Source organism: Nuphar pumila, chromosome 11 (assembly GCF_984573655.1).
Source record: "Nuphar pumila chromosome 11, dmNupPumi1.hap1.1, whole genome shotgun sequence".
Taxonomy (NCBI): domain Eukaryota; kingdom Viridiplantae; phylum Streptophyta; class Magnoliopsida; order Nymphaeales; family Nymphaeaceae; genus Nuphar; species Nuphar pumila.
The window spans coordinates 54,548,470-54,836,827 of NC_143259.1; positions in this window are offsets into that span (position 1 = coordinate 54,548,470).

Sequence of the window (288,358 nt, forward strand, 5' to 3'; positions counted from 1 at the left end):
AAAAGGAAGTCCTGGTCGAAACTCAGAACTTCGACTCAAAATAATAAAAGAAAAACCCGAGCTGGAACTCGGATTTTCAAAGAAATGTTGGATTTCCAATGCGAGGATTGGATTCAAAAGGAAGACCTGGTCGGAACTCAGAACTTCGATTGAAAATAATAGAAGAAAAACCCGAGCTGGAACTCGGATTTTCAAAGAATTGAAGGGTTTCCAATGCGAGGATTGGATTCAAAAGGAAGTCCTGGTCGAAACTCAGAACTTCGACTGGAAATAATAGAAGAAAACCCCGAGCTGGAACTCGGATTTCCAAAGAGATGAAGGATTTCCAATGCGAGGATTCTATTCAAAAGGAAGTTCTGGTAGGAATTGAGAACTTCGACTGAAAATAATAGAAGAAAAACCCGAGCTGGAACTCGAATTTCCAAAAGAATAAAGGATTTCCAATGCGAGGATTGGATTCAAAAGGAAGTCCTGGTCGGAACTCAAAACTTCGACTGAAAATAATATAAGAAAAACCCGAGTTGGAACTCAGATTTCCAAAAGAATGAAGGATTTCCAATGCGAGGATTAGATTCAGAAGGAAGTCCTGGTCGAAACTCAGAACTTCGAGTGAAAATAATAAAAGAAAAACCCAAGCTGGAACTTGGATTTCCAAAGAGATAAAGGATTTCGAATGCGAGGATTGGATTCAGAAGGAAGTCCTGGTTGGAACTCAGAACTTCGACTGGAAATAATAAAAGAAAAACCCGAGCTGGAACTCGGATTTCCGAAGAAGTGAAGGATTTCCAATGCGAGGATTAGATTCAAAAGGAAGTCCTGGTCGGAACTCAGAACTTCGACTGAAAATAATAGAAGAAAAACCCGAGCTGGAACTCAGATTTCCAAAATAATGAAGGATTTCCAATGCGAGGATTGGATTCAAAAGGAAGTCCTGGTCGGAACTCAGAACTTCGATTGAAAATAATAGAAGAAAAACCCGAGCTGGAACTCGGATTTCCGAAGAAATAAAGGATTTCCAATGCGAGGAGTGGATTCAAAAGGAAGTCTTGGTCGAAACTCAGAACTTCGACTAAAAATAATAGAAGAAAAACCCAAGCTGGAACTCGGAATTCCAAAGAAATGAAGGATTTCCAATGCAAGGATTGAATTCAAAAGGAAGTCCTGGTCGGAACTCAGAACTTCGACTGAAAATAATAAAAGAAAAACCCGAGCTGGAACTCGGATTTCCAAAGAAATGAAGGATTTCCAATGCGAGGATTGGATTCAAAAGGAAGTCCTGGTCGGAACTCAGAACTTTGACTGAAAATAATAGAAGAAAAACCCGAGTTGGAACTCGGATTTCCAAAGAAATGAAGGATTTCCAATGCGAGGATTGGATTCAAAAGGAAGTCCTAGTCGGAACTCAAAACTTCGACTGAAAATAATAGAAGAAAAACCCGAGCTGGAACTCAGACTTCCAAAAGAATGAAGGATTTCCAATGCGAGGATTGGATTCAGAAGGAAGTCCTGGTCGAAACTCAGAACTTTGAGTGAAAATAATAAAAGAAAAACCCGAGCTGGAACTCGGATTTCCAAAGAGATGAAGGATTTCCAATGCGAGGATTGGATTCAAAAGGAAGTCCTGGTCGGAACTCAGAACTTCAACTGAAAATAATAGATGAAAAACCCGAGCTGGAACTCGGATTTCCAAAGAAATGAAGGATTTCCAATGCAAGGATTGGATTCAAAAGGAAGTCCTGGTCGGAACTCAGAACTTTGACTGAAAATAATAGAAGAAAAACCCAAGCTGGAACTCGGATTTCCAAAGAAATGTAGGATTTCTAATGCGAGGATTGGATTCAAAAGGAAGTCCTGGTCGGAACTCAGAACTTCGACTGAAAATAATAGAAGAAAAACCCGAGCTGGAACTCGGATTTCTAAAGAAATGAAGGATTTCCAATGCGAGGATTGGATTAAAAAAGAAGTCCTGGTCGGAACTCAGAACTTCGACTGGAAATAATAAAAGAAAAACCTGAGCTAGAACTCGGATTTCCAAAGAGATAAAGGATTTCCAATGCGAGGATTGGATTCAAAAGAAAGTCCTGGTCGGAACTCAGAACTTCGACTGAAAATAATAGAAGAAAAACCCGAGCTGGAACTCTGATTTCCAAAAGAATGAAGGATTTCCAATGCGAGGATTGGATTGAAAAGGAAGTCCTGGTCGGAACTCAGAACTTCGACTGAAAATAATAGAAGAAAAACCCAAGCTAGAACTGGGATTTCTGAAGAAATGAAGGATTTCCAATACGAGGATTGGATTCAAGAGGAAGTCCTGGTCGGAACTCAGAACTTCGACTGAAAATAATAAAAGAAAAACCTGAGCTTGAACTCGGATTTCCGAAGAAATGAAGGATTTCCAATGCAAGGATTGGATTCAAAAGGAAGTCTTGGTCGAAACTCAGAACTTCGACTGAAAATAATAGAAGAAAAACCCGAGCTGGAACTCGGATTCTAAAAGAAATGAAGGATTTCCAATGCGAGGATTGGATTCAAAAGGAAGTCCTGGTCGGAACTCAGAACTTCGACTGAAAATAATAAAAGAAAAACCCGAGCTGGAACTCGGATTTTCAAAGAAATGTAGGATTTCCAATGCGAGGATTTGATTCAAAAGGAAGTCCTGGTCGGAACTCAGAACTTCGATTGAAAATAATAGAAGAAAAACCCGAGCTGGAACTCGGATTTTCAAAGAAATGACGGGTTTCCAATGCGAGGATTGGATTCAAAAGGAAGTCCTGGTCGAAACTCAGAACTTCGACTGGAAATAATAGAAGAAAACCCCGAGCTGGAACTCGGATTTCCAAAGAGATGAAGGATTTCCAATGCGAGGATTCTATTCAAAAGGAAGTTCTGGTAGGAATTGAGAACTTCGACTGAAAATAATAGAAGAAAAACCCGAGCTGGAACTCGAATTTCCAAAAGAATAAAGGATTTCCAATGCGAGGATTGGATTCAAAAGGAAGTCCTGGTCGGAACTCAAAACTTCGACTGAAAATAATATAAGAAAAACCCGAGCTGGAACTCAGATTTCCAAAAGAATGAAGGATTTCCAATGCGAGGATTAGATTCAGAAGGAAGTCCTGGTCGAAACTCAGAACTTCGAGTGAAAATAATAAAAGAAAAACCCGAGCTGGAACTCGAATTTCCAAAGAGATGAAGGATTTCCAATGCGAGGATTGGATTCAAAAGGAAGTCCTGGTCGGAACTCAGAACTGTGACTGAAAATAATAGAAGAAAAACCCGAGTTGGAACTCGGATTTCCAAATAAATGAAGGATTTCCAATGCGAGGATTGGATTCAAAAGGAAGTCCTGGTCGAAACTCAGAACTTCGAATGGAAATAATAGAAGAAAAACACGAGCTGGAACTCGGATTTCCAAAGAAATGACGGATTTCTAATGCGAGGATTGGATTCAAAAGGAAGTCCTGGTCGGAACTCAGAACTTCGACTGAAAATAATAGAAGAAAAACCCGAGCTCGAACTCGGATTTCCGAAGAAATGAAGGATTTCCAATGCGAGGATTGGATTCAAAAGGAAGTCTTGGTCGAAACTCAGAACTTCGACTGAAAATAATAGAAGAAAAACCCAAGCTGGAACTCGGAATTCCAAAGAAATAAAGGATTTCCAATGCAAGGATTGGATTCAAAAGGAAGCCCTGGTCGGAACTCAAAACTTCGACTGAAAATTATAAAAGAAAAACCCGAGCTGGAACTTGGATTTTCAAAGAAATGTAGGATTTCCAATGCGAGGATTGGATTCAAAAGGAAGTCCTGGTCGGAACTCAGAACTTCGATTGAAAATAATAGAAGAAAAACCCGAGCTGGAACTCTGATTTTCAAAGAAATGAAGGGTTTCCAATGCGAGGATTGGATTCAAAAGAAAGTCCTGGTCGAAACTCAGAACTTCGACTGGATAATAATAGAAGAAAAACCCTTGCTGGAACTCAGATTTCCAAAGAGATGAAGGATTTCCAATGCGAGGATTCTATTCAAAAGGAAGTTCTGGTAGGAACTGAGAACTTCGACTGAAAATAATAGAAGAAAAACCGAGCTGGAACTCAGATTTCCAAAAGAATGAAGGATTTCCAATGCGAGGATTGGATTCAAAAGGAAGTCCTGGTCGGAACTCAGAACTTCGACTGAAAATAATAGAAGAGAAACCCGAGCTGGAACTCGGATTTCCAAAGAAATGAAGGATTTCCAATACGAAGATTTGATTCAAAAGGAAGTCCTGGTTGGAACTCAGAACTTTGACTGAAAATAATAGAAGAAAAACCCGAGCTTGAACTCGGATTTCCGAAGAAATGAAGGATTTCCAATGCGAGATTTGGATTCAAAAGAAAGTCTTGGTCGAAACTCAGAACTTCGACTGAAAAAGATAGAAGAAAAACCCGAGCTGGAACTCGGATTTCCAAAGAAATGAAGGATTTCTAATGCGAGGATTGGATTCAAAAGGAAGTCCTGGTCGGAACTCAGAACTTCGACTGAAAATAATAAAAGAAAAACCCGAGCTGGAACTCGGATTTCCAAAGAAATGAAGGATTTCCAATGCGAGGATTGGATTCAAAAGGAAGTCCTGGTCGGAACTCAGAACTTTGACTGAAAATAATAGAAGAAAAACCCGAGTTGGAACTCGGATTTCCAAAGAAATGAAGGATTTTCAATGCGAGGATTGGATTCAAAAGGAAGTCCTAGTCGGAACTCAGAACTTCGACTGAAAATAATAGAAGAAAAACCCGAGCTGGAACTCAGATTTCCAAAAGAATGAAGGATTTCCAATGCGAGGATTGGATTCAGAAGGAAGTCCTGGTCGAAACTCAGAACTTTGAGTGAAAATAATAAAAGAAAAACCCGAGCTGGAACTCGGATTTCCAAAGAGATGAAGGATTTCCAATGCGAGGATTGGATTCAAAAGGAAGTCCTGGTCGGAACTCAGAACTTCAACTGAAAATAATAGATGAAAAACCCAAGCTGGAACTCGGATTTCCAAAGAAATGAAGGATTTACAATACGAGGATTTGATTCAAAAGGAAGTCCTGGTTGGAACTCAGAACTTTGACTGAAAATAATAGAAGAAAAACCCGAGCTTGAACTCGGATTTCCGAAGAAATGAAGGATTTCCAATGCGAGATTTGGATTCAAAAGGAAGTCTTGGTCGAAACTCAGAACTTCGACTGAAAATAATAGAAGAAAAATCCGAGCTGGAACTCGGATTTCCAAAGAAATGAAGGATTTCTAATGCGAGGATTGGATTCAAAAGGAAGTCCAGGTCGGAACTCAGAACTTCGACTGAAAATAATAAAAGAAAAACCCGAGCTGGAACTCGGATTTCCAAAGAAATGAAGGATTTCCAATGCGAGGATTGGATTCAAAAGGAAGTCCTGGTCGGAACTCAGAACTTTGACTGAAAATAATAGAAGAAAAACCCGAGTTGGAACTCGGATTTTCAAAGAAATGAAGGATTTTCAATGCGAGGATTGGATTCAAAAGGAAGTCCTAGTCGGAACTCAGAACTTCGACTGAAAATAATAGAAGAAAAACCCGAGCTGGAACTCAGATTTCCAAAAGAATGAAGGATTTCCAATGCGAGGATTGGATTCAGAAGGAAGTCCTGGTCGAAACTCAGAACTTTGAGTGAAAATAATAAAAGAAAAACCCGAGCTGGAACTCGGATTTCCAAAGAGATGAAGGATTTCCAATGCGAGGATTGGATTCAAAAGGAAGTCCTGGTCGGAACTCAGAACTTCAACTGAAAATAATAGATGAAAAACCCGAGCTGGAACTCGGATTTCCAAAGAAATGAAGGATTTACAATACGAGGATTTGATTCAAAAGGAAGTCCTGGTTGGAACTCAGAACTTTGACTGAAAATAATAGAAGAAAAACCCGAGCTTGAACTCGGATTTCCGAAGAAATGAAGGATTTCCAATGCGAGATTTGGATTCAAAAGGAAGTCTTGGTCGAAACTCAGAACTTCGACTGAAAATAATAGAAGAAAAATCCGAGCTGGAACTCGGATTTCCAAAGAAATGAAGGATTTCTAATGCGAGGATTGGATTCAAAAGGAAGTCCAGGTCGGAACTCAGAACTTCGACTGAAAATAATAAAAGAAAAACCCGAGCTGGAACTCGGATTTCCAAAGAAATGAAGGATTTCCAATGCGAGGATTGGATTCAAAAGGAAGTCCTGGTCGGAACTCAGAACTTTGACTGAAAATAATAGAAGAAAAACCCGAGTTGGAACTTGGATTTCCAAAGAAATGAAGGATTTCCAATGCGAGGATTGGATTCAAAAGGAAGTCCTAGTCGGAACTCAGAACTTCGACTGAAAATAATAGAAGAAAAACCCGAGCTGGAACTCAGATTTCCAAAAGAATGAAGGATTTCCAATGCGAGGATTGGATTCAGAAGGAAGTCCTGGTCGAAACTCAGAACTTTGAGTGAAAATAATAAAAGAAAAACCCGAGCTGGAACTCGGATTTCCAAAGAGATGAAGGATTTCCAATGCGAGGATTGGATTCAAAAGGAAGTCCTGGTCGGAACTCAGAACTTCAACTGAAAATAATAGATGAAAAACCCGAGCTGGAACTCGGATTTCCAAAGAAATGAAGGATTTCCAATGCGAGGATTGGATTCAAAAGGAAGTCCTGGTCGGAACTCAGAACTTTGACTGAAAATAATAGAAGAAAAACCCGAGTTGGAACTCGGATTTCCAAAGAAATGAAGGATTTCCAATGCGAGGATTGGATTCAAAAGGAAGTCCTAGTCGGAACTCAGAACTTCGACTGAAAATAATAGAAGAAAAACCCGAGCTGGAACTCAGACTTCCAAAAGAATGAAGGATTTCCAATGCGAGGATTGGATTCAGAAGGAAGTCCTGGTCGAAACTCAGAACTTTGAGTGAAAATAATAAAAGAAAAACCCGAGCTGGAACTCGGATTTCCAAAGAGATGAAGAATTTCCAATGCGAGGATTGGATTCAAAAGGAAGTCCTGGTCGGAACTCAGAACTTCAACTGAAAATAATAGATGAAAAACCCGAGCTGGAACTCGGATTTCCAAAGAAATGAAGGATTTCCAATGCAAGGATTGGATTCAAAAGGAAGTCCTGGTCGGAACTCAGAACTTTGACTGAAAATAATAGAAGAAAAACCCAAGCTGGAACTCGGATTTCCAAAGAAATGTAGGATTTCCAATGCGAGGATTGGATTCAAAAGGAAGTCCTGGTCGGAACTCAGAACTTCGACTGAAAATAATAGAAGAAAAACCCGAGCTGGAACTCGGATTTCTAAAGAAATGAAGGATTTCCAATGCGAGGATTGGATTAAAAAAGAAGTCCTGGTCGGAACTCAGAACTTCGACTGGAAATAATAAAAGAAAAACCTGAGCTAGAACTCGGATTTCCAAAGAGATGAAGGATTTCCAATGCGAGGATTGGATTCAAAAGAAAGTCCTGGTCGGAACTCAGAACTTCGACTGAAAATAATAGAAGAAAAACCCGAGCTGGAACTCGGATTTCCAAAAGAATGAAGGATTTCCAATGCGAGGATTGGATTGAAAAGGAAGTCCTGGTCGGAACTCAGAACTTCGACTGAAAATAATAGAAGAAAAACCCAAGCTAGAACTGGGATTTCTGAAGAAATGAAGGATTTCCAATACGAGGATTGGATTCAAGAGGAAGTCCTGGTCGGAACTCAGAACTTCGACTGAAAATAATAAAAGAAAAACCTGAGCTTGAACTCGGATTTCCGAAGAAATGAAGGATTTCCAATGCAAGGATTGGATTCAAAAGGAAGTCTTGGTCGAAACTCAGAACTTCGACTGAAAATAATAGAAGAAAAACCCGAGCTGGAACTCGGATTCTAAAAGAAATGAAGGATTTCCAATGCGAGGATTGGATTCAAAAGGAAGTCCTGGTCGGAACTCAGAACTTCGACTGAAAATAATAAAAGAAAAACCCGAGCTGGAACTCGGATTTTCAAAGAAATGTAGGATTTCCAATGCGAGGATTTGATTCAAAAGGAAGTCCTGGTCGGAACTCAGAACTTCGATTGAAAATAATAGAAGAAAAACCCGAGCTGGAACTCGGATTTTCAAAGAAATGACGGGTTTCCAATGCGAGGATTGGATTCAAAAGGAAGTCCTGGTCGAAACTCAGAACTTCGACTGGAAATAATAGAAGAAAACCCCGAGCTGGAACTCGGATTTCCAAAGAGATGAAGGATTTCCAATGCGAGGATTCTATTCAAAAGGAAGTTCTGGTAGGAATTGAGAACTTCGACTGAAAATAATAGAAGAAAAACCCGAGCTGGAACTCGAATTTCCAAAAGAATAAAGGATTTCCAATGCGAGGATTGGATTCAAAAGGAAGTCCTGGTCGGAACTCAAAACTTCGACTGAAAATAATATAAGAAAAACCCGAGCTGGAACTCAGATTTCCAAAAGAATGAAGGATTTCCAATGCGAGGATTAGATTCAGAAGGAAGTCCTGGTCGAAACTCAGAACTTCGAGTGAAAATAATAAAAGAAAAACCCGAGCTGGAACTCGAATTTCCAAAGAGATGAAGGATTTCCAATGCGAGGATTGGATTCAAAAGGAAGTCCTGGTCGGAACTCAGAACTGTGACTGAAAATAATAGAAGAAAAACCCGAGTTGGAACTCGGATTTCCAAATAAATGAAGGATTTCCAATGCGAGGATTGGATTCAAAAGGAAGTCCTGGTCGAAACTCAGAACTTCGAATGGAAATAATAGAAGAAAAACACGAGCTGGAACTCGGATTTCCAAAGAAATGACGGATTTCTAATGCGAGGATTGGATTCAAAAGGAAGTCCTGGTCGGAACTCAGAACTTCGACTGAAAATAATAGAAGAAAAACCCGAGCTCGAACTCGGATTTCCGAAGAAATGAAGGATTTCCAATGCGAGGATTGGATTCAAAAGGAAGTCTTGGTCGAAACTCAGAACTTCGACTGAAAATAATAGAAGAAAAACCCAAGCTGGAACTCGGAATTCCAAAGAAATAAAGGATTTCCAATGCAAGGATTGGATTCAAAAGGAAGCCCTGGTCGGAACTCAAAACTTCGACTGAAAATTATAAAAGAAAAACCCGAGCTGGAACTTGGATTTTCAAAGAAATGTAGGATTTCCAATGCGAGGATTGGATTCAAAAGGAAGTCCTGGTCGGAACTCAGAACTTCGATTGAAAATAATAGAAGAAAAACCCGAGCTGGAACTCGGATTTTCAAAGAAATGAAGGGTTTCCAATGCGAGGATTGGATTCAAAAGAAAGTCCTGGTCGAAACTCAGAACTTCGACTGGATAATAATAGAAGAAAAACCCTTGCTGGAACTCAGATTTCCAAAGAGATGAAGGATTTCCAATGCGAGGATTCTATTCAAAAGGAAGTTCTGGTAGGAACTGAGAACTTCGACTGAAAATAATAGAAGAAAAACCGAGCTGGAACTCGGATTTCCAAAAGAATGAAGGATTTCCAATGCGAGGATTGGATTCAAAAGGAAGTCCTGGTCGGAACTCAGAACTTCGACTGAAAATAATAGAAGAAAAACCCGAGCTGGAACTCGGATTTCCAAAGAAATGAAGGATTTCCAATACGAAGATTTGATTCAAAAGGAAGTCCTGGTTGAAACTCAGAACTTTGACTGAAAATAATAGAAGAAAAACCCGAGCTTGAACTCGGATTTCCGAAGAAATGAAGGATTTCCAATGCGAGATTTGGATTCAAAAGAAAGTCTTGGTCGAAACTCAGAACTTCGACTGAAAATAATAGAAGAAAAACCCGAGCTGGAACTCGGATTTCCAAAGAAATGAAGGATTTCTAATGCGAGGATTGGATTCAAAAGGAAGTCCTGGTCGGAACTCAGAACTTCGACTGAAAATAATAAAAGAAAAACCCGAGCTGGAACTCGGATTTCCAAAGAAATGAAGGATTTCCAATGCGAGGATTGGATTCAAAAGGAAGTCCTGGTCGGAACTCAGAACTTTGACTGAAAATAATAGAAGAAAAACCCGAGTTGGAACTCGGATTTTCAAAGAAATGAAGGATTTTCAATGCGAGGATTGGATTCAAAAGGAAGTCCTAGTCGGAACTCAGAACTTCGACTGAAAATAATAGAAGAAAAACCCGAGCTGGAACTCAGATTTCCAAAAGAATGAAGGATTTCCAATGCGAGGATTGGATTCAGAAGGAAGTCCTGGTCGAAACTCAGAACTTTGAGTGAAAATAATAAAAGAAAAACCCGAGCTGGAACTCGGATTTCCAAAGAGATGAAGGATTTCCAATGCGAGGATTGGATTCAAAAGGAAGTCCTGGTCGGAACTCAGAACTTCAACTGAAAATAATAGATGAAAAACCCGAGCTGGAACTCGGATTTCCAAAGAAATGAAGGATTTACAATACGAGGATTTGATTCAAAAGGAAGTCCTGGTTGGAACTCAGAACTTTGACTGAAAATAATAGAAGAAAAACCCGAGCTTGAACTCGGATTTCCGAAGAAATGAAGGATTTCCAATGCGAGATTTGGATTCAAAAGGAAGTCTTGGTCGAAACTCAGAACTTCGACTGAAAATAATAGAAGAAAAATCCGAGCTGGAACTCGGATTTCCAAAGAAATGAAGGATTTCTAATGCGAGGATTGGATTCAAAAGGAAGTCCAGGTCGGAACTCAGAACTTCGACTGAAAATAATAAAAGAAAAACCCGAGCTGGAACTCGGATTTCCAAAGAAATGAAGGATTTCCAATGCGAGGATTGGATTCAAAAGGAAGTCCTGGTCGGAACTCAGAACTTTGACTGAAAATAATAGAAGAAAAACCCGAGTTGGAACTTGGATTTCCAAAGAAATGAAGGATTTCCAATGCGAGGATTGGATTCAAAAGGAAGTCCTAGTCGGAACTCAGAACTTCGACTGAAAATAATAGAAGAAAAACCCGAGCTGGAACTCAGATTTCCAAAAGAATGAAGGATTTCCAATGCGAGGATTGGATTCAGAAGGAAGTCCTGGTCGAAACTCAGAACTTTGAGTGAAAATAATAAAAGAAAAACCCGAGCTGGAACTCGGATTTCCAAAGAGATGAAGGATTTCCAATGCGAGGATTGGATTCAAAAGGAAGTCCTGGTCGGAACTCAGAACTTCAACTGAAAATAATAGATGAAAAACCCGAGCTGGAACTCGGATTTCCAAAGAAATGAAGGATTTCCAATGCGAGGATTGGATTCAAAAGGAAGTCCTGGTCGGAACTCAGAACTTTGACTGAAAATAATAGAAGAAAAACCCGAGTTGGAACTCGGATTTCCAAAGAAATGAAGGATTTCCAATGCGAGGATTGGATTCAAAAGGAAGTCCTAGTCGGAACTCAGAACTTCGACTGAAAATAATAGAAGAAAAACCCGAGCTGGAACTCAGACTTCCAAAAGAATGAAGGATTTCCAATGCGAGGATTGGATTCAGAAGGAAGTCCTGGTCGAAACTCAGAACTTTGAGTGAAAATAATAAAAGAAAAACCCGAGCTGGAACTCGGATTTCCAAAGAGATGAAGAATTTCCAATGCGAGGATTGGATTCAAAAGGAAGTCCTGGTCGGAACTCAGAACTTCAACTGAAAATAATAGATGAAAAACCCGAGCTGGAACTCGGATTTCCAAAGAAATGAAGGATTTCCAATGCAAGGATTGGATTCAAAAGGAAGTCCTGGTCGGAACTCAGAACTTTGACTGAAAATAATAGAAGAAAAACCCAAGCTGGAACTCGGATTTCCAAAGAAATGTAGGATTTCCAATGCGAGGATTGGATTCAAAAGGAAGTCCTGGTCGGAACTCAGAACTTCGACTGAAAATAATAGAAGAAAAACCCGAGCTGGAACTCGGATTTCTAAAGAAATGAAGGATTTCCAATGCGAGGATTGGATTAAAAAAGAAGTCCTGGTCGGAACTCAGAACTTCGACTGGAAATAATAAAAGAAAAACCTGAGCTAGAACTCGGATTTCCAAAGAGATGAAGGATTTCCAATGCGAGGATTGGATTCAAAAGAAAGTCCTGGTCGGAACTCAGAACTTCGACTGAAAATAATAGAAGAAAAACCCGAGCTGGAACTCGGATTTCCAAAAGAATGAAGGATTTCCAATGCGAGGATTGGATTGAAAAGGAAGTCCTGGTCGGAACTCAGAACTTCGACTGAAAATAATAGAAGAAAAACCCAAGCTAGAACTGGGATTTCTGAAGAAATGAAGGATTTCCAATACGAGGATTGGATTCAAGAGGAAGTCCTGGTCGGAACTCAGAACTTCGACTGAAAATAATAAAAGAAAAACCTGAGCTTGAACTCGGATTTCCGAAGAAATGAAGGATTTCCAATGCAAGGATTGGATTCAAAAGGAAGTCTTGGTCGAAACTCAGAACTTCGACTGAAAATAATAGAAGAAAAACCCGAGCTGGAACTCGGATTCTAAAAGAAATGAAGGATTTCCAATGCGAGGATTGGATTCAAAAGGAAGTCCTGGTCGGAACTCAGAACTTCGACTGAAAATAATAAAAGAAAAACCCGAGCTGGAACTCGGATTTTCAAAGAAATGTAGGATTTCCAATGCGAGGATTTGATTCAAAAGGAAGTCCTGGTCGGAACTCAGAACTTCGATTGAAAATAATAGAAGAAAAACCCGAGCTGGAACTCGGATTTTCAAAGAAATGACGGGTTTCCAATGCGAGGATTGGATTCAAAAGGAAGTCCTGGTCGAAACTCAGAACTTCGACTGGAAATAATAGAAGAAAACCCCGAGCTGGAACTCGGATTTCCAAAGAGATGAAGGATTTCCAATGCGAGGATTCTATTCAAAAGGAAGTTCTGGTAGGAATTGAGAACTTCGACTGAAAATAATAGAAGAAAAACCCGAGCTGGAACTCGAATTTCCAAAAGAATAAAGGATTTCCAATGCGAGGATTGGATTCAAAAGGAAGTCCTGGTCGGAACTCAAAACTTCGACTGAAAATAATATAAGAAAAACCCGAGCTGGAACTCAGATTTCCAAAAGAATGAAGGATTTCCAATGCGAGGATTAGATTCAGAAGGAAGTCCTGGTCGAAACTCAGAACTTCGAGTGAAAATAATAAAAGAAAAACCCGAGCTGGAACTCGAATTTCCAAAGAGATGAAGGATTTCCAATGCGAGGATTGGATTCAAAAGGAAGTCCTGGTCGGAACTCAGAACTGTGACTGAAAATAATAGAAGAAAAACCCGAGTTGGAACTCGGATTTCCAAATAAATGAAGGATTTCCAATGCGAGGATTGGATTCAAAAGGAAGTCCTGGTCGAAACTCAGAACTTCGAATGGAAATAATAGAAGAAAAACACGAGCTGGAACTCGGATTTCCAAAGAAATGACGGATTTCTAATGCGAGGATTGGATTCAAAAGGAAGTCCTGGTCGGAACTCAGAACTTCGACTGAAAATAATAGAAGAAAAACCCGAGCTCGAACTCGGATTTCCGAAGAAATGAAGGATTTCCAATGCGAGGATTGGATTCAAAAGGAAATCTTGGTCGAAACTCAGAACTTCGACTGAAAATAATAGAAGAAAAACCCAAGCTGGAACTCGGAATTCCAAAGAAATAAAGGATTTCCAATGCAAGGATTGGATTCAAAAGGAAGCCCTGGTCGGAACTCAAAACTTCGACTGAAAATTATAAAAGAAAAACCCGAGCTGGAACTTGGATTTTCAAAGAAATGTAGGATTTCCAATGCGAGGATTGGATTCAAAAGGAAGTCCTGGTCGGAACTCAGAACTTCGATTGAAAATAATAGAAGAAAAACCCGAGCTGGAACTCGGATTTTCAAAGAAATGAAGGGTTTCCAATGCGAGGATTGGATTCAAAAGAAAGTCCTGGTCGAAACTCAGAACTTCGACTGGATAATAATAGAAGAAAAACCCTTGCTGGAACTCAGATTTCCAAAGAGATGAAGGATTTCCAATGCGAGGATTCTATTCAAAAGGAAGTTCTGGTAGGAACTGAGAACTTCGACTGAAAATAATAGAAGAAAAACCGAGCTGGAACTCAGATTTCCAAAAGAATGAAGGATTTCCAATGCGAGGATTGGATTCAAAAGGAAGTCCTGGTCGGAACTCAGAACTTCGACTGAAAATAATAGAAGAAAAACCCGAGCTGGAACTCGGATTTCCAAAGAAATGAAGGATTTCCAATACGAAGATTTGATTCAAAAGGAAGTCCTGGTTGAAACTCAGAACTTTGACTGAAAATAATAGAAGAAAAACCCGAGCTTGAACTCGGATTTCCGAAGAAATGAAGGATTTCCAATGCGAGATTTGGATTCAAAAGAAAGTCTTGGTCGAAACTCAGAACTTCGACTGAAAATAATAGAAGAAAAACCCGAGCTGGAACTCGGATTTCCAAAGAAATGAAGGATTTCTAATGCGAGGATTGGATTCAAAAGGAAGTCCTGGTTGGAACTCAGAACTTCGACTGAAAATAATAAAAGAAAAACCCGAGCTGGAACTCGGATTTCCAAAGAAATGAAGGATTTCCAATGCGAGGATTGGATTCAAAAGGAAGTCCTGGTCGGAACTCAGAACTTTGACTGAAATAATAGAAGAAAAACCCGAGTTGGAACTCGGATTTCCAAAGAAATGAAGGATTTTCAATGCGAGGATTGGATTCAAAAGGAAGTCCTAGTCGGAACTCAGAACTTCGACTGAAAATAATAGAAGAAAAACCCGAGCTGGAACTCAGATTTCCAAAAGAATGAAGGATTTCCAATGCGAGGATTGGATTCAGAAGGAAGTCCTGGTCGAAACTCAGAACTTTGAGTGAAAATAATAAAAGAAAAACCCGAGCTGGAACTCGGATTTCCAAAGAGATGAAGGATTTCCAATGCGAGGATTGGATTCAAAAGGAAGTCCTGGTCGGAACTCAGAACTTCAACTGAAAATAATAGATGAAAAACCCGAGCTGGAACTCGGATTTCCAAAGAAATGAAGGATTTACAATACGAGGATTTGATTCAAAAGGAAGTCCTGGTTGGAACTCAGAACTTTGACTGAAAATAATAGAAGAAAAACCCGAGCTTGAACTCGGATTTCCGAAGAAATGAAGGATTTCCAATGCGAGATTTGGATTCAAAAGGAAGTCTTGGTCGAAACTCAGAACTTCGACTGAAAATAATAGAAGAAAAATCCGAGCTGGAACTCGGATTTCCAAAGAAATGAAGGATTTCTAATGCGAGGATTGGATTCAAAAGGAAGTCCAGGTCGGAACTCAGAACTTCGACTGAAAATAATAAAAGAAAAACCCGAGCTGGAACTCGGATTTCCAAAGAAATGAAGGATTTCCAATGCGAGGATTGGATTCAAAAGGAAGTCCTGGTCGGAACTCAGAACTTTGACTGAAAATAATAGAAGAAAAACCCGAGTTGGAACTCGGATTTCCAAAGAAATGAAGGATTTCCAATGCGAGGATTGGATTCAAAAGGAAGTCCTAGTCGGAACTCAGAACTTCGACTGAAAATAATAGAAGAAAAACCCGAGCTGGAACTCAGATTTCCAAAATAATGAAGGATTTCCAATGCGAGGATTGGATTCAGAAGGAAGTCCTGGTCGAAACTCAGAACTTTGAGTGAAAATAATAAAAGAAAAACCCGAGCTGGAACTCGGATTTCCAAAGAGATGAAGGATTTCCAATGCGAGGATTGGATTCAAAAGGAAGTCCTGGTCGGAACTCAGAACTTCAATTGAAAATAATAGATGAAAAACCCGAGCTGGAACTCGGATTTCCAAAGAAATGAAGGATTTCCAATGCAAGGATTGGATTCAAAAGGAAGTCCTGGTCGGAACTCAGAACTTTGACTGAAAATAATAGAAGAAAAACCCAAGCTGGAACTCGGATTTCCAAAGAAATGTAGGATTTCCAATGCGAGGATTGGATTCAAAAGGAAGTCCTGGTCGGAACTCAGAACTTCGACTGAAAATAATAGAAGAAAAACCCGAGCTGGAACTCGAATTTCCAAAGAAATGAAGGATTTCTAATGCGAGGATTGGATTAAAAAAGAAGTCCTGGTCGGAACTGAGAACTTCGACTGGAAATAATAAAAGAAAAACCTGAGCTAGAACTCGGATTTCCAAAGAGATGAAGGATTTCCAATGCGAGGATTGGATTCAAAAGAAAGTCCTGGTCGGAACTCAGAACTTCGACTGAAAATAATAGAAGAAAAACCCGAGCTGGAACTCGGATTTCCAAAAGAATGAAGGATTTCCAATGCGAGAATTGGATTCAAAAGGAAGTCCTGGTCGGAACTCAGAACTTCGACTGAAAATAATAGAAGAAAAACCCAAGCTAGAACTGGGATTTCTGAAGAAATGAAGGATTTCCAATACGAGGATTGGATTCAAGAGGAAGTCCTGGTCGGAACTCAGAACTTCGACTGAAAATAATAAAAGAAAAACCTGAGCTTGAACTCGGATTTCCGAAGAAATGAAGGATTTCCAATGCAAGGATTGGATTCAAAAGGAAGTCTTGGTCGAAACTCAGAACTTCGACTGAAAATAATAGAAGAAAAACCCGAGCTGGAACTCGGATTCCAAAAGAAATGAAGGATTTCCAATGCGAGGATTGGATTCAAAAGGAAGTCCTGGTCGAAACTCAGAACTTCGACTCAAAATAATAAAAGAAAAACCCGAGCTGGAACTCGGATTTTCAAAGAAATGTAGGATTTCCAATGCGAGGATTGGATTCAAAAGGAAGACCTGGTCGGAACTCAGAACTTCGATTGAAAATAATAGAAGAAAAACCCGAGCTGGAACTCGGATTTTCAAAGAATTGAAGGGTTTCCAATGCGAGGATTGGATTCAAAAGGAAGTCCTGGTCGAAACTCAGAACTTCGACTGGAAATAATAGAAGAAAACCCCGAGCTGGAACTCGGATTTCCAAAGAGATGAAGGATTTCCAATGCGAGGATTCTATTCAAAAGGAAGTTCTGGTAGGAATTGAGAACTTCGACTGAAAATAATAGAAGAAAAACCCGAGCTGGAACTCGAATTTCCAAAAGAATAAAGGATTTCCAATGCGAGGATTGGATTCAAAAGGAAGTCCTGGTCGGAACTCAAAACTTCGACTGAAAATAATATAAGAAAAACCCGAGTTGGAACTCAGATTTCCAAAAGAATGAAGGATTTCCAATGCGAGGATTAGATTCAGAAGGAAGTCCTGGTCGAAACTCAGAACTTCGAGTGAAAATAATAAAAGAAAAACCCAAGCTGGAACTTGGATTTCCAAAGAGATAAAGGATTTCCAATGCGAGGATTGGATTCAGAAGGAAGTCCTGGTTGGAACTCAGAACTTCGACTGGAAATAATAAAAGAAAAACCCGAGCTGGAACTCGGATTTCCGAAGAAGTGAAGGATTTCCAATGCGAGGATTAGATTCAAAAGGAAGTCCTGGTCGGAACTCAGAACTTCGACTGAAAATAATAGAAGAAAAACCCGAGCTGGAACTCAGATTTCCAAAATAATGAAGGATTTCCAATGCGAGGATTGGATTCAAAAGGAAGTCCTGGTCGGAACTCAGAACTTCGATTGAAAATAATAGAAGAAAAACCCGAGCTGGAACTCGGATTTCCGAAGAAATAAAGGATTTCCAATGCGAGGAGTGGATTCAAAAGGAAGTCTTGGTCGAAACTCAGAACTTCGACTAAAAATAATAGAAGAAAAACCCAAGCTGGAACTCGGAATTCCAAAGAAATGAAGGATTTCCAATGCAAGGATTGGATTCAAAAGGAAGTCCTGGTCGGAACTCAGAACTTCGACTGAAAATTATAAAAGAAAAACCCGAGCTGGAACTCGGATTTTCAATGCGAGGATTGAATTCAAAAGGAAGTCCTGGTCGGAACTCATAACTTCGATTGAAAATAATATAAGAAAAACCCGAGCTGGAGCTCGGATTTTCAAAGAAATGAAGGGTTTCCAATGCGAGGATTGGATTCAAAAGGAAGTCCTGGTCGAAACTCAGAACTTCGACTGGAAATAATAGAAGAAAAACCCGAGCTGGAACTCGGATTTCCAAAGAGATGAAGGATTTCCAATGCGACGATTCTATTCAAAAGGAAGTTCTGGTAGGATCTGAGAACTTCGATTGAAAAAAATAGAAGAAAAACCCGAGCTGGAACTCGAATTTCCAAAAGAATGAAGGATTTCCAATGCGAGGATTGGATTCAAAAGGAAGTCCTAATCGGAACTCAGAACTTCGACTGAAAATAATAGAAGAAAAACCCGAGCTGGAACTCAAATTTCCAAAAGAATGAAGGATTTCCAATCCGAGGATTGGATTCAGAAGGAAGTCCTGGTCGAAACTCAGAACTTTGAGTGAAAATAATAAAAGAAAAACCCGAGCTGGAACTCGGATTTCCAAAGAGATGAAGGATTTCCAATGCGAGGATTGGATTCAAAAGGAAGTCCTGGTTCGAACTCAGAACTTCGACTTAAAATAATAGAAGTAAAACCCGAGCAGGAACTCGGATTTCCAAAGAAATGAAGGATTTCCAATACGAGGATTTGATTCAAAAGGAAGTCCTGGTTGGAACTCAGAACTTTGACTGAAAATAATAGAAGAAAAACTGAGCTTGAACTCGGATTTCCGAAGAAATGAAGGATTTTCAATGCGAGATTTGGATTCAAAAGGAAGTCTTGGTCGAATATCAGAACTTCGACTGAAAATAATAGAAGAAAAACCCGAGCTGGAACTCGGATTTCCGAAGAAATAAAGGATTTCCAATGCGAGGATTGGATTCACAAGGAAGTCCTGGTCGGAACTCAGAACTTCGACTGAAAATAATAAAAGAAAAACCCGAGCTGGAACTCGGATTTCCAAAGAAATGTAGGATTTCCAATGCGATGATTGAATTCAAAAAGAAGTCCAGGTCGGAACTCAGAACTTCGACTGAAAATAATAGAAGAAAAACCCGAGCTGGAACTCGGATTTCCAAAGAAATGAAGGGTTTCCAATGCGAGGATTGGATTCAAAAGGAAGTCTTGGTCGAAACTCAGAACTTCAAATGGAAATAATAGAGGAAAAAACCTGAGCTGCAACTCAGATTTTCAAAGAGATGAAGGATTTCTAATGCGAGGATTGGATTCAAAAGGAAGTTCTGGTCGGAACTGAGAACTTTGACTGAAAATAATAGAAGAAAAACCCGAGCTGGAACTCGAATTTCTAAAAGAATGAAAGATTTCCAATGCGAGGATTGGATTCAAAAGGAAGTCATGGTTGGAACTCAGAACTTCGACTGGAAATAATAAAAGAAAAACCCGAGCTGGAACTCGGATTTCCGAAGAAGTGAAGGATTTCCAATGCGAGGATTGAATTCAAAAAAAAGTCCTGGTCGGAACTCAGAACTTCGACTAAAAATAATAGAAGAAAAACCCGAGTTGGAACTCAGATTTCCAAAAGAATGAAGTATTCCCAATGCGAGGATTGGATTCAAAAGGAAGTCCTAGTCGGAACTCAGAACTTCGACTGAAAATAATAGAAGAAAAACCTGAGCTGGAACTCAGATTTCCAAAAGAATGAAGGATTTCCAATGCGAGGATTGGATTCAAAAGGAAGTCCTGGTCGGAACTCAGAACTTCGACTGGAAATAATAAAAGAAAAACCCGAGCTGAAACTCGGATTTCCAAAGAGATGAAGGATTTCCAATGCGAGGATTGGATTCAAAAGGAAGTGTTGGACGGAACTCAGAACTTCGACTGAAAATAATAGAAGAAAAACCCGAGCTGGAACTCAGATTTCCAAAGAAATGAAGGATTTCTAATGCGAGGATTGGATTCAAAAGGAAGTCCTGGTCGGAACTCAGAACTTCGACTGAAAATAATAGAAGAAAAACCCGAGCTGGAACTCGGATTTCCAAAAGAATGAAAGATTTCCAATGCGAGGATTGGATTCAAAAGGAAGTCCTGGTCGGAAATCAGAACCTCGACTGGAAATAATAAAAGAAAAACCCGAGCTGGAACTCGAATTTCCAAAGAGATGAAGGATTTCCAATGCGAGGATTGGATTCAAAAGGAAGTCCTGGTCGGAACTCAGAACCTCGACTGAAAATAATAGAAGAAAAACCCGAGCTGGAACTCGGAATTCCAAAGAAATGAAGGGTTTCCAATGCAAGGATTGGATTCAAAAGGAAGTCCTGGTCGGAACTCAGAACTTCGACTGAAAATAATAGAAGAAAAACCCGAGCTGGAACTCGAATTTCCAATGAAATGTAGGATTTCCAATGCAAGGATTGGATTCAAAAGGAAGTCCTGGTCGGAACTCAGAACTTTGACTGAAAATAATATAAGAAAAACCCGAGCTGGAACTCGGATTAACAAAGAAATGAAGGATTTCCAATGCCAGGATTGGATTAAAAAAGAAGTCCTGGTCGGAACTCAGAACTTCAATTGAAATTAATAGAAGAAAAACTGAGCTGGAACTCAGATTTCCAAAAGAATGAAGGATTTCCAATGCGAGGATTGGATTCAGAAGGAAGTCCTGGTCGAAACTCAGAACTTCGACAAAAAATAATAAAAGAAAAACCCGAGCTTGAACTCGGATTTCCAAAGAGATGAAGGATTTCCAATGCGAGGATTGGATTTAAAAGGAAGTCCTGGTCGGAACTCAGAACTTTGACTGAAAATAATAGAAGAAAAACCCGAGTTGGAACTCGGATTTCCAAAGAAATGAAGGATTTCCAATGCAAGGATTGGATTCAAAAGGAAGTCCTGGTCGAAACTCAGAACTTCGAATGGAAATAATAGAAGAAAAACACGAGCTGGAACTCGAATTTCCAAAGAAATGAAGGATTTCTAATGCGAGGATTGGATTCAAAAGGAAGTCCTGGTCGGAACTCAGAACTTCGACTGAAAATAATAGAAGAAAAACCTGAGCTGGAACTCGGATTTTCGAAGAAATGAAGGATTTCCAATGCGAGGATTGGATTCAAAAGGAAGTCTTGGTCGAAACTCAGAACTTCGACTGAAAATAATAGAAGAAAAACCCAAGCTGGAACTCGGAATTCCAAATAAATGATGGATTTCCAATGCAAGGATTGGATTCAAAAGGAAGCCCTGGTCGGAACTCAAAACTTCGACTGAAAATTATAAAAGAAAAACCCGAGATGGAACTTGGATTTTCAAAGAAATGTAGGATTTCCAATGCGAGGATTGGATTCAAAAGGAAGTCCTGGTCGGAACTCAGAACTTCGATTGAAAATAATAGAAGAAAAACCCGAGCTGGAACTCGGATTTTCAAAGAAATGAAGGGTTTCCAATGCGAGGATTGGATTCAAAAGGAAGTCCTGGTCGAAACTCAGAACTTCGACTGGAAATAACAGAAGAAAAACCCTTACTGGAACTCAGATTTCCAAAGAGATGAAGGATTTCCAATGCGAGGATTCTATTCAAAAGGAAGTTCTGGTAGGAACTGAGAACTTCGACTGAAAATAATAGAAGAAAAACCGAGCTGGAACTCAGATTTCCAAAAGAATGATGGATTTCCAATGCGAGGATTGGATTCAAAAGGAAGTCCTGGTCGGAACTCAGAACTTCGACTGAAAATAATAGAAGAAAAACCCGAGCTGGAACTCGGATTTCCAAAGAAATGAAGGATTTCCAATACGAGGATTTGATTCAAAAGGAAGTCCTGGTTGGAACTCAGAACTTTGACTGAAAATAATAGAATTAAAACCCGAGCTTGAACTCGGATTTCCGAAGAAATGAAGGATTTCCAATGCGAGATTTGGATTCAAAAGGAAGTCTGGGTCGAAACTCAGAACTTCGACTTAAATTAATAGAAGAAAAACCCGAGCTGGAACTCGGATTTCCAAAGAAATGAAGGATTTCTAATGCGAGGATTGGATTCAAAAGGAAGTCCTGGTCGGAACTCAGAACTTCGACTGAAAATAATAAAAGAAAAACCCGAGCTGGAACTCAGATTTCCAAAGAAATGAAGGATTTCCAATGCGAGGATTGGATTCAAAAGGAAGTCCTGGTCGGAACTCAGAACTTTGACTGAAAATAATAAAGAAAAACCCGAGTTGGAACTCGGATTTCCAAAGAAATGAAGGATTTCCAATGCGAGGATTGGATTCAAAAGAAAGTCCTGGTCGAAACTCAGAACTTCGAATGGAAATAATAGAAGAAAAACACGAGCTGGAACTCGGATTTCCAAAGAAATGAAGGATTTCTAATGCGAGGATTGGATTCAAAAGGAAGTCCTGGTCGGAACTCAGAACTTCGACTGAAAATAATAGAAGAAAAACCCGAGTTGGAACTCGGATTTCCGAAGAAATGAAGGATTTCCAATGCGAGGATTGGATTCAAAAGGAAGTCTTGGTCGAAACTCAGAACTTCGACTGAAAATAATAGAAGAAAAACCCAAGCTGGAACTCGGAATTCCAAAGAAATGAAGGATTTCCAATGCCAGGTTTGGATTCAAAAGGAAGCTCTGGTCGGAACTCAAAACTTCGACTGAAAATTATAAAAGAAAAACCCGAGCTGGAACTTGGATTTTCAAAGAAATGTAGGATTTCCAATGCGAGGATTGGATTCAAAAGGAAGTCCTGGTCGGAACTCAGAACTTCGACTGTAAATAATAAAAGAAAAACCTGAGCTAGAACTCGGATTTCCAAAGAGATGAAGGATTTCCAATGCGAGGATTGGATTCAAAAGAAAGTCCTGGTCGGAACTCAGAACTTCGACTGAAAATAATAGAAGAAAAACCCGAGTTGGAACTCGGATTTCCAAAGAAATGAAGGATTTCCAATGCGAGGATTGGATTCAAAAGGAAGTCCTGGTCGAAACTCAGAACTTCGAATGGAATTAATAGAAGAAAAACACGAGCTGGAACTCGGATTTCCAAAGAAATGAAGGATTTCTAATGCGAGGATTGTATTCAAAAGGAAGTCCTGGTCGGAACTCAGAACTTCGACTGAAAATAATAGAAGAAAAACCCGAGCTGGAACTCGGATTTCCGAAGAAATGAAGGATTTCCAATGCGAGGATTGGATTCAAAAGGAAGTCCTGGTCGGAACTCAGAACTTCGATTGAAAATAATAGAAGAAAAACCCGAGCTGGAACTCAGATTTTCAAAGAAATGAAGGGTTTCCAATGCGAGGATTGGATTCAAAAGGAAGTCCTGGTCGAAACTCAGAACTTCGACTGGAAATAATAGAAGAAAAACCCTTGCTGGAACTCAGATTTCCAAAGAGATGAAGGATTTCCAATACGAGGATTCTATTCAAAAGGAAGTTCTGGTAGGAACTGAGAACTTCGACTGAAAATAATAGAAGAAAAACCGAGCTGGAACTCAGATTTCCAAAAGAATGAAGGATTTCCAATGAGAGGATTGGATTCAAAAGGAAGTCCTGGTCGGAACTCAGAACTTCGACTGAAAATAATAGAAGAAACACCCGAGCTGGAACTCAGATTTCCAAAAGAATGAAGGGTTTCCAATGCGAGGATTGGATTCAAAAGGAAGTCCTGGTCGAAACTCAGAACTTCGACTGAAAATAATAGAAGAAAAACCCGAGCTGGAACTCGGATTTCCAAAGAAATGAAGGATTTCTAATGCGAGGATTGGATTCAAAAGGAAGTCCTGGTCGGAACTCAGAACTTCGACTGAAAATAATAAAAGAAAAACCCGAGCTGGAACTCGGATTTCCAAAGAAATGAAGGATTTCCAATGCGAGGATTGGATTCAAAAGGAAGTCCTGGTCGGAACTCAGAACTTTGACTGAAAATAATAGAAGAAAAACCCGAGTTGGAACTCGGATTTCCAAAGAAATGAAGGATTTTCAATGCGAGGATTGGATTCAAAAGGAAGTCCTAGTCGGAACTCAGAACTTCGACTGAAAATAATAGAAGAAAAACCCGAGCTGGAACTCAGATTTCCAAAAGAATGAAGGATTTCCAATGCGAGGATTGGATTCAGAAGGAAGTCCTGGTCGAAACTCAGAACTTTGAGTGAAAATAATAAAAGAAAAACCCGAGCTGGAACTCGGATTTCCAAAGAGATGAAGGATTTCCAATGCGAGGATTGGATTCAAAAAGAAGTCCTGGTCGGAACTCAGAACTTCAACTGAAAATAATAGATGAAAAACCCGAGCTGGAACTCGGATTTCCAAAGAAATGAAGGATTTACAATACGAGGATTTGATTCAAAAGGAAGTCCTGGTTGGAACTCAGAACTTTGACTGAAAATAATAGAAGAAAAACCCGAGCTTGAACTCGGATTTCCGAAGAAATGAAGGATTTCCAATGCGAGATTTGGATTCAAAAGGAAGTCTTGGTCGAAACTCAGAACTTCGACTGAAAATAATAGAAGAAAAATCCGAGCTGGAACTCGGATTTCCAAAGAAATGAAGGATTTCTAATGCGAGGATTGGATTCAAAAGGAAGTCCTGGTCGGAACTCATAACTTCGATTGAAAATAATAGAAGAAAAACCCGAGCTGGAGCTCGGATTTTCAAAGAAATGAAGGGTTTCCAATGCGAGGATTGGATTCAAAAGGAAGTCCTGGTCGAAACTCAGAACTTCGACTGGAAATAATAGAAGAAAAACCCGAGCTGGAACTCGGATTTCCAAAGAGATGAAGGATTTCCAATGCGAGGATTGGATTCAAAAGGAAGTCCTAGTCGGAACTCAGAACTTCGACTGAAAATAATAGAAGAAAAACCCGAGCTGGAACTCAGATTTCCAAAATAATGAAGGATTTCCAATGCGAGGATTGGATTCAGAAGGAAGTCCTGGTCGAAACTCAGAACTTTGAGTGAAAATAATAAAAGAAAAACCCGAGCTGGAACTCGGATTTCCAAAGAGATGAAGGATTTCCAATGCGAGGATTGGATTCAAAAGGAAGTCCTGGTCGGAACTCAGAACTTCAACTGAAAATAATAGATGAAAAACCCGAGCTGGAACTCGGATTTCCAAAGAAATGAAGGATTTCCAATGCAAGGATTGGATTCAAAAGGAAGTCCTGGTCGGAACTCAGAACTTTGACTGAAAATAATAGAAGAAAAACCCAAGCTGGAACTCGGATTTCCAAAGAAATGTAGGATTTCCAATGCGAGGATTGGATTCAAAAGGAAGTCCTGGTCGGAACTCAGAACTTCGACTGAAAATAATAGAAGAAAAACCCGAGCTGGAACTCGGATTTCCAAAGAAATGAAGGATTTCCAATGCGAGGATTGGATTAAAAAAGAAGTCCTGGTCGGAACTGAGAACTTCGACTGGAAATAATAAAAGAAAAACCTGAGCTAGAACTCGGATTTCCAAAGAGATGAAGGATTTCCAATGCGAGGATTGGATTCAAAAGAAAGTCCTGGTCGGAACTCAGAACTTCGACTGAAAATAATAGAAGAAAAACCCGAGCTGGAACTCGGATTTCCAAAAGAATGAAGGATTTCCAATGCGAGAATTGGATTCAAAAGGAAGTCCTGGTCGGAACTCAGAACTTCGACTGAAAATAATAGAAGAAAAACCCAAGCTAGAACTGGGATTTCTGAAGAAATGAAGGATTTCCAATACGAGGATTGGATTCAAGAGGAAGTCCTGGTCGGAACTCAGAACTTCGACTGAAAATAATAAAAGAAAAACCTGAGCTTGAACTCGGATTTCCGAAGAAATGAAGGATTTCCAATGCAAGGATTGGATTCAAAAGGAAGTCTTGGTCGAAACTCAGAACTTCGACTGAAAATAATAGAAGAAAAACCCGAGCTGGAACTCGGATTCCAAAAGAAATGAAGGATTTCCAATGCGAGGATTGGATTCAAAAGGAAGTCCTGGTCGAAACTCAGAACTTCGACTCAAAATAATAAAAGAAAAACCCGAGCTGGAACTCGGATTTTCAAAGAAATGTAGGATTTCCAATGCGAGGATTGGATTCAAAAGGAAGACCTGGTCGGAACTCAGAACTTCGATTGAAAATAATAGAAGAAAAACCCGAGCTGGAACTCGGATTTTCAAAGAATTGAAGGGTTTCCAATGCGAGGATTGGATTCAAAAGGAAGTCCTGGTCGAAACTCAGAACTTCGACTGGAAATAATAGAAGAAAACCCCGAGCTGGAACTCGGATTTCCAAAGAGATGAAGGATTTCCAATGCGAGGATTCTATTCAAAAGGAAGTTCTGGTAGGAATTGAGAACTTCGACTGAAAATAATAGAAGAAAAACCCGAGCTGGAACTCGAATTTCCAAAAGAATAAAGGATTTCCAATGCGACGATTGGATTCAAAAGGAAGTCCTGGTCGGAACTCAAAACTTCGACTGAAAATAATATAAGAAAAACCCGAGTTGGAACTCAGATTTCCAAAAGAATGAAGGATTTCCAATGCGAGGATTAGATTCAGAAGGAAGTCCTGGTCGAAACTCAGAACTTCGAGTGAAAATAATAAAAGAAAAACCCAAGCTGGAACTTGGATTTCCAAAGAGATAAAGGATTTCCAATGCGAGGATTGGATTCAGAAGGAAGTCCTGGTTGGAACTCAGAACTTCGACTGGAAATAATAAAAGAAAAACCCGAGCTGGAACTCGGATTTCCGAAGAAGTGAAGGATTTCCAATGCGAGGATTAGATTCAAAAGGAAGTCCTGGTCGGAACTCAGAACTTCGACTGAAAATAATAGAAGAAAAACCCGAGCTGGAACTCAGATTTCCAAAATAATGAAGGATTTCCAATGCGAGGATTGGATTCAAAAGGAAGTCCTGGTCGGAACTCAGAACTTCGATTGAAAATAATAGAAGAAAAACCCGAGCTGGAACTCGGATTTCCGAAGAAATAAAGGATTTCCAATGCGAGGAGTGGATTCAAAAGGAAGTCTTGGTCGAAACTCAGAACTTCGACTAAAAATAATAGAAGAAAAACCCAAGCTGGAACTCGGAATTCCAAAGAAATGAAGGATTTCCAATGCAAGGATTGGATTCAAAAGGAAGTCCTGGTCGGAACTCAGAACTTCGACTGAAAATTATAAAAGAAAAACCTGAGCTGGAACTCGGATTTTCAAAGAAATGTAGGATTTTCAATGCGAGGATTGAATTCAAAAGGAAGTCCTGGTCGGAACTCATAACTTCGATTGAAAATAATAGAAGAAAAACCCGAGCTGGAGCTCGGATTTTCAAAGAAATGAAGGGTTTCCAATGCGAGGATTGGATTCAAAAGGAAGTCCTGGTCGAAACTCAGAACTTCGACTGGAAATAATAGAAGAAAAACCCGAGCTGGAACTCGGATTTCCAAAGAGATGAAGGATTTCCAATGCGACGATTCTATTCAAAAGGAAGTTCTGGTAGGATCTGAGAACTTCGATTGAAAAAAATAGAAGAAAAACCCGAGCTGGAACTCGAATTTCCAAAAGAATGAAGGATTTCCAATGCGAGGATTGGATTCAAAAGGAAGTCCTAATCGGAACTCAGAACTTCGACTGAAAATAATAGAAGAAAAACTCGAGCTGGAACTCAGATTTCCAAAAGAATGAAGGATTTCCAATCCGAGGATTGGATTCAGAAGGAAGTCCTGGTCGAAACTCAGAACTTTGAGTGAAAATAATAAAAGAAAAACCCGAGCTGGAACTCGGATTTCCAAAGAGATGAAGGATTTCCAATGCGAGGATTGGATTCAAAAGGAAGTCCTGGTTCGAACTCAGAACTTCGACTTAAAATAATAGAAGTAAAACCCGAGCAGGAACTCGGATTTCCAAAGAAATGAAGGATTTCCAATACGAGGATTTGATTCAAAAGGAAGTCCTGGTTGGAACTCAGAACTTTGACTGAAAATAATAGAAGAAAAACCTGAGCTTGAACTCGGATTTCCGAAGAAATGAAGGATTTTCAATGCGAGATTTGGATTCAAAAGGAAGTCTTGGTCGAAAATCAGAACTTCGACTGAAAATAATAGAAGAAAAACCCGAGCTGGAACTCGGATTTCCGAAGAAATAAAGGATTTCCAATGCGAGGATTGGATTCACAAGGAAGTCCTGGTCGGAACTCAGAACTTCGACTGAAAATAATAAAAGAAAAACCCGAGCTGGAACTCGGATTTCCAAAGAAATGTAGGATTTCCAATGCGATGATTGAATTCAAAAAGAAGTCCAGGTCGGAACTCAGAACTTCGACTGAAAATAATAGAAGAAAAACCCGAGCTGGAACTCGGATTTCCAAAGAAATGAAGGGTTTCCAATGCGAGGATTGGATTCAAAAGGAAGTCTTGGTCGAAACTCAGAACTTCAAATGGAAATAATAGAGGAAAAAACCTGAGCTGCAACTCAGATTTTCAAAGAGATGAAGGATTTCTAATGCGAGGATTGGATTCAAAACGAAGTTCTGGTCGGAACTGAGAACTTTGACTGAAAATAATAGAAGAAAAACCCGAGCTGGAACTCGAATTTCTAAAAGAATGAAAGATTTCCAATGCGAGGATTGGATTCAAAAGGAAGTCATGGTTGGAACTCAGAACTTCGACTGGAAATAATAAAAGAAAAACCCGAGCTGGAACTCGGATTTCCGAAGAAGTGAAGGATTTCCAATGCGAGGATTGAATTCAAAAAAAAGTCCTGGTCGGAACTCAGAACTTCGACTAAAAATAATAGAAGAAAAACCCGAGTTGGAACTCAGATTTCCAAAAGAATGAAGTATTCCCAATGCGAGGATTGGATTCAAAAGGAAGTCCTAGTCGGAACTCAGAACTTCGACTGAAAATAATAGAAGAAAAACCTGAGCTGGAACTCAGATTTCCAAAAGAATGAAGGATTTCCAATGCGAGGATTGGATTCAAAAGGAAGTCCTGGTCGGAACTCAGAACTTCGACTGGAAATAATAAAAGAAAAACCCGAGCTGAAACTCGGATTTCCAAAGAGATGAAGGATTTCCAATGCGAGGATTGGATTCAAAAGGAAGTGTTGGACGGAACTCAGAACTTCGACTGAAAATAATAGAAGAAAAACCCGAGCTGGAACTCGGATTTCCAAAGAAATGAAGGATTTCTAATGCGAGGATTGGATTCAAAAGGAAGTCCTGGTCGGAACTCAGAACTTCCACTGAAAATAATAGAAGAAAAACCCGAGCTGGAACTCGGATTTCCAAAAGAATGAAAGATTTCCAATGCGAGGATTGGATTCAAAAGGAAGTCCTGGTCGGAACTCAGAACCTCGACTGGAAATAATAAAAGAAAAACCCGAGCTGGAACTCGAATTTCCAAAGAGATGAAGGATTTCCAATGCGAGGATTGGATTCAAAAGGAAGTCCTGGTCGGAACTCAGAACCTCGACTGAAAATAATAGAAGAAAAACCCGAGCTGAAACTCGGAATTCCAAAGAAATGAAGGGTTTCCAATGCAAGGATTGGATTCAAAAGGAAGTCCTGGTCGGAACTCAGAACTTCGACTGAAAATAATAGAAGAAAAACCCGAGCTGGAACTCGAATTTCCAATGAAATGTAGGATTTCCAATGCAAGGATTGGATTCAAAAGGAAGTCCTGGTCGGAACTCAGAACTTTGACTGAAAATAATATAAGAAAAACCCGAGCTGGAACTCGGATTAACAAAGAAATGAAGGATTTCCAATGCCAGGATTGGATTAAAAAAGAAGTCCTGGTCGGAACTCAGAACTTCGACTGAAATTAATAGAAGAAAAACTGAGCTGGAACTCAGATTTCCAAAAGAATGAAGGATTTCCAATGCGAGGATTGGATTCAGAAGGAAGTCCTGGTCGAAACTCAGAACTTCGACAAAAAATAATAAAAGAAAAACCCGAGCTTGAACTCGGATTTCCAAAGAGATGAAGGATTTCCAATGCGAGGATTGGATTTAAAAGGAAGTCCTGGTCGGAACTCAGAACTTTGACTGAAAATAATAGAAGAAAAACCCGAGTTGGAACTCGGATTTCCAAAGAAATGAAGGATTTCCAATGCAAGGATTGGATTCAAAAGGAAGTCCTGGTCGAAACTCAGAACTTCGAATGGAAATAATAGAAGAAAAACACGAGCTGGAACTCGAATTTCCAAAGAAATGAAGGATTTCTAATGCGAGGATTGGATTCAAAAGGAAGTCCTGGTCGGAACTCAGAACTTCGACTGAAAATAATAGAAGAAAAACCTGAGCTGGAACTCGGATTTTCGAAGAAATGAAGGATTTCCAATGCGAGGATTGGATTCAAAAGGAAGTCTTGGTCGAAACTCAGAACTTCGACTGAAAATAATAGAAGAAAAACCCAAGCTGGAACTCGGAATTCCAAAGAAATGATGGATTTCCAATGCAAGGATTGGATTCAAAAGGAAGCCCTGGTCGGAACTCAAAACTTCGACTGAAAATTATAAAAGAAAAACCCGAGATGGAACTTGGATTTTCAAAGAAATGTAGGATTTCCAATGCGAGGATTGGATTCAAAAGGAAGTCCTGGTCGGAACTCAGAACTTCGATTGAAAATAATAGAAGAAAAACCCGAGCTGGAACTCGGATTTTCAAAGAAATGAAGGGTTTCCAATGCGAGGATTGGATTCAAAAGGAAGTCCTGGTCGAAACTCAGAACTTCGACTGGAAATAACAGAAGAAAAACCCTTACTGGAACTCAGATTTCCAAAGAGATGAAGGATTTCCAATGCGAGGATTCTATTCAAAAGGAAGTTCTGGTAGGAACTGAGAACTTCGACTGAAAATAATAGAAGAAAAACCGAGCTGGAACTCAGATTTCCAAAAGAATGAAGGATTTCCAATGCGAGGATTGGATTCAAAAGGAAGTCCTGGTCGAAACTCAGAACTTCGACTGAAAATAATAGAAGAAAAACCCGAGCTGGAACTCGGATTTCCAAAGAAATGAAGGATTTCCAATACGAGGATTTGATTCAAAAGGAAGTCCTGGTTGGAACTCAGAACTTTGACTGAAAATAATAGAAGAAAAACCCGAGCTTGAACTCGGATTTCCGAAGAAATGAAGGATTTCCAATGCGAGATTTGGATTCAAAAGGAAGTCTTGGTCGAAACTCAGAACTTCGACTTAAATTAATAGAAGAAAAACCCGAGCTGGAACTCGGATTTCCAAAGAAATGAAGGATTTCTAATGCGAGGATTGGATTCAAAAGGAAGTCCTGGTCGGAACTCAGAACTTCGACTGAAAATAATAAAAGAAAAACCCGAGCTGGAACTCAGATTTCCAAAGAAATGAAGGATTTCCAATGCGAGGATTGGATTCAAAAGGAAGTCCTGGTCGGAACTCAGAACTTTGACTGAAAATAATAAAGAAAAACCCGAGTTGGAACTCGGATTTCCAAAGAAATGAAGGATTTCCAATGCGAGGATTGGATTCAAAAGAAAGTCCTGGTCGAAACTCAGAACTTCGAATGGAAATAATAGAAGAAAAACACGAGCTGGAACTCGGATTTCCAAAGAAATGAAGGATTTCTAATGCGAGGATTTGATTCAAAAGGAAGTCCTGGTCGGAACTCAGAACTTCGACTGAAAATAATAGAAGAAAAACCCGAGTTGGAACTCGGATTTCCGAAGAAATGAAGGATTTCCAATGCGAGGATTGGATTCAAAAGGAAGTCTTGGTCGAAACTCAGAACTTCGACTGAAAATAATAGAAGAAAAACCCAAGCTGGAACTCGGAATTCCAAAGAAATGAAGGATTTCCAATGCCAGGATTGGATTCAAAAGGAAGCTCTGGTCGGAACTCAAAACTTCGACTGAAAATTATAAAAGAAAAACCCGAGCTGGAACTTGGATTTTCAAAGAAATGTAGGATTTCCAATGCGAGGATTGGATTCAAAAGGAAGTCCTGGTCGGAACTCAGAACTTCGACTGTAAATAATAAAAGAAAAACCTGAGCTAGAACTCGGATTTCCAAAGAGATGAAGGATTTCCAATGCGAGGATTGGATTCAAAAGAAAGTCCTGGTCGGAACTCAGAACTTCGACTGAAAATAATAGAAGAAAAACCCGAGTTGGAACTCGGATTTCCAAAGAAATGAAGGATTTCCAATGCGAGGATTGGATTCAAAAGGAAGTCCTGGTCGAAACTCAGAACTTCGAATGGAATTAATAGAAGAAAAACACGAGCTGGAACTCGGATTTCCAAAGAAATGAAGGATTTCTAATGCGAGGATTGTATTCAAAAGGAAGTCCTGGTCGGAACTCAGAACTTCGACTGAAAATAATAGAAGAAAAACCCGAGCTGGAACTCGGATTTCCGAAGAAATGAAGGATTTCTAATGCGAGGATTGGATTCAAAAGGAAGTCCTGGTCGGAACTCAGAACTTCGATTGAAAATAATAGAAGAAAAACCCGAGATGGAACTCAGATTTTCAAAGAAATGAAGGGTTTCCAATGCGAGGATTGGATTCAAAAGGAAGTCCTGGTCGAAACTCAGAACTTCGACTGGAAATAATAGAAGAAAAACCCTTGCTGGAACTAAGATTTCCAAAGAGATGAAGGATTTCCAATACGAGGATTCTATTCAAAAGGAAGTTCTGGTAGGAACTGAGAACTTCGACTGAAAATAATAGAAGAAAAACCGAGCTGGAACTCAGATTTCCAAAAGAATGAAGGATTTCCAATGAGAGGATTGGATTCAAAAGGAAGTCCTGGTCGGAACTCAGAACTTCGACTGAAAATAATAGAAGAAACACCCGAGCTGGAACTCAGATTTCCAAAAGAATGAAGGGTTTCCAATGCGAGGATTGGATTCAAAAGGAAGTCCTGGTCGAAACTCAGAACTTCGACTGGAAATAATAGAAGAAAAACCCGAGCTGAAACTCGGATTTCCAAAGAGATGAAGGATTTCCAATGCGAGGATTCTATTCAAAAGGAAGTTCTGGTAGGAACTGAGAACTTCGACTGAAAATAATAGAAGAAAAACCCGAGCTGGAACTCGAATTTCCAAAAGAATGAAGGATTTCCAATGCGAGGATTGGATTCAAAAGGAAGTCCTGGGCGGAACTCAAAACTTCGACTGAAAATAATAGAAGAAAACCCCGAGCTGGAACTCAGATTTCTAAAAGAATGAAGGATTTCCAATGCGAGGATTGGATTCAGAAGGAAGTCCTGGTCGAAACTCAGAACTTCGAGTGAAAATAATAAAAGAAAAACCCGAGCTGGAACTCGGATTTCCAAAGACATGAAGGATTTCCAATGCGAGGATTTGATTCAAAAGGAAGTCTTGGTCGGAACTCAGAACTTCGACTGAAAATAATAGAAGAAAAACCCGAGCTGGAACTCGAATATCCAAAGAAATGAAGGATTTCCAATACGAGAATTGGATTCAAACGGAAGTCCAGGTCGGAACTCAAAACTTTGACTGAAAATAATAGAAGAAAAACCCGAGCTTGAACTCGGATTTCCGAAGAAATGAAGGATTTCCAATGCGAGTATTGGATTCAAAAGGAAGTCTTGGTCGAAACTCAGAACTTCGACTGAAAATAATAGAAGAAAAACCCGAGCTCGAACTTGGATTTCCAAAGAAATGAAGGATTTCTAATGCGAGGATTGGATTCAAAAGGAAGTCCTGGTCGGAACTCAAAACTTCGACTGAAAATAATAAAAGAAAAACCCGAGATGGAACTCGGATTTCCAAAGAAATGTAGGATTTCCAAAGCGAGGATTGAATTCAAAAGGAAGTCCTGGTCGGAACTCAGAACTTCGACTGAAAATAATAGAAGAAAAACCCGAGCTGGAACTCGGATTTCCAAAGAAATGAAGGGTTTCCAATGCGATGATTGGATTCAAAAGGAAGTCTTGGTCGAAACTCAGAACTTCAAATGGATATAATAGAAGAAAAAACCCGAGCTGGAATTCAGATTTCCAAAGAGATGAAGGATTTCCAATGCGAGGATTGGATTCAAAAGGAAGTTCTGGTCGGAACTGAGAACTTCGACTGAAAATAATAGAAGAAAAACCCGTGCTGGAACTCGAATTTCCAAAAGAATGAAGGATTTCCAATGCGAGGATTGGATTCAAAAGGAAGTCATGGTTGGAACTCAGAACTTCGACTAAAAATAATAAAAGAAAAACCCGAGCTGAAACTCGGATTTCCGAAGAAGTGAAGGATTTCCAATGCGAGGATTGAATTCAAAAGAAAGTCCTGGTCGGAACTCAGAACTTCGACTAAAAATAATAGAAGAAAAACCCGAGCTGGAACTCAGATTTCCAAAAGAATGAAGGATTTCCAATGCGAGGATTGGATTCAAAAGGAAGTCCTGGTTGGAACTCAGAACTTCGACTGAAAATAATAGAAGAGAAACTCGAGCTGGAACTCAGATTTCCAAAAGAATGAAGGATTTCCAATGCGAGGATGGGATTCAGAAGGAAGTCCTGGTCGGAACTCAGAACTTCGACTAAAAATAATAAAAGAAAAACCCGAGCTGGAACTCGGATTTCCAAAGAGATGAAGGATTTCCAATGCGAGGATTGGATTCAAAAGGAAGTCCTGGTCGGAACTCAGAACTTCGACTGAAAATAATAGAAGAAAAACCTGAGCTGGAACTCGGATTTCCAAAGAAATGAAGGATTTCCAATGCGAGGATTGGATTCAAAAGGAAGTCCTGGTCGAAATTCAGAACTTCGACTGGAAATAACAGAAGAAAAACCCGAGCTGGAACTAGGATTTCCAAAGAAATGAAGGATTTCTAATGCGATGATTGGATTCAAAAGGAAGTCCTGGTCGGAACTCAGAACTTCGACTGAAAATAATAGAAGAAAAACCCGAGCTGGAACTCGGATTTCCGAAGAAATGAAGGATTTCCAATGCGAGGATTGGATTCAAAAGGAAGTCTTGGTCGAAATTCAGAACTTCGACTGAAAATAATAGAAGAAAAACCCAAGCTGTAACTCGGATTTCCGAAGAAATGAAGGATTTCCAATGCGAGTATTGGATTCAAAAGGAAGTCTTGGTCGAAACTCAGAACTTCGACTGAAAATAATAGAAGAAAAACCCGAGCTGGAACTCGGATTTCCAAAGAAATGAAGGATTTCTAATGCGAGGATTGGATTCAAAAGGAAGTCCTGGTCGGAACTCAGAACTTCGACTGGAAATAATAAAAGAAAAACCCGAGCTAGAACTCGGATTTCCAAAGAGATGAAGGATTTCCAATGCGAGGATTGGATTCAAAAGAAAGACCTGGTCGGAACTCAGAACTTCGACTGAAAATAATAGAAGAAAAACCCGAGCTGGAACTCGGATTTCCAAAGAAATGAAGGATTTCTAATGCGAGGATTGGATTCAAAAGGAAGTCCTGGTCGGAACTCAGAACTTCGACTGGAAATAATAAAAGAAAAACCCGAGCTAGAACTCGGATTTCCAAAGAGATGAAGGATTTCCAATGCGAGGATTGGATTCAAAAGGAAGTCCTGGTCGGAACTCAGAACTTCGATTGAAAATAATAGAAGAAAAACCCGAGCTGGAACTCAGATTTTCAAAGAAATGAAGGGTTTCCAATGCGATAATTGGATTCAAAAGGAAGTCCTGGTCGAAACTCAGAACTTCGACTGGAAATAATAGAAGAAAAACCCTTGCTGGAACTCAGATTTCCAAAGAGATGAAGGATTTCCAATTCGAGGATTCTATTCAAAAGGAAGTTCTGGTAGGAACTGAGAACTTCGACTGAAAATAATAGAAGAAAAACCGAGCTGGAACTCAGATTTCTAAAAGAATGAAGCATTTCCAATGAGAGGATTGGATTCAAAAGGAAGTCCTGGTCGGAACTCAGAACTTCGACTGAAAATAATAGAAGAAACACCCGAGCTGGAACTCAGATTTCCAAAAGAATGAAGGGTTTCCAATGCGAGGATTGGATTCAAAAGGAAGTCCTGGTCGAAACTCAGAACTTCGACTGGAAATAATAGAAGAAAAACCCAAGCTGAAACTCGAATTTCCAAAGAGATGAAGGATTTCCAATAAGAGGATTCTATTCAAAAGGAAGTTCTGGTAGGAACTGAGAACTTCGACTGAAAATAATAGAAGAAAAACCCGAGCTGGAACTCGAATTTCCAAAAGAATGAAGGATTTCCAATGCGAGGATTGGATTCAAAAGGAAGTCCTGGGCGAAACTCAAAACTTCGACTGAAAATAATAGAAGAAAAACCCGAGCTGGAACTCAGATTTCTAAAAGAATGAAGGATTTCCAATGCGAGGATTGGATTTAGAAGGAAGTCCTGGTCGAAACTCAGAACTTCGAGTGAAAATAATAAAAGAAAAACCCGAGCTGGAACTCGGATTTCCAAAGAGATGAAGAATTTCCAATGCGAGGATTTGATTCAAAAGGAAGTCTTGGTCGGAACTCAGAACTTCGACTGAAAATAATAGAAGAAAAACCCGAGCTGGAACTCGAATATCCAAAGAAATGAAGGATTTCCAATACGAGAATTGGATTCAAAAGGAAGTCCTGGTCGGAACTCAGAACTTTGACTGAAAATAATAGAAGAAAAACCCGAGCTTGAACTCGGATTTCCGAAGAAATGAAGGATTTCCAATGCGAGTATTGGATTCAAAAGGAAGCCTTGGTCGAAACTCAGAACTTCGACTGAAAATAATAGAAGAAAAACCCGAGCTCGAACTTGGATTTCCAAAGAAATGAAGGATTTCTAATGCGAGGATTGGATTCAAAAGGAAGTCCTGGTCGGAACTCAGAACTTCGACTGAAAATAATAAAAGAAAAACCCGAGATGGAACTCGGATTTCCAAAGAAATGTAGGATTTCCAAAGCGAGGATTGAATTCAAAAGGAAGTCCTGGTCGGAACTCAGAACTTCGACTGAAAATAATAGAAGAAAAACCCGAGCTAGAACTCGGATTTCCAAAGAAATGAAGGGTTTCCAATGCGATGATTGGATTCAAAAGGAAGTCTTGGTCGAAACTCAGAACTTCAAATGGAAATAATAGAAGAAAAAACCCGAGCTGGAATTCAGATTTCCAAAGAGATGAAGGATTTCCAATGCGAGGATTGGATTCAAAAGGAAGTTCTGGTCGGAACTGAGAACTTCGACTGAAAATAATAGAAGAAAAACCCGAGCTGGAACTCGAATTTCCAAAAGAATGAAGGATTTCCAATGCGAGGATTGGATTCAAAAGGAAGTCATGGTTGGAACTCAGAACTTCGACTAAAAATAATAAAAGAAAAACCCGAGCTGAAACTCGGATTTCCGAAGAAGTGAAGGATTTCCAATGCGAGGATTGAATTCAAAAGGAAGTCCTGGTCGGAACTCAGAACTTCGACTAAAAATAATAGAAGAAAAACCCGAGCTGGAACTCAGATTTCCAAAAGAATGAAGGATTTCCAATGCGAGGATTGGATTCAAAAGGAAGTCCTGGTTGGAACTCAGAACTTCGACTGAAAATAATAGAAGAGAAACTCGAGCTGGAACTCAGATTTCCAAAAGAATGAAGGATTTCTAATGCGAGGATGGGATTCAGAAGGAAGTCCTGGTCGGAACTCAAAACTTCGACTAAAAATAATAAAAGAAAAACCCGAGCTGGAACTCGGATTTCCAAAGAGATGAAGGATTTCCAATGCGAGGATTGGATTCAAAAGGAAGTCCTGGTCGGAACTCAGAACTTCGACTGAAAATAATAGAAGAAAAACCTGAGCTGGAACTCGGATTTCCAAAGAAATGAAGGATTTCCAATGCGAGGATTGGATTCAAAAGGAAGTCCTGGTCGAAACTCAGAACTTCGACTGGAAATAACAGAAGAAAAACCCGAGCTGGAACTAGGATTTCCAAAGAAATGAAGGATTTCTAATGTGATGATTGGATTCAAAAGGAAGTCCTGGTCGGAACTCAGAACTTCGACTGAAAATAATAGAAGAAAAACCCGAGCTGGAACTCGGATTTCCGAAGAAATGAAGGATTTCCAATGCGAGGATTGGATTCAAAAGGAAGTCTTGGTCGAAATTCAGAACTTCGACTGAAAATAATAGAAGAAAAACCCAAGCTGTAACTCGCATTTCCGAAGAAATGAAGGATTTCCAATGCGAGTATTGGATTCAAAAGGAAGTCTTGGTCGAAACTCAGAACTTCGACTGAAAATAATAGAAGAAAAACCCGAGCTGGAACTCGGATTTCCAAAGAAATGAAGGATTTCTAATGCGAGGATTGGATTCAAAAGGAAGTCCTGGTCGGAACTCAGAACTTCGACTGGAAATAATAAAAGAAAAACCCGAGCTAGAACTCGGATTTCCAAAGAGATGAAGGATTTCCAATGCGAGGATTGGATTCAAAAGAAAGACCTGGTCGGAACTCAGAACTTCGACTGAAAATAATAGAAGAAAAACCCGAGCTGGAACTCGGATTTCCAAAAGAATGAAGGATTTCCAATGTGAGGATTGGATTCAAAAGGAAGTCCTGGTCGGAACTCAGAACTTCGACTGAAAATAATAGAAGAAAAACCCGAGCTAGAACTGGGATTTCTGAAGAAATGAAGGATTTCCAATACGAGGATTGGATTCAAGAGGAAGTCCTGGTCGGAACTCAGAACTTCGACTGAAAATAATAGAAGAAAAATCCGAGCTGAAACTCGGATTTTCAAAGAAATGTAGGATTTCCAATGCGAGGATTGGATTCAAAAGGAAGTCCTGGTCGGAACTCAGAACTTCGATTGAAAATATTAGAAGAAAAACCCGAGCTGGAGCTCGAATTTTCAAAGAAATGAAGGGTTTCCAATGCGAGGATTGGATTCAAAAGGAAGTCCTAGTCGAAACTCAGAACTTCGACTGGAAATAGAAGAAGAAAAAACCGAGCTGGAACTCGGATTTCCAAAGAGATGAAGGATTTCCAATGCGAGGATTCTATTCAAAAGCAAGTTCTGGTAGGAACTGAGAACTTCGACTGAAAATAATAGAAGAAAAACCCGAGCTGGAACTCGAATTTCCAAAAGAATGAAGGATTTCTAATGCGAGGATTGGATTCAAAAGGAAGTCCTAGTCGGAACTCAGAACTTCGACTGAAAATAATAGAAGAAAAACCCGAGCTGGAACTCAGATTTCCCAAAGAATGAAGGATTTCCAATGCGAGGATTGGATTCATAAGGAAGTACTGGTCGAAACTCAGAACTTTGAGTGAAAATAATAAAAGAAAAACCCGAGCTGGAACTCGGATTTCCAAAGAGATGAAGGATTTCCAATGCGAGGATTGGATTCAAAAGGAAGTCCTGGTCGGAACTCAGAACTTCAACTGAAAATAATAGATGAAAAACCCGAGCTGGAACTCGGATTTCCAAAGAAATGAAGGATTTCCAATGCAAGGATTGGATTCAAAAGGAAGTCCTGGTCGGAACTCAGAACTTTGACTGAAAATAATAGAAGAAAAACCCAAGCTGGAACTCGGATTTCAAAAGAAATGTAGGATTTCCAATACGATGATTGGATTCAAAAGAAAGTCCTGGTCGGAACTCAGAACTTCGACTGAAAATAATAGAAGAAAAACCCGAGCTGGAATTCGGATTTCCAAAGAAATGAAGGATTTCCAATGCGAGGATTGGATTAAAAAAGAAGTCCTGGTCGGAATTCAGAACTTCGACTGGAAATAATAAAAGAAAAACCTGAGCTAGAACTCGGATTTCCAAAGAGATGAAGGATTTCAAATGCGAGGATTGGATTCAAAAGAAAGTCCTGGTCGGAACTCAGAACTTCGACTGAAAATAATAGAAGAAAAACCCGAGCTGGAACTCGGATTTCCAAAAGAATGAAGGATTTCCAATGCGAGGATTGGATTCAAAAGGAAGTCCTGGTCGGAACTCAGAACTTCGACTGAAAATAATAGAAGAAAAACCCAAGCTAGAACTGGTATTTCTGAAGAAATGAAGGATTTCCAATACGAGGATTGGATTCAAGAGGAAGTCCTGGTCGGAACTCAGAACTTCGACTGAAAATAATAAAAGAAAAACCTGAGCTTGAACTCGGATTTCTGAAGAAATGAAGGATTTCCAATGCAAGGATTGGATTCAAAAGGAAGTCTTGGTCGAAACTCAGAACTTCGACTGAAAATAATAGAAGAAAAACCCGAGCTGGAACTCGGATTCCAAAAGAAATGAAGGATTTCCAATGCGAGGATTGGATTCAAAAGGAAGTCCTGGTCGGAACTCAGAACTTCGACTGAAAATAATAAAAGAAAAACCCGAGCTGGAACTCAGATTTTCAAAGAAATGTAGGATTTCCAATGCGAGGATTGGATTCAAAAAGAAGTCCTGGTCGGAACTCAGAACTTCGATTGAAAATAATAGAAGAAAAACCCGAGCTGGAACTCGGATTTTCAAAGAAATGAAGGGTTTCCAATGCGAGGATTGGATTCAAAAGGAAGTCTTGGTCGAAACTCAGAACTTCGACTGGAAATGATAGAAGAAAACCCCGAGCTGGAACTCGGATTTCCAAAGAGATGAAGGATTTCCAATGCGAGGATTCTATTCAAAAGGAAGTTCTGGTAGGAATTGAGAACTTCGACTGAAAATAATAGAAGAAAAACCCGAGCTGGAACTCGAATTTCCAAAAGAATAAAGGATTTCCAATGCGAGGATTGGATTCAAAAGGAAGTCCTGGTCGGAACTCAAAACTTCGACTGAAAATAATATAAGAAAAACCCGAGCTGGAACTCAGATTTCCAAAAGAATGAAGGATTTCCAATGCGAGGATTAGATTCAGAAGGAAGTCCTGGTCGAAACTCAGAACTTCGAGTGAAAATAATAAAAGAAAAACCCGAGCTGGAACTCGGATTTCCAAAGAGATAAAGGATTTTCAATGCGAGGATTGGATTCAAAAGGAAGTCCTGGTTGGAACTCAGAACTTCGACTGGAAATAATAAAAGAAAAACCCGAGCTGAAACTCGGATTTCCGAAGAAGTGAAGGATTTCCAATGCGAGGATTAGATTCAAAAGGAAGTCCTGGTCGGAACTCAGAACTTCGACTGAAAATAATAGAAGAAAAACCCGAGCTGGAACTCAGATTTCCAAAATAATGAAGGATTTCTAATGCGAGGATTGGATTCAAAAGGAAGTCCTGGTCGGAACTCAGAACTTCGATTGAAAATAATAGAAGAAAAACCCGAGCTGGAACTCGGATTTTCGAAGAAATAAAGGATTTCCAATGCGAGGATTGGATTCAAAAGGAAGTCTTGGTCGAAACTCAGAATTTCGACTAAAAATAATAGAAGAAAAACCCAAGCTGGAACTCGGAATTCCAAAGAAATGAAGGATTTCCAATGCAAGGATTGGATTCAAAAGGAAGTCCTGGTCGGAACTCAGAACTTCGACTGAAAATTATAAAAGAAAAACCCGAGGTGGAACTCGGATTTTCAAAGAAATGTAGGATTTTCAATGCGAGGATTGAATTCAAAAGGAAGTCCTAGTCGGAACTCAGAACTTCGATTGAAAATAATAGAAGAAAAACCCGAGCTGGAGCTCGGATTTTCAAAGAAATGAAGGGTTTCCAATGCGAGGATTGGATTCAAAAGGAAGTCCAGGTCGAAACTCAGAACTTCGACTGGAAATAATAGAAGAAAAACCCGAGCTGGAACTCGGATTTCCAAAGAGATGAAGGATTTTCAATGCGAGGATTCTATTCAAAAGGAAGTTCTGGTAGGAACTGAGAACTTCGACTGAAAATAATAGAAGAAAAACCCGAGCTGGAACTCGAATTTCCAAAAGAATGAAGGATTTCCAATGCGAGGATTGGATTCAAAAGGAAGTCCTAGTCGGAACTCAGAACTTCGACTGAAAATAATAGAAGAAAAACCCGAGCTGGAACTCAAATTTCTAAAAGAATGAAGGATTTCCAATCCGAGGATTGGATTCAGAAGGAAGTCCTGGTCAAAACTCAGAACTTTGAGTGAAAATAATAAAAGAAAAACCCGAGCTGGAACTCGGATTTCCAAAGAGATGAAGGATTTCCAATGCGAGGATTGGATTCAAAAGGAGGTCCTGGTCGGAACTCAGAACTTCGACTGAAAATAATAGAAGTAAAACCCGAGCAGGAACTCGGATTTCCAAAGAAATGAAGGATTTCCAATACGAGGATTTGATTCAAAAGGAAGTCCTGGTTGGAACTCAGAACTTTGACTGAAAATAATAGAAGAAAAACCCGAGCTTGAACTCGGATTTCCGAAGAAATGAAGGATTTCCAATGAGAGGATTGGATTCAAAAGGAAGTCTTGGTCGAAACTCAGAACTTCGACTGAAAATAATAAAAGAAAAACCCGAGCTGGAACTCGGATTTCCAAAGAAACGTAGGATTTCCAATGCGAGGATTGAATTCATAAGGAAGTCCAGGTCGAAACTCAGAACTTCGACTGAAAATAATAGAAGAAAAACCCGAGCTGGAACTCGGATTTCCAAAGAAATGAACGGTTTCCAATGTAAGGATTGGATTCAAAAGGAAGTCTTGGTCGAAACTCAGAACTTCAAATGGAAATAATAGAAGAAAAAACCCGAGCTGGAACTCGGATTTCCAAAGAGATGAAGGATTTCTAATGCGAGGATTGGATTCAAAAGGAAGTTCTGGTCGGAACTGAGAACTTCGACTGAAAATAATAGAAGAAAAACCCGAGCTGGAACTCAAATTTCCAAAAGAATGAATGATTTCCAATGCGAGGATTGGATTCAAAAGGAAGTCATGGTTGGAACTCAAAACTTCGACTGCAAATAATAAATGAAAAACCCGAGATGGAACTCAGATTTCCGAAGAAGTGAAGGATTTCCAATTAGAGGATTGAATTCAAAAGGAAGTCCTGGTCGGAACTCAGAACTTCGACTAAAAATAATAGAAGAAAAACCCAAGCTGGAACTCAGATTTCCAAAAGAATGAAGGATTTCCAATGCGAGGATTGGATTCAAAAGGAAGTCCTGGTCGGAACTCAGAACTTCGACCGAAAATAATAGAAGAAAAACCTGAGATGGAACTCAGATTTCCAAAAGAATGAAGGATTTCCAATGCGAGGATTGGATTCAGAAGGAAGTCCTGGTCGAAACTCAGAACTTCGACTAAAAATAATAAAAGAAAAACCCGAGCTGGAACTCGGATTTCCAAAGAGATGAAGGATTTCCAATGTGAGGATTGGATTCAAAAGGAAGTCCTGGTCGGAACTCAGAACTGTGACTGAAAATAATAGAAGAAAAAGCCGAGTTGGAACTCGGATTTCCAAAGAAATGAAGGATTTCCAATGCGAGGATTGGATTCAAAAGGAAGTCCTGGTCGAAACTCAGAACTTCGAATGGAAATAATAGAAGAAAAACCCGAGCTGGAACTCGGATTTCCAAAGAAATGAAGGATTTCTAATGCGAGGATTGGATTCAAAAGGAAGTCCTGGTCGGAACTCAGAACTTCGACTGAAAATAATAGAAGAAAAACCCGAGCTGAAACTCGGATTTCCGAAGAAATGAAGGATTTCCAATGCGAGGATTGGATTCAAAAGGAAGTCTTGGTCGAAACTCAGAACTTCGACTGAAAATAATAGAAGAAAAACCCAAGCTGGAACTCGGAATTCCAAAGAAATGAAGGATTTCCAATTTAAGGATTGGATTCAAAAGGAAGCCCTGGTCGGAACTCAAAACTTCGACTGAAAATTATAAAAGAAAAACCCGAGCTGGAACTTGGATTTTCAAAGAAATGTAGGATTTCCAATGCGTGGATTGGATTCAAAAGGAAGTCCTGGTCGGAACTCAGAACTTCGATTGAAAATAATAGAAGAAAAACCCGAGCTGGAACTCGGATTTTCAAAGAAATGAAGGGTTTCCAATGCGAGGATTGGATTAAAAAAGAAGTCCTGATCGAAACTCAGAACTTCGACTGGAAATAATAGAAGAAAAACCCTTGCTGGAACTCAGATTTCCAAAGAGATGAAGGATTTCCAATGCGAGGATTCTATTCAAAAGGAAGTTCTGGTAGGAACTGAGAACTTCGACTGAAAATAATAGAAGAAAAACCGAGCTGGAACTCAGATTTCCAAAAGAATGAAGGATTTCCAATGCGAGGATTGGATTCAAAAGGAAGTCCTGGTCGGAACTTAGAACTTCGACTGAAAATAATAGAAGAAAAACCCGAGCTGGAACTCGGATTTCCAAAGAAATGAAGGATTTCCAATACGAGGATTTGATTCAAAAGGAAGTCCTGGTTGGAACTCAGAACTTTGACTGAAAATAATAGAAGAAAAACCCGAGCTTGAACTCGGATTTCCGAAGAAATGAAGGATTTCCAATGCGAGATTTGGATTCAAAAGGAAGTCTTGGTCGAAACTCAGAACTTCGACTGAAAATAATAGAAGAAAAACCCGAGCTTGAACTCGGATTTCCGAAGAAATGAAGGATTTCCAATGCGAGATTTGGATTCAAAAGTAAGTCTTGGTCGAAACTCAAAACTTTGACTGAAAATAATAGAAGAAAAACCCGAGCTGGAACTCGGATTTCCAAAGAAATGAAGGATTTCTAATGCGAGGATTGGATTCAAAAGGAAGTCCTGGTCGGAACTCAGAACTTCGACTGAAAATAATAAAAGAAAAACCCGAGCTGGAACTCGAATTTCCAAAGAAATGAAGGATTTCCAATGCGAGGATTGGATTCAAAAGGAAGTCCTGGTCGGAACTCAGAACTTCGACTGAAAATAATAAAAGAAAAACCCGAGCTGGAACTCGGATTTTCAAAGAAATGTAGGATTTCCAATGCGAGGATTGGATTCAAAAGGAAGTCCTGGTCGGATCTCAGAATTTCGATTGAAAATAATAGAAGAAAAACCCGAGCTGGAACTCGGATTTTCAAAGAAATGAAGGGTTTCCAATGCGAGGACTGGATTCAAAAGGAAGTCCTCGTCGAAACTCAGAACTTCGACTGAAAATAATAGAAGAAAACCCCGAGCTGGAACTCGGATTTCCAAAGAGATGAAGGATTTCCAATGCGAGGATTCTATTCAAAAGGAAGTTCTGGTAGGAATTGAGAACTTCGACTGAAAATAATAGAAGAAAATCTTGAGCTGGAACTCGAATTTCCAAAAAAATGAAGGATTTCCAATGCGAGTTTTGGATTCAGAAGGAAGTCCTGGTCGAAACTCAGAACTTCGAGTGAAAATAATAAAAGAAAAACCCGAGCTGGAACTCAGATTTCCAAAGAGATAAAGGATTTCCAATGCGAGGATTGGATTCAAAAGGAAGTCCTGGTTGGAACTCAGAACTTCGACTGGAAATAATAAAAGAAAAACCCGAGCTGGAACTCGAATTTCCGAAGAAGTGAAGGATTTCCAATGCGCGGATTAGATTCAAAAGGAAGTCCTGGTCGGAACTCAGAACTTCGACTGAAAATAATAGAAGAAAAACCCGAGCTGAAACTCGGATTTCCAAAGAAATGTAGGATTTTCAATGCGAGGATTGGATTCAAAAGGAAGTCCTGGTCGGAACTCAGAACTTCGATTGAAAATAATAGAAGAAAAACCCGAGCTGGAACTCGGATTTCCGAAGAAATGAAGGATTTCCAATGCGAGGATTGGATTCAAAAGGAAGTCTTGGTCGAAACTCAGAACTTCGACTACAAATAATAGAAGAAAAACCCAAGCTGGAACTCGGAATTCCAAAGAAATGAAGGATCTCCAATGCAAGGATTGGATTCAAAAGGAAGTCCTGGTCGGAACTCAGAACTTCGACTGAAAATTATAAAAGAAAAACCCGAGCTGGAACTCGGATTTTCAAAGAAATGTAGGATTTTCAATGCGAGGATTGGATTCAAAAGGAAGTCCTGGTCGGAACTCAGAACTTCGATTGAAAATAATAGAAGAAAAACCCGAGCTGGAGCTCGGATTTTCAAAGAAATGAAGGGTTTCCAATGCGAGGATTGGATTCAAAAGGAAGTCCTAGTCGAAACTCAGAAGTTCGACTGGAAATAATAGAAGAAAAACCCGAGCTGGAACTCGGATTTCCAAAGAGATGAAGGATTTCCAATGCGAGGATTCTATTCAAAAGGAAGTTCTGGTAGGAACTGAGAACTTCGACTGAAAATAATAGAAGAAAAACCCGAGCTGGAACTCGAATTTCCAAAAGAATGAAGGATTTCCAATACGAGGATTGGATTCAAAAGGAAGTCCTAGTCGGAACTCAGAACTTCGACTGAAAATAATAGAAGAAAAACCCGAGCTGGAACTCAGATTTCCAAAAGAATGAAGGATTTCCAATGCGAGGATTGGATTCAGAAGGAAGTCCTGGTCGAAACTCAGAACTTTGAGTGAAAATAATAACAGAAAAACCCGAGCTGGAACTCGGATTTCCAAAGAGATGAAGGATTTCCAATGCGAGGATTGGATTCAAAAGGAAGTCCTGGTCGGAACTCAGAACTTCAACTGAAAATAACAGATGAAAAACCCGAGCTGGAACTCGGATTTCCAAAGAAATGAAGGATTTCCAATGCAAGGAATGGATTCAAAAGGAAGTCCTGGTCGGAACTCAGAACTTTGACTGAAAATAATAGAAGAAAAACCAAAGCTGGAACTCGGATTTCCAAAGAAATGTAGGATTTCCAATGCGAGGATTGGATTTAAAAGGAAGTCCTGGTCGGAACTCAGAACTTTGACTGAAAATAATAGAAGAAAAACCCGAGCTGGAACTCGGATTTCCAAAGAAATGAAGGATTTCCAATGCGAGGATTCTATTCAAAAGGAAGTTCTGGTAGGAACTGAGAACTTCGACTGAAAATAATAGAAGAAAAACCCGAGCTGGAACTCGAATTTCCAAAAGAATGAAGGATTTCCAATGCGAGGATTGGATTCAAAAGGAAGTCCTAGTCGGAACTCAGAACTTCGACTGAAAATAATAGAAGAAAAACCCGAGCTGGAACTCAGATTTCCAAAAGAATGAAGGATTTTCAATACGAGGATTGGATTCAGAAGGAAGTCCTGGTCGAAACTCAGAACTTTGATTGAAAATAATAAAAGAAAAACCCGAGCTGGAACTCGGATTTCCAAAGAGATGAAGGATTTCCAATGCGAGGATTGGATTCAAAAGGAAGTCCTGGTCAGAACTCAGAACTTCGATTGAAAATAATAGAAGTAAAACCCGAGCAGGAACTCGGATTTCCAAAGAAATGAAGGATTTCCAATACGAGGATTTGATTCAAAAGGAAGTCCTGGTTGGAACTCAGAACTTTGACTGAAAATAATAGAAGAAAAACCCGAGCTTGAACTCGGATTTCCGAAGAAATGAAGGATTTCCAATGCGAGGATTGGATTCAAAAGGAAGTCTTGGTCGAAACTCAGAACTTCGACTGAAAATAATAGAAGAAAAACCCGAGCTAGAACTCGGATTTCCAAAGAAATGAAGGATTTCTAATGCGAGGATTGGATTCAAAAGGAAGTCCTGGTCGGAACTCAGAACTTCGACTGAAAATAATAAAAGAAAAACCCGAGCTGGAACTCGGATTTCCAAAGAAATGTAGGATTTCCAATGCGAGGATTGAATTCATAAGGAAGTCTAGGTCGAAACTCAGAACTTCGACTGAAAATAATGGAAGAAAAACCCGAGCTAGAACTCGGATTTCCAAAGAAATGAAGGGTTTCCAATGTAAGGATTGGATTCAAAAGGAAGTCTTGGTCGAAACTCAGAACTTCAAATGGAAATAATAGAAGAAAAAACCCGAGCTGGAACTCGGATTTCCAAAGAGATGAAGGATTTCTAATGCGAGGATTGGATTCAAAAGGAAGTTCTGGTCGGAACTGAGAAATTCGACTGAAAATAATAGAAGAAAAACCCGAGCTGGAACTCAAATTTCCAAAAGAATGAATGATTTCCAATGCGAGGATTGGATTCAAAAGGAAGTCATGGTTGGAACTCAGAACTTCGACTGGAAATAATAAAAGAAAAACCCGAGATGGAACTCGGATTTCCGAAGAAGTGAAGGATTTCCAATGCGAGGATTGAATTTAAAAGGAAGTCCTGGTCGGAACTCAGAACTTTGACTAAAAATAATAGAAGAAAAACACAAGCTGGAACTCAGATTTCCAAAAGAATGAAGGATTTCCAATGCGAGGATTGGATTCAAAAGGAAGTCCTGGACGGAACTCAGAACTTCGACTGAAAATAATAGAAGAAAAACCCGAGCTGGAACTCAGATTTCCAAAAGAATGAAGGATTTCCAATGCGAGGATTGGATTCAGAAGGAAGTCCTGGTCGAAACTCAGAACTTCGACTAAAAATAATAAAAGAAAAACCCGAGCTGGAACTCAGATTTCCAAAGAGATGAAGGATTTCCAATGCGAGGATTGGATTCAAAAGGAGGTCTTGGTCGGAACTCAGAACTGTGACTGAAAATAATAGAAGAAAAACCCGAGTTGGAACTCGGATTTCCAAAGAAATGAGGGATTTACAATGCGAGGATTGGATTCAAAAGGAAGTCCTGGTCGGAACTCAGAACTTCGACTGAAAATAATAGAAGAAAAACCCGAGCTCGAACTCGGATTTCCGAACAAATGAATGATTTCCAATGCGAGGATTGGATTCAAAAGGAAGTCTTGGTCGAAACTCAGAACTTCGACTGAAAATAATAGAAGAAAAACCCAAGCTGGAACTCGGAATTCCAAAGAAATAAAGGATTTCCAATGCAAGGATTGGATTCAAAAGGAAGCCCTGGTCGGAACTCAAAACTTCGACTGAAAATTATAAAAGAAAAACCTGAGCTGGAACTTGGATTTTCAAAGAAATGTAGGATTTCCAATGCATGGATTGGATTCAAAAGGAAGTCCTGGTCGGAACTCAGAACTTCGATTGAAAATAATAGAAGAAAAACCAGAGCTGGAACTCGGATTTTCAAAGAAATGAAGGGTTTCCAATGCGAGTATTGGATTCAAAAGGAAGTCCTGGTCGAAACTCAGAACTTCGACTGGAAATAATAGAAGAAAAACCCTTGCTGGAACTCAGATTTCCAAAGAGATGAAGGATTTCCAATGCAAGGATTCTATTCAAAAGGAAGTTCTGGTAGGAACTGAGAACTTCGACTAAAAATAATAGAAGAAAAACCGAGCTGGAACTCAGATTTCCAAAAGAATGAAGGATTTCCAATGCGAGGATTGGATTCAAAAGGAAGTCCTGGTCGGAACTCAGAACTTCGACTGAAAATAATAGAAGAAAAACCCGAGCTGGAACTCGGATTTCCAAAGAAATGAAGGATTTCCAATACGAGGATTTGATTCAAAAGGAAGTCCTGGTTGGAACTCAGAACTTTGACTGAAAATAATAGAAGAAAAACCCGAGCTTGAACTCGGATTTCCGAAGAAATGAAGGATTTCCAATGCGAGATTTGGATTCAAAAGGAAGTCTTGGTCGAAACTCAGAACTTCGACTGAAAATAATAGAAGAAAAACCCGAGCTGGAACTCGGATTTCCAAAGAAATGAAGGATTTCTAATGCGAGGATTGGATTCAAAAGGAAGTCCTGGTCGGAACTCAGAACTTCGACTGAAAAAAATAAAAGAAAAACCCGAGCTGGAACTCGGATTTCCAAAGAAATGAAGGATTTCCAATGCGAGGATTGGATTCAAAAGGAAGTCCTCGTCGGAACTCAGAACTTTGACTGAAAATAATAGAAGAAAAACCCGAGTTGGAACTCGGATTTCCAAAGAAATGAAGGATTTCCAATGCGAGGATTGGATTCAAAAGGAAGTCCTAGTCGGAACTCAGAACTTCGACTGAAAATAATAGAAGAAAAACCCGAGCTGGAACTCAGATTTCCAAAAGAATGAAGGATTTCCAATGCGAGGATTGGATTCAGAAGGAAGTCCTGGTCGAAACTCAGAAATTGTGTGAAAATAATAAAAGAAAAACCCGAGCTGGAACTCGGATTTCCAAAGAGATGAAGGATTTCCAATGCGAGGATTGGATTCAAAAGGAAGTCCTGGTCGGAACTCAGAACTTCAACTGAAAATAATAGATGAAGAACCCGAGCTGGAACTCGGATTTCCAAAGAAATGAAGGATTTCCAATGCAAGGATTGGATTCAAAAGGAAGTCCTGGTCGGAACTCAGAACTTTGACTGAAAATAATAGAAGAAAAACCCAAGCTGGAACTCGGATTTCCAAAGAAATGTAGGATTTCCAATGCGAGGATTGGATTCAAAAGGAAGTCCTGGTCGGAACTCAGAACTTCGATTGAAAATAATAGAAGAAAAACCCGAGCTGGAACTCGGATTTCTAAAGAAATGAAGGATTTCCAATGCGAGGATTGGATTAAAAAAGAAGTCCTGGTCGGAACTCAGAACTTCGACTGGAAATAATAAAAGAAAAACCTGAGCTAGAACTCGGATTTCCAAAGAGATGAAGGATTTCCAATGCGAGGATTGGATTCAAAAGAAAGTCCTGGTCGGAACTCAGAACTTCGACTGAAAATAATAGAAGAAAAACCCGAGCTGGAACTCGGATTTCCAAAAGAATGAAGGATTTCCAATGCGAGGATTGGATTCAAAAGGAAGTCCTGGTCGGAACTCAGAACTTCGACTGAAAATAATAGAAGAAAAACCCAAGCTAGAACTGGGATTTCTGAAGAAATGAAGGATTTCCAATTCGAGGATTGGATTCAAGAGGAAGTCCTGGTCGGAACTCAGAACTTCGACTGAAAATAATAAAAGAAAAACCTGAGCTTGAACTCGGATTTCCGAAGAAATGAAGGATTTCCAATGCAAGGATTGGATTCAAAAGGAAGTCTTGGTCGAAACTCAGAACTTCGACTGAAAATAATAGAAGAAAAACCCGAGCTGGAACTCGGATTCCAAAAGAAATGAAGTATTTCCAATGCGAGGATTGGATTCAAAAGGAAGTCCTGGTCGGAACTCAGAACTTCGACTGAAAATAATAAAAGAAAAACCCGAGCTGGAACTCGGATTTTCAAAGAAATGTAGGATTTCCAATGCGAGGATTGGATTCAAAAGGAAGTACTGGTCGGAACTCAAAACTTCGATTGAAAATAATAGAAGAAAAATCCGAGCTGGAACTCGGATTTTCAAAGAAATGAAGGGTTTCCAATGCGAGGATTGGATTCAAAAGGAAGTCCTGGTCGAAACTCAGAACTTCGACTGGAAATAATAGAAGAAAACCCCGAGCTGGAACTCGGATTTCCAAAGAGATGAAGGATTTCCAATGCGAGGATTCTATTCAAAAGGAAGTTCTGGTAGGAATTGAGAACTTCGACTGAAAATAATAGAAGAAAAACCCGAGCTGGAACTCGAATTTCCAAAAGAATAAAGGATTTCCAATGTGAGGATTGGATTCAAAAGGAAGTCCTGGTCGGAACTCAAAACTTCGACTGAAAATAATATAAGAAAAACCCGAGCTGGAACTCAGATTTCCAAAAGAATGAAGGATTTCCAATGCGAGGATTAGATTCAGAAGGAAGTCCTGGTCGAAACTCAGAACTTCGAGTGAAAATAATAAAAGAAAAACCCGAGCTGGAACTCGGATTACCAAAGAGATGAAGGATTTCCAATGCGAGGATTGGATTCAAAAGGAAGTCCTGGTCGGAACTCAGAACTGTGACTGAAAATAATAGAAGAAAAACCCGAGTTGGAACTCGGATTTCCAAATAAATGAAGGATTTCCAATGCGAGGATTGGATTCAAAAGGAAGTCCTGGTCGAAACTCAGAACTTCGAATGGAAATAATAGAAGAAAAACACGAGCTGGAACTCGGATTTCCAAAGAAATGACGGATTTCTAATGCGAGGATTGGATTCAAAAGGAAGTCCTGGTCGGAACTCAGAACTTCGACTGAAAATAATAGAAGAAAAACCCGAGCTCGAACTCGGATTTCCGAGAAAATGAAGGATTTCCAATGCGAGGATTGGATTCAAAAGGAAGTCTTGGTCGAAACTCAGAACTTCGACTGAAAATAATAGAAGAAAAACCCAAGCTGGAACTCGGAATTCCAAAGAAATAAAGGATTTCCAATGCAAGGATTGGATTCAAAAGGAAGCCCTGGTCGGAACTCAAAACTTCGACTGAAAATTATAAAAGAAAAACCCGAGCTGGAACTTGGATTTTCAAAGAAATGTAGGATTTCCAATGCGAGGATTGGATTCAAAAGGAAGTCCTGGTCGGAACTCAGAACTTCGATTGAAAATAATAGAAGAAAAACCCGAGCTGGAACTCGGATTTTCAAAGAAATGAAGGGTTTCCAATGCGAGGATTGGATTCAAAAGGAAGTCCAGGTCGAAACTCAGAACTTCGACTGGATAATAATAGAAGAAAAACCCTTGCTGGAACTCAGATTTCCAAAGAGATGAAGGATTTCCAATGCGAGGATTCTATTCAAAAGGAAGTTCTGGTAGGAACTGAGAACTTCGACTGAAAATAATAGAAGAAAAACCGAGCTGGAACTCAGATTTCCAAAAGAATGAAGGATTTCCAATGCGAGGATTGGATTCAAAAGGAAGTCCTGGTCGGAACTCAGAACTTTGACTGAAAATAATAGAAGAAAAACCCGAGTTGGAACTCAGATTTCCAAAGAAATGAAGGATTTCCAATGCGAGGATTGGATTCAAAAGGAAGTCCTAGTCGGAACTCAGAACTTCGACTGAAAATAATAGAAGAAAAACCTGAGCTGGAACTCAGATTTCCAAAAGAATGAAGGATTTTCAATGCGAGGATTGGATTCAGAAGGAAGTCCTGGTCGAAACTCAGAACTTTGAGAGAAAATAATAAAAGAAAAACCCGAGCTGGAACTCGGATTTCCAAACAGATGAAGGATTTCCAATGCGAGGATTGGATTCAAAAGGAAGTCCTGGTCGGAACTCAGAACTTCAACTGAAAATAATAGATGAAACCCGAGCTGGAACTCGGATTTCCAAAGAAATGAAGGATTTCCAATGCAAGGATTGGATTCAAAAGGAAGTCCTGGTCGGAACTCAGAACTTTGACTGAAAATAATAGGAGAAAAACCCAAGCTGGAACTCGGATTTCCAAAGAAATGTAGGATTTCCAATGCGAGGATTGGATTCAAAAGGAAGTCCTGGTCGAAACTCAGAACTTCGACTGAAAATAATAGAAGAAAAACCCGAGCTGGAACTCGGATTTCCAAAGAAATGAAGGATTTCCAATGCGAGGATTGGATTAAAAAAGAAGTCCTGGTCGGAACTCAGAACTGGGACTGGAAATAATAAAAGAAAAACCTGAGCTAGATGAAGGATTTCCAATGCGAGGATTGGATTCAAAAGAAAGTCCTGGTCGGAACTCAGAACTTCGACTGAAAATAATAGAAGAAAAACCCGAGCTGGAACTCGGATTTCCAAAAGAATGAAGGATTTCCAATGCGAGGATTGGATTCAAAAGGAAGTCCTGGTCGGAACTCAGAACTTCGACTGAAAATAATAGAAGAAAAACCCAAGCTAGAACTGGGATTTCTGAAGAAATGAAGGATTTCCAATACGAGGATTGGATTCAAGAGGAAGTCCTGGTCGGAACTCAGAACTTCGACTGAAAATAATAAAAGAAAAACCTGAGCTTGAACTCGGATTTCCGAAGAAATGAAGGATTTCCAATGCAAGGATTGGATTCAAAAGGAAGTCTTGGTCGAAACTCAGAACTTCGATTGAAAATAATAGAAGAAAAACCCGAGCTGGAACTCGGATTCCAAAAGAAATAAAGGATTTCCAATGCGAGGATTGGATTCAAAAGGAAGTCCAGGTCGGAACTCAGAACTTCGACTGAAAATAATAAAAGAAAAACCCGAGCTGGAACTCGGATTTTCAAAGAAATGTAGGATTTCCAATGCGAGGATTGGATTCAAAAGGAAGTCCTGGTCGGAACTCAGAACTTCGATTGAAAATAATAGAAGAAAAACCCGAGCTGGAACTCGGATTTTCAAAGAAATGAAGGGTTTCCAATGCGAGGATTGGATTCAAAAGGAAGTCCTGGTCGAAACTCAGAACTTCGACTGGAAATAATAGAAGAAAACCCCGAGCTGGAACTCGGATTTCCAAAGAGATGAAGGATTTCCAATGCGAGGATTCTATTCAAAAGGAAGTTCTGGTAGGAATTGAGAACTTCGACTGAAAATAATAGAAGAAAAACCCGAGCTGGAACTCGAATTTCCAAAAGAATAAAGGATTTCCAATGCGAGGATTGGATTCAAAAGGAAGCCCTGGTCAGAACTCAAAACTTCGACTGAAAATAATATAAGAAAAACCCGAGCTGGAACTCAGATTTCCAAAAGAATGAAGGATTTCCAATGCGAGGATTAGATTCAGAAGGAAGTCCTGGTCGAAACTCAGAACTTCGAGTGAAAATAATAAAAGAAAAACCCAAGCTGGAACTTGGATTTCCAAAGAGATAAAGGATTTCCAATGCGAGGATTGGATTCTGAAGGAAGTCCTGGTTGGAACTCAGAACTTCGACTGGAAATAATAAAAGAAAAACCTGAGCTGGAACTCGGATTTCCGAAGAAGTGAAGGATTTCCAATGCGAGGATTAGATTCAAAAGGAAGTCCTGGTCGAAACTCAGAACTTCGACTGAAAATAATAGAAGAAAAACCCGAGCTGGAACTCAGATTTCCAAAATAATGAAGGATTTCCAATGCGAGGATTGGATTCAAAAGGAAGTCCTGGTCGGAACTCAGAACTTCGATTGAAAATAATAGAAGAAAAACCCGAGCTGGAACTCGGATTTCCGAAGAAATAAAGGATTTCCAATGCGAGGAGTGGATTCAAAAGGAAGTCCTGGTCGAAACTCAGAACTTCGACTGGAAATAATAGAAGAAAACCCCGAGCTGGAACTCGGATTTCCAAAGAGATGAAGGATTTCCAATGCGAGGATTCTATTCAAAAGGAAGTTCTGGTAGGAATTGAGAACTTCGACTGAAAATAATAGAAGAAAAACCCGAGCTGGAACTCGAATTTCCAAAAGAATAAAGGATTTCCAATGTGAGGATTGGATTCAAAAGGAAGTCCTGGTCGGAACTCAAAACTTCGACTGAAAATAATATAAGAAAAACCCGAGCTGGAACTCAGATTTCCAAAAGAATGAAGGATTTCCAATGCGAGGATTAGATTCAGAAGGAAGTCCTGGTCGAAACTCAGAACTTCGAGTGAAAATAATAAAAGAAAAACCCGAGCTGGAACTCGGATTACCAAAGAGATGAAGGATTTCCAATGCGAGGATTGGATTCAAAAGGAAGTCCTGGTCGGAACTCAGAACTGTGACTGAAAATAATAGAAGAAAAACCCGAGTTGGAACTCGGATTTCCAAATAAATGAAGGATTTCCAATGCGAGGATTGGATTCAAAAGGAAGTCCTGGTCGAAACTCAGAACTTCGAATGGAAATAATAGAAGAAAAACACGAGCTGGAACTCGGATTTCCAAAGAAATGACGGATTTCTAATGCGAGGATTGGATTCAAAAGGAAGTTCTGGTAGGAACTGAGAACTTCGACTGAAAATAATAGAAGAAAAACCCGAGCTGGAACTCGAATTTCCAAAAGAATGAAGGATTTCCAATACGAGGATTGGATTCAAAAGGAAGTCCTAGTCGGAACTCAGAACTTCGACTGAAAATTATAAAAGAAAAACCCGAGCTGGAACTCGGATTTTCAAAGAAATGTAGGATTTTCAATGCGAGGATTGGATTCAAAAGGAAGTCCTGGTCGGAACTCAGAACTTCGATTGAAAATAATAGAAGAAAAACCCGAGCTGGAGCTCGGATTTTCAAAGAAATGAAGGGTTTCCAATGCGAGGATTGGATTCAAAAGGAAGTCCTAGTCGAAACTCAGAAGTTCGACTGGAAATAATAGAAGAAAAACCCGAGCTGGAACTCGGATTTCCAAAGAGATGAAGGATTTCCAATGCGAGGATTCTATTCAAAAGGAAGTTCTGGTAGGAACTGAGAACTTCGACTGAAAATAATAGAAGAAAAACCCGAGCTGGAACTCGAATTTCCAAAAGAATGAAGGATTTCCAATACGAGGATTGGATTCAAAAGGAAGTCCTAGTCGGAACTCAGAACTTCGACTGAAAATAATAGAAGAAAAACCCGAGCTGGAACTCAGATTTCCAAAAGAATGAAGGATTTCCAATGCGAGGATTGGATTCAGAAGGAAGTCCTGGTCGAAACTCAGAACTTTGAGTGAAAATAATAACAGAAAAACCCGAGCTGGAACTCGGATTTCCAAAGAGATGAAGGATTTCCAATGCGAGGATTGGATTCAAAAGGAAGTCCTGGTCGGAACTCAGAACTTCAACTGAAAATAACAGATGAAAAACCCGAGCTGGAACTCGGATTTCCAAAGAAATGAAGGATTTCCAATGCAAGGAATGGATTCAAAAGGAAGTCCTGGTCGGAACTCAGAACTTTGACTGAAAATAATAGAAGAAAAACCAAAGCTGGAACTCGGATTTCCAAAGAAATGTAGGATTTCCAATGCGAGGATTGGATTTAAAAGGAAGTCCTGGTCGGAACTCAGAACTTTGACTGAAAATAATAGAAGAAAAACCCGAGCTGGAACTCGGATTTCCAAAGAAATGAAGGATTTCCAATGCGAGGATTCTATTCAAAAGGAAGTTCTGGTAGGAACTGAGAACTTCGACTGAAAATAATAGAAGAAAAACCCGAGCTGGAACTCGAATTTCCAAAAGAATGAAGGATTTCCAATGCGAGGATTGGATTCAAAAGGAAGTCCTAGTCGGAACTCAGAACTTCGACTGAAAATAATAGAAGAAAAACCCGAGCTGGAACTCAGATTTCCAAAAGAATGAAGGATTTTCAATACGAGGATTGGATTCAGAAGGAAGTCCTGGTCGAAACTCAGAACTTTGATTGAAAATAATAAAAGAAAAACCCGAGCTGGAACTCGGATTTCCAAAGAGATGAAGGATTTCCAATGCGAGGATTGGATTCAAAAGGAAGTCCTGGTCAGAACTCAGAACTTCGATTGAAAATAATAGAAGTAAAACCCGAGCAGGAACTCGGATTTCCAAAGAAATGAAGGATTTCCAATACGAGGATTTGATTCAAAAGGAAGTCCTGGTTGGAACTCAGAACTTTGACTGAAAATAATAGAAGAAAAACCCGAGCTTGAACTCGGATTTCCGAAGAAATGAAGGATTTCCAATGCGAGGATTGGATTCAAAAGGAAGTCTTGGTCGAAACTCAGAACTTCGACTGAAAATAATAGAAGAAAAACCCGAGCTAGAACTCGGATTTCCAAAGAAATGAAGGATTTCTAATGCGAGGATTGGATTCAAAAGGAAGTCCTGGTCGGAACTCAGAACTTCGACTGAAAATAATAGGAGAAAAACCCAAGCTGGAACTCGGATTTCCAAAGAAATGTAGGATTTCCAATGCGAGGATTGGATTCAAAAGGAAGTCCTGGTCGAAACTCAGAACTTCGACTGAAAATAATAGAAGAAAAACCCGAGCTGGAACTCGGATTTCCAAAGAAATGAAGGATTTCCAATGCGAGGATTGGATTAAAAAAGAAGTCCTGGTCGGAACTCAGAACTGGGACTGGAAATAATAAAAGAAAAACCTGAGCTAGATGAAGGATTTCCAATGCGAGGATTGGATTCAAAAGAAAGTCCTGGTCGGAACTCAGAACTTCGACTGAAAATAATAGAAGAAAAACCCGAGCTGGAACTCGGATTTCCAAAAGAATGAAGGATTTCCAATGCGAGGATTGGATTCAAAAGGAAGTCCTGGTCGGAACTCAGAACTTCGACTGAAAATAATAGAAGAAAAACCCAAGCTAGAACTGGGATTTCTGAAGAAATGAAGGATTTCCAATACGAGGATTGGATTCAAGAGGAAGTCCTGGTCGGAACTCAGAACTTCGACTGAAAATAATAAAAGAAAAACCTGAGCTTGAACTCGGATTTCCGAAGAAATGAAGGATTTCCAATGCAAGGATTGGATTCAAAAGGAAGTCTTGGTCGAAACTCAGAACTTCGATTGAAAATAATAGAAGAAAAACCCGAGCTGGAACTCGGATTCCAAAAGAAATAAAGGATTTCCAATGCGAGGATTGGATTCAAAAGGAAGTCCAGGTCGGAACTCAGAACTTCGACTGAAAATAATAAAAGAAAAACCCGAGCTGGAACTCGGATTTTCAAAGAAATGTAGGATTTCCAATGCGAGGATTGGATTCAAAAGGAAGTCCTGGTCGGAACTCAGAACTTCGATTGAAAATAATAGAAGAAAAACCCGAGCTGGAACTCGGATTTTCAAAGAAATGAAGGGTTTCCAATGCGAGGATTGGATTCAAAAGGAAGTCCTGGTCGAAACTCAGAACTTCGACTGGAAATAATAGAAGAAAACCCCGAGCTGGAACTCGGATTTCCAAAGAGATGAAGGATTTCCAATGCGAGGATTCTATTCAAAAGGAAGTTCTGGTAGGAATTGAGAACTTCGACTGAAAATAATAGAAGAAAAACCCGAGCTGGAACTCGAATTTCCAAAAGAATAAAGGATTTCCAATGCGAGGATTGGATTCAAAAGGAAGCCCTGGTCAGAACTCAAAACTTCGACTGAAAATAATATAAGAAAAACCCGAGCTGGAACTCAGATTTCCAAAAGAATGAAGGATTTCCAATGCGAGGATTAGATTCAGAAGGAAGTCCTGGTCGAAACTCAGAACTTCGAGTGAAAATAATAAAAGAAAAACCCAAGCTGGAACTTGGATTTCCAAAGAGATAAAGGATTTCCAATGCGAGGATTGGATTCTGAAGGAAGTCCTGGTTGGAACTCAGAACTTCGACTGGAAATAATAAAAGAAAAACCTGAGCTGGAACTCGGATTTCCGAAGAAGTGAAGGATTTCCAATGCGAGGATTAGATTCAAAAGGAAGTCCTGGTCGAAACTCAGAACTTCGACTGAAAATAATAGAAGAAAAACCCGAGCTGGAACTCAGATTTCCAAAATAATGAAGGATTTCCAATGCGAGGATTGGATTCAAAAGGAAGTCCTGGTCGGAACTCAGAACTTCGATTGAAAATAATAGAAGAAAAACCCGAGCTGGAACTCGGATTTCCGAAGAAATAAAGGATTTCCAATGCGAGGAGTGGATTCAAAAGGAAGTCTTGGTCGAAACTCAGAACTTCGACTAAAAATAATAGACGAAAAACCCAAGCTGGAACTCGGAATTCCAAAGAAATGAAGGATTTCCAATGCAAGGATTGGATTCAAAAGGAAGTCCTGGTCGGAACTCAGAACTTCGACTGAAAATTATAAAAGAAAAACCCGAGCTCGAACTCGGATTTTCAAAGAAATGTAGGATTTTCAATGCAAGGATTGAATTCAAAAGGAAGTCCTGGTCGGAACTCAGAACTTCGATTGAAAATAATAGAAGAAAAACCCGAGCTGGAGCTCAGATTTTCAAAGAAATGAAGGGTTTCCAATGCGAGGATTGGATTCAAAAGGAAGTCCTGGTCGAAACTCAGAACTTCGACTGGAAATAATAGAAAAAAAAACCTTGCTGGAACTCAGATTTCCAAAGAGATGAAGGATTTCCAATGCAAGGATTCTATTCAAAAGGAAGTTCTGGTAGGAACTGAGAACTTCGACTAAAAATAATAGAAGAAAAACCGAGCTGGAACTCAGATTTCCAAAAGAATGAAGGATTTCCAATGCGAGGATTGGATTCAAAAGGAAGTCCTGGTCGGAACTCAGAACTTCGACTGAAAATAATAGAAGAAAAACCCGAGCTGGAACTCGGATTTCCAAAGAAATGAAGGATTTCCAATACGAGGATTTGATTCAAAAGGAAGTCCTGGTTGGAACTCAGAACTTTGACTGAAAATAATAGAAGAAAAACCCGAGCTTGAACTCGGATTTCCGAAGAAATGAAGGATTTCCAATGCGAGATTTGGATTCAAAAGGAAGTCTTGGTCGAAACTCAGAACTTCGACTGAAAATAATAGAAGAAAAACCCGAGCTGGAACTCGGATTTCCAAAGAAATGAAGGATTTCTAATGCGAGGATTGGATTCAAAAGGAAGTCCTGGTCGGAACTCAGAACTTCGACTGAAAAAAATAAAAGAAAAACCCGAGCTGGAACTCGGATTTCCAAAGAAATGAAGGATTTCCAATGCGAGGATTGGATTCAAAAGGAAGTCCTCGTCGGAACTCAGAACTTTGACTGAAAATAATAGAAGAAAAACCCGAGTTGGAACTCGGATTTCCAAAGAAATGAAGGATTTCCAATGCGAGGATTGGATTCAAAAGGAAGTCCTAGTCGGAACTCAGAACTTCGACTGAAAATAATAGAAGAAAAACCCGAGCTGAAACTCAGATTTCCAAAAGAATGAAGGATTTCCAATGCGAGGATTGGATTCAGAAGGAAGTCCTGGTCGAAACTCAGAAATTGTGTGAAAATAATAAAAGAAAAACCCGAGCTGGAACTCGGATTTCCAAAGAGATGAAGGATTTCCAATGCGAGGATTGGATTCAAAAGGAAGTCCTGGTCGGAACTCAGAACTTCAACTGAAAATAATAGATGAAGAACCCGAGCTGGAACTCGGATTTCCAAAGAAATGAAGGATTTCCAATGCAAGGATTGGATTCAAAAGGAAGTCCTGGTCGGAACTCAGAACTTTGACTGAAAATAATAGAAGAAAAACCCAAGCTGGAACTCGGATTTCCAAAGAAATGTAGGATTTCCAATGCGAGGATTGGATTCAAAAGGAAGTCCTGGTCGGAACTCAGAACTTCGATTGAAAATAATAGAAGAAAAACCCGAGCTGGAACTCGGATTTCTAAAGAAATGAAGGATTTCCAATGCGAGGATTGGATTAAAAAAGAAGTCCTGGTCGGAACTCAGAACTTCGACTGGAAATAATAAAAGAAAAACCTGAGCTAGAACTCGGATTTCCAAAGAGATGAAGGATTTCCAATGCGAGGATTGGATTCAAAAGAAAGTCCTGGTCGGAACTCAGAACTTCGACTGAAAATAATAGAAGAAAAACCCGAGCTGGAACTCGGATTTCCAAAAGAATGAAGGATTTCCAATGCGAGGATTGGATTCAAAAGGAAGTCCTGGTCGGAACTCAGAACTTCGACTGAAAATAATAGAAGAAAAACCCAAGCTAGAACTGGGATTTCTGAAGAAATGAAGGATTTCCAATACGAGGATTGGATTCAAGAGGAAGTCCTGGTCGGAACTCAGAACTTCGACTGAAAATAATAAAAGAAAAACCTGAGCTTGAACTCGGATTTCCGAAGAAATGAAGGATTTCCAATGCAAGGATTGGATTCAAAAGGAAGTCTTGGTCGAAACTCAGAACTTCGACTGAAAATAATAGAAGAAAAACCCGAGCTGGAACTCAGATTCCAAAAGAAATGAAGTATTTCCAATGCGAGGATTGGATTCAAAAGGAAGTCCTGGTCGGAACTCAGAACTTCGACTGAAAATAATAAAAGAAAAACCCGAGCTGGAACTCGGATTTTCAAAGAAATGTAGGATTTCCAATGCGAGGATTGGATTCAAAAGGAAGTACTGGTCGGAACTCAAAACTTCGATTGAAAATAATAGAAGAAAAATCCGAGCTGGAACTCGGATTTTCAAAGAAATGAAGGGTTTCCAATGCGAGGATTGGATTCAAAAGGAAGTCCTGGTCGAAACTCAGAACTTCGACTGGAAATAATAGAAGAAAACCCCGAGCTGGAACTCGGATTTCCAAAGAGATGAAGGATTTCCAATGCGAGGATTCTATTCAAAAGGAAGTTCTGGTAGGAATTGAGAACTTCGACTGAAAATAATAGAAGAAAAACCCGAGCTGGAACTCGAATTTCCAAAAGAATAAAGGATTTCCAATGTGAGGATTGGATTCAAAAGGAAGTCCTGGTCGGAACTCAAAACTTCGACTGAAAATAATATAAGAAAAACCCGAGCTGGAACTCAGATTTCCAAAAGAATGAAGGATTTCCAATGCGAGGATTAGATTCAGAAGGAAGTCCTGGTCGAAACTCAGAACTTCGAGTGAAAATAATAAAAGAAAAACCCGAGCTGGAACTCGGATTACCAAAGAGATGAAGGATTTCCAATGCGAGGATTGGATTCAAAAGGAAGTCCTGGTCGGAACTCAGAACTGTGACTGAAAATAATAGAAGAAAAACCCGAGTTGGAACTCGGATTTCCAAATAAATGAAGGATTTCCAATGCGAGGATTGGATTCAAAAGGAAGTCCTGGTCGAAACTCAGAACTTCGAATGGAAATAATAGAAGAAAAACACGAGCTGGAACTCGGATTTCCAAAGAAATGCCGGATTTCTAATGCGAGGATTGGATTCAAAAGGAAGTCCTGGTCGGAACTCAGAACTTCGACTGAAAATAATAGAAGAAAAACCCGAGCTCGAACTCGGATTTCCGAGAAAATGAAGGATTTCCAATGCGAGGATTGGATTCAAAAGGAAGTCTTGGTCGAAACTCAGAACTTCGACTGAAAATAATAGAAGAAAAACCCAAGCTGGAACTCGGAATTCCAAAAAAATAAAGGATTTCCAATGCAAGGATTGGATTCAAAAGGAAGCCCTGGTCGGAACTCAAAACTTCGACTGAAAATTATAAAAGAAAAACCCGAGCTGGAACTTGGATTTTCAAAGAAATGTAGGATTTCCAATGCGAGGATTGGATTCAAAAGGAAGTCCTGGTCGGAACTCAGAACTTCGATTGAAAATAATAGAAGAAAAACCCGAGCTGGAACTCGGATTTTCAAAGAAATGAAGGGTTTCCAATGCGAGGATTGGATTCAAAAGGAAGTCCAGGTCGAAACTCAGAACTTCGACTGGATAATAATAGAAGAAAAACCCTTGCTGGAACTCAGATTTCCAAAGAGATGAAGGATTTCCAATGCGAGGATTCTATTCAAAAGGAAGTTCTCGTAGGAACTGAGAACTTCGACTGAAAATAATAGAAGAAAAACCGAGCTGGAACTCAGATTTCCAAAAGAATGAAGGATTTCCAATGCGAGGATTGGATTCAAAAGGAAGTCCTGGTCGGAACTCAGAACTTTGACTGAAAATAATAGAAGAAAAACCCGAGTTGGAACTCAGATTTCCAAAGAAATGAAGGATTTCCAATGCGAGGATTGGATTCAAAAGGAAGTCCTAGTCGGAACTCAGAACTTCGACTGAAAATAATAGAAGAAAAACCTGAGCTGGAACTCAGATTTCCAAAAGAATGAAGGATTTCCAATGCGAGGATTGGATTCAGAAGGAAGTCCTGGTCGAAACTCAGAACTTTGAGAGAAAATAATAAAAGAAAAACCCGAGCTGGAACTCGGATTTCCAAAGAGATGAAGGATTTCCAATGCGAGGATTGGATTCAAAAGGAAGTCCTGGTCGGAACTCAGAACTTCAACTGAAAATAATAGATGAAACCCGAGCTGGAACTCGGATTTCCAAAGAAATGAAGGATTTCCAATGCAAGGATTGGATTCAAAAGGAAGTCCTGGTCGGAACTCAGAACTTTGACTGAAAATAATAGGAGAAAAACCCAAGCTGGAACTCGGATTTCCAAAGAAATGTAGGATTTCCAATGCGAGGATTGGATTCAAAAGGAAGTCCTGGTCGGAACTCAGAACTTCGACTGAAAATAATAGAAGAAAAACCCGAGCTGGAACTCGGATTTCCAAAGAAATGAAGGATTTCCAATGCGAGGATTGGATTAAAAAAGAAGTCCTGGTCGGAACTCAGAACTTGGACTGGAAATAATAAAAGAAAAACCTGAGCTAGATGAAGGATTTCCAATGCGAGGATTGGATTCAAAAGAAAGTCCTGGTCGGAACTCAGAACTTCGACTGAAAATAATAGAAGAAAAACCCGAGCTGGAACTCGGATTTCCAAAAGAATGAAGGATTTCCAATGCGAGGATTGGATTCAAAAGGAAGTCCTGGTCGGAACTCAGAACTTCGACTGAAAATAATAGAAGAAAAACCCAAGCTAGAACTGGGATTTCTGAAGAAATGAAGGATTTCCAATACGAGGATTGGATTCAAGAGGAAGTCCTGGTCGGAACTCAGAACTTCGACTGAAAATAATAAAAGAAAAACCTGAGCTTGAACTCGGATTTCTGAAGAAATGAAGGATTTCCAATGCAAGGATTGGATTCAAAAGGAAGTCTTGGTCGAAACTCAGAACTTTGACTGAAAATAATAGAAGAAAAACCCGAGCTGGAACTCGGATTCCAAAAGAAATGAAGTATTTCCAATGCGAGGATTGGATTCAAAAGGAAGTCCTGGTCGGAACTCAGAACTTCGACTGAAAATAATAAAAGAAAAACCCGAGCTGGAACTCGGATTTTCAAAGAAATGTAGGATTTCCAATGCGAGGATTGGATTCAAAAGGAAGTACTGGTCGGAACTCAAAACTTCGATTGAAAATAATAGAAGAAAAATCCGAGCTGGAACTCGGATTTTCAAAGAAATGAAGGGTTTCCAATGCGAGGATTGGATTCAAAAGGAAGTCCTGGTCGAAACTCAGAACTTCGACTGGAAATAATAGAAGAAAACCCCGAGCTGGAACTCGGATTTCCAAAGAGATGAAGGATTTCCAATGCGAGGATTCTATTCAAAAGGAAGTTCTGGTAGGAATTGAGAACTTCGACTGAAAATAATAGAAGAAAAACCCGAGCTGGAACTCGAATTTCCAAAAGAATAAAGGATTTCCAATGTGAGGATTGGATTCAAAAGGAAGTCCTGGTCGGAACTCAAAACTTCGACTGAAAATAATATAAGAAAAACCCGAGCTGGAACTCAGATTTCCAAAAAAATGAAGGATTTCCAATGCGAGGATTAGATTCAGAAGGAAGTCCTGGTCGAAACTCAGAACTTCGAGTGAAAATAATAAAAGAAAAACCCGAGCTGGAACTCGGATTACCAAAGAGATGAAGGATTTCCAATGCGAGGATTGGATTCAAAAGGAAGTCCTGGTCGGAACTCAGAACTGTGACTGAAAATAATAGAAGAAAAACCCGAGATGGAACTCGGATTTCCAAATAAATGAAGGATTTCCAATGCGAGGATTGGATTCAAAACGAAGTCCTGGTCGAAACTCAGAACTTCGAATGGAAATAATAGAAGAAAAACACGAGCTGGAACTCGGATTTCCAAAGAAATGACGGATTTCTAATGCGAGGATTGGATTCAAAAGGAAGTCCTGGTCGGAACTCAGAACTTCGACTGAAAATAATAGAAGAAAAACCCGAGCTCGAACTCGGATTTCCGAGAAAATGAAGGATTTCCAATGCGAGGATTGGATTCAAAAGGAAGTCTTGGTCGAAACTCAGAACTTCGACTGAAAATAATAGAAGAAAAACCCAAGCTGGAACTCGGAATTCCAAAGAAATAAAGGATTTCCAATGCAAGGATTGGATTCAAAAGGAAGCCCTGGTCGGAACTCAAAACTTCGACTGAAAATTATAAAAGAAAAACCCGAGCTGGAACTTGGATTTTCAAAGAAATGTAGGATTTCCAATGCGAGGATTGGATTCAAAAGGAAGTCCTGGTCGGAACTCAGAACTTCGATTGAAAATAATAGAAGAAAAACCCGAGCTGGAACTCGGATTTTCAAAGAAATGAAGGGTTTCCAATGCGAGGATTGGATTCAAAAGGAAGTCCAGGTCGAAACTCAGAACTTCGACTGGATAATAATAGAAGAAAAACCCTTGCTGGAACTCAGATTTCCAAAGAGATGAAGGATTTCCAATGCGAGGATTCTATTCAAAAGGAAGTTCTCGTAGGAACTGAGAACTTCGACTGAAAATAATAGAAGAAAAACCGAGCTGGAACTCAGATTTCCAAAAGAATGAAGGATTTCCAATGCGAGGATTGGATTCAAAAGGAAGTCCTGGTCGGAACTCAGAACTTTGACTGAAAATAATAGAAGAAAAACCCGAGTTGGAACTCAGATTTCCAAAGAAATGAAGGATTTCCAATGCGAGGATTGGATTCAAAAGGAAGTCCTAGTCGGAACTCAGAACTTCGACTGAAAATAATAGAAGAAAAACCTGAGCTGGAACTCAGATTTCCAAAAGAATGAAGGATTTCCAATGCGAGGATTGGATTCAGAAGGAAGTCCTGGTCGAAACTCAGAACTTTGAGAGAAAATAATAAAAGAAAAACCCGAGCTGGAACTCGGATTTCCAAAGAGATGAAGGATTTCCAATGCGAGGATTGGATTCAAAAGGAAGTCCTGGTCGGAACTCAGAACTTCAACTGAAAATAATAGATGAAACCCGAGCTGGAACTCGGATTTCCAAAGAAATGAAGGATTTCCAATGCAAGGATTGGATTCAAAAGGAAGTCCTGGTCGGAACTCAGAACTTTGACTGAAAATAATAGGAGAAAAACCCAAGCTGGAACTCGGATTTCCAAAGAAATGTAGGATTTCCAATGCGAGGATTGGATTCAAAAGGAAGTCCTGGTCGGAACTCAGAACTTCGACTGAAAATAATAGAAGAAAAACCCGAGCTGGAACTCGGATTTCCAAAGAAATGAAGGATTTCCAATGCGAGGATTGGATTAAAAAAGAAGTCCTGGTCGGAACTCAGAACTTGGACTGGAAATAATAAAAGAAAAACCTGAGCTAGATGAAGGATTTCCAATGCGAGGATTGGATTCAAAAGAAAGTCCTGGTCGGAACTCAGAACTTCGACTGAAAATAATAGAAGAAAAACCCGAGTTGGAACTCAGATTTTCAAAGAAATGTAGGATTTCCAATGCGAGGATTGGATTCAAAAGGAAGTCCTGGTCGGAACTCAGAACTTCGATTGAAAATAATAGAAGAAAAACCCGAGCTGGAACTCGGATTTTCAAAGAAATGAAGGGTTTCCAATGCGAGGATTGGATTCAAAAGGAAGTCCAGGTCGAAACTCAGAACTTCGACTGGATAATAATAGAAGAAAAACCCTTGCTGGAACTCAGATTTCCAAAGAGATGAAGGATTTCCAATGCGAGGATTCTATTCAAAAGGAAGTTCTGGTAGGAACTGAGAACTTCGACTGAAAATAATAGAAGAAAAACCGAGCTGGAACTCAGATTTCCAAAAGAATGAAGGATTTCCAATGCGAGGATTGGATTCAAAAGGAAGTCCTGGTCGGAACTCAGAACTTTGACTGAAAATAATAGAAGAAAAACCCGAGTTGGAACTCAGATTTCCAAAGAAATGAAGGATTTCCAATGCGAGGATTGGATTCAAAAGGAAGTCCTAGTCGGAACTCAGAACTTCGACTGAAAATAATAGAAGAAAAACCTGAGCTGGAACTCAGATTTCCAAAAGAATGAAGGATTTCCAATGCGAGGATTGGATTCAGAAGGAAGTCCTGGTCGAAACTCAGAACTTTGAGAGAAAATAATAAAAGAAAAACCCGAGCTGGAACTCGGATTTCCAAAGAGATGAAGGATTTCCAATGCGAGGATTGGATTCAAAAGGAAGTCCTGGTCGGAACTCAGAACTTCAACTGAAAATAATAGATGAAACCCGAGCTGGAACTCGGATTTCCAAAGAAATGAAGGATTTCCAATGCAAGGATTGGATTCAAAAGGAAGTCCTGGTCGGAACTCAGAACTTTGACTGAAAATAATAGGAGAAAAACCCAAGCTGGAACTCGGATTTCCAAAGAAATGTAGGATTTCCAATGCGAGGATTGGATTCAAAAGGAAGTCCTGGTCGGAACTCAGAACTTCGACTGAAAATAATAGAAGAAAAACCCGAGCTGGAACTCGGATTTCCAAAGAAATGAAGGATTTCCAATGCGAGGATTGGATTAAAAAAGAAGTCCTGGTCGGAACTCAGAACTTGGACTGGAAATAATAAAAGAAAAACCTGAGCTAGATGAAGGATTTCCAATGCGAGGATTGGATTCAAAAGAAAGTCCTGGTCGGAACTCAGAACTTCGACTAAAAATAATAGAAGAAAAACCCGAGCTGGAACTCGGATTTCCAAAAGAATGAAGGATTTCCAATGCGAGGATTGGATTCAAAAGGAAGTCCTGGTCGGAACTCAGAACTTCGACTGAAAATAATAGAAGAAAAACCCAAGCTAGAACTGGGATTTCTGAAGAAATGAAGGATTTCCAATACGAGGATTGGATTCAAGAGGAAGTCCTGGTCGGAACTCAGAACTTCGACTGAAAATAATAAAAGAAAAACCTGAGCTTGAACTCGGATTTCCGAAGAAATGAAGGATTTCCAATGCAAGGATTGGATTCAAAAGGAAGTCTTGGTCGAAACTCAGAACTTCGACTGAAAATAATAGAAGAAAAACCCGAGCTGGAACTCGGATTCCAAAAGAAATGAAGTATTTCCAATGCGAGGATTGGATTCAAAAGGAAGTCCTGGTCGGAACTCAGAACTTCGACTGAAAATAATAAAAGAAAAACCCGAGCTGGAACTCGGATTTTCAAAGAAATGTAGGATTTCCAATGCGAGGATTGGATTCAAAAGGAAGTACTGGTCGGAACTCAAAACTTCGATTGAAAATAATAGAAGAAAAATCCGAGCTGGAACTCGGATTTTCAAAGAAATGAAGGGTTTCCAATGCGAGGATTGGATTCAAAAGGAAGTCCTGGTCGAAACTCAGAACTTCGACTGCAAATAATAGAAGAAAACCCCGAGCTGGAACTCGGATTTCCAAAGAGATGAAGGATTTCCAATGCGAGGATTCTATTCAAAAGGAAGTTCTGGTAGGAATTGAGAACTTCGACTGAAAATAATAGAAGAAAAACCCGAGCTGGAACTCGAATTTCCAAAAGAATAAAGGATTTCCAATGTGAGGATTGGATTCAAAAGGAAGTCCTGGTCGGAACTCAAAACTTCGACTGAAAATAATATAAGAAAAACCCGAGCTGGAACTCAGATTTCCAAAAGAATGAAGGATTTCCAATGCGAGGATTAGATTCAGAAGGAAGTCCTGGTCGAAACTCAGAACTTCGAGTGAAAATAATAAAAGAAAAACCCGAGCTGGAACTCGGATTACCAAAGAGATGAAGGATTTCCAATGCGAGGATTGGATTCAAAAGGAAGTCCTGGTCGGAACTCAGAACTGTGACTGAAAATAATAGAAGAAAAACCCGAGTTGGAACTCGGATTTCCAAATAAATGAAGGATTTTCAATGCGAGGATTGGATTCAAAAGGAAGTCCTGGTCGAAACTCAGAACTTCGAATGGAAATAATAGAAGAAAAACACGAGCTGGAACTCGGATTTCCAAAGAAATGACGGATTTCTAATGCGAGGATTGGATTCAAAAGGAAGTCCTGGTCGGAACTCAGAACTTCGACTGAAAATAATAGAAGAAAAACCCGAGCTCGAACTCGGATTTCCGAGAAAATGAAGGATTTCCAATGCGAGGATTGGATTCAAAAGGAAGTCTTGGTCGAAACTCAGAACTTCGACTGAAAATAATAGAAGAAAAACCCAAGCTGGAACTCGGAATTCCAAAGAAATAAAGGATTTCCAATGCAAGGATTGGATTCAAAAGGAAGCCCTGGTCGGAACTCAAAACTTCGACTGAAAATTATAAAAGAAAAACCCGAGCTGGAACTTGGATTTTCAAAGAAATGTAGGATTTCCAATGCGAGGATTGGATTCAAAAGGAAGTCCTGGTCGGAACTCAGAACTTCGATTGAAAATAATAGAAGAAAAACCCGAGCTGGAACTTGGATTTTCAAAGAAATGAAGGGTTTCCAATGCGAGGATTGGATTCAAAAGGAAGTCCAGGTCGAAACTCAGAACTTCGACTGGATAATAATAGAAGAAAAACCCTTGCTGGAACTCAGATTTCCAAAGAGATGAAGGATTTCCAATGCGAGGATTCTATTCAAAAGGAAGTTCTGGTAGGAACTGAGAACTTCGACTGAAAATAATAGAAGAAAAACCGAGCTGGAACTCAGATTTCCAAAAGAATGAAGGATTTCCAATGCGAGGATTGGATTCAAAAGGAAGTCCTGGTCGGAACTCAGAACTTTGACTGAAAATAATAGAAGAAAAACCCGAGTTGGAACTCAGATTTCCAAAGAAATGAAGGATTTCCAATGCGAGGATTGGATTCAAAAGGAAGTCCTAGTCGGAACTCAGAACTTCGACTGAAAATAATAGAAGAAAAACCTGAGCTGGAACTCAGATTTCCAAAAGAATGAAGGATTTCCAATGCGAGGATTGGATTCAGAAGGAAGTCCTGGTCGAAACTCAGAACTTTGAGAGAAAATAATAAAAGAAAAACCCGAGCTGGAACTCGGATTTCCAAAGAGATGAAGGATTTCCAATGCGAGGATTGGATTCAAAAGGAAGTCCTGGTCGGAACTCAGAACTTCAACTGAAAATAATAGATGAAACCCGAGCTGGAACTCGGATTTCCAAAGAAATGAAGGATTTCCAATGCAAGGATTGGATTCAAAAGGAAGTCCTGGTCGGAACTCAGAACTTTGACTGAAAATAATAGGAGAAAAACCCAAGCTGGAACTCGGATTTCCAAAGAAATGTAGGATTTCCAATGCGAGGATTGGATTCAAAAGGAAGTCCTGGTCGGAACTCAGAACTTCGACTGAAAATAATAGAAGAAAAACCCGAGCTGGAACTCGGATTTCCAAAGAAATGAAGGATTTCCAATGCGAGGATTGGATTAAAAAAGAAGTCCTGGTCGGAACTCAGAACTTGGACTGGAAATAATAAAAGAAAAACCTGAGCTAGATGAAGGATTTCCAATGCGAGGATTGGATTCAAAAGAAAGTCCTGGTCGGAACTCAGAACTTCGACTGAAAATAATAGAAGAAAAACCGAGCTGGAACTCGGATTTCCAAAAGAATGAAGGATTTCCAATGCGAGGATTGGATTCAAAAGGAAGTCCTGGTCGGAACTCAGAACTTCGACTGAAAATAATAGAAGAAAAACCCAAGCTAGAACTGGGATTTCTGAAGAAATGAAGGATTTCCAATACGAGGATTGGATTCAAGAGGAAGTCCTGGTCGGAACTCAGAACTTCGACTGAAAATAATAAAAGAAAAACCTGAGCTTGAACTCGGATTTCCGAAGAAATGAAGGATTTCCAATGCAAGGATTGGATTCAAAAGGAAGTCTTGGTCGAAACTCAGAACTTCGATTGAAAATAATAGAAGAAAAACCCGAGCTGGAACTCGGATTCCAAAAGAAATAAAGGATTTCCAATGCGAGGATTGGATTCAAAAGGAAGTCCAGGTCGGAACTCAGAACTTCGACTGAAAATAATAAAAGAAAAACCCGAGCTGGAACTCGGATTTTCAAAGAAATGTAGGATTTCCAATGCGAGGATTGGATTCAAAAGGAAGTCCTGGTCGGAACTCAGAACTTCGATTGAAAATAATAGAAGAAAAACCCGAGCTGGAACTCGGATTTTCAAAGAAATGAAGGGTTTCCAATGCGAGGATTGGATTCAAAAGGAAGTCCTGGTCGAAACTCAGAACTTCGACTGGAAATAATAGAAGAAAACCCCGAGCTGGAACTCGGATTTCCAAAGAGATGAAGGATTTCCAATGCGAGGATTCTATTCAAAAGGAAGTTCTGGTAGGAATTGAGAACTTCGACTGAAAATAATAGAAGAAAAACCCGAGCTGGAACTCGAATTTCCAAAAGAATAAAGGATTTCCAATGCGAGGATTGGATTCAAAAGGAAGCCCTGGTCGGAACTCAAAACTTCGACTGAAAATAATATAAGAAAAACCCGAGCTGGAACTCAGATTTCCAAAAGAATGAAGGATTTCCAATGCGAGGATTAGATTCAGAAGGAAGTCCTGGTCGAAACTCAGAACTTCGAGAGAAAATAATAAAAGAAAAACCCAAGCTGGAACTTGGATTTCCAAAGAGATAAAGGATTTCCAATGCGAGGATTGGATTCAGAAGGAAGTCCTGGTTGGAACTCAGAACTTCGACTGGAAATAATAAAAGAAAAACCCGAGCTGGAACTCGGATTTCCGAAGAAGTGAAGGATTTCCAATGCGAGGATTAGATTCAAAAGGAAGTCCTGGTCGAAACTCAGAACTTCGACTGAAAATAATAGAAGAAAAACCCGAGCTGGAACTCAGATTTCCAAAATAATGAAGGATTTCCAATGCGAGGATTGGATTCAAAAGGAAGTCCTGGTCGGAACTCAGAACTTCGATTGAAAATAATAGAAGAAAAACCCGAGCTGGAACTCGGATTTCCGAAGAAATAAAGGATTTCCAATGCGAGGAGTGGATTCAAAAGGAAGTCTTGGTCGAAACTCAGAACTTCGACTAAAAATAATAGACGAAAAACCCAAGCTGGAACTCGGAATTCCAAAGAAATGAAGGATTTCCAATGCAAGGATTGGATTCAAAAGGAAGTCCTGGTCGGAACTCAGAACTTCGACTGAAAATTATAAAAGAAAAACCCGAGCTCGAACTCGGATTTTCAAAGAAATGTAGGATTTTCAATGCAAGGATTGAATTCAAAAGGAAGTCCTGGTCGGAACTCAGAACTTCGATTGAAAATAATAGAAGAAAAACCCGAGCTGGAGCTCAGATTTTCAAAGAAATGAAGGGTTTCCAATGCGAGGATTGGATTCAAAAGGAAGTCCTGGTCGAAACTCAGAACTTCGACTGGAAATAATAGAAGAAAAACCCGAGCTGGAACTCGGATTTCCAAAGAGATGAAGGATTTCCAATGCGAGGATTCTATTCAAAAGGAAGTTCTGGTAGGAACTGAGAACTTCGACTGAAAATAATAGAAGAAAAATTCGAGCTGGAACTCGAATTTCCAAAACAATGAAGGATTTCCAATGCGAGGATTGGATTCAAAAGGAAGTCCTAGTCGGAACTCAGAACTTCGACTGAAAATAATAGAAGAAAAACCCGAGCTGGAACTCAGATTTCCAAAAGAATGAAGGATTTTCAATCCGAGGATTGGATTAAGAAGGAAGTCCTGGTCGAAACTCAGAACTTTGAGTGAAAATAATAAAAGAAAAACCTGAGCTGGAACTCAGATTTCCAAAGAGATGAAGGATTTCCAATGCGAGGATTGGATTCAAAAGGAAGTCCTGGTCGGAACTCAGAACTTCGACTTAAAATAATAGAAGTAAAACCCGAGCAGGAACTCGGATTTCCAAAGAAATGAAGGATTTCCAATACGAGGATTTGATTCAAAAGGAAGTCCTGGTTGGAACTCAGAACTTTGACTGAAAATAATAGAAGAAAAACCCGAGCTTGAAATCGGATTTCCGAAGAAATGAAGGATTTCCAATGCGAGGATTGGATTCAAAAGGAAGTCTTGGTCGAAACTCAGAACTTCGACTGAAAATAATAGAAGAAAAACCCGAGCTGGAACTCGGATTTCCAAAGAAATGAAGGATTTCTAATGCGAGGATTGGATTCAAAAGGAAGTCCTGGTCGGAACTCAGAACTTCGACTGAAAATAATAAAAGAAAAACCCGAGCTGGAACTCGGATTTCCAAAGAAATGTAGGATTTCAAATGCGAGGATTGAATTCATAAGGAAGTCCAGGTCGAAACTCAGAACTTCGACTGAAAATAATAGAAGAAAAACCCGAGCTGGAACTCGGATTTCCAAAGAAATGAAGGGTTTCCAATGTAAGGATTGGATTCAAAAGGAAGTCTTGGTCGAAACTCAGAACTTCAAATGGAAATAATAGAAGAAAAAACCCGAGCTGGAACTCGGATTTCCAAAGAGATGAAGGATTTCTAATGCGAGGATTGGATTCAAAAGGAAGTTCTGGTCGGAACTGAGAACTTCGACTGAAAATAATAGAAGAAAAACCCGAGCTGGAACTCAAATTTCCAAAAGAATGAATGATTTCCAATGCGAGGATTGGATTCAAAAGGAAGTCATGGTTGGAACTCAGAACTTCGACTGGAAATAATAAAAGAAAAACCCGAGATGGAACTCGGATTTCCGAAGAAGTGAAGGATTTCCAATGCGAGGATTGAATTCAAAAGGAAGTCCTGGTCGGAACTCAGAACTTCGACTAAAAATAAAAGAAGAAAAACCCAAGCTGGAACTCAGATTTCCAAAAGAATGAAGGATTTCCAATGCGAGGATTGGATTCAAAAGGAAGTCCTGGTCGGAACTCAGAACTTCGACTGAAAATAATAGAAGAAAAACCCGAGCTGGAACTCAGATTTCCAAAAGAATGAAGGATTTTCAATGCGAGGATTGGATTCAGAAGGAAGTCCTGGTCGAAACTCAGAACTTCGACTAAAAATAATAAAAGAAAAACCCGAGCTGGAACTCGGATTTCCAAAGAGATGAAGGATTTCCAATGCGAGGATTGGATTCAAAAGGAAGTCCTGGTCGGAACTCAGAACTGTGACTGAAAATAATAGAAGAAAAACCCGAGTTGGAACTCGGATTTCCAAAGAAATGAAGGATTTCCAATGCGAGGATTGGATTCAAAAGGAAGTCCTGGTCGAAACTCAGAACTTCGAATGGAAATAATAGAAGAAAAACACGAGCTGGAACTCGGATTTCCAAAGAAATGAAGGATTTCTAATGCGAGGATTGGATTCAAAAGGAACTCTTGGTCGAAACTCAGAACTTCGACTGAAAATAATAGAAGAAAAACCCAAGCTGGAACTCGGAATTCCAAAGAAATGAAGGATTTCCAATGCAAGGATTGGATTCAAAAGGAAGCCCTGGTCGGAACTCAAAACTTTGACTGAAAATTGTAAAAGAAAAACCCGAGCTGGAACTTGGATTTTCAAAGAAATGTAGGATTTCCAATGCGAGAATTGGATTCAAAAGGAAGTCCTGGTCGGAACTCAGAACTTCGATTGAAAATAATAGAAGAAAAACCCGAGCTGGAACTCGGATTTTCAAAGAAATGAAGGGTTTCCAATGCGAGGATTAGATTCAAAAGGAAGTCCTGGTCGAAACTCAGAACTTCGACTGGAAATAATAGAAGAAAAACCCTTGCTGGAACTCAGATTTCCAAAGAGATGAAGGATTTCCAATGCGAGGATTCTATTCAAAAGGAAGTTCTGGTAGGAACTGAGAACTTCGACTGAAAATAATATAAGAAAAACCGAGCTGGAACTCAGATTTCCAAAAGAATGAAGGATTTCCAATGCGAGGATTGGATTCAAAAGGAAGTCCTGGTCGGAACTCAGAACTTCGACTGAAAATAATAGAAGAAAAACCCGAGCTGGAACTCGGATTTCCAAAGAAATGAAGGATTTCCAATACGAGGATTTGATTCAAAAGGAAGTCCTGGTTGGAACTCAGAACTTTGACTGAAAATAATAGAAGAAAAACCTGAGCTTGAACTCGGATTTCCGAAGAAATGAAGGATTTTCAATGCGAGATTTGGATTCAAAAGGAAGTCTTGGTCAAAACTCAGAACTTCGACTGAAAATAATAGAAGAAAAACCCGAGCTGGAACTCGGATTTCCAAAGAAATGAAGGATTTCTAATGCGAGGATTGGATTCAAAAGGAAGTCCTGGTCGGAACTCAGAACTTCGACTGAAAATAATAAAAGAAAAACCCGAGCTGGAACTCGGATTTCCAAAGAAATGAACGCTTTCCAATGCGAGGATTGGATTCAAAAGGAAGTCCTGGTCGGAACTCAGAACTTTGACTGAAAATAATAGAAGAAAAACCCGAGTTGGAACTCGGATTTCCAAAGAAATGAAGGATTTCCAATGCGAGGATTGGATTCAAAAGGAAGTCCTGGTCGAAACTCAGAACTTCGATTGGAAATAATAGAAGAAAAACACGAGCTGGAACTCGGATTTCCAAAGAAATGAAGGATTTCTAATGCGAGGATTGGATTCAAAAGGAAGTCCTGGTCGGAACTCAGAACTTCGACTGAAAATAATAGAAGAAAAACCCGAGCTGGAACTTGGATTTCCGAAGAAATGAAGGATTTCCAATGTGAGGATTGGATTCAAAAGGAAGTCTTGGTCGAAACTCAGAACTTCGACTGAAAATAATAGAAGAAAAACCCAAGCTGGAACTCGGAATTCCAAAGAAATGAAGGATTTCCAATGCCAGGATTGGATTCAAAAGGAAGCCCTGGTCGGAACTCAAAACTTCGACTGAAAATTATAAAAGAAAAACCCGAGCTGGAACTTGGATTTTCAAAGAAATGTAGGATTTCCAATGCGAGGATTGGATTCAAAAGGAAGTCCTGGTCGGAATTCAGTACTTCGATTGAAAATAATAGAAGAAAAACCCAAGCTGGAACTCAGATTTTCAAAGAAATGAAGGGTTTCCAATGCGAGGATAGGATTCAAAAGGAAGTCCTGGTCGAAACTCAGAACTTCGACTGGAAATAATAGAAGAAAAACCCTTGCTGGAACTCAGATTTCCAAAGAGATGAAGGATTTCCAATAGGAGGATTCTATTCAAAAGGAAGTTCTGGTAGGAACTGAGAACTTCGACTGAAAATAATAGAAGAAAAACCGAGCTGGAACTCAGATTTCCAAAAGAATGAAGGATTTCCAATGCGAGGATTGGATTCAAAAGGAAGTCCTGGTCGGAACTCAGAACTTCGACTGAAAATAATAGAAGAAAAACCCGAGCTGGAACTCGGATTTCCAAAGAAATGAAGGATTTCCAATACGAGGATTTGATTAAAAAGGAAGTCCTGGTTGGAACTCAGAACTTTGACTGAAAATAATAGAAGAAAAACCCGAGCTTGAACTCGGATTTCCGAAGAAATGAAGGATTTCCAATGCGAGATTTGGATTCAAAAGGAAGTCTTGGTCGAAACTCAGAACTTCGATTGAAAATTATAGAAGAAAAACCCGAGCTAGAACTCGGATTTCTGAACAAATAAAGGATTTCCAATGCGAGGATTGGATTCACAAGGAAGTCCTGGTCGGAACTCAGAACTTCGACTGAAAATAATAAAAGAAAAACCCGAGCTGGAACTCGGATTTCCAAAGAAATGTAAAATTTCCAATGCGATGATTGAATTCAAAAAGAAGTCCAGGTCGGAACTCAGAACTTCGACTGAAAATAATAGAAGAAAAACCCGAGCTGGAACTCGGATTTCCAAAGAAATGAAGGGTTTCCAATGCGAGGATTGGATTCAAAAGGAAGTCTTGGTCGAAACTCAGAACTTCAAATGGAAATAATAGAGGAAAAAACCCGAGCTGCAACTCAGATTTTCAAAGAGATGAAGGATTTCTAATGCGAGGATTGGATTCAAAAGGAAGTTCTGGTCGGAACTGAGAACTTTGACTGAAAATAATAGAAGAAAAACCCGAGCTGGAACTCGAATTTCCAAAAGAATGAAGGATTTCCAATGCGAGGATTGGATTCAAAAGGAAGTCATGGTTGGAACTCAGAACTTCGACTGGAAATAATAAAAGAAAAACCCGAGCTGGAACTCGGATTTCTGAAGAAGTGAAGGATTTCCAATGCGAGGATTGAATTCAAAAAAAAGTCCTGGTCGGAACTCAGAACTTCGACTAAAAATAATAGAAGAAAAACCCGAGCTGGAACTCAGATTTCCAAAAGAATGAAGGATTTCCAATGCGAGGATTGGATTCAAAAGGAAGTCCTAGTCGGAACTCAGAACTTCGACTGAAAATAATAGAAGAAAAACCCGAGTTGGAACTCAGATTTCCAAAAGAATGAAGGATTTCCAATGCGAGGATTGGATTCAAAAGGAAGTCCTGGTCGGAACTCAGAACTTCGACTGGAAATAATAAAAGAAAAACCCGAGATGAAACTCGGATTTCCAAAGAGATGATGGATTTCCAATGCGAGGATTGGATTCAAAAGGAAGTCTTGGTCGGAACTCAGAACTTCGACTGAAAATAATAGAAGAAAAACCCGAGCTGGAACTCGGATTTCCAAAGAAATGAAGGATTTCTAATGCGAGGATTTCATTCAAAAGGAAGTCCTGGTCGGAACTCAGAACTTCGACTGAAAATAATAGAAGAAAAACCCGAGATGGAACTCGGATTTCCAAAAGAATGAAAGATTTCCAATGCCAGGATTGGATTCAAAAGGAAGTCCTGGTCGGAACTCAGAACCTCGACTGGAAATAATAAAAGAAAAACCCGAGCTGGAACTCGAATTTCCAAAGAGATGAAGGATTTCCAATGCGAGGATTGGATTCAAAAGGAAGTCCTGGTCGGAACTCAGAACCTCGACTGAAAATAATAGAAGAAAAACCCGAGCTGGAACTCGGAATTCCAAAGAAATGAAGGGTTTCCAATGCAAGGATTGGATTCAAAAGGAAGTCCTGGTCGGAACTCAGAACTTCGACTGAAAATAATAGAAAAAAAACCTGAGCTGGAACTCGAAGTTCCAATGAAATGTAGGATTTTCAATGCGAGGATTGGATTCAAAAGGAAGTCCTGGTCGGAACTCAGAACTTTGAATGAAAATAATAGAAGAAAAACCCGAGCTGGAAGTCGGATTAACAAAGAAATGAAGGATTTCCAATGCCAGGATTGGATTCAAAAAGAAGTCCTGGTCGGAACTCAGAACTTCGACTGAAAATAATAGAAGAAAAACCTGAGCTGGAACTCAGATTTCCAAAAGAATGAAGGATTTCCAATGCGAGGGATGGATTCAGAAGGAAGTCCTGGTCGAAACTCAGAACTTCGACTAAAAATAATAAAAGAAAAACCCGAGCTTGAACTCGGATTTCCAAAGAGATGAAGGATTTCCAATGCGAGGATTGGATTCAAAAAGGAAGTCCTGGTCGGAACTCAGAACTTTGACTGAAAATAATAGAAGAAAAACCCGAGTTGGAACTCGGATTTCCAAAGAAATGAAGGATTTCCAATGCGAGGATGGGATTCAAAAGGAAGTCCTGGTCGAAACTCAGAACTTCGAATGGAAATAATAGAAGAAAAACATGAGCTGGAACTCGGATTTCCAAAGAAATAAAGGATTTCTAATGCGAGGATTGGATTCAAAAGGAAGTCCTGGTCGGAACTCAGAACTTCGACTGAAAATAATAGAAGAAAAACCCGAGCTGGAACTCGGATTTCCAAAGAAATGAAGGATTTCCAATGCGAGGATTGGATTTAAAAGGAAGTCTTGGTCGAAACTTAGAACTTCGACTGAAAATAATAGAAGAAAAACCTAAGCTGGAACTCGGAATTCCAAAGAAATGATGGATTTCCAATGCAAGGATTGGATTCAAAAGGAAGCCCTGGTCGGAACTCAAAACTTCGACTGAAAATTATAAAAGAAAAACCCGAGCTGGAACTTGGATTTTCAAAGAAATGTAGGATTTCCAATGCGAGGATTGGATTCAAAAGGAAGTCCTGGTCGGAACTCAGAACTTGGATTGAAAATAATAGAAGAAAAACCTGAGCTGGAACTCGGATTTTCAAAGAAATGAAGGGTTTCCAATGCGAGTATTGGATTCAAAAGGAAGTCCTGGTCGAAACTCAGAACTTCGACTGGAAATAACAGAAGAAAAACCCTTGCTGGAACTCAGATTTCCAAAGAGATGAAGGATTTCTAATGCGAGGATTCTATTCAAAAGGAAGTTCTGGTAGGAACTGAGAACTTCGACTGAAAATAATAGAAGAAAAACCGAGCTGGAACTCAGATTTCCAAATGAATGAAGGATTTCCAATGCGAGGATTGGATTCAAAAGGAAGTCCTGGTCGGAACTCAGAACTTCGACTGAAAATAATAGAAGAAAAACCCGAGCTGGAACTCAGATTTTCAAAAGAATGAAGGATTTCCAATACGAGGATTGAATTCAAAAGGAAGTCCTGGTTGGAACTCAGAACTTTGACTGAAAATTATAGAAGAAAAACCCGAGCTTGAACTCGGATTTCCGAAGAAATGAAGGATTTCCAATGCGAGATTTGGATTCAAAAGGAAGTCTTGGTCAAAACTCAGAACTTCGACTGAAAATAATAGAAGAAAAACCCGAGCTGGAACTCGGATTTCCAAAGAAATGAAGGATTTCTAATGCGAGAATTGGATTCAAAAGGAAGTCCTGGTCGGAACTCAGAACTTTGACTGAAAATAATAAAAGAAAAACCCGAGCTGGAACTCAGATTTCCAAAGAAATGAAGGATTTCCAATGCTAAGATTGGATTCAAAAGGAAGTCCTGGTCGAAACTCAGAACTTTGACTGAAAATAATAAAGAAAAACCCGAGTTGGAAGTCGGATTTCCAAAGAAATGAAGGATTTCCAATGCGAGGATTGGATTCAAAAGAAAGTCCTGGTCGGAACTCAGAACTTCGATTGAAAATAATAGAAGAAAAACCCGAGCTGGAACTCGGATTTCCGAAGAAATAAAGGATTTCCAATGCGAGGAGTGGATTCAAAAGGAAGTCTTGGTCGAAACTCAGAACTTCGACTAAAAATAATAGACGAAAAACCCAAGCTGGAACTCGGAATTCCAAAGAAATGAAGGATTTCCAATGCAAGGATTGGATTCAAAAGGAAGTCTTGGTCGGAACTCAGAACTTCGACTGAAAATTATAAAAGAAAAACCCGAGCTGGAACTCGGATTTTCAAAGAAATGTAGGATTTTCAATGCAAGGATTGAATTCAAAAGGAAGTCCTGGTCGGAACTCAGAACTTCGATTGAAAATAATAGAAGAAAAACCCGAGCTGGAGCTCAGATTTTCAAAGAAATGAAGGGTTTCCAATGCGAGGATTGGATTCAAAAGGAAGTCCTGGTCGAAACTCAGAACTTCGACTGGAAATAATAGAAGAAAAACCCGAGCTGGAACTCGGATTTCCAAAGAGATGAAGGATTTCCAATGCGAGGATTCTATTCAAAAGGAAGTTCTGGTAGGAACTGAGAACTTCGACTGAAAATAATAGAAGAAAAATTCGAGCTGGAACTCGAATTTCCAAAAGAATGAAGGATTTCCAATGCGAGGATTGGATTCAAAAGGAAGTCCTAGTCGGAACTCAGAACTTCGACTGAAAATAATAGAAGAAAAACCCGAGCTGGAACTCAGATTTCCAAAAGAATGAAGGATTTTCAATCCGAGGATTGGATTAAGAAGGAAGTCCTGGTCGAAACTCAGAACTTTGAGTGAAAATAATAAAAGAAAAACCCGAGCTGGAACTCAGATTTCCAAAGAGATGAAGGATTTCCAATGCGAGGATTGGATTCAAAAGGAAGTCCTGGTCGGAACTCAGAACTTCGACTTAAAATAATAGAAGTAAAACCCGAGCAGGAACTCGGATTTCCAAAGAAATGAAGGATTTCCATTACGAGGATTTGATTCAAAAGGAAGTCCTGGTTGGAACTCAGAACTTTGACTGAAAATAATAGAAGAAAAACCCGAGCTTGAAATCGGATTTCCGAAGAAATGAAGGATTTCCAATGCGAGGATTGGATTCAAAAGGAAGTCTTGGTCGAAACTCAGAACTTCGATTGAAAATAATAGAAGAAAAACCCGAGCTGGAACTCGGATTTCCAAAGAAATGAAGGATTTCTAATGCGAGGATTGGATTCAAAAGGAAGTCCTGGTCGGAACTCAGAACTTCGACTGAAAATAATAAAAGAAAAACCCGAGCTGGAACTCGGATTTCCAAAGAAATGTAGGATTTCAAATGCGAGGATTGAATTCATAAGGAAGTCCAGGTCGAAACTCAGAACTTCGACTGAAAATAATAGAAGAAAAACCCGAGCTGGAACTCGGATTTCCAAAGAAATGAAGGGTTTCCAATGTAAGGATTGGATTCAAAAGGAAGTCTTGGTCGAAACTCAGAACTTCAAATGGAAATAATAGAAGAAAAAACCCGAGCTGGAACTCGGATTTCCAAAGAGATGAAGGATTTCTAATGCGAGGATTGGATTCAAAAGGAAGTTCTGGTCGGAACTGAGAACTTCGACTGAAAATAATAGAAGAAAAACCCGAGCTGGAACTCAAATTTCCAAAATAATGAATGATTTCCAATGCGAGGATTGGATTCAAAAGGAAGTCATGGTTGGAACTCAGAACTTCGACTGGAAATAATAAAAGAAAAACCCGAGATGGAACTCGGATTTCCGAAGAAGTGAAGGATTTCCAATGCGAGGATTGAATTCAAAAGGAAGTCCTGGTCGGAACTCAGAACTTCGACTAAAAATAATAGAAGAAAAACCCAAGCTGGAACTCAGATTTCCAAAAGAATGAAGGATTTCCAATGCGAGGATTGGATTCAAAAGGAAGTCCTGGTCGGAACTCAGAACTTCGACTGAAAATAATAGAAGAAAAACCCGAGCTGGAACTCAGATTTCTAAAAGAATGAAGGATTTTCAATGCGAGGATTGGATTCAGAAGGAAGTCCTGGTCGAAACTCAGAACTTCGACTAAAAATAATAAAAGAAAAACCCGAGCTGGAACTCGGATTTCCAAAGAGATGAAGGATTTCCAATGCGAGGATTGGATTCAAAAGGAAGTCCTGGTCGGAACTCAGAACTGTGACTGAAAATAATAGAAGAAAAACCCGAGTTGGAACTCGGATTTCCAAAGAAATGAAGGGTTTCCAATGCGAGGATTAGATTCAAAAGGAAGTCCTGGTCGAAACTCAGAACTTCGACTGGAAATAATAGAAGAAAAACCCTTGCTGGAACTCAGATTTCCAAAGAGATGAAGGATTTCCAATGCGAGGATTCTATTCAAAAGGAAGTTCTGGTAGGAACTGAGAACTTCGACTGAAAATAATATAAGAAAAACCGAGCTGAAACTCAGATTTCCAAAAGAATGAAGGATTTCCAATGCGAGGATTGGATTCAAAAGGAAGTCCTGGTCGGAACTCAGAACTTCGACTGAAAATAATAGAAGAAAAACCCGAGCTGGAACTCAGATTTCCAAAGAAATGAAGGATTTCCAATACGAGGATTTGATTCAAAAGGAAGTCCTGGTTGGAACTCAGAACTTTGACTGAAAATAATAGAAGAAAAATCTGAGCTTGAACTCGGATTTCCGAAGAAATGAAGGATTTTCAATGCGAGATTTGGATTCAAAAGGAAGTCTTGGTCAAAACTCAGAACTTCGACTGAAAATAATAGAAGAAAAACCCGAGCTGGAACTCGGATTTCCAAAGAAATGAAGGATTTCTAATGCGAGGATTGGATTCAAAAGGAAGTCCTGGTCGGAACTCAGAACTTCGACTGAAAATAATAAAAGAAAAACCCGAGCTGGAACTCGGATTTCCAAAGAAATGAACGCTTTCCAATGCGAGGATTGGATTCAAAAGGAAGTCCTGGTCGGAACTCAGAACTTTGACTGAAAATAATAGAAGAAAAACCCGAGTTGGAACTCGGATTTCCAAAGAAATGAAGGATTTCCAATGCGAGGATTGGATTCAAAAGGAAGTCCTGGTCGAAACTCAGAACTTCGATTGGAAATAATAGAAGAAAAACACGAGCTGGAACTCGGATTTCTAAAGAAATGAAGGATTTCTAATGCGAGGATTGGATTCAAAAGGAAGTCCTGGTCGGAACTCAGAACTTCGACTGAAAATAATAGAAGAAAAACCCGAGCTGGAACTTGGATTTCCGAAGAAATGAAGGATTTCCAATGTGAGGATTTGATTCAAAAGGAAGTCTTGGTCGAAACTCAGAACTTCGACTGAAAATAATAGAAGAAAAACCCAAGCTGGAACTCGGAATTCCAAAGAAATGAAGGATTTCCAATGCCAGGATTGGATTCAAAAGGAAGCCCTGGTCGGAACTCAAAACTTCGACTGAAAATTATAAAAGAAAAACCCGAGCTGGAACTTGGATTTTCAAAGAAATGTAGGATTTCCAATGCGAGGATTGGATTCAAAAGGAAGTCCTGGTCGGAATTCAGTACTTCGATTGAAAATAATAGAAGAAAAACCCAAGCTGGAACTCAGATTTTCAAAGAAATGAAGGGTTTCCAATGCGAGGATAGGATTCAAAAGGAAGTCCTGGTCGAAACTCAGAACTTCGACTGGAAATAATAGAAGAAAAACCCTTGCTGGAACTCAGATTTCCAAAGAGATGAAGGATTTCCAATAGGAGGATTCTATTCAAAAGGAAGTTCTGGTAGGAACTGAGAACTTCGACTGAAAATAATAGAAGAAAAACCGAGCTGGAACTCAGATTTCCAAAAGAATGAAGGATTTCCAATGCGAGGATTGGATTCAAAAGGAAGTCCTGGTCGGAACTCAGAACTTCGACTGAAAATAATAGAAGAAAAACCCGAGCTGGAACTCGGATTTCCAAAGAAATGAAGGATTTCCAATACGAGGATTTGATTAAAAAGGAAGTCCTGGTTGGAACTCAGAACTTTGACTGAAAATAATAGAAGAAAAACCCGAGCTTGAACTCGGATTTCCGAAGAAATGAAGGATTTCCAATGCGAGATTTGGATTCAAAAGGAAGTCTTGGTCGAAACTCAGAACTTCGATTGAAAATTATAGAAGAAAAACCCGAGCTAGAACTCGGATTTCTGAACAAATAAAGGATTTCCAATGCGAGGATTGGATTCACAAGGAAGTCCTGGTCGGAACTCAGAACTTCGACTGAAAATAATAAAAGAAAAACCCGAGCTGGAACTCGGATTTCCAAAGAAATGTAAAATTTCCAATGCGATGATTGAATTCAAAAAGAAGTCCAGGTCGGAACTCAGAACTTCGACTGAAAATAATAGAAGAAAAACCCGAGCTGGAACTCGGATTTCCAAAGAAATGAAGGGTTTCCAATGCGAGGATTGGATTCAAAAGGAAGTCTTGGTCGAAACTCAGAACTTCAAATGGAAATAATAGAGGAAAAAACCCGAGCTGCAACTCAGATTTTCAAAGAGATGAATTATTTCTAATGCGAGGATTGGATTCAAAAGGAAGTTCTGGTCGGAACTGAGAACTTTGACTGAAAATAATAGAAGAAAAACCCGAGCTGGAACTCGAATTTCCAAAAGAATGAAGGATTTCCAATGCGAGGATTGGATTCAAAAGGAAGTCATGGTTGGAACTCAGAACTTCGACTGGAAATAATAAAAGAAAAACCCGAGCTGGAACTCGGATTTCTGAAGAAGTGAAGGATTTCCAATGCGAGGATTGAATTCAAAAAAAAGTCCTGGTCGGAACTCAGAACTTCGACTAAAAATAATAGAAGAAAAACCCGAGCTGGAACTCAGATTTCCAAAAGAATGAAGGATTTCCAATGCGAGGATTGGATTCAAAAGAAAGTCCTAGTCGGAACTCAGAACTTCGACTGAAAATAATAGAAGAAAAACCCGAGTTGGAACTCAGATTTCCAAAAGAATGAAGGATTTCCAATGCGAGGATTGGATTCAAAAGGAAGTCCTGGTCGGAACTCAGAACTTCGACTGGAAATAATAAAAGAAAAACCCGAGATGAAACTCGGATTTCCAAAGAGATGATGGATTTCCAATGCGAGGATTGGATTCAAAAGGAAGTCTTGGTCGGAACTCAGAACTTCGACTGAAAATAATAGAAGAAAAACCCGAGCTGGAACTCGGATTTCCAAAGAAATGTAAAATTTCTAATGCGAGGATTTCATTCAAAAGGAAGTCCTGGTCGGAACTCAGAACTTCGACTGAAAATAATAGAAGAAAAACCCGAGATGGAACTCGGATTTCCAAAAGAATGAAAGATTTCCAATGCCAGGATTGGATTCAAAAGGAAGTCCTGGTCGGAACTCAGAACCTCGACTGGAAATAATAAAAGAAAAACCCGAGCTGGAACTCGAATTTCCAAAGAGATGAAGGATTTCCAATGCGAGGATTGGATTCAAAAGGAAGTCCTGGTCGGAACTCAGAACCTCGACTGAAAATAATAGAAGAAAAACCCGAGCTGGAACTCGGAATTCCAAAGAAATGAAGGGTTTCCAATGCAAGGATTGGATTCAAAAGGAAGTCCTGGTCGGAACTCAGAACTTCGACTGAAAATAATAGAAAAAAAACCTGAGCTGGAACTCGAAGTTCCAATGAAATGTAGGATTTTCAATGCGAGGATTGGATTCAAAAGGAAGTCCTGGTCGGAACTCAGAACTTTGAATGAAAATAATAGAAGAAAAACCCGAGCTGGAAGTCGGATTAACAAAGAAATGAAGGATTTCCAATGCCAGGATTGGATTCAAAAAGAAGTCCTGGTCGGAACTCAGAACTTCGACTGAAAATAATAGAAGAAAAACCTGAGCTGGAACTCAGATTTCCAAAAGAATGAAGGATTTCCAATGCGAGGGATGGATTCAGAAGGAAGTCCTGGTCGAAACTCAGAACTTCGACTAAAAATAATAAAAGAAAAACCCGAGCTTGAACTCGGATTTCCAAAGAGATGAAGGATTTCCAATGCGAGGATTGGATTCAAAAAGGAAGTCCTGGTCGGAACTCAGAACTTTGACTGAAAATAATAGAAGAAAAACCCGAGTTGGAACTCGGATTTCCAAAGAAATGAAGGATTTCCAATGCGAGGATGGGATTCAAAAGGAAGTCCTGGTCGAAACTCAGAACTTCGAATGGAAATAATAGAAGAAAAACATGAGCTGGAACTCGGATTTCCAAAGAAATAAAGGATTTCTAATGCGAGGATTGGATTCAAAAGGAAGTCCTGGTCGGAACTCAGAACTTCGACTGAAAATAATAGAAGAAAAACCCGAGCTGGAACTCGGATTTCCAAAGAAATGAAGGATTTCCAATGCGAGGATTGGATTTAAAAGGAAGTCTTGGTCGAAACTTAGAACTTCGACTGAAAATAATAGAAGAAAAACCTAAGCTGGAACTCGGAATTCCAAAGAAATGATGGATTTCCAATGCAAGGATTGGATTCAAAAGGAAGCCCTGGTCGGAACTCAAAACTTCGACTGAAAATTATAAAAGAAAAACCCGAGCTGGAACTTGGATTTTCAAAGAAATGTAGGATTTCCAATGCGAGGATTGGATTCAAAAGGAAGTCCTGGTCGGAACTCAGAACTTGGATTGAAAATAATAGAAGAAAAACCTGAGCTGGAACTCGGATTTTCAAAGAAATGAAGGGTTTCCAATGCGAGTATTGGATTCAAAAGGAAGTCCTGGTCGAAACTCAGAACTTCGACTGGAAATAACAGAAGAAAAACCCTTGCTGGAACTCAGATTTCCAAAGAGATGAAGGATTTCTAATGCGAGGATTCTATTCAAAAGGAAGTTCTGGTAGGAACTGAGAACTTCGACTGAAAATAATAGAAGAAAAACCGAGCTGGAACTCAGATTTCCAAATGAATGAAGGATTTCCAATGCGAGGATTGGATTCAAAAGGAAGTCCTGGTCGGAACTCAGAACTTCGACTGAAAATAATAGAAGAAAAACCCGAGCTGGAACTCAGATTTTCAAAAGAATGAAGGATTTCCAATACGAGGATTGAATTCAAAAGGAAGTCCTGGTTGGAACTCAGAACTTTGACTGAAAATTATAGAAGAAAAACCCGAGCTTGAACTCGGATTTCCGAAGAAATGAAGGATTTCCAATGCGAGATTTGGATTCAAAAGGAAGTCTTGGTCAAAACTCAGAACTTCGACTGAAAATAATAGAAGAAAAACCCGAGCTGGAACTCGGATTTCCAAAGAAATGAAGGATTTCTAATGCGAGAATTGGATTCAAAAGGAAGTCCTGGTCGGAACTCAGAACTTTGACTGAAAATAATAAAAGAAAAACCCGAGCTGGAACTCAGATTTCCAAAGAAATGAAGGATTTCCAATGCTAAGATTGGATTCAAAAGGAAGTCCTGGTCGAAACTCAGAACTTTGACTGAAAATAATAAAGAAAAACCCGAGTTGGAAGTCGGATTTCCAAAGAAATGAAGGATTTCCAATGCGAGGATTGGATTCAAAAGAAAGTCCTGGTCGGAACTCAGAACTTCGATTGAAAATAATAGAAGAAAAACCCGAGCTGGAGCTCAGATTTTCAAAGAAATGAAGGGTTTCCAATGCGAGGATTGGATTCAAAAGGAAGTCCTGGTCGAAACTCAGAACTTCGACTGGAAATAATAGAAGAAAAACCCGAGCTGGAACTCGGATTTCCAAAGAGATGAAGGATTTCCAATGCGAGGATTCTATTCAAAAGGAAGTTCTGGTAGGAACTGAGAACTTCGACTGAAAATAATAGAAGAAAAATTCGAGCTGGAACTCGAATTTCCAAAAGAATGAAGGATTTCCAATGCGAGGATTGGATTCAAAAGGAAGTCCTAGTCGGAACTCAGAACTTCGACTGAAAATAATAGAAGAAAAACCCGAGCTGGAACTCAGATTTCCAAAAGAATGAAGGATTTTCAATCCGAGGATTGGATTAAGAAGGAAGTCCTGGTCGAAACTCAGAACTTTGAGTGAAAATAATAAAAGAAAAACCCGAGCTGGAACTCAGATTTCCAAAGAGATGAAGGATTTCCAATGCGAGGATTGGATTCAAAAGGAAGTCCTGGTCGGAACTCAGAACTTCGACTTAAAATAATAGAAGTAAAACCCGAGCAGGAACTCGGATTTCCAAAGAAATGAAGGATTTCCATTACGAGGATTTGATTCAAAAGGAAGTCCTGGTTGGAACTCAGAACTTTGACTGAAAATAATAGAAGAAAAACCCGAGCTTGAAATCGGATTTCCGAAGAAATGAAGGATTTCCAATGCGAGGATTGGATTCAAAAGGAAGTCTTGGTCGAAACTCAGAACTTCGATTGAAAATAATAGAAGAAAAACCCGAGCTGGAACTCGGATTTCCAAAGAAATGAAGGATTTCTAATGCGAGGATTGGATTCAAAAGGAAGTCCTGGTCGGAACTCAGAACTTCGACTGAAAATAATAAAAGAAAAACCCGAGCTGGAACTCGGATTTCCAAAGAAATGTAGGATTTCAAATGCGAGGATTGAATTCATAAGGAAGTCCAGGTCGAAACTCAGAACTTCGACTGAAAATAATAGAAGAAAAACCCGAGCTGGAACTCGGATTTCCAAAGAAATGAAGGGTTTCCAATGTAAGGATTGGATTCAAAAGGAAGTCTTGGTCGAAACTCAGAACTTCAAATGGAAATAATAGAAGAAAAAACCCGAGCTGGAACTCGGATTTCCAAAGAGATGAAGGATTTCTAATGCGAGGATTGGATTCAAAAGGAAGTTCTGGTCGGAACTGAGAACTTCGACTGAAAATAATAGAAGAAAAACCCGAGCTGGAACTCAAATTTCCAAAAGAATGAATGATTTCCAATGCGAGGATTGGATTCAAAAGGAAGTCATGGTTGGAACTCAGAACTTCGACTGGAAATAATAAAAGAAAAACCCGAGATGGAACTCGGATTTCCGAAGAAGTGAAGGATTTCCAATGCGAGGATTGAATTCAAAAGGAAGTCCTGGTCGGAACTCAGAACTTCGACTAAAAATAATAGAAGAAAAACCCAAGCTGGAACTCAGATTTCCAAAAGAATGAAGGATTTCCAATGCGAGGATTGGATTCAAAAGGAAGTCCTGGTCGGAACTCAGAACTTCGACTGAAAATAATAGAAGAAAAACCCGAGCTGGAACTCAGATTTCTAAAAGAATGAAGGATTTTCAATGCGAGGATTGGATTCAGAAGGAAGTCCTGGTCGAAACTCAGAACTTCGACTAAAAATAATAAAAGAAAAACCCGAGCTGGAACTCGGATTTCCAAAGAGATGAAGGATTTCCAATGCGAGGATTGGATTCAAAAGGAAGTCCTGGTCGGAACTCAGAACTGTGACTGAAAATAATAGAAGAAAAACCCGAGTTGGAACTCGGATTTCCAAAGAAATGAAGGATTTCCAATGCGAGGATTGGATTCAAAAGGAAGTCCTGGTCGAAACTCAGAACTTCGAATGGAAATAATAGAAGAAAAACACGAGCTGGAACTCGGATTTCCAAAGAAATGAAGGATTTCTAATGCGAGGATTGGATTCAAAAGGAACTCTTGGTCGAAACTCAGAACTTCGACTGAAAATAATAGAAGAAAAACCCAAGCTGGAACTCGGAATTCCAAAGAAATGAAGGATTTCCAATGCAAGGATTGGATTCAAAAGGAAGCCCTGGTCGGAACTCAAAACTTCGACTGAAAATTGTAAAAGAAAAACCCGAGCTGGAACTTGGATTTTCAAAGAAATGTAGGATTTCCAATGCGAGAATTGGATTCAAAAGGAAGTCCTGGTCGGAACTCAGAACTTCGATTGAAAATAATAGAAGAAAAACCCGAGCTGGAACTCGGATTTTCAAAGAAATGAAGGGTTTCCAATGCGAGGATTAGATTCAAAAGGAAGTCCTGGTCGAAACTCAGAACTTCGACTGGAAATAATAGAAGAAAAACCCTTGCTGGAACTCAGATTTCCAAAGAGATGAAGGATTTCCAATGCGAGGATTCTATTCAAAAGGAAGTTCTGGTAGGAACTGAGAACTTCGACTGAAAATAATATAAGAAAAACCGAGCTGGAACTCAGATTTCCAAAAGAATGAAGGATTTCCAATGCGAGGATTGGATTCAAAAGGAAGTCCTGGTCGGAACTCAGAACTTCGACTGAAAATAATAGAAGAAAAACCCGAGCTGGAACTCGGATTTCCAAAGAAATGAAGGATTTCCAATACGAGGATTTGATTCAAAAGGAAGTCCTGGTTGGAACTCAGAACTTTGACTGAAAATAATAGAAGAAAAACCTGAGCTTGAACTCGGATTTCCGAAGAAATGAAGGATTTTCAATGCGAGATTTGGATTCAAAAGGAAGTCTTGGTCAAAACTCAGAACTTCGACTGAAAATAATAGAAGAAAAACCCGAGCTGGAACTCGGATTTCCAAAGAAATGAAGGATTTCTAATGCGAGGATTGGATTCAAAAGGAAGTCCTGGTCGGAACTCAGAACTTCGACTGAAAATAATAAAAGAAAAACCCGAGCTGGAACTCGGATTTCCAAAGAAATGAACGCTTTCCAATGCGAGGATTGGATTCAAAAGGAAGTCCTGGTCGGAACTCAGAACTTTGACTGAAAATAATAGAAGAAAAACCCGAGTTGGAACTCGGATTTCCAAAGAAATGAAGGATTTCCAATGCGAGGATTGGATTCAAAAGGAAGTCCTGGTCGAAACTCAGAACTTCGATTGGAAATAATAGAAGAAAAACACGAGCTGGAACTCGGATTTCCAAAGAAATGAAGGATTTCTAATGCGAGGATTGGATTCAAAAGGAAGTCCTGGTCGGAACTCAGAACTTCGACTGAAAATAATAGAAGAAAAACCCGAGCTGGAACTTGGATTTCCGAAGAAATGAAGGATTTCCAATGTGAGGATTGGATTCAAAAGGAAGTCTTGGTTGAAACTCAGAACTTCGACTGAAAATAATAGAAGAAAAACCCAAGCTGGAACTCGGAATTCCAAAGAAATGAAGGATTTCCAATGCCAGGATTGGATTCAAAAGGAAGCCCTGGTCGGAACTCAAAACTTCGACTGAAAATTATAAAAGAAAAACCCGAGCTGGAACTTGGATTTTCAAAGAAATGTAGGATTTCCAATGCGAGGATTGGATTCAAAAGGAAGTCCTGGTCGGAATTCAGTACTTCGATTGAAAATAATAGAAGAAAAACCCAAGCTGGAACTCAGATTTTCAAAGAAATGAAGGGTTTCCAATGCGAGGATTGGATTCAAAAGGAAGTCCTGGTCGAAACTCAGAACTTCGACTGGAAATAATAGAAGAAAAACCCTTGCTGGAACTCAGATTTCCAAAGAGATGAAGGATTTCCAATGCGAGGATTCTATTCAAAAGGAAGTTCTGGTAGGAACTGAGAACTTCGACTGAAAATAATAGAAGAAAAACCGAGCTGGAACTCAGATTTCCAAAAGAATGAAGGATTTCCAATGCGAGGATTGGATTCAAAAGGAAGTCCTGGTCGGAACTCAGAACTTCGACTGAAAATAATAGAAGAAAAACCCGAGCTGGAACTCGGATTTCCAAAGAAATGAAGGATTTCCAATACGAGGATTTGATTCAAAAGGAAGTCCTGGTTGGAACTCAGAACTTTGACTGAAAATAATAGAAGAAAAACCCGAGCTTGAACTCGGATTTCCGAAGAAATGAAGGATTTCCAATGCGAGATTTGGATTCAAAAGGAAGTCTTGGTCGAAACTCAGAACTTCGATTGAAAATTATAGAAGAAAAACCCGAGCTAGAACTCGGATTTCTGAAGAAATAAAGGATTTCCAATGCGAGGATTGGATTCACAAGGAAGTCCTGGTCGGAACTCAGAACTTCGACTGAAAATAATAAAAGAAAAACCCGAGCTGGAACTCGGATTTCCAAAGAAATGTAAAATTTCCAATGCGATGATTGAATTCAAAAAGAAGTCCATGTCGGAACTCAGAACTTCGACTGAAAATAATAGAAGAAAAACCCGAGCTGGAACTCGGATTTCCAAAGAAATGAAGGGTTTCCAATGCGAGGATTGGATTCAAAAGGAAGTCTTGGTCGAAACTCAGAACTTCAAATGGAAATAATAGAGGAAAAAACCCGAGCTGCAACTCAGATTTTCAAAGAGATGAAGGATTTCTAATGCGAGGATTGGATTCAAAAGGAAGTTCTGGTCGGAACTGAGAACTTTGACTGAAAATAATAGAAGAAAAACCCGAGCTGGAACTCGAATTTCCAAAAGAATGAAGGATTTCCAATGCGAGGATTGGATTCAAAAGGAAGTCATGGTTGGAACTCAGAACTTCGACTGGAAATAATAAAAGAAAAACCCGAGCTGGAACTCGGATTTCTGAAGAAGTGAAGGATTTCCAATGCGAGGATTGAATTCAAAAAAAAGTCCTGGTCGGAACTCAGAACTTCGACTAAAAATAATAGAAGAAAAACCCGAGCTGGAACTCAGATTTCCAAAAGAATGAAGGATTTCCAATGCGAGGATTGGATTCAAAAGGAAGTCCTAGTCGGAACTCAGAACTTCGACTGAAAATAATAGAAGAAAAACCCGAGTTGGAACTCAGATTTCCAAAAGAATGAAGGATTTCCAATGCGAGGATTGGATTCAAAAGGAAGTCCTGGTCGGAACTCAGAACTTCGACTGGAAATAATAAAAGAAAAACCCGAGATGAAACTCGGATTTCCAAAGAGATGATGGATTTCCAATGCGAGGATTGGATTCAAAAGGAAGTCTTGGTCGGAACTCAGAACTTCGACTGAAAATAATAGAAGAAAAACCCGAGCTGGAACTCGGATTTCCAAAGAAATGAAGGATTTCTAATGCGAGGATTTCATTCAAAAGGAAGTCCTGGTCGGAACTCAGAACTTCGACTGAAAATAATAGAAGAAAAACCCGAGATGGAACTCGGATTTCCAAAAGAATGAAAGATTTCCAATGCCAGGATTGGATTCAAAAGGAAGTCCTGGTCGGAACTCAGAACCTCGACTGGAAATAATAAAAGAAAAACCCGAGCTGGAACTCGAATTTCCAAAGAGATGAAGGATTTCCAATGCGAGGATTGGATTCAAAAGGAAGTCCTGGTCGGAACTCAGAACCTCGACTGAAAATAATAGAAGAAAAACCCGAGCTGGAACTCGGAATTCCAAAGAAATGAAGGGTTTCCAATGCAAGGATTGGATTCAAAAGGAAGTCCTGGTCGGAACTCAGAACTTCGACTGAAAATAATAGAAAAAAAACCTGAGCTGGAACTCGAAGTTCCAATGAAATGTAGGATTTTCAATGCGAGGATTGGATTCAAAAGGAAGTTCTGGTCGGAACTCAGAACTTTGAATGAAAATAATAGAAGAAAAACCCGAGCTGGAAGTCGGATTAACAAAGAAATGAAGGATTTCCAATGCCAGGATTGGATTCAAAAAGAAGTCCTCGTCGGAACTCAGAACTTCGACTGAAAATAATAGAAGAAAAACCTGAGCTGGAACTCAGATTTCCAAAAGAATGAAGGATTTCCAATGCGAGGGATGGATTCAGAAGGAAGTCCTGGTCGAAACTCAGAACTTCGACTAAAAATAATAAAAGAAAAACCCGAGCTTGAACTCGGATTTCCAAAGAGATGAAGGATTTCCAATGCGAGGATTGGATTCAAAAGGAAGTCCTGGTCGGAACTCAGAACTTTGACTGAAAATAATAGAAGAAAAACCCGAGTTGGAACTCGGATTTCCAAAGAAATGAAGGATTTCCAATGCGAGGATGGGATTCAAAAGGAAGTCCTGGTCGAAACTCAGAACTTCGAATGGAAATAATAGAAGAAAAACATGAGCTGGAACTCGGATTTCCAAAGAAATAAAGGATTTCTAATGCGAGGATTGGATTCAAAAGGAAGTCCTGGTCGGAACTCAGAACTTCGACTGAAAATAATAGAAGAAAAACCCGAGCTGGAACTCGGATTTCCAAAGAAATGAAGGATTTCCAATGCGAGGATTGGATTCAAAAGGAAGTCTTGGTCGAAACTTAGAACTTCGACTGAAAATAATAGAAGAAAAACCTAAGCTGGAACTCGGAATTCCAAAGAAATGATGGATTTCCAATGCAAGGATTGGATTCAAAAGGAAGCCCTGGTCGGAACTCAAAACTTCGACTGAAAATTATAAAAGAAAAACCCGAGCTGGAACTTGGATTTTCAAAGAAATGTAGGATTTCCAATGCGAGGATTGGATTCAAAAGGAAGTCCTGGTCGGAACTCAGAACTTCGATTGAAAATAATAGAAGAAAAACCTGAGCTGGAACTCGGATTTTCAAAGAAATGAAGGGTTTCCAATGCGAGTATTGGATTCAAAAGGAAGTCCTGGTCGAAACTCAGAACTTCGACTGGAAATAACAGAAGAAAAACCCTTGCTGGAACTCAGATTTCCAAAGAGATGAAGGATTTCCAATGCGAGGATTCTATTCAAAAGGAAGTTCTGGTAGGAACTGAGAACTTCGACTGAAAATAATTGAAGAAAAACCGAGCTGGAACTCAGATTTCCAAATGAATGAAGGATTTCCAATAAGAGGATTGGATTCAAAAGGAAGTCCTGGTCGGAACTCAGAACTTCGACTGAAAATAATAGAAGAAAAACCCGAGCTGGAACTCAGATTTTCAAAAGAATGAAGGATTTCCAATACGAGGATTGAATTCAAAAGGAAGTCCTGGTTGGAACTCAGAACTTTGACTGAAAATAATAGAAGAAAAACCCGAGCTTGAACTCGGATTTCCGAAGAAATAAAGGATTTCCAATGCGAGATTTGGATTCAAAAGGAAGTCTTGGTCAAAACTCAGAACTTCGACTGAAAATAATAGAAGAAAAACCCGAGCTGGAACTCGGATTTCCAAAGAAATGAAGGATTTCTAATGCGAGAATTGGATTCAAAAGGAAGTCCTGGTCGGAACTCAGAACTTTGACTGAAAATAATAAAAGAAAAACCCGAGCTGGAACTCAGATTTCCAAAGAAATGAAGGATTTCCAATGCTAAGATTGGATTCAAAAGGAAGTCCTGGTCGAAACTCAGAACTTTGACTGAAAATAATAAAGAAAAACCCGAGTTGGAAGTCGGATTTCCAAAGAAATGAAGGATTTCCAATGCGAGGATTGGATTCAAAAGAAAGTCCTGGTCGGAACTCAGAACTTCGATTGAAAATAATAGAAGAAAAACCCGAGCTGGAACTCGGATTTCCGAAGAAATAAAGGATTTCCAATGCGAGGAGTGGATTCAAAAGGAAGTCTTGGTCGAAACTCAGAACTTCGACTAAAAATAATAGACGAAAAACCCAAGCTGGAACTCGGAATTCCAAAGAAATGAAGGATTTCCAATGCAAGGATTGGATTCAAAAGGAAGTCTTGGTCGGAACTCAGAACTTCGACTGAAAATTATAAAAGAAAAACCCGAGCTGGAACTCGGATTTTCAAAGAAATGTAGGATTTTCAATGCAAGGATTGAATTCAAAAGGAAGTCCTGGTCGGAACTCAGAACTTCGATTGAAAATAATAGAAGAAAAACCCGAGCTGGAGCTCAGATTTTCAAAGAAATGAAGGGTTTCCAATGCGAGGATTGGATTCAAAAGGAAGTCCTGGTCGAAACTCAGAACTTCGACTGGAAATAATAGAAGAAAAACCCGAGCTGGAACTCGGATTTCCAAAGAGATGAAGGATTTCCAATGCGAGGATTCTATTCAAAAGGAAGTTCTGGTAGGAACTGAGAACTTCGACTGAAAATAATAGAAGAAAAATTCGAGCTGGAACTCGAATTTCCAAAAGAATGAAGGATTTCCAATGCGAGGATTGGATTCAAAAGGAAGTCCTAGTCGGAACTCAGAACTTCGACTGAAAATAATAGAAGAAAAACCCGAGCTGGAACTCAGATTTCCAAAAGAATGAAGGATTTTCAATCCGAGGATTGGATTCAGAAGGAAGTCCTGGTCGAAACTCAGAACTTTGAGTGAAAATAATAAAAGAAAAACCCGAGCTGGAACTCAGATTTCCAAAGAGATGAAGGATTTCCAATGCGAGGATTGGATTCAAAAGGAAGTCCTGGTCGGAACTCAGAACTTCGACTTAAAATAATAGAAGTAAAACCCGAGCAGGAACTCGGATTTCCAAAGAAATGAAGGATTTCCAATACGAGGATTTGATTCAAAAGGAAGTCCTGGTTGGAACTCAGAACTTTGACTGAAAATAATAGAAGAAAAACCCGAGCTTGAAATCGGATTTCCGAAGAAATGAAGGATTTCCAATGCGAGGATTGGATTCAAAAGGAAGTCTTGGTCGAAACTCAGAACTTCGACTGAAAATAATAGAAGAAAAACCTGAGCTGGAACTCGGATTTCCAAAGAAATGAAGGATTTCTAATGCGAGGATTGGATTCAAAAGGAAGTCCTGGTCGGAACTCAGAACTTCGACTGAAAATAATAAAAGAAAAACCCGAGCTGGAACTCGGATTTCCAAAGAAATGTAGGATTTCAAATGCGAGGATTGAATTCATAAGGAAGTCCAGGTCGAAACTCAGAACTTCGACTGAAAATAATAGAAGAAAAACCCGAGCTGGAACTCGGATTTCCAAATAAATGAAGGGTTTCCAATGTAAGGATTGGATTCAAAAGGAAGTCTTGGTCGAAACTCAGAACTTCAAATGGAAATAATAGAAGAAAAAACCCGAGCTGGAACTCGGATTTCCAAAGAGATGAAGGATTTCTAATGCGAGGATTGGATTCAAAAGGAAGTTCTGGTCGGAACTGAGAACTTCGACTGAAAATAATAGAAGAAAAACCCGAGCTGGAACTCAAATTTCCAAAAGAATGAATGATTTCCAATGCGAGGATTGGATTCAAAAGGAAGTCATGGTTGGAACTCAGAACTTCGACTGGAAATAATAAAAGAAAAACCCGAGATGGAACTCGGATTTCCGAAGAAGTGAAGGATTTCCAATGCGAGGATTGAATTCAAAAGGAAGTCCTGGTCGGAACTCAGAACTTCGACTAAAAATAATAGAAGAAAAACCCAAGCTGGAACTCAGATTTCCAAAAGAATGAAGGATTTCCAATGCGAGGATTGGATTCAAAAGGAAGTCCTGGTCGGAACTCAGAACTTCGACTGAAAATAATAGAAGAAAAACCCGAGCTGGAACTCAGATTTCCAAAAGAATGAAGGATTTTCAATGCGAGGATTGGATTTAGAAGGAAGTCCTGGTCGAAACTCAGAACTTCGACTAAAAATAATAAAAGAAAAACCCGAGCTGGAACTCGGATTTCCAAAGAGATGAAGGATTTCCAATGCGAGGATTGGATTCAAAAGGAAGTCCTGGTCGGAACTCAGAACTGTGACTGAAAATAATAGAAGAAAAACCCGAGTTGGAACTCGGATTTCCAAAGAAATGAAGGATTTCCAATGCGAGGATTGGATTCAAAAGGAAGTCCTGGTCGAAACTCAGAACTTCGAATGGAAATAATAGAAGAAAAACACGAGCTGGAACTCGGATTTCCAAAGAAATGAAGGATTTCTAATGCGAGGATTGGATTCAAAAGGAACTCTTGGTCGAAACTCAGAACTTCGACTGAAAATAATAGAAGAAAAACCCAAGCTGGAACTCGGAATTCCAAAGAAATGAAGGATTTCCAATGCAAGGATTGGATTCAAAAGGAAGCCCTGGTCGGAACTCAAAACTTCGACTGAAAATTGTAAAAGAAAAACCCGAGCTGGAACTTGGATTTTCAAAGAAATGTAGGATTTCCAATGCGAGAATTGGATTCAAAAGGAAGTCCTGGTCGGAACTCAGAACTTCGATTGAAAATAATAGAAGAAAAACCCGAGCTGGAACTCGGATTTTCAAAGAAATGAAGGGTTTCCAATGCGAGGATTAGATTCAAAAGGAAGTCCTGGTCGAAACTCAGAACTTCGACTGGAAATAATAGAAGAAAAACCCTTGCTGGAACTCAGATTTCCAAAGAGATGAAGGATTTCCAATGCGAGGATTCTATTCAAAAGGAAGTTCTGGTAGGAACTGAGAACTTCGACTGAAAATAATATAAGAAAAACCGAGCTGGAACTCAGATTTCCAAAAGAATGAAGGATTTCCAATGCGAGGATTGGATTCAAAAGGAAGTCCTGGTCGGAACTCAGAACTTCGACTGAAAATAATAGAAGAAAAACCCGAGCTGGAACTCGGATTTCCAAAGAAATGAAGGATTTCCAATACGAGGATTTGATTCAAAAGGAAGTCCAGGTTGGAACTCAGAACTTTGACTGAAAATAATAGAAGAAAAACCTGAGCTTGAACTCGGATTTCCGAAGAAATGAAGGATTTTCAATGCGAGATTTGGATTCAAAAGGAAGTCTTGGTCAAAACTCAGAACTTCGACTGAAAATAATAGAAGAAAAACCCGAGCTGGAACTCGGATTTCCAAAAAAATGAAGGATTTCTAATGCGAGGATTGGATTCAAAAGGAAGTCCTGGTCGGAACTCAGAACTTCGACTGAAAATAATAAAAGAAAAACCCGAGCTGGAACTCGGATTTCCAAAGAAATGAACGCTTTCCAATGCGAGGATTGGATTCAAAAGGAAGTCCTGGTCGGAACTCAGAACTTTGACTGAAAATAATAGAAGAAAAACCCGAGTTGGAACTCGGATTTCCAAAGAAATGAAGGATTTCCAATGCGAGGATTGGATTCAAAAGGAAGTCCTGGTCGAAACTCAGAACTTCGATTGGAAATAATAGAAGAAAAACACGAGCTGGAACTCGGATTTCCAAAAAAATGAAGGATTTCTAATGCGAGGATTGGATTCAAAAGGAAGTCCTGGTCGGAACTCAGAACTTCGACTGAAAATAATAGAAGAAAAACCCGAGCTGGAACTTGGATTTCCGAAGAAATGAAGGATTTCCAATGTGAGGATTGGATTCAAAAGGAAGTCTTGGTCGAAACTCAGAACTTCGACACAAAATAATAGAAGAAAAACCCAAGCTGGAACTCGGAATTCCAAAGAAATGAAGGATTTCCAATGCCAGGATTGGATTCAAAAGGAAGCCCTGGTCGGAACTCAAAACTTCGACTGAAAATTATAAAAGAAAAACCCGAGCTGGAACTTGGATTTTCAAAGAAATGTAGGATTTCCAATGCGAGGATTGGATTCAAAAGGAAGTCCTGGTCGGAATTCAGTACTTCGATTGAAAATAATAGAAGAAAAACCCAAGCTGGAACTCAGATTTTCAAAGAAATGAAGGGTTTCCAATGCGAGGATTGGATTCAAAAGGAAGTCCTGGTCGAAACTCAGAACTTCGACTGGAAATAATAGAAGAAAAACCCTTGCTGGAACTCAGATTTCCAAAGAGATGAAGGATTTCCAATGCGAGGATTCTATTCAAAAGGAAGTTCTGGTAGGAACTGAGAACTTCGACTGAAAATAATAGAAGAAAAACCGAGCTGGAACTCAGATTTCCAAAAGAATGAAGGATTTCCAATGCGAGGATTGGATTCAAAAGGAAGTCCTGGTCGGAACTCAGAACTTCGACTGAAAATAATAGAAGAAAAACCCGAGCTGGAACTCGGATTTCCAAAGAAATGAAGGATTTCCAATACGAGGATTTGATTCAAAAGGAAGTCCTGGTTGGAACTCAGAACTTTGACTGAAAATAATAGAAGAAAAACCCGAGCTTGAACTCGGATTTCCGAAGAAATGAAGGATTTCCAATGCGAGATTTGGATTCAAAAGGAAGTCTTGGTCGAAACTCAGAACTTCGATTGAAAATTATAGAAGAAAAACCCGAGCTAGAACTCGGATTTCTGAAGAAATAAAGGATTTCCAATGCGAGGATTGGATTCACAAGGAAGTCCTGGTCGGAACTCAGAACTTCGACTGAAAATAATAAAAGAAAAACCCGAGCTGGAACTCGGATTTCCAAAGAAATGTAAAATTTCCAATGCGATGATTGAATTCAAAAAGAAGTCCATGTCGGAACTCAGAACTTCGACTGAAAATAATAGAAGAAAAACCCGAGCTGGAACTCGGATTTCCAAAGAAATGAAGGGTTTCCAATGCGAGGATTGGATTCAAAAGGAAGTCTTGGTCGAAACTCAGAACTTCAAATGGAAATAATAGAGGAAAAAACCCGAGCTGCAACTCAGATTTTCAAAGAGATGAAGGATTTCTAATGCGAGGATTGGATTCAAAAGGAAGTTCTGGTCGGAACTGAGAACTTTGACTGAAAATAATAGAAGAAAAACCCGAGCTGGAACTCGAATTTCCAAAAGAATGAAGGATTTCCAATGCGAGGATTGGATTCAAAAGAAAGTCATGGTTGGAACTCAGAACTTCGACTGGAAATAATAAAAGAAAAACCCGAGCTGGAACTCGGATTTCTGAAGAAGTGAAGGATTTCCAATGCGAGGATTGAATTCAAAAAAAAGTCCTGGTCGGAACTCAGAACTTCGACTAAAAATAATAGAAGAAAAACCCGAGCTGGAACTCAGATTTCCAAAAGAATGAAGGATTTCCAATGCGAGGATTGGATTCAAAAGGAAGTCCTAGTCGGAACTCAGAACTTCGACTGAAAATAATAGAAGAAAAACCCGAGTTGGAACTCAGATTTCCAAAAGAATGAAGGATTTCCAATGCGAGGATTGGATTCAAAAGGAAGTCCTGGTCGGAACTCAGAACTTCGACTGGAAATAATAAAAGAAAAACCCGAGATGAAACTCGGATTTCCAAAGAGATGATGGATTTCCAATGCGAGGATTGGATTCAAAAGGAAGTCTTGGTCGGAACTCAGAACTTCGACTGAAAATAATAGAAGAAAAACCCGAGCTGGAACTCGGATTTCCAAAGAAATGAAGGATTTCTAATGCGAGGATTTCATTCAAAAGGAAGTCCTGGTCGGAACTCAGAACTTCGACTGAAAATAATAGAAGAAAAAACCGAGATGGAACTCGGATTTCCAAAAGAATGAAAGATTTCCAATGCCAGGATTGGATTCAAAAGGAAGTCCTGGTCGGAACTCAGAACCTCGACTGGAAATAATAAAAGAAAAACCCGAGCTGGAACTCGAATTTCCAAAGAGATGAAGGATTTCCAATGCGAGGATTGGATTCAAAAGGAAGTCCTGGTCGGAACTCAGAACCTCGACTGAAAATAATAGAAGAAAAACCCGAGCTGGAACTCGGAATTCCAATAAAATGAAGGGTTTCCAATGCAAGGATTGGATTCAAAAGGAAGTCCTGGTCGGAACTCAGAACTTCGACTGAAAATAATAGAAAAAAAACCTGAGCTGGAACTCGAAGTTCCAATGAAATGTAGGATTTTCAATGCGAGGATTGGATTCAAAAGGAAGTCCTGGTCGGAACTCAGAACTTTGAATGAAAATAATAGAAGAAAAACCCGAGCTGGAAGTCGGATTAACAAAGAAATGAAGGATTTCCAATGCCAGGATTGGATTAAAAAAGAAGTCCTGGTCGGAACTCAGAACTTCGACTGAAAATAATAGAAGAAAAACCTGAGCTGGAACTCAGATTTCCAAAAGAATGAAGGATTTCCAATGCGAGGGATGGATTCAGAAGGAAGTCCTGGTCGAAACTCAGAACTTCGACTAAAAATAATAAAAGAAAAACCCGAGCTTGAACTCAGATTTCCAAAGAGATGAAGGATTTCCAATGCGAGGATTGGATTCAAAAGGAAGTCCTGGTCGGAACTCAGAACTTTGACTGAAAATAATAGAAGAAAAACCCGAGTTGGAACTCGGATTTCCAAAGAAATGAAGGATTTCCAATGCGAGGATGGGATTCAAAAGGAAGTCCTGGTCGAAACTCAGAACTTCGAATGGAAATAATAGAAGAAAAACATGAGCTGGAACTCGGATTTCCAAAGAAATAAAGGATTTCTAATGCGAGGATTGGATTCAAAAGGAAGTCCTGGTCGGAACTCAGAACTTCGACTGAAAATAATAGAAGAAAAACCCGAGCTGGAACTCGGATTTCCAAAGAAATGAAGGATTTCCAATGCGAGGATTGGATTCAAAAGGAAGTCTTGGTCGAAACTTAGAACTTCGACTGAAAATAATAGAAGAAAAACCTAAGCTGGAACTCGGAATTCCAAAGAAATGATGGATTTCCAATGCAAGGATTGGATTCAAAAGGAAGCCCTGGTCGGAACTCAAAACTTCGACTGAAAATTATAAAAGAAAAACCCGAGCTGGAACTTGGATTTTCAAAGAAATGTAGGATTTCCAATGCGAGGATTGGATTCAAAAGGAAGTCCTGGTCGGAACTCAGAACTTCGATTGAAAATAATAGAAGAAAAACCTGAGCTGGAACTCGGATTTTCAAAGAAATAAAGGGTTTCCAATGCGAGTATTGGATTCAAAAGGAAGTCCTGGTCGAAACTCAGAACTTCGACTGGAAATAACAGAAGAAAAACCCTTGCTGGAACTCAGATTTCCAAAGAGATGAAGGATTTCCAATGCGAGGATTCTATTCAAAAGGAAGTTCTGGTAGGAACTGAGAACTTCGACTGAAAATAATAGAAGAAAAACCGAGCTGGAACTCAGATTTCCAAATGAATGAAGGATTTCCAATGCGAGGATTGGATTCAAAAGGAAGTCCTGGTCGGAACTCAGAACTTCGACTGAAAATAATAGAAGAAAAACCCGAGCTGGAACTCAGATTTTCAAAAGAATGAAGGATTTCCAATACGAGGATTGAATTCAAAAGGAAGTCCTGGTTGGAACTCAGAACTTTGACTGAAAATAATAGAAGAAAAACCCGAGCTTGAACTCGGATTTCCGAAGAAATGAAGGATTTCCAATGCGAGATTTGGATTCAAAAGGAAGTCTTGGTCAAAACTCAGAACTTCGACTGAAAATAATAGAAGAAAAACCCGAGCTGGAACTCGGATTTCCAAAGAAATGAAGGATTTCTAATGCGAGAATTGGATTCAAAAGGAAGTCCTGGTCGGAACTCAGAACTTTGACTGAAAATAATAAAAGAAAAACCCGAGCTGGAACTCAGATTTCCAAAGAAATGAAGGATTTCCAATGCTAAGATTGGATTCAAAAGGAAGTCCTGGTCGAAACTCAGAACTTTGACTGAAAATAATAAAGAAAAACCCGAGTTGGAAGTCGGATTTCCAAAGAAATGAAGGATTTCCAATGCGAGGATTGGATTCAAAAGAAAGTCCTGGTCGGAACTCAGAACTTCGATTGAAAATAATAGAAGAAAAACCCGAGCTGGAACTCGGATTTCCGAAGAAATAAAGGATTTCCAATGCGAGGAGTGGATTCAAAAGGAAGTCTTGGTCGAAACTCAGAACTTCGACTAAAAATAATAGACGAAAAACCCAAGCTGGAACTCGGAATTCCAAAGAAATGAAGGATTTCCAATGCAAGGATTGGATTCAAAAGGAAGTCTTGGTCGGAACTCAGAACTTCGACTGAAAATTATAAAAGAAAAACCCGAGCTGGAACTCGGATTTTCAAAGAAATGTAGGATTTTCAATGCAAGGATTGAATTCAAAAGGAAGTCCTGGTCGGAACTCAGAACTTCGATTGAAAATAATAGAAGAAAAACCCGAGCTGGAGCTCAGATTTTCAAAGAAATGAAGGGTTTCCAATGCGAGGATTGGATTCAAAAGGAAGTCCTGGTCGAAACTCAGAACTTCGACTGGAAATAATAGAAGAAAAACCCGAGCTGGAACTCGGATTTCCAAAGAGATGAAGGATTTCCAATGCGAGGATTCTATTCAAAAGGAAGTTCTGGTAGGAACTGAGAACTTCGACTGAAAATAATAGAAGAAAAATTCGAGCTGGAACTCGAATTTCCAAAAGAATGAAGGATTTCCAATGCGAGGATTGGATTCAAAAGGAAGTCCTAGTCGGAACTCAGAACTTCGACTGAAAATAATAGAAGAAAAACCCGAGCTGAAACTCAGATTTCCAAAAGAATGAAGGATTTTCAATCCGAGGATTGGATTCAGAAGGAAGTCCTGGTCGAAACTCAGAACTTTGAGTGAAAATAATAAAAGAAAAACCCGAGCTGGAACTCAGATTTCCAAAGAGATGAAGGATTTCCAATGCGAGGATTGGATTCAAAAGGAAGTCCTGGTCGGAACTCAGAACTTCGACTTAAAATAATAGAAGTAAAACCCGAGCAGGAACTCGGATTTCCAAAGAAATGAAGGATTTCCAATACGAGGATTTGATTCAAAAGGAAGTCCTGGTTGGAACTCAGAACTTTGACTGAAAATAATAGAAGAAAAACCCGAGCTTGAAATCGGATTTCCGAAGAAATGAAGGATTTCCAATGCGAGGATTGGATTCAAAAGGAAGTCTTGGTCGAAACTCAGAACTTCGACTGAAAATAATAGAAGAAAAACCCGAGCTGGAACTCGGATTTCCAAAGAAATGAAGGATTTCTAATGCGAGGATTGGATTCAAAAGGAAGTCCTGGTCGGAACTCAGAACTTCGACTGAAAATAATAAAAGAAAAACCCGAGCTGGAACTCGGATTTCCAAAGAAATGTAGGATTTCAAATGCGAGGATTGAATTCATAAGGAAGTCCAGGTCGAAACTCAGAACTTCGACTGAAAATAATAGAAGAAAAACCCGAGCTGGAACTCGGATTTCCAAATAAATGAAGGGTTTCCAATGTAAGGATTGGATTCAAAAGGAAGTCTTGGTCGAAACTCAGAACTTCAAATGGAAATAATAGAAGAAAAAACCCGAGCTGGAACTCGGATTTCCAAAGAGATGAAGGATTTCTAATGCGAGGATTGGATTCAAAAGGAAGTTCTGGTCGGAACTGAGAACTTCGACTGAAAATAATAGAAGAAAAACCCGAGCTGGAACTCAAATTTCCAAAAGAATGAATGATTTCCAATGCGAGGATTGGATTCAAAAGGAAGTCATGGTTGGAACTCAGAACTTCGACTGGAAATAATAAAAGAAAAACCCGAGATGGAACTCGGATTTCCGAAGAAGTGAAGGATTTCCAATGCGAGGATTGAATTCAAAAGGAAGTCCTGGTCGGAACTCAGAACTTCGACTAAAAATAATAGAAGAAAAACCCAAGCTGGAACTCAGATTTCCAAAAGAATGAAGGATTTCCAATGCGAGGATTGGATTCAAAAGGAAGTCCTGGTCGGAACTCAGAACTTCGACTGAAAATAATAGAAGAAAAACCCGAGCTGGAACTCAGATTTCCAAAAGAATGAAGGATTTTCAATGCGAGGATTGGATTCAGAAGGAAGTCCTGGTCGAAACTCAGAACTTCGACTAAAAATAATAAAAGAAAAACCCGAGCTGGAACTCGGATTTCCAAAGAGATGAAGGATTTCCAATGCGAGGATTGGATTCAAAAGGAAGTCCTGGTCGGAACTCAGAACTGTGACTGAAAATAATAGAAGAAAAACCCGAGTTGGAACTCGGATTTCCAAAGAAATGAAGGATTTCCAATGCGAGGATTGGATTCAAAAGGAAGTCCTGGTCGAAACTCAGAACTTCGAATGGAAATAATAGAAGAAAAACACGAGCTGGAACTCGGATTTCCAAAGAAATAAAGGATTTCTAATGCGAGGATTGGATTCAAAAGGAACTCTTGGTCGAAACTCAGAACTTCGACTGAAAATAATAGAAGAAAAACCCAAGCTGGAACTCGGAATTCCAAAGAAATGAAGGATTTCCAATGCAAGGATTGGATTCAAAAGGAAGCCCTGGTCGGAACTCAAAACTTCGACTGAAAATTGTAAAAGAAAAACCCGAGCTGGAACTTGGATTTTCAAAGAAATGTAGGATTTCCAATGCGAGAATTGGATTCAAAAGGAAGTCCTGGTCGGAACTCAGAACTTCGATTGAAAATAATAGAAGAAAAACCCGAGCTGGAACTCGGATTTTCAAAGAAATGAAGGGTTTCCAATGCGAGGATTAGATTCAAAAGGAAGTCCTGGTCGAAACTCAGAACTTCGACTGGAAATAATAGAAGAAAAACCCTTGCTGGAACTCAGATTTCCAAAGAGATGAAGGATTTCCAATGCGAGGATTCTATTCAAAAGGAAGTTCTGGTAGGAACTGAGAACTTCGACTGAAAATAATATAAGAAAAACCGAGCTGGAACTCAGATTTCCAAAAGAATGAAGGATTTCCAATGCGAGGATTGGATTCAAAAGGAAGTCCTGGTCGGAACTCAGAACTTCTACTGAAAATAATAGAAGAAAAACCCGAGCTGGAACTCGGATTTCCAAAGAAATGAAGGATTTCCAATACGAGGATTTGATTCAAAAGGAAGTCCTGGTTGGAACTCAGAACTTTGACTGAAAATAATAGAAGAAAAACCTGAGCTTGAACTCGGATTTCCGAAGAAATGAAGGATTTTCAATGCGAGATTTGGATTCAAAAGGAAGTCTTGGTCAAAACTCAGAACTTCGACTGAAAATAATAGAAGAAAAACCCGAGCTGGAACTCGGATTTCTAAAGAAATGAAGGATTTCTAATGCGAGGATTGGATTCAAAAGGAAGTCCTGGTCGGAACTCAGAACTTCGACTGAAAATAATAAAAGAAAAACCCGAGCTGGAACTCGGATTTCCAAAGAAATGAACGCTTTCCAATGCGAGGATTGGATTCAAAAGGAAGTCCTGGTCGGAACTCAGAACTTTGACTGAAAATAATAGAAGAAAAACCCGAGTTGGAACTCGGATTTCCAAAGAAATGAAGGATTTCCAATGCGAGGATTGGATTCAAAAGGAAGTCCTGGTCGAAACTCAGAACTTCGATTGGAAATAATAGAAGAAAAACACGAGCTGGAACTCGGATTTCCAAAGAAATGAAGGATTTCTAATGCGAGGATTGGATTCAAAAGGAAGTCCTGGTCGGAACTCAGAACTTCGACTGAAAATAATAGAAGAAAAACCCGAGCTGGAACTTGGATTTCCGAAGAAATGAAGGATTTCCAATGTGAGGATTGGATTCAAAAGGAAGTCTTGGTCGAAACTCAGAACTTCGACTGAAAATAATAGAAGAAAAACCCAAGCTGGAACTCGGAATTCCAAAGAAATGAAGGATTTCCAATGCCAGGATTGGATTCAAAAGGAAGCCCTGGTCGGAACTCAAAACTTCGACTGAAAATTATAAAAGAAAAACCCGAGCTGGAACTTGGATTTTCAAAGAAATGTAGGATTTCCAATGCGAGGATTGGATTCAAAAGGAAGTCCTGGTCGGAATTCAGTACTTCGATTGAAAATAATAGAAGAAAAACCCAAGCTGGAACTCAGATTTTCAAAGAAATGAAGGGTTTCCAATGCGAGGATTGGATTCAAAAGGAAGTCCTGGTCGAAACTCAGAACTTCGACTGGAAATAATAGAAGAAAAACCCTTGCTGGAACTCAGATTTCCAAAGAGATGAAGGATTTCCAATGCGAGGATTCTATTCAAAAGGAAGTTCTGGTAGGAACTGAGAACTTCGACTGAAAATAATAGAAGAAAAACCGAGCTGGAACTCAGATTTCCAAAAGAATGAAGGATTTCCAATGCGAGGATTGGATTCAAAAGGAAGTCCTGGTCGGAACTCAGAACTTCGACTGAAAATAATAGAAGAAAAACCCGAGCTGGAACTCGGATTTCCAAAGAAATGAAGGATTTCCAATACGAGGATTTGATTCAAAAGGAAGTCCTGGTTGGAACTCAGAACTTTGACTGAAAATAATAGAAGAAAAACCCGAGCTTGAACTCGAATTTCCGAAGAAATGAAGGATTTCCAATGCGAGATTTGGATTCAAAAGGAAGTCTTGGTCGAAACTCAGAACTTCGATTGAAAATTATAGAAGAAAAACCCGAGCTAGAACTCGGATTTCTGAAGAAATAAAGGATTTCCAATGCGAGGATTGGATTCACAAGGAAGTCCTGGTCGGAACTCAGAACTTCGACTGAAAATAATAAAAGAAAAACCCGAGCTGGAACTCGGATTTCCAAAGAAATGTAAAATTTCCAATGCGATGATTGAATTCAAAAAGAAGTCCAGGTCGGAACTCAGAACTTCGACTGAAAATAATAGAAGAAAAACCCGAGCTGGAACTCGGATTTCCAAAGAAATGAAGGGTTTCCAATGCGAGGATTGGATTCAAAAGGAAGTCTTGGTCGAAACTCAGAACTTCAAATGGAAATAATAGAGGAAAAAACCCGAGCTGCAACTCAGATTTTCAAAGAGATGAAGGATTTCTAATGCGAAGATTGGATTCAAAAGGAAGTTCTGGTCGGAACTGAGAACTTTGACTGAAAATAATAGAAGAAAAACCCGAGCTGGAACTCGAATTTCCAAAAGAATGAAGGATTTCCAATGCGAGGATTGGATTCAAAAGGAAGTCATGGTTGGAACTCAGAACTTCGACTGGAAATAATAAAAGAAAAACCCGAGCTGGAACTCGGATTTCTGAAGAAGTGAAGGATTTCCAATGCGAGGATTGAATTCAAAAAACAGTCCTGGTCGGAACTCAGAACTTCGACTAAAAATAATAGAAGAAAAACCCGAGCTGGAACTCAGATTTCCAAAAGAATGAAGGATTTCCAATGCGAGGATTGGATTCAAAAGGAAGTCCTAGTCGGAACTCAGAACTTCGACTGAAAATAATAGAAGAAAAACCCGAGTTGGAACTCAGATTTCCAAAAGAATGAAGGATTTCCAATGCGAGGATTGGATTCAAAAGGAAGTCCTGGTCGGAACTCAGAACTTCGACTGGAAATAATAAAAGAAAAACCCGAGATGAAACTCGGATTTCCAAAGAGATGATGGATTTCCAATGCGAGGATTGGATTCAAAAGGAAGTCTTGGTCGGAACTCAGAACTTCGACTGAAAATAATAGAAGAAAAACCCGAGCTGGAACTCGGATTTCCAAAGAAATGAAGGATTTCTAATGCGAGGATTTCATTCAAAAGGAAGTCCTGGTCGGAACTCAGAACTTCGACTGAAAATAATAGAAGAAAAACCCGAGATGGAACTCGGATTTCCAAAAGAATGAAAGATTTCCAATGCCAGGATTGGATTCAAAAGGAAGTCCTGGTCGGAACTCAGAACCTCGACTGGAAATAATAAAAGAAAAACCCGAGCTGGAACTCGAATTTCCAAAGAGATGAAGGATTTCCAATGCGAGGATTGGATTCAAAAGGAAGTCCTGGTCGGAACTCAGAACCTCGACTGAAAATAATAGAAGAAAAACCCGAGCTGGAACTCGGAATTCCAAAGAAATGAAGGGTTTCCAATGCAAGGATTGGATTCAAAAGGAAGTCCTGGTCGGAACTCAGAACTTCGACTGAAAATAATAGAAAAAAAACCTGAGCTGGAACTCGAAGTTCCAATGAAATGTAGGATTTTCAATGCGAGGATTGGATTCAAAAGGAAGTCCTGGTCGGAACTCAGAACTTTGAATGAAAATAATAGAAGAAAAACCCGAGCTGGAAGTCGGATTAACAAAGAAATGAAGGATTTCCAATGCCAGGATTGGATTCAAAAAGAAGTCCTGGTCGGAACTCAGAACTTCGACTGAAAATAATAGAAGAAAAACCTGAGCTGGAACTCAGATTTCCAAAAGAATGAAGGATTTCCAACGCGAGGGATGGATTCAGAAGGAAGTCCTGGTCGAAACTCAGAACTTCGAGTAAAAATAATAAAAGAAAAACCCGAGCTTGAACTCGGATTTCCAAAGAGATGAAGGATTTCCAATGCGAGGATTGGATTCAAAAGGAAGTCCTGGTCGGAACTCAGAACTTTGACTGAAAATAATAGAAGAAAAACCCGAGTTGGAACTCGGATTTCCAAAGAAATGAAGGATTTCCAATGCGAGGATGGGATTCAAAAGGAAGTCCTGGTCGAAACTCAGAACTTCGAATGGAAATAATAGAAGAAAAACATGAGCTGGAACTCGGATTTCCAAAGAAATAAAGGATTTCTAATGCGAGGATTGGATTCAAAAGGAAGTCCTGGTCGGAACTCAGAACTTCGACTGAAAATAATAGAAGAAAAACCCGAGCTGGAACTCGGATTTCCAAAGAAATGAAGGATTTCCAATGCGAGGATTGGATTCAAAAGGAAGTCTTGGTCGAAACTTAGAACTTCGACTGAAAATAATAGAAGAAAAACCTAAGCTGGAACTCGGAATTCCAAAGAAATGATGGATTTCCAATGCAAGGATTGGATTCAAAAGGAAGCCCTGGTCGGAACTCAAAACTTCGACTGAAAATTATAAAAGAAAAACCCGAGCTGGAACTTGGATTTTCAAAGAAATGTAGGATTTCCAATGCGAGGATTGGATTCAAAAGGAAGTCCTGGTCGGAACTCAGAACTTCGATTGAAAATAATAGAAGAAAAACCTGAGCTGGAACTCGGATTTTCAAAGAAATGAAGGGTTTCCAATGCGAGTATTGGATTCAAAAGGAAGTCCTGGTCGAAACTCAGAACTTCGACTGGAAATAACAGAAGAAAAACCCTTGCTGGAACTCAGATTTCCAAAGAGATGAAGGATTTCCAATGCGAGGATTCTATTCAAAAGGAAGTTCTGGTAGGAACTGAGAACTTCGACTGAAAATAATAGAAGAAAAACCGAGCTGGAACTCAGATTTCCAAATGAATGAAGGATTTCCAATGCGAGGATTGGATTCAAAAGGAAGTCCTGGTCGGAACTCAGAACTTCGACTGAAAATAATAGAAGAAAAACCCGAGCTGGAACTCAGATTTTCAAAAGAATGAAGGATTTCCAATACGAGGATTGAATTCAAAAGGAAGTCCTGGTTGGAACTCAGAACTTTGACTGAAAATAATAAAAGAAAAACCCGAGCTTGAACTCGGATTTCCGAAGAAATGAAGGATTTCCAATGCGAGATTTGGATTCAAAAGGAAGTCTTGGTCAAAACTCAGAACTTCGACTGAAAATAATAGAAGAAAAACCCGAGCTGGAACTCGGATTTCCAAAGAAATGAAGGATTTCTAATGCGAGAATTGGATTCAAAAGGAAGTCCTGGTCGGAACTCAGAACTTTGACTGAAAATAATAAAAGAAAAACCCGAGCTGGAACTCAGATTTCCAAAGAAATGAAGGATTTCCAATGCTAAGATTGGATTCAAAAGGAAGTCCTGGTCGAAACTCAGAACTTTGACTGAAAATAATAAAGAAAAACCCGAGTTGGAAGTCGGATTTCCAAAGAAATGAAGGATTTCCAATGCGAGGATTGGATTCAAAAGAAAGTCCTGGTCGGAACTCAGAACTTCGATTGAAAATAATAGAAGAAAAACCCGAGCTGGAACTCGGATTTCCGAAGAAATAAAGGATTTCCAATGCGAGGAGTGGATTCAAAAGGAAGTCTTGGTCGAAACTCAGAACTTCGACTAAAAATAATAGACGAAAAACCCAAGCTGGAACTCGGAATTCCAAAGAAATGAAGGATTTCCAATGCAAGGATTGGATTCAAAAGGAAGTCTTGGTCGGAACTCAGAACTTCGACTGAAAATTATAAAAGAAAAACCCGAGCTGGAACTCGGATTTTCAAAGAAATGTAGGATTTTCAATGCAAGGATTGAATTCAAAAGGAAGTCCTGGTCGGAACTCAGAACTTCGATTGAAAATAATAGAAGAAAAACCCGAGCTGGAGCTCAGATTTTCAAAGAAATGAAGGGTTTCCAATGCGAGGATTGGATTCAAAAGGAAGTCCTGGTCGAAACTCAGAACTTCGACTGGAAATAATAGAAGAAAAACCCGAGCTGGAACTCGGATTTCCAAAGAGATGAAGGATTTCCAATGCGAGGATTCTATTCAAAAGGAAGTTCTGGTAGGAACTGAGAACTTCGACTGAAAATAATAGAAGAAAAATTCGAGCTGGAACTCGAATTTCCAAAAGAATGAAGGATTTCCAATGCGAGGATTGGATTCAAAAGGAAGTCCTAGTCGGAACTCAGAACTTCGACTGAAAATAATAGAAGAAAAACCCGAGCTGGAACTCAGATTTCCAAAAGAATGAAGGATTTTCAATCCGAGGATTGGATTCAGAAGGAAGTCCTGGTCGAAACTCAGAACTTTGAGTGAAGATAATAAAAGAAAAACCCGAGCTGGAACTCAGATTTCCAAAGAGATGAAGGATTTCCAATGCGAGGATTGGATTCAAAAGGAAGTCCTGGTCGGAACTCAGAACTTCGACTTAAAACAATAGAAGTAAAACCCGAGCAGGAACTCGGATTTCCAAAGAAATGAAGGATTTCCAATACGAGGATTTGATTCAAAAGGAAGTCCTGGTTGGAACTCAGAACTTTGACTGAAAATAATAGAAGAAAAACCCGAGCTTGAAATCGGATTTCCGAAGAAATGAAGGATTTCCAATGCGAGGATTGGATTCAAAAGGAAGTCTTGGTCGAAACTCAGAACTTCGACTGAAAATAATAGAAGAAAAACCCGAGCTGGAACTCGGATTTCCAAAGAAATGAAGGATTTCTAATGCGAGGATTGGATTCAAAAGGAAGTCCTGGTCGGAACTCAGAACTTCGACTGAAAATAATAAAAGAAAAACCCGAGCTGGAACTCGGATTTCCAAAGAAATGTAGGATTTCAAATGCGAGGATTGAATTCATAAGGAAGTCCAGGTCGAAACTCAGAACTTCGACTGAAAATAATAGAAGAAAAACCCGAGCTGGAACTCGGATTTCCAAATAAATGAAGGGTTTCCAATGTAAGGATTGGATTCAAAAGGAAGTCTTGGTCGAAACTCAGAACTTTAAATGGAAATAATAGAAGAAAAAACCCGAGCTGGAACTCGGATTTCCAAAGAGATGAAGGATTTCTAATGCGAGGATTGGATTCAAAAGGAAGTTCTGGTCGGAACTGAGAACTTCGACTGAAAATAATAGAAGAAAAACCCGAGCTGGAACTCAAATTTCCAAAAGAATGAATGATTTCCAATGCGAGGATTGGATTCAAAAGGAAGTCATGGTTGGAACTCAGAACTTCGACTGGAAATAATAAAAGAAAAACCCGAGATGGAACTCGGATTTCCGAAGAAGTGAAGGATTTCCAATGCGAGGATTGAATTCAAAAGGAAGTCCTGGTCGGAACTCAGAACTTCGACTAAAAATAATAGAAGAAAAACCCAAGCTGGAACTCAGATTTCCAAAAGAATGAAGGATTTCCAATGCGAGGATTGGATTCAAAAGGAAGTCCTGGTCGGAACTCAGAACTTCGACTGAAAATAATAGAAGAAAAACCCGAGCTGGAACTCAGATTTCCAAAAGAATTAAGGATTTTCAATGCGAGGATTGGATTCAGAAGGAAGTCCTGGTCGAAACTCAGAACTTCGACTAAAAATAATAAAAGAAAAACCCGAGCTGGAACTCGGATTTCCAAAGAGATGAAGGATTTCCAATGCGAGGATTGGATTCAAAAGGAAGTCCTGGTCGGAACTCAGAACTGTGACTGAAAATAATAGAAGAAAAACCCGAGTTGGAACTCGGATTTCCAAAGAAATGAAGGATTTCCAATGCGAGGATTGGATTCAAAAGGAAGTCCTGGTCGAAACTCAGAACTTCGAATGGAAATAATAGAAGAAAAACACGAGCTGGAACTCGGATTTCCAAAGAAATGAAGGATTTCTAATGCGAGGATTGGATTCAAAAGGAACTCTTGGTCGAAACTCAGAACTTCGACTGAAAATAATTGAAGAAAAACCCAAGCTGGAACTCGGAATTCCAAAGAAATGAAGGATTTCCAATGCAAGGATTGGATTCAAAAGGAAGCCCTGGTCGGAACTCAAAACTTCGACTGAAAATTGTAAAAGAAAAACCCGAGCTGGAACTTGGATTTTCAAAGAAATGTAGGATTTCCAATGCGAGAATTGGATTCAAAAGGAAGTCCTGGTCGGAACTCAGAACTTCGATTGAAAATAATAGAAGAAAAACCCAAGCTGGAACTCGGATTTTCAAAGAAATGAAGGGTTTCCAATGCGAGGATTAGATTCAAAAGGAAGTCCTGGTCGAAACTCAGAACTTCGACTGGAAATAATAGAAGAAAAACCCTTGCTGGAACTCAGATTTCCAAAGAGATGAAGGATTTCCAATGCGAGGATTCTATTCAAAAGGAAGTTCTGGTAGGAACTGAGAACTTCGACTGAAAATAATAGAAGAAAAACCGAGCTGGAACTCAGATTTCCAAAAGAATGAAGGATTTCCAATGCGAGGATTGGATTCAAAAGGAAGTCCTGGTCGGAACTCAGAACTTCGACTGAAAATAATAGAAGAAAAACCCGAGCTGGAACTCGGATTTCCAAAGAAAGGAAGGATTTCCAATACGAGGATTTGATTCAAAAGGAAGTCCTGGTTGGAACTCAGAACTTTGACTGAAAATAATAGAAGAAAAACCTGAGCTTGAACTCGGATTTCCGAAGAAATGAAGGATTTTCAATGCGAGATTTGGATTCAAAAGGAAGTCTTGGTCAAAACTCAGAACTTCGACTGAAAATAATAGAAGAAAAACCCGAGCTGGAACTCGGATTTCCAAAGAAATGAAGGATTTCTAATGCGAGGATTGGATTCAAAAGGAAGTCCTGGTCGGAACTCAGAACCTTGACTGAAAATAATAGAAGAAAATACCGAGCTAGAACTCGGATTTTCAAAAGTATAAAGGATTTCCAATGCAAGTATTGGATTCAAAAGGAAGTCCTTGTCGGAACTCAGAACTTCGACTAAAAATAATAGAAGAAAAAACCGAGCTGGAACTCGGATTTCTAAAAGAATAAGGGATTTTCAATGCGAGGATTGGATTTAAAAGGAAGTCCTGGTCGGAACTCAGAACTTCGACTGAAAATAATAGAAGAAAAACCCGAGCTGGAACTCCGATTTCTAAAAGAATGAAGGATTTCCAATGCGAGCAATGGATTCAAAAGGAAGTCCTGGTCGGAACTCAAAACTTCGACTGAAAATAATAGAAGAAAAACCGCAGCTGGAACTCGGATTTCCGAAGAAATGAAGGATTTCCAATGCGAGGATTGGATTCAAAAGGAAGTCCTGGTCGGAACTCAGAACTTCGACTGAAAATAATAGAAGAAAAACCCGAGCTGGAACTCAGATTTCTAAAAGAATAAAGGATTTCCAATGCGAGAATTGGATTTAAAAGGAAGTCCTGGTCGGAACTCAGAACTTCGACTGAAAATAATAGAAGAAAAAAACCTGAGCTGGAACTCGGATTTCCGAAGAAATGATGGATTTCCAATGCGAGGATTGGATTCAAAAGAAAGTCCTGGTCGGAACTCAGAACTTCAACTGAAAATAATAGAAGAAAAACCCGAGCTGGAACTCGGATTTCCAAAGAAATGAAGGATTTCCAATGCGAGGATTGGATTCAAAAGGAAGTCCTGGTCGGAACTCAGAACTTCGACTGAAAATAATAGAAGAAAAACCCGAGCTGGAACTTGGATTTCCGAAGAAATGAAGGATTTCCAATGTGAGGATTGGATTCAAAAGGAAGTCTTGGTCGAAACTCAGAACTTCGACTGAAAATAATAGAAGAAAAACCCAAGCTGGAACTCGGAATTCCAAAGAAATGAAGGATTTCCAATGCCAGGATTGGATTCAAAAGGAAGCCCTGGTCGGAACTCAAAACTTCGACTGAAAATTATAAAAGAAAAACCCGAGCTGGAACTTGGATTTTCAAAGAAATGTAGGATTTCCAATGCGAGGATTGGATTCAAAAGGAAGTCCTGGTCGGAATTCAGTACTTCGATTGAAAATAATAGAAGAAAAACCCAAGCTGGAACTCAGATTTTCAAAGAAATGAAGGGTTTCCAATGCGAGGATTGGATTCAAAAGGAAGTCCTGGTCGAAACTCAGAACTTCGACTGGAAATAATAGAAGAAAAACCCTTGCTGGAACTCAGATTTCCAAAGAGATGAAGGATTTCCAATGCGAGGATTCTATTCAAAAGGAAGTTCTGGTAGGAACTGAGAACTTCGACTGAAAATAATAGAAGAAAAACCGAGCTGGAACTCAGATTTCCAAAAGAATGAAGGATTTCCAATGCGAGGATTGGATTCAAAAGGAAGTCCTGGTCGGAACTCAGAACTTCGACTGAAAATAATAGAAGAAAAACCCGAGCTGGAACTCGGATTTCCAAAGAAATGAAGGATTTCCAATACGAGGATTTGATTCAAAAGGAAGTCCTGGTTGGAACTCAGAACTTTGACTGAAAATAATAGAAGAAAAACCCGAGCTTGAACTCGAATTTCCGAAGAAATGAAGGATTTCCAATGCGAGATTTGGATTCAAAAGGAAGTCTTGGTCGAAACTCAGAACTTCGATTGAAAATTATAGAAGAAAAACCCGAGCTAGAACTCGGATTTCTGAAGAAATAAAGGATTTCCAATGCGAGGATTGGATTCACAAGGAAGTCCTGGTCGGAACTCAGAACTTCGACTGAAAATAATAAAAGAAAAACCCGAGCTGGAACTCGGATTTCCAAAGAAATGTAAAATTTCCAATGCGATGATTGAATTCAAAAAGAAGTCCAGGTCGGAACTCAGAACTTCGACTGAAAATAATAGAAGAAAAACCCGAGCTGGAACTCGGATTTCCAAAGAAATGAAGGGTTTCCAATGCGAGGATTGGATTCAAAAGGAAGTCTTGGTCGAAACTCAGAACTTCAAATGGAAATAATAGAGGAAAAAACCCGAGCTGCAACTCAGATTTTCAAAGAGATGAAGGATTTCTAATGCGAAGATTGGATTCAAAAGGAAGTTCTGGTCGGAACTGAGAACTTTGACTGAAAATAATAGAAGAAAAACCCGAGCTGGAACTCGAATTTCCAAAAGAATGAAGGATTTCCAATGCGAGGATTGGATTCAAAAGGAAGTCATGGTTGGAACTCAGAACTTCGACTGGAAATAATAAAAGAAAAACCCGAGCTGGAACTCGGATTTCTGAAGAAGTGAAGGATTTCCAATGCGAGGATTGAATTCAAAAAACAGTCCTGGTCGGAACTCAGAACTTCGACTAAAAATAATAGAAGAAAAACCCGAGCTGGAACTCAGATTTCCAAAAGAATGAAGGATTTCCAATGCGAGGATTGGATTCAAAAGGAAGTCCTAGTCGGAACTCAGAACTTCGACTGAAAATAATAGAAGAAAAACCCGAGTTGGAACTCAGATTTCCAAAAGAATGAAGGATTTCCAATGCGAGGATTGGATTCAAAAGGAAGTCCTGGTCGGAACTCAGAACTTCGACTGGAAATAATAAAAGAAAAACCCGAGATGAAACTCGGATTTCCAAAGAGATGATGGATTTCCAATGCGAGGATTGGATTCAAAAGGAAGTCTTGGTCGGAACTCAGAACTTCGACTGAAAATAATAGAAGAAAAACCCGAGCTGGAACTCGGATTTCCAAAGAAATGAAGGATTTCTAATGCGAGGATTTCATTCAAAAGGAAGTCCTGGTCGGAACTCAGAACTTCGACTGAAAATAATAGAAGAAAAACCCGAGATGGAACTCGGATTTCCAAAAGAATGAAAGATTTCCAATGCCAGGATTGGATTCAAAAGGAAGTCCTGGTCGGAACTCAGAACCTCGACTGGAAATAATAAAAGAAAAACCCGAGCTGGAACTCGAATTTCCAAAGAGATGAAGGATTTCCAATGCGAGGATTGGATTCAAAAGGAAGTCCTGGTCGGAACTCAGAACCTCGACTGAAAATAATAGAAGAAAAACCCGAGCTGGAACTCGGAATTCCAAAGAAATGAAGGGTTTCCAATGCAAGGATTGGATTCAAAAGGAAGTCCTGGTCGGAACTCAGAACTTCGACTGAAAATAATAGAAAAAAAACCTGAGCTGGAACTCGAAGTTCCAATGAAATGTAGGATTTTCAATGCGAGGATTGGATTCAAAAGGAAGTCCTGGTCGGAACTCAGAACTTTGAATGAAAATAATAGAAGAAAAACCCGAGCTGGAAGTCGGATTAACAAAGAAATGAAGGATTTCCAATGCCAGGATTGGATTCAAAAAGAAGTCCTGGTCGGAACTCAGAACTTCGACTGAAAATAATAGAAGAAAAACCTGAGCTGGAACTCAGATTTCCAAAAGAATGAAGGATTTCCAACGCGAGGGATGGATTCAGAAGGAAGTCCTGGTCGAAACTCAGAACTTCGAGTAAAAATAATAAAAGAAAAACCCGAGCTTGAACTCGGATTTCCAAAGAGATGAAGGATTTCCAATGCGAGGATTGGATTCAAAAGGAAGTCCTGGTCGGAACTCAGAACTTTGACTGAAAATAATAGAAGAAAAACCCGAGTTGGAACTCGGATTTCCAAAGAAATGAAGGATTTCCAATGCGAGGATGGGATTCAAAAGGAAGTCCTGGTCGAAACTCAGAACTTCGAATGGAAATAATAGAAGAAAAACATGAGCTGGAACTCGGATTTCCAAAGAAATAAAGGATTTCTAATGCGAGGATTGGATTCAAAAGGAAGTCCTGGTCGGAACTCAGAACTTCGACTGAAAATAATAGAAGAAAAACCCGAGCTGGAACTCGGATTTCCAAAGAAATGAAGGATTTCCAATGCGAGGATTGGATTCAAAAGGAAGTCTTGGTCGAAACTTAGAACTTCGACTGAAAATAATAGAAGAAAAACCTAAGCTGGAACTCGGAATTCCAAAGAAATGATGGATTTCCAATGCAAGGATTGGATTCAAAAGGAAGCCCTGGTCGGAACTCAAAACTTCGACTGAAAATTATAAAAGAAAAACCCGAGCTGGAACTTGGATTTTCAAAGAAATGTAGGATTTCCAATGCGAGGATTGGATTCAAAAGGAAGTCCTGGTCGGAACTCAGAACTTCGATTGAAAATAATAGAAGAAAAACCTGAGCTGGAACTCGGATTTTCAAAGAAATGAAGGGTTTCCAATGCGAGTATTGGATTCAAAAGGAAGTCCTGGTCGAAACTCAGAACTTCGACTGGAAATAACAGAAGAAAAACCCTTGCTGGAACTCAGATTTCCAAAGAGATGAAGGATTTCCAATGCGAGGATTCTATTCAAAAGGAAGTTCTGGTAGGAACTGAGAACTTCGACTGAAAATAATAGAAGAAAAACCGAGCTGGAACTCAGATTTCCAAATGAATGAAGGATTTCCAATGCGAGGATTGGATTCAAAAGGAAGTCCTGGTCGGAACTCAGAACTTCGACTGAAAATAATAGAAGAAAAACCCGAGCTGGAACTCAGATTTTCAAAAGAATGAAGGATTTCCAATACGAGGATTGAATTCAAAAGGAAGTCCTGGTTGGAACTCAGAACTTTGACTGAAAATAATAAAAGAAAAACCCGAGCTTGAACTCGGATTTCCGAAGAAATGAAGGATTTCCAATGCGAGATTTGGATTCAAAAGGAAGTCTTGGTCAAAACTCAGAACTTCGACTGAAAATAATAGAAGAAAAACCCGAGCTGGAACTCGGATTTCCAAAGAAATGAAGGATTTCTAATGCGAGAATTGGATTCAAAAGGAAGTCCTGGTCGGAACTCAGAACTTTGACTGAAAATAATAAAAGAAAAACCCGAGCTGGAACTCAGATTTCCAAAGAAATGAAGGATTTCCAATGCTAAGATTGGATTCAAAAGGAAGTCCTGGTCGAAACTCAGAACTTTGACTGAAAATAATAAAGAAAAACCCGAGTTGGAAGTCAGATTTCCAAAGAAATGAAGGATTTCCAATGCGAGGATTGGATTCAAAAGAAAGTCCTGGTCGGAACTCAGAACTTCGATTGAAAATAATAGAAGAAAAACCCGAGCTGGAACTCGGATTTCCGAAGAAATAAAGGATTTCCAATGCGAGGAGTGGATTCAAAAGGAAGTCTTGGTCGAAACTCAGAACTTCGACTAAAAATAATAGACGAAAAACCCAAGCTGGAACTCGGAATTCCAAAGAAATGAAGGATTTCCAATGCAAGGATTGGATTCAAAAGGAAGTCTTGGTCGGAACTCAGAACTTCGACTGAAAATTATAAAAGAAAAACCCGAGCTGGAACTCGGATTTTCAAAGAAATGTAGGATTTTCAATGCAAGGATTGAATTCAAAAGGAAGTCCTGGTCGGAACTCAGAACTTCGATTGAAAATAATAGAAGAAAAACCCGAGCTGGAGCTCAGATTTTCAAAGAAATGAAGGGTTTCCAATGCGAGGATTGGATTCAAAAGGAAGTCCTGGTCGAAACTCAGAACTTCGACTGGAAATAATAGAAGAAAAACCCGAGCTGGAACTCGGATTTCCAAAGAGATGAAGGATTTCCAATGCGAGGATTCTATTCAAAAGGAAGTTCTGGTAGGAACTGAGAACTTCGACTGAAAATAATAGAAGAAAAATTCGAGCTGGAACTCGAATTTCCAAAAGAATGAAGGATTTCCAATGCGAGGATTGGATTCAAAAGGAAGTCCTAGTCGGAACTCAGAACTTCGACTGAAAATAATAGAAGAAAAACCCGAGCTGGAACTCAGATTTCCAAAAGAATGAAGGATTTTCAATCCGAGGATTGGATTCAGAAGGAAGTCCTGGTCGAAACTCAGAACTTTGAGTGAAGATAATAAAAGAAAAACCCGAGCTGGAACTCAGATTTCCAAAGAGATGAAGGATTTCCAATGCGAGGATTGGATTCAAAAGGAAGTCCTGGTCGGAACTCAGAACTTCGACTTAAAACAATAGAAGTAAAACCCGAGCAGGAACTCGGATTTCCAAAGAAATGAAGGATTTCCAATACGAGGATTTGATTCAAAAGGAAGTCCTGGTTGGAACTCAGAACTTTGACTGAAAATAATAGAAGAAAAACCCGAGCTTGAAATCGGATTTCCGAAGAAATGAAGGATTTCCAATGCGAGGATTGGATTCAAAAGGAAGTCTTGGTCGAAACTCAGAACTTCGACTGAAAATAATAGAAGAAAAACCCGAGCTGGAACTCGGATTTCCAAAGAAATGAAGGATTTCTAATGCGAGGATTGGATTCAAAAGGAAGTCCTGGTCGGAACTCAGAACTTCGACTGAAAATAATAAAAGAAAAACCCGAGCTGGAACTCGGATTTCCAAAGAAATGTAGGATTTCAAATGCGAGGATTGAATTCATAAGGAAGTCCAGGTCGAAACTCAGAACTTCGACTGAAAATAATAGAAGAAAAACCCGAGCTGGAACTCGGATTTCCAAATAAATGAAGGGTTTCCAATGTAAGGATTGGATTCAAAAGGAAGTCTTGGTCGAAACTCAGAACTTTAAATGGAAATAATAGAAGAAAAAACCCGAGCTGGAACTCGGATTTCCAAAGAGATGAAGGATTTCTAATGCGAGGATTGGATTCAAAAGGAAGTTCTGGTCGGAACTGAGAACTTCGACTGAAAATAATAGAAGAAAAACCCGAGCTGGAACTCAAATTTCCAAAAGAATGAATGATTTCCAATGCGAGGATTGGATTCAAAAGGAAGTCATGGTTGGAACTCAGAACTTCGACTGGAAATAATAAAAGAAAAACCCGAGATGGAACTCGGATTTCCGAAGAAGTGAAGGATTTCCAATGCGAGGATTGAATTCAAAAGGAAGTCCTGGTCGGAACTCAGAACTTCGACTAAAAATAATAGAAGAAAAACCCAAGCTGGAACTCAGATTTCCAAAAGAATGAAGGATTTCCAATGCGAGGATTGGATTCAAAAGGAAGTCCTGGTCGGAACTCAGAACTTCGACTGAAAATAATAGAAGAAAAACCCGAGCTGGAACTCAGATTTCCAAAAGAATGAAGGATTTTCAATGCGAGGATTGGATTCAGAAGGAAGTCCTGGTCGAAACTCAGAACTTCGACTAAAAATAATAAAAGAAAAACCCGAGCTGGAACTCGGATTTCCAAAGAGATGAAGGATTTCCAATGCGAGGATTGGATTCAAAAGGAAGTCCTGGTCGGAACTCAGAACTGTGACTGAAAATAATAGAAGAAAAACCCGAGTTGGAACTCGGATTTCCAAAGAAATGAAGGATTTCCAATGCGAGGATTGGATTCAAAAGGAAGTCCTGGTCGAAACTCAGAACTTCGAATGGAAATAATAGAAGAAAAACACGAGCTGGAACTCGGATTTCCAAAGAAATGAAGGATTTCTAATGCGAGGATTGGATTCAAAAGGAACTCTTGGTCGAAACTCAGAACTTCGACTGAAAATAATTGAAGAAAAACCCAAGCTGGAACTCGGAATTCCAAAGAAATGAAGGATTTCCAATGCAAGGATTGGATTCAAAAGGAAGCCCTGGTCGGAACTCAAAACTTCGACTGAAAATTGTAAAAGAAAAACCCGAGCTGGAACTTGGATTTTCAAAGAAATGTAGGATTTCCAATGCGAGAATTGGATTCAAAAGGAAGTCCTGGTCGGAACTCAGAACTTCGATTGAAAATAATAGAAGAAAAACCCAAGCTGGAACTCGGATTTTCAAAGAAATGAAGGGTTTCCAATGCGAGGATTAGATTCAAAAGGAAGTCCTGGTCGAAACTCAGAACTTCGACTGGAAATAATAGAAGAAAAACCCTTGCTGGAACTCAGATTTCCAAAGAGATGAAGGATTTCCAATGCGAGGATTCTATTCAAAAGGAAGTTCTGGTAGGAACTGAGAACTTCGACTGAAAATAATAGAAGAAAAACCGAGCTGGAACTCAGATTTCCAAAAGAATGAAGGATTTCCAATGCGAGGATTGGATTCAAAAGGAAGTCCTGGTCGGAACTCAGAACTTCGACTGAAAATAATAGAAGAAAAACCCGAGCTGGAACTCGGATTTCCAAAGAAAGGAAGGATTTCCAATACGAGGATTTGATTCAAAAGGAAGTCCTGGTTGGAACTCAGAACTTTGACTGAAAATAATAGAAGAAAAACCTGAGCTTGAACTCGGATTTCCGAAGAAATGAAGGATTTTCAATGCGAGATTTGGATTCAAAAGGAAGTCTTGGTCAAAACTCAGAACTTCGACTGAAAATAATAGAAGAAAAACCCGAGCTGGAACTCGGATTTCCAAAGAAATGAAGGATTTCTAATGCGAGGATTGGATTCAAAAGGAAGTCCTGGTCGGAACTCAGAACTTCGACTGAAAATAATAAAAGAAAAACCCGAGCTGGAACTCGGATTTCCAAAGAAATGAACGCTTTCCAATGCGAGGATTGGATTCAAAAGGAAGTCCTGGTCGGAACTCAGAACTTTGACTGAAAATAATAGAAGAAAAACCCGAGTTGGAACTCGGATTTCCAAAGAAATGAAGGATTTCCAATGCGAGGATTGGATTCAAAAGGAAGTCCTGGTCGGAACTCAGAACTTTGACTGAAAATAATAAAAGAAAAACCCGAGCTGGAACTCGGATTTCCAAAGAAATGAAGGATTTCCAATGCTAAGATTGGATTCAAAAGGAAGTCCTGGTCGAAACTCAGAACTTTGACTGAAAATAATAAAGAAAAACCCGAGTTGGAAGTCAGATTTCCAAAGAAATGAAGGATTTCCAATGCGAGGATTGGATTCAAAAGAAAGTCCTGGTCGGAACTCAGAACTTCGATTGAAAATAATAGAAGAAAAACCCGAGCTGGAACTCGGATTTCCGAAGAAATAAAGGATTTCCAATGCGAGGAGTGGATTCAAAAGGAAGTCTTGGTCGAAACTCAGAACTTCGACTAAAAATAATAGACGAAAAACCCAAGCTGGAACTCGGAATTCCAAAGAAATGAAGGATTTCCAATGCAAGGATTGGATTCAAAAGGAAGTCTTGGTCGGAACTCAGAACTTCGACTGAAAATTATAAAAGAAAAACCCGAGCTGGAACTCGGATTTTCAAAGAAATGTAGGATTTTCAATGCAAGGATTGAATTCAAAAGGAAGTCCTGGTCGGAACTCAGAACTTCGATTGAAAATAATAGAAGAAAAACCCGAGCTGGAGCTCAGATTTTCAAAGAAATGAAGGGTTTCCAATGCGAGGATTGGATTCAAAAGGAAGTCCTGGTCGAAACTCAGAACTTCGACTGGAAATAATAGAAGAAAAACCCGAGCTGGAACTCGGATTTCCAAAGAGATGAAGGATTTCCAATGCGAGGATTCTATTCAAAAGGAAGTTCTGGTAGGAACTGAGAACTTCGACTGAAAATAATAGAAGAAAAATTCGAGCTGGAACTCGAATTTCCAAAAGAATGAAGGATTTCCAATGCGAGGATTGGATTCAAAAGGAAGTCCTAGTCGGAACTCAGAACTTCGACTGAAAATAATAGAAGAAAAACCCGAGCTGGAACTCAGATTTCCAAAAGAATGAAGGATTTTCAATCCGAGGATTGGATTCAGAAGGAAGTCCTGGTCGAAACTCAGAACTTTGAGTGAAGATAATAAAAGAAAAACCCGAGCTGGAACTCAGATTTCCAAAGAGATGAAGGATTTCCAATGCGAGGATTGGATTCAAAAGGAAGTCCTGGTCGGAACTCAGAACTTCGACTTAAAACAATAGAAGTAAAACCCGAGCAGGAACTCGGATTTCCAAAGAAATGAAGGATTTCCAATACGAGGATTTGATTCAAAAGGAAGTCCTGGTTGGAACTCAGAACTTTGACTGAAAATAATAGAAGAAAAACCCGAGCTTGAAATCGGATTTCCGAAGAAATGAAGGATTTCCAATGCGAGGATTGGATTCAAAAGGAAGTCTTGGTCGAAACTCAGAACTTCGACTGAAAATAATAGAAGAAAAACCCGAGCTGGAACTCGGATTTCCAAAGAAATGAAGGATTTCTAATGCGAGGATTGGATTCAAAAGGAAGTCCTGGTCGGAACTCAGAACTTCGACTGAAAATAATAAAAGAAAAACCCGAGCTGGAACTCGGATTTCCAAAGAAATGTAGGATTTCAAATGCGAGGATTGAATTCATAAGGAAGTCCAGGTCGAAACTCAGAACTTCGACTGAAAATAATAGAAGAAAAACCCGAGCTGGAACTCGGATTTCCAAATAAATGAAGGGTTTCCAATGTAAGGATTGGATTCAAAAGGAAGTCTTGGTCGAAACTCAGAACTTTAAATGGAAATAATAGAAGAAAAAACCCGAGCTGGAACTCGGATTTCCAAAGAGATGAAGGATTTCTAATGCGAGGATTGGATTCAAAAGGAAGTTCTGGTCGGAACTGAGAACTTCGACTGAAAATAATAGAAGAAAAACCCGAGCTGGAACTCAAATTTCCAAAAGAATGAATGATTTCCAATGCGAGGATTGGATTCAAAAGGAAGTCATGGTTGGAACTCAGAACTTCGACTGGAAATAATAAAAGAAAAACCCGAGATGGAACTCGGATTTCCGAAGAAGTGAAGGATTTCCAATGCGAGGATTGAATTCAAAAGGAAGTCCTGGTCGGAACTCAGAACTTCGACTAAAAATAATAGAAGAAAAACCCAAGCTGGAACTCAGATTTCCAAAAGAATGAAGGATTTCCAATGCGAGGATTGGATTCAAAAGGAAGTCCTGGTCGGAACTCAGAACTTCGACTGAAAATAATAGAAGAAAAACCCGAGCTGGAACTCAGATTTCCAAAAGAATGAAGGATTTTCAATGCGAGGATTGGATTCAGAAGGAAGTCCTGGTCGAAACTCAGAACTTCGACTAAAAATAATAAAAGAAAAACCCGAGCTGGAACTCGGATTTCCAAAGAGATGAAGGATTTCCAATGCGAGGATTGGATTCAAAAGGAAGTCCTGGTCGGAACTCAGAACTGTGACTGAAAATAATAGAAGAAAAACCCGAGTTGGAACTCGGATTTCCAAAGAAATGAAGGATTTCCAATGCGAGGATTGGATTCAAAAGGAAGTCCTGGTCGAAACTCAGAACTTCGAATGGAAATAATAGAAGAAAAACACGAGCTGGAACTCGGATTTCCAAAGAAATGAAGGATTTCTAATGCGAGGATTGGATTCAAAAGGAACTCTTGGTCGAAACTCAGAACTTCGACTGAAAATAATTGAAGAAAAACCCAAGCTGGAACTCGGAATTCCAAAGAAATGAAGGATTTCCAATGCAAGGATTGGATTCAAAAGGAAGCCCTGGTCGGAACTCAAAACTTCGACTGAAAATTGTAAAAGAAAAACCCGAGCTGGAACTTGGATTTTCAAAGAAATGTAGGATTTCCAATGCGAGAATTGGATTCAAAAGGAAGTCCTGGTCGGAACTCAGAACTTCGATTGAAAATAATAGAAGAAAAACCCAAGCTGGAACTCGGATTTTCAAAGAAATGAAGGGTTTCCAATGCGAGGATTAGATTCAAAAGGAAGTCCTGGTCGAAACTCAGAACTTCGACTGGAAATAATAGAAGAAAAACCCTTGCTGGAACTCAGATTTCCAAAGAGATGAAGGATTTCCAATGCGAGGATTCTATTCAAAAGGAAGTTCTGGTAGGAACTGAGAACTTCGACTGAAAATAATAGAAGAAAAACCGAGCTGGAACTCAGATTTCCAAAAGAATGAAGGATTTCCAATGCGAGGATTGGATTCAAAAGGAAGTCGTGGTCGGAACTCAGAACTTCGACTGAAAATAATAGAAGAAAAACCCGAGCTGGAACTCGGATTTCCAAAGAAAGGAAGGATTTCCAATACGAGGATTTGATTCAAAAGGAAGTCCTGGTTGGAACTCAGAACTTTGACTGAAAATAATAGAAGAAAAACCTGAGCTTGAACTCGGATTTCCGAAGAAATGAAGGATTTTCAATGCGAGATTTGGATTCAAAAGGAAGTCTTGGTCAAAACTCAGAACTTCGACTGAAAATAATAGAAGAAAAACCCGAGCTGGAACTCGGATTTCCAAAGAAATGAAGGATTTCTAATGCGAGGATTGGATTCAAAAGGAAGTCCTGGTCGGAACTCAGAACTTCGACTGAAAATAATAAAAGAAAAACCCGAGCTGGAACTCGGATTTCCAAAGAAATGAACGCTTTCCAATGCGAGGATTGGATTCAAAAGGAAGTCCTGGTCGGAACTCAGAACTTTGACTGAAAATAATAGAAGAAAAACCCGAGTTGGAACTCGGATTTCCAAAGAAATGAAGGATTTCCAATGCGAGGATTGGATTCAAAAGGAAGTCCTGGTCGAAACTCAGAACTTCGATTGGAAATAATAGAAGAAAAACACGAGCTGGAACTCGGATTTCCAAAGAAATGAAGGATTTCTAATGCGAGGATTGGATTCAAAAGGAAGTCCTGGTCGGAACTCAGAACTTCGGCTGAAAATAATAGAAGAAAAACCCGAGCTGGAACTTGGATTTCCGAAGAAATGAAGGATTTCCAATGTGAGGATTGGATTCAAAAGGAAGTCTTGGTCGAAACTCAGAACTTCGACTGAAAATAATAGAAGAAAAACCCAAGCTGGAACTCGGAATTCCAAAGAAATGAAGGATTTCCAATGCCAGGATTGGATTCAAAAGGAAGCCCTGGTCGGAACTCAAAACTTCGACTGAAAATTATAAAAGAAAAACCCGAGCTGGAACTTGGATTTTCAAAGAAATGTAGGATTTCCAATGCGAGGATTGGATTCAAAAGGAAGTCCTGGTCGAAATTCAGTACTTCGATTGAAAATAATAGAAGAAAAACCCAAGCTGGAACTCAGATTTTCAAAGAAATGAAGGGTTTCCAATGCGAGGATTGGATTCAAAAGGAAGTCCTGGTCGAAACTCAGAACTTCGACTGGAAATAATAGAAGAAAAACCCTTGCTGGAACTCAGATTTCCAAAGAGATAAAGGATTTCCAATGCGAGGATTCTATTCAAAAGGAAGTTCTGGTAGGAACTGAGAACTTCGACTGAAAATAATAGAAGAAAAACCGAGCTGGAACTCAGATTTCCAAAAGAATGAAGGATTTCCAATGCGAGGATTGGATTCAAAAGGAAGTCCTGGTCGGAACTCAGAACTTCGACTGAAAATAATAGAAGAAAAACCCGAGCTGGAACTCGGATTTCCAAAGAAATGAAGGATTTCCAATACGAGGATTTGATTCAAAAGGAAGTCCTGGTTGGAACTCAGAACTTTGACTGAAAATAATAGAAGAAAAACCCGAGCTTGAACTCGGATTTCCGAAGAAATGAAGGATTTCCAATGCGAGATTTGGATTCAAAAGGAAGTCTTGGTCGAAACTCAGAACTTCGATTGAAAATTATAGAAGAAAAACCCGAGCTAGAACTCGGATTTCTGAAGAAATAAAGGATTTCCAATGCGAGGATTGGATTCACAAGGAAGTCCTGGTCGGAACTCAGAACTTCGACTGAAAATAATAAAAGAAAAACCCGAGCTGGAACTCGGATTTCCAAAGAAATGTAAAATTTCCAATGCGATGATTGAATTCAAAAAGAAGTCCAGGTCGGAACTCAGAACTTCGACTGAAAATAATAGAAGAAAAACCCGAGCTGGAACTCGGATTTCCAAAGAAATGAAGGGTTTCCAATGCGAGGATTGGATTCAAAAGGAAGTCTTGGTCGAAACTCAGAACTTCAAATGGAAATAATAGAGGAAAAAACCCGAGCTGCAACTCAGATTTTCAAAGAGATGAAGGATTTCTAATGCGAAGATTGGATTCAAAAGGAAGTTCTGGTCGGAACTGAGAACTTTGACTGAAAATAATAGAAGAAAAACCCGAGCTGGAACTCGAATTTCCAAAAGAATGAAGGATTTCCAATGCGAGGATTGGATTCAAAAGGAAGTCATGGTTGGAACTCAGAACTTCGACTGGAAATAATAAAAGAAAAACCCGAGCTGGAACTCGGATTTCTGAAGAAGTGAAGGATTTCCAATGCGAGGATTGAATTCAAAAAACAGTCCTGGTCGGAACTCAGAACTTCGACTAAAAATAATAGAAGAAAAACCCGAGCTGGAACTCAGATTTCCAAAAGAATGAAGGATTTCCAATGCGAGGATTGGATTCAAAAGGAAGTCCTAGTCGGAACTCAGAACTTCGACTGAAAATAATAGAAGAAAAACCCGAGTTGGAACTCAGATTTCCAAAAGAATGAAGGATTTCCAATGCGAGGATTGGATTCAAAAGGAAGTCCTGGTCGGAACTCAGAACTTCGACTGGAAATAATAAAAGAAAAACCCGAGATGAAACTCGGATTTCCAAAGAGATGATGGATTTCCAATGCGAGGATTGGATTCAAAAGGAAGTCTTGGTCGGAACTCAGAACTTCGACTGAAAATAATAGAAGAAAAACCCGAGCTGGAACTCGGATTTCCAAAGAAATGAAGGATTTCTAATGCGAGGATTTCATTCAAAAGGAAGTCCTGGTCGGAACTCAGAACTTCGACTGAAAATAATAGAAGAAAAACCCGAGATGGACCTCGGATTTCCAAAAGAATGAAAGATTTCCAATGCCAGGATTGGATTCAAAAGGAAGTCCTGGTCGGAACTCAGAACCTCGACTGGAAATAATAAAAGAAAAACCCGAGCTGGAACTCGAATTTCCAAAGAGATGAAGGATTTCCAATGCGAGGATTGGATTCAAAAGGAAGTCCTGGTCGGAACTCAGAACCTCGACTGAAAATAATAGAAGAAAAACCCGAGCTGGAACTCGAAATTCCAAAGAAATGAAGGGTTTCCAATGCAAGGATTGGATTCAAAAGGAAGTCCTGGTCGGAACTCAGAACTTCGACTGAAAATAATAGAAGAAAAACCCGAGCTGGAACTCGAAGTTCCAATGAAATGTAGGATTTTCAATGCGAGGATTGGATTCAAAAGGAAGTCCTGGTCGGAACTCAGAACTTTGACTGAAAATAATAGAAGAAAAACCCGAGCTGGAAGTCGGATTAACAAAGAAATGAAGGATTTCCAATGCCAGGATTGGATTCAAAAAGAAGTCCTGGTCGGAACTCAGAACTTCGACTGAAAATAATAGAAGAAAAACCTGAGCTGGAACTCAGATTTCCAAAAGAATGAAGGATTTCCAATGCGAGGGATGGATTCAGAAGGAAGTCCTGGTCGAAACTCAGAACTTCGACTAAAAATAATAAAAGAAAAACCCGAGCTTGAACTCAGATTTCCAAAGAGATGAAGGATTTCCAATGCGAGGATTGGATTCAAAAGGAAGTCCTGGTCGGAACTCAGAACTTTGACTGAAAATAATAGAAGAAAAACCCGAGTTGGAACTCGGATTTCCAAAGAAATGAAGGATTTCCAATGCGAGGATGGGATTCAAAAGGAAGTCCTGGTCGAAACTCAGAACTTCGAATGGAAATAATAGAAGAAAAACATGAGCTGGAACTCGGATTTCCAAAGAAATAAAGGATTTCTAATGCGAGGATTGGATTCAAAAGGAAGTCCTGGTCGGAACTCAGAACTTCGACTGAAAATAATAGAAGAAAAACCCGAGCTGGAACTCGGATTTCCAAAGAAATGAAGGATTTCCAATGCGAGGATTGGATTCAAAAGGAAGTCTTGGTCGAAACTCAGAACTTCGACTGAAAATAATAGAAGAAAAACCTAAGCTGGAACTCGGAATTCCAAAGAAATGATGGATTTCCAATGCAAGGATTGGATTCAAAAGGAAGCCCTGGTCGGAACTCAAAACTTCGACTGAAAATTATAAAAGAAAAACCCGAGCTGGAACTTGGATTTTCAAAGAAATGTAGGATTTCCAATGCGAGGATTGGATTCAAAAGGAAGTCCTGGTCGGAACTCAGAACTTCGACTGAAAATAATAGAAGAAAAACCTGAGCTGGAACTCGGATTTTCAAAGAAATGAAGGGTTTCCAATGCGAGTATTGGATTCAAAAGGAAGTCCTGGTCGAAACTCAGAACTTCGACTGGAAATAACAGAAGAAAAACCCTTGCTGGAACTCAGATTTCCAAAGAGATGAAGGATTTCCAATGCGAGGATTCTATTCAAAAGGAAGTTCTGGTAGGAACTGAGAACTTCGACTGAAAATAATAGAAGAAAAACCGAGCTGGAACTCAGATTTCCAAATGAATGAAGGATTTCCAATGCGAGGATTGGATTCAAAAGGAAGTCCTGGTCGGAACTCAGAACTTCGACTGAAAATAATAGAAGAAAAACCCGAGCTGGAACTCAGATTTCCAAAAGAATGAAGGATTTCCAATACGAGGATTGAATTCAAAAGGAAGTCCTGGTTGGAACTCAGAACTTTGACTGAAAATAATAGAAGAAAAACCCGAGCTTGAACTCGGATTTCCGAAGAAATGAAGGATTTCCAATGCGAGATTTGGATTCAAAAGGAAGTCTTGGTCAAAACTCAGAACTTCGACTGAAAATAATAGAAGAAAAACCCGAGCTGGAACTCGGATTTCCAAAGAAATGAAGGATTTCTAATGCGAGAATTGGATTCAAAAGGAAGTCCTGGTCGGAACTCAGAACTTTGACTGAAAATAATAAAAGAAAAACCCGAGCTGGAACTCAGATTTCCAAAGAAATGAAGGATTTCCAATGCTAAGATTGGATTCAAAAGGAAGTCCTGGTCGAAACTCAGAACTTTGACTGAAAATAATAAAGAAAAACCCGAGTTGGAACTCGGATTTCCAAAGAAATGAAGGATTTCCAATGCGAGGATTGGATTCAAAAGAAAGTCCTGGTCGAAACTCAGAACTTCGAATGGAAATAATAGAAGAAAAACACGAGCTGGAACTCGGATTTCCAAAGAAATGAAGGATTTCTAATGCGAGGATTGGATTCAAAAGGAAGTCCTGGTCGGAACTCAGAACTTCGACTGAAAATAATAGAAGAAAAACCCGAGTTGGAACTCGGATTTCCGAAGAAATGAAGGATTTCCAATGCGAGGATTGGATTCAAAAGGAAGTCTTGGTCGAAACTGAGAACTTCGACTGAAAATAATAGAAGAAAAACCCAAGCTGGAACTCGGAATTCCAAAGAAATGAAGGATTTCCAATGCCAGGATTGGATTCAAAAGGAAGCCCTGGTCGGAACTCAAAACTTCGACTGAAAATTATAAAAGAAAAACCCGAGCTGGAACTTGGATTTTCAAAGAAATGTAGGATTTCCAATGCGAGTATTGGATTCAAAAGGAAGTCCTGGTCGGAACTCAGAACTTCGACTGAAAATAATAAAAGAAAAACCTGAGCTAGAACTCAGATTTCCAAAGAGATGAAGGATTTCCAATGCGAGGATTGGATTCAAAAGAAAGTCCTGGTCGGAACTCAGAACTTCGACTGAAAATAATAGAAGAAAAACCCGAGTTGGAACTCGGATTTCCAAAGAAATGAAGGATTTCCAATGCGAGGATTGGATTCAAAAGGAAGTCCTGGTCGAAACTCAGAACTTCGAATGGAAATAATAGAAGAAAAACACGAGCTGGAACTCGGATTTCCAAAGAAATGAAGGATTTCTAATGCGAGGATTGTATTCAAAAGGAAGACCTGGTCGGAACTCAGAACTTCGACTGAAAATAATAGAAGAAAAACCCGAGCTGGAACTCGGAATTCCGAAGAAATGAAGGATTTCCAATGCGAGGATTGGATTCAAAAGGAAGTCTTGGTCGAAACTCAGAACTTCGACTGAAAATAATAGAAGAAAAACCCAAGCTGGAACTCGGAATTCCAAAGAAATGATGGATTTCCAATGCAAGGATTGGATTCAAAAGGAAGCCCTGGTCGGAACTCAAAACTTCGACTGAAAATTATAAAAGAAAAACCCGAGCTGGAACTTGGATTTTCAAAGAAATGTAGGATTTCCAATGCGAGGATTGGATTCAAAAGGAAGTCCTGGTCGGAACTCAGAACTTCGATTGAAAATAATAGAAGAAAAACCCGAGCTGGAACTCGGATTTTCAAAGAAATGAAGGGTTTCCAATGCGAGGATTGGATTCAAAAGGAAGTCCTGGTCGAAACTCAGAACTTCGACTGGAAATAACAGAAGAAAAACCCTTGCTGGAACTCAGATTTCCAAAGAGATGAAGGATTTCCAATGCGAGGATTATATTCAAAAGGAAGTTCTGGTAGGAACTGAGAAATTCGACTGAAAATAATAGAAGAAAAACCGAGCTGGAACTCAGATTTCCAAAAGAATGAAGGATTTCCAATGCGAGGATTGGATTCAAAAGGAAGTCCTGGTCGGAACTCAGAACTTCGACTGAAAATAATAGAAGAAAAACCCGAGCTGGAACTCGGATTTCCAAAGAAATGAAGGATTTCCAATACGAGGATTTGATTCAAAAGGAAGTCCTGGTTGGAACTCAGAACTTTGACTGAAAATAATAGAAGAAAAACCCGAGCTTGAACTCGGATTTTCGAAGAAATGAAGGATTTCCAATGCGAGATTTGGATTCAAAAGGAAGTCTTGGTCGAAACTCAGAACTTCGACTGAAAATAATAGAAGAAAAACCCGAGCTGGGACTCGGATTTCCAAAGAAATGAAGGATTTCTAATGCGAGGATTGGATTCAAAAGGAAGTCCTGGTCGGAACTCAGAACTTCGACTGAAAATAATAAAAGAAAAACCCGAGCTGGAACTCAGATTTCCAAAGAAATGAAGGATTTCCAATGCGAGGATTGGATTCAAAAGGAAGTCTTGGTCGAAACTCAGAACTTCGACTGAAAATAATAGAAGAAAAACCCAAGCTGGAACTCGGAATTCCAAAGAAATGAAGGATTTCCAATGCCAGGATTGGATTCAAAAGGAAGCCCTGGTCGGAACTCAAAACTTCGACTGAAAATTATAAAAGAAAAACCCGAGCTGGAACTTGGATTTTCAAAGAAATGTAGGATTTCCAATGCGAGGATTGGATTCAAAAGGAAGTCCAGGTCGGAACTCAGAACTTCGACTGGAAATAATAAAAGAAAAACCTGAGCTAGAACTCGGATTTCCAAAGAGATGAAGGATTTTCAATGCGAGGATTGGATTCAAAAGAAAGTCCGGGTCGGAACTCAGAACTTCGACTGAAAATAATAGAAGAAAAACCCGAGTTGAAACTCGGATTTCCAAAGAAATGAAGGATTTCCAATGCGAGGATTGGATTCAAAAGGAAGTCCTGGTCGAAACTCAGAACTTCGAATGGAAATAATAGAAGAAAAACACGAGCTGGAACTCGGATTTCCAAAGAAATGAAGGATTTCTAATGCGAGGATTGTATTCAAAAGGAAGTCCTGGTCGGAACTCAGAACTTCGACTGAAAATAATAGAAGACAAACCCGAGCTGGAACTCGGATTTCCGAAGAAATGAAGGATTTCCAATGCGAGGATTGGATTCAAAAGGAAGTCTTGGTCGAAACTCAGAACTTCGACTGAAAATAATAGAAGAAAAACCCAAGCTGGAACTCGGAATTCCAAAGAAATGATGGATTTCCAATGCAAGCATTGGATTCAAAAGGAAGCCCTGGTTGGAACTCAAAACTTCGACTTAAAATTATAAAAGAAAAACCCGAGCTGGAACTTGGATTTTCAAAGAAATGTAGGATTTCCAATGCGAGGATTGGATTCAAAAGGAAGTCCTGGTCGGAACTCAGAACTTCGATTGAAAATAATAGAAGAAAAACCCGAGCTGGAACTCGGATTTTCAAAGAAATGAAGGATTTCTAATGCGAGGATTGGATTCAAAAGGAAGTCCTGGTCGGAACTCAGAACTTCGACTGGAAATAATAGAAGAAAAACCCTTGCTGGAACTCAGATTTTCAAAGAGATGAAGGATTTCCAATGCGAGGATTCTATTCAAAAGGAAGTCCTGGTCGAAACTCAGAACTTCGAATGGAAATAATAGAAGAAAAACACGAGCTGGAACTCGGATTTCCAAAGAAATGAAGGATTTCTAATGCGAGGATTGGATTCAAAAGGAAGTCCTGGTCGAAACTCAGAACTTCGACTGAAAATAATAGAAGAAAAACCCGAGCTGGAACTCGGATTTCCGAAGAAATGAAGGATTTCCAATGCGAGGATTGGATTCAAAAGGAAGTCCTGGTCGGAACTCAGAACTTTGACTGAAAATAATAGAAGAAAAACCCGAGCTGGAAGTCGGATTAACAAAGAAATGAAGGATTTCCAATGCCAGGATTGGATTCAAAAAGAAGTCCTGGTCGGAACTCAGAACTTCGACTGAAAATAATAGAAGAAAAACCCGAGCTGGAACTCGGATTTCCAAAGAAATGAAGGATTTCTAATGCGAGGATTGGATTCAAAAGGAAGTCCTGGTCGGAACTCAGAACTTTGACTGAAAATAATAAAAGAAAAACCCGAGTTGGAACTCAGATTTCCAAAGAAATGAAGGATTTCCAATGCGAGGATTGGATTCAAAAGGAAGTCCTGGTCGGAACTCAGAACTTTGACTGAAAATAATAAAGAAAAACCCGAGTTGGAACTCGGATTTCCAAAGAATGGAAGGATTTCCAATGCGAGGATTGGATTCAAAAGAAAGTCCTGGTCGAAACTTAGAACTTCGAATGGAAATAATAGAAGAAAAACACGAGCTGAAACTCGGATTTCCAAAGAAATGAAGGATTTCTAATGCGAGGATTGGATTCAAAAGGAAGTCCTGGTCGGAACTCAGAACTTCGACTGAAAATAATAGAAGAAAAACCCGAGTTGGAACTCGGATTTCCGAAGAAATGAAGGATTTCCAATGCGAGGATTGGATTCAAAAGGAAGTCTTGGTCGAAACTCAGAACTTCGACTGAAAAAAATAGAAGAAAAACCCAAGCTGGAACTCGGAATTCCAAAGAAATGAAGGATTTCCAATGCCAGGATTGGATTCAAAAGGAAGCCCTGGTCGGAACTCAAAACTTCGACTGAAAATTATAAAAGAAAAACCCGAGCTGGAACTTGGATTTTCAAAGAAATGTAGGATTTCCAATGCGAGGATTGGATTCAAAAGGAAGTCCTGGTCGAAACTCAGAACTTCGACTGGAAATAATAAAAGAAAAACCTGAGCTAGAACTCGGATTTCCAAAGAGATGAAGGATTTCCAATGCGAGGATTGGATTCAAAAGGAAGTCTTGGTCGAAACTCAGAACTTCGACTCAAAATAATAGAAGAAAAACTCGAGCTGGAACTCGAATTTCCAAAGAAATGAAAAATTTTCAATGCGAGGATTGGATTCAAAAGGAAGTCCAGGTCGGAACTCAGAACTTCGACTGAAAATAATAGAAGAAAAACTCGAGCTGGAACTCGGATTTCCAAAAGAATGAAGGATTTCCAATGCGAGGATTGGATTCAAAAGGAAGTCCTGATCGGAACTCAGAACTTCGATTGAAAATAATAGAAGAAAAACCCGAGCTGGAACTCGGATTTTCAAAGAAATGAAGGGTTTCCAATGCGAGGATTGGATTCAAAAGGAAGACCTGGTCGAAACTCAGAACTTCGACTGGAAATAACAGAAGAAAAACCCTTGTTGGAACTCAGATTTCCAAAGAGATGAAGGATTTCCAATGCGAGGATTCTATTCAAAAGGAAGTTCTGGTAGGAACTGAGAAATTCGACTGAAAATAATAGAAGAAAAACCGAGCTGGAACTCAGATTTCCAAAAGAATGAAGGATTTCCAATGCGAGGATTGGATTCAAAAGGAAGTCCTGGTCGGAACTCAGAACTTCGACTGAAAATAATAGAAGAAAAACCTGAGCTTGAACTCGGATTTCCGAAGAAATGAAGGATTTCCAATGCGAGGATTGGATTCAAAAGGAAGTCTTGGTCGAAACTCAGAACTTCGACTGAAAATAATAGAAGAAAAACCCAAGCTGGAACTCGGAATTCCAAAGAAATGAAGGATTTCCAATGCAAGGATTGGATTCAAAAGGAAGCCCTGGTCGGAACTCAAAACTTCGACTTAAAATTATAAAAGAAATACCCGGGCTGGAACTTGGATTTTCAAAGAAATGTAGGATTTCCAATGCGAGGATTGGATTCAAAAGGAAGTCCTGGTCGGAACTCAGAACTTCGATTGAAAATAATAGAAGAAAAACCCGAGCTGGAACTCGGATTTTCAAAGAAATGAAGGGTTTCCAATGCGAGGATTGGATTCAAAAAGAAGTCCTGGTCGAAACTCAGAACTTCGACTGGAAATAATAGAAGAAAAACCCTTGCTGGAACTCAGATTTCCAAAGAGATGAAGGATTTCCAATGTGAGGATTCTATTCAAAAGGAAGTTCTGGTAGGAACTGAGAACTTCGACTGAAAATAATAGAAGAAAAACCGAGCTGGAACTCAGATTTCCAAAAGAATGAAGGATTTCCAATGCGAGGATTGGATTCAAAAGGAAGTCCTGGTCGGAACTCAGAACTTCGACTGAAAATAATAGAAGAAAAACCCGAGCTGCAACTCGGATTTCCAAAGAAATGAAGGATTTCCAATACGAGGATTTGATTCAAAAGGAAGTCCTGGTTGGAACTCAGAACTTTGACTGAAAATAATAGAAGAAAAACCCGAGTTGGAACTCGGATTTCCAAAGAAATGAAGGATTTCCAATGCGAGGATTGGATTCAAAAGAAAGTCCTGGTCGAAACTCAGAACTTCGAATGGAAATAATAGAAGAAAAACACGAGCTGGAACTCGGATTTCCAAAGAAATGAAGGATTTCTAATGCGAGGATTGGATTCAAAAGGAAGTCCTGGTCGGAACTCAGAACTTCGATTGAAAATAATAGAAGAAAAACCCGAGCTGGAACTCAGATTTTCAAAGAAATGAAGGGTTTCCAATGCGAGGATTGGATTCAAAAGGAAGTCCTGGTCGAAACTCAGAACTTCGACTGGAAATAATAGAAGAAAAACCCTTGCTGGAACTCAGATTTTCAAAGAGATGAAGGATTTCCAATGCGAGGATTCTATTCAAAAGGAAGTTCTGGTAGGAACTGAGAACTTCGACTGAAAATAATAGAAGAAAAACCGAGCTGGAACTCAGATTTCCAAAAGAATGAAGGATTTCCAATGCGAGGATTGGATTCAAAAGGAAGTCCTGGTCGGAACTCAGAACTTCGACTGAAAATAATAGAAGAAAAACCCGAGCTGGAACTCAGATTTCCAAAAGAATGAATGATTTCCAATGCGAGGATTGGATTCAGAAGGAAGTCCTGGTCGAAACTCAGAACTTCAACTAAAAATAATAAAAGAAAAACCCGAGCTGAAACTCGGATTTCCAAAGAGATGAGGGATTTCCAATGCGAGGATTGGATTCAAAAGGAAGTCCTGGTCGGAACTCAGAACTTTGACTGAAAATAATAGAAGAAAAACCCGAGTTGGAACTCGGATTTCCAAAGAAATGAAGGATTTTCAATACGAGGATTTGATTCAAAAGGAAGTCCTGGTTGGAACTCAGAACTTTGACTGAAAATAATAGAAGAAAAACCCGAGCTTGAACTCGGATTTCCGAAGAAATGAAGGATTTCCAATGCGAGATTTGGATTCAAAAGGAAGTCTTGGTCGAAACTCAGAACTTCGACTGAAAATAATAGAAGAAAAACCCGAGCTGGAACTCGGATTTCCAAAGAAATGAAGGATTTCCAATACGAGGATTTGATTAAAAAGGAAGTCCTGGTTGGAACTCAGAACTTTGACTGAAAATAATAAAAGAAAAACCCGAGCTGGAACTCAGATTTCCAAAGAAATGAAGGATTTCCAATGCGAGGATTGGATTCAAAAGGAAGTCCTGGTCGGAACTCAGAACTTTGACTGAAAATAATAGAAGAAAAACCCGAGTTGGAACTCGGATTTCCAAAGAAATGAAGGATTTCCAATGCGAGGATTGGATTCAAAAGAAAGTCCAGGTCGAAACTCAGAACTTCGAATGGAAATAATAGAAGAAAAACACGAGCTGGAACTCGGATTTCCAAAGAAATGAAGGATTTCTAATGCGAGGATTGGATTCAAAAGGAAGTCCTGGTCGGAACTCAGAACTTCGATTGAAAATAATAGAAGAAAAACCCGAGCTGGAACTCAGATTTTCAAAGAAATGAAGGGTTTCCAATGCGAGGATTGGATTCAAAAGGAAGTCCTGGTCGAAACTCAGAACTTCGACTGGAAATAATAGAAGAAAAACCCTTGCTGGAACTCAGATTTCCAAAGAGAATGAATGATTTCCAATGCGAGGATTCTATTCAAAAGGAAGTCCTGGTCGAAACTCAAAACTTCGAATGGAAATAATAGAAGAAAAACACGAGCTGGAACTCGGATTTCCAAAGAAATGAAGGATTTCTAATGCAAGGATTGGATTCAAAAGGAAGTCCTGGTCGAAACTCAGAACTTCGACTGAAAATAATAGAAGAAAAACCCGAGTTGGAACTCGGATTTCCGAAGAAATGAAGGATTTCCAATGCGAGGATTGGATTCAAAAGGAAGTCTTGGTCGAAACTCAGAACTTCGACTGAAAATAATAGAAGAAAAACCCAAGCTGGAACTCGAAATTCCAAAGAAATGAAGGATTTCCAATGCAAGGATTGGATTCAAAAGGAAGCCCTGGTTGGAACTCAAAACTTCGACTTAAAATTATAAAAGAAAAACCCGAGCTGGAACTTGGATTTTCAAAGAAATGTAGGATTTCCAATGCAAGGATTGGATTCAAAAGGAAGTCCTGGTCGGAACTCAGAACTTCGATTGAAAATAATAGAAGAAAAACCCGAGCTGGAACTCGGATTTTCAAAGAAATGAAGGGTTTCCAATGCGAGGATTGGATTCAAAAGGAAGTCCTGGTCGAAACTCAGAACTTCGACTGGAAATAATAGAAGAAAAACCCTTGCTGGAACTCAGATTTCCAAAGAGATGAAGGATTTCCAATGCGAGGATTCTATTCAAAAGGAAGTTCTGGTAGGAACTGAGAACTTCGACTGAAAATAATAGAAGAAAAACCGAGCTGGAACTCAGATTTCCAAAAGAATGAAGGATTTCCAATGCGAGGATTGGATTCAAAAGGAAGTCCTGGTCGGAACTCAGAACTTCGACTGAAAATAATAGAAGAAAAACCCGAGCTGCAACTCGGATTTCCAAAGAAATGAAGGATTTCCAATACGAGGATTTGATTCAAAAGGAAGTCTTGGTTGGAACTCAGAACTTTTTCTGAAAATAATAGAAGAAAAACCCGAGCTTGAACTCGGATTTCCGAAGAAATGAAGGATTTCCAATGCGAGATTTGGATTCAAAAGGAAGTCTTGGTCGAAACTCAGAACTTCGACTGAAAATAATAGAAGAAAAACCCGAGCTGGAACTCGGATTTCCAAAGAAATGAAGGATTTCTAATGCGAGGATTGGATTCAAAAGGAAGTCCTGGTCGGAACTCAGAACTTCGACTGAAAATAATAAAAGAAAAACCCGAGCTGGAACTCAGATTTCCAAAGAAATGAAGGATTTCCAATGCGAGGATTGGATTCAAAAGGAAGTCCTGGTCGGAACTCAGAACTTTGACTGAAAATAATAAAGAAAAACCCGAGTTGGAACTCGGATTTCCAAAGAAATGAAGGATTTCCAATGCGAGGATTGGATTCAAAAGAAAGTCCTTGTCGAAACTCAGAACTTCGAATGGAAATAATAGAAGAAAAACACGAGCTGAAACTCGGATTTCCAAAGAAATGAAGGATTTCTAATGCGAGGATTGGATTCAAAAGGAAGTCCTGGTCGGAACTCAGAACTTCGACTGAAAATAATAGAAGAAAAACCCGAGTTGGAACTCGGATTTCCGAAGAAATGAAGGATTTCCAATGCGAGGATTGGATTCAAAAGGAAGTCTTGGTCGAAACTCAGAACTTCGACTGAAAAAAATAGAAGAAAAACCCAAGCTGGAACTCGGAATTCCAAAGAAATGAAGGATTTCCAATGCCAGGATTGGATTCAAAAGGAAGCCCTGGTCGGAACTCAAAACTTCGACTGAAAATTATAAAAGAAAAACCCGAGCTGGAACTTGGATTTTCAAAGAAATGTAGGATTTCCAATGCGAGGATTGGATTCAAAAGGAAGTCCTGGTCGGAACTCAGAACTTCGACTGGAAATAATAAAAGAAAAACCTGAGCTAGAACTCGGATTTCCAAAGAGATGAAGGATTTCCAATGCGAGGATTGGATTCAAAAGAAAGTCCTGGTCGGAACTCAGAACTTCGACTGAAAATAATAGAAGAAAAACCCGAGTTGGAACTCGGATTTCCAAAGAAATGAAGGATTTCCAATGCGAGGATTGGATTCAAAAGGAAGTCCTGGTCGAAACTCAGAACTTCGAATGGAAATAATAGAAGAAAAACACGAGCTGGAACTCGGATTTCCAAAGAAATGAAGGATTTCTAATGCGAGGATTGTATTCAAAAGGAAGTCCTGGTCGGAACTCAGAACTTCGACTGAAAATAATAGAAGACAAACCCGAGCTGGAACTCGGATTTCCGAAGAAATGAAGGATTTCCAATGCGAGGATTGGATTCAAAAGGAAGTCTTGGTCGAAACTCAGAACTTCGACTCAAAATAATAGAAGAAAAACTCGAGCTGGAACTCGAATTTCCAAAGAAATGAAAAATTTTCAATGCGAGGATTGGATTCAAAAGGAAGTCCAGGTCGGAACTCAGAACTTCGACTGAAAATAATAGAAGAAAAACCCGAGCTGGAACTCAGATTTCCAAAAGAATGAATGATTTCCAATGCGAGGATTGGATTCAGAAGGAAGTCCTGGTCGAAACTCAGAACTTCAACTAAAAATAATAAAAGAAAAACCCGAGCTGAAACTCGGATTTCCAAAGAGATGAGGGATTTCCAATGCGAGGATTGGATTCAAAAGGAAGTCCTGGTCGGAACTCAGAACTTTGACTGAAAATAATAGAAGAAAAACCCGAGTTGGAACTCGGATTTCCAAAGAAATGAAGGATTTTCAATACGAGGATTTGATTCAAAAGGAAGTCCTGGTTGGAACTCAGAACTTTGACTGAAAATAATAGAAGAAAAACCCGAGCTTGAACTCGGATTTCCGAAGAAATGAAGGATTTCCAATGCGAGATTTGGATTCAAAAGGAAGTCTTGGTCGAAACTCAGAACTTCGACTGAAAATAATAGAAGAAAAACCCGAGCTGGAACTCGGATTTCCAAAGAAATGAAGGATTTCCAATACGAGGATTTGATTAAAAAGGAAGTCCTGGTTGGAACTCAGAACTTTGACTGAAAATAATAAAAGAAAAACCCGAGCTGGAACTCAGATTTCCAAAGAAATGAAGGATTTCCAATGCGAGGATTGGATTCAAAAGGAAGTCCTGGTCGGAACTCAGAACTTTGACTGAAAATAATAGAAGAAAAACCCGAGTTGGAACTCGGATTTCCAAAGAAATGAAGGATTTCCAATGCGAGGATTGGATTCAAAAGAAAGTCCAGGTCGAAACTCAGAACTTCGAATGGAAATAATAGAAGAAAAACACGAGCTGGAACTCGGATTTCCAAAGAAATGAAGGATTTCTAATGCGAGGATTGGATTCAAAAGGAAGTCCTGGTCGGAACTCAGAACTTCGATTGAAAATAATAGAAGAAAAACCCGAGCTGGAACTCAGATTTTCAAAGAAATGAAGGGTTTCCAATGCGAGGATTGGATTCAAAAGGAAGTCCTGGTCGAAACTCAGAACTTCGACTGGAAATAATAGAAGAAAAACCCTTGCTGGAACTCAGATTTCCAAAGAGAATGAATGATTTCCAATGCGAGGATTCTATTCAAAAGGAAGTCCTGGTCGAAACTCAGAACTTCGAATGGAAATAATAGAAGAAAAACACGAGCTGGAACTCGGATTTCCAAAGAAATGAAGGATTTCTAATGCAAGGATTGGATTCAAAAGGAAGTCCTGGTCGAAACTCAGAACTTCGACTGAAAATAATAGAAGAAAAACCCGAGTTGGAACTCGGATTTCCGAAGAAATGAAGGATTTCCAATGCGAGGATTGGATTCAAAAGGAAGTCTTGGTCGAAACTCAGAACTTCGACTGAAAATAATAGAAGAAAAACCCAAGCTGGAACTCGAAATTCCAAAGAAATGAAGGATTTCCAATGCAAGGATTGGATTCAAAAGGAAGCCCTGGTTGGAACTCAAAACTTCGACTTAAAATTATAAAAGAAAAACCCGAGCTGAAACTTGGATTTTCAAAGAAATGTAGGATTTCCAATGCGAGGATTGGATTCAAAAGGAAGTCCTGGTCGGAACTCAGAACTTCGATTGAAAATAATAGAAGAAAAACCCGAGCTGGAACTCGGATTTTCAAAGAAATGAAGGGTTTCCAATGCGAGGATTGGATTCAAAAGGAAGCCCTGGTCGAAACTCAGAACTTCGACTGGAAATAATAGAAGAAAAACCCTTGCTGGAACTCAGATTTCCAAAGAGATGAAGGATTTCCAATGCGAGGATTCTATTCAAAAGGAAGTTCTGGTAGGAACTGAGAACTTCGACTGAAAATAATAGAAGAAAAACCGAGCTGGAACTCAGATTTCCAAAAGAATGAAGGATTTCCAATGCGAGAATTGGATTCAAAAGGAAGTCCTGGTCGGAACTCAGAACTTCGACTGAAAATAATAGAAGAAAAACCCGAGCTGCAACTCGGATTTCCAAAGAAATGAAGGATTTCCAATACGAGGATTTGATTCAAAAGGAAGTCTTGGTTGGAACTCAGAACTTTGACTGAAAATAATAGAAGAAAAACCCGAGCTTGAACTCGGATTTCCGAAGAAATGAAGGATTTCCAATGCGAGATTTGGATTCAAAAGGAAGTCTTGGTCGAAACTCAGAACTTCGACTGAAAATAATAGAAGAAAAACCCGAGCTGGAACTCGGATTTCCAAAGAAATGAAGGATTTCTAATGCGAGGATTGGATTCAAAAGGAAGTCCTGGTCGGAACTCAGAACTTCGACTGAAAATAATAAAAGAAAAACCCGAGCTGGAACTCAGATTTCCAAAGAAATGAAGGATTTCCAATGCGAGGATTGGATTCAAAAGGAAGTCCTGGTCGGAACTCAGAACTTTGACTGAAAATAATAAAGAAAAACCCGAGTTGGAACTCGGATTTCCAAAGAAATGAAGGATTTCCAATGCGAGGATTGGATTCAAAAGAAAGTCCTTGTCGAAACTCAGAACTTCGAATGGAAATAATAGAAGAAAAACACGAGCTGAAACTCGGATTTCCAAAGAAATGAAGGATTTCTAATGCGAGGATTGGATTCAAAAGGAAGTCCTGGTCGGAACTCAGAACTTCGACTGAAAATAATAGAAGAAAAACCCGAGTTGGAACTCGGATTTCCGAAGAAATGAAGGATTTCCAATGCGAGGATTGGATTCAAAAGGAAGTCTTGGTCGAAACTCAGAACTTCGACTGAAAAAAATAGAAGAAAAACCCAAGCTGGAACTCGGAATTCCAAAGAAATGAAGGATTTCCAATGCCAGGATTGGATTCAAAAGGAAGCCCTGGTCGGAACTCAAAACTTCGACTGAAAATTATAAAAGAAAAACCCGAGCTGGAACTTGGATTTTCAAAGAAATGTAGGATTTCCAATGCGAGGATTGGATTCAAAAGGAAGTCCTGGTCGGAACTCAGAACTTCGACTGGAAATAATAAAAGAAAAACCTGAGCTAGAACTCGGATTTCCAAAGAGATGAAGGATTTCCAATGCGAGGATTGGATTCAAAAGAAAGTCCTGGTCGGAACTCAGAACTTCGACTGAAAATAATAGAAGAAAAACCCGAGTTGGAACTCGGATTTCCAAAGAAATGAAGGATTTCCAATGCGAGGATTGGATTCAAAAGGAAGTCCTGGTCGAAACTCAGAACTTCGAATGGAAATAATAGAAGAAAAACACGAGCTGGAACTCGGATTTTCAAAGAAATGAAGGATTTCTAATGCGAGGATTGTATTCAAAAGGAAGTCCTGGTCGGAACTCAGAACTTCGACTGAAAATAATAGAAGACAAACCCGAGCTGGAACTCGGATTTCCGAAGAAATGAAGGATTTCCAATGCGAGGATTGGATTCAAAAGGAAGTCTTGGTCGAAACTCAGAACTTCGACTCAAAATAATAGAAGAAAAACTCGAGCTGGAACTCGAATTTCCAAAGAAATGAAAAATTTTCAATGCGAGGATTGGATTCAAAAGGAAGTCCAGGTCGGAACTCAGAACTTCGACTGAAAATAATAGAAGAAAAACTCGAGCTGGAACTCGGATTTCCAAAAGAATGAAGGATTTCCAATGCGAGGATTGGATTCAAAAGGAAGTCCTGGTCGGAACTCAGAACTTCGATTGAAAATAATAGAAGAAAAACCCGAGCTGGAACTCGGATTTTCAAAGAAATGAAGGGTTTCCAATGCGAGGATTGGATTCAAAAGGAAGTCCTGGTCGAAACTCAGAACTTCGACTGGAAATAACAGAAGAAAAACCCTTGCTGGAACTCAGATTTCCAAAGAGATGAAGGATTTCCAATGCGAGGATTCTATTCAAAAGGAAGTTCTGGTAGGAACTGAGAAATTCGACTGAAAATAATAGAAGAAAAACCGAGCTGGAACTCAGATTTCCAAAAGAATGAAGGATTTCCAATGCGAGGATTGGATTCAAAAGGAAGTCCTGGTCGGAACTCAGAACTTCGACTGAAAATAATAGAAGAAAAACCCGAGGTGGAACTCGAATTTCCAAAGAAATGAAGGATTTCCAATACGAGGATTTGATTCAAAAGGAAGTCCTGGTTGGAACTCAGTACTTTGACTGAAAATAATAGAAGAAAAACTCGAGCTTGAACTCGGATTTCCGAAGAAATGAAGGATTTCCAATGCGAGATTTGGATTCAAAAGGAAGTCTTGGTCGAAACTCAGAACTTCGACTGAAAATAATAGAAGAAAAACCCGAGCTGGAACTCGGATTTCCAAAGAAATGAAGGATTTCTAATGCGAGGATTGGATTCAAAAGGAAGTCCTGGTCGGAACTCAGAACTTCGACTGAAAATAATAAATGAAAAACCCGAGCTGGAACTCAGATTTCCAAAGAAATGAAGGATTTCCAATGCGAGGATTGGATTCAAAAGGAAGTCCTGGTCGGAACTCAGAACTTTGACTGAAAATAATAGAAGAAAAACCCGAGTTGGAACTCGGATTTCCAAAGAAATGAAGGATTTCCAATGCGAGGATTGGATTCAAAAGAAAGTCCTGGTCGAAACTCAGAACTTCGAATGGAAATAATAGAAGAAAAACACGAGCTGGAACTCGGATTTCCAAAGAAATGAAGGATTTCTAATGCGAGGATTGGATTCAAAAGGAAGTCCTGGTCGGAACTCAGAACTTCGATTGAAAATAATAGAAGAAAAACCCGAGCTGGACCTCAGATTTTCAAAGAAATGAAGGGTTTCCAATGCGAGGATTGGATTCAAAAGGAAGTCTTGGTCGAAACTCAGAACTTCGACTGGAAATAATAGAAGAAAAACCCTTGCTGGAACTCAGATTTCCAAAGAGATGAAGGATTTCCAATGCGAGGATTCTATTCAAAAGGAAGTTCTGGTAGGAACTGAGAACTTCGACTGAAAATAATAGAAGAAAAACCGAGCTGGAACTCAGATTTCCAAAAGAATGAAGGATTTCCAATGCGAGGATTGGATTCAAAAGGAAGTCCTGGTCGGAACTCAGAACTTCGACTGAAAATAATAGAAGAAAAACCCGAGCTGGAACTCAGATTTCCAAAAGAATGAATGATTTCCATTGCGAGGATTGGATTCAGAAGGAAGTCCTGGTCGAAACTCAGAACTTCGACTAAAAATAATAAAAGAAAAACCCGAGCTGGAACTCGGATTTCCAAAGAGATGAGGGATTTCCAATGCGAGGATTGGATTCAAAAGGAAGTCCTGATCAGAACTCAGAACTTTGACTGAAAATAATAGAAGAAAAACCTGAGTTGGAACTCGGATTTATAAAAAAATGAAGGATTTCCAATGCGAGGATTGGATTCAAAAGGAAGTCCTGGTCGAAACTCAGAACTTCGAATGGAAATAATAGAAGAAAAACACGAGCTGGAACTCGGATTTCCAAAGAAATGAAGGATTTCTAATGCGAGGATTGGATTCAAAAGGAAGTCCTGGTCGGAACTCAGAACTTCGACTGAAAATAATAGAAGAAAAACCCGAGCTGGAACTCGGATTTCCGAAGAAATGAAGGATTTCCAATGCGAGGATTGGATTCAAAAGGAAGTCTTGGTCGAAACTCAGAACTTCGACTGAAAATAATAGAAGAAAAACCCAAGCTGGAACTTGGAATTCCAAAGAAAAGAAGGATTTCCAATGCAAGGATTGGATTCAAAAGGAAGCCCTAGTCGGAACTCAAAACTTCGACTAAAAATTATAAAAGAAAAACCCGAGCTGGAACTTGGATTTTCAAAGAAATGTAGGATTTCCAATGCGAGGATTGGATTCAAAAGGAAGTCCTGGTCGGAACTCAGAACTTCGATTGAAAATAATAGAAGAAAAACCCGAGCTGGAACTCGGATTTTCAAAGAAATGAAGGGTTTCCAATGCGAGGATTGGATTCAAAAGGAAGTCCTGGTCGAAACTCAGAACTTCGACTAGAAATAATAGAAGAAAAACCCTTGCTGGAACTCAGATTTCCAAAGAGATGAAGGATTTCCAATGTGAGGATTCTATTCAAAAGGAAGTTCTGGTAGGAACTGAGAACTTCGACTGAAAATAATAGAAGAAAAACCGAGCTGAAACTCAGATTTCCAAAAGAATGAAGGATTTCCAATGCGAGGATTGGATTCAAAAGGAAGTCCTGGTCGGAACTCAGAACTTCGACTGAAAATAATAGAAGAAAAACCCGAGCTGCAACTCGGATTTCCAAAGAAATGAAGGATTTCCAATACGAGGATTTGATTCAAAAGGAAGTCCTGGTTGGAACTCAGAACTTTGACTGAAAATAATAGAAGAAAAACCCGAGCTTGAACTCGGATTTCCGAAGAAATGAAGGATTTCCAATGCGAGATTTGGATTCAAAAGGAAGTCTTGGTCAAAACTCAGAACTTCGACTGAAAATAATAGAAGAAAAACCCGAGCTGGAACTCGGATTTCCAAAGAAATGAAGGATTTCTAATGCGAGGATGGATTCAAAAGGAAGTCCTGGTCGGAACTCAGAACTTCGACTGAAAATAATAAAAGAAAAACCCGAGCTGGAACTCGGATTTCCAAAGAAATGAAGGATTTCCAATGCGAGGATTGGATTCAAAAGGAAGTCCTGGTCGGAACTCAGAACTTTGACTGAAAATAATAGAAGAAAAACCCGAGTTGGAACTCGGATTTCCAAACAAATGAAGGATTTCCAATGCGATGATTGGATTCAAAAGGAAGTCCTTGTCGAAACTCAGAACTTCGAATGGAAATAATAGAAGAAAAACACGAGCTGGAACTCGGATTTCCAAAGAAATGAAGGATTTCTAATGCGAGGGTTGGATTCAAAAGGAAGTCCTGGTTGGAACTCAGAACTTCGACTGAAAATAATAGAAGAAAAACCCGAGCTGGAACTCGGATTTCCGAAGAAATGAAGGATTTCCAATGCGAGGATTGGATTCAAAAGGAAGTCTTGGTCGAAACTCAGAACTTCGACTGAAAATAATAGAAGAAAAACCCAAGCTGGAACTCGGAATTCCAAAGAAATGAAGGATTTCCAATGCCAGGATTGGATTTAAAAGGAAGCCCTGGTCCGAACTCAAAACTTCGACTGAAAATTATAAAAGAAAAACCCGAGCTGGAACTTGGATTTTCAAAGAAATGTAGGATTTCCAATGCGAGGATTGGATTCAAAAGGAAGTCCTGGTCGGAACTCAGAACTTCGATTGAAAATAATAGAAGAAAAACCCGAGCTGGAACTCGGATTTTCAAAGAAATGAAGGGTTTCCAATGCGAGGATTGGATTCAAAAGGAAGTCCTGGTCGAAACTCAGAACTTCGACTAGAAATAATAGAAGAAAAACCCTTGCTGGAACTCAGATTTCCAAAGAGATGAAGGATTTCCAATGTGAGGATTCTATTCAAAAGGAAGTTCTGGTAGGAACTGAGAACTTCGACTGAAAATAATAGAAGAAAAACCGAGCTGAAACTCAGATTTCCAAAAGAATGAAGGATTTCCAATGCGAGGATTGGATTCAAAAGGAAGTCCTGGTCGGAACTCAGAACTTCGACTGAAAATAATAGAAGAAAAACCCGAGCTGCAACTCGGATTTCCAAAGAAATGAAGGATTTCCAATACGAGGATTTGATTCAAAAGGAAGTCCTGGTTGGAACTCAGAACTTTGACTGAAAATAATAGAAGAAAAACCCGAGCTTGAACTCGGATTTCCGAAGAAATGAAGGATTTCCAATGCGAGATTTGGATTCAAAAGGAAGTCTTGGTCAAAACTCAGAACTTCGACTGAAAATAATAGAAGAAAAACCCGAGCTGGAACTCGGATTTCCAAAGAAATGAAGGATTTCTAATGCGAGGATGGATTCAAAAGGAAGTCCTGGTCGGAACTCAGAACTTCGACTGAAAATAATAAAAGAAAAACCCGAGCTGGAACTCGGATTTCCAAAGAAATGAAGGATTTCCAATGCGAGGATTGGATTCAAAAGGAAGTCCTGGTCGGAACTCAGAACTTTGACTGAAAATAATAGAAGAAAAACCCGAGTTGGAACTCGGATTTCCAAAGAAATGAAGGATTTCCAATGCGATGATTGGATTCAAAAGGAAGTCCTTGTCGAAACTCAGAACTTCGAATGGAAATAATAGAAGAAAAACACGAGCTGGAACTCGGATTTCCAAAGAAATGAAGGATTTCTAATGCGAGGGTTGGATTCAAAAGGAAGTCCTGGTTGGAACTCAGAACTTCGACTGAAAATAATAGAAGAAAAACCCGAGCTGGAACTCGGATTTCCGAAGAAATGAAGGATTTCCAATGCGAGGATTGGATTCAAAAGGAAGTCTTGGTCGAAACTCAGAACTTCGACTGAAAATAATAGAAGAAAAACCCAAGCTGGAACTCGGAATTCCAAAGAAATGAAGGATTTCCAATGCCAGGATTGGATTTAAAAGGAAGCCCTGGTCCGAACTCAAAACTTCGACTGAAAATTATAAAAGAAAAACCCGAGCTGGAACTTGGATTTTCAAAGAAATGTAGGATTTCCAATGCGAGGATTGGATTCAAAAGGAAGTCCTGGTCGGAACTCAGAACTTCGATTGAAAATAATAGAAGAAAAACCCGAGCTGGAACTCAAGTTTTCAAAGAAATGAAGGGTTTCCAATGCGAGGATTGGATTCAAAAGGAAGTCCTGGTCGAAACTCAGAACTTCGACTGGAAATAATAGAAGAAAAACCCTAGCTGGAACTCAGATTTCCAAAGAGATGAAGGATTTCCAATGCGAGGATTCTATTCAAAAGGAAGTTCTGGTAGGAACTGAGAACTTCGACTGAAAATAATAGAAGAAAAACCGAGCTGGAACTCAGATTTCCAAAAGAATGAAGGATTTCCAATGCGAGGATTGGATTCAAAAGGAAGTCCTGGTCGGAACTCAGAACTTCGACTGAAAATAATAGAAGAAAAACCCGAGCTGGAACTCGGATTTCCAAAGAAATGAAGGATTTCCAATACGAGGATTTGATTCAAAAGGAAGTCCTGGTTGGAACTCAGAACTTTGACTGAAAATAATAGAAGAAAAACCCGAGCTTGAACTCGGATTTCCGAAGAAATGAAGGATTTCCAATGCGAGATTTGGATTCAAAAGGAAGTCTTGGTCGAAACTCAGAACTTCGACTGAAAATAATAGAAGAAAAACCCGAGCTGGAACTCGGATTTCCGAAGAAATAAAGGATTTCCAATGCGAGGATTGGATTCAAAAGCAAGTCCTGGTCGGAACTCAGAACTTCGACTGAAAATAATAAAAGAAAAACCCGAGCTGGAACTCGGATTTCCAAAGAAATATAGGATTTCCAATGCGAGGATTGAATTCAAAAAGAAGTCCAGGTCGGAACTCAGAACTTCGACTGAAAATAATAGAAGAAAAATCCGAGCTGGAACTCGGATTTCCAAAGAAATGAAGGGTTTCCAATGCGAGGATTGGATTCAAAAGGAAGTCTTGGTCGAAACTCAGAACTTCAAATGGAAATAATAGAAGAAAAACACGAGCTGGAACTCGGATTTCCAAAGAAATGTAGGATTTCCAATGCGAGGATTGGATTCAAAAGGAAGTCCTGGTCGGAACTCAGAACTTTGACTGAAAATAATAGAAGAAAAACCCGAGCTGGAACTCGGATTAACAAAGAAATGAAGGATTTCCAATGCGAGGATTGGATTAAAAAAGAAGTCCTGGTCGGAACTCAGAACTTCGACTGGAAATAATAAAAGAAAATCCCGAGCTGGAACTCGGATTTCCAAAGAGATGATGGATTTCCAATGCGAGGATTGGATTCAAAAGGAAATCCTGGTCAGAACTCAGAACTTCGACTGAAAATAATAGAAGAAAAACCCGAGATGGAACTCAGATTTCCAAAAGAATGAAGGATTTCCAATACGAGGATTGGATTCAAAAGGAAGTCCTGGTCGGAACTCAGAACTTCGACTGAAAATAATAGAAGAAAAACCCGAGCTGGAACTCGGATTTCCAAAGAAATGAAGGATTTTCAATGCGAGGATTGGATTCAAAAGGAAGTCTTGGTCAAAACCCAGAACTTCGACTAAAAATAATAGATGAAAAACCCGAGCTGGAACTCGGATTTCCAAAGAAATGAAGGATTTCCAATGCAAGGATTGGATTCAAAAGGAAGTCCTGGTCGGAACTCAAAACTTCGACTAAAAATAATAGAAGAAAAACCCAAGCTGGAACTCGTATTTCCAAAGAAATATAGGATTTCCAATGCGAGGATTGGATTCAAAAGGAAGTCCTGGTCGGAACTCAGAACTTCGACTGAAAATAATAGAAGAAAAACCCGAGCTGGAACTCGGATTTCCAAAGAAATGAAGGATTTCCAATGCGAGGATTGGATTAAAAAAGAAGTCCTGGTTGGAACTCAGAACTTCGACTGGAAATAATAAAAGAAAAACCTGAGCTAGAACTCGGATTTCCAAAGAGATGAAGGATTTCCAATGCGAGGATTGGATTCAAAAGAAAGTCCTGGTCGGAACTCAGAACTTCGACTGAAAATAATAGAAGAAAAACCCGAGCTAGAACTCGGATTTCCAAACGAATGAAGGATTTCCAATGCGAGGATTGGATTCAAAAGGAAGTCCTGGTCGGAACTCAGAACTTCGACTGAAAATAATAGAAGAAAAACCCGAGCTAGAACTGGGATTTCCGAAGAAATGAAGGATTTCCAATACGAGGATTGGATTCAAGAGGAAGTCCTGGTCGGAACTCAGAACTTCGACTGAAAATAATAGAAGAAAAACCTGAGCTTGAACTCGGATTTCCGAAGAAATGAAGGATTTCCAATGCGAGGATTGGATTCAAAAGGAAGTCTTGGTCGAAACTCAGAACTTCGACTGAAAATAATAGAAGAAAAACCCGAGCTGGAACTCGGATTCCAAAAGAAATGAAGGATTTCCAATGCGAGGATTGGATTCAAAAGGAAGTCCTGGTCGGAACTCAGAACTTCGACTGAAAATAATAAAAGAAAAACCCGAGCTGGAACTCGAATTTTCAAAGAAATGTAGGATTTCCAATGCGAGGATTGGATTCAAAAGGAAGTCCTGGTCGGAACTCAGAATTTCGATTGAAAATAATAGAAGAAAAACCCGAGCTGGAACTCGGATTTTCAAAGAAATGAAGGGTTTCCAATGCGAGGACTGGATTCAAAAGGAAGTCCTCGTCGAAACTCAGAACTTCGACTGGAAATAATAGAAGAAAACCTCGAGCTGGAACTCGGATTTCCAAAGAGATGAAGGATTTCCAATGCGAGGATTCTATTCAAAAGGAAGTTTTGGTAGGAATTGAGAACTTCGACTGAAAATAATAGAAGAAAATCCCGAGCTGGAACTCGAATTTCCAAAAGAATGAAGGATTTCCAATGCGAGGATTGGATTCAAAAGGAAGTCCTGGTCGGAACTCAAAACTTCGACTGAAAATAATATAAGAAAAACCCGAGCTGGAACTCAGATTTCCAAAAGAATGAAGGATTTCCAATGCGAGGATTGGATTCAGAAGGAAGTCCTGGACGAAACTCAGAACTTCGACTAAAAATAATAAAAGAAAAACCCGAGCTGGAACTCGGATTTCCAAAGAGATGAAGGATTTCCAATGTGAGGATTGGATTCAAAAGGAAGTCCTGGTCGGAACTCAGAACTTTGACTGAAAATAATAGAAGAAAAACCCGAGTTGGAACTCGGATTTCCAAAGAAATGAAGGATTTCCAATGCGAGGATTGGATTCAAAAGATAGTCCTGGTCGAAACTCAGAACTTCGAATGGAAATAATAGAAGAAAAACACGAGCTGGAACTCGGATTTCCAAAGAAATGAAAGATTTCCAATGCGAGAATTGGATTCAAAAGGAAGTCTTGGTCGAAACTCAGAACTTCGACTGAAAATAATAGAAGAAAAACCCAAGCTGGAACTCGGCATTCCAAAGAAATGAAGGATTTCCAATGCAAGGATTGGATTCAAAAGGAAGCCCTGGTCGGAACTCAAAACTTCGACTAAAAATTATAAAAGAAAAACCCGAGCTGGAACTTGGATTTTCAAAGAAATGTAGGATTTCCAATGCGAGGATTGGATTCAAAAGGAAGTCCTGGTCGGAACTCAGAACTTCGATTGAAAATAATAGAAGAAAAACCCGAGCTGGAACTCGGATTTTCAAAGAAATGAAGGGTTTCCAATGCGAGGATTGGATTCAAAAGGAAGTCCTGGTCGAAACTCAGAACTTCGACTGGAAATAATAGAAGAAAAACCCTTGCTGGAACTCAGATTTCCAAAGAGATGAAGGATTTCCAATGCGAGGATTCTATTCAAAAGGAAGTTCTGGTAGGAACTGAGAACTTCCACTGAAAATAATAGAAGAAAAACCGAGCTGGAACTCAGATTTCCAAAAGAATGAAGGATTTCCAATGCGAGGATTGGATTCAAAAGGAAGTCCTGGTCGGAACTCAGAACTTCGACTGAAAATAATAGAAGAAAAACCCGAGCTGGAACTCGGATTTCCAAAGAAATGAAGGATTTCCAATACGAGGATTTGATTCAAAAGGAAGTCCTGGTTGGAACTCAGAACTTTGACTGAAAATAATAGAAGAAAAACCCGAGCTTGAACTCGGATTTCCGAAGAAATGAAGGATTTCCAATGTGAGATTTGGATTCAAAAGGAAGTCTTGGTCGAAACTCAGAACTTCGACTGGAAATAATAGAAGAAAAACCCTTGCTGGAACTCAGATTTCCAAAGAGATGAAGGATTTCCAATGCGAGGATTCTATTCAAAAGGAAGTTCTGGTAGGAACTGAGAACTTCGACTGAAAATAATAGAAGAAAAACCCGAGCTGGAACTCGGATTTCCAAAGAAATGAAGGATTTCTAATGCGAGGATTGGATTCAAAAGGAAGTCCTGGTCGGAACTCAGAACTTCGACTGAAAATAATAAAAGAAAAACCCGAGCTGGAACTCGGATTTCCAAAGAAATGAAGGATTTTCAATGCGAGGATTGGATTCAAAAGGAAGTCCTGGTTGGAACTCAGAACTTCGACTGGAAATAATAAAAGAAAAACCTGAGCTAGAACTCGGATTTCCAAAGAGATGAAGGATTTCCAATGCGAGGATTGGATTCAAAAGAAAGTTCTGGTCGGAACTCAGAACTTCGACTGAAAATAATAGAAGAAAAACCCGAGCTGGAACTCGGATTTCCAAACAAATGAAGGATTTCCAATGCGAGGATTGGATTCAAAAGGAAGTCCTGGTCGGAACTCAGAACTTCGACTGAAAATAATAGAAGAAAAACCCGAGCTAGAACTGGGATTTCCGAAGAAATGAAGGATTTCCAATACGAGGATTGGATTCAAGAGGAAGTCCTGGTCGGAACTCAGAACTTCGACTGAAAATAATAGAAGAAAAACCTGAGCTTGAACTCGGATTTCCGAAGAAATGAAGGATTTCCAATGCGAGGATTGGATTCAAAAGGAAGTCTTGGTCGAAACTCAGAACTTCGACTGAAAATAATATAAGAAAAACCCGAGCTGGAACTCAGATTTCCAAAAGAATGAAGGATTTCCAATGCGAGGATTGGATTCAGAAGGAAGTCCTGATCGAAACTCAGAACTTCGACTAAAAATAATAAAAGAAAAACCCGAGCTGGAACTCGGATTTCCAAAGAGATGAAGGATTTCTAATGCGAGGATTGGATTCAAAAGGAAGTCCTGGTCGGAACTCAGAACTTTGACTGAAAATAATAGAAGAAAAACCCGAGTTGGAACTCGGATTTCCAAAGAAATGAAGGATTTCCAATGCGAGGATTGGATTCAAAAGGAAGTCCTGGTCGAAACTCAGAACTTCGAATGGAAATAATAGAAGAAAAACACGAGCTGGAACTCGGATTTCCAAAGAAATGAAGGATTTCTAATGCGAGGATTGGATTCAAAAGGAAGTCCTGGTCGGAACTCAGAACTTCGACTGAAAATAATAGAAGAAAAACCCGAGCTGGAACTCGGATTTCCAAAGAAATGAAGGATTTCCAATGCAAGGATTGGATTCAAAAGGAAGTCTTGGTCGAAACTCAGAACTTCGACTGAAAATAATAGAAGAAAAACCCAAGCTGGAACTCGGAATTCCAAAGAAATGAAGGATTTCCAATGCAAGGATTGGATTCAAAAGGAAGCCCTGGTCGGAACTCAAAACTTCGACTAAAAATTATAAAAGAAAAACCCGAGCTGGAACTTGGATTTTCAAAGAAATGTTGGATTTCCAATGCGAGGATTGAATTCAAAAGGAAGTATTGGTCGGAACTCAGAACTTCGATTGAAAATAATAGAAGAAAAACCCTTGCTGGAACTCGGATTTTCAAAGAAATGAAGGGTTTCCAATGCGAGGATTGGATTCAAAAGGAAGTCCTGGTCGAAACTCAGAACTTCGACTGGAAATAATAGAAGAAAAACCCTTGCTGGAACTCAGATTTCCAAAGAGATGAAGGATTTCCAATGCGAGGATTCTATTCAAAAGGAAGTTCTGGTAGGAACTGAGAACTTCGACTGAAAATAATAGAAGAAAAACCGAGCTGGAACTCAGATTTCCAAAAGAATGAAGGATTTCCAATGCGAGGATTGGATTCAAAAGGAAGTCCTTGTCGGAACTCAGAACTTCGACTGAAAATAATAGAAGAAAAACCCGAGCTGGAACTCGGATTTCCAAAGAAATGAAGGATTTCCAATACGAGGATTTGATTCAAAAGGAAGTCCTGGTTGGAACTCAGAACTTTGACTGAAAATAATAGAAGAAAAACCCGAGCTTGAACTCGGATTTCCGAAGAAATGAAGGATTTCCGAAGAAATGAAGGATTTCCAATGCGAGATTTGGATTCAAAAGGAAGTCTTGGTCGAAACTCAGAACTTTGACTGAAAATAATAGAAGAAAAACCCGAGCTGGAACTCGGATTTCCAAAGAAATGAAGGATTTCTAATGCGAGGATTGGATTCAAAAGGAAGTCCTGGTCGGAACTCAGAACTTCGACTGAAAATAATAAAAGAAAAACCCGAGCTGGAACTCGGATTTCCAAAGAAATGTAGGATTTCCAATGCGAGGATTGAATTCAAAAAGAAGTCCAGGTCGGAACTCAGAACTTCGACTGAAAATAATAGAAGAAAAACCCGAGCTGGAACTCGGATTTCCAAAGAAATGAAGGGTTTCCAATGCGAGGATTGGATTCAAAAGGAAGTCTTGGTCGAAACTCAGAACTTCAAATGGAAATAATAGAGGAAAAAACCCGAGCTGCAACTCAGATTTCCAAAGAGATGAAGGATTTCTAATGCGAGGATTGGATTCAAATGGAAGTTCTGGTCGGAACTGAGAACTTTGACTGAAAATAATAGAAGAAAAACCCGAGCTGGAACTCGAATTTCCAAAAGAATGAAGGATTTCCAATGCGAGGATTGGATTCAAAAGGAAGTCATGGTTGGAACTCAGAACTTCGACTGGAAATAATAAAAGAAAAACCCGAGCTGGAACTCGGATTTCCGAAGACGTGAAGGATTTCCAATGCGAGGATTGAATTCAAAAGGAAGTCCTGGTCGGAACTCAGAATTTCGACTAAAAATAATAGAAGAAAAACCTGAGCTGGAACTCAGATTTCCAAAAGAATGAAGGATTTCCAATGCGAGGATTGGATTCAAAAGGAAGTCCTAGTCGGAACTCAGAACTTCGACTGAAAATAATAGAAGAAAAACCCGAGCTGGAACTCAGATTTCCAAAAGAATGAAGGATTTCCAATGCGAGGATTGGATTCAAAAGGAAGTCCTGGTCGGAACTCAGAACTTCGACTGGAAATAATAAAAGAAAAACCCGAGCTGAAACTCGGATTTCCAAAGAGATGAAGGATTTCCAATGCGAGGATTGGATTCAAAAGGAAGTCTTGGACGGAACTCAGAACTTCGACTGAAAATAATAGAAGAAAAACCCGAGCTGGAACTCGGATTTCCAAAGAGATGAAGGATTTCCAATGCGAGGATTGGATTCAAAAGGAAGTCTTGGACGGAACTCAGAACTTCGACTGAAAATAATAGAAGAAAAACCCGAGCTGGAACTCGGATTTCCAAAGAAATGAAGGATTTCTAATGCGAGGATTGGATTCAAAAGGAAGTCCTGGTCGGAACTCAGAACTTCGACTGAAAATAATATAAGAAAAACCCGAGCTGGAACTCGGATTTCCAAAAGAATGAAAGATTTTCAATGCGAGGATTGGATTAAAAAGGAAGTCCTGGTCGGAACTCAGAACCTCGACTGGAAATAATAAAAGAAAAACCCGAGCTGGAACTCGGAATTCCAAAGAAATGAAGGGTTTCCAATGCAAGGATTGGATTCAAAAGGAAGTCCTGGTCGGAACTCAGAACTTCGACTGAAAATAATAGAAGAAAAACCCGAGCTGGAACTCGGATTTCCAAAGAAATGTAGGATTTCCAATGCGAGGATTGGATTCAAAAGGAAGCCCTGGTCGGAACTCAGAACTTTGACTGAAAATAATAGAAGAAAAACCCGAGCTGGAACTCGGATTAACAAAGAAATGAAGGATTTCCAATGCGAGGATTGGATTGAAAAAGAAGTCCTGGTCGAAACTCAGAACTTCGACTGGAAATAATAAAAGAAAATCCCGAGCTGGAACTCGGATTTCCAAAGAGATGATGGATTTCCAATGCGAGGATTGGATTCAAAAGGAAATCCTGGTCAGAACTCAGAACTTCGACTGAAAATAATAGAAGAAAAACCCGAGATGGAACTCAGATTTCCAAAAGAATGAAGGATTTCCAATACGAGGAGTGGATTCAAAAGGAAGTCCTGGTCGGAACTCAGAACTTCGACTGAAAATAATAGAAGAAAAACCCTAGCTGGAACTCGGATTTCCAAAGAAATGAAGGATTTCCAATGCGAGGATTGGATTCAAAAGGAAGTCCTGGTCGAAACTCAGAACTTCGACTGGAAATAATAGAAGAAAAACCCTTGCTGGAACTCAGATTTCCAAAGAGATGAAGGATTTCCAATGCGAGGATTCTATTCAAAAGGAAGTTCTGGTAGGAACTGAGAACTTCGACTGAAAATAATAGAAGAAAAACCGAGCTGGAACTCAGATTTCCAAAAGAATGAAGGATTTCCAATGCGAGGATTGGATTCAAAAGGAAGTCCTTGTCGGAACTCAGAACTTCGACTGAAAATAATAGAAGAAAAACCCGAGCTGGAACTCGAATTTCCAAAGAAATGAAGGATTTCCAATACGAGGATTTGATTCAAAAGGAAGTCCTGGTTGGAACTCAGAACTTTGACTGAAAATAATAGAAGAAAAACCCGAGCTTGAACTCGGATTTCCGAAGAAATGAAGGATTTCCAATGCGAGATTTGGATTCAAAAGGAAGTCTTGGTCGAAACTCAGAACTTTGACTGAAAATAATAGAAGAAAAACCCGAGCTGGAACTCGGATTTCCAAAGAAATGAAGGATTTCTAATGCGAGGATTGGATTCAAAAGGAAGTCCTGGTCGGAACTCAGAACTTCGACTGAAAATAATAAAAGAAAAACCCGAGCTGGAACTCGGATTTCCAAAGAAATGTAGGATTTCCAATGCGAGGATTGAATTCAAAAAGAAGTCCAGGTCGGAACTCAGAACTTCGACTGAAAATAATAGAAGAAAAACCCGAGCTGGAACTCGGATTTCCAAAGAAATGAAGGGTTTCCAATGCGAGGATTGGATTCAAAAGGAAGTCTTGGTCGAAACTCAGAACTTCAAATGGAAATAATAGAGGAAAAAACCCGAGCTGCAACTCAGATTTCCAAAGAGATGAAGGATTTCTAATGCGAGGATTGGATTCAAATGGAAGTTCTGGTCGGAACTGAGAACTTTGACTGAAAATAATAGAAGAAAAACCCGAGCTGGAACTCGAATTTCCAAAAGAATGAAGGATTTCCAATGCGAGGATTGGATTCAAAAGGAAGTCATGGTTGGAACTCAGAACTTCGACTGGAAATAATAAAAGAAAAACCCGAGCTGGAACTCGGATTTCCGAAGACGTGAAGGATTTCCAATGCGAGGATTGAATTCAAAAGGAAGTCCTGGTCGGAACTCAGAATTTCGACTAAAAATAATAGAAGAAAAACCTGAGCTGGAACTCAGATTTCCAAAAGAATGAAGGATTTCCAATGCGAGGATTGGATTCAAAAGGAAGTCCTAGTCGGAACTCAGAACTTCGACTGAAAATAATAGAAGAAAAACCCGAGCTGGAACTCAGATTTCCAAAAGAATGAAGGATTTCCAATGCGAGGATTGGATTCAAAAGGAAGTCCTGGTCGGAACTCAGAACTTCGACTGGAAATAATAAAAGAAAAACCCGAGCTGAAACTCGGATTTCCAAAGAGATGAAGGATTTCCAATGCGAGGATTGGATTCAAAAGGAAGTCTTGGACGGAACTCAGAACTTCGACTGAAAATAATAGAAGAAAAACCCGAGCTGGAACTCGGATTTCCAAAGAGATGAAGGATTTCCAATGCGAGGATTGGATTCAAAAGGAAGTCTTGGACGGAACTCAGAACTTCGACTGAAAATAATAGAAGAAAAACCCGAGCTGGAACTCGGATTTCCAAAGAAATGAAGGATTTCTAATGCGAGGATTGGATTCAAAAGGAAGTCCTGGTCGGAACTCAGAACTTCGACTGAAAATAATATAAGAAAAACCCGAGCTGGAACTCGGATTTCCAAAAGAATGAAAGATTTTCAATGCGAGGATTGGATTAAAAAGGAAGTCCTGGTCGGAACTCAGAACCTCGACTGGAAATAATAAAAGAAAAACCCGAGCTGGAACTCGGAATTCCAAAGAAATGAAGGGTTTCCAATGCAAGGATTGGATTCAAAAGGAAGTCCTGGTCGGAACTCAGAACTTCGACTGAAAATAATAGAAGAAAAACCCGAGCTGGAACTCGGATTTCCAAAGAAATGTAGGATTTCCAATGCGAGGATTGGATTCAAAAGGAAGCCCTGGTCGGAACTCAGAACTTTGACTGAAAATAATAGAAGAAAAACCCGAGCTGGAACTCGGATTAACAAAGAAATGAAGGATTTCCAATGCGAGGATTGGATTCAAAAAGAAGTCCTGGTCGAAACTCAGAACTTCGACTGGAAATAATAAAAGAAAATCCCGAGCTGGAACTCGGATTTCCAAAGAGATGATGGATTTCCAATGCGAGGATTGGATTCAAAAGGAAATCCTGGTCAGAACTTAGAACTTCGACTGAAAATAATAGAAGAAAAACCCGAGATGGAACTCAGATTTCCAAAAGAATGAAGGATTTCCAATACGAGGAGTGGATTCAAAAGGAAGTCCTGGTCGGAACTCAGAACTTCGACTGAAAATAATAGAAGAAAAACCCTAGCTGGAACTCGGATTTCCAAAGAAATGAAGGATTTCCAATGCGAGGATTGGATTCAAAAGGAAGTCCTGGTCGAAACTCAGAACTTCGACTGGAAATAATAGAAGAAAAACCCTTGCTGGAACTCAGATTTCCAAAGAGATGAAGGATTTCCAATGCGAGGATTCTATTCAAAAGGAAGTTCTGGTAGGAACTGAGAACTTCGACTGAAAATAATAGAAGAAAAACCGAGCTGGAACTCAGATTTCCAAAAGAATGAAGGATTTCCAATGCGAGGATTGGATTCAAAAGGAAGTCCTTGTCGGAACTCAGAACTTCGACTGAAAATAATAGAAGAAAAACCCGAGCTGGAACTCGGATTTCCAAAGAAATGAAGGATTTCCAATACGAGGATTTGATTCAAAAGGAAGTCCTGGTTGGAACTCAGAACTTTGACTGAAAATAATAGAAGAAAAACCCGAGCTTGAACTCGGATTTCCGAAGAAATGAAGGATTTCCAATGCGAGATTTGGATTCAAAAGGAAGTCTTGGTCGAAACTCAGAACTTTGACTGAAAATAATAGAAGAAAAACCCGAGCTGGAACTCGGATTTCCAAAGAAATGAAGGATTTCTAATGCGAGGATTGGATTCAAAAGGAAGTCCTGGTCGGAACTCAGAACTTCGACTGAAAATAATAAAAGAAAAACCCGAGCTGGAACTCGGATTTCCAAAGAAATGTAGGATTTCCAATGCGAGGATTGAATTCAAAAAGAAGTCCAGGTCGGAACTCAGAACTTCGACTGAAAATAATAGAAGAAAAACCCGAGCTGGAACTCGGATTTCCAAAGAAATGAAGGGTTTCCAATGCGAGGATTGGATTCAAAAGGAAGTCTTGGTCGAAACTCAGAACTTCAAATGGAAATAATAGAGGAAAAAACCCGAGCTGCAACTCAGATTTCCAAAGAGATGAAGGATTTCTAATGCGAGGATTGGATTCAAATGGAAGTTCTGGTCGGAACTGAGAACTTTGACTGAAAATAATAGAAGAAAAACCCGAGCTGGAACTCGAATTTCCAAAAGAATGAAGGATTTCCAATGCGAGGATTGGATTCAAAAGGAAGTCATGGTTGGAACTCAGAACTTCGACTGGAAATAATAAAAGAAAAACCCGAGCTGGAACTCGGATTTCCGAAGACGTGAAGGATTTCCAATGCGAGGATTGAATTCAAAAGGAAGTCCTGGTCGGAACTCAGAATTTCGACTAAAAATAATAGAAGAAAAACCTGAGCTGGAACTCAGATTTCCAAAAGAATGAAGGATTTCCAATGCGAGGATTGGATTCAAAAGGAAGTCCTAGTCGGAACTCAGAACTTCGACTGAAAATAATAGAAGAAAAACCCGAGCTGGAACTCAGATTTCCAAAAGAATGAAGGATTTCCAATGCGAGGATTGGATTCAAAAGGAAGTCCTGGTCGGAACTCAGAACTTCGACTGGAAATAATAAAAGAAAAACCCGAGCTGAAACTCGGATTTCCAAAGAGATGAAGGATTTCCAATGCGAGGATTGGATTCAAAAGGAAGTCTTGGACGGAACTCAGAACTTCGACTGAAAATAATAGAAGAAAAACCCGAGCTGGAACTCGGATTTCCAAAGAGATGAAGGATTTCCAATGCGAGGATTGGATTCAAAAGGAAGTCTTGGACGGAACTCAGAACTTCGACTGAAAATAATAGAAGAAAAACCCGAGCTGGAACTCGGATTTCCAAAGAAATGAAGGATTTCTAATGCGAGGATTGGATTCAAAAGGAAGTCCTGGTCGGAACTCAGAACTTCGACTGAAAATAATATAAGAAAAACCCGAGCTGGAACTCGGATTTCCAAAAGAATGAAAGATTTTCAATGCGAGGATTGGATTAAAAAGGAAGTCCTGGTCGGAACTCAGAACCTCGACTGGAAATAATAAAAGAAAAACCCGAGCTGGAACTCGGAATTCCAAAGAAATGAAGGGTTTCCAATGCAAGGATTGGATTCAAAAGGAAGTCCTGGTCGGAACTCAGAACTTCGACTGAAAATAATAGAAGAAAAACCCGAGCTGGAACTCGGATTTCCAAAGAAATGTAGGATTTCCAATGCGAGGATTGGATTCAAAAGGAAGCCCTGGTCGGAACTCAGAACTTTGACTGAAAATAATAGAAGAAAAACCCGAGCTGGAACTCGGATTAACAAAGAAATGAAGGATTTCCAATGCGAGGATTGGATTCAAAAAGAAGTCCTGGTCGAAACTCAGAACTTCGACTGGAAATAATAAAAGAAAATCCCGAGCTGGAACTCGGATTTCCAAAGAGATGATGGATTTCCAATGCGAGGATTGGATTCAAAAGGAAATCCTGGTCAGAACTCAGAACTTCGACTGAAAATAATAGAAGAAAAACCCGAGATGGAACTCAGATTTCCAAAAGAATGAAGGATTTCCAATACGAGGAGTGGATTCAAAAGGAAGTCCTGGTCGGAACTCAGAACTTCGACTGAAAATAATAGAAGAAAAACCCTAGCTGGAACTCGGATTTCCAAAGAAATGAAGGATTTCCAATGCGAGGATTGGATTCAAAAGGAAGTCCTGGTCGAAACTCAGAACTTCGACTGGAAATAATAGAAGAAAAACCCTTGCTGGAACTCAGATTTCCAAAGAGATGAAGGATTTCCAATGCGAGGATTCTATTCAAAAGGAAGTTCTGGTAGGAACTGAGAACTTCGACTGAAAATAATAGAAGAAAAACCGAGCTGGAACTCAGATTTCCAAAAGAATGAAGGATTTCCAATGCGAGGATTGGATTCAAAAGGAAGTCCTTGTCGGAACTCAGAACTTCGACTGAAAATAATAGAAGAAAAACCCGAGCTGGAACTCGGATTTCCAAAGAAATGAAGGATTTCCAATACGAGGATTTGATTCAAAAGGAAGTCCTGGTTGGAACTCAGAACTTTGACTGAAAATAATAGAAGAAAAACCCGAGCTTGAACTCGGATTTCCGAAGAAATGAAGGATTTCCAATGCGAGATTTGGATTCAAAAGGAAGTCTTGGTCGAAACTCAGAACTTTGACTGAAAATAATAGAAGAAAAACCCGAGCTGGAACTCGGATTTCCAAAGAAATGAAGGATTTCTAATGCGAGGATTGGATTCAAAAGGAAGTCCTGGTCGGAACTCAGAACTTCGACTGAAAATAATAAAAGAAAAACCCGAGCTGGAACTCGGATTTCCAAAGAAATGTAGGATTTCCAATGCGAGGATTGAATTCAAAAAGAAGTCCAGGTCGGAACTCAGAACTTCGACTGAAAATAATAGAAGAAAAACCCGAGCTGGAACTCGGATTTCCAAAGAAATGAAGGGTTTCCAATGCGAGGATTGGATTCAAAAGGAAGTCTTGGTCGAAACTCAGAACTTCAAATGGAAATAATAGAGGAAAAAACCCGAGCTGCAACTCAGATTTCCAAAGAGATGAAGGATTTCTAATGCGAGGATTGGATTCAAATGGAAGTTCTGGTCGGAACTGAGAACTTTGACTGAAAATAATAGAAGAAAAACCCGAGCTGGAACTCGAATTTCCAAAAGAATGAAGGATTTCCAATGCGAGGATTGGATTCAAAAGGAAGTCATGGTTGGAACTCAGAACTTCGACTGGAAATAATAAAAGAAAAACCCGAGCTGGAACTCGGATTTCCGAAGACGTGAAGGATTTCCAATGCGAGGATTGAATTCAAAAGGAAGTCCTGGTCGGAACTCAGAATTTCGACTAAAAATAATAGAAGAAAAACCTGAGCTGGAACTCAGATTTCCAAAAGAATGAAGGATTTCCAATGCGAGGATTGGATTCAAAAGGAAGTCCTAGTCGGAACTCAGAACTTCGACTGAAAATAATAGAAGAAAAACCCGAGCTGGAACTCAGATTTCCAAAAGAATGAAGGATTTCCAATGCGAGGATTGGATTCAAAAGGAAGTCCTGGTCGGAACTCAGAACTTCGACTGGAAATAATAAAAGAAAAACCCGAGCTGAAACTCGGATTTCCAAAGAGATGAAGGATTTCCAATGCGAGGATTGGATTCAAAAGGAAGTCTTGGACGGAACTCAGAACTTCGACTGAAAATAATAGAAGAAAAACCCGAGCTGGAACTCGGATTTCCAAAGAGATGAAGGATTTCCAATGCGAGGATTGGATTCAAAAGGAAGTCTTGGACGGAACTCAGAACTTCGACTGAAAATAATAGAAGAAAAACCCGAGCTGGAACTCGGATTTCCAAAGAAATGAAGGATTTCTAATGCGAGGATTGGATTCAAAAGGAAGTCCTGGTCGGAACTCAGAACTTCGACTGAAAATAATATAAGAAAAACCCGAGCTGGAACTCGGATTTCCAAAAGAATGAAAGATTTTCAATGCGAGGATTGGATTAAAAAGGAAGTCCTGGTCGGAACTCAGAACCTCGACTGGAAATAATAAAAGAAAAACCCGAGCTGGAACTCGGAATTCCAAAGAAATGAAGGGTTTCCAATGCAAGGATTGGATTCAAAAGGAAGTCCTGGTCGGAACTCAGAACTTCGACTGAAAATAATAGAAGAAAAACCCGAGCTGGAACTCGGATTTCCAAAGAAATGTAGGATTTCCAATGCGAGGATTGGATTCAAAAGGAAGCCCTGGTCGGAACTCAGAACTTTGACTGAAAATAATAGAAGAAAAACCCGAGCTGGAACTCGGATTAACAAAGAAATGAAGGATTTCCAATGCGAGGATTGGATTCAAAAAGAAGTCCTGGTCGAAACTCAGAACTTCGACCGGAAATAATAAAAGAAAATCCCGAGCTGGAACTCGGATTTCCAAAGAGATGATGGATTTCCAATGCGAGGATTGGATTCAAAAGGAAATCCTGGTCAGAACTCAGAACTTCGACTGAAAATAATAGAAGAAAAACCCGAGATGGAACTCAGATTTCCAAAAGAATGAAGGATTTCCAATACGAGGAGTGGATTCAAAAGGAAGTCCTGGTCGGAACTCAGAACTTCGACTGAAAATAATAGAAGAAAAACCCTAGCTGGAACTCGGATTTCCAAAGAAATGAAGGATTTCCAATGCGAGGATTGGATTCAAAAGGAAGTCCTGGTCGAAACTCAGAACTTCGACTGGAAATAATAGAAGAAAAACCCTTGCTGGAACTCAGATTTCCAAAGAGATGAAGGATTTCCAATGCGAGGATTCTATTCAAAAGGAAGTTCTGGTAGGAACTGAGAACTTCGACTGAAAATAATAGAAGAAAAACCGAGCTGGAACTCAGATTTCCAAAAGAATGAAGGATTTCCAATGCGAGGATTGGATTCAAAAGGAAGTCCTTGTCGGAACTCAGAACTTCGACTGAAAATAATAGAAGAAAAACCCGAGCTGGAACTCGGATTTCCAAAGAAATGAAGGATTTCCAATACGAGGATTTGATTCAAAAGGAAGTCCTGGTTGGAACTCAGAACTTTGACTGAAAATAATAGAAGAAAAACCCGAGCTTGAACTCGGATTTCCGAAGAAATGAAGGATTTCCAATGCGAGATTTGGATTCAAAAGGAAGTCTTGGTCGAAACTCAGAACTTTGACTGAAAATAATAGAAGAAAAACCCGAGCTGGAACTCGGATTTCCAAAGAAATGAAGGATTTCTAATGCGAGGATTGGATTCAAAAGGAAGTCCTGGTCGGAACTCAGAACTTCGACTGAAAATAATAAAAGAAAAACCCGAGCTGGAACTCGGATTTCCAAAGAAATGTAGGATTTCCAATGCGAGGATTGAATTCAAAAAGAAGTCCAGGTCGGAACTCAGAACTTCGACTGAAAATAATAGAAGAAAAACCCAAGCTGGAACTCGGATTTCCAAAGAAATGAAGGGTTTCCAATGCGAGGATTGGATTCAAAAGGAAGTCTTGGTCGAAACTCAGAACTTCAAATGGAAATAATAGAGGAAAAAACCCGAGCTGCAACTCAGATTTCCAAAGAGATGAAGGATTTCTAATGCGAGGATTGGATTCAAATGGAAGTTCTGGTCGGAACTGAGAACTTTGACTGAAAATAATAGAAGAAAAACCCGAGCTGGAACTCGAATTTCCAAAAGAATGAAGGATTTCCAATGCGAGGATTGGATTCAAAAGGAAGTCATGGTTGGAACTCAGAACTTCGACTGGAAATAATAAAAGAAAAACCCGAGCTGGAACTCGGATTTCCGAAGACGTGAAGGATTTCCAATGCGAGGATTGAATTCAAAAGGAAGTCCTGGTCGGAACTCAGAATTTCGACTAAAAATAATAGAAGAAAAACCTGAGCTGGAACTCAGATTTCCAAAAGAATGAAGGATTTCCAATGCGAGGATTGGATTCAAAAGGAAGTCCTAGTCGGAACTCAGAACTTCGACTGAAAATAATAGAAGAAAAACCCGAGCTGGAACTCAGATTTCCAAAAGAATGAAGGATTTCCAATGCGAGGATTGGATTCAAAAGGAAGTCCTGGTCGGAACTCAGAACTTCGACTGGAAATAATAAAAGAAAAACCCGAGCTGAAACTCGGATTTCCAAAGAGATGAAGGATTTCCAATGCGAGGATTGGATTCAAAAGGAAGTCTTGGACGGAACTCAGAACTTCGACTGAAAATAATAGAAGAAAAACCCGAGCTGGAACTCGGATTTCCAAAGAGATGAAGGATTTCCAATGCGAGGATTGGATTCAAAAGGAAGTCTTGGACGGAACTCAGAACTTCGACTGAAAATAATAGAAGAAAAACCCGAGCTGGAACTCGGATTTCCAAAGAAATGAAGGATTTCTAATGCGAGGATTGGATTCAAAAGGAAGTCCTGGTCGGAACTCAGAACTTCGACTGAAAATAATATAAGAAAAACCCGAGCTGGAACTCGGATTTCCAAAAGAATGAAAGATTTTCAATGCGAGGATTGGATTAAAAAGGAAGTCCTGGTCGGAACTCAGAACCTCGACTGGAAATAATAAAAGAAAAACCCGAGCTGGAACTCGGAATTCCAAAGAAATGAAGGGTTTCCAATGCAAGGATTGGATTCAAAAGGAAGTCCTGGTCGGAACTCAGAACTTCGACTGAAAATAATAGAAGAAAAACCCGAGCTGGAACTCGGATTTCCAAAGAAATGTAGGATTTCCAATGCGAGGATTGGATTCAAAAGGAAGCCCTGGTCGGAACTCAGAACTTTGACTGAAAATAATAGAAGAAAAACCCGAGCTGGAACTCGGATTAACAAAGAAATGAAGGATTTCCAATGCGAGGATTGGATTAAAAAAGAAGTCCTGGTCGGAACTCAGAACTTCGACTGGAAATAATAAAAGAAAATCCCGAGCTGGAACTCGGATTTCCAAAGAGATGATGGATTTCCAATGCGAGGATTGGATTCAAAAGGAAATCCTGGTCAGAACTCAGAACTTCGACTGAAAATAATAGAAGAAAAACCCGAGATGGAACTCAGATTTCCAAAAGAATGAAGGATTTCCAATACGAGGAGTGGATTCAAAAGGAAGTCCTGGTCGGAACTCAGAACTTCGACTGAAAATAATAGAAGAAAAACCCTAGCTGGAACTCGGATTTCCAAAGAAATGAAGGATTTCCAATGCGAGGATTGGATTCAAAAGGAAGTCCTGGTCGAAACTCAGAACTTCGACTGGAAATAATAGAAGAAAAACCCTTGCTGGAACTCAGATTTCCAAAGAGATGAAGGATTTCCAATGCGAGGATTCTATTCAAAAGGAAGTTCTGGTAGGAACTGAGAACTTCGACTGAAAATAATAGAAGAAAAACCGAGCTGGAACTCAGATTTCCAAAAGAATGAAGGATTTCCAATGCGAGGATTGGATTCAAAAGGAAGTCCTTGTCGGAACTCAGAACTTCGACTGAAAATAATAGAAGAAAAACCCGAGCTGGAACTCGGATTTCCAAAGAAATGAAGGATTTCCAATACGAGGATTTGATTCAAAAGGAAGTCCTGGTTGGAACTCAAAACTTCGACTGAAAATAATAGAAGAAAAACCCGAGATGGAACTCAGATTTCCAAAAGAATGAAGGATTTCCAATACGAGGGGTGGATTCAAAAGGAAGTCCTGGTCGGAACTCAGAACTTCGACTGAAAATAATAGAAGAAAAACCCTAGCTGGAACTCGGATTTCCAAAGAAATGAAGGATTTCCAATGCGAGGATTGGATTCAAAAGGAAGTCTTGGTCAAAACCCAGAACTTCGACTGAAAATAATAGATGAAAAACCCGAGCTGGAATTCGGATTTCCAAAGAAATGAAGGATTTCCAATGCAAGGATTGGATTCAAAAGGAAGCCCTGGTCGGAACTCAAAACTTCGACTTAAAATTATAAAAGAAAAACCCGAGCTGGAACTTGGATTTTCAAAGAAATGTAGGATTTCCAATGCGAGGATTGGATTCAAAAGGAAGTCCTGGTCGGAACTCAGAACTTCATTTGAAAATAATAGAAGAAAAACCCGAGCTGGAACTCGGATTTTCAAAGAAATGAAGGGTTTCCAATGCGAGGATTGGATTCAAAAGGAAGTCCTGGCCGAAACTCAGAACTTCGACTGGAAATAATAGAAGAAAAACCCTTGCTGGAACTCAGATTTCCAAAGAGATGAAGGATTTCCAATGCGAGGATTCTATTCAAAAGGAAGTTCTGGTAGGAACTGAGAACTTCGACTGAAAATAATAGAAGAAAAACCAAGCTGGAACAAAGATTTCCAAAAGAATGAAGGATTTCCAATGCGAGGATTGGATTCAAAAGGAAGTCCTGGTCGGAACTCAGAACTTCGACTGAAAATAATAGAAGAAAAACCCGAGCTGGAACTCGTATTTCCAAAGAAATGAAGGATTTCCAATACGAGGATTGGATTCAAAAGGAAATCCTGGTCAGAACTCAGAACTTCGACTGAAAATAATAGAAGAAAAACCCGAGATGGAACTCAGATTTCCAAAAGAATGAAGGATTTCCAATACGAGGATTGGATTCATAAGGAAGTCCTGGTCGGAACTCAGAACTTCGACTGAAAATAATAGAAGAAAAACCCGAGCTGGAACTCGGATTTCCAAAGAAATGAAGGATTTCCAATGCGAGGATTGGATTCAAAAGGAAGTCTTGGTCAAAACCCAGAACTTCGACTGAAAATAATAGATGAAAAACCCGAGCTGGAACTCGGATTTCCAAAGAAATGAAGGATTTCCAATGCAAGGATTGGATTCAAAAGGAAGCCCTGGTCGGAACTCAAAACTTCGACTTAAAATTATAAAAGAAAAACCCGAGCTGGAACTTGGATTTTCAAAGAAATGTAGGATTTCCAATGCGAGGATTGGATTCAAAAGGAAGTCCTGGTCGGAACTCAGAACTTCGATTGAAAATAATAGAAGAAAAACCCGAGCTGGAACTCTGATTTTCAAAGAAATGAAGGGTTTCCAATGCGAGGATTGGATTCAAAAGGAAGTCCTGGTCGAAACTCAGAACTTCGACTGGAAATAATAGAAGAAAAACCCGAGCTGGAACTCAGATTTTCAAAAGAATGAAGGATTTCCAATGCGAGGATTGAATTCAAAAGAAAGTCCTGGTCGGAACTCAGAACTTCGACTGAAAATAATAGAAGAAAAACCCGAGCTGGAACTCGGATTTCCAAAGAAATGAAGGATTTCCAATACGAGGATTTGATTCAAAAGGAAGTCCTGGTTGGAACTCAGAACTTTGACTGAAAATAATAGAAGAAAAACCCGAGCTTGAACTCGGATTTCCGAAGAAATGAAGGATTTATAATGCGAGATTTGGATTCAAAAGGAAGTCTTGGTCGAAACTCAGAACTTCGACTGAAAATAATAGAAGAAAAACCCGAGCTGGAACTCGGATTTCCAAAGAAATGAAGGATTTCTAATGCGAGGATTGGATTCAAAAGGAAGTCCTGGTCGGAACTCAGAACTTCGACAGAAAATAATAAAAGAAAAACCCGAGCTGGAACTCGAATTTCCAAAGAAATGAAGGATTTCCAATGCGAGGATTGGATTCAAAAGGAAGTCCTGGTCGGAACTCAGAACTTTGACTGAAAATAATAGAAGAAAAACCCGAGTTGGAACTCGGATTTCCAAAGAAATGAAGGATTTCCAATGCGAGGATTGGATTCAAAAGGAAGTCCTGGTCGAAACTCAGAACTTCGAATGGAAATAATAGAAGAAAAACACGAGCTGGAACTCGGATTTCCAAAGAAATGAAGGATTTCTAATGCGAGGATTGGATTCAAAACGAAGTCCTGGTCGGAACTCAGAACTTCAACTGAAAATAATAGAAGAAAAACCCGAGCTGGAACTCGGATTTCCGAAGAAATGAAGGATTTCCAATGCGAGGATTGGATTCAAAAGGAAGTCTTGGTCGAAACTCAGAACTTCGACTGAAAATAATAGAAGAAAAACCCAAGCTGGAACTCGGAATTCCAAAGAAATGAAGGATTTCCAATGCGAAGATTGGATTCAAAAGGAAGCCCTGGTCGGAACTCAAAACTTCGACTGAAAATTATAAAAGAAAAACCCGAGCTGGAACTTGGATTTTCAAAGAAATGTAGGATTTCCAATGCGAGGATTGGATTCAAAAGGAAGTCCTGGTCGGAACTCAGAACTTCGATTGAAAATAATAGAAGAAAAACCCGAGCTGGAACTCAGATTTTCAAAGAAATGAAGGGTTTCCAATGCGAGGATTTGATTCAAAAGGAAGTCCTGGTCGAAACTCAGAACTTCGACTGGAAATAATAGAAGAAAAACCCTTGCTGGAACTCAGATTTCCAAAGAGATGAAGGATTTCCAATGCGAGGATTGGATTCAAAAGGAAGTCCTGGTAGGAACTGAGAACTTCGACTGAAAATAATAGAAGAAAAACCGAGCTGGAACTCAGATTTCCAAAAGAATGAAGGATTTCCAATGCGAGGATTGGATTCAAAAGGAAATCCTGGTCGGAACTCAGAACTTCGACTAAAAATAATAGAAGAAAAACCCGAGCTGGAACTCGGATTTCCAAAGAAATGAAGGATTTCCAATACGAGAATTTGATTCAAAAGGAAGTCCTGGTTGGAACTCAGAACTTTGACTGAAAATAATAGAAGAAAAACCCGAGCTTGAACTCGGATTTCCGAAGAAATGAAGGATTTCCAATGCGAGATTTGGATTCAAAAGGAAGTCTTGGTCGAAACTCAGAACTTCGACTGAAAATAATAGAAGAAAAACCTGAGCTGGAACTCGGATTTCCGAAGAAATAAAAGATTTCCAATGCGAGGATTGGATTCAAAAGGAAGTCCTGGTCGGAACTCAGAACTTCGACTGAAAATAATAAAAGAAAAACCCGAGCTGGAACTCGGATTTCCAAAGAAATGTAGGATTTCCAATGCGAGGATTGAATTAAAAAAGAAGTCCAGGTCGGAACTCAGAACTTCGACTGAAAATAATAGAAGAAAAACCCGAGATGGAACTCGGATTTCCAAAGAAATGAAGGGTTTCCAATGCGAGGATTGGATTCAAAAGGAAGTCTTGGTCGAAACTCAGAACTTCAAATGGAAATAATAGAGGAAAAAACCCGAGCTGCAACTCAGATTTCCAAAGAGATGAAGGATTTCTAATGCGAGGATTGGATTCAAATGAAAGTTCTGGTCGGAACTGAGAACTTTGACTGAAAATAATAGAAGAAAAACCCGAGCTGGAACTCGAATTTCCAAAAGAATGAAGGATTTCCAATGCGAGGATTGGATTCAAAAGGAAGTCATGGTTGGAACTCAGAACTTCGAATGGAAATAATAAAAGAAAAACCCGAGCTGGAACTCGGATTTCCGAAGACGTGAAGGATTTCCAATGCGAGGATTGAATTCAAAAGGAAGTCCTGGTCGGAACTCAGAATTTCGACTAAAAATAATAGAAGAAAAACCTGAGCTGGAACTCAGATTTCCAAAAGAATGAAGGATTTCCAATGCGAGGATTGGATTCAAAAGAAAGTCCTAGTCGGAACTCAGAACTTCGACTGAAAATAATAGAAGAAAAACCCGAGCTGGAACTCAGATTTCCAAAAGAATGAAAGATTTCCAATGCGAGGATTGGATTCAAAAGGAAGTTCTGGTCTGAACTCAGAACTTCGACTGGAAATAATAAAAGAAAAACCCGAGCTGGAACTCGGATTTCCAAAGAGATGAAGGATTTCCAATGCGAGGATTGGATTCAAAAGGAAGTCTTGGTCGGAACTCAGAACTTCGACTGAAAATAATAGAAGAAAAACCCGAGCTGGAACTCGGATTTCCAAAGAAATGAAGGATTTCTAATGCGAGGATTGGATTCAAAAGGAAGTCCTGGTCGGAACTCAGAACTTCGACTGAAAATAATAGAAGAAAAACCCGAGCTGGAACTCGGATTTCCAAAAGAATGAAAGATTTCCAATGCGAGGATTGGATTAAAAAGGAAGTCCTGGTCGGAACTCAGAACCTCGATTCGAAATAATAAAAGAAAAACCCGAGCTGGAACTCGAATTTCCAAAGAGATGAAGGATTTCCAATGCGAGGATTGGATTCAAAAGGAAGTCCTGGTCGGAACTCAGAACTTTGACTGAAAATAATAGAAGAAAAACCCGAGTTGGAACTCGGATTTCCAAAGAAATGAAGGATTTCCAATGCGAGGATTGGATTCAAAAGGAAGTCCTCGTCGAAACTCAGAACTTCGAATGGAAATAATAGAAGAAAAACACGAGCTGGAACTTGGATTTCCAAAGAAATGAAGGATTTCTAATGCGAGGATTGGATTCAAAAGGAAGTCCTGGTCGGAACTCAGAACTTCGACTGAAAATAATAGAAGAAAAACCCGAGCTGGAACTCGGATTTCTGAAGAAATGAAGGATTTCCAATGCGAGGATTGGATTCAAAAGGAAGTCTTGGTCGAAACTCAGAACTTCGACTGAAAATAATAGAAGAAAAACCCAAGCTGGAACTCGGAATTCCAAAGAAATGAAGGATTTCCAATGCGAAGATTGGATTCAAAAGGAAGCCCTGGTCGGAACTCAAAACTTCGACTGAAAATTATAAAAGAAAAACCCGAGCTGGAACTTGGATTTTCAAAGAAATGTAGGATTTCCAATGCGAGGATTGGATTCAAAAGGAAGTCCTGGTCGGAACTCAGAACTTCGATTGAAAATAATAAAAGAAAAACCGAGCTGGAACTCAGATTTCCAAAAGAATGAAGGATTTCCAATGCGAGGATTGGATTCAAAAGGAAGTCCTGGTCGGAACTCAGAACTTCGACTAAAAATAATAGAAGAAAAACCCGAGCTGGAACTCGGATTTCCAAAGAAATGAAGGATTTCCAATACGAGAATTTGATTCAAAAGGAAGTCCTGGTTGGAACTCAGAACTTTGACTGAAAATAATAGAAGAAAAACCCGAGCTTGAACTCGGATTTCCGAAGAAATGAAGGATTTCCAATGCGAGATTTGGATTCAAAAGGAAGTCTTGGTCGAAACTCAGAACTTCGACTGAAAATAATAGAAGAAAAACCCGAGCTGGAACTCGGATTTCCGAAGAAATAAAAGATTTCCAATGCGAGGATTGGATTCAAAAGGAAGTCCTGGTGGGAACTCAGAACTTCGACTGAAAATAATAAAAGAAAAACCCGAGCTGGAACTCGGATTTCCAAAGAAATGTAGGATTTCCAATGCGAGGATTGAATTCAAAAAGAAGTCCAGGTCGGAACTCAGAACTTCGACTGAAAATAATAGAAGAAAAACCCGAGCTGGAACTCGGATTTCCAAAGAAATGAAGGGTTTCCAATGCGAGGATTGGATTCAAAAGGAAGTCTTGGTCGAAACTCAGAACTTCAAATGGAAATAATAGAGGAAAAAACCCGAGCTGCAACTCAGATTTCCAAAGAGATGAAGGATTTCTAATGCGAGGATTGGATTCAAATGAAAGTTCTGGTCGGAACTGAGAACTTTGACTGAAAATAATAGAAGAAAAACCCGAGCTGGAACTCGAATTTCCAAAAGAATGAAGGATTTCCAATGCGAGGATTGGATTCAAAAGGAAGTCATGGTTGGAACTCAGAACTTCGAATGGAAATAATAAAAGAAAAACCCGAGCTGGAACTCGAATTTCCGAAGACGTGAAGGATTTCCAATGCGAGGATTGAATTCAAAAGGAAGTCCTGGTCGGAACTCAGAATTTCGACTAAAAATAATAGAAGAAAAACCTGAGCTGGAACTCAGATTTCCAAAAGAATGAAGGATTTCCAATGCGAGGATTGGATTCAAAAGGAAGTCCTAGTCGGAACTCAGAACTTCGACTGAAAATAATAGAAGAAAAACCCGAGCTGGAACTCAGATTTCCAAAAGAATGAAGGATTTCCAATGCGAGGATTGAATTCAAAAGGAAGTTCTGGTCTGAACTCAGAACTTCGACTGGAAATAATAAAAGAAAAACCCGAGCTGAAACTCAGATTTCCAAAGAGATGAAGGATTTCCAATGCGAGGATTGGATTCAAAAGGAAGTCTTGGTCGGAACTCAGAACTTCGACTGAAAATAATAGAAGAAAAACCCGAGCTGGAACTCGGATTTCCAAAGAAATGAAGGATTTCTAATGCGAGGATTGGATTCAAAAGGAAGTCCTGGTCGGAACTCAGAACTTCGACTGAAAATAATAGAAGAAAAACCCGAGCTGGAACTCGAATTTCCAAAAGAATGAAAGATTTCCAATGCGAGGATTGGATTAAAAAGGAAGTCCTGGTCGGAACTCAGAACCTCAACTGGAAATAATAAAAGAAAAACCCGAGCTGGAACTCGAATTTCCAAAGAGATGAAGGATTTCCAATGCGAGGATTGGATTCAAAAGGAACTCCTGGTCGGAACTCAGAACTTTGACTGAAAATAATAGAAGAAAAACCCGAGTTGGAACTCGGATTTCCAAAGAAATGAAGGATTTCCAATGCGAGGATTGGATTCAAAAGGAAGTCCTGGTCGAAACTCAGAACTTCGAATGGAAATAATAGAAGAAAAACACGAGCTGGAACTCGGATTTCCAAAGAAATGAAGGATTTCTAATGCGAGGATTGGATTCAAAAGGAAGTCCTGGTCGGAACTCAGAACTTCGACTGAAAATAATAGAAGAAAAACCCGAGCTGGAACTCGGATTTCTGAAGAAATGAAGGATTTCCAATGCGAGGATTGGATTCAAAAGGAAGTCTTGGTCGAAACTCAGAACTTCGACTGAAAATAATAGAAGAAAAACCCAAGCTGGAACTCGGAATTCCAAAGAAATGAAGGATTTCCAATGCGAAGATTGGATTCAAAAGGAAGCCCTGGTCGGAACTCAAAACTTCGACTGAAAATTATAAAAGAAAAACCCGAGCTGGAACTTGGATTTTCAAAGAAATGTAGGATTTCCAATGCGAGGATTGGATTCAAAAGGAAGTCCTGGTCGGAACTCAGAACTTCGATTGAAAATAATAGAAGAAAAACCCGAGCTGGAACTCAGATTTTCAAAGAAATGAAGGGTTTCCAATGCGAGGATTTGATTCAAAAGGAAGTCCTGGTCGAAACTCAGAACTTCGATTGGAAATAATAGAAGAAAAACCCTTGCTGGAACTCAGATTTCCAAAGAGATGAAGGATTTCCAATGCGAGGATTCTATTCAAAAGGAAGTTCTGGTAGGAACTGAGAACTTCGACTGAAAATAATAGAAGAAAAACCGAGCTGGAACTCAAATTTCCAAAAGAATGAAGGATTTCCAATGCGAGGATTGGATTCAAAAGGAAGTCGTGGTCGGAACTCAGAACTTCGACTAAAAATAATAGAAGAAAAACCCGAGCTGGAACTCGGATTTCCAAAGAAATGAAGGATTTCCAATACGAGAATTTGATTCAAAAGGAAGTCCTGGTTGGAACTCAGAACTTTGACTGAAAATAATAGAAGAAAAACCCGAGCTTGAACTCGGATTTCCGAAGAAATGAAGGATTTCCAATGCGAGATTTGGATTCAAAAGGAAGTCTTGGTCGAAACTCAGAACTTCGACTGAAAATAATAGAAGAAAAACCCGAGCTGGAACTCGGATTTCCGAAGAAATAAAAGATTTCCAATGCGAGGATTGGATTCAAAAGGAAGTCCTGGTCGGAACTCAGAACTTCGACTGAAAATAATAAAAGAAAAACCCGAGCTGGAACTTGGATTTCCAAAGAAATGTAGGATTTCCAATGCGAGGATTGAATTCAAAAAGAAGTCCAGGTCGGAACTCAGAACTTCGACTGAAAATAATAGAAGAAAAACCCGAGCTGGAACTCGGATTAACAAAGAAATGAAGGGTTTCCAATGCGAGGATTGGATTCAAAAGGAAGTCTTGGTCGAAACTCAGAACTTCAAATGGAAATAATAGAGGAAAAAACCCGAGCTGCAACTCAGATTTCCAAAGAGATGAAGGATTTCTAATGCGAGGATTGGATTCAAATGGAAGTTCTGGTCGGAACTGAGAACTTTGACTGAAAATAATAGAAGAAAAACCCGAGCTGGAATTCGAATTTCCAAAAGAATGAAGGATTTCCAATGCGAGGATTGGATTCAAAAGGAAGTCATGGTTGGAACTCAGGACTTCCTTTTGAATCCAATCCTCGCATTGGAAATCCTTCATTCTTTTAGAAATCCGAGTTGCAACTAGGGTTTTTCTTCTATTTTTTCCAGTCGAGGTTCTGAGTTCCGACCAGGACTTCCTTTTGAATCCAATCCTCGCATTGGAAATCCTTCATCTCTTTGGAAATCCGAGTTCCAGCTCGGGTTTTTCTTTTATTATTTCCAGTCGAGGTTCTGAGTTCCGACCAGGACTTTCTTTTGAATCCAATCCTCGCATTGGAAATCCTTCATTCTTTTGGAAATCCGAGTTCAGCTTGAGTTTTTCTTCTATTATTTTTAGTCGAAGTTCTGAGTTCCGACCAGGACTTCCGTTTGAATCCAATCCTCGCATTGGAAATCTTTCATTTCTTTGGAAATCCGAGTTCCAGCTCGGGTTTTTCTTCTATTATTTTCAGTCGAAGTTCTGAGTTCCGACCAGGACTTCCTTTTGAATCCAATCCTCGCATTGGAAATCCATCATTTCTTCAGAAATCCGAGTTCCAGCTCAGGTTTTTTTCTTCTATTATTTTCAGTCGAAGTTTTGAGTTCCGACCTGGACTTCCTTTTAAATCCAATTCTCGCATTGGAAATCCTTTATTCTTTTAGAAATCCGAGTTTCAGCTCGGGTTTTTCTTCTATTATTTTCAGTCGAAGTTCTGAGTTCCGACCAGGACTTCCTTTTGAATCCAATCCTCGCATTGGAATTCCTTCATTTCTTCGGAAATCCGAGTTCCAGCTGCGGTTTTTCTTCTATTATTTTCAGTCGAAGTTCTGAGTTCCGACCAGGACTTCCTTTTGAATCCATTCCTCGCATTGGAAATCCTTCATTCTTTTAGAAATCGGAATTCCAGCTCGGATTTTTCTTCTATTATTTTCAGTCGAAGTTCTGAGTTCCGACCAGGACTTCCTTTTAAATCTAATTCTCGCATTGGAAATCCTTTATTCTTTTAGAAATCCGAGTTCCAGCTCAGGTTTTTCTTCTATTATTTTATGTCGAAGTTCTGAGTTCCGACCAGGACTTCCTTTTGAATCCAATCCTCGCATTGGAAATCCTTCATTTCTTCGGAAATCCGAGTTCTAGCTGCGGTTTTTATTCTATTATTTTCAGTCGAAGTTCTGAGTTCCGACCAGGACTATCTTTTGAATCCATTCCACGCATTGGAAATCCTTTATTCTTTTAGAAATCGGAGTTCCAGCTCGGGTTTTTCTTCTATTATTTTCAGTCGAAGTTCTGAGTTCCGACCAGGACTTCTTTTTAAATCCAATCCTCGCATTGAAAATCCCTTATTCTTTTAGAAATCCGAGTTCCAGCTCGGTTTTTTCTTCTATTATTTTTAGTCGAAGTTCTGAGTTCCGACAAGGACTTCCTTTTGAATCCAATACTCGCATTGGAAATCCTTCATTCTTTTGGAAATCCGAGTTCTAGCTCGGGTTTTTCTTCTACTATTTTCAGTCGAGGTTCTGAGTTCCGACAAGGACTTCCTTTTGAATCCAATCCTCGCATTGGAAATCCTTTATCTCTTTGGAAATTCAAGTTCCAGCTCGGGTTTTTCTTTTATTATTTCCAGTCGAGGTTCTGAGTTCCGACCAGGACTTCCTTTTGAATCCAATCCTCGCATTAGAAATCCTTCATTCTTTTAGAAATCCGAGTTGCAGCTCGGGTTTTTCTTCTATTATTTTCAGTCGAGGTTCTGAGTTCCGACCAGGACTTCCTTTTGAATCCAATCCTCGCATTGGAAATCCTTCATCTCTTTGGAAATCCGAGTTCCAGCTCGGGTTTTTCTTTTATTATTTCCAATCGAGGTTCTGAGTTCCGACCAGGACTTTCTTTTGAATCCAATCCTCGCATTGGAAATCATTCATTCTTTTGGAAATCCGAGTTCCAGCTCGAGTTTTTCTTCTATTATTTTTAGTCGAAGTTCTGAGTTCCGACCAGGACTTCCTTTTGAATCCAATCCTCGCATTGAAAATCCTTCATTTCTTTGGAAATCCGAGTTCCAGCTCGGGTTTTTCTTCTATTATTTTCAGTTGAAGTTCAGAGTTCCGACCAGAACTTCCTTTTTAATCCAATCCTCGCATTGGAAATCCATCATTTCTTCGGAAATCCGAGTTCCAGCTCAGGTTTTTTTCTTCTATTATTTTCAGTCGAAGTTCTGAGTTCCGACCAGGACTTCCTTTTAAATCCAATTCTCGCATTGGAAATCCTTTATTCTTTTAGAAATCCGAGTTCTAGCTCGGGTTTTTCTTCGATTATTTTTAGTCGAAGTTCTGAGTTCCGACCAGGACTTCCTTTTGAATCCAATCCTCGCATTGGAAATCCTTAATTTCTTCGGAAATCCGAGTTCCAGCTGCGGTTTTTCTTCTATTATTTTCAGTCAAAGTTCTGAGTTCCGACTAGGACTTCCTTTTGAATCCATTCCTCGCATTGGAAATCCTTTATTCTTTTAGAAATCGGAGTTCCAGCTCGAGTTTTTCTTCTATTATTTTCAGTCGAAGTTCTGAGTTCCGACCAGGACTTCCTTTTAAATCCAATCCTCGCATTGGAAATCCTTCATTTCTTTGGAAATCCGAGTTCCAGCTCGGGTTTTTCTTCTATTAATTTCAGTCGAAGTTCTGAGTTCCGACCAGGACTTCCTTTTGAATCCAATCCTCGCATTGGAAATCCTTCATTCTTTTAGAAATTCGAGTTGCAGCTCGGGTTTTTCTTCTATTTTTTTTCAGTCGAGGTTCTGAGTTCCGACCAGGACTTCCGTTTGAATCCAATCCTCGCATTGGAAATCCTTTATCTCTTTGGAAATTCGAGTTCCAGCTCGGGTTTTTCTTTTGTTATTTTCAGTCGAGCTTTTGAGTTCCGACCAGGACTTCCTTTTGCATCCAATCCTCGCATTGGAAATCCTTCATTCTTTTAGAAATCCGCGTTGCAGCTCGGGTTTTTCTTCTATTATTTCTAGTCGAGGTTATGAGTTCCGACCAGGACTTCCTTTTGAATCCAATCCTCGCATTGGAAATCCTTTATCTCTTTGGAAATTCGAGTTCCAGCTCGGGTTTTTCTTTTATTATTTCCAGTCGAGGTTCTGAGTTCCGACCAGGACTTCCTTTTGAATCCAATCCTCGAATTGGAAATCCTTCATTCTTTTAGAAATCCGAGTTGCAGCTCGGGTTTTTCTTCTATTATTTTCAGTCGAAGTTCTGAGTTCCGACCAGGACTTCCTTTTGAATCCAATCCTCGCATTGGAAATCCTTCATTTCTTCGGAAATCCGAGTTCCAGCTCAGGTTTTTCTTCTATTAATTTCAGTCGAAGTTCTGAGTTCCGACCAGGACTTCCTTTTGAATCCAATCCTCGCAGTGGAAATCCATCATTTCTTCGGAAATCCGAGTTCCAGCTCAGGTTTTTTTCTTCTATTATTTTCAGTCGAAGTTCTGAGTTCCGACCAAGACTTCCTTTTAAATCCAATCCTCGCATTGGAAATCCTTTATTCTTTTGGAAATCCGAGTTCTAGCTCGGTATTTTCTTCTATTATTTTCAGTCAAGGTTCTGAGTTCCGACCAGGACTTCCTTTTGAATCCAATCCTCGCATTGGAAATCCTTTATCTCTTTCGAAATTCGAGTTCCAGCTCGGGTTTTTCTTTTATTATTTCCAGTCGAGGTTCTGTGTTCCGACCAGGACTTCCTTTTGAATCCAATCCTCGCATTAGAAATCCTTCATTCTTTTAGAAATCCGAGTTGCAGCTCGGGTTTTTCTTCTATTATTTCTTGTCGAGGTTCTGAGTTCCGACCAGGACTTCCTTTTGAATCCAATCCTCGCATTGGAAATCCTTCATCTCTTTGGAAATTCGAGTTCCAGCTCGGGTTTTTCTTTTATTATTTCCAGTCGAGGTTCTGAGTTCCGACCAGGACTTCCTTTTGAATCCAATCCTCGCATTGGAAATCCTTCATTCTTTTAGAAATCCGAGTTGCAACTAGGGTTTTTCTTCTATTTTTTCCAGTCGAGGTTCTGAGTTCCGACCAGGACTTCCTTTTGAATCCAATCCTCGCATTGGAAATCCTTCATCTCTTTGGAAATCCGAGTTCCAGCTCGGGTTTTTCTTTTATTATTTCCAGTCGAGGTTCTGAGTTCCGACCAGGACTTTCTTTTGAATCCAATCCTCGCATTGGAAATCCTTCATTCTTTTGGAAATCCGAGTTCCAGCTTGAGTTTTTCTTCTATTATTTTTAGTCGAAGTTCTGAGTTCCGACCAGGACTTCCGTTTGAATCCAATCCTCGCATTGGAAATCTTTCATTTCTTTGGAAATCCGAGTTCCAGCTCGGGTTTTTCTTCTATTATTTTCAGTCGAAGTTCTGAGTTCCGACCAGGACTTCCTTTTGAATCCAATCCTCGCATTAGAAATCCTTCATTTCTTTGGAAATCCGAGTTCCAGCTCGGGTTTTTCTTCTATTATTTTCAGTCGAAGTTCTGAGTTCCGACCAAGACTTCCTTTTGAATCCAATCCTCGCATTGGAAATCCTTCATCTCTTTGGAAATCCGAGTTTCAGCTCGGGTTTTTCTTTTATTATTTCCAGTCGAAGTTTTGAGTTCAGACCAGAACTTCCTTTTGAATCCAATCCTCGCATTGGAAATCCTTCATTCTTTTGGAAATCTGAGTTCCAGCTCGGGTTTTTCTTCTATTATTTTCAGTCGAAGTTCTGAGTTCCGACTAGGACTTCCTTTTGAATCCAATCCTCGCATTGGAAATCCTTCATTCTTTTGGAAATCTGAGTTCCAGCTCAGGTTTTTCTTCTATTATTTTTAGTCGAAATTCTGAGTTCCGACCAGGACTTACTTTTGAATTCAATCCTCGCATTGGAAATCCTTCACGTCTTCGGAAATCCGAGTTCCAGCTCGGGTTTTTCTTTTATTATTTCCAGTCGAAGTTCTGAGTTCCAACCATGACTTCCTTTTGAATCCAATCCTCGCATTGGAAATCCTTCATTCTTTTGGAAATTCGAATTCCAGCTCGGGTTTTTCTTCTATTATTTTCAGTCAAAGTTCTCAGTTCCGACCAGAACTTCCATTTGAATCCAATCCTCGCATTAGAAATCCTTCATCTCTTTGGAAATCTGAGTTGCAGCTCGGGTTTTTTCCTCTATTATTTCCATTTGAAGTTCTGAGTTTCGACCAAGACTTCCTTTTGAATCCAATCCTCGCATTGGAAACCCTTCATTTCTTTGTTAATCCGAGTTCCAGCTCGGGTTTTTCTTCTATTATTTTCAGTCGAAGTTCTGAGTTCCGACCTGGACTTCTTTTTGAATTCAATCCTCGCATTGGAAATCCTACATTTCTTTGGAAATCCAAGTTCCAGCTCGGGTTTTTCTTTTATTATTTTCAGTCGAAGTTCTGAGTTCCGACCAGGACTTCCTTTTGAATCCAATCCTCGCATTGGAAATCTTTTATTTCTTCGGAAATCCGAGTTCCAGCTCGGGTTTTTCTTCTATTATTTTCAGTCGAAGTTCTGAGTTTCGACCAAGACTTCCTTTTGAATCCAAATCTCGCATTGGAAATCCTTCATTTCTTCGGAAATCCGAGTTCAAGCTCGGGTTTTTCTTCTATTATTTTCAGTCAAAGTTCTGAGTTCCAACCAGGACTTCCTTTTGAATCAAATTCTCGTATTGGAAATCCTTCATTTCTTTGGAAATCCGAGTTCCAGCTCGGGTTTTTCTTCTATTATTTTTAGTCGAAGTTCTGAGTTCCGACCACGACTTCCTTTTGAATCCAATCCTCGCATTGGAAATCCTTCATTCTTTTGGAAATTTGAGTTCCAGCTCGGTTTTTCTTCTATTATTTTCAGTCGAAGTTCTCAGTTCCTACCAGAACTTCCTTTTGAATAGAATCCTCGCATTGGAAATCCTTCATCTCTTTGGAAATCTGAGTTCCAGCAAGGGTTTTTCTTCTATTATTTCCAATCGAAGTTCTGAGTTTCGACCAGGACTTCCTTTTGAATCAAATCCTCGCATTGGAAACCCTTCATTTCTTTGAAAATCTGAGTTCCAGCTCGGGTTTTTCTTCTATTATTTTCAATCGAAGTTCTGAGTTCCGACCAGGACTTCCTTTTGAATCCAATCCTCGCATTGGAAATCCTACATTTCTTTGAAAATCCAAGTTCCAGCTCGGGTTTTTCTTTTATAATTTTCAGTCGAAGTTTTGAGTTCCGACCAGGGCTTCCTTTTGAATCCAATCTTCGCATTGGAAATCCTTCATTTCTTTGGAATTCCGAGTTCCAGCTTGGGTTTTTCTTCTATTATTTTCAGTCGAAGTTCTGAGTTTCGACCAAGACTTCCTTTTGAATCCAATCCTCGCATTGGAAATCCTTCATTTCTTCAGAAATCCGAGTTCCAGCTCGGGTTTTTCTTCTATTATTTTCAGTCGAAGTTCTGAGTTCCGACCAGGACTTCCTTTTGAATCCAATCCTCGCATTAGAAATCCTTCATTTCTTTGGAAATCCGAGTTCCAGCTCGTGTTTTTCTTCTATTATTTCCATTCGAAGTTCTGAGTTTCGACCAGGACTTCCTTTTGAATCCAATCCTCGCATTGGAAATCCTTCATTTCTTTGGAAATCCGAGTTCCAACTCGGGTTTTTCTTCTATTATTTTCAGTCAAAGTTCTGAGTTCCGACCAGGAGTTCCTTTTGAATCCAATCCTCGCATTGGAAATCCTTCATCTCTTTGGAAATTCGAGTTCCAGCTCGGGTTTTTCTTTTATTATTTCCAGTTGAGGTTCTGAGTTCCGACCAGGACTTCCTTTTTAATCCAATCCTCGCATTGGAAATCTTTCATTCTTTTGGAAATTCGAGTTCCAGCTCGGGTTTTTCTTCTATTATTTTCAGTCGAAGTTCTGAGTTCCGACCAGGACTTCCTTTTGAATCCAATCCTCGCATTAGAAATCCTTCATTTCTTTGGAAATCCGAGTTCCAGCTCGGGTTTTTCTTCTATTATTTTCAGTCGAAGTTCTGAGTTCCGACCAAGACTTCCTTTTGAATCCAATCCTCGCATTGGAAATCCTTCATCTCTTTGGAAATCTGAGTTTCAGCTCGGGTTTTTCTTTTATTATTTCCAGTCGAAGTTCTGAGTTCAGACCAGAACTTCCTTTTGAATTCAATCCTCGCATTGGAAATCCTTCATTCTTTTGGAAATCTGAGTTCCAGCTCGGGTTTTTCTTCTATTATTTTCAGTCGAAGTTCTGAGTTCCGACTAGGACTTCCTTTTGAATCCAATCCTCGCATTGGAAATCCTTCATTCTTTTGGAAATCTGAGTTCCAGCTCAGGTTTTTCTTCTATTATTTTTAGTCGAAATTCTGAGTTCCGACCAGGACTTCCTTTTGAATTCAATCCTCGCATTGGAAATCCTTCACGTCTTCGGAAATTCGAGTTCCAGCTCGGGTTTTTCTTTTATTATTTCCATTCGAAGTTCTGAGTTCCAACCATGACTTCCTTTTGAATCCAATCCTCGCATTGGAAATCCTTCATTCTTTTGGAAATTCGAGTTCCAGCTCCGGTTTTTCTTCTATTATTTTCAGTCAAAGTTCTCAGTTCCGACCAGAACTTTCATTTGAATCCAATCCTCGCATTAGAAATCCTTCATCTCTTTGGAAATCTGAGTTGCAGCTCGGGTTTTTTCCTCTATTATTTCCATTTGAAGTTCTGAGTTTCGACCAAGACTTCCTTTTGAATCCAATCCTCGCATTGGAAACCCTTCATTTCTTTGGAAATCCGAGTTCCAGCTCGGGTTTTTCTTCTATTATTTTCAGTCGAAGTTCTGAGTTCCGACCTGGACTTCTTTTTGAATTCAATCCTCGCATTGGAAATCCTACATTTCTTTGGAAATCCGAGTTCCAGCTCGGGTTTTTCTTTTATTATTTTCAGTCGAAGTTCTGAGTTCCGACCAGGACTTCCTTTTGAATCCAATCCTCGCATTGGAAATCTTTTATTTCTTCGGAAATCCGAGTTCCAGCTCGGGTTTTTCTTCTATTATTTTCAGTCGAAGTTCTGAGTTTCGACCAAGACTTCCTTTTGAATCCAAATCTCGCATTGGAAATCCTTCATTTCTTCGGAAATCCGAGTTCAAGCTCGGGTTTTTCTTCTATTATTTTCAGTCAAAGTTCTGAGTTCCAACCAGGACTTCCTTTTGAATCAAATTCTCGTATTGGAAATCCTTCATTTCTTTGGAAATCCGAGTTCCAGCTCGGGTTTTTCTTCTATTATTTTTAGTCGAAGTTCTGAGTTCCGACCAGGACTTCCTTTTGAATCCAATCCTCGCATTGGAAATCCTTCATTCTTTTGGAAATCTGAGTTCCAGCTCGGTTTTTCTTCTATTATTTTCAATCGAAGTTCTGAGTTCCGACCATGACTTCCTTTTGAATCCAATCCTCGCATTGGAAATCCTACATTTCTTTGAAAATCCAAGTTCCAGCTCGGGTTTTTCTTTTATAATTTTCAGTCGAAGTTTTGAGTTCCGACCAGGGCTTCCTTTTGAATCCAATCTTCGCATTGGAAATCCTTCATTTCTTTGGAATTCCGAGTTCCAGCTTGGGTTTTTCTTCTATTATTTTCAGTCGAAGTTCTGAGTTTCGACCAAGACTTCCTTTTGAATCCAATCCTCGCATTGGAAATCCTTCATTTCTTCAGAAATCCGAGTTCCAGCTCGGGTTTTTCTTCTATTATTTTCAGTCGAAGTTCTGAGTTCCGACCAGGACTTCCTTTTGAATCCAATCCTCGCATTAGAAATCCTTCATTTCTTTGGAAATCCGAGTTCCAGCTCGTGTTTTTCTTCTATTATTTCCATTCGAAGTTCTGAGTTTCGACGAGGACTTCCTTTTGAATCCAATCCTCGCATTGGAAATCCTTCATTTCTTTGGAAATCCGAGTTCCAACTCGGGTTTTTCTTCTATTATTTTCAGTCAAAGTTCTGAGTTCCGACCAGGACTTCCTTTTGAATCCAATCCTCGCATTGGAAATCCTTCATCTCTTTGGAAATTCGAGTTCCAGCTCGGGTTTTTCTTTTATTATTTCGAATCGAGGTTCTGAGTTCCGACCAGGACTTCCTTTTTAATCCAATCCTCGCATTGGAAATCTTTCATTCTTTTGGAAATCCGAGTTCCAGCTCGGGTTTTTCTTCTATTATTTTCAGTCGAAGTTCTGAGTTCCGACCAGGACTTCCTTTTGAATCCAATCCTCGCATTAGAAATCCTTCATTTCTTTGGAAATCCGAGTTCCAGCTCGGGTTTTTCTTCTATTATTTTCAGTCGAAGTTCTGAGTTCCGACCAAGACTTCCTTTTGAATCCAATCCTCGCATTGGAAATCCTTCATCTCTTTGGAAATCCGAGTTCCAGCTCGGGTTTTTCTTTTATTATTTCCAGTCGAAGTTCTGAGTTCAGACCAGAACTTCCTTTTGAATCCAATCCTCGCATTGGAAATCTTTCATTCTTTTGGAAATCTGAGTTCCAGCTCGGGTTTTTCTTCTATTATTTTCAGTCGAAGTTCTGAGTTCCGACTAGGACTTTCTTTTGAATCCAATCCTCGCATTGGAAATCCTTCATTCTTTTGGAAATCTGAGTTCCAGCTCAGGTTTTTCTTCTATTATTTTTAGTCGAAATTCTGAGTTCCGACCAGGACTTCCTTTTGAATTCAATCCTCGCATTGGAAATCCTTCACGTCTTCGGAAATCCGAGTTCCAGCTCGGGTTTTTCTTTTATTATTTCCATTCGAAGTTCTGAGTTCCAACCATGACTTCCTTTTGAATCCAATCCTCGCATTGGAAATCCTTCATTCTTTTGGAAATTCGAGTTCCAGCTCGGGTTTTTCTTCTATTATTTTCAGTCAAAGTTCTCAGTTCCGACCAGAACTTTCATTTGAATCCAATCCTCGCATTAGAAATCCTTCATCTCTTTGAAAATCTGAGTTGCAGCTCGGGTTTTTTCCTCTATTATTTCCATTTGAAGTTCTGAGTTTCGACCAAGACTTCCTTTTGAATCCAATCCTCGCATTGGAAACCCTTCATTTCTTTGGAAATCCGAGTTCCAGCTCGGGTTTTTCTTCTATTATTTTCAGTCGAAGTTCTGAGTTCCGACCTGGACTTCTTTTTTAATTCAATCCTCGCATTGGAAATCCTACATTTCTTTGGAAATCCGAGTTCCAGCTCGGGTTTTTCTTTTATTATTTTCAGTCGAAGTTCTGAGTTCCGACCAGGACTTCCTTTTGAATCCAATCCTCGCATTGGAAATCTTTTATTTCTTCGGAAATCCGAGTTCCAGCTCAGGTTTTTCTTCTATTATTTTCAGTCGAAGTTCTGAGTTTCGACCAAGACTTCCTTTTGAATCCAAATCTCGCATTGGAAATCCTTCATTTCTTCGGAAATCCGAGTTCAAGCTCGGGTTTTTCTTCTATTATTTTCAGTCAAAGTTCTGAGTTCCAACCAGGACTTCCTTTTGAATCAAATTCTCGTATTGGAAATCCTTCATTTCTTTGGAAATCCGAGTTCCAGCTCGGGTTTTTCTTCTATTATTTTTAGTCGAAGTTCTGAGTTCCGACCAGGATTTCCTTTTGAATCCAATCCTCGCATTGGAAATCCTTCATTCTTTTGGAAATCTGAGTTCCAGCTCGGTTTTTCTTCTATTATTTTCAGTCGAAGTTCTCAGTTCCTACCAGGACTTCCTTTTGAATCCAATCCTCGCATTGGAAATCCTTCATCTCTTTGGAAATCTGAGTTCCAGCAAGGGTTTTTCTTCTATTATTTCCAGTCGAAGTTCTGAGTTTCGACCAGGACTTCCTTTTGAATCAAATCCTCGCATTGGAAACCCTTCATTTCTTTGAAAATCTGAGTTCCAGCTCGGGTTTTTCTTCTATTATTTTCAATCGAAGTTCTGAGTTCCGACCAGGACTTCCTTTTGAATCCAATCCTCGCATTGGAAATCCTACATTTCTTTGAAAATCCAAGTTCCAGCTCGGGTTTTTCTTTTATAATTTTCAGTCGAAGTTTTGAGTTCCGACCAGGGCTTCCTTTTGAATCCAATCTTCGCATTGGAAATCCTTCATTTCTTTGGAATTCCGAGTTCCAGCTTGGGTTTTTCTTCTATTATTTTCAGTCGAAGTTCTGAGTTTCGACCAAGACTTCCTTTTGAATCCAATCCTCGCATTGGAAATCCTTCATTTCTTCGGAAATCCGAGTTCCAGCTCGGGTTTTTCTTCTATTATTTTCAGTTGAAGTTCTGAGTTCCGACCAGGACTTCGTTTTGAATCCAATCCTCGCATTAGAAATCCTTCATTTCTTTGGAAATCCGAGTTCCAGCTCGTGTTTTTCTTCTATTATTTCCATTCGAAGTTCTGAGTTTCGACCAGGACTTCCTTTTGAATCCAATCCTCGCATTGGAAATCCTTCATTTCTTTGGAAATCCGAGTTCCAACTCGGGTTTTTCTTCTATTATTTTCAGTCAAAGTTCTGAGTTCCGACCAGGACTTCCTTTTGAATCCAATCCTCGCATTGGAAATCCTTCATTTCTTTGGAAATTCGAGTTCCAGCTCGGGTTTTTCTTTTATTATTTTCTGTCGAAGTTCTGAGTTCCGACCAGGACTTCCTTTTGAATCCAATCCTCGCATTAGAAATCCTTCATTTCTTTGGAAATCCGAGTTCCAGCTCGGGTTTTTCTTCTATTATTTTCAGTCGAAGTTCTGAGTTTCGACCAAGACTTCCTTTTGAATCCAAATCTCGCATTATAAATCCTTCATTTCTTCGGAAATCCGAGTTCAAGCTCGGGTTTTTCTTCTATTATTTTCAGTCAAAGTTCTGAGTTCCAACCAGGACTTCCTTTTGAATCAAATCCTCGTATTGGAAATCCTTCATTTCTTTGGAAATCCGAGTTCCAGCTCGGGTTTTTCTTCTATTATTTTCAGTCGAAGTTCTGAGTTCCGACCAGGACTTTCTTTTGAATTCAATCCTCGCATTGGAAATCCTTCATTCTTTTGGAAATCTGAGTTCCAGCTCGGGTTTTTCTTCTATTATTTCCAGTCGAAGTTCTGAGTTTCGACCAGGACTTCCTTTTGAATCCAATCCTCGCATTGGAAACCCTTCATTTCTTTGAAAATCAGAGTTCCAGCTCGGGTTTTTCTTCTATTATTTTCAATCGAAGTTCTGAGTTCCGACCAGGACTTCCTTTTGAATCCAATCCTCGCATTGGAAATCCTACATTTCTTTGAAAATCCAAGTTCCAGCTCGGGTTTTTCTTTTATAATTTTAAGTCGAAGTTTTGAGTTCCGACCAGGGCTTCCTTTTGAATCCAATCCTTGCATTGGAAATCCTTCATTTCTTTGGAAATCCGAGTTCCAGCTCGGGTTTTTCATCTATTATTTTCAGTCGAAGTTCTGGGTTTTGACCAAGACTTCCTTTTGAATCCAATCCTCGCATTGGAAATCCTTCATTTCTTTGGAAATCCGAGTTCCAGCTCGGGTTTTTCTTCTATTATTTTCAGTCAAAGTTCTGAGTTCCGACCAGGACTTCCTTATGAATCCAATCCTCGTATTGGAAATCCTTCATTCTTTTGGAAATCTGAGTTCCATCTCGGGTTTTTCTTCTATTATTTTCAGTCGAAGTTCTGAGTTCTGACCAGGATTTCCTTTTGAATCCAATCCTCGTATTGGAAATCCTTCATTTCTTTGGAAATACGAGTTCCAGCTCGGGTTTTTCTTCTATTATTTTCAGTCGAAGTTCTGAGTTCCGACCAGGACTTCCTTTTGAATCCAATCCTCGCATTGGAAATCCTTCATTCTTTTGGAAATCTTTGTTCCAGCTTGGTTTTTCTTCTATTATTTTCAGTCGAAGTTCTCAGTTCCTACCAGAACTTCCTTTTGAATAGAATCCTCGCATTGGAAATCCTTCATCTCTTTGGAAATCTGAGTTCCAGCAAGGGTTTTTCTTCTATTATTTCCAGTCGAAGTTCTGAGTTTCGGCCAGGACTTCCTTTTGAATCCAATCCTCGCATTGGAAACCCTTCATTTCTTTGAAAATCCGAGTTCCAGCTCGGGTTTTTCTTCTATTATTTTCAAATGAAGTTCTGAGTTCCGACCAGGACTTCCTTTTGAATCCAATCCTCGCATTGGAAATCCTACATTTCTTTGAAAATCCAAGTTCCAGCTCGGGTTTTTCTTTTATAATTTTAAGTCGAAGTTTTGAGTTCCGACCAGGGCTTCCTTTTGAATCCAATCCTTGCATTGGAAATCCTTCATTTCTTTGGAAATCCGAATTCCAGCTCGGGTTTTTCATCTATTATTTTCAGTCGAAGTTCTGGGTTTTGACCAAGACTTCCTTTTGAATCCAATCCTCGCATTGGAAATCCTTCATTTCTTTGGAAATCCGAGTTCCAGCTAGGGTTTTTCTTCTATTATTTTCAGTCGAAGTTCTGAGTTCCGACCAGGACTTCCTTTTGAATCCACTCCTCGTATTGGAAATCCTTAATTCTTTTGTAAATTCGAGTTCCAGCTCGGGTTTTTCTTTTATAATTTTCAGTCGAAGTTTTGAGTTCCGACCAGGGCTTCCTTTTGAATCCAATCTTCGCATTGGAAATCCTTCATTTCTTTGGAATTCCGAGTTCCAGCTTGGGTTTTTCTTCTATTATTTTCAGTCGAAGTTCTGAGTTTCGACCAAGACTTCCTTTTGAATCCAATCCTCGCATTGGAAATCCTTCATTTCTTCAGAAATCCGAGTTCCAGCTCGGGTTTTTCTTCTATTATTTTCAGTCGAAGTTCTGAGTTCCGACCTGGACTTCCTTTTGAATCCAATCCTCGCATTAGAAATCCTTCATTTCTTTGGAAATCCGAGTTCCAGCTCGTGTTTTTCTTCTATTATTTCCATTCGAAGTTCTGAGTTTCGACCAGGACTTCCTTTTGAATCCAATCCTCGCATTGGAAATCCTTCATTTCTTTGGAAATCCGAGTTCCAACTCGGGTTTTTCTTCTATTATTTTCAGTCAAAGTTCTGAGTTCCGACCAGGACTTCCTTTTGAATCCAATCCTCGCATTGGAAATCCTTCATCTCTTTGGAAATTCGAGTTTCAGCTCGGGTTTTTCTTTTATAATTTTAAGTCGAGGTTCTGAGTTCCGACCAGGACTTCCTTTTTAATCCAATCCTCGCATTGGAAATCTTTCATTCTTTTGGAAATCCGAGTTCCAGCTCGGGTTTTTCTTCTATTATTTTCAGTCGAAGTTCTGAGTTCCGACCAGGACTTCCTTTTGAATCCAATCCTCGCATTAGAAATCCTTCATTTCTTTGGAAATCCGAGTTCCAGCTCGGGTTTTTCTTCTATTATTTTCAGTCGAAGTTCTGAGTTCCGACCAAGACTTCCTTTTGAATCCAATCCTCGCATTGGAAATCCTTCATCTCTTTGGAAATCCGAGTTTCAGCTCGGGTTTTTCTTTTATTATTTCCAGTCGAAGTTCTGAGTTCAGACCAGGACTTCCTTTTGAATCCAATCCTCGCATTGGAAATCCTTCATTCTTTTGGAAATCTTTGTTCCAGCTTGGTTTTTCTTCTATTATTTTCAGTCGAAGTTCTCAGTTCCTACCAGAACTTCCTTTTGAATAGAATCCTCGCATTGGAAATCCTTCATCTCTTTGGAAATCTGAGTTCCAGCAAGGGTTTTTCTTCTATTATTTCCAGTCGAAGTTCTGAGTTTCGACCAGGACTTCCTTTTGAATCCAATCCTCGCATTGGAAACCCTTCATTTCTTTGAAAATCCGAGTTCCAGCTCGGGTTTTTCTTTTATTATTTTCAATCGAACTTCTGAGTTCCGACCAGGACTTCCTTTTGAATCCAATCCTCGCATTGGAAATCCTACATTGGAATAAAAACCGCAGCTAGAACTCGGATTTCCGAAGAAATGAAGGATTTCCAATGCGAGGATTGGATTCAAAAGGAAGTCCTGGTCGGAACTCAGAACTTCGACATAAAATAATAGAAGAAAAACCCGAGCTGGAACTCGGATTTCTAAAAGAATAAAGGATTTCCAATGCGAGAATTAGATTTAAAAGGAAGTCCTGGTCGGAACTCAGAACTTCGACTGAAAATAATAGAAGAAAAATCCGAGCTGGAATTCCGATTTCTAAAAGAATGAAGGATTTCCAATGCGAGGAATGGATTCAAAAGGAAGTCCTGGTCGGAACTCAGAACTTCGACTGAAAATAATAGAAGAAAAACCGCAGCTGGAACTCGGATTTCCGAAGAAATGAAGGAATTCCAATGCGAGGATTGGATTCAAAAGGAAGTCCTGGTCGGAACTCAGAACTTCGACTGAAAATAATAGAAGAAAAACCCGAGCTGAAACTCGGATTTCTAAAAGAATAAAGGATTTCCAATGCGAGAATTGGATTTAAAAGGAAGTCCAGGTCGGAACTCAAAACTTCGACTGAAAATAATAGAAGAAAAAAACCTGAGCTGGAACTCGGATTTCTGAAGAAATGATGGATTTCCAATGCGAGGATTGGATTCAAAAGGAAGTCCTGGTCGGAACTCAGAACTTCGACTGAAAATAATAGAAGAAAAACCCGAGCTGGAACTCGGATTTCCAAAGAAATGAAAGATTTCCAATGCGAGGATTGGATTCAAACGGAAGTCCTGGTCGGAACTCAGAACTTCGACTAAAAATAATAGAAGAAAAACTCAAGCTGAACTCGGATTTCCAAAAGAATGAAGGATTTCCAATGCGAGGATTGGATTCAAAAGAAAGTCCTGGTCGGAACTCAGAACCTCGACTGGAAATAATAAAAGAAAAACCCGAGCTGGAACTCGGATTTCCAAAGAGATGAAGGATTTCCAATGCGAGGATTGGATTCAAAAGGAAGTCCTGGTCGGAACTCAGAACCTCGACTGGAAAAAATAGAAGAAAAACCCTAGTTGCAACTCGGATTTCTAAAAGAATGAAGGATTTCCAATGCGAGGATTGGATTCAAAAGGAAGTCCTGGTCGGAACTCAGAACCTCGACTGGAAATAATAAAAGAAAAACCCGAGCTGGAACTCGAATTTCCAAAGAGATGAAGGATTTCCAATGCGAGGATTGGATTCAAAAGGAAGTCCTGGTCGGAACTCAGAACCTCGACTGAAAATAATAGAAGAAAAACCCGAGCTGGAACTCGGAATTCCAAAGAAATGAAGGGTTTCCAATGCAAGGATTGGATTCAAAAGGAAGTCCTGGTCGGAACTCAGAACTTCGACTGAAAATAATAGAAGAAAAACCCGAGCTGGAACTCGGATTTCCAAAGAAATGTAGGATTTCCAATGCGAGGATTGGATTCAAAAGGAAGTCCTGGTCGAAACTCAGAACTTTGACTGAAAATAATAGAAGAAAAACCCGAGCTGGAACTCGGATTAACAAAGAAATGAAGGATTTCCAATGCGAGGATTGGATTCAAAAAGAAGTCCTGGTCGGAACTCAGAACTTCGACTGGAAATAATAAAAGAAAATCCCGAGCTGGAACTCGGATTTCCAAAGAGATGATGGATTTTCAATGCGAGGATTGGATTCAAAAGGAAATCCTGGTCAGAACTCAGAACTTCGACTGAAAATAATAGAAGAAAAACCCGAGATGGAACTCAGATTTCCAAAAGAATGAAGGATTTCCAATACGAGGATTGGATTCAAAAGGAAGTCCTGGTCGGAACTCAGAACTTCGACTGAAAATAATAGAAGAAAAACCCGAGCTGGAACTCGGATTTCCAAAGAAATGATGGATTTCCAATGCGAGGATTGGATTCAAAAGGAAGTCTTGGTCAAAACCCAGAACTTCGACTGAAAATAATAGATGAAAAACCCGAGCTGGAACTCGGATTTCCAAAGAAATGAAGGATTTCTAATGCAAGGATTGGATTCAAAAGGAAGCCCTGGTCGGAACTCAAAACTTCGACTTAAAATTATAAAAGAAAAACCCGAGCTGGAACTTGGATTTTCAAAGAAATGTAGGATTTCCAATGCGAGGATTGGATTCAAAAGGAAGTCCTGGTCGGAACTCAGAACTTCGATTGAAAATAATAAAAGAAAAACCCGAGCTGGAACTCGGATTTTCAAAGAAATAAAGGGTTTCCAATGCGAGGATTGGATTCAAAAGGAAGTCCTGGTCGAAACTCAGAACTTCGACTGGAAATAATAGAAGAAAAACCCTTGCTGGAACTCAGATTTCCAAAGTGATGAAGGATTTCCAATGCGAGGATTCTATTCAAAAGGAAGTTCTGGTAGGAACTGAGAACTTCGACTGAAAATAATAGAAGAAAAACCAAGCTGGAACAAAGATTTCCAAAAGAATGAAGGATTTCCAATGCGAGGATTGGATTCAAAAGGAAGTCCTGGTCGGAACTCAGAACTTCGACTGAAAATAATAGAAGAAAAACCCGAGCTGGAACTCGTATTTCCAAAGAAATGAAGGATTTTCAATACGAGGATTGGATTCAAAAGGAAATCCTGGTCAGAACTCAGAACTTCGACTGAAAATAATAGAAGAAAAACCCGTGATGGAACTCAGATTTCCAAAAGAATGAAGGATTTCCAATACGAGGATTGGATTCAAAAGGAAGTCCTGGTCGGAACTCAGAACTTCGACTGAAAATAATAGAAGAAAAACCCGAGCTGGAACTCGGATTTCCAAAGAAATGAAGGATTTCCAATGCGAGGATTGGATTCAAAAGGAAGTCTTGGTCAAAACCCAGAACTTCGACTGAAAATAATAGATGAAAAACCCGAGCTGGAACTCGGATTTCCAAAGAAATGAAGGATTTCCAATGCAAGGATTGGATTCAAAAGGAAGCTCTGGTCGGAACTCAAAACTTCGACTTAAAATTATAAAAGAAAAACCCGAGCTGGAACTTGGATTTTCAAAGAAATGTAGGATTTCCAATGCGAGGATTGGATTCAAAAGGAAGTCCTGGTCGGAACTCAGAAGTTCGATTGAAAATAATAAAAGAAAAACCCGAGCTGGAACTCGGATTTTCAAAGAAATGAAGGGTTTCCAATGCGAGGATTGGATTCAAAAGGAAGTCCTGGTCGAAACTCAGAACTTCGACTGGAAATAATAGAAGAAAAACCCTTGCTGGAACTCAGATTTCCAAAGAGATGAAGGATTTCCAATGCGAGGATTCTATTCAAAAGGAAGTTCTGGTAGGAACTGAGAACTTCGACTGAAAATAATAGAAGAAAAACCAAGCTGGAACAAAGATTTCCAAAAGAATGAAGGATTTCCAATGCGAGGATTGGATTCAAAAGGAAGTCCTGGTCTGAACTCAGAACTTCGACTGGAAATAATAAAAGAAAAACCCGAGCTGAAACTCGGATTTCCAAAGAGATGAAGGATTTCCAATGCGAGGATTGGATTCAAAAGGAAGTCTTGGTCGGAACTCAGAACTTCGACTGAAAATAATAGAAGAAAAACCCGAGCTGGAACTCGGATTTCCAAAGAAATGAAGGATTTCTAATGCGAGGATTGGATTCAAAAGGAAGTCCTGGTCGGAACTCAGAACTTCGACTGAAAATAATAGAAGAAAAACCCGAGCTGGAACTCGGATTTCCAAAAGAATGAAAGATTTCCAATGCGAGGATTGGATTAAAAAGGAAGTCCTGGTCGGAACTCAGAACCTCGACTGGAAATAATAAAAGAAAAACCCGAGCTGGAACTCGAATTTCCAAAGAGATGAAGGATTTCCAATGCGAGGATTGGATTCAAAAGGAAGTCCTGGTCGGAACTCAGAACTTTGACTGAAAATAATAGAAGAAAAACCCGAGTTGGAACTCGGATTTCCAAAGAAATGAAGGATTTCCAATGCGAGGATTGGATTCAAAAGGAAGTCCTGGTCGAAACTCAGAACTTCGAATGGAAATAATAGAAGAAAAACACGAGCTGGAACTCGGATTTCCAAAGAAATGAAGGATTTCTAATGCGAGGATTGGATTCAAAAGGAAGTCCAGGTCGGAACTCAGAACTTCGACTGAAAATAATAGAAGAAAAACCCGAGCTGGAACTCGGATTTCTGAAGAAATGAAGGATTTCCAATGCGAGGATTGGATTCAAAAGGAAGTCTTGGTCGAAACTCAGAACTTCGACTGAAAATAATAGAAGAAAAACCCAAGCTGGAACTCGGAATTCCAAAGAAATGAAGGATTTCCAATGCGAAGATTGGATTCAAAAGGAAGCCCTGGTCGGAACTCAAAACTTCGACTGAAAATTATAAAAGAAAAACCCGAGCTGGAACTTGGATTTTCAAAGAAATGTAGGATTTCCAATGCGAGGATTGGATTCAAAAGGAAGTCCTGGTCGGAACTCAGAACTTCGATTGAAAATAATAGAAGAAAAACCGAGCTGGAACTCAGATTTCCAAAAGAATGAAGGATTTCCAATGCGAGGATTGGATTCAAAAGGAAGTCCTGGTCGGAACTCAGAACTTCGACTAAAAATAATAGAAGAAAAACCCGAGCTGGAACTCAGATTTCCAAAGAAATGAAGGATTTCCAATACGAGAATTTGATTCAAAAGGAAGTCCTGGTTGGAACTCAGAACTTTGACTGAAAATAATAGAAGAAAAACCCGAGCTTGAACTCGGATTTCCGAAGAAATGAAGGATTTCCAATGCGAGATTTGGATTCAAAAGGAAGTCTTGGTCGAAACTCAGAACTTCGACTGAAAATAATAGAAGAAAAACCCGAGCTGGAACTCGGATTTCCGAAGAAATAAAAGATTTCCAATGCGAGGATTGGATTCAAAAGGAAGTCCTGGTCGGAACTCAGAACTTCGACTGAAAATAATAAAAGAAAAACCCAAGCTGGAACTCGGATTTCCAAAGAAATGTAGGATTTCCAATGCGAGGATTGAATTCAAAAAGAAGTCCAGGTCGGAACTCAGAACTTCGACTGAAAATAATAGAAGAAAAACCCGAGCTGGAACTCGGATTTCCAAAGAAATGAAGGGTTTCCAATGCGAGGATTGGATTCAAAAGGAAGTCTTGGTCGAAACTCAGAACTTCAAATGGAAATAATAGAGGAAAAACCCGAGCTGCAACTCAGATTTCCAAAGAGATGAAGGATTTCTAATGCGAGGATTGGATTCAAATGAAAGTTCTGGTCGGAACTGAGAACTTTGACTGAAAATAATAGAAGAAAAACCCGAGCTGGAACTCGAATTTCCAAAAGAATGAAGGATTTCCAATGCGAGGATTGGATTCAAAAGGAAGTCATGGTTGGAACTCAGAACTTCGAATGGAAATAATAAAAGAAAAACCCGAGCTGGAACTCGGATTTCCGAAGACGTGAAGGATTTCCAATGCGAGGATTGAATTCAAAAGGAAGTCCTGGTCGGAACTCAGAATTTCGACTAAAAATAATAGAAGAAAAACCTGAGCTGGAACTCAGATTTCCAAAAGAATGAAGGATTTCCAATGCGAGGATTGGATTCAAAAGGAAGTCCTAGTCGGAACTCAGAACTTCGACTGAAAATAATAGAAGAAAAACCCGAGCTGGAACTCAGATTTCCAAAAGAATGAAGGATTTCCAATGCGAGGATTGGATTCAAAAGGAAGTTCTGGTCTGAACTCAGAACTTCGACTGGAAATAATAAAAGAAAAACCCGAGCTGAAACTCGGATTTCCAAAGAGATGAAGGATTTCCAATGCGAGGATTGGATTCAAAAGGAAGTCTTGGTCGGAACTCAGAACTTCGACTGAAAATAATAGAAGAAAAACCCGAGCTGGAACTCGGATTTCCAAAGAAATGAAGGATTTCTAATGCGAGGATTGGATTCAAAAGGAAGTCCTGGTCGGAACTCAGAACTTCGACTGAAAATAATAGAAGAAAAACCCGAGCTGGAACTCGGATTTCCAAAAGAATGAAAGATTTCCAATGCGAGGATTGGATTAAAAAGGAAGTCCTGGTCGGAACTCAGAACCTCGACTGGAAATAATAAAAGAAAAACCCGAGCTGGAACTCGAATTTCCAAAGAGATGAAGGATTTCCAATGCGAGGATTGGATTCAAAAGGAAGTCCTGGTCGGAACTCAGAACTTTGACTGAAAATAATAGAAGAAAAACCCGAGTTGGAACTCGGATTTCCAAAGAAATAAAGGATTTCCAATGCGAGGATTGGATTCAAAAGGAAGTCCTGGTCGAAACTCAGAACTTCGAATGGAAATAATAGAAGAAAAACACGAGCTGGAACTCGGATTTCCAAAGAAATGAAGGATTTCTAATGCGAGGATTGGATTCAAAAGGAAGTCCTGGTCGGAACTCAGAACTTCGACTGAAAATAATAGAAGAAAAACCCGAGCTGGAACTCAGATTTCTGAAGAAATGAAGGATTTCCAATGCGAGGATTGGATTCAAAAGGAAGTCTTGGTCGAAACTCAGAACTTCGACTGAAAATAATAGAAGAAAAACCCAAGCTGGAACTCGGAATTCCAAAGAAATGAAGGATTTCCAATGCGAAGATTGGATTCAAAAGGAAGCCCTGGTCGGAACTCAAAACTTCGACTGAAAATTATAAAAGAAAAACCCGAGCTGGAACTTGGATTTTCAAAGAAATGTAGGATTTCCAATGCGAGGATTGGATTCAAAAGGAAGTCCTGGTCGGAACTCAGAACTTCGATTGAAAATAATAGAAGAAAAACCGAGCTGGAACTCAGATTTCCAAAAGAATGAAGGATTTCCAATGCGAGGATTGGATTCAAAAGGAAGTCCTGGTCGGAACTCAGAACTTCGACTAAAAATAATAGAAGAAAAACCCGAGCTGGAACTCGGATTTCCAAAGAAATGAAGGATTTCCAATACGAGAATTTGATTCAAAAGGAAGTCCTGGTTGGAACTCAGAACTTTGACTGAAAATAATAGAAGAAAAACCCGAGCTTGAACTCGGATTTCCGAAGAAATGAAGGATTTCCAATGCGAGATTTGGATTCAAAAGGAAGTCTTGGTCGAAACTCAGAACTTCGACTGAAAATAATAGAAGAAAAACCCGAGCTGGAACTCGGATTTCCGAAGAAATAAAAGATTTCCAATGCGAGGATTGGATTCAAAAGGAAGTCCTGGTCGGAACTCAGAACTTCGACTGAAAATAATAAAAGAAAAACCCGAGCTGGAACTCGGATTTCCAAAGAAATGTAGGATTTCCAATGCGAGGATTGAATTCAAAAAGAAGTCCAGGTCGGAACTCAGAACTTCGACTGAAAATAATAGAAGAAAAACCCGAGCTGGAACTCGGATTTCCAAAGAAATGAAGGGTTTTCAATGCGAGGATTGGATTCAAAAGGAAGTCTTGGTCGAAACTCAGAACTTCAAATGGAAATAATAGAGGAAAAACCCGAGCTGCAACTCAGATTTCCAAAGAGATGAAGGATTTCTAATGCGAGGATTGGATTCAAATGAAAGTTCTGGTCGGAACTGAGAACTTTGACTGAAAATAATAGAAGAAAAACCCGAGCTGGAACTCGAATTTCCAAAAGAATGAAGGATTTCCAATGTGAGGATTGGATTCAAAAGGAAGTCATGGTTGGAACTCAGAACTTCGAATGGAAATAATAAAAGAAAAACCCGAGCTGGAACTCGGATTTCCGAAGACGTGAAGGATTTCCAATGCGAGGATTGAATTCAAAAGGAAGTCCTGGTCGGAACTCAGAATTTCGACTAAAAATAATAGAAGAAAAACCTGAGCTGGAACTCATATTTCCAAAAGAATGAAGGATTTCCAATGCGAGGATTGGATTCAAAAGGAAGTCCTAGTCGGAACTCAGAACTTCGACTGAAAATAATAGAAGAAAAACCCGAGCTGGAACTCAGATTTCCAAAAGAATGAAGGATTTCCAATGCGAGGATTGGATTCAAAAGGAAGTTCTGGTCTGAACTCAGAACTTCGACTGGAAATAATAAAAGAAAAACCCGAGCTGAAACTCGGATTTCCAAAGAGATGAAGGATTTCCAATGCGAGGATTGGATTCAAAAGGAAGTCTTGGTCGGAACTCAGAACTTCGACTGAAAATAATAGAAGAAAAACCCGAGCTGGAACTCGGATTTCCAAAGAAATGAAGGATTTCTAATGCGAGGATTGGATTCAAAAGGAAGTCCTGGTCGGAACTCAGAACTTCGACTGAAAATAATAGAAGAAAAACCCGAGCTGGAACTCGGATTTCCAAAAGAATGAAAGATTTCCAATGCGAGGATTGGATTAAAAAGGAAGTCCTGGTCGGAACTCAGAACCTCGACTGGAAATAATAAAAGAAAAACCCGAGCTGGAACTCGAATTTCCAAAGAGATGAAGGATTTCCAATGCGAGGATTGGATTCAAAAGGAAGTCCTGGTCGGAACTCAGAACTTTGACTGAAAATAATAGAAGAAAAACCCGAGTTGGAACTCGGATTTCCAAAGAAATAAAGGATTTCCAATGCGAGGATTGGATTCAAAAGGAAGTCCTGGTCGAAACTCAGAACTTCGAATGGAAAAAATAGAAGAAAAACACGAGTTGGAACTCGGATTTCCAAAGAAATGAAGGATTTCTAATGCGAGGATTGGATTCAAAAGGAAGTCCTGGTCGGAACTCAGAACTTCGACTCAAAATAATAGAAGAAAAACCCGAGCTGGAACTCGGATTTCTGAAGAAATGAAGGATTTCCAATGCGAGGATTGGATTCAAAAGGAAGTCTTGGTCGAAACTCAGAACTTCGACTGAAAATAATAGAAGAAAAACCCAAGCTGGAACTCGGAATTCCAAAGAAATGAAGGATTTCCAATGCGAAGATTGGATTCAAAAGGAAGCCCTGGTCGGAACTCAAAACTTCGACTGAAAATTATAAAAGAAAAACCCGAGCTGGAACTTGGATTTTCAAAGAAATGTAGGATTTCCAATGCGAGGATTGGATTCAAAAGGAAGTCCTGGTCGGAACTCAGAACTTCGATTGAAAATAATAGAAGAAAAACCGAGCTGGAACTCAGATTTCCAAAAGAATGAAGGATTTCCAATGCGAGGATTGGATTCAAAAGGAAGTCCTGGTCGGAACTCAGAACTTCGACTAAAAATAATAGAAGAAAAACCCGAGCTGGAACTCGGATTTCCAAAGAAATGAAGGATTTCCAATACGAGAATTTGATTCAAAAGGAAGTCCTGGTTGGAACTCAGAACTTTGACTGAAAATAATAGAAGAAAAACCCGAGCTTGAACTCGGATTTCTGAAGAAATGAAGGATTTCCAATGCGAGATTTGGATTCAAAAGGAAGTCTTGGTCGAAACTCAGAACTTCGACTGAAAATAATAGAAGAAAAACCCGAGCTGGAACTCGGATTTCCGAAGAAATAAAAGATTTCCAATGCGAGGATTGGATTCAAAAGGAAGTCCTGGTCGGAACTCAGAACTTCGAGTGAAAATAATAAAAGAAAAACCCGAGCTGGAACTCGGATTTCCAAAGAAATGTAGGATTTCCAATGCGAGGATTGAATTCAAAAAGAAGTCCAGGTCGGAACTCAGAACTTCGACTGAAAATAATAGAAGAAAAACCCGAGCTGGAACTCGGATTTCCAAAGAAATGAAGGGTTTCCAATGCGAGGATTGGATTCAAAAGGAAGTCTTGGTCGAAACTCAGAACTTCAAATGGAAATAATAGAGGAAAAACCCGAGCTGCAACTCAGATTTCCAAAGAGATGAAGGATTTCTAATGCGAGGATTGGATTCAAATGAAAGTTCTGGTCGGAACTGAGAACTTTGACTGAAAATAATAGAAGAAAAACCCGAGCTGGAACTCGAATTTCCAAAAGAATGAAGGATTTCCAATGCGAGGATTGGATTCAAAAGGAAGTCATGGTTGGAACTCAGAACTTCGAATGGAAATAATAAAAGAAAAACCCGAGCTGGAACTCGGATTTCCGAAGACGTGAAGGATTTCCAATGCGAGGATTGAATTCAAAAGGAAGTCCTGGTCGGAACTCAGAATTTCGACTAAAAATAATAGAAGAAAAACCTGAGCTGGAACTCAGATTTCCAAAAGAATGAAGGATTTCCAATGCGAGGATTGGATTCAAAAGGAAGTCCTAGTCGGAACTCAGAACTTCGACTGAAAATAATAGAAGAAAAACCCGAGCTGGAACTCAGATTTCCAAAAGAATGAAGGATTTCCAATGCGAGGATTGGATTCAAAAGGAAGTTCTGGTCTGAACTCAGAACTTCGACTGGAAATAATAAAAGAAAAACCCGAGCTGAAACTCGGATTTCCAAAGAGATGAAGGATTTCCAATGCGAGGATTGGATTCAAAAGGAAGTCTTGGTCGGAACTCAGAACTTCGACTGAAAATAATAGAAGAAAAACCCGAGCTGGAACTCGGATTTCCAAAGAAATTAAGGATTTCTAATGCGAGGATTGGATTCAAAAGGAAGTCCTGGTCGGAACTCAGAACTTCGACTGAAAATAATAGAAGAAAAACCCGAGCTGGAACTCGGATTTCCAAAAGAATGAAAGATTTCCAATGCGAGGATTGGATTAAAAAGGAAGTCCTGGTCGGAACTCAGAACCTCGACTGGAAATAATAAAAGAAAAACCCGAGCTGGAACTCGAATTTCCAAAGAGATGAAGGATTTCCAATGCGAGGATTGGATTCAAAAGGAAGTCCTGGTCGGAACTCAGAACTTTGACTGAAAATAATAGAAGAAAAACCCGAGTTGGAACTCGGATTTCCAAAGAAATAAAGGATTTCCAATGCGAGGATTGGATTCAAAAGGAAGTCCTGGTCGAAACTCAGAACTTCGAATGGAAATAATAGAAGAAAAACATGAGCTGGAACTCGGATTTCCAAAGAAATGAAGGATTTCTAATGCGAGGATTGGATTCAAAAGGAAGTCCTGGTCGGAACTCAGAACTTCGACTGAAAATAATAGAAGAAAAACCCGAGCTGGAACTCGGATTTCTGAAGAAATGAAGGATTTCCAATGCGAGGATTGGATTCAAAAGGAAGTCTTGGTCGAAACTCAGAACTTCGACTGAAAATAATAGAAGAAAAACCCAAGCTGGAACTCGGAATTCCAAAGAAATGAAGGATTTCCAATGCGAAGATTGGATTCAAAAGGAAGCCCTGGTCGGAACTCAAAACTTCGACTGAAAATTATAAAAGAAAAACCCGAGCTGGAACTTGGATTTTCAAAGAAATGTAGGATTTCCAATGCGAGGATTGGATTCAAAAGGAAGTCCTGGTCGGAACTCAGAACTTCGATTGAAAATAATAGAAGAAAAACCGAGCTGGAACTCAGATTTCCAAAAGAATGAAGGATTTCCAATGCGAGGATTGGATTCAAAAGGAAGTCCTGGTCGGAACTCAGAACTTCGACTAAAAATAATAGAAGAAAAACCCGAGCTGGAACTCGGATTTCCAAAGAAATGAAGGATTTCCAATACGAGAATTTGATTCAAAAGGAAGTCCTGGTTGGAACTCAGAACTTTGACTGAAAATAATAGAAGAAAAACCCGAGCTTGAACTCGGATTTCCGAAGAAATGAAGGATTTCCAATGCGAGATTTGGATTCAAAAGGAAGTCTTGGTCGAAACTCAGAACTTCGACTGAAAATAATAGAAGAAAAACCCGAGCTGGAACTCGGATTTCCGAAGAAATAAAAGATTTCCAATGCGAGGATTGGATTCAAAAGGAAGTCCTGGTCGGAACTCAGAACTTCGAGTGAAAATAATAAAAGAAAAACCCGAGCTGGAACTCGGATTTCCAAAGAAATGTAGGATTTCCAATGCGAGGATTGAATTCAAAAAGAAGTCCAGGTCGGAACTCAGAACTTCGACTGAAAATAATAGAAGAAAAACCCGAGCTGGAACTCGGATTTCCAAAGAAATGAAGGGTTTCCAATGCGAGGATTGGATTCAAAAGGAAGTCTTGGTCGAAACTCAGAACTTCAAATGGAAATAATAGAGGAAAAAACCCGAGCTGCAACTCAGATTTCCAAAGAGATGAAGGATTTCTAATGCGAGGATTGGATTCAAATGAAAGTTCTGGTCGGAACTGAGAACTTTGACTGAAAATAATAGAAGAAAAACCCGAGCTGGAACTCGAATTTCCAAAAGAATGAAGGATTTCCAATGCGAGGATTGGATTCAAAAGGAAGTCATGGTTGGAACTCAGAACTTCGAATGGAAATAATAAAAGAAAAACCCGAGCTGGAACTCGGATTTCCGAAGACGTGAAGGATTTCCAATGCGAGGATTGAATTCAAAAGGAGGTCCTGGTCGGAACTCAGAATTTCGACTAAAAATAATAGAAGAAAAACCTGAGCTGGAACTCAGATTTCCAAAAGAATGAAGGATTTCCAATGCGAGGATTGGATTCAAAAGGAAGTCCTAGTCGGAACTCAGAACTTCGACTGAAAATAATAGAAGAAAAACCCGAGCTGGAACTCAGATTTCCAAAAGAATGAAGGATTTCCAATGCGAGGATTGGATTCAAAAGGAAGTTCTGGTCTGAACTCAGAACTTCGACTGGAAATAATAAAAGAAAAACCCGAGCTGAAACTCGGATTTCCAAAGAGATGAAGGATTTCCAATGCGAGGATTGGATTCAAAAGGAAGTCTTGGTCGGAACTCAGAACTTCGACTGAAAATAATAGAAGAAAAACCCGAGCTGGAACTCGGATTTCCAAAGAAATGAAGGATTTCTAATGCGAGGATTGGATTCAAAAGGAAGTCCTGGTCGGAACTCAGAACTTCGACTGAAAATAATAGAAGAAAAACCCGAGCTGGAACTCGGATTTCCAAAAGAATGAAAGATTTCCAATGCGAGGATTGGATTAAAAAGGAAGTCCTGGTCGGAACTCAGAACCTCAACTGGAAATAATAAAAGAAAAACCCGAGCTGGAACTCGAATTTCCAAAGAGATGAAGGATTTCCAATGCGAGGATTGGATTCAAAAGGAAGTCCTGGTCGGAACTCAGAACTTTGACTGAAAATAATAGAAGAAAAACCCGAGTTGGAACTCGGATTTCCAAAGAAATGAAGGATTTCCAATGCGAGGATTGGATTCAAAAGGAAGTCCTGGTCGAAACTCAGAACTTCGAATGGAAATAATAGAAGAAAAACACGAGCTGGAACTCGGATTTCCAAAGAAATGAAGGATTTCTAATGCGAGGATTGGATTCAAAAGGAAGTCCTGGTCGGAACTCAGAACTTCGACTGAAAATAATAGAAGAAAAACCCGAGCTGGAACTCGGATTTCTGAAGAAATGAAGGATTTCCAATGCAAGGATTGGATTCAAAAGGAAGTCTTGGTCGAAACTCAGAACTTCGACTGAAAATAATAGAAGAAAAACCCAAGCTGGAACTCGGAATTCCAAAGAAATGAAGGATTTCCAATGCGAAGATTGGATTCAAAAGGAAGCCCTGGTCGGAACTCAAAACTTCGACTGAAAATTATAAAAGAAAAACCCGAGCTGGAACTTGGATTTTCAAAGAAATGTAGGATTTCCAATAAGAGGATTGGATTCAAAAGGAAGTCCTGGTCGGAACTCAGAACTTCGATTGAAAATAATAGAAGAAAAACCCGAGCTGGAACTCAGATTTTCAAAGAAATGAAGGGTTTCCAATGCGAGGATTTGATTCAAAAGGAAGTCCTGGTCGAAACTCAGAACTTCGACTGGAAATAATAGAAGAAAAACCCTTGCTGGAACTCAGATTTCCAAAGAGATGAAGGATTTCCAATGCGAGGATTCTATTCAAAAGGAAGTTCTGGTAGGAACTGAGAACTTCGACTGAAAATAATAGAAGAAAAACCGAGCTGGAACTCAGATTTCCAAAAGAATGAAGGATTTCCAATGCGAGGATTGGATTCAAAAGGAAGTCGTGGTCGGAACTCAGAACTTCGACTAAAAATAATAGAAGAAAAACCCGAGCTGGAACTCGGATTTCCAAAGAAATGAAGGATTTCCAATACGAGAATTTGATTCAAAAGGAAGTCCTGGTTGGAACTCAGAACTTTGACTGAAAATAATAGAAGAAAAACCCGAGCTTGAACTCGGATTTCCGAAGAAATGAAGGATTTCCAATGCGAGATTTGGATTCAAAAGGAAGTCTTGGTCGAAACTCAGAACTTCGACTGAAAATAATAGAAGAAAAACTCGAGCTGGAACTCGGATTTCCGAAGAAATAAAAGATTTCCAATGCGAGGATTGGATTCAAAAGGAAGTCCTGGTCGGAACTCAGAACTTCGACTGAAAATAATAAAAGAAAAACCCGAGCTGGAACTCGGATTTCCAAAGAAATGTAGGATTTCCAATGCGAGGATTGAATTCAAAAAGAAGTCCAGGTCGGAACTCAGAACTTCGACTGAAAATAATAGAAGAAAAACCCGAGCTGGAACTCGGATTTCCAAAGAGATGAAGGATTTCTAATGCGAGGATTGGATTCAAATGAAAGTTCTGGTCGGAACTGAGAACTTTGACTGAAAATAATAGAAGAAAAACGCGAGCTGGAACTCGAATTTCCAAAAGAATGAAGGATTTCCAATGCGAGGATTGGATTCAAAAGGAAGTCATGGTTGGAACTCAGAACTTCGAATGGAAATAATAAAAGAAAAACCCGAGCTGGAACTCGGATTTCCGAAGACGTGAAGGATTTCCAATGCGAGGATTGAATTCAAAAGGAAGTCCTGGTCGGAACTCAGAATTTCGACTAAAAATAATAGAAGAAAAACCTGCGCTGGAACTCAGATTTCCAAAAGAATGAAGGATTTCCAATGCGAGGATTGGATTCAACAGGAAGTCCTAGTCGGAACTCAGAACTTCGACTGAAAATAATAGAAGAAAAACCCGAGCTGGAACTCAGATTTCCAAAAGAATGAAGGATTTCCAATGCGAGGATTGGATTCAAAAGGAAGTTCTGGTCTGAACTCAGAACTTCGACTGGAAATAATAAAAGAAAAACCCGAGCTGAAACTCGGATTTCCAAAGAGATGAAGGATTTCCAATGCGAGGATTGGATTCAAAAGGAAGTCTTGGTCGGAACTCAGAACTTCGACTGAAAATAATAGAAGAAAAACCCGATTTGGAACTCGGATTTCCAAAGAAATGAAGGATTTCTAATGCGAGGATTGGATTCAAAAGGAAGTCCTGGTCGGAACTCAGAACTTCGACTGAAAATAATAGAAGAAAAACCCGAGCTGGAACTCGGATTTCCAAAAGAATGAAAGATTTCCAATGCAAGGATTGGATTAAAAAGGAAGTCCTGGTCGGAACTCAGAACCTCGACTGGAAATAATAAAAGAAAAACCCGAGCTGGAACTCGAATTTCCAAAGAGATGAAGGATTTCCAATGCGAGGATTGGATTCAAAAGGAAGTCCTGGTCGGAACTCAGAACTTTGACTGAAAATAATAGAAGAAAAACCCGAGTTGGAACTCGGATTTCCAAAGAAATGAAGGATTTCCAATGCGAGGATTGGATACAAAAGGAAGTCCTGGTCGAAACTCAGAACTTCGAATGGAAATAATAGAAGAAAAACACGAGCTGGAACTCGGATTTCCAAAGAAATGAAGGATTTCTAATGCGAGGATTGGATTCAAAAGGAAGTCCTGGTCGGAACTCAGAACTTCGACTTAAAATAATAGAAGAAAAACCCGAGCTGGAACTCGGATTTCTGAAGAAATGAAGGATTTCCAATGCGAGGATTGGATTCAAAAGGAAGTCTTGGTCGAAACTCAGAACTTCGACTGAAAATAATAGAAGAAAAACCCAAGCTGGAACTCGGAATTCCAAAGAAATGAAGGATTTCCAATGCGAAGATTGGATTCAAAAGGAAGCCCTGGTCGGAACTCAAAACTTCAACTGAAAATTATAAAAGAAAAACCCGAGCTGGAACTTGGATTTTCAAAGAAATGTAGGATTTCCAATGCGAGGATTGGATTCAAAAGGAAGTCCTGGTCGGAACTCAGAACTTCGATTGAAAATAATAGAAGAAAAACCCGAGCTGGAACTCAGATTTTCAAAGAAATGAAGGGTTTCCAATGCGAGGATTGGATTCAAAAGGAAGTCCTGGTCGAAACTCAGAACTTCGACTGGAAATAATAGAAGAAAAACCCTTGCTGGAACTCAGATTTCCAAAGAGATGAAGGATTTCCAATGCGAGGATTCTATTCAAAAGGAAGTTCTGGTAGGAACTGAGAACTTCGACTGAAAATAATAGAAGAAAAACCGAGCTGGAACTCAGATTTCCAAAAGAATGAAGGATTTCCAATGCGAGGATTGGATTCAAAAGGAAGTCCTGGTCGGAACTCAGAACTTCGACTAAAAATAATAGAAGAAAAACCCGAGCTGGAACTCGGATTTCCAAAGAAATGAAGAATTTCCAATACGAGAATTTGATTCAAAAGGAAGTCCTGGTTGGAACTCAGAACTTTGACTGAAAATAATAGAAGAAAAACCCGAGCTTGAACTCGGATTTCCGAAGAAATGAAGGATTTTCAATGCGAGATTTGGATTCAAAAGGACGTCTTGGTCGAAACTCAGAACTTCGACTGAAAATAATAGAAGAAAAACCCGAGCTGGAACTCGGATTTCCGAAGAAATAAAAGATTTCCAATGCGAGGATTGGATTCAAAAGGAAGTCCTGGTCGGAACTCAGAACTTCGACTGAAAATAATAAAAGAAAAACCCGAGCTGGAACTCGGATTTCCAAAGAAATGTAGAATTTCCAATGCGAGGATTGAATTCAAAAAGAAGTCCAGGTCGGAACTCAGAACTTCGACTGAAAATAATAGAAGAAAAACCCGAGCTGGAACTCGGATTAACAAAGAAATGAAGGGTTTCCAATGCGAGGATTGGATTCAAAAGGAAGTCTTGGTCGAAACTCAGAACTTCAAATGGAAATAATAGAGGAAAAAACCCGAGCTGCAACTCAGATTTCCAAAGAGATGAAGGATTTCTAATGCGAGGATTGGATTCAAATGGAAGTTCTGGTCGGAACTGAGAACTTTGACTGAAAATAATAGAAGAAAAACCCGAGCTGGAACTCGAATTTCCAAAAGAATGAAGGATTTCCAATGCGAGGATTGGATTCAAAAGGAAGTCATGGTTGGAACTCAGAACTTCGACTGGAAATAATAAAAGAAAAACCCGAGCTGGAACTCGGATTTCCGAAGACGTGAAGGATTTCCAATGCGAGGATTGAATTCAAAAGTAAGTCCTGGTCGGAACTCAGAATTTCGACTAAAAATAATAGAAGAAAAACCTGAGCTGGAACTCAGATTTCCAAAAGAATGAAGGATTTCCAATGCGTGGATTGGATTCAAAAGGAAGTCCTAGTCGGAACTCAGAACTTCGACTGAAAATAATAGAAGAAAAACCCGAGCTGGAACTCAGATTTCCAAAAGAATGAAGGATTTCCAATGCGAGGATTGGATTCAAAAGGAAGTTCTGGTCTGAACTCAAAACTTCGACTGGAAATAATAAAAGAAAAACCCGAGCTGAAACTCGGATTTCCAAAGAGATGAAGGATTTCCAATGCGAGGATTGGATTCAAAAGGAAGTCTTGGTCGGAACTCAGAACTTCGACTGAAAATAATAGAAGAAAAACCCGAGCTGGAACTCGGATTTCCAAAGAAATGAAGGATTTCTAATGCGAGGATTGGATTCAAAAGGAAGTCCTGGTCGGAACTCAGAACTTCGACTGAAAATAATAGAAGAAAAACCCGAGCTGGAACTCGGATTTCCAAAAGAATGAAAGATTTCCAATGCGAGGATTGGATTAAAAAGGAAGTCCTGGTCGGAACTCAGAACCTCGACTGGAAATAATAAAAGAAAAACCCGAGCTGGAACTCGAATTTCCAAAGAGATGAAGGATTTCCAATGCGAGGATTGGATTCAAAAGGAAGTCCTGGTCGGAACTCAGAACCTCGACTGAAAATAATAGAAGAAAAACCCGAGCTGGAACTCGGATTTCCAAAGAAATGAAGGATTTCCAATGCGAGGATTGGATTCAAAAGGAAGTCTTGGTCAAAACCCAGAACTTCGACTGAAAATAATAGATGAAAAACCCGAGCTGGAACTCGGATTTCCAAAGAAATGAAGGATTTCCAATGCAAGGATTGGATTCAAAAGGAAGCCCTGGTCGGAACTCAAAACTTCGACTTAAAATTATAAAAGAAAAACCCGAGCTGGAACTTGGATTTTCAAAGAAATGTAGGATTTCCAATGCGAGGATTGGATTCAAAAGGAAGTCCTGGTCGGAACTCAGAACTTCGATTGAAAATAATAAAAGAAAAACCCGAGCTGGAACTCGGATTTTCAAAGAAATGAAGGGTTTCCAATGCGAGGATTGGATTCAAAAGGAAGTCCTGGTCGAAACCCAGAACTTCGACTGGAAATAATAGAAGAAAAACCCTTGCTGGAACTCAGATTTCCAAAGAGATGAAGGATTTCCAATGCGAGGATTCTATTCAAAAGGAAGTTCTGGTAGGAACTGAGAACTTCGACTGAAAATAATAGAAGAAAAACCAAGCTGGAACAAAGATTTCCAAAAGAATGAAGGATTTCCAATGCGAGAATTGGATTCAAAAGGAAGTCCTGGTCGGAACTCAGAACTTCTACTGAAAATAATAGAAGAAAAACCCGAGCTGGAACTCGTATTTCCAAAGAAATGAAGGATTTCCAATACGAGGATTTGATTCAAAAGGAAGTCCTGGTTGGAACTCAGAACTTTGACTGAAAATAATAGAAGAAAAACCCGAGCTTGAACTCGGATTTACGAAGAAATGAAGGATTTCCAATGCGAGATTTGGATTCAAAAGGAAGTCTTGGTCGAAACTCAGAACTTCGACTGAAAATAATAAAAGAAAAACCCGAGCTGGAACTCGGATTTCCAAAGAAATGAAGGATTTCCAATGCGAGGATTGGATTCAAAAGGAAGTCCTGGTCGGAACTCAGAACTTTGACTGAAAATAATAGAAGAAAAACCCGAGTTGGAACTCGGATTTCCAAAGAAATGAAGGATTTCCAATGCGAGGATTGGATTCAAAAGGAAGTCCTGGTCGAAACTCAGAACTTCGAATGGAAATAATAGAAGAAAAACACGAGCTGGAACTCGGATTTCCAAAGAAATGAAGGACTTATAATACGAGGATTGGATTCAAAAGGAAGTCCTGGTCGGAACTCAGAACTTCGACTGAAAATAATAGAAGAAAAACCCGAGCTGGAACTCGGATTTCCGAAGAAATGAAGGATTTCCAATGCGAGGATTGGATTCAAAAGGAAGTCTTGGTCGAAACTCAGAACTTCGACTGAAAATAATAGAAGAAAAACCCAAGCTGGAACTCGGAATTCCAAAGAAATGAAGGATTTACAATGCGAGGATTGGATTCAAAAGGAAGCCCTGGTCGGAACTCAAAACTTCGACTGAAAATTATAAAAGAAAAACCCGAGCTGGAACTTGGATTTTCAAAGAAATGTAGGATTTCCAATAAGAGGATTGGATTCAAAAGGAAGTCCTGGTCGGAACTCAGAACTTCGATTGAAAATAATAGAAGAAAAACCCGAGCTGGAACTCAGATTTTCAAAGAAATGAAGGGTTTCCAATGCGAGGATTGGATTTAAAAGGAAGTCCTGGTCGAAACTCAGAACTCCGACTGGAAATAATAGAAGAAAAACCCTTGCTGGAACTCAGATTTCCAAAGAGATGAAGGATTTCCAATGCGAGGATTCTATTCAAAAGGAAGTTCTGGTAGGAACTGAGAACTTCGACTGAAAATAATAGAAGAAAAACCGAGCTGGAACTCAGATTTCCAAAAGAATGAAGGATTTCCAATGCCAGGATTGGATTCAAAAGGAAGTCCTGGTCGGAACTCAGAACTTCGACTGAAAATAATAGAAGAAAAACCCGAGCTGGAACTCGGATTTCCAAAGAAATGAAGGATTTCCAATACGAGAATTTGATTCAAAAGGAAGTCCTGGTTGGAACTCAGAACTTTGACTGAAAATAATAGAAGAAAAACCCGAGCTTGAACTCGGATTTCCGAAGAAATGAAGGATTTCGAATGCGAGATTTGGATTCAAAAGGAAGTCTTGGTCGAAACTCAGAACTTCGACTGAAAATAATAGAATAAAAACCTGAGCTGGAACTCGGATTTCCGTAGAATAAAGGATTTCCAATGCGAGGATTGGATTCAAAAGGAAGTCCTGGTCGGAACTCAGAACTTCGACTGAAAATAATAAAAGAAAAACCCGAGCTAGAACTCGGATTTCCAAAGAAATGTAGGATTTCCAATGCGAGGATTGAATTCAAAAAGAAGTCCAGGTCGGAACTCAGAACTTCGACTGAAAATAATAGAAGAAAAACCCGAGCTGGAACTCGGATTTCCAAAGAAATGAAGGGTTTCCAATGCGAGGATTGGATTCAAAAGGAAGTTTTGGTCGAAACTCAGAACTTCAAATGGAAATAATAGAGGAAAAAATTCGAGCTGCAACTCAGATTTCCAAAGAGATGAAGGATTTCTAATGCGAGGATTGGATTCAAATGGAAGTTCTGGTCGGAACTGAGAACTTTGACTGAAAATAATAGAAGAAAAACCCGAGCTGGAACTCGAATTTCCAAAAGAATGAAGGATTTCCAATGCGAGGATTGGATTCAAAAGGAAGTCATGGTTGGAACTCAGAACTTCGACTGGAAATAATAAAAGAAAAACCCGAGCTGGAACTCGGATTTCCGAAGAAGTGAAGGATTTCCAATGCGAGGATTGAATTCAAAAGGAAGTCCTGGTCGGAACTCAGAACTTCGACTAAAAATAATAGAAGAAAAACTTGAGCTGGAACTCAGATTTCCAAAAGAATGAAGGATTTCCAATGCGAGGATTGGATTCAAAAGGAAGTGCAAGTCGGAACTCAGAACTTCGACTGAAAATAATAGAAGAAAAACCTGAGTTGGAACTCAGATTTCCAAAAGAATGAAGGATTTCCAATGCGAGGATTGGATTCAAAAGGAAGTTCTGGTCGGAACTCAGAACTTCGACTGGAAATAATAAAAGAAAAACCCGAGCTGAAACTCGGATTTCCAAAGAGATGAAGGATTTTCAATGCGAGGATTGGATTCAAAAGGAAGACTTGGTCGGAACTCAGAACTTCGACTGAAAATAATAGAAGAAAAACCCGAGCTGGAACTCGGATTTCCAAAGAAATGAAGGATTTCTAATTCGAGGATTGGATTCAAAAGGAAGTCCTGGTCGGAACTCAGAACTTCGACTGAAAATAATAGAAGAAAAACCCGAGCTGGAACTCGGATTTCCAAAAGAATGAAAGATTTCCAATGCGAGGATTGGATTCAAAAGGAAGTCCTGGTCGGAACTCAGAACCTCGACTGGAAATAATAAAAGAAAAACCCGAGCTGGAACTCGAATTTCCAAAGAGATGAAGGATTTCCAATGCGAGAATTGGATTCAAAAGGAAGTCCTGGTCGGAACTCAGAACCTCGACTGAAAATAATAGAAGAAAAACCCGAGCTGGAACTCGGAATTCCAAAGAAATGAAGGGTTTCCAATGCAAGGATTGGATTCAAAAGGAAGTCCTGGTCGGAACTCAGAACTTCGACTGAAAATAATAGAAGAAAAACCCGAGCTGGAACTCGGATTTCCAAAGAAATGTAGGATTTCCAATGCGAGGATTGGATTCAAAAGGAAGTCCTGGTCGGAACTCAGAACTTTGACTGAAAATAATAGAAGAAAAACCCGAGCTGGAACTCGGATTCACAAAGAAATGAAGGATTTCCAATGCGAGGATTGGATTCAAAAAGAAGTCCTGGTTGGAACTCAGAACTTCGACTGGAAATAATAAAAGAAAATCCCGAGCTGGAACTCGGATTTCCAAAGAGATGATGGATTTCCAATGCGAGGATTGGATTCAAAAGGAAATCCTGGTCAGAACTCAGAACTTCGACTGAAAATAATAGAAGAAAAACCCGAGATGGAACTCAGATTTCCAAAAGAATGAAGGATTTCCAATACGAGGATTGGATTCAAAAGGAAGTCCTGGTCGGAACTCAGAACTTCGACTGAAAATAATAGAAGAAAAACCCGAGCTGGAACTCGGATTTCCAAAGAAATGAAGGATTTCCAATGCGAGGATTGGATTCAAAAGGAAGTCTTGGTCAAAACCCAGAACTTCGACTGAAAATAATAGATGAAAAACCCGAGCTAGAACTCGGATTTCCAAAGAAATGAAGGATTTCCAATGCAAGGATTGGATTCAAAAGGAAGCCCTGGTCGGAACTCAAAACTTCGACTTAAAATTATAAAAGAAAAGCCCGAGCTGGAACTTGGATTTTCAAAGAAATGTAGGATTTCCAATGCGAGGATTGGATTCAAAAGGAAGTCCTGGTCGGAACTCAGAACATCGATTGAAAATAATAGAAGAAAAAACCGAGCTGGAACTCGGATTTTCAAAGAAATGAAGGGTTTCCAATGCGAGGATTGGATTCAAAAGGAAGTCCTGGTCGAAACTCAGAACTTCGACTGGAAATAATAGAAGAAAAACCCTTGCTGGAACTCAGATTTCCAAAGAGATGAAGGATTTTCAATGCAAGGATTCTATTCAAAAGGAAGTTCTGGTAGGAACTGAGAACTTCGACTGAAAATAATAGAAGAAAAACTGAGCTGGAACAAAGATTTCCAAAAGAATGAAGGATTTCCAATGCGAGGATTGGATTCAAAAGGAAGTCCTGGTCGGAACTCAGAACTTCGACTGAAAATAATAGAAGAAAAACCCGAGCTGGAACTCGTATTTCCAAAGAAATGAAGGATTTCCAATACGAGGATTTGATTCAAAAGGAAGTCCTGGTTGGAACTCAGAACTTTGACTGAAAATAATAGAAGAAAAACCCGAGCTTGAACTCGGATTTCCAAAGAAATGAAGGATTTCTAATGCGAGGATTGGATTCAAAAGGAAGTCCTGGTCGGAACTCAGAACTTCGACTGAAAATAATAAAAGAAAAACCCGAGCTGGAACTCGGATTTCCAAAGAAATGAAGGATTTCTAATGCGAGGATTGGATTCAAAAGGAAGTCCTGGTCGGAACTCAGAACTTCGACTGAAAATAATAAAAGAAAAACCCGAGCTGGAACTCGGATTTCCAAAGAAATGAAGGATTTCTAATAAGAGGATTGGATTCAAAAGGAAGTCCTGGTCGGAACTCAGAACTTTGACTGAAAATAATAGAAGAAAAACCCGAGTTGGAACTCGGATTTCCAAAGAAATGAAGGATTTCCAATGCGAGGATTGGATTCAAAAGTAAGTCCTGGTCGAAACTCGGAACTTCGAATGGAAATAATAGAAGAAAAACACGAGCTGGAACTCGGATTTCCAAAGAAATGAAGGATTTCTAATGCGAGGATTGGATTCAAAAGGAAGTCCTGGTCGGAACTCAGAACTTCGACTGAAAATAATAGAAGAAAAACCCGAGCTGGAACTCGGATTTCCGAAGAAATGAAGGATTTCCAATGCGAGGATTGGATTCAAAAGGAAGTCTTGGTCGAAACTCAGAACTTCGACTGAAAATAATAGAAGAAAAACCCAAGCTGGAACTCGGAATTCCAAAGAAATGAAGGATTTTCAATGCGAGGATTGGATTCAAAAGGAAGCCCTGGTCGGAACTCAAAACTTCGACTGAAAATTATAAAAGAAAAACCCGAGCTGGAACTTGGATTTTCAAAGAAATGTAGGATTTCCAATGCGAGGATTGGATTCAAAAGGAAGTCCTGGTCGGAACTCAGAACTTCGATTGAAAATAATAGAAGAAAAACCCGAGCTGGAACTCAGATTTTCAAAAAAATGAAGGGTTTCCAATGCGAGGATTGGATTCAAACGGAAGTCCTGGTCGAAACTCAGAACTTCGACTGGAAATAATAGAAGAAAAACCCTTGCTGGAACTCAGATTTCCAAAGAGATGAAGGATTTCCAATGCGAGGATTCTATTCAAAAGGAAGTTCTGGTAGGAACTGAGAACTTCGACTGAAAATAATAGAAGAAAAACCGAGCTGGAACTCAGATTTCCAAAAGAATGAAGGATTTCCAATGCGAGGATTGGATTCAAAAGGAAGTCCTGGTCGGAACTCAGAACTTCGACTGAAAATAATAGAAGAAAAACCCGAGCTGGAACTCGGATTTCCAAAGAAATGAAGGATTTCCAATACGAGAATTTGATTCAAAAGGAAGTCCTGGTTGGAACTCAGAACTTTGACTGAAAATAATAGAAGAAAAACCCGAGCTTGAACTCGGATTTCCGAAGAAATGAAGGATTTCCAATGCGAGATTTGGATTCAAAAGGAAGTCTTGGTCGAAACTCAGAACTTCGACTGAAAATAATAGAAGAAAAACCCGAGCTGGAACTCGGATTTCCGTAGAAATAAAGGATTTCCAATGCGAGGATTGGATTCAAAAGGAAGTCCTGGTCGGAACTCAGAACTTTGACTGAAAATAATAGAAGAAAAACCCGAGCTTGAACTCGGATTTCCGAAGAAATGAAGGATTTCCAATGCGAGATTTGGATTCAAAAGGAAGTCTTGGTCGAAACTCAGAACTTCGACTGAAAATAATAGAAGAAAAACCCAAGCTGGAACTCGGATTTCCGTAGAAATAAAGGATTTCCAATGCGAGGATTGGATTCAAAAGGAAGTCCTGGTCGGAACTCAGAACTTCGACTGAAAATAATAAAAGAAAAACCCGAGCTGGAACTCGGATTTCCAAAGAAATGTAGGATTTCCAAAGAAATGTAGGATTTCCAATGCGAGGATTGAATTCAAAAAGAAGTCCAGGTCGGAACTCAGAACTTCGACTGAAAATAATAGAAGAAAAACCCGAGCTGGAACTCGGATTTCCAAAGAAATGAAGGGTTTCCAATGCGAGGATTGGATTCAAAAGAAGTCTTGGTCGAAACTCAGAACTTCAAATGGAAATAATAGAGGAAAAAACCCGAGCTGCAACTCAGATTTCCAAAGAGATGAAGGATTTCTAATGCGAGGATTGGATTCAAATGGAAGTTCTGGTCGGAACTGAGAACTTTGACTGAAAATAATAGAAGAAAAACCCGAGCTAGAACTCGAATTTCCAAAAGAGTGAAGGATTTCCAATGCGAGGATTGGATTCAAAAGGAAGTCATGGTTGGAACTCAGAACTTCGATTGGAAATAATAAAAGAAAAACCCGAGCTGGAACTCGGATTTCCGAAGAAGTGAAGGATTTCCAATGCGAGGATTGAATTCAAAAGGAAGTCCTGGTCGGAACTCAGAACTTCGACTAAAAATAATAGAAGAAAAACCTGAGCTGGAACTCAGATTTCCAAAAGAATGAAGGATTTCCAATGCGAGGATTGGATTCAAAAGGAAGTCCTAGTCGGAACTCAGAACTTCGACTGAAAATAATAGAAGAAAAACCTGACCTGGAACTCAGATTTCCAAAAGAATGAAGGATTTCCAATGCGAGGATTAGATTCAAAAGGAAGTTCTGGTCGGAACTCAGAACTTCGACTGGAAATAATAAAAGAAAAACCCGAGCTGAAACTCGGATTTCCAAAGAGATGAAGGATTTCCAATGCGAGGATTGGATTCAAAAGGAAGTCTTGTTCGGAACTCAGAACTTCGACTGAAAATAATAGAAGGAAAACCCGAGCTGGAACTCGGATTTCCAAAGAAATGAAGGATTTCTAATTCGAGGATTGGATTCAAAAGGAAGTCCAGGTCGGAACTCAGAACTTCGACTGAAAATAATAGAAGAAAAACCCGAGCTGGAACTCGGATTTCCAAAAGAATGAAAGATTTCCAATGCGAGGATTGGATTCAAAAGGAAGTCCTGGTCGGAACTCAGAACCTCGACTGGAAATAATAAAAGAAAAACCCGAGCTGGAACTTGAATTTCCAAAGAGATGAAGGATTTCCAATGCGAGGATTGGATTCAAAAGGAAGTCCTGGTCGGAACTCAGAACCTCGACTGAAAATAATAGAAGAAAAACCCGAGCTGGAACTCGGAATTCCAAAGAAATGAAGGGTTTCCAATGCAAGGATTGGATTCAAAAGGAAGTCCTGGTCGGAACTCAGAACTTCGACTGAAAATAATAGAAGAAAAACCCGAGCTGGAACTCGGATTTCCAAAGAAATGTAGGATTTCCAATGCGAGGATTGGATTCAAAAGGAAGTCCTGGTCGGAACTCAGAACTTTGACTGAAAATAATAGAAGAAAAACCCGAGCTGGAACTCGGATTAACAAAGAAATGAAGGATTTCCAATGCGAGGATTGGATTCAAAAAGAAGTCCTGGTCGGAACTCAGAACTTCGACTGGAAATAATAAAAGAAAATCCCGAGCTGGAACTCGGATTTCCAAAGAGATGATGGATTTCCAATGCGAGGATTGGATTCAAAAGGAAATCCTGGTCAGAACTCAGAACTTCGACTGAAAATAATAGAAGAAAAACCCGAGATGGAACTCAGATTTCCAAACGAATGAAGGATTTCCAATACGAGGATTGGATTCAAAAGGAAGTCCTGGTCGGAACTCAGAACTTCGACTGAAAATAATAGAAGAAAAACCCGAGCTGGAACTCGGATTTCCAAAGAAATGAAGGATTTTCAATGCGAGGATTGGATTCAAAAGGAAGTCATGGTCAAAACCCAGAACTTCGACTGAAAATAATAGATGAAAAACCCGAGCTAGAACTCGGATTTCCAAAGAAATGAAGGATTTCCAATGCAAGGATTGGATTCAAAAGGAAGCCCTGGTCGGAACTCAAAACTTCGACTTAAAATTATAAAAGAAAAACCCGAGCTGGAACTTGGATTTTCAAAGAAATGTAGGATTTCCAATGCGAGGATTGGATTCAAAAGGAAGTCCTGGTCGGAACTCAGAACTTCGATTTAAAATAATAGAAGAAAAACCCGAGCTGGAACTCGGATTTTCAAAGAAATGAAGGGTTTCCAATGCGAGGATTGGATTCAAAATGAAGTCCTGGTCGAAACTCAGAACTTCGACTGGAAATAATAGAAGAAAAACCCTTGCTGGAACTCAGATTTCCAAAGAGATGAAGGATTTCCAATGCGAGGATTCTATTCAAAAGGAAGTTCTGGTAGGAACTGAGAACTTCGACTGAAAATAATAGAAGAAAAACCGAGCTGGAACAAAGATTTCCAAAAGAATGAAGGATTTCCAATGCGAGGATTGGATTCAAAAGGAAGTCCTGGTCGGAACTCAGAACTTCGACTGAAAATAATAGAAGAAAAACCCGAGCTGGAACTCGTATTTCCAAAGAAATGAAGGATTTCCAATACGAGGATTTGATTCAAAAGGAAGTCCTGGTTGGAACTCAGAACTTTGACTGAAAATAATAGAAGAAAAACCCGAGCTTGAACTCGGATTTCCGAAGAAATGAAGGATTTCCAATGCGAGATTTGGATTCAAAAGGAAGTCTTGGTCGAAACTCAGAACTTCAACTGAAAATAATAGAAGAAAAACCCGAGCTGGAACTCGGATTTCCAAAGAAATGAAGGATTTCTAATGCGAGGATTGGATTCAAAAGGAAGTCCTGGTCGGAACTCAGAACTTCGACTGAAAATAATAAAAGAAAAACCCGAGCTGGAACTCGGATTTTCAAAGAAATGAAGGGTTTCCAATGCGAGGATTGGATTCAAAAGGAAGTCCTGGTCGAAACTCAGAACTTCGACTGGAAATAATAGAAGAAAAACCCTTGCTGGAACTCGGATTTCCAAAGAGATGATGGATTTCCAATGCGAGGATTGGATTCAAAAGGAAATCCTGGTCAGAACTCAGAACTTCGACTGAAAATAATAGAAGAAAAACCCGAGATGGAACTCAGATTTCCAAAAGAATGAAGGATTTCCAATACGAGGATTGGATTCAAAAGGAAGTCCTGGTCGGAACTCAGAACTTCGACTGAAAATAATAGAAGAAAAACCCGAGCTGGAACTCGGATTTCCGAAGAAATGAATGATTTCCAATGCGAGGATTGGATTCAAAAGGAAGTCTTGGTCGAAACTCAGAACTTCGACTGAAAATAATAGAAGAAAAACCCAAGCTGGAACTCGGAATTCCAAAGAAATGAAGGATTTCCAATGCGAGGATTGGATTCAAAAGGAAGCCCTGGTCGGAACTCAAAACTTCGACTGAAAATTATAAAAGAAAAACCCGAGCTGGAACTTGGATTTTCAAAGAAATGTAGGATTTCCAATGCGAGGATTGGATTCAAAAGGAAGTCCTGGTCGGAACTCAGAACTTCGATTGAAAATAATAGAAGAAAAACCCGAGCTGGAACTCAGATTTTCAAAGAAATGAAGGGTTTCCAATGCGAGGATTGGATTCAAAAGGAAGTCCTGGTCGAAACTCAGAACTTCGACTGGAAATAATAGAAGAAAAACCCTTGCTGGAACTCAGATTTCCAAAGAGATGAAGGATTTCCAATGCGAGGATTCTATTCAAAAGGAAGTTCTGGTAGGAACTGAGAACTTCGACTGAAAATAATAGAAGAAAAACCGAGCTGGAACTCAGATTTCCAAAAGAAAGAAGGATTTCCAATACGAGGATTGGATTCAAAAGGAAGTCCTGGTCGGAACTCAGAACTTCGACTGAAAATAATAGAAGAAAAACCCGAGCTGGAACTCGGATTTCCAAAGAAATGAAGGATTTCCAATACGAGAATTTGATTCAAAAGGAAGTCCTGGTTGGAACTCCGAACTTTGACTGAAAATAATAGAAGAAAAACCCGAGCTTGAACTCGGATTTTCGAAGAAATGAAGGATTTCCAATGCGAGATTTGGATTCAAAAGGAAGTCTTGGTCGAAACTCAGAACTTCGACTGAAAATAATAGAAGAAAAACCCGAGCTGGAACTCGGATTTATGTAGAAATAAAGGATTTCCAATGCGAGGATTGGATTCAAAAGGAAGTCCTGGTCGGAACTCAGAACTTCGACTGAAAATAATAAAAGAAAAACCCGAGCTGGAACTCGGATTTCCAAAGAAATGTAGGATTTCCAATGCGAGGATTGAATTCAAAAAGAAGTCCAGGTCGGAACTCAGAACTTCGACTGAAAATAATAGAAGAAAAACCCGAGCTGGAACTCGGATTTCCAAAGAAATGAAGGGTTTCCAATGCGAGGATTGGATTCAAAAGGAAGTCTTGGTCGAAACTCAGAACTTCAAATGGAAATAATAGAGGAAAAAACCCGAGCTGCAACTCATATTTCCAAAGAGATGAAGGATTTCTAATGCGAGGATTGGATTCAAATGGAAGTTCTGGTCGGAACTGAGAACTTTGACTGAAAATAATAAAAGAAAAACCCGAGCTGGAACTCGAATTTCCAAAAGAATGAAGGATTTCCAATGCGAGGATTGGATTCAAAAGGAAGTCATGGTTGGAACTCAGAACTTCAACTGGAAATAATAAAAGAAAAACCCGAGCTGGAACTCGGATTTCCGAAGAAGTTAAGGATTTCCAATGCGAGGATTGAATTCAAAAGGAAGTCCTGGTCGGAACTCAGAACTTCGACTAAAAATAATAGAAGAAAAACCTGAGCTGGAACTCAGATTTCCAAAAGAATGAAGGATATCCAATGCGAGGATTGGATTCAAAAGGAAGTCCTAGTCGGAACTCAGAACTTCGACTGAAAATAATAGAAGAAAAACCCGAGCTGGAACTCAGATTTCCAAAAGAAATGAAGGATTTCCAATGCGAGGATTGGATTCAAAAGGAAGTTCTGGTCGGAACTCAGAACTTCGACTGGAAATAATAAAAGAAAAACCCGAGCTGAAACTCGGATTTCCAAAGAGATGAAGGATTTCCAATGCGAGGATTGGATTCAAAAGGAAGTCTTGGTCGGAACTCAGAACTTCGACTGAAAATAATAGAAGAAAAACCCGAGCTGGAACTCGGATTTCCAAAGAAATGAAGGATTTCTAATGCGAGGATTGGATTCAAAAGGAAGTCCTGGTCGGAACTCAGAACTTCGACTGAAAATAATAGAAGAAAAACCTGAGCTGGAACTCGGATTTCCAAAAGAATGAAAGATTTCCAATGCGAGGATTGGATTCAAAAGGAAGTCCTGGTCGGAACTCAGAACCTCGACTGGAAATAATAAAAGAAAAACCCGAGCTGGAACTCGAATTTCCAAAGAGATGAAGGATTTCCAATGCGAGGATTGGATTCAAAAGGAAGTCCTGGTCGGAACTCAGAACCTCGACTGAAAATAATAGAAGAAAAACCCGAGCTGGAACTCGGAATTCCAAAGAAATGAAGGGTTTCCAATGCAAGTATTGGATTCAAAAGGAAGTCCTGGTCGGAACTCAGAACTTCGACTAAAAATAATAGAAGAAAAACCTGAGCTGGAACTCAGATTTCCAAAAGAATGAAGGATTTCCAATGCGAGGATTGGATTCAAAAGGAAGTCCTAGTCGGAACTCAGAACTTCGACTGAAAATAATAGAAGAAAAACCTGAGCTGGAACTCAGATTTCCAAAAGAATGAAGGATTTCCAATGCGAGGATTAGATTCAAAAGGAAGTTCTGGTCGGAACTCAGAACTTCGACTGGAAATAATAAAAGAAAAACCCGAGCTGAAACTCGGATTTCCAAAGAGATGAAGGATTTCCAATGCGAGGATTGGATTCAAAAGGAAGTCTTGGTCGGAACTCAGAACTTCGACTGAAAATAATAGAAGGAAAACCCGAGCTGGAACTCGGATTTCCAAAGAAATGAAGGATTTCTAATTCGAGGATTGGATTCAAAAGGAAGTCCAGGTCGAAACTCAGAACTTCGACTGAAAATAATAGAAGAAAAACCCGATCTGGAACTCGGATTTCCAAAAGAATGAAAGATTTCCAATGCGAGGATTGGATTCAAAAGGAAGTCCTGGTCGGAACTCAGAACCTCGACTGGAAATAATAAAAGAAAAACCCGAGCTGGAACTTGAATTTCCAAAGAGATGAAGGATTTCCAATGCGATGATTGGATTCAAAAGGAAGTCCTGGTCGGAACTCAGAACCTCGACTGAAAATAATAGAAGAAAAACCCGAGCTGGAACTCGGAATTCCAAAGAAATGAAGGGTTTCCAATGCAAGGATTGGATTCAAAAGGAAGTCCTGGTCGGAACTCAGAACTTCGACTGAAAATAATAGAAGAAAAACCCGAGCTGGAACTCGGATTTCCAAAGAAATGTAGGATTTCCAATGCGAGATTTGGATTCAAAAGGAAGTCCTGGTCGGAACTCAGAACTTTGACTGAAAATAATAGAAGAAAAACCCGAGCTGGAACTCGGATTAACAAAGAAATGAAGGATTTCCAATGCGAGGATTGGATTCAAAAAGAAGTCCTGGTCGGAACTCAGAACTTCGACTGGAAATAATAAAAGAAAATCCCGAGCTGGAACTCGGATTTCCAAAGAGATGATGGATTTCCAATGCGAGGATTGGATTCAAAAGGAAATCCTGGTCAGAACTCAGAACTTCGACTGAAAATAATAGAAGAAAAACCCGAGATGGAACTCAGATTTCCAAACGAATGAAGGATTTCTAATACGAGGATTGGATTCAAAAGGAAGTCCTGGTCGGAACTCAGAACTTCGACTGAAAATAATAGAAGAAAAACCCGAGCTGGAACTCGGATTTCCAAAGAAATGAAGGATTTCCAATGCGAGGATTGGATTCAAAAGGAAGTCTTGGTCAAAACCCAGAACTTCGACTGAAAATAATAGATGAAAAACCCGAGCTAGAACTCGGATTTCCAAAGAAATGAAGGATTTCCAATGCAAGGATTGGATTCAAAAGGAAGCCCTGGTCGGAACTCAAAACTTCGACTTAAAATTATAAAAGAAAAACCCGAGCTGGAACTTGGATTTTCAAAGAAATGTAGGATTTCCAATGCGAGGATTGGATTCAAAAGGAAGTCCTGGTCGGAACTCAGAACTTCGATTGAAAATAATAGAAGAAAAACCCGAGCTGGAACTCGGATTTTCAAAGAAATGAAGGGTTTCCAATGCGAGGATTGGATTCAAAAGGAAGTCCTGGTCGAAACTCAGAACTTCGACTGGAAATAATAGAAGAAAAACCCTTGCTGGAACTCGGATTTCCAAACAGATGATGGATTTCCAATGCGAGGATTGGATTCAAAAGGAAATCCTGGTCAGAACTCAGAACTTCGACTGAAAATAATAGAAGAAAAACCCGAGATGGAACTCAGATTTCCAAAAGAATGAAGGATTTCCAATACGAGGATTGGATTCAAAAGGAAGTCCTGGTCGGAACTCAGAACTTCGACTGAAAATAATAGAAGAAAAACCCGAGCTGGAACTCGTATTTCCAAAGAAATGAAGGATTTTCAATACGAGGATTTGATTCAAAAGGAAGTCCTGGTTGGAACTCAGATCTTTGAATGAAAATAATAGAAGAAAAACCCGAGCTTGAACTCGGATTTTCGAAGAAATGAAGGATTTCCAATGCGAGATTTGGATTCAAAAGGAAGTCTTGGTCGAAACTCAGAACTTCGACTGAAAATAATAGAAGAAAAACCCGAGCTGGAACTCGGATTTATGTAGAAATAAAGGATTTCCAATGCGAGGATTGGATTCAAAAGGAAGTCCTGGTCGGAACTCAGAACTTCGACTGAAAATAATAAAAGAAAAACCCGAGCTGGAACTCGGATTTCCAAAGAAATGTAGGATTTCCAATGCGAGGATTGAATTCAAAAAGAAGTCCAGGTCGGAACTCAGAACTTCGACTGAAAATAATAGAAGAAAAACCCGAGCTGGAACTCGGATTTCCAAAGAAATGAAGGGTTTCCAATGCGAGGATTGGATTCAAAAGGAAGTCTTGGTCGAAACTCAGAACTTCAAATGGAAATAATAGAGGAAAAAACCCGAGCTGCAACTCAGATTTCCAAAGAGATGAAGGATTTCTAATGCGAGGATTGGATTCAAATGGAAGTTCTGGTCGGAACTGAGAACTTTGACTGAAAATAATAAAAGAAAAACCCGAGCTGGAACTCGAATTTCCAAAAGAATGAAGGATTTCCAATGCGAGGATTGAATTCAAAAGGAAGTCATGGTTGGAACTCAGAACTTCAACTGGAAATAATAAAAGAAAAACCCGAGCTGGAACTCGGATTTCCGAAGAAGTTAAGGATTTCCAATGCGAGGATTGAATTCAAAAGGAAGTCCTGGTCGGAACTCAGAACTTCGACTAAAAATAATAGAAGAAAAACCTGAGCTGGAACTCAGATTTCCAAAAGAATGAAGGATATCCAATGCGAGGATTGGATTCAAAAGGAAGTCCTAGTCGGAACTCAGAACTTCGACTGAAAATAATAGAAGAAAAACCCGAGCTGGAACTCAGATTTCCAAAAGAAATGAAGGATTTCCAATGCGAGGATTGGATTCAAAAGGAAGTTCTGGTCGGAACTCAGAACTTCGACTGGAAATAATAAAAGAAAAACCCGAGCTGAAACTCGGATTTCCAAAGAGATGAAGGATTTCCAATGCGAGGATTGGATTCAAAAGGAAGTCTTGGTCGGAACTCAGAACTTCGACTGAAAATAATAGAAGAAAAACCCGAGCTGGAACTCGGATTTCCAAAGAAATGAAGGATTTCTAATGCGAGGATTGGATTCAAAAGGAAGTCCTGGTCGGAACTCAGAACTTCGACTGAAAATAATAGAAGAAAAACCTGAGCTGGAACTCGGATTTCCAAAAGAATGAAAGATTTCCAATGCGAGGATTGGATTCAAAAGGAAGTCCTGGTCGGAACTCAGAACCTCGACTGGAAATAATAAAAGAAAAACCCGAGCTGGAACTCGAATTTCCAAAGAGATGAAGGATTTCCAATGCGAGGATTGGATTCAAAAGGAAGTCCTGGTCGGAACTCAGAACCTCGACTGAAAATAATAGAAGAAAAACCCGAGCTGGAACTCGGAATTCCAAAGAAATGAAGGGTTTCCAATGCAAGTATTGGATTCAAAAGGAAGTCCTGGTCGGAACTCAGAACTTCGACTAAAAATAATAGAAGAAAAACCTGAGCTGGAACTCAGATTTCCAAAAGAATGAAGGATTTCCAATGCGAGGATTGGATTCAAAAGGAAGTCCTAGTCGGAACTCAGAACTTCGACTGAAAATAATAGAAGAAAAACCTGAGCTGGAACTCAGATTTCCAAAAGAATGAAGGATTTCCAATGCGAGGATTAGATTCAAAAGGAAGTTCTGGTCGGAACTCAGAACTTCGACTGGAAATAATAAAAGAAAAACCCGAGCTGAAACTCGGATTTCCAAAGAGATGAAGGATTTCCAATGCGAGGATTGGATTCAAAAGGAAGTCTTGGTCGGAACTCAGAACTTCGACTGAAAATAATAGAAGGAAAACCCGAGCTGGAACTCGGATTTCCAAAGAAATGAAGGATTTCTAATTCGAGGATTGGATTCAAAAGGAAGTCCAGGTCGAAACTCAGAACTTCGACTGAAAATAATAGAAGAAAAACCCGATCTGGAACTCGGATTTCCAAAAGAATGAAAGATTTCCAATGCGAGGATTGGATTCAAAAGGAAGTCCTGGTCGGAACTCAGAACCTCGACTGGAAATAATAAAAGAAAAACCCGAGCTGGAACTTGAATTTCCAAAGAGATGAAGGATTTCCAATGCGATGATTGGATTCAAAAGGAAGTCCTGGTCGGAACTCAGAACCTCGACTGAAAATAATAGAAGAAAAACCCGAGCTGGAACTCGGAATTCCAAAGAAATGAAGGGTTTCCAATGCAAGGATTGGATTCAAAAGGAAGTCCTGGTCGGAACTCAGAACTTCGACTGAAAATAATAGAAGAAAAACCCGAGCTGGAACTCGGATTTCCAAAGAAATGTAGGATTTCCAATGCGAGATTTGGATTCAAAAGGAAGTCCTGGTCGGAACTCAGAACTTTGACTGAAAATAATAGAAGAAAAGCCCGAGCTGGAACTCGGATTAACAAAGAAATGAAGGATTTCCAATGCGAGGATTGGATTCAAAAAGAAGTCCTGGTCGGAACTCAGAACTTCGACTGGAAATAATAAAAGAAAATCCCGAGCTGGAACTCGGATTTCCAAAGAGATGATGGATTTCCAATGCGAGGATTGGATTCAAAAGGAAATCCTGGTCAGAACTCAGAACTTCGACTGAAAATAATAGAAGAAAAACCCGAGATGGAACTCAGATTTCCAAACGAATGAAGGATTTCCAATACGAGGATTGGATTCAAAAGGAAGTCCTGGTCGGAACTCAGAACTTCGACTGAAAATAATAGAAGAAAAACCCGAGCTGGAACTCGGATTTCCAAAGAAATGAAGGATTTCCAATGCGAGGATTGGATTCAAAAGGAAGTCTTGGTCAAAACCCAGAACTTCGACTGAAAATAATAGATGAAAAACCCGAGCTAGAACTCGGATTTCCAAAGAAATGAAGGATTTCCAATGCAAGGATTGGATTCAAAAGGAAGCCCTGGTCGGAACTCAAAACTTCGACTTAAAATTATAAAAGAAAAACCCGAGCTGGAACTTGGATTTTCAAAGAAATGTAGGATTTCCAATGCGAGGATTGGATTCAAAAGGAAGTCCTGGTCGGAACTCAGAACTTCGATTGAAAATAATAGAAGAAAAACCCGAGCTGGAACTCGGATTTTCAAAGAAATGAAGGGTTTCCAATGCGAGGATTGGATTCAAAAGGAAGTCCTGGTCGAAACTCAGAACTTCGACTGGAAATAATAGAAGAAAAACCCTTGCTGGAACTCGGATTTCCAAAGAGATGATGGATTTCCAATGCGAGGATTGGATTCAAAAGGAAATCCTGGTCAGAACTCAGAACTTCGACTGAAAATAATAGAAGAAAAACCCGAGATGGAACTCAGATTTCCAAAAGAATGAAGGATTTCCAATACGAGGATTGGATTCAAAAGGAAGTCCTGGTCGGAACTCAGAACTTCGACTGAAAATAATAGAAGAAAAACCCGAGCTGGAACTCGTATTTCCAAAGAAATGAAGGATTTCCAATACGAGGATTTGATTCAAAAGGAAGTCCTGGTTGGAACTCAGATCTTTGACTGAAAATAATAGAAGAAAAACCCGAGCTTGAACTCGGATTTCCGAAGAAATGAAGGATTTCCAATGCGAGATTTGGATTCAAAAGGAAGTCTTGGTCGAAACTCAGAACTTCAACTGAAAATAATAGAAGAAAAACCCGAGCTGGAACTCGGATTTCCAAAGAAAGGAAGGATTTCTAATGCGAGGATTGGATTCAAAAGGAAGTCCTGGTCGGAACTCAGAACTTCGACTGAAAATAATAAAAGAAAAACCCGAGCTGGAACTCGGATTTCCAAAGAAATGAAGGATTTCCAATGCGAGGATTGGATTCAAAAGGAAGTCCTGGTCAGAACTCAGAACTTTGACTGAAAATAATAGAAGAAAAACCCGAGTTGGAACTCGGATTTCCAAAGAAATGAAGGATTTCCAATGCGAGGATTGGATTCAAAAGGAAGTCCTGGTCGAAATTCAGAACTTCGAATGGAAATAATAGAAGAAAAACACGAGCTGGCACTCGGATTTCCAAAGAAATGAAGGATTTCTAATGCGAGGATTGGATTCAAAAGGAAGTCCTGGTCGGAACTCAGAATTTCGACTGAAAACAATAGAAGAAAAACCCGAGCTGGAACTCGGATTTCCGAAGAAATGAATGATTTCCAATGCGAGGATTGGATTCAAAAGGAAGTCTTGGTCGAAACTCAGAACTTCGACTGAAAATAATAGAAGAAAAACCCAAGTTGGAACTCGGAATTCCAAAGAAATGAAGGATTTCCAATGCGAGGATTGGATTCAAAAGGAAGCCCTGGTCGGAACTCAAAACTTCGACTGAAAATTATAAAAGAAAAACCCGAGCTGGAACTTGGATTTTCAAAGAAATGTAGGATTTCCAATGCGAGGATTGGATTCAAAAGGAAGTCCTGGTCGGAACTCAGAACTTCGATTGAAAATAATAGAAGAAAAACCCGAGCTGGAACTCAGATTTTCAAAGAAATGAAGGGTTTCCAATGCGAGGATTGGATTCAAAAGGAAGTCCTGGTCGAAACTCAGAACTTCGACTGGAAATAATAGAAGAAAAACCCTTGCTGGAACTCAGATTTCCAAAGAGATGAAGGATTTCCAATGCGAGGATTCTATTCAAAAGGAAGTTCTGGTAGGAACTGAGAACTTCGACTGAAAATAATAGAAGAAAAACCGAGCTGGAACTCAGATTTCCAAAAGAATGAAGGATTTCCAATGCGAGGATTGGATTCAAAAGGAAGTCCTGGTCGGAACTCAGAACTTCGACTGAAAATAATAAAAGAAAAACCCGAGCTGGAACTCGGATTTCCAAAGAAATGTAGGATTTCCAATGCGAGGATTGAATTCAAAAAGAAGTCCAGGTCGGAACTCAGAACTTCGACTGAAAATAATAGAAGAAAAACCCGAGCTGGAACTCGGATTTCCAAAGAAATGAAGGGTTTCCAATGCGAGGATTGGATTCAAAAGGAAGTCTTGGTCGAAACTCAGAACTTCAAATGGAAATAATAGAGGAAAAAACCCGAGCTGCAACTCAGATTTCCAAAGAGATGAAGGATTTCTAATGCGAGGATTGGATTCAAATGGAAGTTCTGGTCGGAACTGAGAACTTTGACTGAAAATAATAAAAGAAAAACCCGAGCTGGAACTCGAATTTCCAAAAGAATGAAGGATTTCCAATGCGAGGATTGAATTCAAAAGGAAGTCATGGTTGGAACTCAGAACTTCAACTGGAAATAATAAAAGAAAAACCCGAGCTGGAACTCGGATTTCCGAAGAAGTTAAGGATTTCCAATGCGAGGATTGAATTCAAAAGGAAGTCCTGGTCGGAACTCAGAACTTCGACTAAAAATAATAGAAGAAAAACCTGAGCTGGAACTCAGATTTCCAAAAGAATGAAGGATATCCAATGCGAGGATTGGATTCAAAAGGAAGTCCTAGTCGGAACTCAGAACTTCGACTGAAAATAATAGAAGAAAAACCCGAGCTGGAACTCAGATTTCCAAAAGAAATGAAGGATTTCCAATGCGAGGATTGGATTCAAAAGGAAGTTCTGGTCGGAACTCAGAACTTCGACTGGAAATAATAAAAGAAAAACCCGAGCTGAAACTCGGATTTCCAAAGAGATGAAGGATTTCCAATGCGAGGATTGGATTCAAAAGGAAGTCTTGGTCGGAACTCAGAACTTCGACTGAAAATAATAGAAGAAAAACCCGAGCTGGAACTCGGATTTCCAAAGAAATGAAGGATTTCTAATGCGAGGATTGGATTCAAAAGGAAGTCCTGGTCGGAACTCAGAACTTCGACTGAAAATAATAGAAGAAAAACCTGAGCTGGAACTCGGATTTCCAAAAGAATGAAAGATTTCCAATGCGAGGATTGGATTCAAAAGGAAGTCCTGGTCGGAACTCAGAACCTCGACTGGAAATAATAAAAGAAAAACCCGAGCTGGAACTCGAATTTCCAAAGAGATGAAGGATTTCCAATGCGAGGATTGGATTCAAAAGGAAGTCCTGGTCGGAACTCAGAACCTCGACTGAAAATAATAGAAGAAAAACCCGAGCTGGAACTCGGAATTCCAAAGAAATGAAGGGTTTCCAATGCAAGTATTGGATTCAAAAGGAAGTCCTGGTCGGAACTCAGAACTTCGACTAAAAATAATAGAAGAAAAACCTGAGCTGGAACTCAGATTTCCAAAAGAATGAAGGATTTCCAATGCGAGGATTGGATTCAAAAGGAAGTCCTAGTCGGAACTCAGAACTTCGACTGAAAATAATAGAAGAAAAACCTGAGCTGGAACTCAGATTTCCAAAAGAATGAAGGATTTCCAATGCGAGGATTAGATTCAAAAGGAAGTTCTGGTCGGAACTCAGAACTTCGACTGGAAATAATAAAAGAAAAACCCGAGCTGAAACTCGGATTTCCAAAGAGATGAAGGATTTCCAATGCGAGGATTGGATTCAAAAGGAAGTCTTGGTCGGAACTCAGAACTTCGACTGAAAATAATAGAAGGAAAACCCGAGCTGGAACTCGGATTTCCAAAGAAATGAAGGATTTCTAATTCGAGGATTGGATTCAAAAGGAAGTCCAGGTCGAAACTCAGAACTTCGACTGAAAATAATAGAAGAAAAACCCGATCTGGAACTCGGATTTCCAAAAGAATGAAAGATTTCCAATGCGAGGATTGGATTCAAAAGGAAGTCCTGGTCGGAACTCAGAACCTCGACTGGAAATAATAAAAGAAAAACCCGAGCTGGAACTTGAATTTCCAAAGAGATGAAGGATTTCCAATGCGATGATTGGATTCAAAAGGAAGTCCTGGTCGGAACTCAGAACCTCGACTGAAAATAATAGAAGAAAAACCCGAGCTGGAACTCGGAATTCCAAAGAAATGAAGGGTTTCCAATGCAAGGATTGGATTCAAAAGGAAGTCCTGGTCGGAACTCAGAACTTCGACTGAAAATAATAGAAGAAAAACCCGAGCTGGAACTCGGATTTCCAAAGAAATGTAGGATTTCCAATGCGAGATTTGGATTCAAAAGGAAGTCCTGGTCGGAACTCAGAACTTTGACTGAAAATAATAGAAGAAAAGCCCGAGCTGGAACTCGGATTAACAAAGAAATGAAGGATTTCCAATGCGAGGATTGGATTCAAAAAGAAGTCCTGGTCGGAACTCAGAACTTCGACTGGAAATAATAAAAGAAAATCCCGAGCTGGAACTCGGATTTCCAAAGAGATGATGGATTTCCAATGCGAGGATTGGATTCAAAAGGAAATCCTGGTCAGAACTCAGAACTTCGACTGAAAATAATAGAAGAAAAACCCGAGATGGAACTCAGATTTCCAAACGAATGAAGGATTTCCAATACGAGGATTGGATTCAAAAGGAAGTCCTGGTCGGAACTCAGAACTTCGACTGAAAATAATAGAAGAAAAACCCGAGCTGGAACTCGGATTTCCAAAGAAATGAAGGATTTCCAATGCGAGGATTGGATTCAAAAGGAAGTCTTGGTCAAAACCCAGAACTTCGACTGAAAATAATAGATGAAAAACCCGAGCTAGAACTCGGATTTCCAAAGAAATGAAGGATTTCCAATGCAAGGATTGGATTCAAAAGGAAGCCCTGGTCGGAACTCAAAACTTCGACTTAAAATTATAAAAGAAAAACCCGAGCTGGAACTTGGATTTTCAAAGAAATGTAGGATTTCCAATGCGAGGATTGGATTCAAAAGGAAGTCCTGGTCGGAACTCAGAACTTCGATTGAAAATAATAGAAGAAAAACCCGAGCTGGAACTCGGATTTTCAAAGAAATGAAGGGTTTCCAATGCGAGGATTGGATTCAAAAGGAAGTCCTGGTCGAAACTCAGAACTTCGACTGGAAATAATAGAAGAAAAACCCTTGCTGGAACTCGGATTTCCAAAGAGATGATGGATTTCCAATGCGAGGATTGGATTCAAAAGGAAATCCTGGTCAGAACTCAGAACTTCGACTGAAAATAATAGAAGAAAAACCCGAGATGGAACTCAGATTTCCAAAAGAATGAAGGATTTCCAATACGAGGATTGGATTCAAAAGGAAGTCCTGGTCGGAACTCAGAACTTCGACTGAAAATAATAGAAGAAAAACCCGAGCTGGAACTCGTATTTCCAAAGAAATGAAGGATTTCCAATACGAGGATTTGATTCAAAAGGAAGTCCTGGTTGGAACTCAGATCTTTGACTGAAAATAATAGAAGAAAAACCCGAGCTTGAACTCGGATTTCCGAAGAAATGAAGGATTTCCAATGCGAGATTTGGATTCAAAAGGAAGTCTTGGTCGAAACTCAGAACTTCAACTGAAAATAATAGAAGAAAAACCCGAGCTGGAACTCGGATTTCCAAAGAAAGGAAGGATTTCTAATGCGAGGATTGGATTCAAAAGGAAGTCCTGGTCGGAACTCAGAACTTCGACTGAAAATAATAAAAGAAAAACCCGAGCTGGAACTCGGATTTCCAAAGAAATGAAGGATTTCCAATGCGAGGATTGGATTCAAAAGGAAGTCCTGGTCAGAACTCAGAACTTTGACTGAAAATAATAGAAGAAAAACCCGAGTTGGAACTCGGATTTCCAAAGAAATGAAGGATTTCCAATGCGAGGATTGGATTCAAAAGGAAGTCCTGGTCGAAATTCAGAACTTCGAATGGAAATAATAGAAGAAAAACACGAGCTGGCACTCGGATTTCCAAAGAAATGAAGGATTTCTAATGCGAGGATTGGATTCAAAAGGAAGTCCTGGTCGGAACTCAGAATTTCGACTGAAAACAATAGAAGAAAAACCCGAGCTGGAACTCGGATTTCCGAAGAAATGAATGATTTCCAATGCGAGGATTGGATTCAAAAGGAAGTCTTGGTCGAAACTCAGAACTTCGACTGAAAATAATAGAAGAAAAACCCAAGTTGGAACTCGGAATTCCAAAGAAATGAAGGATTTCCAATGCGAGGATTGGATTCAAAAGGAAGCCCTGGTCGGAACTCAAAACTTCGACTGAAAATTATAAAAGAAAAACCCGAGCTGGAACTTGGATTTTCAAAGAAATGTAGGATTTCCAATGCGAGGATTGGATTCAAAAGGAAGTCCTGGTCGGAACTCAGAACTTCGATTGAAAATAATAGAAGAAAAACCCGAGCTGGAACTCAGATTTTCAAAGAAATGAAGGGTTTCCAATGCGAGGATTGGATTCAAAAGGAAGTCCTGGTCGAAACTCAGAACTTCGACTGGAAATAATAGAAGAAAAACCCTTGCTGGAACTCAGATTTCCAAAGAGATGAAGGATTTCCAATGCGAGGATTCTATTCAAAAGGAAGTTCTGGTAGGAACTGAGAACTTCGACTGAAAATAATAGAAGAAAAACCGAGCTGGAACTCAGATTTCCAAAAGAATGAAGGATTTCCAATGCGAGGATTGGATTCAAAAGGAAGTCCTGGTCGGAACTCAGAACTTCGACTGAAAATAATAGAAGAAAAACCCGAGCTGGAACTCGGATTTCCAAAGAAATGAAGGATTTCCAATACGAGAATTTGATTCAAAAGGAAGTCCTGGTTGGAACTCAGAACTTTGACTGAAAATAATAGAAGAAAAACCCGAGCTTGAACTCGGATTTTCGAAGAAATGAAGGATTTCCAATGCGAGATTTGGATTCAAAAGGAAGTCTTGGTCGAAACTCAGAACTTCGACTGAAAATAATAGAAGAAAAACCCGAGCTGGAACTCGGATTTCCGTAGAAATAAAGGATTTCCAATGCGAGGATTGGATTCAAAAGGAAGTCCTGGTCGGAACTCAGAACTTCGACTGAAAATAATAAAAGAAAAACCCGAGCTGGAACTCGGATTTCCAAAGAAATGTAGGATTTCCAATGCGAGGATTGAATTCAAAAAGAAGTCCAGGTCGGAACTCAGAACTTCGACTGAAAATAATAGAAGAAAAACCCGAGCTGGAACTCGGATTTCCAAAGAAATGAAGGGTTTCCAATGCGAGGATTGGATTCAAAAGGAAGTCTTGGTCGAAACTCAGAACTTCAAATGGAAATAATAGAGGAAAAAACCCGAGCTGCAACTCAGATTTCCAAAGAGATGAAGGATTTCTAATGCGAGGATTGGATTCAAATGGAAGTTCTGGTCGGAACTGAGAACTTTGACTGAAAATAATAGAAGAAAAACCCGAGCTGGAACTCGAATTTCCAAAAGAATGAAGGATTTCCAATGCGAGGATTGGATTCAAAAGGAAGTCATGGTTGGAACTCAGAACTTCAACTGGAAATAATAAAAGAAAAACCCGAGCTGGAACTCGGATTTCCGAAGAAGTTAAGGATTTCCAATGCGAGGATTGAATTCAAAAGGAAGTCCTGGTCGGAACTCAGAACTTCGACTAAAAATAATAGAAGAAAAACCTGAGCTGGAACTCAGATTTCCAAAAGAATGAAGGATATCCAATGCGAGGATTGGATTCAAAAGGAAGTCCTAGTCGGAACTCAGAACTTCGACTGAAAATAATAGAAGAAAAACCCGAGCTGAAACTCAGATTTCCAAAAGAAATGAAGGATTTCCAATGCGAGGATTGGATTCAAAAGGAAGTTCTGGTCGGAACTCAGAACTTCGACTGGAAATAATAAAAGAAAAACCCGAGCTGAAACTCGGATTTCCAAAGAGATGAAGGATTTCCAATGCGAGGATTGGATTCAAAAGGAAGTCTTGGTCGGAACTCAGAACTTCGACTGAAAATAATAGAAGAAAAACCCGAGCTGGAACTCGGATTTCCAAAGAAATGAAGGATTTCTAATGCGAGGATTGGATTCAAAAGGAAGTCCTGGTCGGAACTCAGAACTTCGACTGAAAATAATAGAAGAAAAACCTGAGCTGGAACTCGGATTTCCAAAAGAATGAAAGATTTCCAATGCGAGGATTGGATTCAAAAGGAAGTCCTGGTCGGAACTCAGAACCTCGACTGGAAATAATAAAAGAAAAACCCGAGCTGGAACTCGAATTTCCAAAGAGATGAAGGATTTCCAATGCGAGGATTGGATTCAAAAGGAAGTCCTGGTCGGAACTCAGAACCTCGACTGAAAATAATAGAAGAAAAACCCGAGCTGGAACTCGGAATTCCAAAGAAATGAAGGGTTTCCAATGCAAGTATTGGATTCAAAAGGAAGTCCTGGTCGGAACTCAGAACTTCGACTGAAAATAATAGAAGAAAAACCCGAGCTGGAACTCAGATTTCCAAAGAAATGTAGGATTTCCAATGCGAGGATTGGATTCAAAAGGAAGTCCTGGTCGGAACTCAGAACTTTGACTGAAAATAATAGAAGAAAAACCCGAGCTGGAACTCGGATTAGAAAAGAAATGAAGGATTTCCAATGCGAGGATTGGATTAAAAAAGAAGTCCTGCTCAGAACTCAGAACTTCGACTGGAAATAATAAAAGAAAATCCCGAGCTGGAACTCGGATTTCCAAAGAGATGATGGATTTCCAATGCGAGGATTGGATTCAAAAGGAAATCCTAGTCAGAATTCAGAACTTCGACTGAAAATAATAGAAGAAAAACCCGAGATGGAACTCAGATTTCCAAAAGAATGAAGGATTTCCAATACGAGGATTGGATTCAAAAGGAAGTCCTGGTCGGAACTCAGAACTTCGACTGAAAATAATAGAAGAAAAACCCGAGCTGGAACTCGGATTTCCAAAGAAATGAAGGATTTCCAATGCGAGGATTGGATTCAAAATGAAGTCTTGGTCAAAACCCAGAACTTCGACTGAAAATAATAGATGAAAAACCCGAGCTGGAACTCGGATTTCCAAAGAAATGAAGGATTTCCAATGCAAGGATTGGATTCAAAAGGAAGTCCTGGTCGGAACTCAGAACTTCGACTGAAAATAATAGAAGAAAAACCCAAGCTGGAACTCGGATTTCCAAAGAAATATAGGATTTACAATGCGAGGATTGGATTCAAAAGGAAGTCCTGGTCGGAACTCAGAACTTCGACTGAAAATAATAGAAGAAAAACCCGAGCTGGAACTCGGATTTCCAAAGAAATGAAGGATTTCCAATGCGAGGATTGGATTAAAAAAGAAGTCCTGGTCGGAACTCAGAACTTCGACTGGAAATAATAAAAGAAAAACCTGAGCTAGAACTCGGATTTCCAAAGAGATGAAGGATTTCCAATGAGAGGATTGGATTCAAAAGGAAGTCCTCGTCGGAACTCAGAACTTTGACTGAAAATAATAGAAGAAAAACCCGAGCTGGAACTCGAATTTCCAAAGAAATGAAGGATTTCCAATGCGAGGATTCTATTCAAAAGGAAGTTCTGGTAGGAATTGAGAACTTCGACTGAAAATAATAGAAGAAAAACACGAGCTGGAACTCGGATTTCCAAAGAAATGAAGGATTTCTAATGCGAGGATTGGATTCAAAAGGAAGTCCTGGTCGGAACTCAGAACTTTGATTGAAAATAATAGAAGAAAAATCCGAGCTGGAACTCGGATTTCCGAAGAAATGAAGGATTTCCAATGCGAGGATTGGATTCAAAAGGAAGTCTTGGTCGAAACTCAGAACTTCGACTGAAAATAATAGAAGAAAAACCCGAGCTGGAACTCGGATTTCCAAAGAAATGATGGATTTCTAATGCGAGGATTGGATTCAAAAGGAAGTCCTGGTCGGAACTCAGAACTTCGACTGAAAATAATAAAAGAAAAACCCGAGCTGGAACTCAGATTTCCAAAGAAATGTAGGATTTCCAATGCGAGGATTGGATTCAAAAGGAAGTCCTGGTCGGAACTCAGAACTTTGACTGAAAATAATGGAAGAAAAACCCGAGCTGGAACTCGGATTTCCAAAGAAATGAAGGATTTCCAATGCGAGGATTGGATTCAAAAGGAAGTCTTGGTCAAAACCCAGAACTTCGACTGAAAATAATAGATGAAAAACCCGAGCTAGAACTCGGATTTCCAAAGAAATGAAGGATTTCCAATGCAAGGATTGGATTCAAAAGGAAGCCCTGGTCGGAACTCAAAACTTCGACTTAAAATTATAAAAGAAAAACCCGAGCTGGAACTTGGATTTTCAAAGAAATGTAGGATTTCCAATGCGAGGATTGGATTCAAAAGGAAGTCCTGGTCGGAACTCAGAACTTCGATTGAAAATAATAGAAGAAAAACCCGAGCTGGAACTCGGATTTTCAAAGAAATGAAGGGTTTCCAATGCGAGGATTGGATTCAAAAGGAAGTCCTGGTCGAAACTCAGAACTTCGACTGGAAATAATAGAAGAAAAACCCTTGCTGGAACTCGGATTTCCAAAGAGATGATGGATTTCCAATGCGAGGATTGGATTCAAAAGGAAATCCTGGTCAGAACTCGGAACTTCGACTGAAAATAATAGAAGAAAAACCCGAGCTTGAACTCGGATTTCCAAAGAAATGAAGGATTTCCAATGCGAGGATTGGATTCAAAAGGAAGTCTTGGTCGAAACTCAGAACTTCGACTGAAAATAATAGAAGAAAAACCTGAGCTGGAACTCGGATTCCAAAAGAAATGAAGGATTTCCAATGCGAGGATTGGATTCAAAAGGAAGTCCTGGTCGGAACTCAGAACTTCGACTGAAAATAATAAAAGAAAAACCCGAGCTGGAACTCGGATTTTCAAAGAAATGTAGGATTTCCAATGCGAGGATTGGATTCAAAAGGAAGTCCTGGTCGGAACTCAGAATTTCGATTGAAAATAATAGAAGAAAAACCCGAGCTGGAACTCGGATTTTCAAAGAAATGAAGGGTTTCCAATGCGAGGACTGGATTCAAAAGGAAGTCCTCGTCGAAACTCAGAACTTCGACTGGAAATAATAGAAGAAAACCCCGAGCTGGAACTCGGATTTCCAAAGAGATGAAGGATTTCCAATGCGAGGATTATATTCAAAAGGAAGTTCTGGTAGGAATTGAGAACTTCGACTGAAAATAATAGAAGAAAATCCCGAGCTGGAACTCGAATTTCCAAAAGAATGAAGGATTTCCAATGCGAGGATTGGATTCAAAAGGAAGTCCTGGTCGGAACTCAAAACTTCGACTGAAAATAATATAAGAAAAACCCGAGCTGGAACTCAGATTTCCAAAAGAATTAAGGATTTCCAATGCGAGGATTGGATTCAGAAGGAAGTCCTGGTCGAAACTCAGAACTTCGAGTGAAAATAATAAAAGAAAAACCCGAGCTGGAACTCAGATTTCCAAAGAGATAAATGATTTCCAATGCGAGGATTGGATTCAAAAGGAAGTCCTGGTTGGAACTCAGAACTTCGACTGGAAATAATAAAAGAAAAACCCGAGCTGGAACTCGAATTTCCGAAGAAGTGAAGGATTTTCAATGCGAGGATTAGATTCAAAAGGAAGTCCTGGTCGGAACTCAGAACTTCGACTGAAAATAATAGAAGAAAAACCCGAGCTGAAACTCGGATTTCCAAAGAAATGTAGGATTTCCAATGCGAGGATTGGATTCAAAAGGAAGTCCTGGTCGGAACTCAGAACTTCGATTGAAAATAATAGAAGAAAAACCCGAGCTGGAACTCGGAATTCCAAAGAAATGAAGGATTTCCAATGCAAGGATTGGATTCAAAATTGAAGTCCTGGTCGGAACTCAGAACTTCGACTGAAAATTATAAAAGAAAAACCCGAGCTGGAACTCGGATTTTCAAAGAAATGTAGGATTTTCAATGCGAGGATTGGATTCAAAAGGAAGTCCTGGTCGGAACTCAGAACTTCGATTGAAAATAATAGAAGAAAAACCCGAGCTGGAACTCGGATTTCCGAAGAAATAAAGGATTTCCAATGCGAGGATTGGATTCAAAAGGAAGTCTTGGTCGAAACTCAGAACTTCGACTAAAAATAATAGAAGAAAAACCCAAGCTGGTACTCAGAATTCCAAAGAAATGAAGGATTTCCAATGCAAGGATTGGATTCAAAAGGAAGTCCTGGTCGGAACTCAGAACTTCGACTGAAAATTATAAAAGAAAAACCCGAGCTGGAACTCGGATTTTCAAAGAAATGTAGGATTTTCAATGCGAGGATTGGATTCAAAAGGAAGTCCTGGTCGGAACTCAGAACTTCGATTGAAAATAATAGAAGAAAAACCCGAGCTGGAGCTCGGATTTTCAAAGAAATGAAGGGTTTCCAATGCGAGGATTGGATTCAAAAGGAAGTCTTGGTCGAAACTCAGAACTTCGACTGGAAATAATAGAAGAAAAACCCAAGCTGGAACTCGGATTTCCAAAGAGATGAAGGATTTCCAATGCGAGGATTCTATTCAAAAGGAAGTTCTGGTAGGAACTGTGAACTTTGACTGAAAATAATAGAAGAAAAACCCGAGCTGGAACTCGAATTTCCAAAAGAATGAAGGATTTCCAATGCGAGGATTGGATTCAAAAGGAAGTCCTAGTCGGAACTCAGAACTTCGACTGAAAATAATAGAAGAAAAACCCGAGCTGGAACTCAGATTTCCAAGAGAATGAAGGATTTCCAATCCGAGGATTGGATTCAGAAGGAAGTTTTGGTCGAAACTCAGAACTTTGAGTGAAAATAATAAAAGAAAAACCCGAGCTGGAACTCGGATTTCCAAAGAGATGAAGGATTTCCAATGCGAGGATTGGATTCAAAAGGAAGCCCTGGTCGGAACTCAGAACTTTGACTGAAAATAATAGAAGAAAAACCCGAGCTGGAACTCGGATTTCCAAAGAAATGAAGGATTTCCAATACGAGGATTTTATTCAAAAGGAAGTCCTGGTTGGAACTCAGAACTTTGACTGAAAATAATAGAAGAAAAACCCGAGCTTGAGCTCGAATTTCCAAAGAAATGAAGGATTTCCAATGCGAAGATTGGATTCAAAAGGAAGTCTTTGTCGAAACTCAAAACTTCGACTGAAAATAATAGAAGAAAAACCCGAGCTGGAACTCGGATTTTCAAAGAAATGAAGGATTTCTAATGCGAGGATTGGATTCAAAAGGAAGTCCTGGTCGGAACTCAGAACTTCGACTGAAAATAATAAAAGAAAAACCCGAGCTGGAACTTGGATTTCCAAAGAAATGTAGGATTTCCAATGCGAGGATTGAATTCATAAGGAAGTCCAGGTCGAAACTCAGAACTTCGACTGAAAATAATAGAAGAAAAACCCGAGCTGGAACTCGGATTTCCAAAAAGATGAAGGATTTCCAATGCGAGGATTCTATTCAAAAGAAAGTTCTGGTAGGAACTGAGAACTTCGACTGAAAATAATAGAAGAAAAACCCGAGCTGGAACTCGAATTTCCAAAAGAATGAAGGATTTCCAATGCGAGGATTGGATTCAAAAGGAAGTCCTAGTCGGAACTCAGAACTTCGACTGAAAATAATAGAAGAAAAACCCGAGCTGGAACTCAGATTTCCAAAAGAATGAAGGATTTCCAATGCGAGGATTTGATTCAGAAGGAAGTCCTGGTCGAAACTCAGAACTTTGAGTGAAAATAATAAAAGAAAAACCCGAGCTGGAACTCGGATTTCCAAAGAGATGAAGGATTTCCAATGCGAGGATTGTATTCAAAAGGAAGTCCTGGTCGGAACTCAGAACTTCGACTGAAAATAATAGATGAAAAACCCGAGCTAGAACTCGGATTTCCAAAGAAATGAAGGATTTCCAATGCAAGGATTGGATTCAAAAGGAAGTCCTGGTCGGAACTCAGAACTTTGACTGAAAATAATAGAAGAAAAACCCAAGCCGGAACTCGGATTTCCAATGAAATGTAGGATTTCCAATGCGAGGATTGGATTCAAAAGGAAGTCCTGATCGGAACTCAGAACTTCGACTGAAAATAATAGAAGAAAAACCCGAGCTGGAACTCGGATTTCCAAAGAAATGAAGGATTTTCAATGCGATGATTGGATTAAAAAAGAAGTCCGGGTCGGAACTCAGAACTTCGACTGGAAATAATAAAAGAAAAACCTAAGCTAGAACTCGGATTTCCAAAGAGATGAAGGATTTCCAATGCGAGGATTGGATTCAAAAGAAAGTCTTGGTCGGAACTCAGAACTTCGACTGAAAATAATAGAAGAAAAACCTTAGCTGGAACTCGGATTTCCAAAAGAATAAAGGATTTCCAATGCGAGGATTGGATTCAAAAGGAAGTCCTGGTCGGAACTCAGAACTTCGACTGAAAATAATAGAAGAAAAACCCGAGCTAGAACCGGGATTTCCGAAGAAATGAAGGATTTCCAATACGAGGATTGGATTCAAGAGGAAGTCCTGGTCGGAACTCAGAACTTCGACTGAAAATAATAAAAGAAAAACCTGAGCTTGAACTCGGATTTCCGAAGAAATGAAGGATTTCCAATGCAAGGATTGGATTCAAAAGGAAGTCTTGGTCGAAACTCAGAACTTCGACAGAAAATAATAGAAGAAAAACCCGAGCTGGAACTCGGATTCCAAAAGAAATGAAGGATTTCCAATGCGAGGATTGGATTCAAAAGGAAGTCATGGTCGGAACTCAGAACTTCGACTGAAAATAATAAAAGAAAAACCCGAGCTGGAACTCGGATTTTCAAAGAAATGTAGGATTTCCAATGCGAGGATTGGATTCAAAAGGAAGTCCTGGTCGGAACTCAGAACTTCGATTGAAAATAATAGAAGAAAAACCCAAGCTGGAACTCGGATTTTCAAAGAAATGAAGGGTTTCCAATGCGAGGATTGGATTCAAAAGGAAGTCCTGGTCGAAACTCAGAATTTCGACTGGAAATAATAGAAGAAAACCCCGAGCTGGAACTCGGATTTCCAAAGAGATGAAGGATTTCCAATGCGAGGATTCTATTCAAAAGGAAGTTCTGGTAGGAATTGAGAACTTCGACTGAAAATAATAGAAGAAAAACCCGAGCTGGAACTCGAATTTCCAAAAGAATAAAGGATTTCCAATGCGAGGATTGGATTCAAAAGGAAGTCCTGGTCGGAACTCAAAACTTCGACTGAAAATAATATAAGAAAAACCCGAGCTGGAACTCAGATTTCCAAAAGAATGAAGGTGGAATGAAGGATTTCCAATGCGAGGATTAGATTCAGAAGGAAGTCCTGGTCGAAACTCAGAACTTCGAGTGAAAATAATAAAAGAAAAACCCGAGCTGGAACTCGGATTTCCAAAGAGATAAAGGATTTCCAATGCGAGGATTGGATTCAAAAGGAAGTCCTGGTTGGAACTCAGAACTTCGACTGGAAATAATAAAAGAAAAACCCGAGCTGGAACTCGGATTTCCGAAGAAGTGAAGGATTTCCAATGCGAGGATTAGATTCAAAAGGAAGTCCTGGTCGGAACTCAGAACTTCGACTGAAAATAATAGAAGAAAAACCCGAGCTGGAACTCAGATTTCCAAAAGAATGAAGGATTTTCAATGCGAGGATTGGATTCAAAAGGAAGTCCTGGTCGGAACTCAGAACTTCGATTGAAAATAATAGAAGAAAAACCCGAGCTGGAACTCGGATTTCCGAAGAAATAAAGGATTTCCAATGCGAGGATTGGATTCAAAAGGAAGTCTTGGTCGAAACTCAGAACTTCGACTAAAAATAATAGAAGAAAAACCCAAGCTGGAACTCAGAATTCCAAAGAAATGAAGGATTTCCAATGCAAGGATTGGATTCAAAAGGAAGTCCTGGTCGGAACTCAGAACTTCGACTGAAAATTATAAAAGAAAAACCCGAGCTGGAACTCGGATTTTCAAAGAAATGTAGGATTTTTAATGCGAGGATTGGATTCAAAAGGAAGTCCTGGTCGGAACTCAGAACTTCAATTGAAAATAATAGAAGAAAAACCCGAGCTGGAGCTCGGATTTTCAAAGAAATGAAGGGTTTCCAATGCGAGGATTGGATTCAAAAGGAAGTCCTGGTCGAAACTCAGAACTTCGACTGGAAATAATAGAAGAAAAACCCGAGCTGGAACTCGGATTTCCAAAGAGATGAAGGATTTCCAATGCGAGGATTCTATTCAAAAGGAAGTTCTGGTAGGAACTGTGAACTTCGACTGAAAATAATAGAAGAAAAACCCGAGCTGGAACTCGAATTTCCAAAAGAATGAAGGATTTCCAATGCGAGGATTGGATTCAAAAGGAAGTCCTAGTCGGAACTCAGAACTTCGACTGAAAATAATAGAAGAAAAACCCGAGCTGGAACTCAGATTTCCAAAAGAATGAAGGATTTCCAATCCGAGGATTGGATTCAGAAGGAAGTTTTGGTCGAAACTCAGAACTTCGACTGGAAATAATAGAAGAAAAACCCGAGCTGGAACTCGAATTTCCAAAGAGATGAAGGATTTCCAATGCGAGGATTGTATTCAAAAGGAAGTCCTGGTCGGAACTCAGAACTTCGACTGAAAATAATAGAAGAAAAACCTGAGCTTGAACTTGGATTTCCGAAAAAATGAAGGATTTCCAATGCGAGGATTGGATTCAAAAGGAAGTCCTGGTCGGAACTCAGAACTTCGTCTGAAAATAATAGAAGAAAAACCCGAGCTGGAACTCGAATTTCCAAAAAAATGAAGGGTTTCCAATGCGAGGATTGGATTCAAAAGGAAGTCATGGTTGGAACTCAGAACTTCGACTGGAAATAATAAAAGAAAAACCCGAGATCGAACTCGGATTTCCGAAGAAGTGAAGGATTTCCAATGCGAGGATTGAATTCAAAAGCAAGTCCTGGTCGGAACTCAGAACTTCGACTAAAAATAATAGAAGAAAAACCCAAGCTGGAACTCAGATTTCCAAAAGAATGAAGGATTTCCAATGCGAGGATTGGATTCAAAAGGAAGTCCTGGTCGGAACTCAGAACTTCGACTGAAAATAATAGAAGAAAAACCCGAGCTGGAACTCAGATTTCCAAAAGAATCAAGGATTTCCAATGCGAGGATTGGATTCAGAAGGAAGTCCTGGTCGAAACTCAGAACTTCGACTAAAAATAATAAAAGAAAAACTCGAGCTGGAACTCGGATTTCCAAAGAGATGAAGGATTTCCAATGCGAGGATTGGATTCAAAAGGAAGGCCTGGTCGGAACTCAGAACTTTGACTGAAAATAATAGAAGAAAAACCCGAGCTGGAACTCGAATTTCCAAAGAAATGAAGGATTTCCAATGCGAGGATTCTATACAAAAGGAAGTTCTGGTAGGAATTGAGAACTTCGACTGAAAATAATAGAAGAAAAACCCGAGCTGGAACTCAGATTTCCAAAGAAATGAAGGATTTCTAATGCGAGGATTGGATTCAAAAGGAAGTCCTGGTCGGAACTCAGAACTTTGACTGAAAATAATAAAAGAAAAATCCGAGCTGGAACTCGGATTTCCGAAGAAATGAAGGATTTCCAATGCGAGGATTGGATTCAAAAGGAAGTCTTGGTCGAAACTCAGAACTTCGACTGAAAATAATAGAAGAAAAACCCGAGCTGGAACTCGGAATTCCAAAGAAATGAAGGATTTCCAATGCAAGGATTGGATTCAAAAGGAAGTCCTGGTCGGAACTCAGAACTTCGACTGAAAATAATAGAAGAAAAACCCGAGTTCGAACTCGGATTTCCAAAGAAATGTAGGGTTTCCAATGCGAGGATTGGATTCAAAAGGAAGTCCTGGTCGGAACTCAGAACTTCGACTGAAAATAATAGAAGAAAAACCTGAGCTTGAACTTGGATTTCCGAAAAAATGAAGGATTTCCAATGCGAGGATTGGATTCAAAAGGAAGTCCTGGTCGGAACTCAGAACTTCGACTGGAAATAATAGAAGAAAAAACCCGAGCTGGAACTCGGATTTCCAAAGAGATGAAGGATTTCCAATGCGAGGATTGGATTCAAAAGGAAGTTTTGGTCGGAACTGAGAACTTCGACTGAAAATAAAAGAAGAAAAACCTGAGCTGGAACTCGAATTTACAAAAGAATTAAGGATTTCCAATGCGAGGATTGGATTCAAAAGGAAGTCCTAGTAGGAACTGAGAACTTCGACTGAAAATAATAGAAGAAAAACCCAAGCTAGAACTCGGATTTCCGAAGAAATGAAGGATTTCCAATACGAGGATTGGATTCAAAAGGAAGTCTTGGTCGGAACTCAGAACTTCGACTGAAAATAATAGAAGAAAAACCTGAGCTTGAACTTGGATTTCCGAAAAAATGAAGGATTTCCAATGCGAGGATTGGATTCAAAAGGAAGTCCTGGTCGGAACTCAGAACTTCGAATGAGAATAATAGAAGAAAAACCTGAGCTGGAACTCGAATTTCCAAAAAAATGAAGGGTTTCCAATGCGAGGATTGGATTCAAAAGGAAGTCTTGGTCGAAACTCAGAACTTCAAATGGAAATAATAGAAGAAAAAACCCGAGCTGGAACTCGGATTTCCAAAGAGATGAAGGATTTCCAATGCGAGGATTGGATTCAAAAGGAAGTTTTAGTCGGAACTGAGAACTTCGACTGAAAATAAAAGAAGAAAAACCTGAGCTAGAACTCGGATTTCCAAAGAAATGATGGATTTCTAATGCGAGGATTGGATTCAAAAGGAAGTCCTGGTCGGAACTCAGAACTTCGACTGAAAATAATAAAAGAAAAACCCGAGCTGGAACTCAGATTTCCAAAGAAATGTAGGATTTCCAATGCGAGGATTGGATTCAAAAGGAAGTCCTGGTCGGAACTCAGAACTTTGACTGAAAATAATGGAAGAAAAACCCGAGCTGGAACTCGGATTAACAAAGAAATGAAGGATTTCCAATGCGAGGATTGGATTCAAAAAGAAGTCCTGGTCGAAACTCAGAACTTCGACTGGAAATAATAAAAGAAAATCCCGAGCTGGAACTCGGATTTCCAAAGAGATGATGGATTTTCAATGCGAGGATTGGATTCAAAAGGAAATCCTGGTCAGAACTCAGAACTTCGACTGAAAATAATAGAAGAAAAACCCGAGATGAAACTCAGATTTCCAAAAGAATGAAGGATTTCCAATGCGAGGATTGGATTCAAAAGGAAGTCCTGGTCGGAACTCAGAACTTCGACTGAAAATAATAGAAGAAAAACCCGAGCTAGAACTCGGATTTCCGAAGAAATGAACGATTTCCAATACGAGGATTGGATTCAAAAGGAAGTCCTGGTCGGAACTCAGAACTTCGACTGAAAATAATAGAAGAAAAAGCTGAGCTAGAACTCGGATTTTCGAAGAAATGAAGGATTTCCAATGCGAGGATTGGATTCAAAAGGAAGTCCTGGTCGAAACTCAGAACTTCGACTGAAAATAATAGAAGAAAAACCCGAGCTGGAACTCGGATTTCCAAAAAAATGAAGGGTTTCCAAAGCGAGGATTGGATTCAAAAGGAAGTCTTGGTCGAAACTCAGAACTTCAAATGGAAATAATAGAAGAAAAAACCCGAGCTGGAACTCGGATTTCCAAAGAGATGAAGGATTTCCATTGCGAGGATTGGATTCAAAAGGAAGTTCTGGTCGGAACTGAGAACTTCGATTGAAAATAAAAGAAGAAAAACCTGAGCTGGAACTCGAATTTACAAAAGAATGAAGGATTTACAATGCGAGGATTGGATTCAAAAGGAAGTCCTGGTCGGAACTCAGAACTTCGACTGGAAATAATAGACGAAAAACCCGAGCTGGAACTCGGATTTCCAAAGAGATGAAGGATTTTCAATGCGAGGATTGGATTCAAAAGGAAGTCCTGGTCGGAACTCAGAACTTCGACTGAAAATAATAGAAGAAAAACCCGAACTGGAACTCGGATTTCCAAAGAAATGAAGGATTTCCAATGCGAGGATTGGATTCAAAAGGAAGACCTGGTCGGAACTCAGAACTTCGACTGGAAATAATAAAAGAAAAACCCGAGCTGGAACTCGAATTTTCAAAGAGATGAAGGATATCCATTGCGAGGATTGGATTAAAAAAGAAGTCCTGGTCGGAACTCAGAACTTCGACTGAAAATAATAGAAGAAAAATCCGAGCTGGAACTCGGATTTCTAAAAGAATGAAGGATTTCCAATGCGAGGATTGGATTCAAATGGAAGTCCTGGTCGGAACTCAGAACTTCGACTGAAAATAATAGAAGAAAAACCCGAGCTGGAACTCGGATTTCCGAAGAAATGAAGGATTTCCAATGCGAGGATTGGATTCAAAAGGAAGTCCTGGTCGGAAATCAGAACCTCGACTGAAAATAATAGAAGAAAAACCCGAGCTGGAACTCAGATTTCCAAAAGAATGAAGGATTTCCAATGCGAGGATTGGATTCAAAAGGAAGTCCTGGTCGGAAATCAGAACTTCGACTAAAAATAATAGAAGAAAAACCCGAGCTGGAACTCGGATTTCCAAAGAAATGAAAGATTTCCAATGCAAGGATTGGATTCAAAAGGAAGTCCTGGTCGGAACTCAGAACTTCGACTGGAAATAATAAAAGAAAAACCCGAGCTGGAACTCGGATTTCCAAAGAGATGAAGGATTTCCAATGCGAGGATTGGATTCAAAAGGAAGTCCTGGTCGGAACTCAGAACTTCGACTGAAAATAATAGAAGAAAAACCCGAGCTGGAACTCGGATTTCCAAAGAAATGAAGTATTTCTAATGCGAGGATTGGATTCAAAAGGAAGTCCTGGTCGGAACTCAGAACTTCGACTGAAAATAATAGAAGAAAAACCCGAGTTGGAACTCGGATTTCCAAAAGAATGAAGGATTTCCAATGCGAGGATTGGATTCAAAAGGAAGTCCTGGTCAGAACTCCGAACCTCGACTGGAAATAATAAAAGAAAAACCCGAGCTGGAACTCGGATTTCCAAAAGAATAAAGGATTTCCAATGCGAGGATTGGATTCAAAAGGAAGTCCTGGTCGGAACTCAGAACTTCGACTGAAAATAATAGAAGAAAAACCCGATCTAGAACTCGGATTTCCGAAGAAATGAAGGATTTCCAATACGAGGATTGGATTCAAAAGGAAGTCCTGGTCGGAACTCAGAACTTCAACTGAAAATAATAGAAGAAAAACCTGAGCTTGAACTTGGATTTCCGAAAAAATGAAGGGTTTCCAATGCGAGGATTGGATTCAAAAGGAAGTCCTGGTCGAAACTCAGAACTTCGACTGGAAATAATAGAAGAAAAACCCGAGCTGGAACTCGAATTTCCAAAAGAATGAAGGATTTCCAATGCGAGGATTGGATTCAAAAGGAAGTCCTAGTCGGAACTCAGAACTTCGACTGAAAATAATAGAAGAAAAACCCGAGCTGGAACTCAGATTTCCAAAAGAATGAAGGATTTCCAATCCGAGGATTGGATTCAGAAGGAAGTTATGGTCGAAACTCAGAACTTTGAGTGAAAATAATAAAAGAAAAACCCGAGCTGGAACTCGGATTTCCAAAGAGATGAAGGATTTTCAATGCGAGGATTGGATTCAAAAGGAAGTCCTGGTCGGAACTCAGAACTTCGACTGAAAATAATAGAAGAAAAACCTGAGCTGGAACTCGGATTTCCAAAGAAATGAAGGATTTCCAATACGAGGATTTGATTCAAAAGGAAGTCCTGGTTGGAACTCAGAACTTTGACTGAAAATAATAGAAGAAAAACCCGAGCTTGAACTCGGATTTCCGAAGAAATGAAGGATTTCCAATGCGAGGATTGAATTCAAAAGGAAGTCTTTGTCGAAACTCAGAACTTCGACTGAAAATAATAGAAGAAAAACCTGAGCTGGAACTCGGATTTCCAAAGAAATGAAGGATTTCTAATGCGAGGATTGGATTCAAAAGGAAGTCCTGGTCGGAACTCAGAACTTCGACTGAAAATAATAAAAGAAAAACCCGAGCTGGAACTTGGATTTCCAAAGAAATGTAGGATTTCCAATGCGAGGATTGAATTCATAAGGAAGTCCAGGTCGAAACTCAGAACTTCGACTGAAAATAATAGAAGAAAAACCCGAGCTGGAACTCGGATTTCCAAAGAAATGAAGGGTTTCCAATGTAAGGATTGGATTCAAAAGGAAGTCTTGGTCGAAACTCAGAACTTCAAATGGAAATAATAGAAGAAAAAACCCGAGCTGGAACTCGGATTTCTGAAGAAATGAAGGATTTCCAAAGCGAGGATTGGATTCAAAAGGAAGTTCTGGTCGGAACTGAGAACTTCGACTGAAAATAATAGAAGAAAAACCTGAGCTGGAACTCAAATTTCCAAAAGAATGAATGATTTTCAATGCGAGGATTGGATTCAAAAGGAAGTCATGGTTGGAACTCAGAACTTCGACTGGAAATAATAAAAGAAAAACCCGAGATGGAACTCGGATTTCCGAAGAAGTGAAGGATTTCCAATGCGAGGATTGAATTCAAAAGCAAGTCCTGGTCAGAACTCAGAACTTTGACTAAAAATAATAGAAGAAAACCCCAAGCTGGAACTCAGATTTCCAAAAGAATGAAGGATTTCCAATGCGAGGATTGGATTCAAAAGGAAGTCCTGGTCGGAACTCAGAACTTCGACTGAAAATAATAGAAGAAAAACCCGAGCTGGAACTCAGATTTCCAAAAGAATGAAGGATTTCCAATGCGAGGATTGGATTCAGAAGGAAGTCCTGGTCGAAACTCAGAACTTCGACTAAAAATAATAAAAGAAAAACCCGAGCTGGAACTCGGATTTCCAAAGAGATGAAGGATTTCCAATGCGAGGATTGGATTCAAAAGGAAGTCCTGGTCGGAACTCAGAACTTCGACTGAAAATAATAGAAGAAAAACCCGAGCTGGAACTCGAATTTCCAAAGAAATGAAGGATTTCCAATGCGAGGATTCTATTCAAAAGGAAGTTCTGGTAGGAATTGAGAACTTCGACTGAAAATAATAGAAGAAAAACCCGAGCTGGAACTCAGATTTCCAAAGAAATGAAGGATTTCTAATGCGAGGATTGGATTCAAAAGGAAGTCCTGGTCGGAACTCAGAACTTTGACTGAAAATAATAAAAGAAAAATCCGAGCTGGAACTCGGATTTCCGAAGAAATGAAGGATTTCCAAATCGAGGATTGGATTCAAAAGGAAGTCTTGATCGAAACTCAGAACTTCGACTGAAAATAATAGAAGAAAAACCCGAGCTGGAACTCGGAATTCCAAAGAAATGAAGGATTTCCAATGCAAGGATTGGATTCAAAAGGAAGTCCTGGTCGGAACTCAGAACTTCGACTGAAAATAATAGAAGAAAAACCCGAGTTCGAACTCGGATTTCCAAAGAAATGTAGGGTTTCCAATGCGAGGATTGGATTCAAAAGGAAGTCCTGGTCGAAACTCAGAACTTCGACTGAAAATAATAGAAGAAAAACCCGAGCTGGAACTTGGATTTCCGAAAAAATGAAGGATTTCCAATGCGAGGATTGGATTCAAAAGGAAGTCCTGGTCGGAACTCAGAACTTCGACTGAAAATAATAGAAGAAAAACCCGAGCTGGAACTCGAATTTCCAAAAAAATGAAGGGTTTCCAATGCGAGGATTGGATTCAAAAGGAAGTCATGGTTGGAACTCAGAACTTCGACTGGAAATAATAAAAGAAAAACCCGAGATGGAACTCGGATTTCCGAAGAAGTGAAGGATTTCCAATGCGAGGATTGAATTCAAAAGCAAGTCCTGGTCGGAACTCAGAACTTCGACTAAAAATAATAGAAGAAAAACCCAAGCTGGAACTCAGATTTCCAAAAGAATGAAGGATTTCCAATGCGAGGATTGGATTCAAAAGGAAGTCCTGGTCGGAACTCAGAACTTTGACTGAAAATAATAGAAGAAAAACCCGAGATGGAACTCAGATTTCCAAAAGAATGAAGGATTTCCAATGCGAGGATTGGATTCAGAAGGAAGTCCTGGTCGAAACTCAGAACTTCGACTAAAAATAATAAAAGAAAAACTCGAGCTGGAACTCGGATTTCCAAAGAGATGAAGGATTTCCAATGCGAGGATTGGATTCAAAAGGAAGTCCTGGTCGGAACTCAGAACTTCGACTGAAAATAATAGAAGAAAAACCCGAGCTGGAACTCGAATTTCCAAAGAAATGAAGGATTTCCAATGCGAGGATTCTATTCAAAAGGAAGTTCTGGTAGGAATTGAGAACTTCGGCTGAAAATAATAGAAGAAAAACCCGAGCTAGAACTCAGATTTCCAAAGAAATGAAGGATTTCTAATGCGAGGATTGGATTCAAAAGGAAGTCCTGGTCGGAACTCAGAACTTTGACTGAAAATAATAAAAGAAAAATCCGAGCTGGAACTCGGATTTCCGAAGAAATGAAGGATTTCCAATGCGAGGATTGGATTCAAAAAGAAGTCTTTGTCGAAACTCAGAACTTCGACTGAAAATAATAGAAGAAAAACCTGAGCTGGAACTCAAAATTCCAAAGAAATAAAGGATTTTCAATGCAAGGATTGGATTCAAAAGGAAGTCCTGGTCGAAACTCAGAACTTCGACAGAAAATAATAGAAGAAAAACCCGAGTTCGAACTCGGATTTCCAAAGAAATGTAGGGTTTCCAATGCGAGGATTGGATTCAAAAGGAAGTCCTGGTCGGAACTCAGAACTTTGACTGAAAATAATAGAAGAAAAATCTGAGCTGGAACTCGGATTAACAAAGAAATGGAGGATTTCCAATGCGAGGATTGGATTCAAAAAGAAGTCCTGGTCGGAACTCAGAACTTCGACTGGAAATAATAAAAGAAAAACCCGAGCTGGAACTCGGATTTCCAAAGAGATGATGGATTTCCAATGCGAGGATTGGATTCAAAAGGAAGTCCTGGCCAGAACTCAGAACTTTGACTGAAAATAATAGAAGAAAAACCCGAGATGGAACTCAGATTTCCAAAAGAATGAAGGATTTCCAATGCGAGGATTGGATTCGAAGGGAAGTCCTGGTCGGAACTCAGAACTTCGACTGAAAATAATAGGAGAAAAACCCAAGCTAGAACTCGGATTTCCGAAGAAATGAAGGATTTCCAATACGAGGATTGGATTCAAAAGGAAGTCCTGGTCGGAACTCAGAACTTCGACTGAAAATAATAGAAGAAAAACCTGAGCTTGAACTTGGATTTCCGAAAAAATGAAGGATTTCTAATGCGAGGATTGGATTCAAAAGGAAGTCCTGGTCGGAACTCAGAACTTCGACTGAAAATAATAGAAGAAAAACCTGAGCTGGAACTCGAATTTCCAAAAAAATGAAGGGTTTCCAATGCGAGGATTGGATTCAAAAGGAAGTCTTGGTCGAAACTCAGAACTTCAAATGGAAATAATAGAAGAAAAAACCCGAGCTGGAACTCGGATTTCCAAAGAGATGAAGGATTTCCAATGCGAGGATTGGATTCAAAAGGAAGTTTTGGTCGGAACTGAGAACTTCGACTGAAAATAAAAGAAGAAAAACCTGAGCTGGAACTCGAATTTACAAAAGAATGAAGGATTTCCAATGCGAGGATTGGATTCAAAAGGAAGTCCTAGTAGGAACTGAGAACTTCGACTGGAAATAATAAAAGAAAAACCCGAGATGGAACTCGGATTTCCGAAGAAGTGAAGGATTTCCAATGCGAGGATTGAATTCAAAAGGAAGTCTTGGTCGAAACTCAGAACTTCGACTAAAAATAATAAAAGAAAAACCCGAGCTGGAACTCGGATTTCCAAAGAGATGAAGGATTTCCAATGAGAGGATTGGATTCAAAAGGAAGTCCTCGTCGGAACTCAGAACTTTGACTGAAAATAATAGAAGAAAAACCCGAGCTGGAACTCGAATTTCCAAAGAAATGAAGGATTTCCAATGCGAGGATTCTATTCAAAAGGAAGTTCTGGTAGGAATTGAGAACTTGGACTGAAAATAATAGAAGAAAAACACGAGCTGGAACTCGGATTTCCAAAGAAATGAAGGATTTCTAATGCGAGGATTGGATTCAAAAGGAAGTCCTGGTCGGAACTCAGAACTTTGACTGAAAATAATAGAAGAAAAATCCGAGCTGGAACTCGGATTTCCGAAGAAATGAAGGATTTCCAATGCGAGGATTGGATTCAAAAGGAAGTCTTGGTCGAAACTCAGAACTTCGACTGAAAATAATAGAAGAAAAACCCGAGCTGGAACTCGGATTTCCAAAGAAATGATGGATTTCTAATGCGAGGATTGGATTCAAAAGGAAGTCCTGGTCGGAACTCAGAACTTCGACTGAAAATAATAAAAGAAAAACCCGAGCTGGAACTCAGATTTCCAAAGAAATGTAGGATTTCTAATGCGAGGATTGGATTCAAAAGGAAGTCCTGGTCGGAACTCAGAACTTTGACTGAAAATAATGGAAGAAAAACCCGAGCTGGAACTCGGATTAACAAAGAAATGAAGGATTTCCAATGCGAGGATTGGATTCAAAAAGAAGTCCTGGTCGGAACTCAGAACTTCGACTGGAAATAATAAAAGAAAATCCCGAGCTGGAACTCGGATTTCCAAAGAGATGATGGATTTTCAATGCGAGGATTGGATTCAAAAGGAAATCCTGGTCAGAACTCAAAACTTCGACTGAAAAATAATAGAAGAAAAACCCAAGATGGAACTCAGATTTCCAAAAGAATGAAGGATTTCCAATGCGAGGATTGGATTCAAAAGGAAGTCCTGGTCGGAACTCAGAACTTCGACTGAAAATAATAGAAGAAAAACCCGAGCTAGAACTCGGATTTCCGAAGAAATGAACGATTTCCAATACGAGGATTGGATTCAAAAGGAAGTCCTGGTCGGAACTCAGAACTTCGACTGAAAATAATAGAAGAAAAACCTGAGCTTGAACTCGGATTTCCGAAGAAATGTAGGATTTCCAATGCGAGGATTGGATTCAAAAGGAAGTCCTGGTCGGAACTCAGAACTTCGACTGAAAATAATAGAAGAAAAACCCGAGCTGGAACTCGGATTTCCAAAAAAATGAAGGGTTTCCAATGCGAGGATTGGATTCAAAAGGAAGTCTTGGTCGAAACTCAGAACTTCAAATGGAAATAATAGAAGAAAAAAACCGAGCTGGAACTCGGATTTCCAAAGAGATGAAGGATTTCCAATGCGAGGATTGGATTCAAAAGGAAGTTCTGGTCGGAACTGAGAACTTCGACTGAAAATAAAAGAAGAAAAACCCGAGCTGGAACTCGAATTTACAAAAGAATGAAGGATTTACAATGCGAGGATTGGATTCAAAAGGAAGTCCTGGTCGGAACTCAGAACTTCGACTGGAAATAATAGACGAAAAACCCGAGCTGGAACTCGGATTTCCAAAGAGATGAAGGATTTTCAATGCGAGGATTGGATTCAAAAGGAAGTCCTGGTCGGAACTCAGAACTTCGACTGAAAATAATAGAAGAAAAACCCGAACTGGAACTCGGATTTCCAAAGAAATGAAGGATTTCCAATGCGAGGATTGGATTCAAAAGGAAGTCCTGGTCGGAACTCAGAACTTCGACTGGAAATAATAAAAGAAAAACCCGAGCTGGAACTCGGATTTTCAAAGAGATGAAGGATATCCAATGCGAGGATTGGATTAAAAAAGAAGTCCTGGTCGGAACTCAGAACTTCGACTGAAAATAATAGAAGGAAAATCCGAGCTGGAACTCGGATTTCTAAAAGAATGAAGGATTTCCAATGCGAGGATTGGATTCAAATGGAAGTCCTGGTCAGAACTCAGAACTTCGACTGAAAATAATAGAAGAAAAACCCGAGCTGGAACTCGGATTTCCGAAGAAATGAAGGATTTCCAATGCGAGGATTGGATTCAAAAGGAAGTCCTGGTCGAAAATCAGAACCTCGACTGAAAATAATAGAAGAAAAACCCGAGCTGGAACTCGGATTTCCAAAAGAATGAAGGATTTCCAATGCGAGGATTGGATTCAAAAGGAAGTCTTGGTCGGAAATCAGAACTTCGACTAAAAATAATAGAAGAAAAACCCGAGCTGGAACTCAGATTTCCGAAGAAATGAAAGATTTCCAATGCAAGGATTGGATACAAAAGGAAGTCCTGGTCGGAACTCAGAACTTCGACTGGAAATAATAAAAGAAAAACCCGAGCTGGAACTCAGATTTCCAAAGAGATGAAGGATTTCCAATGCGAGTTTTGGATTCAAAAGGAAGTCTTGGTCGGAACTCTGAACTTCGACTGAAAATAATAGAAGAAAAACCCGAGCTGGAACTCGGATTTCCAAAGAAATGAAGTATTTCTAATGCGAGGATTGGATTCAAAAGGAAGTCCTGGTCGGAACTCAGAACTTCGACTGAAAATAATAGAAGAAAAACCCGAGTTGGAACTCGGATTTCCAAAAGAATGAAGGATTTCCAATGCGAGGATTGGATTCAAAAGGAAGTCCTGGTCGGAACTCAGAACCTCGACTGGAAATAATAAAAGAAAAACCCGAGCTGGAACTCGGATTTCCAAAGAGATGAAGGATTTCCAATGCGAGGATTGGATTCAAAAGGAAGTCCTGGTCGGAACTCAGAACCTCGACTGAAAATAATAGAAGAAAAACCGAGCTAGAACTCGGATTTCCAAAAGAATGAAGGATTTCCAATGTGAGGATTGGATTCAAAAGGAAGTCTGGGTCGGAACTCAGAACTTCGACTAAAAATAATAGAAGAAAAACCCGAGCTGGAACTCAGATTTCCAAAGAAATGAAGGATTTCCAATGCGAGGATTTGATTCAAAAGGAAGTCCTGGTCGGAACTCAGAACTTCGACTGGAAATAATAAAAGAAAAACCCGAGCTGGAACTCGGATTTCCAAAGAAATGTAGGATTTCCAATGCGAGGATTGAATTCAAAAAGAAGTCCAGGTCGGAACTCAGAACTTCGACTGAAAATAATAGAAGAAAAACCCGAGCTGGAACTCGGATTTCCAAAGAAATGAAGGATTTCCAATGCAAGGATTGGATTCAAAAGGAAGTCCTGGTCGGAACTCAGAACTTCGACTGAAAATAATAGAAGAAAAACCCGAGTTCGAACTCGAATTTCCAAAGAAATGTAGGATTTCCAATGCGAGGATTGGATTCAAAAGGAAGTTCTGGTCGGAACTCAGAACTTTGACTGAAAATAATAGAAGAAAAACCCGAGCTGGAACTCGGATTAACAAAGAAATGAAGGATTTCCAATGCGAGGATTGGATTAAAAAAGAAGTCCTGGTCGGAACTCAGAACTTCGACTGGAAATAATAAAAGAAAAACCCGAGCTGGAACTCGGATTTCCAAAGAGATGATGGATTTCCAATGCGAGGATTGGATTCAAAAGGAAGTCCTGGTCAGAACTCAGAACTTCGACTGAAAATAATAGAAGAAAAACCCGAGATGGAACTCAGATTTCCAAAAGAATGAAGGATTTCCAATGCGAGGATTGGATTCAAAAGGAAGTCCTGGTCGGAACTCAGAACTTCGACTGAAAATAATAGAAGAAAAACCCGAGCTAGAACTCGGATTTCCGAAGAAATGAAGGATTTCCAATACGAGGATTGGATTCAAAAGGAAGTCCTGGTCGGAACTCAGAACTTCGACTGAAAATAATAGAAGAAAAACCTGAGCTTGAACTTGGATTTCCGAAAAAATGAAGGATTTCCAATGCGAGGATTGGATTCAAAAGGAAGTCCTGGTCGGAACTCAGAACTTCGACTGAAAATAATAGAAGAAAAACCCGAGCTGGAACTCGAATTTCCAAAAAAATGAAGGGTTTCCAATGCGAGGATTGGATTCAAAAGGAAGTCATGGTTGGAACTCAGAACTTCGACTGGAAATAATAAAAGAAAAACCCGAGATGGAACTCGGATTTCCGAAGAAGTGAAGGATTTCCAATGCGAGGATTGAATTCAAAAGCAAGTCCTGGTCGGAACTCAGAACTTCGACTAAAAATAATAGAAGAAAAACCCAAGCTGGAACTCAGATTTCCAAAACAATGAAGGATTTCCAATGCGAGGATTGGATTCAAAAGGAAGTCCTGGTCGGAACTCAGAACTTCGACTGAAAATAATAGAAGAAAAACCCGAGCTGAAACTCAGATTTCCAAAAGAATCAAGGATTTCCAATGCGAGGATTGGATTCAGAAGGAAGTCCTGGTCGAAACTCAGAACTTCGACTAAAAATAATAAAAGAAAAACTCGAGCTGGAACTCGGATTTCCAAAGAGATGAAGGATTTCTAATGCGAGGATTGGATTCAAAAGGAAGTCCTGGTCGGAACTCAGAACTTCGACTGAAAATAATAGAAGAAAAACCCGAGCTGGAACTCGAATTTCCAAAGAAATGAAGGATTTCCAATGCGAGGATTCTATACAAAAGGAAGTTCTGGTAGGAATTGAGAACTTCGACTGAAAATAATAGAAGAAAAACCCGAGCTGGAACTCAGATTTCCAAAGAAATGAAGGATTTCTAATGCGAGGATTGGATTCAAAAGGAAGTCCTGGTCGGAACTCAGAACTTTGACTGAAAATAATAAAAGAAAAATCCGAGCTGGAACTCGGATTTCCGAAGAAATGAAGGATTTCCAATGCGAGGATTGGATTCAAAAGGAAGTCTTGGTCGAAACTCAGAACTTCGACTGAAAATAATAGAAGAAAAACCCGAGCTGGAACTCGGAATTCCAAAGAAATGAAGGATTTCCAATGCAAGGATTGGATTCAAAAGGAAGTCCTGGTCGGAACTCAGAACTTCGACTGAAAATAATAGAAGGAAAACCCGAGTTCGAACTCGGATTTCCAAAGAAATGTAGGGTTTCCAATGCTAGGATTGGATTCAAAAGGAAGTCCTGGTCGGAACTCAGAACTTCGACTGAAAATAATAGAAGAAAAACCTGAGCTTGAACTTGGATTTCCGAAAAAATGAAGGATTTCCAATGCGAGGATTGGATTCAAAAGGAAGTCCTGGTCGGAACTCAGAACTTCGACTGAAAATAATAGAAGAAAAACCTGAGCTGGAACTCGAATTTCCAAAAAAATGAAGGGTTTCCAATGCGAGGATTGGATTCAAAAGGAAGTCTTGGTCGAAACTCAGAACTTCAAATGGAAATAATAGAAGAAAAAACCCGAGCTGGAACTCGGATTTCCAAAGAGATGAAGGATTTCCAATGCGAGGATTGGATTCAAAAGGAAGTTTTGGTCGGAACTTAGAACTTCGACTGAAAATAAAAGAAGAAAAACCTGAGCTGGAACTCGAATTTACAAAAGAATGAAGGATTTCCAATGCGAGGATTGGATTCAAAAGGAAGTCCTAGTAGGAACTGAGAACTTCGACTGAAAATAATAGAAGAAAAACCCAAGCTAGAACTCGGATTTCCGAAGAAATGAAGGATTTCCAATACGAGGATTGGATTCAAAAGGAAGTCCTGGTCGGAACTCAGAACTTCGACTGAAAATAATAGAAGAAAAACCTGAGCTTGAACTTGGATTTCCGAAAAAATGAAGGATTTCCAATGCGAGGATTGGATTCAAAAGGAAGTCCTGGTCGGAACTCAGAACTTCGACTGAGAATAATAGAAGAAAAACCTGAGCTGGAACTCGAATTTCCAAAAAAATGAAGGGTTTCCAATGCGAGGATTGGATTCAAAAGGAAGTCTTGGTCGAAACTCAGAACTTCAAATGGAAATAATAGAAGAAAAAACCCGAGCTGGAACTCGGATTTCCAAAGAGATGAAGGATTTCCAATGCGAGGATTGGATTCAAAAGGAAGTTTTGGTCGGAACTCAGAACTTCGACTGAAAATAATAGAAGAAAAACCTGAGCTGGAACTCGGATTTATAAAAAAATGAAGGGTTTCCAATGCGAGGATTGGATTCAAAAGGAAGTCTTGGTCGAAACTCAGAACTTCAAACGGAAATAATAGAAGAAAAAACCCGAGCTGGAACTCGGATTTCCAAAGAGATGAACAATTTCCAATGCGAGGATTGGATTCAAAAGGAAGTTTTGGTCGGAACTGAGAACTTCGACTGAAAATAAAAGAAGAAAAACCTGAGCTAGAACTCGGATTTCCAAAGAAATGATGGATTTCTAATGTGAGGATTGGATTCAAAAGGAAGTCCTGGTCGGAACTCAGAACTTCGACTGAAAATAATAAAAGAAAAACCCGAGCTGGAACTCAGATTTCCAAAGAAATGTAGGATTTCCAATGCGAGGATTGGATTCAAAAGGAAGTCCTGGTCGGAACTCAGAACTTTGACTGAAAATAATGGAAGAAAAACCCGAGCTGAAACTCGGATTAACAAAGAAATGAAGGATTTCCAATGCGAGGATTGGATTAAAAAAGAAGTCCTGGTCGGAACTCAGAACTTCGACTGGAAATAATAAAAGAAAATCCCGAGCTGGAACTCGGATTTCCAAAGAGATGATGGATTTTCAATGCGAGGATTGGATTCAAAAGGAAATCCTTGTCAGAACTCAGAACTTCGACAGAAAATAATAGAAGAAAAACCCGAGATGAAACTCAGATTTCCAAAAGAATGAAGGATTTCCAATGCGAGGATTGGATTCAAAAGGAAGTCCTGGTCGGAACTCAGAACTTCGACTGAAAATAATCGAAGAAAAACCCGAGCTAGAACTCGGATTTCCGAAGAAATGAACGATTTCCAATACGAGGATTGGATTCAAAAGGAAGTCCTGGTCGGAACTCAGAACTTCGACTGAAAATAATAGAAGAAAAACCCGAGCTAGAACTCGGATTTCCGAAGAAATGAACGATTTCCAATACGAGGATTGGATTCAAAAGGAAGTCCTGGTCGGAACTCAGAACTTCGACTGAAAATAATAGAAGAAAAACCTGAGCTTGAACTCGGATTTTCGAAAAATGAAGGATTTCCAATGCGAGGATTGGATTCAAAAGGAAGTCCTGGTCGGAACTCAGAACCTCGACTGAAAATAATAGAAGAAAAACCCGAGCTGGAACTCGGATTTCCAAAAAAATGAAGGGTTTCCAATGCGAGGATTGGATTCAAAAGGAAGTCTTGGTCGAAACTCAGAACTTCAAATGGAAATAATAGAAGAAAAAACCCGAGCTGGAACTCGGATTTCCAAAGAGATGAAGGATTTCCATTGCGAGGATTGGATTCAAAAGGAAGTTCTGGTCGGAACTGAGAACTTCGACTGAAAATAAAAGAAGAAAAACCCGAGCTGGAACTCGAATTTACAAAAGAATGAAGGATTTACAATGCGAGGATTGGATTCAAAAGGAAGTCCTGGTCGGAACTCAGAACTTCGACTGGAAATAATAGACGAAAAACCCGAGCTGGAACTCGGATTTCCAAAGAGATGAAGGATTTTCAATGCGAGGATTGGATTCAAAAGGAAGTCCTGGTCGGAACTCAGAACTTCGACTGAAAATAATAGAAGAAAAACCCGAACTGGAACTCGGATTTCCAAAGAAATGAAGGATTTCCCATGCGAGGATTGGATTCAAAAGGAAGTCCTGGTCGGAACTCAGAACTTCGACTGGAAATAATAAAAGAAAAACCCGAGCTGGAACTCGGATTTTCAAAGAGATGAAAGATATCCAATGCGAGGATTGGATTAAAAAAGAAGTCCTGGTCGGAACTCAGAACTTCGACTGAAAATAATAGAAGAAAAATCCGAGCTGGAACTCGGATTTCTAAAAGAATGAAGGATTTCCAATGCGAGGATTGGATTCAAATGGAAGTCCTGGTCGGAACTCAGAACTTCGACTGAAAATAATAGAAGAAAAATCCGAGCTGGAACTCGGATTTCCGAAGAAATGAAGGATTTCCAATGCGAGGATTGGATTCAAAAGGAAGTCCTGGTCGGAAATCAGAACCTCGACTGAAAATAATAGAAGAAAAACCCGAGCTGGAACTCAGATTTCCAAAAGAATGAAGGATTTCCAATGCGAGGATTGGATTCAAAAGGAAGTCCTGGTCAGAAATCAGAACTTCGACTAAAAATAATAGAAGAAAAACCCGAGCTGGAACTCGGATTTCCAAAGAAATGAAAGATTTCCAATGCAAGGATTGAATTCAAAAGGAAGTCCTGGTCGGAACTCAGAACTTCGACTGGAAATAATAAAAGAAAAACCCGAGCTGGAACTCGGATTTCCAAAGAGATGAAGGATTTCCAATGCGAGGATTGGATTCAAAAGGAAGTCCTGGTCGGAACTCAGAACTTCGACTGAAAATAATAGAAGAAAAACCCGAGCTGGAACTCGGATTTCCAAAGAAATGAAGTATTTCTAATGCAAGGATTGGATTCAAAAGGAAGTCCTGGTCGGAACTCAGAACTTCGACTGAAAATAATAGAAGAAAAACCCGAGTTGGAACTCGGATTTCCAAAAGAATGAAGGATTTCCAATGCGAGGATTGGATTCAAAAGGAAGTCCTGGTCGGAACTCAGAACCTCGACTGGAAATAATAAAAGAAAAACCCGAGCTGGAACTCGGATTTCCAAAGAGATGAAGGATTTCCAATGCGAGGATTGGATTCAAAAGGAAGTCCTGGTCGGAACTCAGAACCTCGACTGAAAATAATAGAAGAAAAACCCGAGCTAGAACTCGGATTTCCAAAAGAATGAAGGATTTCCAATGTGAGGATTGGATTCAAAAGGAAGTCTGGGTCGGAACTCAGAACTTCGACTAAAAATAATAGAAGAAAAACCCGAGCTGGAACTCAGATTTCTGAAGAAATGAAGGATTTCCAATGCGAGGATTGGATTCAAAAGGAAGTCCTGGTCGGAACTCAGAACTTCGACTGAAATAATAAAAGAAAAACCCGAGCTGGAACTCAGATTTCCAAAGAGATGAAGGATTTCCAATGCGTGGATTGGATTCAAAAGGAAGTCCTGGTCGGAACTCAGAACTTCGACTGAAAATAATAGAAGAAAAACCCGAGCTGGAACTCGGATTTCCAAAGAGATGAAGGATTTCCAATGCGAGGATTGGATTCAAAAGGAAGTCCTGGTCGGAACTCAGAACTTCGACTGAAAATAATAGAAGAAAAACCCGAGCTGGAACTCGGATTTCCAAAGAAATGAAGTATTTCTAATGCAAGGATTGGATTCAAAAGGAAGTCCTGGTCGGAACTCAGAACTTCGACTGAAAATAATAGAAGAAAAACCCGAGTTGGAACTCGGATTTCCAAAAGAATGAAGGATTTCCAATGCGAGGATTGGATTCAAAAGGAAGTCCTGGTCGGAACTCAGAACCTCGACTGGAAATAATAAAAGAAAAACCCGAGCTGGAACTCGGATTTCCAAAGAGATGAAGGATTTCCAATGCGAGGATTGGATTCAAAAGGAAGTCCTGGTCGGAACTCAGAACCTCGACTGAAAATAATAGAAGAAAAACCCGAGCTAGAACTCGGATTTCCAAAAGAATGAAGGATTTCCAATGTGAGGATTGGATTCAAAAGGAAGTCTGGGTCGGAACTCAGAACTTCGACTAAAAATAATAGAAGAAAAACCCGAGCTGGAACTCAGATTTCTGAAGAAATGAAGGATTTCCAATGCGAGGATTGGATTCAAAAGGAAGTCCTGGTCGGAACTCAGAACTTCGACTGAAATAATAAAAGAAAAACCCGAGCTGGAACTCAGATTTCCAAAGAGATGAAGGATTTCCAATGCGTGGATTGGATTCAAAAGGAAGTCCTGGTCGGAACTCAGAACTTCGACTGAAAATAATAGAAGAAAAACCTGAGCTGGAACTCGAATTTCCAAAAGAATGAAGGATTTCCAATGCGAGGATTGGATTCAAAAGGAAGTCCTGGTCGGAACTCAGAACTTCGACTGAAAATAATAGAAGAAAAACCCGAGCTGGAACTCGGATTTCCGAAGAAATAAAGGATTTCCAATGCGAGTATTGCATTCAAAAGGAAGTCCTGGTCGGAACTCAGAACTTCGACTGAAAATAATAGAAGAAAAACCCGAGTTAGAACTCGGATTTCTAAAGAAATGAAGGATTTCCAATGCAAGGATTGGATTCAAAAGGAAGTCCTGATCGGAACTCAGAACTTCGACTTTAAATAATAGAAGAAAAACCCGAGCTGAAACTCGGATTTCCAAAAGAATGAAGGATTTCCAATGCGAGGAGGATTGGATTCAAAAGGAAGTCCTGGTCGGAACTCAGAACTTCGACTGAAAATAATAAAAAAACCCGAGCTGGAACTCGGATTTCCAATGCGAGGATTGGATTAAAAAGGAAGTCCTGGTCGGAACTCAGAACTTCGAACGAAAGAATAAAGGGAGAAGCCCAAGTGAAAACTCGGGTTTTTGACAAGAGATTGAGTTTTGGAAATTAGCCAGTGCGAGGACCGGACCTGGGATTGAGAATGACCATTTAGGGGACTGAATGACCTGATTGCCCCCTTATCTTGATTGGAGAGGAAATAAAATTTAAAAGAACAAATGAGAAGAGATAGAAATTGATGGAAGATTTGACGAAAGAGAAGAATCAAGGAGTTTTTATGGAAATAATTCTCACAGGTAGCATTGTTGCTCCTATGAGGGGTTTTCAGGATTATCCCTTATCCTGAATGGGAAAGGAATAAAATCAAAAGTTGATGAAAAGCTTTGATAAAGAATTGGAAGAATTAAAAGTTAATTAAGAAATGAAATTGATAAAGTTGGACAAAGAAAATGATTTAGCAGAGATTAATGAAGCTTTAAAAGAAAAGACATTAAGGACTATCCCTTATTCTGAAGAAAGAAGGACCTCGTAAGATGAGGTTTCAGGTTTTATCCCTTAACCTGAAGGGAAAAAAAAGAAAGAAGGAAAAAGAAATACCTCATGGGAAAGGAGGCATCAGGTTTATCCCTTAATCTGAAAGGGTATTCTTTGAAAACAAGAACCAAGGAGAATTAATAAAATGGATAAAAATAAATAAAAATTGATAAAACTGATAAAGATGGATAAACAAAAGGTTGTTAAAAGTTGAGAAAAATAGTTTGATCCTGCCTGCATGTGGGATCTTTAATATGAGAGAAGAAGATGATAAAATCATTTTTGGAAAGAAAGACTATAGAGCTAATCTTTAAAAAGGGATCATTCATGAGAGATCATCATGAGGGTTAATTTTTTTTGAAGCAATGATTTGAAAACTAATTTTTAGAAAATATGACTAACACGAGGGTTGATATTTGAATGTAATGATTTGAAATCAATTTTCAAAAAATATGATCAACACAAGGGTTGATCTTTGAATGTATTATTCGAAATCAATCTTTTTAGAAAATATGATCAACACAAGGGTTGATCTTTGAATGTAATGAAATCAATTTTTTGGAAAATGTGATCAACACAAGGGATTGATCTTTGAATGAAATGAAATCAAATTTTTTGGAAAATGGGATCAACACAAGGGATTAATCCTTGAATGAAATGAAATCCAATTTTTGGAAAATGGGATCAACACAAGGGATTGATCCTTGAATGAAATGAAATCCAATTTTTGGAAAATGGGATTAACACAAGGGATTGATCCTTGAATGAAATCAATTTTTTGGAAAATGAGATCAACACAAGGGATTGATCTTTGAATGAAATGAAATCAAATTTTTGGAAAATGAGATCAACACAAGGGATTGATCTTTGAATGTAATGATTTGAAGTCAATTTTTTGGAAAATATGATCAACACAAGGGTTGATCTTTGAAATGCGATAATTCGAGATCAATTTTCAGAAAATATGATCAACGCAAGGGTTGATCTTTGAAATGCAACGATTTGAAAATCAATTTGTTAGAAAAATATGATCAACACAAGGGTTGATCTTTTTGAAAAAAAGGTTGTAATAAAATATTTGAACTAAATTTTTCACGATTTTTGAAAGACCCTCATAGGTAATATCATTTCTCTCATGAATGATGTCGGGATTGTCCCGTATTTTTTTGAAAAGGAAATTTAATGCCCCAATGTAGTAAAAGAAGAAAGTATTGAATACCAAAGATATAAAGAAAATAGACATTTCATTGATAAGCAAAAAGTTGATAACAGAACTGAATATTTACAAGTATTTTAACTAAAAAGAAGTCACAAAAGACTGGGCTGACTTGCCCCTACAAAGCAACTGACAGAAAGGGATGAAAGCGAAAACTCTTGGCATTCTCAATTCTCTGATTGGTCTGAAAAAGGTCTGGTTGAACCTGCAGGCTGCTCTTCTCCTTCCTCTGGTACCAAAAGCTCTTTATCAATGTAATCCTGCACAAGGTTTTTGAGGACGAAGCAGCGCTCCGTGTCATGCCCCCTTGCTCGATGAAACTTGCAGAAGCAATCTTTCCATTTTCCCATGATGACAGGAGGATCAACCTTTCTTGGGAGTTTGATCATGACTTTCACAAGCAGGTATTGGAGAACTTCTTCGATCGGCTGACCTAGAGGGGTAAACTAACGATCATGACCCCAACCTTCATGCTTTGCTTTCTTCGGCTTGTTTGACCTCTGCCGAGTGCTGACCTCTACCTGGTAGCTGGACTGATCTTGCATGTTTAGGAGATCTGGACACCTTTCTTCTTCGATTTTGATAAAGAGATTCTTATCAAGGCAGTCTTGAACTATATTCTTGAAGATGAAGCAATGCTCAGTGTTATGCCCTATTGCTCGGTGGTACCCACAGAATTGGTCTATATATTTTCCCATGATTGTGGAAGGGCTGGCGGCTTTTGGGAGCCTGAGTAATCCACTGGAAAACATGTATTCGAGGATTTTGTCAAGCGACTCATCTAAAGGAGTAAAATCTCGACCCTTGCTCCAATCTGTGCGCTTTGGTTCTTCTTGTTTTTTGCCTTTTTGCTGAGGACTGTATTGAAGAGGTCTATCATGGTTTTCACAATATTTCGCAATCTGGCTTTTATGCTCTCTCAAGTTGCTACCCTGGTTGTCTTGATTGCTGCCCCTGTTGGCTTTAGAGTTTTCTGCACTGATGTGGCTGTGTTCATTCAGGGGGAGAGTGACGGGTGCCTTTCCTTCTGTGGGAGCTTTTCCGCAATTGGCTTCAGCTTGTTCAGACAAGATCTCAACCATCATCTTTTTGAATAATTGGTATATCGCGGGATCGATCTCACTTCTGCTGTCCTGAACTCCCTTTCTGACAGACTTTTGAGAATTCATTCCTTACTCTCTTTGCTTGTAATTTGGGATGTTAGAGCAGGGTAATCTTTGAGCTTTGCCTGACTCAACTGTTAGTGTTGATGCTCTCTGTGGATTATAAATGGGTCTTTTAGAAAAGATCTAGGAAGAAATTTTAATAAAGGAGGAAATCATAATCTGAAAATGAAAACATCCAATTACGAGGGATCGGGTTGTCACCAAAATTTGCGACAACCACACTGTTTTTCTGAAAAAGGATACAAGTAAAAATGTGAAATAAAGATAAATTTTGAAAAGGACATATCCTGACAAAAGATGTTTTATTGTAAATGAGGGTAAGGAATAGAATATAGAAAAGAAAATTTTTGAAGAATTACAGGCAGGATCAAAAAAGAATTTTTGAAGAAAATAAGAGAAGAAAAGGAAAAATACACCTGGGTTTTAAAACAAAGAAGAAAATTTTGAATAATATATAGGGTTGTTTAGAAAATATAAAAACATCATACAATCACAGATGTACAAACAAGGATGCACAAACAGCACTCCCTAGAGGCTGACTCTGAATGCAATATTTGAAATGGCTTGTAGGACCTTAATCCTAACTCTAGGGTTCAGATCATCTGATTCCAATCAAGATATGCCGATATACTCAAGCCGAGGCTCGAAGTACATGGCATAGAAATATTCCCCCGGTTCTAAGGTAATGGCTTCCCAACATCCTTGAGCACCTACCGATATACCTCGGACTATGGCCCTTAGGTACGTGGTAGGGGGGGTGCGAACCCAAATAAGTGGTCCAATTGTGACGCTCTCTCCCGAACTATGGTTCAGTAAGACAGCCCAGCAACGTGAAGACCGGGACAATGTAGGTAAGAAGGTTTTCAAAATATGCTCAACATGCAAGAAATCAGATGGCTCTATTGCAAGTCCTAAAGAGATAGATAAAAATGAAGAGAAGCATACACTTGCATACATTGTTTTGCATTCAATCCTTAGAATTGAGGAGAGTTGTATTTCAGACCTAAGTTTAATGTGAGCATGGAATAATCTCCTCAATATGGTCCTACCAAACCATACTTAAATCCTATATGTAATGATGTCAGCTTAGGACAAAATCTAGGCCCCTAAGGTTTGCATGGAAAATATAACTGACATTTTGAAGAATAAAGACTTAGATAATATCAAAGCAAAAGAAAAGGCATTAAATTCGACCGGACGAAGACGAGTCCCATCTCGGTCGCCAAAACTATGATCATCGCAAAATTTTTCCTCTCGTAATATTCTCTCTCTTCCTTCTCTTTTCCTTTCTAACCTCTTATTTTCCTCCTTTTTGAAGGAAGAAAGATAAAAGACAGAAAGAATAAGAGAAGAGAAAAGAAGAGAAAAGAAGGAGAAGAATTCTTTTGCGGGTCTCACTTGACCTTAATTTAGATTTTTTTTTGAAATAACTCACCCCCGTTTTTGAAATATTTGTGGGAAAACTGGGAGACGGGATCCGCTCGTCGGTACGAGGTTCGACCGTTCCTGGCGCCTTTACCAACGGTAATCGAACCAAGGGTCAAATTAATGCCTTTTGCTTTGCTAAGAAATCATCTAAGTATTTATCCTAAGTCTAGATGCAAAAAGAATCATACTTGTGCAAAAGCAAAGATGTATGCTCTTTTTGAAATATTTTGAAGATTTCTCAAGTGTTTCTGAGATGAATCTGATAAAGTGAAGAAATGATTTTAACTTAGAACTTAAGATTAAAGTTCTAAGTTTTTAGAATAATCAAGAGCTTGGGAATATGAATCTGGATTTGGAAAATGATCTTGAAACTTTGAGATAAAAGGAATTTTTAAAGTCATAAATGGACTTTGAATCAGAATAGAAATGAAAAATGGAATTGAATCAGGAGAAAAGGTGGAATTGGGAAATTTGAATAAAATTGAGAAATGGAATTGATTAAAAAGTTGGATTTTCAAGATGAAATCCGAATCCAATATCTGGATTCTGAATAGAGTTTCAAAGTTGAATTCTGAATTTAGGATCTGAAATGAAAACTTGATCTGGAATGAAATGTAATTGGTTTTAAGAATTGGAATCAAGATGAAATTTGGATCTGAAATTTTGAATGGAATTGGATTCAAGATTTGGAATCCAAGATGAATTTTGGATCTGAAATCTAAGATCCGAACTAGAATGGGATTCTGGATCCTAAATGGAATTTTGGATCTGTAATCTGAGATCCAAAGTAGGATTGGTTTTGGATCCTAAGGTGGATTTGGATCTGAAGTCTGAGATCCAAAGTAGAATTGGGTTCTGGATCCCAAGGAGGATTTGAATCTGAAGTCATAGATCCAAAGTAGAATTGGGTTCTGGATCCTAAGGAGGATTTGGATCTGAAGTCAGAGATCCAAAGCAGAGTTGGGTTCTGGTTCCTAGAATGGAATTTGGATCTGAATCTGAGATCCAAAGTAGATTGGATTCTGGATCCTAGAATGGAATTTGGATCTGTAATCTGAGATCCAGAGTAGAATTGGGTTTTGGATCTTGAAATCTGAGATCCAAAGGGGAATTGGTTTGATATTTGAAAATCTGAATCCAAGTTGAGATTTAACTTTGGATTTGGGTTTTTGAAAGTCCAACTGGGACTTTTAATGATGGATCTGGGTTTTGAAAATCCAGATTGAACTTAGGAAGGTTTGGATTTTGAGATTCAGAGTCAATCTCAACTTTGATTTAAAACTTGAAGAAAACTTGATTTTGAATCAGAAGATGAATCGGAAACTTCAAAGTTAAATTGAACTTTGAATTTGGATTTTGAATTGAGTTGGAAATTTGAAGTTTTGAATATATAAAATGATTTTGGAGCTTCAAAGTCAATTTGGATTTTGAAATTGAATTTTTGAATGAGATAGAATTGGAATTTGAAATACAAGATGATTCTGAAATTTTCAAAGTCAAATGGGACTTTGAAATTGAATTCTTGGATCTTTTTGAAAATAGATTCGAATTTGAATAGGTTTTGAAGAAATAAACCACTTGGATTTATGAAAAGGATTTAGAAAATATGATGCAATTCTATCCTAAATGATGAATGAATTTAAAGAATTTGAAATTAGATTTTTGAAAAGCTATCTTATTCTTTGAATGAATTAAAAATGAGATTGAAGATATAATATATCCCTGACTATGGTCATTGGATATATTATATAATAACCACATTTAAATTCAAATGAAGAATAAAATACATTTTTGGTGCTTTTATAGAATTTAAAATGAAATTAACTCTCAATATACCCTGACTATGGCCATTGGTATATATGTTGTGTTAATTTTAGGTTAAATTCTGATAAAAGAAGAAAATATTTAAGGAAATATGATGAATTTTGAAAATGGACCCAGTGTGGATCCAGTGTTATTTTGTAAAAGATAAAAATGCTAAGTTTTGTCCACACCCTGACTATGGCCATTGGTATGGATCGTCAACTTAGTATCAATTACCTTTTACGAAATGGTGCACGTGCCATTCGTATTTCATCATTGTGAGAATTTGAGAAATAAAGGCAAAAATGCATGAAAACAAACAATTCATGATATTTTATAATGCTCATTCATTCTACCTAAAGCAGGAAATGTAAATTTTCATTCAAATCTAGCTATTACAACATAAAAATCAAGTTTACAACCCCAAGTAATGATATCTTTCACATATTCCCTGCAAGACAAAATGGGTTAGTAATGAAAGGAGAAGAAAAATTTTGCACATATCATACAGATGTTAATGTTAACGTGTTTATGTGCAAAGATATACATGATGGAAAGATGAGAAATGATATATATACATATCTATGTATATACATATGTATATGTGGGGGTATATGTATATACATGCATGACATACATATATATATCGAGTATATCTTTATAGGTCTGATTCTAACAAATGCTGCAAATATCTGTCTTCATTCCAGCTACAGCCAATTGGCTGCAATTGGGGCCTTCCCTGATGAGATGTTAAGGTTTAAACGGGGTATCTCATACCCAGGTAATGCATGCATCAACCTTATTCCCATACCATTCCCAGATTCACTAATGAATTTGAAAAGACTGATATCAACAGCCGATACATCTTGAATAATACTTGCTGGAACCATGTCTAGAACTTTGAGTTTTACCTCGTGTTCATATAGTGATCCTAATTCTGCTGCTTAACCCATGACCATGTGTTGGGATGTGCTGAGAGATGGGGATAGTGGATTTAGGTAAAGAAAATAAAAATGGACTTGCACTACATCATGTGGCTTAAGGCTTTCAAGACCAAAAAGAAATGTCACAAATGGGTAGGGACACACCTGTTTACTCATGTCAGGATTCAAAAGCAGAATCCTCGTAATTTTGATTCATTGATTCCAAATCACATAGGTACAGCATGCTGCTAACTCTTCAAGATAATTTTAATACTTAGATGACTCACTCGGTTACTGTCAGTGAACATGGCTAAGAACTGGAGATGGTTACCATAACCAAGCATATTATAACTATAGACAGGCCTAGAACTGAAGATACACGTTTTCCTTTAGCATCATTAAATAATCCTATGATGGGGCAGTTCAAGCGAAATCAGATATTTTAGATTTATCACTTCCCCCGGACTCTACACCTAGTGAAACTTCAAAAGAAAAGAAGCCTTTTCTGCTATATTAATTAGAAGTGTCCTGGACAAGCACTAAAAAAAAAAAAAGAGAACATATCCTAACTAAACCTCCAAGGGACGGAACTTCTAGAAAAAGCCAACAAAAAAAATAAATAATGAACAATGTAAATATTTCAAGCTAAATCTGCAGTTTATTTCACTCACATTTGATATTAATCGAAATGAACAGACTTTTGATATATTTAATACCAATTATTTAAATGGCTACTATACAAATATTCCTTCAAAAAAAAAATCCTACTGTATAAGTTCAGAATTTGACTAACCTGTTCTTGATGACATCCTTCTTCTTTTTTTTTTTTTACACTGGTCATAAACCAATGAGAGCTGTCGGAGCATTTTCTGAATTATTCAACTAACTTACCAGCACTCTCTGTCACTCAAACTTGTATAAGCGATCATGTTTATACCCTTGTCCACAGGGGATAAAGACTGCAAATCACATTCGATAGCCAAATCTTGAGGTTGGATACATGCTAGTGCTTATAAAAAGAAAAATCGGGGCCAGGCAAAACATAAGCAATGCTTATTTCATATATAGACAAATGATCCCTGGAACATGTGGATCCAGGAAATTGTATCTGTACTAAAGTAATGGTAATAAACATATCATACTTGTTCAACTATAACAGAATATTATAATAGCACACTAAAAAAAAAAATCACAGCCTTACCTTATCAAAGCCTTTCAACAACAGGTAGGTTTTATTCTTTAAGTAATAGCACCACCCACCAAGTTACAAAACGTATAGCTGAGTAATGTTCACCTGCTAACCAATCTCTAAGCATATCCATCAATTGCAGAATTCCTGAAACCAGCATTTAAGCTTTTCTGTGCAGAAGTTTCCTTCCCTGCTATCAACCCATCTCTGTAACCAGTTGTATGGAATTTGTTTTGCTTCCTGGAACAACAACCCACATGCTTAAAAGAAAAAGAAAAAAAAAAGTATCCTTCTTTCATTGATTGATAAGCAAAACAAAATTTACACAGAAGACAATGTTGACATCTCCTTCTTTTCACTGTATAACCTGCAACATTCGATCATCCCAAGTGCTTCCTCAGGAGATCTCAGAAAAGGAATTAGCCTTAATCTAAGTAAAAACTTATCAATAATGTCACCATTATGTCACCCAACAGAGGATTTCAGTGAATTCTTAATAGAAAAAGACATTAGATGACTATCTGCAAATGAATGGCATCTAAACACTATCTTCCGATGCATATTACAAAGATACCAAATAGTGATTTGAATAGCCTGCTGTAAATACCTTTTTAGCCCAATAGCCAACTGCAAAGGGGGTTTTCACAATTTTCTAAGATCGGTATAGATTTTCTTGATACCCCAAAAATAGCCGCCAATCCCTCCGCATTAAGAGCATGAGTCACATAGATGTGTAAATCATTTAGAACTTTATGAAGGGAAGGAAAACACCTTCGGCATCTTGACATGAGGAACTCAAACTAGTATTGACAGGGAAATGAACATCCTCAATATTTAAAGCAATGTTTTATATCTGATTTTTCTCAACGATGCTTGGATTATCCAAGCAAGGAAGTACAACAAACGCCTGAGGATATTATGAAATGTAACCTAACATAACAGAATCAAGATATGATAAAAGATGATCAAATATCAGGAATTATAATGTTGTTTGAAAATTAAACACCCAACATTAGATCGATTTCATACTCTGGTATCTATTTAAGAGGAATTTTTATACAGTATGTAAATAAATAAATAAAAATAAAAAAAATCGACAACAGATTCATAGTTTTAATATGGTATGATTCCTGGAATAGTAATCACGAAACAGGGGCCGGTTTTACAAGATTGAGATATGATAGTCTGTTGCAGAAATGTAACTGATAACGATATGCATAAACAAAATATAGGATATAAGAGTAAAGCATAATGCTGAATGAGCTTAAAACAGTTTGAAAAAGAGAAAGAAAAAAAAATGTCGGAATAGGGGGGGATTCCTTTGATATCACACGGGTTTGCCTTGGGATTGCTACAGACAAGCCAATGCTCTCCACAGTGTACTAATAAGTGAAAAGAAGAAAAAAAGAAACAGAAATGAAAAGAAAATGGAAGAAAAATCAGAAGATCAAAAGGTAAAAGGTAAAATACCGAAATGGGGTTAAGATTTAAAACCCAGGTGAATCGGCGATGTCATTGAGAGGCATCGCCGATCATCAGTAAGTAAGGAAGGATAAAAAAAAAATTGAGAGTTTATTGTAAATTCAAAACAGAAATACAAATCAGAAAAAAATAGAAAGTAAAAAAAAAAGACAAACGAAAACAGATAAAGATAGAAGAAGACGAATTCTAAGGATGCATTAAAACTCTGTGAAAATTAAAGGAATCCAGGGATAAAGTGATGAATGGTAGGGATTCTGATCTTACCTTGCAGGAACTCTGAAGAAGAGAGGGGAGGTTTTTTTTTTGTTGTTATGATGTTGCCGACTCAATCGAGTCCTTTTATTCTCCTATTGCTGCAGGAAGGGCCGATTTCTTTCAGATAAGGAGATGAAGGAAGATGTCTTGATCAGGGAGGAGACGCGATGCTGCTGAAGCTCTGGAACTGGAAGGCACTTGAAGACGAGGGGCTTCAACTACAGGACCGACCTTCCTCCGTTGGTAGGGAAAAGAACCCAAAAAGGAAGGAAATAGGAAGAATCAGGAACCGAGATGCATGAAGATGGAAGGGTGATAATGGGTGGTCTGAAGGAACCCTGTGTACCTCCTTTTAAGGAAGGAGAGGAAGGTTTGTGAAGAGGAGGATTTCGGTTGGAGATGGGCGGAGGAGGAAGGGGCGAAGGTAGATGGAGGGCTTAGAGGAAGAGAGGGTTTTGGTGGGTAATGGAGGAGAGAGAAAGAGAGAGAGGGAGAGAGGCGCCGATTACCCGACCTCTTTGCGAAGGGTTTTTCTCAAAAAGAAAACCCTAAGTGGATTTCCAATGGGCCCCTCTTACTTTTGAGTTTTTATAAAAGGGTGATCTTTTAACAAGATTTTGCAAAAAGGCGTTTTTTTACAAAACTTGTTTTTCTTTTCAAAAGGGTGCCTTTTTGAAAGGCCATTTTTGTGCTTTTTTTCTGGAAATTCTCTCTCTCTGTCTCTCTCTCTCTCTCTCTCTCTCTCTCTCTATATATATATATATATATATATATATATATATATATATATATTTTGGAATAAAGTTCTAAAATTTACGAGAATCAAAGGTTTAAAACTATTTTTTTTTGGTATTTTTGAGAAAATTTTTACAAAAGAGGGTTTTGAGAGCATTCAGACTTGGTTTTTCTCAAAAAAAAAAATGGGTTTAGGGGCAAACATGGATTATTTACAAAGTTTTGAAAAATTTGGGGTGTTCACAGTTGATTCGCAACTTTCAGAGAAACGATGATGATGGGTTTTTGTTCTCCATCCCCTACAGAAGCGATGGAGGCTCCTTCTTAAAGGGAAATGGAGGGTTCGGGAAGAAAATTCGTTGAGGATCGAAGGCTGAGAGAGGAGGAGGCCGTTTGAAGATCTGCGATGGAGAGAGGAGAGGCGAAGAGGGTCGTTGAAAGTTTTACCTTTTTCAAAAAGGAAGTTCCCCTTTTAAGAAATTTTTGAAAGATGGTTAAGAAATGAGGTTTTTGGCAAAAAGGGCTTCAAAAAGTTTAGAAATCCTTCGTTTTTCTTGTAGCTTTTCCAAATTTTTTTTTTTGGTTTTTTATGTTATTTTTCTATTTTTTTGTATTTTAAGAATAAAATCCTAAAGTTTTATGAGAAAACGAAGATTAAAACTAAATTTTTTGGGTTTTTGCAAAAATATTTACAAAAGGGGATTTTTCTGAGAATTTAAAAAGCTATTTTGAGAAAAATTTCTTCAGAAATGGGTTTTGATCCGGATTTTGAGGAAATATGGATTTAAAACACTGGATTCAGATCCGGAATTGAATTTGAATACATCAATATGGAATTTATTTCAGAAAATCTGAAGAATGACTGAGATTTAGTTTTGAAATCGCTTTGATTTTCTCAGAAGATGTAATTAGGAGCAAAAAGGGTCATTTTGAAAAACTTTGAAAAATTTGGGGTGTTCACAATCCCCGGATCAACGGGTCATCCAGTCTCGTCCTTTCTTCCCTCGGTGGTATTATTCTTGGTTCGCCACCTTCTCACGTATGTTCCCAGACCACTTGGATGACTATGGGTTGGAGATGGCGTCGGCGGCAGGCAAGCGAACCATCAACGGAGCTCTGATTCAGGCTATGGCAGAACGATGGAATCCACGTACCTGCACATTATGGTTTCCTTGGGGAGAGATGACTCTATTGATGGATGAATTCAGCGATATTATGGGATTGCCCGAACCAGCTGGTCAGCCAGATGATCCTGTCGAACAACAACTTTTGATCAACATCAAAGGGGTAGATGTTTGAGAAGCCTTGGCCAGAGCAACAGGGAGCAGATCCTGGCCCCTTACAGAGATTAATGGGAACCAATTCATCGACCTTGCAAGTATGGGGCCTACGAAGAGGTTGACACTTTGTCTCGAGCAACAAAAGACAGGATTTAGTATGCCATGATCCTATGCACAGTAGGATTAGCTTTCTTTCAAGATGGTCAGAATTTCATGGATATCAGAGTCGCCCAGCTCTTTCGAAGATGGGGGAGTAAGCAGACCCGTCAGCTATCAGTTTCTATGGCAGCCTTAGCTTACCTTTACAGAGGTTTGGCTCGATTTGTTCTTGGGGAGACCATCCTGGTAGAAGGATGCACTTACGCCCTACAGTCGTGGTTTCTGCGACACGTTCCCTCGAAGGCCAATTTTTTCAGATTCAATAGTAAGCAGCCGAAGTCAGCCATTCAGTGCCGAGCTTTGATTGAGAAACTGCATCAGGAGGAGATTGTTTGGGACTTCTTTGACAGAAGAGAGACCGTTCCTCGATACACCTATGCTTGCGACAAGCGCTACAAATTGCTTGGCCCTTTCTTTTGTGTTGATTATCAGCCGGAACGATGTCTCAGGCAGTTTTCACAACAAAAGATTCGTGCCAACACCCGCTTCCTGACAGGCAACATGCCAGAATTCAACCTGCACTCGGATCAGTGGTCTGGGGCATACCATGTCACTAAATATACCTGGGACTCCTTTGTTTCTCTGTCTGTATTTCCTGGGCCAAATGTATCATTTGAATATCAAGAATGGTGGCAAACTGTTTGCCCACCCTCTCTTTGTCTTTAAATGTTAAAAATATCAATAAAAATTACTTTTTGGCCAAAATTTTATTTCTTGTATTTTGTTTATAGCGCAAATGGTCACAATTTTAGTGACGACCTCATCCCAGGAAAATAGAACATTCCTCCCACATTTTCTTCAATATATTTTCTCATGGTTGATGACCTCGCCTAGGTAACAAGGCACATTTCTCTGTTATCATCAAATGGTAACACAATTATCACAAATCGTGTGATGACCCAATCCCGGGTAATGGGATAATCTCTTGAAATTGTCTACCGAAATCCTTTATTCTTTTTCCTCAAAAAGTTATAATTTTCAAAAAGCTTCTCCATACTCTAACCATTCTCATATTCTGCAGGAAAACTTTGGCATCTGAAGATGGTTCAGACAAGGGCTGGTAAGCAGGCTGCTCAACGACACAGTGACAGCGAACCAGAGGAAATGAATTCTCCTAGAGTATCCAAAAAGCATGACTCAGGGGATGAGAGCGATGTTGATCCGGCCATGTACCAGGTCTTTCAAAAGATGATGACCAAGATGATGGCCGAGCAGGCTAAGGCTGGTCCCAAGAAGGCAGCTTCTAAGGGCAAAGCTAAGAAGAAGCCCATGAAGAAGCCTGTTAAAATCAACAAGCAGAAAGTTCAGCGTGACAGCACCTCAAAAAATTCAGAATCAGCGGAAGAGAACTCCAAAGAAGAGCAGTTGATTTACATTTCGAAGCATTTGCGGCAATCCAAGAGGTCAGTGGAAGAGCCAGTGTCAGTGAACAAGCCCAAGTATGGGGCCCCCGCAGAGGATTCAATCCAGGCCTTGACCAAGATAGTCAAAGACCTGCAAATCCGTGACAAAGGAAAAAGGTCATACACCAGGCAGGATTTCTACCTCGGTTTAGAAGGGGACATCAATCTGGAGAACCTCCCCAGAAAATTCATTAAGTTTGATGAATCCGGCGATCCTAAGGCCCATCTTGCCATGTTCTTTGCGGAATGCGCCCTGTTCAGCGAAGACAATCGTGCCCTTTTTCTTTGTTTTCCCCGCAGTCTGGAGGGGATAACTGCCAAGTGGTATGCCGAGCACGTCAATCCCATCGAGTTAAGGGATTTTGACAAAGTTGTCAACATGTTTGTTGAACGCTTCCTGTTCAACACGGAAGCCCTACCTACTCTGAACCATTTGTGCAACCTCAAACAAGAGCCTAATGAGAAGGCCAGGGATTTCATTCATAAGTGGAGGAGCCTTTGCAACAAAATGAGGAACCCTATTTCTGAGGAACATGCCCTCCAGGTCATCCTCAATAACTTCTCTCAGCCCTTAAAAAGCCTCCTTTTTCCATATCCTTCCAAATCATTTATTGAACTGACGGAGCGAGCAGAATGGCTCGAGATGGGGGTGGAAAATGGAATGTACGAAGGTGTCACTCTGGCCAAGAATGTACAGGATCCAAAGAAGAAGGCACACTTCACTTACTCAGCTGATGTTCCTGAAGATAATCAGGGCAACAGCAGCAAGCAAGGCAGCGGCACAAAGCCCGAGCAAAGCAGAGGTAGAAAGGGGAAGTTCTTCAAGAACAATGACAAGCCTCTCCCGGCCGGTCCTCAACAAAAAGGGGACCTTCAAGAAAAACCCAAGCATATAAACTGGAGCAGGGATCGAAAATTTACTCCCCTCGACCAGCCTCTGAAAAAGATTTTGGAATATTTTCTATCTCACGGAATGATGAAACTTCCCAAAGTTGCAGATCCGCCAGTGATCATGGGAAGATTCAAGGAACAGTATTGCAAGTTCCACAGAGCGATGGGCCATGACACTGAATACTGCTTCATCCTGAAGCATCTGATCCAGGACTGCATCGATAAGAGCATCCTCATCGAGGATGAAGAAGAAGGCAAAATGGACATCCTGTCTGCCCCATTCCCAAAGCATTCAGCATCAACCATTTCTGAACATTCTTTCCTGCCACAGAATCACATACGTCCATGTTCCATCAAAGAAATGAGTTTACAGCATCAGGTGATGGTTCTACATCAGGATCAGCCTGCGTTTCAGAGAGGGAATATCCTCTCATTCTTGAACATAAGAAACATGTCAGTTGAGAGTGGAAAAACCCAAGTTTTTCCAAAAAGATTTCTGAAAAAGGAAGCCTGCACAGAGGAAGCAGAAACCTCCGAGGCAGCAGAAGAGCGGGCCAAAAGCCTTTAGAAGCCTATTACAGCGCTCTCCAACATCTCCATTTTCGAGTTAACTCATGATTCTCCCCAGCATTGGGAAAAATTAGATGATCTATGAAGCCGGGCACTACGCCAAAAGACATGGCGCAAATTGTGAATCAGGCGATGACTAACGCGCCTATCACTTTTTCAGATGAGGACCTGCCAAAGCCTCATTCTTTTCACAACAATGCACTGTATATCGTGGTAAGGACCAGAGGCATGACTGTCCCACATGTTCTTGTTGATGGAGGCAGCAGTCTAAATATTTGCCCAAAAATGACAACGAAAGCCCTGGGATTGAAAGAGAAAGAATATGTGCCTGATCCCATTACCATCTACGGCTTCGATAATCACGAGTAGACTGCAAAGGGCAAGATCTTCCTAGAGATTTTTATCAACTATTCAGTGCACACGGTTCTATTCCATGTCGTCAATGTGCCGCCAACTTACAATCTTTTGTTGGGACGAACATGGATCCATAACGCCAATGCAGTTTCATCAACCCTCCACCAGTGCATCAAGTGGTCCAAGGGAGGAATGATTACCACTGTCCTGGGCGAAGATCCTAAAGAAAGGCTGTCGCAACCTATGATTCCTCGTCCAACATTCACAGCTGATATTCCAAGCATCCGAGAAGCGGATGAAATCAATCTCAGTGACAGCTTAGAAATGTTAAAGTTAAAAGATGTCATGGAAGAAGAGAACGTTGCAGCCAAGGTCCAATGGCAAGGACCTTGTTTCTTCAAACTAGGAGGACAGATCAATTACACCTCCTTCAAAGATCATCCTTTATTTACACAATTTTCTAAAGCAAGAAAGGGATTCAATCTATTGATCAAACATGGATATCAGCCATTCCGGGGCATGGAGAAAGATGAAGACAATATGATAGAGCCCATCATTCCAGTTCAACATGCAGACAGTTCAGGGTTGGGATTCACCGGCCAAGATTCCAACAAGAAAACAGTATTTGTCAGAGGGAACAAGTGAAGATGATGCCTTAGTTTTTCTGCTTTCTTTTCTTATCTTTTGTTAATCTTGTAGGGACGACGCAGTCCCATTTCTTTTGTCGATGTCTTGTAAATACTTCATTTCCAATCAATGAAAGATCAATTTTCTCCTCACATTTGAGCATCTATCATTCTTATATTATATTTTGTCTATGCCATTATTCCTTGCTTTGTACAAAAGGCTCACTTTTTGACTTGTATTTTCTCTTAAAAACCTCCTCTTGGCATTTTCAGGACCATTAACTCCTGAATCAATGACAAAATTCATTATCAATCACAAATATCTAAAATTGGCAAGGTTTCATGAGATGAAAGACAGAGCAGAGGTCAGTCAGGCAGCAGAGCAGACCGAAGAGCCAGCCGAATTTGATTCCACCATTCAGAAATTGCCAGAATTTGCTCACATTCAGAAGTAGGATGAACCATCATCTTTGGTTCAAGATCTAACTGAAGATATCAACATTGGGTCGGAAGATGATCCGAAAATTCTTAAAATCGGGTCGAGTCTAAGCGAAGTTGAAAAAGCAAGACTCGTTCAATTCCTTAAAAAGCATCAAGAAGTGTTTGCCTAGACTTATGAAGATATGCCAGGATTAGATCCCAAGCTGGTTGAGCATCGACTCAAGTTGAAACCAGAAGCCAGACCAGTCAAGCAGAATTTAAGGAAATTAGACCCTCAAATTGAGCAACAAGTCAAGGAAGGACTTGAACATTTATTGAAAGCAGGCTTCATCCAGGCCATTGATTAACCAGATTGGTTAGCAAATATCGTAGCAATCCCTAAAAAGAACGGAAAAGTTCAAATATGCATTGATTTCAGGGATCTCAATAAGGCTACCCCGAAAGATGATTATCCACTTCCTAATATTGACCTGTTGATCGATAGCACGGCAGGTCATGCCATGTTTTCCTTCATGGATGGATATTCAGGCTATTATCAGATCAAGCTGGTCGTTCGTGATCAGTCCAAGACTTCATTTACTACGCCATGGGGTACCTTCTGCTATACTGTGATGCCATTTGAGCTCAAAAATGCTGGGGCAACTTATCAAAGGGCAATGGCCGTTATTTTCCATGATCAAATACACAAGAATATGAATGCATATGTGGATGACATTTTGGTTAAGTCTAAAGAAGAAGAGGATCACCTTGATGCTCTTAGTCAAGTTTTTGAAAGACTTATTCTCTATAAGTTAAGACTTAATCCTCAGAAATGTGTTTTTGGAGTGGAGTCCGACAAATTACTCGGCTTCATTATCAGCAAGAAAGGAATAGAGGTGGATCCAGCAAAAGCAAAAGCCATTATTGATATGCTGCCTCCAACTAATCTCAGAGAACTGCGAAGCCTTCAAGGGCGTATTCAGTCTATTCGCAGATTCATCTCTAATTTGGCTATGAGATGTGAACCTTTCAATCATTTGCTAAGAAAATGAGTTAAATTTGAATGAGGATCAAAATGCCAACTCTTGTTTGAGCGCATCAAGCAGTATCTTCTTAATCCACCAGTTTTGAAGCCGCCAAAGCTGAGAAAGCCTCTCTTACTATATATTTCAGTCAATCAGAATGTCTGTGGTGGATTCCTCGCGCAGTATGAAGAGGGCAGCCTGATAGAGCACGCCATCTACTACGTGAGCAAAACATTTATTGATTATGAAAAGAAGTATTCTCAGATGGAGAAAACTTGTCTAGCTATGGTCTGGATGTGCCAGAAATTGAGACATTACTTGTTGGCTTCTGAAATCAAGTTCCTATCGAAGCTTAATCCTCTTAGATACATCTTGGAACAACCATTTCTCACTGGACGGATTGCGAAGTGGCAAGTCCTTCTGATGCAATATGACTTAGAGTATGTCTCTCAAAAGTCGATTAAAGGCCAAGCGATCGCAGATCAGTTGGCGGATTTCCCTTTGACAGAAGAGATTAAAGCAAAGGATGATTTTCCTGATGAGCATATCTGTAATATCCAGCAGCCCTCAGTTTGGAACATGTTCTTCGATGGCTCTAAGAATATGTCTGGCATAGGGATTGGAGTCTTGCTGATCACTCCAGAAAAAGAAATGATCCTTTATTCCCTCAAGCTTGGTTTTCAATGTACTCATAACATGGTCGAGTATGAAGCTCTAATACAAGGCCTCAAAATTTTACAAAGTTTCAATGTCAAGAGAGTGCATGCTTTTGGCGATTCACTACTTGTTGTCAATCAAGTTAACACTAAATGGCAAGTGAAAGATTCCAAACTGATTCCGTATCAGAGGATCGTCTTAGCTCTTGTAGACGACTTCGAAGAATTTCATCTCAATCATATCAGAAGAGAGCACAATCAGATAGCTGACGCCTTAGCCAGTCTGGGCTCCATTTTATCATTCAAAGGCAGTGAATCGTGTTGTTCTTTCGAAGTTGGCAGACTTGAGCAACCTGCTTTCGCTTCAACTATGCAAGTAAACCAGGTCGATCAGAAGGGGAAGCCTTGGTATCAAAATATCAAAAATTTCATTGAGACTGGTGGATTTCCACCAGAAATGCCAAAAAGGGAGCAGCGTGCAATTCAGCGCATGTCTACCCGTTATTTCATTCTCGCCAATATCCTTTACCGCCGTGGTTTCAGTTCTGAATATGCCCGATGTTTAGACAAAGAAGAAGCTATGGAAATTATCCAAGAAGCGCATGAAGGAATCTGTGGTGACCATGTCGGTTATCAAACTCTCGTCAAGCAGATCATCCGAGCAGGTTACTACTGGAATACCATGCAGCAGGATTGTCATCGATTTGTGAAAAAATACGTCAAGTGTTAGATGCATGCACCCTCCATTCATGCACCGACCACATATTTACAATCAGTTGTTTCTCCTTGGCCATTTTCTATGTGGGCTTTCGACGTCGTAGGTCCAATTACCCCTTCTGCTTCCAACGGCTACAAATACTTCATGGTTGCGACAGAGTATTTCACGAAATGGGTTGAAGTTGTTACTCTACGCACTGTAGAAGGCCGTCATGTGGTTTCTTTCATTCACAAGAACATTCTTTGCCGCTTCGGCATACCACATGATATTGTCTCGGACAATGGAACTCATTTTAAAAATGAGAGGATGAAAACCTTTTGTTCTAAATTCAGAATTTGCCATCATTTCTCAGCTCCCTATTATCCTCAAGGGAATGGCCAAACAGAGGCCACCAATAAAATTTTGATTCGTATTCTGGAAAGGACTGTGAAAACAGATTGAGACTGGCATGAGAAGATTCATGATGCACTTTGGGAATACCGAACCACCATTCGGACTCCGACTAATGCCACTCCTTCAGAACTTGTTTACGGAACTGAAGTGGTGTTACCTCTCCACATCCAAAAGCCCGCTCCCAAATTTGCTTCCCTTACAGAATTGCCACTCGATCAGTATCAACAGCAGAGATTGGTGCAACTGGATTTACTGGATGAGAAGAGGTTCAAGGCAGCAGAGCATGCTCAAGCTTATCGGCAGAGGATAACTCGACACTATGCCAAATCCGCCATTGAGAGAAGATTTCGAGTTAACGATTTGGTACTCAGATCAACAGCTCATCTCAAGCATCGACCACGGGGCAAGTGGTCACCCAATTGGGAAGGCCCTTATGTGGTTAAGGAAGCACTTCCTCGCAATTCATATCGTCTAATCAACGCAGATGGAGTGAAAATGCCAGATCCCATCAATGCTCTGCATTTGAAGAAGTTTTATACCTGAAATGTTCATTCTAAATCCTTTTGTACTATTCAAAGAGTCATTTCAATAAAACAATGATCTTCTATCAATTCTTACATTCTTCTCCATGATACTGGGGCACTTTATTTTGATCTATAATCGTCTTCTTCCATCATATGCAGGCAGGATTAAACAAAATTCTTTCATCAAATTCTACTAATTTTCAAGTGATCTTATAATCTTTAATAAATTTCATTCATATGGTTTATTTTCTCGCTAAAATCAAGTTTTTATCAAAATTATTGTCGATATTTGCCAAAGTGTTAACAATTTTCATCAATCTTATTTTCTATCTACCTTTATCTTCAAAAATACCCCTTTCAGGTTAAGGGATAAACCTGATGCCTCCTCTCGATGAGGTATTCTTTTACTATTTTCCCCCGTTCAGGATAAGGGGATAAATTCAGAATTATCTTCTAAAAACTCATTTTAAAAATCTAGCTCATCTTCAAAACCCAGTTCTCGCACTGCTTATTTCTCAAACTTTTCAATCATATATTGAGCTCATTTGGAAAATCCAGTTCTCACACCGGTAACCTTCTAAAATCAGTCTTCTGACCAAAGACTTTTCTCCTTCTAAATTCAAGTTCTGACTTAAATCTCTCAAAAACTTCATGTATTTTCAAAGGATCCAGCATCTCGCTGGTCATGTATTTCCAAAAAGATCCAACATCCCATTGGTCATGTATTTCCAAAGGATCCAGCATCTCGCTGGTCATATATTTCCAAAAAGATCCAACATCCCGTTGGTCATGTATTTCCAAAGGATCCAGCATCTCGCTGGTCATGTATTTCCAAAAAGATGCAACATCCCGTTGGTCATGTATTTCCAAAGGATCCAGCATCTCGTTGGTCATGTATTTCCAAAGGATCCAGCATCTCATTGGTCTTGTATTCCAAAAGATCCAGCTCCCGCTGGTCGTGTATTCCAAAAGATCAAACCCTTAGGGTGCGACTCCTCAATTCTATCATTTCCAAGATCTTCAATCTTTCAAATTCTATCAGTTTCCCAACCTTTAGTTGCAATATCTTTAAAATCTCATCATTTTCTCAACCCTCGGGTTATAACCTCCCAAATTCAATCACTTTCAAAACATCAAATTAAATCCTTCATTTTCAAATCCATTGTTTTAACTGGTCGGGATTTTCAAATCCAGTTTTTATAACTGGTCGGGATTTTCAAATCCAGTTTTTATAACTGGTCATGATTTTCAAATCCAGTGTTTTTATAGCTGGTCGGGATTTTCAAATCCAGTTTTTATAACTGGTCGGGATTTTCAAATCCAGTTTTTATAACTGGTCAGTATTTTTAAATCCAGTTTTTATAAACTGGTCGGGATTTTCAAATCCAGTTTTTATAATTGGTCGGGATTTGAAATCCAGTTCTCATAACTGGTCGGGATTTAAAATCCAGTATTTTTTTACTGGTCGGGATTTGAAATCCAGTTTTCATAACCGGTCGGAATTTGAAATCCAGTGTTTTCACTGGTCGGGATTATCAAAATCCAGTTCCTCATAACTGGTAGGGATTTTCAAAACCTAATGTATTTCATCAGTCCAATTTTCTAAAGTCTGATTCTTACACTGTTTCTTTAAATTACAGCTAAATGTCTCATCAAAATCTATATTGAGTAATTATTTCACAAGAAATTTGTGAAAACTTTGCCAATTTGCTAAAAGCATTAGTTGTTTCTAAAAGTCTGACTACACAAAAGAATTTTCACAGATTACCTCCAGTATTTTCTTCCAAAAGGTAAAACTTTTTGCAAAAAAGAGGTAAAATTCAAATCTTCTTCTGTTGATCAACCAAAAGGATGTAAGAAATGTCCTCGATATGATCAATGAAAGAAGTCTTCAATGATGTTGAAAAGCCAGAAGCGAATTGATATTGATCTTGGCTATGGCGCATGTTTTAAAATGACTTTCTGACAATCAGGCAGTGGAAATATCTTGAGCTACAGAAAGAATTCACTCGACCCATATCTTCTCATTCATTTAAAGTTGCAATCAAATATCCGCAAAAGGGATCTCTCAACTGTCGTCAAGATGAAGACGAATAGACGAGCTAGATCCCCGAGGCCAAAGAAGATTTGAATCATCTCCGAGATGAAGGAGTTTGTGAAGGATCCTTCCAGGGAAAGTTCAGATCACCGTCGAGATGAAGGCGAGTGCGATGAACCTACCGACAAACCCTAAAAGATATTTGATTTTTGCTATCATCTAAAGACCTTTTTGAGCCAATATCATCAACAGAATCCCTGAGATAAAAGAAGGATCGGAACATCTCCAAGATGAAGGAGTTTGTGACGTACCCTTCCCTGAAAAAAAAAGAAGAGAGAAAAGTCAGGACCCATCCAAATGAAGGATGATGTAAAAGCCCGAGAAAGTTCAATGACTCGAAAAGAATGCAAAAGGATCATCATGGGAAAACACCCAGATATCAAACTGCCAAAGTTGTTAGAAGTCATCTTTTCTCATGCAAAATTCCTTTACCAATATCTCTTCATTACTTGCTTTTATGAAATTAAGAATATTTCTTCTATTCTCATATCAGGGAAATGGATAGCTTCCTTGAAGAAAATCATCAGTGCTAAAATCTTTTGAATTTGACTCTTAAAACCGAGGAGTTAACCCCGATGGAGGAAATACTCTAGGTAAAAGAGGAAATATCTTTGCACATACGTGCACATTTCCAAGCATTTGAATCAGCTATAATTTTATCTTATTGGCAAAATTTTCTAGCTATTCCAAGAATGAAATAAACATTCAATATCCATTCTGATGCAACCTAGCGTTGTTTATATCTTCCAGAAGAGTTGCCTCATTCAGTTGAAGTACCTCTTTCTGTCCCATCGCGGTTTCTTCAGTCAAGGATTCCGTATGGTGTTACCCACTCAGGTTAAGGGTCAAAACCTGGTTTTTTTTGCGAAAGATCATTTGATTTCAAAAGTTATTTCAGTCTCAGCAATGAGACGCCCAAAATCATCCCTTTTTCCAAGCTTTAGGAAACCCTGTATTTCTCCTTTCGCAAAAACCCCTTTCGGATTTGTTCGTCCAAATTCCGAAGGTCCCATTATGGTTTCTCCATTTGAGAAACCCGTATGGTAGATTTCCTATTCAAGTTAAGAGTTAACCCAGAACCTCGCTTCGCAAGGCATCTTCCTTTCAGGTTTGGGTTAAACCTGAGTCTCACTCTAACGAGATTCCTCGTTCTAACGAGATGTTTTCTCCTAGTCACATCATGGCTCTTCCCATTGAGGAATCCATGCTTTGTATATCCATCTAGGATAGGATCCTACTTGAGCCTCATTTCACAAGGTATTTTTAAAAAATGTCCCATCAAGGTTCTCATGTATTCCTTTCCTCACCTGATTCATCTTGATATATCTTCGTCTCATCCAGGTTAAGGGCTAAACATGAATCATTCCAAAAAGAGTATCTTGTCTCACCCATGAGACTTGGTCAAAATTTTTATTTCCATTATTTCGGGATTTTCACCTAAAGTCCCATCACGATTTCCTCATCTTTTACTCAATCATATCATCTTCAAGGATTTTGTATCCCCAAAACCATTCAAGATAAGGTTTTTTAGCCTGAAGAGCCATATTTTTTTAAAAATAATTCTTCCACACCCAGTTCACATCTGCTGACTGGGGCATTTTCAAAATTTGGAGTGTTATCTTTGCCACTAAGCTCGGCTTTCAACCGGCTTAGTAGCAAAGAGGGGCATCTGTGAACACCCCAAATTTTTCAAAGTTTTTTTTTAAATAACCCTTTTGCCCCTGACCCTCATTCTCTGAGAAGATAAAAGCAATTTCAAAGCCAAAATTCGGTTATTCTTCAGATTTTCTGAAATAAATTCCATATTAATATATCCAACTTGATTCCGGATCCAAATCCAGTATTTTAAATCCATATTTCCTCAAAATCCGGATCCAAACACATTTTTGAAGAAATAACTTTCAAAAT